General features: G+C 35.0%; 11 protein-coding genes and 3 pseudogenes across 14 annotated transcripts; 13 read left to right on the top strand and 1 right to left on the bottom strand.

The window, feature by feature from the left end:
• The first annotated feature begins 27,812 nt into the window (after nucleotides 1-27,812).
• Nucleotides 27,813-28,532, top strand: LOC126727971 (secreted RxLR effector protein 161-like). The gene has a single exon (XM_050433866.1). It carries the CDS (start codon nucleotides 27,813-27,815, stop codon nucleotides 28,530-28,532), a length of 720 nt encoding a protein of 239 aa, XP_050289823.1.
• A 25,444-nt stretch (nucleotides 28,533-53,976) lies between these two features.
• Nucleotides 53,977-147,063, top strand: LOC126725479 (G-type lectin S-receptor-like serine/threonine-protein kinase CES101). 2 transcript variants are annotated; one of them, XM_050430240.1, is made up of 7 exons: nucleotides 53,977-54,756; nucleotides 56,381-56,503; nucleotides 56,587-56,792; nucleotides 145,575-145,785; nucleotides 145,903-146,140; nucleotides 146,285-146,435; nucleotides 146,524-147,063. In XM_050430240.1, the coding sequence occupies exons 1-7, from the start codon at nucleotides 54,015-54,017 to the stop codon at nucleotides 146,833-146,835; spliced, it is 1,983 nt and encodes a 660-aa protein (XP_050286197.1). In that variant the 5' UTR covers nucleotides 53,977-54,014; the 3' UTR covers nucleotides 146,836-147,063. The 2 variants fall into 2 exon arrangements, with proteins under 2 accessions (XP_050286197.1, XP_050286198.1); XM_050430241.1 differs by lacking the exons at nucleotides 145,575-145,785; nucleotides 145,903-146,140; nucleotides 146,285-146,435; nucleotides 146,524-147,063 and adding exons at nucleotides 58,129-58,339; nucleotides 58,451-58,688; nucleotides 58,802-58,952; nucleotides 59,040-59,465.
• On the top strand, nucleotides 62,610-96,578 carry LOC126724707 (G-type lectin S-receptor-like serine/threonine-protein kinase CES101; annotated as a pseudogene).
• LOC126725487 (G-type lectin S-receptor-like serine/threonine-protein kinase CES101) lies at nucleotides 98,373-101,240 on the top strand (annotated as a pseudogene).
• On the top strand, nucleotides 118,331-119,563 carry LOC126725483 (G-type lectin S-receptor-like serine/threonine-protein kinase At1g67520). Its single transcript, XM_050430246.1, has one exon. The coding sequence runs from the start codon at nucleotides 118,553-118,555 to the stop codon at nucleotides 119,105-119,107; it is 555 nt and encodes a 184-aa protein (XP_050286203.1). The 5' UTR covers nucleotides 118,331-118,552; the 3' UTR covers nucleotides 119,108-119,563.
• Nucleotides 121,572-124,660, top strand: LOC126725482 (G-type lectin S-receptor-like serine/threonine-protein kinase CES101). Of its 2 annotated transcripts, XM_050430245.1 has the most exons (5): nucleotides 121,572-122,630; nucleotides 122,782-122,883; nucleotides 122,970-123,136; nucleotides 123,221-123,432; nucleotides 123,511-124,660. In XM_050430245.1, exons 2-5 carry the CDS (start codon nucleotides 122,856-122,858, stop codon nucleotides 123,593-123,595), a joined length of 492 nt encoding a protein of 163 aa, XP_050286202.1. In that variant the 5' UTR covers nucleotides 121,572-122,630; nucleotides 122,782-122,855; the 3' UTR covers nucleotides 123,596-124,660. The 2 variants fall into 2 exon arrangements, with proteins under 2 accessions (XP_050286202.1, XP_050286201.1); XM_050430244.1 differs by having other exon boundaries at nucleotides 123,221-124,660.
• Nucleotides 147,064-158,718: 11,655 nt separating the features above from the next.
• LOC126727970 (G-type lectin S-receptor-like serine/threonine-protein kinase CES101) lies at nucleotides 158,719-160,250 on the top strand. Its single transcript, XM_050433865.1, has 2 exons — nucleotides 158,719-159,414; nucleotides 159,702-160,250. Exons 1-2 carry the CDS (start codon nucleotides 158,899-158,901, stop codon nucleotides 160,248-160,250), a joined length of 1,065 nt encoding a protein of 354 aa, XP_050289822.1. The 5' UTR covers nucleotides 158,719-158,898.
• Nucleotides 160,251-169,394: 9,144 nt separating this feature from the next.
• LOC126725484 (G-type lectin S-receptor-like serine/threonine-protein kinase CES101) lies at nucleotides 169,395-170,822 on the top strand. The gene is made up of 2 exons (XM_050430247.1): nucleotides 169,395-170,217; nucleotides 170,293-170,822. Exons 1-2 carry the CDS (start codon nucleotides 170,092-170,094, stop codon nucleotides 170,599-170,601), a joined length of 435 nt encoding a protein of 144 aa, XP_050286204.1. The 5' UTR covers nucleotides 169,395-170,091; the 3' UTR covers nucleotides 170,602-170,822.
• A 29,846-nt stretch (nucleotides 170,823-200,668) lies between these two features.
• On the top strand, nucleotides 200,669-206,026 carry LOC126725477 (G-type lectin S-receptor-like serine/threonine-protein kinase CES101). 2 transcript variants are annotated; one of them, XM_050430237.1, is made up of 9 exons: nucleotides 200,669-201,502; nucleotides 201,777-202,506; nucleotides 203,959-204,060; nucleotides 204,217-204,318; nucleotides 204,410-204,576; nucleotides 204,657-204,867; nucleotides 204,947-205,184; nucleotides 205,288-205,438; nucleotides 205,515-206,026. In XM_050430237.1, exons 1-9 carry the CDS (start codon nucleotides 200,966-200,968, stop codon nucleotides 205,821-205,823), a joined length of 2,547 nt encoding a protein of 848 aa, XP_050286194.1. In that variant the 5' UTR covers nucleotides 200,669-200,965; the 3' UTR covers nucleotides 205,824-206,026. The 2 variants fall into 2 exon arrangements, with proteins under 2 accessions (XP_050286194.1, XP_050286195.1); XM_050430238.1 differs by lacking the exon at nucleotides 205,515-206,026 and having other exon boundaries at nucleotides 205,305-205,429.
• Nucleotides 206,027-206,157: 131 nt separating this feature from the next.
• Nucleotides 206,158-209,908, top strand: LOC126725478 (G-type lectin S-receptor-like serine/threonine-protein kinase CES101). Its single transcript, XM_050430239.1, has 7 exons — nucleotides 206,158-207,856; nucleotides 208,010-208,111; nucleotides 208,204-208,415; nucleotides 208,504-208,714; nucleotides 208,814-209,051; nucleotides 209,162-209,312; nucleotides 209,419-209,908. The coding sequence occupies exons 1-7, from the start codon at nucleotides 206,698-206,700 to the stop codon at nucleotides 209,710-209,712; spliced, it is 2,367 nt and encodes a 788-aa protein (XP_050286196.1). The 5' UTR covers nucleotides 206,158-206,697; the 3' UTR covers nucleotides 209,713-209,908.
• A 6,903-nt stretch (nucleotides 209,909-216,811) lies between these two features.
• On the bottom strand, nucleotides 216,812-218,608 carry LOC126727969 (uncharacterized mitochondrial protein AtMg00810-like). The gene is made up of 2 exons (XM_050433863.1): nucleotides 217,428-218,608; nucleotides 216,812-216,851 (listed from the first exon to the last, which is right to left on the bottom strand). The coding sequence occupies exons 1-2, from the start codon at nucleotides 218,606-218,608 to the stop codon at nucleotides 216,812-216,814; spliced, it is 1,221 nt and encodes a 406-aa protein (XP_050289820.1).
• Nucleotides 218,609-249,021: 30,413 nt separating this feature from the next.
• On the top strand, nucleotides 249,022-252,572 carry LOC126725480 (mitochondrial arginine transporter BAC2-like). The gene is made up of 2 exons (XM_050430242.1): nucleotides 249,022-250,056; nucleotides 251,602-252,572. The coding sequence occupies exons 1-2, from the start codon at nucleotides 249,820-249,822 to the stop codon at nucleotides 252,292-252,294; spliced, it is 930 nt and encodes a 309-aa protein (XP_050286199.1). The 5' UTR covers nucleotides 249,022-249,819; the 3' UTR covers nucleotides 252,295-252,572.
• Nucleotides 252,573-261,370: 8,798 nt separating this feature from the next.
• LOC126725481 (mitochondrial arginine transporter BAC2-like) lies at nucleotides 261,371-269,626 on the top strand. The gene is made up of 2 exons (XM_050430243.1): nucleotides 261,371-261,607; nucleotides 268,773-269,626. The coding sequence occupies exons 1-2, from the start codon at nucleotides 261,371-261,373 to the stop codon at nucleotides 269,451-269,453; spliced, it is 918 nt and encodes a 305-aa protein (XP_050286200.1). The 3' UTR covers nucleotides 269,454-269,626.
• Nucleotides 269,627-279,876: 10,250 nt separating this feature from the next.
• On the top strand, nucleotides 279,877-288,142 carry LOC126725485 (G-type lectin S-receptor-like serine/threonine-protein kinase CES101; annotated as a pseudogene).
• Nucleotides 288,143-288,358: the final 216 nt, after the last annotated feature.

Below are 288,358 nucleotides of genomic sequence, written 5' to 3'. Positions count from 1 at the left end.
TTTATTCCTTTAATATTTATAACATTCAAAACCCTAAAACACATGCTTCCCAAAAAGGAAAAAATAAAATGTTAATCCCCATTTTTCAATAGTGGGTTAACTTTTGGGTTGGTTTTGGCCTTTAATACTGCAGAATCTGAAGTTTTGGTAAACTACAAAGTTTTAGATCTTCCAGTTCTCTTTCTGTTGCCACAAAAACCAAGTCAATTTGATATTGGAGTAAAATGATATGGCCAAAATACCAACACTTATTAGAATATTTCCATGCCAGGATCTTTTTCCATCTTTGGCTCAAATGAATTTTTCTTTCTTTTTATGTTTCCATAGATCTTTGACTCACTGAATTCTTCAAAAGCCACTTCTCAATTGATTTTCACCCTTGAATTCTCTTGGCTTGATGTTCACATGCTTAGCTCATTAGTTTAGATCTACTAGGAGAGAAAAATACACATAATGAGTATATTTTATAGAAAACTTGCAAACTCTCAGGTGTGGGAATAAATATAAAATAGATGTGATAATGTCTACCAAAATTAAGACAATAATGTACTTTTAAGCTATTATTAGGTAAAAACTTATCTAACTTTTCGCTGAAAGTGTGCTTAAATATACTTGTACCCTAGAAAAATTGAAAAAAATGAAAAAATCATTAAGGCCCCGTTTGGTATGCGAGTTCAAACATATGTTTTCAGTTTTTAAACAATATTACTCGTATTTCCACATACTTTTCCACCTACACGTATTTCAAAAAAACTGAAATCTGTTATTTAAATACACGTACCAAATGAGCCCTAAGTTTTAAAAAGATATACATAAAAAATAAAAGTTAAAACCGATGCTAAACGGACTTGGAATGTGCGATAACGTGTGGACGCAGAAGCTTTCTTTCTTAGTTCTTCAAAACTTGAAAGTTTAGAAATTGATTAAGTGAGATAACTATGAGACTCTTGGAAATATAAAAGTAAAAAACGTTGCAATGTGCTATCACGTTGGTAGGTAGTAGGACTTGGGAGTGGTGCTTCTTGGAAGCTTCATGACATATTTGTTTATATACAAGAAATCCCAAATTTTATTTTTATTATTATCAATAACCAAATCTAATACTTTATTATGATTTTCTTTAATCCCACTTTATTTAATATTTTTCAAAAAATTAATTTAATTCATTATTAAACTAACAAAACTTAAAAATTAGAGACAAGGACAACTCAAGATTAAAATTAAGGAGAAAAGAAAATAGTACCACAAATTATTACTAAAAGTCTAAGTTATGAGCGACCACTCAGAATTTTTATGTCAAAATTGTGAAATGATTTGTGCCCTAAAACTACGCTACGTTAAGACCCAAAAGTCTAAGTTATGAGCTGCAGCCTGATAGCCTCCCGCAATAAAAAAAATTGTTAATTAGGTTAAGACCCAAAAGTCTAACTTGGCAGTCGCAGCCTACTGGTCTCTTGGAATAGTTTACTGTGCACTTCTTTCCCTCTCCACTTTATTATCCATTAATAAAAACATGCCACGTGTTCATCTAATTAATTAAATACTATAATTATTGACTTATTAATACTACCGTTATTAATTAATAATAGTAGTATTTAAATCTTTTGTCCCACTTTTCCTACTCCACTTAAAAACATGTTACGTGTTCACCTAATTAATTAAATACTATCATTATTGACTTATTAATACTACCGTTATTAATTAATAGTAGTATTTAATTAATTAGCAGAACATATCCATTCACACCCCTTCTCGTCCCCAGGGCCGGCTCTATGGTGGAGCAAAAAATGCAACCGCCTAAGGCCCCAAGTAAAAAAAAGGCCCCTAAATTTTAACCAAAAGGATTATTTATAATCAATAAATAAAATAATTTTTTTTATTAGATGAAAAACAAATAAAAAAATAGAGAAAAATGCAACGTCGTCCACAATATTTTTCACAACACTTTTACAACTAATGCTAAGTAGCAAGTTATTACAGCTTATTGTTGATGGCAAAAAAATAATTATAGTGATATTTTCAAATAAAAAACAAAAAGCAGTTTAAAATCTAGGATTTGTTGTAAAAAATATTGTGAATGTTGCACTTCTAAAAAAAAAAAGAATAATAATAAGAGTTTAATTAGCAAACTTTTACTAGTTTTCATCTAAATCTACCACTAACACCACTGTTTTACTTACCACTATCAATCTACCACATCAACAAGTATGAAAAATTTTGTCAAATTTTTTTTTGTCTTAAAAATTCAAAAAAAAAAAAAAATTTCTATGTAGTTCATGTTAATTAGTAGTAATTTTGCATCTAAATAAGATGATCAATTTCCGCTTTAGGCCCCCAAATGCATCAAGCCGCCCCTGCTCGTCCCACTGAAGAGCAAGCCGCCCATCAGTATAGTTAAAAGCGTAATTTTAGGTAACCATTCTTGCCAAATCCTATCCCCCTTCTCCTATTTCTAATTTAATATCATACTAATTTTTTTATTTAAAATATTAGCATTAGACATTTATCTTATGATTATATATTTTATCATAAGATATTTTTTATTTTTTATTTATTAAATTGTATTTTCAATCATTTAAAGAATTATGATATGCCACAATTCCATTAAATAGTTTATGTATAGAATAGCCTTACAATAGTAATGTGTAAAATTATAAGATCTCAAAAATTTATATGACACAATATTATGAGATCAAACAATAATTAAATGGCTTCTGATACTTTGTTAATTTCACCGATTGGTCCTAAAGTTACACTCGCTCTGGCTTACTAAATATCCTTGTTGTAGTTCCTTTTAATCTTGAATCACCCACCTACAAAGTATCTAAATAAGAGTTTCAATTATTAAAGTTACGTGTTGTTTGTTTCTCAAAAAAAAAAAAAAAAGTTACGTGTTGTTTAAAATTATGGGTAAAGAGTCCTTACTTAAAATATATATATATATATATATATATATATATATAAACAAAGAGAAGAATCTTAAAAGATTTGAAGCCCCTATATGTCAATCTTATCATTTTGTTTTCTAAAGGCCAAGTAGTCCTAGCATCTTAGAGCATAGTAAATGATAAGAAAATGCTATTGCTAGTAGAACATTATAATTTTGGTTGTCCAGATGCAGACAATTCAAAAAAAGGTCGGCAAATAGGTGGTGGATATGGCTCATCGTGACAGTTGGGGGAATTATTATTGCCTTGTTGTGCTTATTATGTCATTCAAAATGGAAAAAACAAAAAGCCGTAGGTAATCGATGCTCCTACCACAGATTTTCTTTTATATAATTAGCAACATATTTTTTAAGTTATATTTTGCTTTCATGTTAATTAGGGGAGAGAAAAAAGAAACAAAAGATGCTCGTAATGGAACTTGGAGGTAATGCAATAACTTGCAATGTACCTGACAAAGTGAATAAACAAAGCAAAGATGGGCAAGATGGATTGCAAACATTCAGCTTCAAAAGCATTTATGATGCTACAAGTAATTTCTCAACTGAAAATAAATTAGGAGAGGGTGGTTTTAGACCAGTTTATAAGGTTAGTTCTTCACACCTTTCTGTCTCATAAAACTTTTTTTATAAAGTTTTAACCTATAGCATTTGCCAAAGGTCTTGAGGGATTGGGAACTAGCCTCATTATAGAAAGAATCTTTAAGCAAAAACTTGAGAAGAAAGTGAAGAAACTTTCCCCTTTTTGCTGCTAGAACCGTATGTGTAGAGAGAGAGAGAGAGAGAGAGAGAGAGCTTGAGCTTTCTAGCTCTTTCTAGTTCTATGTGAGAAATGAGAGCAAAAGGAGGTAATTTTGGTTTGTTTGGCCGGCTAGGGAAGTTTCTCACTTGAATTTGTGGCTTGCTACATGTCTCACGGGCATAGTAAGGAAAAGAAGTGTCCTCTCACGGATTGGGCAAAGTGTCTTAAGCTTATTGGTTCATGTCTATATGAAGTTACTAAAATACCCTTCCCTTAAGTAGCTAATTACAAGATTAACTGTATATATAAAGTATTAAACTTAGTTGCATGATCCGTGGTAATTAAGATTTAACCCTCCATTACTAACCATTAAGGCTCCTGGTTTAATTTAAGTTCCTAATTAGCTAGTGCAGGGCACCACACATACGATATATACAACTCTAAAAATAAAATTTTAACATTTGATGTAAAAAAAATCGATAATTAAAAAGATGTGTGCCCAAAAAAAAAAAAAAAACTCAGTGAGGTAACAGATCTGACGCTAATAACATTTGTTTGATAATTGCTAGTCAAGTTGGCGAATAATATCGTTAGTATTTTTTTTCACAATATATAAAATTTAATTTATTGTTAATATACGAAGATATATTGAAAATGAGCCAATAAAAAATTTAAGTTTAAAATTTTATGATAAGGTCATAATGAAACGGTCAGGTTAGTTTGGGTACTAGTCAGAAACTAATCAGACTAAAATCGGTTACAATTTCTATTACACCTACCCTATCTTTTCTTTCCGGTTTGGATGGGTTATTGGATCCTGGTCCAACTTAATTTGCTAGATCTATCTATAACCTTAAATTAACCTATTCCATCGCTTTATTTTTTGTTAGGTTCAACATTTAAAATACTTAGTATTTTCAAAAGAAAAAATAGTGGGTTAATCCCACCTTGGAAAATGAATGTGAGTTATAGAGGTTTAAAGTTTGTGCTGTATATTCAAGAGTTAGGCCCTTTTGGATATACACCACTGTTAGTTTCTTTAAAATCTTCTCTCCTCTCTCCTTGTGTGTATGTGTGTTGAAATACTTAGTATTCAAAAAAAAAAAAAAAAAAAAAAAAAAAAAAAGAGAGGTTCAACATTTAAACTTAAGACCTAATGAAGCTAGCTAATCCAATTTGACCAATTAATTTGCACTTGAGCCTCATCCCACATGCTAGATAGAATTTTGATAGAAAATCAAATAATGTAAGTGGAGATTGTTTTTCCAATGATATCCGGCAATAATGCAGATTAGTTAGAGAGACCTTTCAAAGAGGTAGAAATTTTTGATATCATACAGAATTTTAATGGTGATAAATACAAGGGAGTCGATATTGTACCGTACCGTATTGGCCGGTACAGACACTATTTTCCGTTCCTCCACCTTTGACAGTACCAAAACACCTTTGTTTTGTTCCGGTTTGAATGCTGGACATACCATGTCATTTCGTCCATTTCGAAGAAAATATCGGATTCTAGCCAAAACATATGTATCGGACCGAAACAAAACCAAAAGTTACAAAATCATATTTAAATCTAAAAACTAAAAATTACTCTCTGTCTCCTCCCACAATAACTTACTGTTGCTCACGTTGACGTTGCCACCACTATTTCGCCTTCATGTTGCCAGTTAGCTCAAGTTTGGGCGAGCTCTTCCTTTCTCCTTCTTCTTTTTCTTCTTCTTTGCTCTCTCACCTAGATGCCTTTTGTCTTCTAGTCTAGTTCATTTTAACTTTTCTAATACTTTTTCATATTTCCTCTTTCTTTTGTGCGTCTTCTGCCAAACCCACGTGAAAGTCAGTTTCAAACTTTCAATTTCAAATTGAAAAATTCTGGTGCCACACCCAATTACACAAATTTGCCCACAACTCACCCATGTGGCAAGTTGTGGTTGGTGGAGGGGTGATGGTGGGTCCATGTGGGGACACCCCTCCACCAACCACAACTTGCCACATGGGCGAGTTGTGGGCAAAGTTGTGTAATTGGGTGTGGCACCAGAATTTCTCTTTCAAATTTTAACTATTGAGTACCATATGTCAGTGCCATGATGCCATTGATATGCCATTTGTCCAAAAGAAAATAACTTATATTATTTCTTTTACTATTAGTTTTAGTATTAGTATTAGTATTTGGATTCTTAGCGGAAACAAATATATATATATATATACACACACATATAAATTAGCGATAATTCCGAAACGGGACACTAGTATTAACCAGTATCGAAATATTTCGTTTCTTTGACCAAACTGAAATAGTCTTCGGTACGATATTGACTCCCTTGAATAAATCTCCTAGACCAGATGGCTACCCAATGGCTTTTTTCCAAGCTTACTGGGGGATTGTCAAACCTGGTCTTATGGTCGTATTTCATCATTTTTTTGCTACAAGTCAGTTTGAGAAAAGTTTAAACACAACTTTTATTACTTTCATCCCTAAAAAAATGCAGCAAGTGAGATTAGGGATTTTCGGCCCATTAATCTTGTTGGGGGCATTTATAAAATTATTGCTAAAGTCTTGGCCAACCGACTCCGCACGATTATGGGGGATATAATCTCAGCATCTTAGAATTCTTTTATGAGGAACAAACAAATCCTTGAGCCTGTTCTTATTGCTAATGAATGCCTTGACAGTAGATTGAAGACTGGGGTGCCGGGGCTAATTTGTAAACTGGATGTTGAGAAGGCTTTTGACCATGTAAACTGGAGTTTTCTTTTGCAGATGTTAGAAAGAAGTGGTTTCTCTGCTATGTGGAGACAATGGATTTTCTTTTGTCTATCTACAGTCCATTTCTCTATTTTGATTAATGGCTCTCCTTATGGGTTTTTTTTATAGCTCTAGAGGGTTGAGTCAAGGTGATCCGTTGTCTCCCTTGTTGTTTGTTTTGGTGATGGAAGCTCTTGGAAGAATGTTGGATGAAGCAGTTCATGAAGGACGCATGTCAGGTTTTAGTGTGGGTAACTTAGAGGGAAGATCCTTGGCGGTGTCTCATCTCCTTTTTGCAGATGTCACTTTAATTTTTTGTGATGCTGACTTAGAACAGATTTTGATTCATTGTATGATTCTTATTTGGTTTGAGGCGGTGTCAAGTCTAAAGATAAATTTGGGCAAGTCAGAATTGGTTCTAGTTGGAGTAGTGCATAATATTGACTTATTGCTGAATTTCCTTGGCTACAAGCAGAGTACTCTTCCAATGAAATATTTGAGTCTTCCTTTGGGAGCTAAATTCAAGGATAAGACTATATAGAATCCGATTCTGGAGAAAATGGAGAGGAGATTAGCGGGTTGGAAATGCTTGTACTTATCCAAGGGAGGCAAAGTCACTTTAATCAAAAGCACCTTATTTAATTTACCCACTTATTTTCTATCTTTATTTCATATACCTGCTAGTGTGGCTAACCAAATTGAGAAACTTCAGCGGAATTTCTTATGGGGCGATTTTGGTGATGAACCTAAATTTCATTTGGTTAAATGGGCTACTATTTGTGCTCCTATTTCTTCAGGTGGCTTAGGGATAAGAAAGATAAGACTTTTCAATGAAGCTTTGCTTGGGAAGTGGCTATGGAGATTTGGGATTGAGAAGGATGCCCTTTGGAGACAAGTGATAGAGATGAAATATGGATGTGTATAGGGGGGGGGGGGGGGGGCTGGTGTACTAGATCTGTTAATGTTCCACATGGTGTTGGTTTATGGAAAAGTATTAGTCAGGGATGGCCTTCTTTCTCACGCCATATTCTGTATGATATTGGTGATGGGTCTAGGGTGAAGTTTTGGTAAGACTGTTGGTGTGGAGAGACATCTCTTACTGTTAGCTATCCTAACTTGTTCAGATTTTGTAGGAATAAGAAGGCTAGTGTGGTTGAGCTTATGAAGTCCTCCAATGGAGTCCTCTTTTGGGATGTGAGCTTATTTAGGGGTGTGCATGCTCGAGAATTAGAGGCTATGTTAGGCTTCATGGAAACCATATATGGTTCTTCAATAAGGGGGTTTGGTGAGGATAAGATATGTTGGATACTCAGCAAAGATAAGGGGTTCATGGTTAATGATTACTGTAGAATTTTAGTGGGCCCTACTATCTACGGTTTTCCTTGGAGAAGTATTTGGAAGTAGAAGATTCCCCCTCGAGTAGCTTTCTTTGTTTGGACTGCTACTTTAGGGAAATGTTTGAAGACTGATAATTTACAAAAAAAGGAAGGTATGGATTTTGGATTGGTGCTACATGTGCAAGAGTAATAGTGAATCAGTTGACCATCTCTTCCTTCATTGTCCCGTTGCTATGGATTTATGGTCTATGGTTTTGAGTTTATTTGGGGTAACTTAGGTTTATGCCGCATACTATTTTGGGGCTATTAGAGTATTGGAAAGGCAAGTTTGGTTGTCATCGAAATGGTTGTATATGGTCCATTATTCCTTATTGCTTAATGTGGTGTCTTTGGAGGGAGAGAAATAGTAGATGTTTTGAAAATATTGAGAGATCCATTCCAGACCTCAAGCTTTCATTTCTTAGAACTTTATTGGGTTGGCTGTTTACTTTGCAAAAACAATCATTCCCTTCTTTTATTGATTTCCTAGATTCGTGCAATTTTTGTATTTGATTTGTTGACCCCTTGTATATTAATAAAACTTTTACTTATCAAAAAAAAAAAAATGTAAGTGGAGATTGATTTAAGGTAATGTGAGTAAAATGTGACTAACACAATATATTTTCAGGGTAAATTACCTAATGGGAAAGAAATAGCAATTAAGAGACTCTCAAGAAGTTCTAGACAAGGATTGCTAGAGTTCAAGAATGAAGTTGTTCTCATTGCCAAACTCCAACACATTAATCTTGTCCGACTTTTAGGATTCTGTATTCAAGAAGAAGAAAATATACTAATATATGAGTACATGCCCAACAAAAGTTTAGATTTCTTCCTCTTCGGTAGGCCATATGTTCATTACTATGAAAATTTGCTTATATGATGATATTTTTGTTTTCTTTTATTCTAAGTCAATTAATATACTTATCATTTTCTTGCTATTATTTTCTACTATGAATCAAATTCTACTAAAAAGCATTTATTAAATTGGAAAAAACGCTTCAACATCATTGAAGGCATTGCTCAAGGACTCGTTTATCTCCACAAATATTCGAGGTTAACAATAATTCACTGGGATTTAAAAGCAAGCAACATTTTGCTTGATAAGGAGATGAATCCGAAAATATCTGATTTTGGCATGGCAAAAATATTTGGGTTGAAAGGATTAGAAGAAAACACAAATAGGGTTGTTGGAACATAGTAAGTATGCATTTCCTTTCAAGCATGCATAATTGAATTCTATTTGTGAGTGTGTGTAAGTGAATATACGTGCTTGTTCATACACTAAATTTTATTGTCAATTATCATTTCAGTGGTTATATGTCCCCAGAGTATGCAATGAATGGTGTTGTTTCAATAAAAATTGATGTATTCAACTTTGGAGTTCTACTGTTAGAAATCATCAGTGGCAAGAAAAACAATAGTTGCTATCACTTTGAGTATCCACTTAACCTTATAGGATATTTAAGTTTCCTTCTTGACCTTTCTTATCATGTGCATGGAATTTTGAACTTAATAGCTACCATTTATGAATAATTGGGCTTGTATCAGGCATGGCAGTTATGGAATGAGGGTAAAGGTTTAGAGCTTATGGACCCAACAATACTAGATGAGTCATTCATTCCATTTGAAGTATTGAGATGCATTCATGTTGGTCTCTTATGCGTACAAGATCAGGCAACAGATAGACCTGTCATACTAGATGTTGTTTCTTTTCTTGCAAATGAAACTATTCAACTATCTACTCTGAAACAACCTGCATTTTTTATCAACACAATTACAAAAGAGCTAGATGTTTCTAAAAATAAGTCAAAAATTTATTCAGTAAATAATGTCACAATTTCAAAATTGGATGCCAGATAAATACTAAAATACTCGAGTTACATTTTTGAAAATAAGCCAAAAAATTATTCAATAAATAATGTCACAATTTCAAAATTGGATTCTAGATAAATAAGAAAATACTCGAGTTATGTACGAAAATCTAGTATGTATAAACATGCCTTTGTGATAGGGGCTATACTTGATTATGACTTTACAAGCTTGTATGGTTCAATGATTTATTACAATTTATAATTAGGGTTATATACTTATCTTCCTATATCTGATTACGTTTATCTTTAATTCTTATTGCTAAAAGTAATGAGAAGAATTAATAATGCTTGTGTCAGTTAATTGATTTAACTAGATTAGATTGATTATGATATGTATCGCTACTGTATCTTATTTTGTAGTAATAATTGTTGAGCCCAAAGGCTTTTTCTCTTCCACAAGGGAAATCTAGACAGGGTGATCTATTGTCTTCAAACATTCTTGTTGTTTGCAGAGAAAGGGAGAGAGTCTACAACACTCTTAAGACTATAGCTAAGAATGAGAATGAGCTAAGAGGAATAACAACAAGAAAATGGAACCTTGTTTAACCTTCTTTTTATTTTAGATTATAACCTCTTATTTTATCAAGCTAATATGGGAAATTATAGCAAACTTTGCAAGGTGCCATAAATACATGAAGAGGCCCCAAGTCAATAGATTAATAGGGAGAAAACTACAATTTTTTGCTATTGTGGTTGTGTGTTCCAAATACTTTAATTATTATTTATTTTCTAGCCATTAGGAATTTATGAGTAAAATAGTGGTTGGGCAATAATGGATAATATAGCCGTTGGGATTTTATGGGTTATTAGTTACCAATAACTATAAGTTATTATTGTTATGAGTAGTCTATCTAATACCCACCACTACACCATTTCCTATAAGTCTTTTGAGTACTCTATATTTATAAATATAATTTCTATTCTTTTTCTCTCTCACATATTTTTCTACAATATATATTTGCTCTAAGGAAAGGCAATAGAGGGTTGTTCTTGAACCTTCATGGGTGGAAGTGCATCCATCATGAAGGTTGACACATAGTCTTATCTTGGGGGGTTGTTTGGCCAAGAGAACCAGTCGTACCGAGTTTTACTCCAATTGGCACGAATCGACTTTTAAGGACAACGCTTTTGTAGCGTGATTCTATAGTGTTGTGAGACTGTTCTAAACTTCCTTTTATGTTTATTGAAATCTGAGGAATATGAGATTGAAGAAAAACGTATGTGTTTTGAGAAATTTTTTTTGGAATTCATAAAAAAAAAAAAAAATGTTAGTGATAATTTTTAGGAGAAATGAGATAAAAATTATTTTTTGACACAATTATGAAAGAGAAAAAAATGGTGTAGACTTATGGTGAAGGCATTCCTATTGTTAAGTGGGAAAAATGGTGCCATATGAACTTGACACTCTTATTCTATGATGAAAATACAATTATACCATAATTCAATTAATATTATCTTCCTTGCCAATTTTTCAAGTAATTATTTACAGTTGTGTGAAAAAGAAATTATGAATGATTAAATATTTTGTATTATACAATTGTGGTACCTTGGTAAAAACTTCGACTTTTGACTCAAAAATCATTTTACCCTTTAATCTTGTGATGGCTTGTGTGGGAGGACATTCGTCTCGGCCCCCAATCAAGTATTGTTCGCTTTGGGATGGGCAAAGATCGACCTATGTTCCACCCGCACGAATTTGCTCAATCCCACATCAGGGAGAGACGCCTCCCACCCTTGCCTTATAAGCCTTTGGCCTAAGGAAGGGTATACCGTAGTGTGTGTGATTGGGGGCCGAGACGAAAGTCTTCCCACAACTTGATATGATGAGGATTTTGATGTTAGATCAATCATGGAATTTTTCACCCAAGTGAAATGACTATTTTACAATTTTGAGTGTTGTGTGGATTAAAATAAATGGTTTTGATTGCTTGCAAAATTGGGTGTCTGCATATGCCCCAATGGTAGACTTAATGAAAGTGAACACCAATGCTACAAGAAAATACCACATTTCATGCCCAAATCAAACTCATAATCATAGAGATATGATGCAGAATGTGATTGTGTGAGTTCAAACCACTTAAAATGTTGACTCATGGTGAATGATTACCGCTCAAGGGGCACAGGGTGAACAATTAGCACCTAAGGCATCAATTTGAGGTCAACTATAACCACTTAAAGTGTTAGTTTGAGTTGAGCAATAATCACTTAAGCCGTTGGTTCGGAATTTCATACTAGGAAGTGGTTTAACGTATTTTTCAAAAACCTAGTTTTTAGGATCTTGTTTCATGCTAGAAGGATTTTAGGTGTTTGATAACAACTCAGTCTTTCAAAAACAAGATCTCATGCTAGGAAATGGTTTTAACGTTTTTTTAAAAAAAAAATAAATTTCTTATTGCAGCAATTATACGTTTTTTGAATATGTAAGTAATCCAAACTAATAAACCTTTGTAAATTGTATATGAAATCTAACCTTGAATCCTTGACAGTTAGCATTAATTGTGTCTAACTGAATTTCTATCAAGCATGGCAAATATGGAATGAAGGTGGAGGATTATAGATAACTGACACAACATTGAGTGAAACATATATGCCCTCCAAATGAAGCATTAAGCCGCTTTAGTGTTGGTCTCTTGTGCGTACAAGAAAATGCAACAAACTCACCTTGTAAGATGTTTTTTACTTATTTATATGTTTTTTAACTAAACCATCTAACTACCTATCCCAAAAAAAACCAGCGTTTTTCTTTAAAACAATTGCAGAAACTTTTCCACCAATAATGTAACAATTTCAGGGATGGATCCTAGATAAATGCACCATTCATTTCCAAATGTATATATGTTCATTTAGGAATAGACATGGTAGTATTTCCAAATGTAATTAGTCTTCTTTTTGTTCTTGCTTATAAAAAAAAAAAAAATTTTGATAAAATTGTCCAAGTTTGTTGGGTTCTAAGACTTTAGGTTTAAATGTATTAAAACATCAATTTGTAATGTTGGCAAACCATGATCAAAACGTTTTAGTCTTTGTTTTAGGCTTGCTCAATGTGTGTTTAAGTGTAAAGTTGGAATCGAGTGTTCTGCAGGATTTACTATGTAAAGCTGCCTGGCTCGATCAATAGAGAATTAGACTCGATCGGTCGAAGCTCGTGCAGATTGTTTTTCTACGGAATTTTCCAACTCAGCCTAAGCCCGTTTAACGTGTAGGGTTTTATGTTTTGTCTTAAGTATAAAAGGGAAAACCCTAGCCATATTTTAGGTTGCTCTTTATGCTATATGTGTGAATCTTTTGTGAGATCAAGAGGTGTTTACCTTCACACATACTTAGGGTTTCCAAGATTCAAATTATGTCAAGAACTTGGTGATCAATTCAGTTGCTACATTCAAGAGCTTAAAGATACACAAGCGGGTGTGCTTGTACTTGCTGGGAATTTAAGAAAGAAGTAGTTTGTGGACTTGGAGCTGTCACATGGTCGTGGTAGTAAGTTTCCTATTCGAGGTAGCAATAGAATGTTAGTGGTCTAAATCGCTATTATGTAAACTTCAATTCTTTCATAGTGAATTATGTTTTACCTTGAGGATAGCTAGGTTAAATCCTCTCCAGGTTTTTACCGGTTTGGTTTCCTGGGTCATCATATCTTTGTGTTCTTTATTTTTTGTACTTTACATTAATATGATATATTTATGTTAACCTAGATCTGAAATTTGACTAAGTAATCACTTGGCTAATTTACTAGGTTAATCTGAGTGTGTTTTAAAGGGTCTAAAAATGTACAAGTGGTATCAGAGCAGGTAGCTCTCTTGTTGTAGATCCTTTAATCTCTGAGCTGATCCTTGACCCCGGTTTTCATGGAACACGGACACTTTCTTGTTATTCCACCTCACTTTGATGGGAATAACTATGCTTATTAGAAAGTAAGGATGAAAGCATTCCTGAAATCTATTGATGAGAGAGTTTGGAACTCTGTTGAATACGGATGGGAGAAGCCCACTACTCCTGTTAGTGAGTGGCAAACTTCTCAAAAAGAAGCAACCGCCTTCAATAGCAAAGCTATGAATGCTATTTTTAATGCGGTTTCTATGGAGGAATTTAAGAGAATTTCTAATGTTGAGGTTGCTCATACTGCTTGGAATATCCTCAAAACTGTGCATGAAGGCATAAAGGCAGTTAAAATTAATAAGTTGCAACAATTAACAACTAGATTTGAAAGCATTAGGATGTCTGATGAGGAATCTTTTGATGAATTCTATGCTAAACTTAATGATATTGTTAATTCTGCTTATAATATGGATGAAATCTATGATCAACCTAAAATTGTTAGGAAGATTCTTAGATCTTTGACTGAAGATTTTAGACCCAAAGTGACTGCCATCACTGAAAGCAAGGATGTGGACTCCATCCCTGTTGATGAACTTGTAGGATCTCTTCAGTCCTATGAGTTGGACTTACCTAAGACTAGCAAATCCAAATCAATGGCTCTTAAGTCTATTGATGATGTTGATGTGAGTGGATTTGATGATGAGCTCTCTACTACAAAGATTGCTTACCTTGCCAAAAACTTTAGAAATTTTCTTAGGAAAAATAACAGAAGGGTAAGAGGTAAGAACGATGGTGAACCTAAAAATTTTAGGAGGAATGATCCCACTAAGGTTAATAACACTGAAAAACCTAAAGAGAAAGTAGGCCAACCTTCTAATAATTCTATGGGTCAACAATGTTTGGATGTCAAGAGTATGGTCATATGAAATCAGAATGTCCAACATTCTTAAGGTCTAAGACTATGGTTGTAACCCTTAGTGATGATAAAGTTTCTGACAATGAGGATGGAAACTTCATTGCTTTCACAACTACTGCTGTAGTTGATGAGAGTGTTTCTGTTAAAAAGAACCCTTCTGATGGGGAACTCTCTGAGGATACAGATTTACAAAAAGCCTACAATAAACTTTGCAAAGTTGCTGCAAAGTATGCTATGAGTGTTGATTTAGGCTTAAAGAAAATTACATCTCTTGAACTTGAAAAGAAAATTTTGCTTGTGAAATTGTTTGATGCTAATGAATTGCTGAATAATGTGAAGACTGAGAACATGCTTTTGCTTGATAAAGTTAAGAATTTGGAACTTGAATTATCTGCTGCTAGAGAACAAACTAATAGGTCTGCAAGCTTCAAACTTGATCACATGTTGAGTGGTCAAAAGTCTCCCTCTGACAAAATTGGGTTAGGTTTTGTAGAAAGCATCTCTATACCTGAACCCCATTCCACAAACTTTGTTCCTTCTTCTAAACCCCTTGTGAGTGAGGTTGTCAAACCTTCTGTGAGTGAGGCTGTTAAATCTGTTGAAGTTACACCTCCTTGGAATATTAGGGTTGATCTTCAAAAGTATAAACCTAAGGCTCCTAACCCTCTTAAGGGCAAGTTGCATGATAAGCCTGCATGGGTTTGTCATTTTTGTGGAAAGTCTGGGCATATTCGTCCAAACTATTTCAAGTTGCAAGTTGCTAAGCGAGCAAATAAGCCAAAAGTACCTGTGCCTCAAGCACATGATCCTATGGTACTTATTGGTGAATTGGTAAAGGCTTTAAACCTTTATTCCAATCCTGGATTTGGAAATCATTCTAATGTGAATAATAACTCCATTGTTCGAGGTGCATCTAAAAAGTTTTGGATTCAAAAGGCTCAATCTAATTGAGTCTTTCTGACATGGTCCTTGTGCTTCATCACTCTATACTTGATGACCATTCTTCTTTGTTATTTTTGTTTTTCCTTGTTTTTGTTTCTAGGATTTGCATTGCATAACACTCATGCATTTCATTCTAGGATTAATTTTGTTTCTTCTTTTCAAAATAAATAAAAAATTAAAAAAAAAAAAGGAAGCAAAATGTGTTTTGCATTATTTTTCTTGGATTTGAAATCAAGGTTGGCCAATTTATTTTTACATAACATGTTTATGTACTTTGTTTAGCTTGGATGAGCTTATTTATTGCACTTTACTAGTTGAAGCCTTGTAATGCATGTTGTGTAGGAAGATGTTTATAGTTTTTGATCACTTTATCTTGATCTTAAAGTCACATGCTTTTGATTGTCAGACTTGAACTTATTAAGAAAGGCATAAATAACCATCTCACCACTGTTTACTAGCCAATTATGAACACCTTAGTGCATATTGTAAGATTTAGTGCTCAAGAAAGTGTAGCACATGCACAAAAAGAACATAAGGTGTAGCCTCGGTTTAAATGCTAAAATTGGTGTGAACATTATTGGGCTTTAATAACTTCACAATCAAGTCCAACCTATTGTGCTTGGGAGACAGTAACCTAGAGAATAAGACAACGGGGTCGGACAAGATAGAAGGAAACCCAGAGGATAATCAGGAGAATGGAAAGGTCAACTTATGTAAGGAAACCCCAAAAAGAAGTATGCTCGTATTAGGAAAGGAAGTTACGAACATGGCTTAGGACCAAGGTGACAAAGGAGAGAGCATGCAATTGGAAACAACGACACAACAGGAGGAAAGCCCAAGGTTTGAATTTGTTTTAGCGCCAAAATTGCTTAAAAATGAAGGCCCAATAATGGATGATATTGAGGAAGGCCTAATGGCCATGTGTTACGATAAGGATATGAGCTGGGTCGCTGAAAAGTTAGGCCCAAGTAGCAGTCACTGGAAAAGAATAGAAAGGTCGAGCAAAGCCAAGGAGAGTAAAGTGGATTTAGGCCTAATCAACCCTCACCAAAACTGAGGCATCTCGATTGATCACTCTACGAGGACTTCTAGACCTTCTCCTCCTATGGCTTTGTTCCTCTCTAAAACTAGAGCCAGAACTAAAGGAAGGACTTCTATGGTTCCTCAAGTTAACTCCCTCACACAATTGTCATTGTAAGAGGCAAACCTGTCCCCTCAACTCATCCAATTCCCTATCCCTTGGGTTGGATTGTGATGAAGTTGGATCCTCTTGACTCCTTTGAACTGAACGTATAGGTAACCCTTTACTACTTCTAATGGACTATGTATGAGTCTTAGCTCCACCTCTCGGTCCTAAATTGACCCCACCCTCCCTAAGACTTAATCCTACAGAGCCTTGCCCTTTATCACGGGCTACCATTTTACTTATATCCTAGTAGCCATTTGATTGACCCTTGCTAAGAACTACTGAGTTCAAAGTAGTCTTCCCCATAGACGACATCAATTGTATGAACCAAATATCTTAAGACCTAAAATGGAATTGGGATTAGATCAAGGTCCACAACAATTAATTTATATAGATGGGATTCCAAACCAATAATTGAACCTCTAATAATAATTCCTATTCAAAGGTTTAAATATTACAAGTGATTGGAACAAGAAATTGATGATATGGATAAATCTGTTTACTTTATCTTCCTCGGAATGTCCGAGGAACCTTTTACACTTAGTAAAATACAAGAATGAATATTCTCCACTTCTATTTGGCAATTTCTCTCTTTTGTTTAGGATCCGATCCCTATCAACTGGAGATCCCTTCCCTTTAATAGCAATCTAGTTTTGATCTTGACCCTCCACTTGGAGGGTTGTTGATTCTCCATGAGGTTACTTGTCACATCTATCCATTTGAGGCCATGCTGAGTAAATAACAAGTTGTGTTGGCACTATTCAGGTTTCATTCGGCCATTAATGAGTCTAGCTTGGATGGTGCAGTGCATTTAATGCGAAGGTGATGACAGCTTTTCTGGTTAGCTTCCCCTTCTTCTTATCCACAATGGCTATTGTTACATTCTTTAGATCAGCATCCTTGGCTTTGTGTAGACTCCCTCCCAATCTCTTTGGATTTTCCTTGTTTGAGCACCTTCCTCAGACTAATTGTTTCTTCGATCATATCTTCTTTTTGGTCAACTCAAGCTTAATTGAGTTACGTGAGTTGATGGTTGGGCCTTTAGGCTTCTCGAGTTAATCAGGCCCAATAGGACCAAACTTTCTAGCCTTCCACATATATAGAATTGAAGCCTTTGACTTTTTTTAGAACCCACATTTTTACACATGAACATTATTTAAATTAAAAAAATAAAATAAACTGATTTTATATTTCTAAACCTTGATAATAAAAAATAATAAAAAAAACGCAAAATCTAATACATAAAAAAACCCTTTCAAAAAACCCAACTATAAGACCATACACTAATACATAAGAAACCCCCAAACCAAAATCATAGCCCCTTTTTATCAAAAAAATAAAATTAAAAAAAAATTTAAAAAAAAAAAAAAAAAAAAACCCGTAGTCTATCATCTGTTTCTCTCTCTACTATCCATGCTTCGCCTTTGGAGTCAAGTACCTTCTCCTTTGTCTCCACTCTCATCTGAGACAATCTTTTTCTGACGACGGTAAGCAATTAAAAGTAAATAGAGAGATTTTTTTTCTCTTTGTTTTACCTTCAGTTCAATTGACAACCGATTTCCTATTGGCTTTTTGTGAGCTTTGCAGAATCGGGATTTAAGGAGCAAAATCAAGATGCCATGTACGTCCTCTTTTGATTCAAATTTGTAAAAGCTTTCTTACTGTCTTTCTCATTCCATGTGGTGTGAGGTCAAATATTTGCAATCTTTGTTCTATTTTTAAAATTTTAAATATTGTATTTGTATGTTTTCTCTTTTAATATTTCCCTTTTATCTTCAATTTACCCTCTTTGTTTGTTTGTCTATTAGTTTTTCTAGAGATTGCTTTTAGATTTTTACTAATCTGTTAATGTTATTAATTTCTTTTAAGCATTATTGCTTTAGATTAAGTAATTTGTGTTAATCTAGAATTCTTGGAGGTTATGTGGGTTAATTTACAATTCTATGTGAAATCTTTAATTCTTATGAGTTCTAGTTGATTATTTATTCAGTGTGAATTCTTTGTAAACAGGTAGGGTGTTTGATTAAATGTCTTGCAAACATGGGTTTGTGTTGGAAAAACATAGTTTGTATCGCATACAAAACATACGCAGCGGAAATTTAATGGATCTACTTCATTCGTAATTGATAACATGTACTATGTAAATTTCTGAATATAAGAACAAGAGAGTGTACCTTGGTGTAGTGAAATTCAAAACCAAATATTAGAAGTACTTGAGAACACTCTTAATCTTCATTCCAATTCCACTTATGCCGAAGAAGTGTGTCTTTCAATCAGTTTATATGTATGTGTTCAAGGGAGAATAAGAGAGTGGCTTACATTCACATACACACCATTTCATTCTCTTTCAAAATTATATATGTTTCTCTCCTTATAGCTGATTATCTAATTGGACTAGCCTTTTAGGCCATTCCAATTGGGCTTTAGTATGTGGCTTAGAGTGGGACCAAAATAGAACAAATAAGACACTAGCTCCAATGGGTTTTGGGCCTTTCTATCAACTCTTGACAAGCCCAAAATTACCATTAATTATATTTAATACCACTATATAAATATAATTGCACTCTAGGCCTTATTAATAAATTATATCCCAAGACTTTATTATACATTCAACCCCCTCATAAAATATTTGTAGTAATACAAAGTCATGAATATTGACTGCCACTTCGAAGATTACTACATCTTAATTCTTGAATACCCGATTTAATCCTTTAAGTTATTCATCATATATTTATGAAATTTAATTTCATAAATATATACTTTAGTAACTCCTTACTAAAGTAGTTAGGCCTAACACTTCGAATAACCAAACCCATTAAACTTATCTCAAAGGAATATTTTTTATCTCTGTTAAGAGACTATGAATTCCATTTTGAGAATATATGTTGCTTCAACACTAAATACGACTGCCTAACATACTGAGGTTTTGATCATGACTTTAGATCTCATTCCTGATATATCAAAACAACCTACACTTCATGATCAGGTTCATTATTCTCTCAGGATTAAGAGTTTATGTAAATAGAAGTCGTGAGATTTATTATTCATTTAACAGTCGTTAGCAGAATAATGAATCTCATAACGGTCCAGTTCAATATATCTTAACATTTAAAACATATCAACATATCGACTAGAAGTCTCCACTTCCATGATCAAGACAAATCATCTTAGTTGATATGTTATAGTCTTTGCAGATGAAATGCCTAGTTTCATCATCGACTACGAACTAAAATTCTAAGTTTACAAAGAACTTGTGACTTATATCTTCTATGAATAAATCATATATTATGCATCTCATGGACTATATGATAATTTCCAAATATTCATGTTACCATTATTTTAGATAATAATAAAATAACTTTATTATTCACAACATAATGTCATACATAGCATCATACAATAGGATTTTAAAGGCACATATCCTAACAATCTCCCACTTGCCCTAAAGATTATTGTGCACTAATCTAACTCTCATTCCCTCCAAATATGACTCAAAAGTCCTTTGGCGCAAGGCTTTGGTTAAGGGATCTGCTAGATTATTTCCACTATCTATCTTTGCTACTACTACATCTCTTCGAGAAACAATTTCTCGAATGATGTGGTACTTTCTTTCAATGTACTTTCCTTTGTTATGATTTCTTGGATCTTTGGCTTGTGCAACCGCTCCACTATTGTCACAAATTAATGTGATAGGAACTTGCTCCATTCTCACAACACCAAGATCGGAATGGAATTTCTTGAGCCAAACAGCTTCCTTTGCTGCTTCATAAGCAGCAACATATTCAGCCTCCATGGTGGAGTCAACAATACAAGATTGCTTAACACTCCTCCAACTTATGGCTCCACCTCCCAAGGTGAATACACAACCTGAAGTGGACTTTCTGAAATCAAGATCTGACTGAAAATCTGAATCTGTATAACCAATGGGAATCAAATCCTCACTATGGTAAACAAGCATATAATATCTCGTTCTCCATAGATACTTGAGAATATGCTTTACAGCTTGCCAATGTTTTGGTCCTGGATTTGGTTGATATTAGCTGACCATGCCAACTGAATAACAGATATCTGGTCTAGTACAAAGCATGACATACATGAGACTTCCCACTACAGAAGCATAAGGAACTTGTCTCATCATATTTTCTTCCTCAAGAGTCTTAGGCCTTTGGTCATCAGACAAAGGAACTCCATGTCTAAAAGGAACTAATACTTTCTTGGAGTTTTGCATGCAAAACCATTCTAGAACCCTATCTATATATCGAGCTTATGACAAACCTAACATTCTATTCTTTCGATCTCGCCAAAGCTTGATCCCTAGAATAAAGCTAGCTTCACCCAAGTCTTTCATATCAAATTGGCTTGACAACCAAATCTTTACTGATGACATTACCCCTACATCATTTCCAATGAGTAGAATATCATCAACATAAAGTAGTAGGAAAATTACTACTTTATCTTGATGTCTTTTGTACACACATGATTCATCAAGATTCTGCTCAAAGCCAAATGACTTGATTGCTTGATCAAATATGATGTTCCATGTCCTAGATGCTTACTTAAGTCCATAAATGGACTTTTTTAACTTGCATTCCATATGCTCTTGGTTCTTTGCTATGAAACCTTTCGGTTGCATTATATAGATTTCTTCTTCAAGATTTCCATTTAGAAATGCAATCTTGACATCCATTTGCCAAATCTCATAATCATAATCAGCAGCAATGGATAAGAGAATTCTGATAGATTTAAACATTGTTACTGGTGAAAAGGTTTCTTCATAATCAATACCTTCTTTTGTGTATACCCTTTCACCATTAGCCTTACTTTAAAGGTTTCAACATTTCCATCTATCCCTCTCTTCCTCTTGCAAACCCATTTGCAACCAACAAGTTTAATGTTGTTAGGCACCTTTACAAGATCCCAAACTTGATTGGAATACATTGAATCCAATTCAGACTTCATAGCTTTGACCCAATGATGTGCATCTATATCATTCATTACCCCTTCATAAGTGCAAGGATCAATTTTAGCCTCTTCTGAGATAACTTCATAAGTTTCTCCCAGACCTATAAATCTTATAGGTGGCTTAACAATCCTTCCATTACGACGAGGCTCCTATGTACTAGTCATCTCATGAGTAATATCTTGTGGTGTATCCAATACATCCACATCATTCCTAGTTTCATCCATTGATTGTTCAATTATAGGTTCATTCATTTCAACCAAAACAACTCTACTTTTAAGAGCATAATCATTCATATAGTCATTTTCCAAAAAATTAGCATTTGTACTAACAAACACTTTATTATCTTTATGACTATAGAATAAACCTCCAACAGTTCCTTTTGGATACCCTATAAAGAAAACCACTTCTGTTTTAGATTGTAACTTGTCAAACTTTCCTTTCAACACATGTGCTGGACAACCCAAATATGGAGATGTCTCATACTAGGCTTACGTCCAATCCACAACTCTACAGGTGTTTTAGGAACAGACTTCGAAGGTACTAAATTCAGAAGATACATTGCAGTAGTTAAGGCATATCCCTAAAAGGAAATTGGTAGAGTCGAATAACTCAACATGGATCTAACCATATCTAAAAGAATCATATTCCTTCTTTCTGCAACACCATTTTGTTGTGGAGTTTCAGGTGCAGTTAATTTTGATATAATCCCATTTTCAGTTAAGTAATCCTTGAAATCCCTAAGAAGGTATTCGCCACCATGATCAAATCGAATGGCCTTTATGTGTTTACCTAAACTTCAGCCTTAAACTCTTTGAACTTTTCAAAATTTTCAGACTTCCGTTTCATTAGGTACACATAACCAAATATAGAGTAATCATCAGTGAATGTAATGAAATACTCATAGCCACCTCTTGCTTGGATTGACATAGGACCACATACATCTGAATGTACTAGTTCTAGCAAATCTTGGGCTCTTCTACCCTTTGTATTAAAAGGTCTTTTGGTCATTTTGCCCTTCAAACAAGATTCACAAACTGGAAATCCATCAAAGTCCAATGGCTCTAAGAGTCCATCTTTGATCAGTCTTTGAATCCTGTTTGAATTAATATGACCCAAACGTAAATGCCAAAGATATGCATCACTAGTAGAAGGGAACTTTCTCTGTAATGATTTCACATGTGAATTATTATCTAATTCATAATTATATAATTCATGCTTATCAAGAGCTAAAATATAAAGACCATTAACAATATTGCCAGAATAGATAAACACTTTATCCTTCTTTATTACAACATTGTCTTTCAAGATAACACAATATCCATGTTTACCTAAATAAGTTGCAGAAATTAAATTCTTACAAACATTAGGTACATATAGACAATCTTCCAATATTAAAATCCTAGAATCAAAGCATAAATTAAACACTCTAACAGCTACAACTGGAATTCTGCTCCCATCAGCCAAAGTAAGAAACAATTCCCCTTCATTCAACTTTCTGGTCTCCTGGAACCCCTGCAAAGAATTGCAGATATGATTAGTACAACTTGAATCCACACATTAGGAATCCGTGGGATTTTGTACTAAACATATTTCAAGAAGGAATAAACTTTTCATACCCTTATTATTGGTAGCTCTAAATTTTGGACAATTCCTCTTCCAATGACTTTTCTCGCCACAATGGAAAAACTTTCCTTCCACAATGGAAACACTTTCCTTTGGTGTAGTCCTTCTTGTTTCCCTTGTTGGCAACTCCTAAGGAAATTTGTTAACCATCTTGCATGGTGAAGTCCTTCTTCTTTAGCCATATTAGCATTGTAAGGTTGAATTTAATCAACCATCTTGTTGGCTTTATTCCGTGCCAATTTGCTTGTAATTCAGCACTTAGAAACCCTGTATTTAGGTGGGAATCATGTAAGGGTAGTGTGTGAGAGAGTGTGAAGAAATGCTTAAGACTGTGCACTGAAGCAAGGACTCGCGATTGGATCTCGTGGGTGGCTCGTGATTGCAAGCCGCCAGAGGATGCACACGAGTGAAGCATGCAGAGAAGCTGAACCATCATGCCAGCTGTACCACTACAAGACAAAAAACTCCAGACTAGCCATTTAGTTAACTCGCGGCTTGGACTCGCTCCTCAGTCAAATCAAGATGCCAAGTCACTAATCCACTCTTGTTTTGAAAAAAACTGACTCTTCGCATTCCTTTCTCATTCCAGCATAAATACCCCTTTATACCCACGAAATATTTAGAGCTTCCAGAGAGAATTTGAGAGAGAAACCCTAGAGAAAAACAAGATTGACTCATCCACAAGCTTTACATAGTGACCTTTCAAATTTCTCAACTCTCACCCTTTCCATTGTTACATCCTTGAGAGGTTCTGTAAAGTTGTAATTTACAAATATGTATTTTGCTGGCTTTTATTCCGTGCCAAATTTGATTGTAATTATATTCAATCGTTTGTACCCTGTATATGTTGTGGGAATTTATTATGAGGGTTGTGTGATAGTGAGAGAGAGTGTGAAGACTCAAGCTATTGAAGAAAGGAAGGTTTTCATAGGTATCTCGTGACTAAGCATCCCGCGAAAAGATGCATGTGCCCTACACATGACTAGAATGTGAAGAGTCTGTATAGATGGAGACAGCTGTGTCTCGCGAGTATCTCGCGAGTAAGGCCTTCTCGCGAGACACCCGCGAGACATTCTATTTTGCCAGTCTGTACTGTCTGATACACACTTTCTGTACCCTCATTATATATTCCCATATTACCCACAAATGTAAGAGAGAGCTTCTGAGAGAAAACCCTAGCAAAAACACTTGAGAGTTAGAAATTGTTATACTAACAATTCTCTACACATTTTTTTTGTGGAATTTCCTTATCTCCTACCTCTCCATTTCCATACCATTGAGAGGTCAATAGCCCAAGCACTTACCACACCTTTTAAGAGTGTCCAATGAGGTTTTGGTGCTGCTCGGAAACATTGGAAGAAGCCAAGGATGGTAGGTGCAACATGGAGCTTGTTGCAGGATTCGAAGAGCTAGAGAAGACAAGGCTCGGCGAAGTCAGTTGGTAGCAGGAGCTTGGAGGGCTCAAGTACATGGGGTAGACTAGGCTAGGAGGGCATTTTGTTATTCGTGTACTCCAACTTATTCTCTAGTGGATCGATTACCGCTTGGAGGGCGGTGGAGAGGTTTTTCGGTTTCCTCTTCGATAACACGTCTTGGTGTTATCTGTGTTTGCATCTCTCTTCCCTACTCTTGTTCATTTCATTTTAATGCTGTGTTTCTTTAAATATGAATTAGAGTAGCTCTCTAGCTTGTTTGCTTGCGTTTACACTATTTCGCACTTAGTATTAAGTTAGTGTAAAATCAATCAAGCCGTAATTTGATTTGGGGGTCTAAACAAGCTTTTGTGTTTTCACACATTTCGAGCTTTCAATTGGTATCAGAGCGGGTACACTCGCTGTGGTTTAAATACCTGAGTGTGATCCTAGACCCTTTTGGCTTGCCATGGAAAGTGATATGGTAAAGGCCAACATGAAGCATAGTAAAGGTGTTTGTGAAAATGACTCTATGAACAGTGTTGAAATTTGTTCTAGCAATGAATTTTTAGAGTTATTCAAGTCAAAGAAACATGCTAGAATCTTTATACACATGCTGAAATAACTAGTTCATAAGAATCATGATATTCATAATAGCTTGTGTGAGTCAAATGCCTTAATCGACAAATATAAGAAAAAGAATAGATGTTTGTATGACAAACTAGATTTTCTTAAAAGAAAGATTCACTCATCGATGGATGAAGTAAAGAAAAATGAATCCTGCTTTGATGGTCAAGAATGCCTATCTCATGCTTGTCTTTTTGTTCATACCGCATTGAAAGTATTTAATTCATGTTTGTGGTATCTTGACAGTGGTTGTTCAAGACATATGACTGGAGACAAATCCTTGTTCAAAACTCTTAAAGAGAAGGAAGATGGCTTTGTGACATTTGGAGATGGTAGTCACTCACAAGTTTTTGGAAAGGGAACCATGGATATTCCATGACTGCCTTTGTTAATTGATGTGCTATACATTAAGGGATTGAAAGTGAACTGGCTGAGTATCACTCAGATTTGTGATGAAGACTTCTTAGTCCAATTCTCAAAGAAAGGATGTCTAATTCTAAATGAAGAAGGAGTTCAGGTTTTGAAGGGACTTAGGACCTCTGACAATTGTTATGGGGTCATTCCCAAACCAAGCATAGCATGTCGAAGTGCTCGAGTGAATCTTTTGGAGTTGTGGCCTCAAAGACTTGGACATGCTAATTATAATCAAGTGGCAAAAGTCTCAAAACTTGAAACTGTGATTGGTTTACCAAAGTTTGGAAAAATTGAGAGGAACTTTTGTGATCCATGTCAATTGGGAAAACAAACAAAGTCAAGCCATCCAAAAGTAAATGTGGTTGCTACTTCTCACCCTTTGGAGTTATTACATGTGGATTTAATGGGTCCAACAAGGACAGAAAGCATGGGTGGAAAGCGCTATATTATGGTGGTGCTTGACGATTTCTCAAGATATTCTTGGGTGGAATTTCTTAGAGAGAAGTCGGAAGCATATGACAAGATGGAAAGGCTATGCAAAAGGCTACAGAATGAGAAGGGAGTTCCCATACTTAAAATCAAAAGTGATCATGGGAAGGAATTTGAAAATGCAAAGTTTGAAGCATTCTGCAATGAACACGGCATCAAAAGGGAATTTTTAGCTCCTAAAACTCCACAACAGAATGGAGTGGTTGAAAGAAAGAACCGGGTGATTCAAGAAATGGCAAGACTAATGTTACTAAACAAAAACATTCCACAGAAGTTTTGGGCTGAAGTAGTGAATACTTCGTGTCACATTGGAAATAGGATTTACTTTCGGGCAGGAACAAAGAAGACATCATATGAAATTTGGAAAGAAAAGAAGCCAAAGGTGAAATACTTTCGAGTATTTGGAAGCAAGTTTTACATTCTCAATGATAGGGAGAATCCTAGAAAATTTGATGCTAAGAGTGATGAAGGGATTTTCCTAGGGTACTCAACAAATAGTCGAGCATATAGAGTGTACAATAAGCGCACTAAGACGGTGATGGAATCAATAAATGTTGTCATCGATGACATTATCTCTGAAAAGGATATTGATGATGATGGTGATGAACCAAATCTTAAGAAAAATGAAGGTGATGACAACATGTCTCAAGGTGAGGATGCTGAGAAAGAATCACCGGACAAGGAGTTTACACCTCCTATATCAAGAAGGGAGACCAGATTACCTCAAGGACCGTCTAGTCCACTCAACCCTCTTGAAGTTCAACCTCGAATCTCTCGTGATGAGGAACCTTCCACCTCTAAAAGACCATCGTCAAGGGTAATTCTCAATCATCCCTCAAGTAATATCATTGGTGATTTAGATGATGGAATTCGATTAAGAAAAGGACCTGCGTACAGTGCGAATCATGTGACATACAACTGCTATCTTGCTCAATTTGAACCAAAGAAAGTGGAGGAAGCTCTAAAGGATGAGAATTGGGTAGAATCCATGCACCAAGAGTTGCATCAATTTGTTAGAAATGATGTATGGGAGTTGGTACCAAGGCCCAAGGATAAACATGTAATCGGCACCAAGTGGATCTTCAAGAACAAGACTGATGAAGATGGTGAAATTGTCCGAAACAAGTCTAGATTGGTGGCTCAAGGATATACGCAAGTTGAAGGCATAGACTTTGATGAATCTTTTGCTCCAGTTGCAAGACTAGAGTCAATCCAAATTCTCCTTTCCATAGCATGCATTATGAACTTCAAGTTATATCAAATGGACATAAATAGTGCTTTCTTGAACGGATTTTTAAACGAAGAAGTGTTTGTTGAGCAACCAAAAGGGTTTCAAGATCCTCACTTTCCAGATCATCTGTTAAGACAAAAGAAGGCATTATATGGGCTGAAACAAGCACCAAGAGCTTGGTATGATCGCCTCACCACATACCTTCTGGATCATGGTTTCAAGAGAGGTCAAGCCAATCGAACTTTGTTTGTCAAAAGAGATGAGAAATCTCTCCTTGTTGCACAAGTTTATATGGATGACATTGTATTCGGATCCACAATAGATCACCTAGCTCATGAATTCTCAGAAGAAATGAAAAGGGAGTTTGAGATGAGCATGGTGGGAGAGTTAAACTACTTCCTAGGGCTTCAAGTGAAACAACGGGAAGATGGGAATATTTATCTCTCAAGAAAAATATGCCAAAAATCTAGTAAAAAGATTCGGCCTAGACTCTAAGAAACACACTTCCATTCCCATGAGTTCTTCAACAAAACTGAGTCATGATGCAGCAGGTGTAGAAGTGGATCCAACACTTTATCGAAGCATGATCGGTAGTCTTCTCTATCTCACTGCTAGCAGATCGAACATTGCTTTCAGTGTAGGAGTATGTGCTCGTTTTCAGGCAGCACCCAAAGAGTCTCACTTGACAGCAGTCAAACGAATCATCTGCTACATAAATGGCACATCTGATTATGGAATTTGGTATTCAAGAGACTCGAATGAGTGCCTAGCTGGATATTCTGATGATGACTGGGCCGGATGCATTGATGATAGGAAAAGCACTTCAGGTGGTTGCTTCTATCTTGGAAATAATTTAGTGTCATGGATGAGCAAAAAGCAAAATTCAGTTTCTCTATCAACGGCTGAAGCTGAGTACATTGCAGCGGCAAGTTGTTGTGCACAATTATTATGGATGAAGAAGCTTCTACATGATTATGGAATCACTCAAGACACTATGTGTGTGCTCTGTGACAACACGAGTTCGATAAATTTGTCCAAAAATCTAGTCCAACACTCAAAATCAAAGCATATCGAGATCCGGTACCATTTCATTCGAGATTTGGTGGAGGAAAAGACTGTGTATTTGGAGTTCATCAACATTGACAACCAGAAGGCAGACATTTTTACCAAACCTCTTGATGGTCCAAGGTTTGAGTCCTTGCGTAAGACCATTGGTATCGGTATCATTCCTTGAACTCTATCACTTTTGTGAACCTATTCTGCTCATGTTACTCATCCAGTGCTTACGATCATAGGTTCATGCATCATATCATGCATTGTTTTATGTTTATAGCATGTCTTCTTTTACAAAATATTTTGTGTTCTTTCAATTCTTGCTCTGCTTTTGAGTGTGTTCAAAATTCAAAACCCATAAAAATTGAAAAATCTTCAAAAAGTTTGAACGCTTGTCTTTGTGTATATCACATGTGAGTTTGGCCTAGTACCTACGTACTAATGGCGTAGTGCATTTACGAGCTTAGCTTGTTTCTATATGCACATCTATCTATGTGGAAGAAATCTTGAAAACTATGCGTGATTGTTGTAAATAGATCTTCAAGCTTGTCATGAATGATTAGTCAATTATCTTGATGGTCTTGATACTTGCATAGACTTGTGCCTATATCTCTTCCCACGTTATTTTTTATGTTTTTGCAATTGAGCTCTCCAAATGTAAATCTCAAAGTGAAAAAGAGATATTGAGCTGCAAAAGCCTATCGCACATACTAGTATTTGACTAGGAAAAAGGGAAATGACTTTTGTATGGAAATGTCTGGTGCTCAAAAAGCCAAAGGCTAATCCTCAATATTGAAATATAAAAAATTTCAAGCACCAATCTCAAAAAGAGATGTATTTATCCAAAAAGGATCAAATGTCATGATTTATGCAAAAGCCAAATGAAAAGCTTCTAAGTTGTGTAATCAATTTGTGGGAGGTCATATATGTTCATTTCTATAATTGAGATTGATCACTTGACTTAGTACTAGTTATGTATGACTTGATTAAATTGATCATTGAAACTTCACTCCGGTCTAAGGACTATTTCACACTTGATACTCACCCACAACACACAAGACTTTGATTCAATGAATGCTTATCTCATTTGTATGATTGTACATGTTCAAATGTGATGTGTATGCTCAAGTACTTGATGATCAAACCCAAAAATATTTTTGAGTGTTTTATGTGTTTTTGAAAGTGATTTTATACTTTCGTGTTTTTAGTTTTTGTTCAAAATGCATTTTTGTGTTTTTCTTCAAAAAAAAAAACTGGTTCAGAGGTTGTTTCGCGAGAAGCTCGCGACTTAGAGCTTCCCGCGAAATGTGCTTGAGGGAAATCAAAAGTCATATTTTTCATACAGAAACTCTCACTACTTCCATGCGGGAATTTTGCGACTACCCTCTTCTCACGAAATGATTTTTAGGCAAAAACTGAATTTTTCTCAAAATCACACAGAAGCTATCGCGACTGTCTTGCTACTGTCTCGCGACTTAAAGCTTCTCGCGAAAGGTTTTAAGCTTCAGTGGCCCTTCTCGCGACTGTCTTGCGACTGCTACGCCACTGCCTAACCCGTGAAAAATGCATGTTTATAGTTTTTTTATGTAGCAGATGTGACAGTTTTTCAAACACCTTTCACTTCCCTCGCATAATTCTCTCAAAACCTTTTTCAACCCAAATCACTATTTCACTCAAACCTCATCATTTTCAAGCAAAATCTCTGCAAAATCCTTTCAAGGTATGTGTTTCTAACACCTTTTTCATCTTTTATTCTCGGATTATGAGGTATTTGTGCTCAGGGCTTTGAAAATTGGGTCGGGATTCTAATTTTTGTGAAAATTTTTTCAATCTCTTGATTAGGCTTAGTCCCATTTGGTGTTTGTGCATCTGTGTTGGCCCCTTGTGGCGATTCTAACATGTATTGAGGCATATTTTCACTATGTTCATGCATTTTTCATCATTGTTGGGCATTGTTGCATGCTAGTTGCTTGACAGAATGTCCAAGTGACATTCCTTGGTTGTATTGGTCTCAAATGAGTTCCTTTACTTGAGTTTACTCTGATTGAACTTGTTTCACATGTTTTGGATGTGTTTAACTCGCTTTGTTCTCAAATTCCATGCCTTGCATATACTATGCACACACATGCATCAACACATACACACATATGCACACACTGTTATACGCACTTCACTCATGCATTGTGAGTCTGCTTACATGGCTTATCATCTTTAACTTGTTGTTTTTGTCTGTGTACTCTGTTTTACGTATGTTTTGATATGTTTTGAGTTGTTGTCAATTTTGTTTTGAACTAACTTGAATCTACTCAAGTGTTTGTGCTCTGTCTTTGTGTTTTTGCACTTGTTTTGTTTCTGTTCTGTGTTCATTTATGCAGATGTCTCCATTTAAAAGCTCAGCTGTGAAAGGAGACGGAAACAAAGGAAACGAGCATGTGATTGATGTTGATAATCTCTCTCCAAAGCCAAAGAGGACTTGATCATCAATAGGAATTTTTTATCAGAACTATTTCAGATCTTATGCTGCATCTCAAAACTTTGAGAAGTACTTTATGGAAGCTCCACTATTGGTTGAAAGCGCTGTTGACCAGTATCTCTACGTGACACCAATATTCCCATATGGTTTGCCACAAAGGATTGGAACTTTCTTCTATCAACTCTTGAGGATGCTTACGAGCACATGGTGAGAGAATTTTATGCCAATGCCACTGTTGATGGAAAGGAGATTAAATGTTGGGTTAGAGGAAAAAGTTTCTCAGTGTCACCGATTTACTTGGTGGAAATCCTACACATCAACCGGCCAATACTCCCCATACCGTCGGTATATGATGAGCTGAATTCGGATGAAGAGATTCTTAGAGAAGCCTTAGGAAATAATCTGGAATTTTCCTCCAATGGGAAGTCAATAAGTGTGGCATCTTTTTCTCCTGAACTAAGACTACTTACAACAATCATGTGTAGCAACCTCTACCCTCTGTCAAGCACTGGGTTCATGAATCTCGGTCGAGCACTATTCTTGCATGATTTAATCTCTGATGTCGAGATTGATGTGTGTTCTTATATCTTCCACATTCTGGGAAAAACAGTTGATCGGACTGCCTCAAGGAATTGCATTCCTTTTTGTCGCCTTATTTCACGGATTTTGAAGCTCAAAGGTGTTTATCCCCTAGAAAATGAGCACCCCTATCCAAGGCCAAGTCCAATTTCTATTCGCACTCTCCATGCAAGCATGAGTCACACTAAAGAGAATCCCAAGCAAGAAATTCCTGCTACTAAGGGAAGCTCAAGTTCTACATCACATGTCTATGATGAACGGCTAGACAGCATCTTGGATACTCTCCAAGAGATTACTACCAAGATATCCGGACTAGCTACCATCATGTACTCCCAACAAAACCATTTTGATACCAAGCTCACATCTCTTCAGACTCAACTGGACCAAATTCAGAGGAAGCTAGAGGAACATGAAGACTAGCTATCCCATAACAAAAAGGGGGAGAAGGTGTCATTGTTAGGGGGAGTGTAGTGATAGGGGGAGAAGAAGAGTACCTAATGTTTGGTTTACTTGTGCTTATATTTAGCTTCTACAACTACTGGTTTATGTTTATGCTTTTACTGCTTTTGTTTAAAACCTCAACACATATTTTTAGTTAATTTCAGTGTTTATTTAGTATATTGTGTTTGTGACTTCCTCAATGCTTGTGTAGCATTCTCTATGTACTTTTAGATATTGCTATAATGTCTTGAGTACTTCACACTTGTGCCCTTAGTAGGATTGTTCCTAGATGCATATACTTCGTGTATGTTGCATTGGTTGTGTGTTTGGACATGCAAGTAATCATTAGTGATTGCTTCGTTGTACATGTCTAGATGAACATTTACTTGTTATATGTTCATTGGAGTCATTCTTTAATGACTGCCCTTGTTTGATCAAGTGTTTGTTTGCATGATATCTATTGTTTACATACTTAATCGCACTATGCTTGCTCTTGTTCATACCTTGTGTTCAACTTGTCATAAGCTTAATGAAAGTTTTGTTTGTGTGCAAGTGTTTCAGGTTACAGGTATAAACTGCAAGTACTTCACAGTTTCTAGATTAGGTGTGAGTGAGTTTTGCCATTGTTCCCAAACTCACGTTTAAGTCTAGAGTCTGTTTTAGGGGTTTTGTCATGAAATAGCCAAAGGGGGAGATTGTAAAGTTGTGATTTACAAATATGTATTTTGCAGGCTTTTATTTTGTACCAAATTTGATTGTAATTATATTCAATTGTTTGTACCCTGTATCTGTTGTGGGAATTTATTGTAAGGGTTGTGTGATAGTGAGAGAGAGTATGAAGACTCAAGCTATTGAAGCAAGGAAGGTTTTCATAGGTATCTCGCGACTAAGCATCCCGTGAAAAGATGTATGAGCCTTGCACATGACTGGAATGCGAAGAGTTTGTACAGATGGAGACAGTTGTGTCTCGCGAGTATCTCGTGGGTAAGGCCTTCCCGCGAGACACCCGCGAGACATTCTATTCTACCAGTCTGTACTGCTTGATACACACTTTCTATACCTTCATTATATATACCCATATTACCCACAAATGTAAGAGAGAGCTTCTGAGAGAAAACCCTAGCAAAAACACTTGAGAGTTAGAAATTGTTATACCAACAATTTTCTACACATTTTTTTTGTGGAATTTCCTCATCTTTTACCTCTCCATTTCCATACCATTGAGAGGTCAATAGCCCAAACACTTACCACACCTTTTGAGAGTGTCCAGTGAGGTTTTGGTGTTGCTAAGAAACATTGGAAGAAGCCAAGGATGGCAGGTGCAACATGGAGCTTGTTGCGGGATCCGAAGAGCTAGAGAAGACAAGGCTCGGTGAAGTTAGTTGGTAGCAGGAGCTTGGAGGGCTCAAGTACATGGGGTAGACTAGGCTTGCAGGGCTTTTTGTTATTTATGTACTCCAACTTATTCTCTAGTGGATCGATTACCGCTTGGAGGGCGGTGGAGAGGTTTTTCACCAAGTTCTTCGGTTTCCTTTTTGATAACACGTCTTGGTGTTATCTGTGTTTGCATCTCTCTTCCCTACTCTTGTTTATTTCATTTTACTGCTGTGTTTCTTTAAATATGAATTAGAGTAGCTCTCTTGCTTGTTTGCTTGCGTTTACACTATTCCGCACTTAGTATTAAGATAGTGTAAAATCAATCAAGCCGTAATTTGATTTGGGGGTCTAAACAAGCTTTTGTGTTTTCACACATTTCGAGCTTTTAGGTTCATTATCCAAATCCTTTTCTCACCATACCCATATCTGTGAGAAGGCTATTTGGTGCTTTGGGAAGCAGTTAGGAAAGGACCAATTGATATTGGTTGATACTACGGGCTATAGCGGAATCCGGTAAGCTAGAGAAGACAAAGGTTCGGCGTAACCTCGTTGGAGTAGGAGCTTGGAGGGCTTAGGTACACTGGGTAGATTACGCTTGGAGAGTCTTCTGCTGTTCATTTATCCCAACTTGATTTGCTAGTGGATTATTTACCGCTCGGAGGGCGGCGGAGAGGTTTTAAGTCGAGGACTTTGGTTTCCTCTTCGATAACACATCGCTATGTTGTCTTTGTGTTTGCATCTCTCTTCCCTTAATCTTTACCATTTAATTTCTGCTGTGTTTGTTATTTTATTTGGTTTAGATTTTTTTATCAATTCTGTGTTTAACTTATGTTCATATTCCACACATACATTGTTTAATAATAAGCTTGAATTGGTAATTTGTAATTTGTAATTTGGGGGTCTAAACATTCATAGTTGTTTTATACAGATTTTGAGCATTCAATTGGTATCAAAGCAAGTGCACTTGCTGTGGTTTAATTACCATAGTGCAATCCTTGACCCCTTTTGAGATGGACCGGTCTCAATCTCTAAATGCTCCACCATATTTTGATGGTAGCAATTATGCCTTTTGGAAAGTCCAAATGAGGGCATTTTTATGTTCAATAGATAAAACTATTTGGGATGCCGTTGATATTGGATGGACTAGGCCAGAGGCTGCCAAATCCATGTGGGACAAGGCAGGTCTCGCGGCGTCTAATGCAAATAGTAAAGCACTAAATGCTATTTTTTGTGGTGTATCTCTAGATGAGTTCCACAGGATATCTCACATCACTATTGCCAAGGAGGCATGAGAGATATTGGAGATACTTATGAAGGAACAAAAAAGGTGAAAGACACCAAGTTGCAGATGCTGACCACCCGGTTTAAGGAGCTGAAAATGAGTGAGGACAAGTCTTTTGACTCCTTCTATTGTAAGCTAAATGAAGTGGTCATTGGCAAATTTAATTTGGGCGAGAAAACGGAGGATTCCAAGATAGTGAGGAAGATCCTTTAGTCATTGCTGGAAAGCTTCCGTGCCAAGGTTACAACGATTGAAGAGAGTAAGGACCTTGATGATATCAAAGTCCAAGAGCTGATTGGCTCGCTTCAGACTTATGAGCTGTCGTTGCCCACACAAAGGAAGAGCAAATCTCTTGCTCTTAAGACTATTAATGAAAGGGTAGAGACTCACGACTCATCAGATGAGGATGTTGTCGAAAAGGATGTTGCTTACCTTGTGAAAAATTTGCGGAAATTCTTGAAATTTAAGAAAAATGGAAAATTTGGTGATAAAGGGAAATTCCAAAGTACCGGAAAGGAGAAAAAGGAATTCAAAAGGAAAGATGGAAAGGAGTCTCAATCTATTCAAGGAGTCACCTGTTTCGAGTGCAATGGACATGGCCACTTCAAGAAGGAATGTCCTAATTATTTAAGAATGAAGGGCAAGGTGTATGCCACCACTCTTAGTGACTCAGACTCTTCCAATTTTGATTCGGAGGAAAGTTGTGACGGAGAAGGGAATTACTCCACTTTTATGACTATTGATCATGTTGAGTCTTCGGAGGACTTGAGTTTGCTTGTAGAAGAGCTTGGGGAGCATAGTGATGAGGAATCAATGGGAGTTGTAGAAGAATCGGATGCTGAAGAAGATGAAAGTAATGTGGGTCTTCAAGAAAACTACAATTCCCTCCTTGAAAAGTCAGGAGAATATGCAAGGGTGGCCAAGGCAGCCGTGAAAAAATGAAAAAGGCAGAGGAGGACTATAGAAGTCTTCTAGTACGTTATAAGGAGGCCAAGTGTGAAATAGAGGCGCTGAATGGTGAGCTAACCGAAACTTACATAAAAGTAAAATTCCTTGAACTTGAGGTAGTTCAAGCAAATGCCAAGATAGAGAGGGTCTCCACTAAGAAGCTTGATGAAGTCCTTTCTCATCAAAAAACTTTCTCCGATAAAACCGGATTGGGATATACTGGAGAAAGTAGTTCAGCTATCAATGTCTCCAAGGAAGTGAAGTTTGTGAAAGCCAAGGAGCCAATAGTGGTTACCCCTACTGTCGAGAAAGTGAAGGAGGAGAAGAAAAAGAATGTGGCTGACCAACAGGTGTTGAATAAGCCCCACAACCAATCAGTGGTCAAACCTGTAGACAAAGGGAAATCTCTTCCAAGATCACAAAGAGGTCTGAGAACGAACCATGTCTGTCATCATTGTGGACTTTAAGGGCACACCAGACCTAATTGTCATAAGCTGAGAACATTGAATAATGCTAGGGATCAAAGGTCAAGAGGACTAAGAGATGACAAAAGGAATTAGGCTGCTGGGCATTCAAGAGGTCGAGATGGTGATTCCGGAGTGATGGATGTGATGAAGATGATTGATGCATTCACCACCTATTTGGCTTTAACAAAAGGTTTGGAAGCCACAACACTCGTACCTAATCCTATAAGGATATCATCCCAAACGCACGTGATGTGTGGGTGAAGAAGGGTACTTATGCATAAGCATTACAACATGTCCATGCATTAATACTTCCAATGTTTTGTAACTATGCTTGGTTGTGTGTTTATTTTGCTAGCTTGAGTTTAAAATTTTTTGTTTTTTTGCATTTGTTTTAAATGTTTTTACATTGTTGTTTTTGATCAATCTATTCTTGCTTTTATGTCAAAAATCCAAAAACTCATAAAAAGTAGAAAATCCAAAAAGTTTGATCAACATTATTGTGTTTTGTCACTAACATATTTTTCCTTGTACCTTTGTACAAATGGCCTTGTGCTTATATATCTTCCCACTCATTTATTTTATTGTTTTTGCTTAAAGAGCTCACCAAATGTGAATCTCCAAATGAAAAGAGATATTGAGCTGCAAAAACCGGTCGCACGTACTAGTATTTGACTAGGAAAAAGGGAAAGCGACGTAAAATGAAATGTATGATGCCCAAAAAGCCAAAGGCTAACTCATCAAATTGAAATATCAAAAATTTCAGGCATTGATCTCACAATGAGATGTAATGATTCAAAAAGATCAAATGATATGATGTATATGAAGCCAAATGAAAAGTTTCAAAGTTATGTTATCAAGTTTATGTGGGAGGTCATATATGCATATTTCTATAATTGAGATGGGTCACTCTATCTAGTGCTAATTGTGTATGCCTTGGTTGAATTGATCATTGAATCTTCACATTAGACTAAGGACTATCTCATTATAGATATCCACACACATCACACATGTCTATGTTCAACGAATGCCATATTCATTTGTGTGATTGTACTTGATTAAATGTGCTTTCACAAGCTCAATCTTTGTTGAACAAATACAAAAAGATTTTTGAGTATTTTAGTTGTTTTTGGAAAGTATTTTGCTTTTGCAAAAATTGTCAAAATCGTCAAAAACATTGTTGCCCTGTTCTGGCGACTCAGTCGTGGATTGGTCTAGCCGCATGCCCCAGTTGTGAGCCCACACAGATATTTTTCACGACTCACTGGAGGGTCAATGTCCCAGTCACGAAAAATACTTAGAAGTTTTTTAAAAAAACTGGGTTTTTAGGTTTCTCGCGACTCAAATTGGCGACTTATTTGTGGGTGAAAGCTCCAGTTGCGAGGGTTACACATAAATGTTCGCAACTCCCTTAGCGACTTCCTCGCGGGTGGAACTTTCAGTCGGGAAAAATACTTAGAAAATTTTTTCAAAAATTTCGTCTCAGGTGTCCCGCGGCTTGTCTTGGCGACTTGCACACGACTTAACTCAGTTGCGAAAATTGTGTGTTTTGGGCAAACTGGTCAGTTTTTTTTTGAACATTTGGGTTTTCCCTCAAATATTTTGTGTCTTTTCATTGTCTTCCCCGTTAGAACCTTTCTCAAAACCACCATGTTTCTCACAAAAACCTCCATTGTTACTCATCTTTTCATCTTCAAGCTCCTAGAAAAAGGTATGGGCTTTTCTATTCTCTGTTTATACTTCATGTTTATAGTTATGTTTTCATGATTTTGTGAGGTATTGTTGATGATTTGAGACATATGGTGTTTCGAACATGGGTTTGTTATTTGTGTTGAGTTTGACTAAATGGATTATGTTGTTCTTAACTTTAAGTTGTTAAATGTTATTATTATCATGTTTGTTGCTTTTGTTTTGAGTTAGTATTGACTTATCTGTGTTGGTTTGTTCATCTCATACCCATTAAGATGTGTCTCATTGACATGTGTTTTTTTTTGGAACTAATGTGTAATACACTGTTTGTGAGTGTGGTTGGTTCATAATGAGTGATTATTGCATGATGGGTCACATGTTTGGTTGTGTACCCTAGAGTGTTCATGATTGAGTTGTTGTGCTCACTGTTACGATGTGTTATGCATAAGAATTGTTGATAGTTTGTTCTATGCTCGTCTGATTTGAGTTATCTGATTCAATGTTGATCCTGAACTGTGTTTGGTTTGAATGTTTGGGATAATACTCTATCCTTTTCTATGCCACTAACATGATACTAATGTTTTGAGTTTCCATCTATTGTGCTCTGTTTTTTTGTGGGCTTTGCTGCTGTGTTATGTAGATGACTCCTACCAAGAAGAAAACTACTGCCAAGAAGGGTGATAAAAGGCTGAAGATGGACAATACCAAGTTCAGGTCTCCTCATCACTTTGGGGTTGGGATAAGCTTTTAAGTGACCTGCCTGAAGTTTGTGATCCTTTGATCAGGGAGTTTTATGCCAATGCAGTGTTAAGAGAGCATGAGATAAATTGTTGGATACGAGGAAAGAAATTTACCATAGATGTGGATGACATAGATGACGTGTTAGGTTTTGAGTGCATGGATGATCATGATTTCACTCATTATAAGGATAGGATGTTGTCCTTAGAAACTATTCAAACACATATTGGTGGAGTGAGAGAGGGGAGATGCCTCAACACCGCAGCCTTTCTAGCAAATATGAGGTTTCTAACAATGATTATGATGTTTAACCTATACCTAGTGAAGAAGCTGACCACAATCAACAATGCCAGAGCCATTTTCCTTATGGAGCTCAAGCAGAAAACCTACATAGACACCAATGCTCACATCTTCTACACCATTGTGGATGAGACTAGAACAACCACCAAGGCCAAGCTGATTTCCCCTAGCCTTTTTATGAGGCTTTTTAGGTTGAAAGGTGTGGAGTTCCCTCAAGATATCAGCCTATTGTCTACTCCCTTAGCAATTAACAAGCTAACCATCACAAGGATAAGAGTTCGTTTTCCGGGTGATGAAGAGGAAAGTGACCAAGAAGAAGGTGAACCCATAGACACAGAGACAAAGGTTGCAGGAGAACCCTCAAGCTCAAGAGGTCGTGGCAAGAGGAGCAGAGCTTCATCTTCATCAGCTGTACCTTCAGATGCATTCCAGATCATCCTAGAGAGGATTGATGGGCTCAGAGATGTCCAGAATGAACAATCTGACAGACTGGCTGCACTTCAAGATCAGATGAACATCGTCTCAGCAAATTTTGATAGCTTCTCCACCCAGCAGTGACCTTTTGGCCATTCCGTTCAAAAAGGGGGAGATTTTTGGGGTAGCTCTTGAGGGGGAGTGCCAGTTTGAGGGGGAGCCTACATTTAGCAGTTTTTACATTTAGCAGTTTTTACCTCAGTTTTTACTCTATGTTTATGTTGGTGGAGTTGGTATTATGTTTTGAGCAATGTTTTAATTATGGGTTTGCTACATACGTTGTTAAACACTTTGGTTAATTTCTTGGTTTTTAAACTCATGGTTGGTTTATGTGATTAAGTTTTAAAACTTGTGTTATTATGGTTTAATGATTATAAGTTTATTTTCAGTTTCTATGTACTTTGGGTTTTGTACCCTTGCTTTGTAGCGTAGTACTTGTTGATTAATGTTTTGCATTTTCTTTAAGTACATCACTCTTATGCCCTTTGTTGGATTTTTATCCTTGATGCATTTACCTAGTGTTTATGTATCGGTTGAGTGTTGGACATGCAAATAATACTTTGCATTAAGCTTATTAGCTTACATGTTCAGATGTTCATTCCGTGTGTGAATGAGCATTGTGATAACTATTTATAGTGATTGTTCGTTTTTGGTCAAGCCATGGTTTATTGCTTAAGTCCATTTTGCTTGATCGCATTGTGCTTGCTCCATATGCATTACAAGTTTTCTGCATACAATGATCATACTGTGTTGTTGTGTTTCAGGAGATACTTGTTCTTATGGTTCAAGAGCTTCGCAGATTCTAGAGTTAGGTGTGAGTGAGTTTTGTTCAACTGTTCCCAACTCACATGTTAAGTCTAGAGTTTGTTTTAGGGTTTTGACATGGAATAGCCAAAGGGGGAGATTGTAAGGTTGAATTTAATCAACCATCTTGTTGGCTTTATTCTGTGCCAATTTGCTTGTAATTCAGCATTTAGAAACCCTGTATTTAGGTGGGAATCATGTAAGGGTAGTGTGTGAAAGAGTATGAAGAAATACTCAAGACTGTGCACTAAAGCAGGGACTCGCAACTGAATCTCGCGGGTAGCTTGTGATTGGTAAGCTGCCAGAGGATGCACACGAGTGAAGCATGTAGAGAAGCTGAACCATCATGCCAGCTGTAGCATTACAGGACAAAAAAGTCCAGACTGGCCATTCAGTTAACTCGTAGCTTGGACTCGCGACTCAGTCAAATCGCGAGGCCAAGTCGCCAGTTCACTCTATTTTGAAAAACTAACACTTTGCATTCCTTTCTCACTACAGTATAAATACCCCTTATACCCACGAAATATTTAGAGCTTCCAGAGAGAATTTTGAGAGAGAAACCCTAAAGAAAAACAAGATTGACTCATCCACAATCTTTACATAGTGACCCTTCAAATTTCTCAACTCTCACCCTCTCCATTGTTACATCCTTGAGAGGTTCATTAGCCAAATCATTTTCTCACCATACCCATATCTGTGAGAAGGCTTTTTGGTGCTTGGGAAGCAGTTAGGAAGGGACCAATTTATATTGGTTGATGCTATGGGCTATACCGGAATCTAGTAAGCTAGAGAAGACAAAGATTCGGCGTAACCTTGTTGGAGTAGGAGCTTGGAGGGCTTAGGTACACTGGGTAGATTAGGCTTGGAGGGTCTTCTGCTGTTCATATATCCCAACTTGATTCTCTAGTGGATTATTTACTGCTTGGAGAGGTTTTACCCCGAGGACTTCGGTTTCCTCTTCGATAACATATCGCTGTGTTGTCTTTGTGTTTGCATCTCTCTTCCTTTCATCTTTGCCATTTAATTTCTGCTGTGGTTGTGATTTTATTTGGTTTAGATTGTTTTATCAATTCTGTGTTTAACTTATGTTCATATTTCGCACATACATTATTTGATAATAAGCTTGAATTGATAATTTGTAATTTGGGGTTCTAAATGTTCATAGGTGTTTTATACACAATTTGAACATTCAAGCATCAACATTGGCTGTACCAAGAATGTCTTCTGCCGCCACCAATTCATTCATTAATTCAGATAATGTAAAAATCATTTTGTTCATGTTATAATTAAGTCTGAATTCCTTGAATGATTTTGGTTGTGACTAAAGTATCATATCCCCTTGGGATTCTCTATCAATATCGGCACCTAAAACCTCAAGTGTATTCAGATGATAGATCATCCTGAGACAATGCTCCCTCATTGAGGTGCCTTCAGCCATTTTGATATTATAAATTTGCCTCATAGTTTCTTGCTTCACAAAATGGCCTTGCTCACCAAACATCTCCTTCAGACTTAGCATTATGTCCAAAGCTAGTTCTACATCCTTCATTTGATGCTGTAGAACATTTGAAATAGATGCTAGGATATAGCACTTGGCCATCTCATTGGATTTTTGCCAACGATCATATCACTGTTTTTCCTTAAGAGGAGCATCTAATGATGGAAAGTTAGGACATGATTGACTAAGCACATATTTGTGCTCTTCAACAGTAAGAACAATGTCCAAATTTCTTTTCTAGTCAACATGGTTGAATCTAGTCAGTTTGTTTTGATTAAGAATAGCAACAAGTGGGCTAAATGATGCCATGATAAAATCTGAAAACGATAAACATGAATATAATAAGTAAATTGGACATTATCAATTTAGCATATAAACATATAGTATGGAACCTTAATAAAACCATAATATAAAATATGCAAAGACAACCCAATCCATATTCAATATTCCTTAGCATAGAGTGAACATTAAATACTATGATTGATTGAGAACTATTCTCATTATTAGTGCTATCATGATAACTCTTATCAAACACTAACAATATTTCATTATACATTTAGCCTCTAAATAATAATAGTAAGAACTCAGCATAGAGGATACTATAATATTTAGTCTAGTGTATACCGTTGTCTAGAATCATGTGAAGCCATATTTCATCTACCATTAACAGGTTTATTTTGTAATACTATGATACAAAACACCCTCTGCATGGAATGCAAAGCCCAAGGATAAGACAAGGTGTCTGATCACACCACTATAAACCATGAAGTTCAATCTTGTAGCACCATGAAATAAATACTCTCCGCATGGAATGCTAAGCTCAAAGCAAAGACAAAGTATATACTTTATACTACTATGAACTGACAATGGAGGCCGTGAGATGCAACTTTTGTATCTCTCTCCCACTACTTTCAATCGATCGATTGAAAACATGAAGAAAATTTTAATAAACAATTTTGATGACTCGATTGATTCTCGATTCCTATTCGATTGATCGAAAAGGCAAATTCGATCGATCGAAAGGAATTCTCAATCGGTTAAAAATTAAATAAATTCATCACAAAGTCTCAGGTTGACTCGATCGATTCTCGATTCCTATTCGATCGATCGAAAAGGAACATTTGATCAATCGAAGGGAATTCTCTATCGGTCGAAACTCGTGAAACTGAATTTTCCAGAATTTTCACCAAGCAGTTTTCAACAGTTTTTCATGAACAAACTACCATCATATGAACATAATAAATTGAGTTTGAGATTAAAACTGAATACCATTGATGCTATAGCCTTAAAGTTCAATTTAACATACTTAATATCGAACTTAAACAACATCATAACATCAATATCAGTTTTTTATAAAATAGTAATTTCAACAACCATGCAGAAAATTGAATGTAGAATCTTCTAACATCATGAAATTACTATCTCTAATTCCAAAACTCACAAAACATGTTATACAAATTTGAAAATGAAGACCGCTCTGATACTAATTGTTGGGAAAACATAGTTTGTATCACATACAAAACATACGCAGTGTAAAATTAACGGACCTACTTCATTCACAATTGCTAACATGTACTATGTAAATTTCTGAATATAAGAATAAAAGAGTATACCTTGGTGCAGTGAAATTCAAAATCAAAGATTAGAAGTACTTGGGAACACTCTTAATCTTCACTCCAATTCCACTTATGCCCAAGAAGTATGGTCTTTAAATTAGTTTATATGTATGTGTTCAAGGGAGAATAAGAGAGTGGCTTACACTCACATGCACACCATTTCATTCTCTTTCAAAATTCGGTATGTTTCTCTTCTTATAACTGATTATCTAATTAGGCTAGCATTTTGGACCATTTCAATTGGGTTTTAGTATGTGGCTTGGAGTGGGACCAAAAGGGAACAAATAAGACACTAGCTTCAATGGGTTTTGGGCCTTTCTATCAACTCTTGACAAGCCCAAAATCACCATTAATTATATTTAATACCTCTATATATATATAATTGCACTCTAGGCCTTATTAATAAATTATATCTCAAGACTTTATTATACATTTAACCCCCTTCATAAAATATTCGCAATAATACAAACTCATGAATATTGACTGCTATTTTGAAGATTACTACATCTTAATCCTTGAGTACCTGGTTTAATCCTTTAAGTTATTCATCATATATTTATGAAATCCAATTTCATAAATATATACTTTAGTAACTCCTTACTAAATTGGTTAGGCCTAACACTCTGAATAACCAAACCCATTAAACTTATCTCAAGGGGATATTTTATATCTCTGTTAAGAGATTATGAATTCCATCTTGAGAATATATGTTCCTTCAACACTAAATGTGATTACCCAACATACTAAGGTTTTAATCGTGCCTTTAGATCTCATTCCTGATATATTAAAGCAACCTACACTTCATGATCAGGTTCATTATTCTCTCAGGATTAAGAGTTGATGTAAATAGAAATCGTGAGATTTATTATTCATTTGATAGTTGTTAGTAGAATAATAAATCTCATAGCGATCCAGTTCAATATGTCTTAACACTTAAAACATATCAACTAGAAGTCTCTACTTCCATGATCAAGACAAATCATCTTAGTTGATATGTTATAGTCTTCGCAGATGAAATGCCCAGTTTCATCACCGACTATGAACTAAAATTCTGAGTTTACAAAGAACTTGTGACTTATGTCTTCTGCAACTAAATCACATAAATCACATACTATGCATCTCATGGACTATATGATAATGTCCAAATATTATGTTACCATTATTTTAGATAATAACAAAACAACTTTATTAATCACAACATAATATCATACATAATGTTATACATAGCATCATTCAATAGTATTTAAAGGGCACATATCCTAATAGTTTGCTGTTGTTAAGATTTCTTATTTGGGGTTTGTTGTTTTTTAGGTAGAAGATGTGAAAATGATACTCAAAATTTGCTATGAAAAGGATTATAAGAGTCAAAGATTCAATAGTTTTGTAGATAACTACGATTAAACTGGACATAATGTTATTTATTGTTCCTTATCCATTTTAGGAAACGTAAGGTATACTTCAATTCACAAACTGTTTTGAGAAGAGTTTCTAATTACCAAAAAAAACATTGAGCACTAAATACATGTTTTATCAAGCATAATAAAGAAAATACCTAAATCAAATCACATGTTGATGCTTGCATTTGGCATCCAATTATGCAAAAGAGAAGTAATGATTCTGCATGTATATTTAAAGCTACAAGCTTAAGTGTTATAGCTGAAATTATTATTTCACACTTGAAAGCCCACAAAATTGCATTGGTGTTAAGGTTTTATTGAAAATTTAGGTGAGGCCTCATGACTATGTACCCAAAAGTAAACCCCCGAGGAATTATATGGTCAAGGAACTCAATAAGAAGTACAGCCAAATGCATATCATTTGGGCCAAGGGTGTGAGACCACTCCATAAACATATTCATGCATGATAATTTTAGCATTGTAATTAAGAGTACCACACTGTGAAATATTTAATTGTTTCTATCCCTTTATATTGCCCAAATTCCAAACATAAAGGCTCTAATGTTTGAGTTGGAGGTGATGCTTGCTAGTTTGAATTCTTCTAGAGGCCATCATTTTTCTTTATTTAAATCAGCCTTGCTCCCTCTACCTTTCTATATGGTTCTTGGTTGGGACCATATGAAGAAGTTGTTTACTTGATATTTGATAACCCATTTAAGTAGGTTGGCAATTATCGTTTTTGCAGGGCTAACAGTAAGTTAAGATTGATGGTGTCCTTGGAAGTTCAGAAAAGAAATCTGATTCTTTACTAAAATAAAGTTTCATTATTTTTTAAAACCAAAATAAAAAATTTTAGGCATTCAAGTGATAATAGCATTTTTGTGGTACCTTATATTAGATTAAACCCCACATTTCCCTCCCTCGTTATTTACCTACCTCAAAAAAAAAAAAAAAAAAAAAAAAAAAAAAAAAAAGAAGAAGAAGCAAATGAGCTTAAATATTTTTGTGGTTAATCTATTATTTAGTTTATATATATATGCACACACATATGTATGTATTTATGTATGTATGTATGTGTACTGTAAGGTTGAATTTAATCAACCATGTGTTGGCTTTATTCCATGACAAATTTGCTTGTAATATAGCACTTAGAAACCTTGTATTTAGGTGGGAATCATGTAAGGGTAGTGTGCAAGAGAGTGTGAAGAAATGCTCAAGACAGTGCAGTGAAGCAGAGACTCGCGGCTAGGACTCGCGGGTGGCTCGCGGCTTGCAAGCCGCCAAAAGTTGCTCACGTGCAGAGCATGCAGGGGAGCTGAACAGTCACGCCACCTGGAGCACTACACGACAAGTGGTATCAGAGCCAAGGTCATAGGTTCGAGTCGTTGGAGCTGCATTGTGAGGGAGGGATTGTGAGGGATTTCACAATTTGCTCCAATACCAATGGGCTTGGTCTGCGATCGAATGCTATAAAAGATATGTGTCCCCTCATCCTTCACCAATTGGTGGTTGGATGGATTGGTAAGGCACACGGTCCGACATGTACGAATCTTAGTGCTTAAGCAAACAAAAAGTGTAGGAATTTCCATCTTGAATAGAGTATCAATTGAAGTTTTTGATTTAGATGATGAGAAATTGAAGTGGAAAGTGAATGTTTCAAATGCACGCACCAAAACATCCAAGGAGAATCCATCAAGAAAAATATCTCAATATATTACAATGTACTACACGTGAATTAAGTGTTAGAATGCTTCAATTTGTCTCCTTAGCAAAGGGTGTGATTCACTTTGGAAATTTGGTTTTATGCTTTTAATTATTTGTTTTATGAGTTACTACACAAGTCGAAATGTACTATCAACTTTTATCTTTTAATCTATACACATTTCATACTTTCAATTTATAAAAGATTTGCACAATTGTTATCAACCAGCTTTGTAATGGTTTCTAAAATAAAATAAAATAACACTTTATAATAGCTTAAACTACATTACATGTACAAGTGTTTTAGGTATGAAATTGTTTATGGTGGCATTTATAGTTGCTAAGAACATGTTCTACTTGAACTAACATGTTTCATATCAAGAGCACCTCAAAGAGATAAACCTGTGCATCACACGGGTTAGCGACTACACAAATTTGAATAGTGGACAACATTAATATTTTCCTTTTAGAATAGGGATATTTTATGACAAAATTAAGTTGGACAAAATGGGCACAAATTTATTTTTGAGCTTGAACAATTTGTTCTTAGAATTTGTTTTTGCTGACTTCGTGACTTATATTATATTTGTTTTGACTCGGTTTTTTCTTTAGATAGATATTAAATTTTTCTTATTTTGCTAAAGGTTGAAACCCCCAAACCGATGCAATACAACCAAGAGTGTCATGAAGTAATTTTTGATAAGTTTATTTAGTGTACACAATTCAAGTGCAAGGAGTTCTTCACAATTTTGCACTGATATTGCAAAAGCCTTGAATGCCCCAGTCCAAGTAAAACCCAATGATATGAAGGTCTTGCAACTGAGTGGCACAGGACTTTCCACTTATATGTGGTTGATTTAGTCGGTTTTCATTATTATATTATCTATCCCTAATGCTATAGTGTAAGATATTTACATACAAAAGTTATTTAATAATTGATATTTGATATGAGTTGCTTCTCTCTCTCTCTCTCTTCAGTCAAATTGGATTTTTTTGACCTTTTTTCAATTTTATTTTTTATGGGTCTTTAGGCTGGATTTGAAGGAAAACAATGCAACTTTTTGCTACAAAATGCATACATTTGAACAGTGTTTTGTCCACCACAGATTAGTCATACATAGTTGGGAGACCACTGCATTGATTGCTCTTTGCCTCTCCATCGTTTCTCACCATCACATCTCTTGAATCCGAGGTAAGAATCCCCTCTCTCCTTAATTTTCATTAATATTATTTTCTATATATTGCTCTCTCTCTCTCTCTCTCTCTCTCTCTCTCCGCTTCAATTGTTCATGGAATTTTGTTGGTTTGTGGCTATGGGTTGCTTTGGCTACATGGTTGGGCTTTGGTTTGCCGCTAATAAAAAGGGGTTCTCAAAAAATTTTCTAATTGTGTTTACGGGGCTTTGGTTTCTGCTGCTTTTTAGTATTGCTTTGGTTTCTATTTAAGCTTTACATACAGATTCATATTGGTATATTCAATGTGTTTGCCAATTGGGTTTGTTTGTGACCTTGGGTCCTTGCTATCTTATTGTTACTTCCTCTCTCTCAAAATGTTGAACACTTTGTCATGTTGAGTTATTTGGGTTTTGTTTGAATCGTTTTCACTGTTTTTTGCTGTTTAACTTTGGCTTTGGGAATTATTATTTTTATTTTTTAATTTTCTATTAATAAAGCATAGTTAGACTCAAAAGCTGTTTGGTTAGTAAGTGAAGGTTTCCGTGTTGATTTGCTCTTTATTTTTGTGCTTTATAGGTACTTAACTGGATTTTGCAGAATTTTTGGTGTTTTGGTTGTTTTTAGTTCAAGTGATTTCCATGAGGTGAATTTCGTGTAAGATGTAGTTGAGATTTGCAATAGAAATTGGATGTGCAGTTAACCTCAAGCACTTGCATACCTTTAAATCAAACAATAATGAACTGTCATAGCTAGTAAGTGAGATGTAATGAACTGTCTAACCAATGGCATTATTGTTAAGTTTTTTATCTTTCTTTATGAAAATTCATAGTTGCAAATATTTGAATAATAAATGTTATTAGCTTTCATAGTTTACTTATCAAAAAAAGAAAAGAAAGAAGCTTCATAGTTAGATGAAGGAGTTTAGTGGTTCAATTGATACTTGAGTAGAATATATTTTGTTCTACCACAAACAACCAGTTTTTAATCCTTTTTTTTGGTGAAAGTACAGTTAATTGGAAGAAATTAGATCTTTCATGTTTAATTCAAGCAGTGTCATATGGATACTTTGATTTGCCTAGAATCAGGAAGCACGAAAATGATGGAAATGCAAAGAAATTTCCATTACTTTATCTTATTTGTTTGGTGCTAAATTAGAATTTGCTTCATGTTGGAAAATTCACTCCCTGAAGAAGTTTTTGAGTATCTTAATTGTACAAGAAAGGATTTGACTTTTGATCTGATGGATTTCAAGAAAGATTGGATTTGTTTGGATGCAACACTTGAGGAGGAAAAGGTTAGTAAAGCAATGTTAAAATTTCATATTCATCCCTTCTTTTTATTTTGCCATTATTGCTTGCTCAATCTCCCTCATTGATTGGTTCTTCTATTCCTATATCTTTCTCTAGGAAAAGAATATAGTGAAGTTTTCGGGTTTTATGTGGATTCCTTTAAAAATTATGACTCTACGCTTTTTCTTGATGATTTCAATGTAACTAATGTTGAATCTTGCAAGCCTTAATTTTTTTATACACAAGTCATTACTCAAATTAAGTTGAAATTACATTTGAAATTTCCTAATTAGTTAAAATTTCTTTAATCAAATTTTTTTGAATATACCTTATCTATGCTGAATAAAAATTCAGATTATCGTGACTTCTTTGGCATCCTAAAATTTCTAATAATGACAACAATACTAGCAATTTAGCTGTTGCTTAGCCCAAAAGTAAATGGAATTGTAGTTTTATGTATCGTCAAGGTCTTCTTCATAGATGGAAAGGTAGTTTTATTTATATTGTTGATGGTTATGTGGTTTGTTTCTAGTGCTAAAAGTTCTCTTTTTAATTCAATTTCAGAATTTTGGGCTTGGTTATTTTTACTTTATGACTTTCAATACTTGGGTTGAATGCCATATAACGTGTTTATTTTTGCATCAGATAGATAATAAAGGAAAAGTAAATATTGGGGCTTCGATACGTGCTTGTAGCATTTGCATGCATCTTTCAAAGATGGATTTTTGTGGCTTAGACCTAAATTTGATGTTGGTAAGTTCTTTGAAGCACAAATTTAATTTGCATTCATATTTTGGAGATGGATTTTTGTTTCTTAGGTGTGTAGGAATTTCTATCTTGGGTGGAGGATCAATTGAAGCTTTTGATTTGGATGATGAGCAATCAAAGGGGAAAGTGAATGGTTCAAATGGAAGCACCAAAGCCTTGGGGAGAACATAGAGAAATTACCTCAATGAGTTGCAATGTATTGCACTCAAGGATTAAGATGTGAGAAAGCTTCAAGTTACCTACTCAGCAAATGATTCAAATATGTGATTATCTTTGGAAGATCATTTTATGTTTTCTAATTGTTTGATTTGTGTTATTTTACAAGCTAAAAATGTACTACTATCATCTTATGTTCAAAATGTAATACTAGCTTTCTAATTATTTGTTCATGAATAATCTACAGACATAGATGTTCTAACTTTGTATTAATTAGGGATGACAATTGTTACCCGACCTACAGGTACCCAGCCCGGCCTAACCTTAATGGGTTGGGTTTTACCTGACTCGATAAACAATAGGGTCGGGTCTAGGTTTTTAAAATAAAACCCGAAGCCAGTTCGGGTTTTTGCAATACCCACCCCGAACCTAAACCCGTACCCAACCCGTTTAGAATAAAAGTAAAATTACAAAAAAAAAAAAAAAAAAAAAAAAAAACCTATATATATATATATATATAACTTATAACCTAACCCTAACCCTAACCTCTCTTATTCTCACTCACTCATTCAATTTTAGCCTCAACCCAGCTGCCCCCCTCCCTCACCCTCACACACTCTTGCCCTTAGTCACTCTCACTCTCATCCCTGCATCATCGCCGTCGGCCATAGCCCCATTCATTCCCATGCCTCACTGCCTTAGCCCAGCTGCCTCGCTCCCTCCATGTGTCTCCGACAACCCTGTTCTCTATCTTTTCTTTTCTTTTTCCTAGGTTCATTTCATCTCAATCATGTGAGTTGTTTTTGTTTGTATCACAATTTGTGTTTGTGATTTTGAAAGGGAAAATCATAAATTTGAAATTTTTGTATTTATGTTTGTGTTTGTGATTTTGAATGGGAAAATCATAAATCTGAAATTTGTGTTTGTGTTTGTGATTTTGAAAGGGAAAATCATAAATCTTTGGTCATTATTCATCCATAATTTCCTAGTGGGTCTTTTTAATTTTCAATTTTCCAATTTCATTCTTTGATTTTATTTGCCAATCCTCAAATCTTTATTATTTTTCAACAATTTTTGTACATGGGTATTTCATTCTTGGATTTCTTTGATTTTCTCTACCTAAGTATACTCTTGCTAGTATAAAAAAAATAAATAAATAAAATTATGTTTGCCTAGATTCAAGGCTTGAATCTGGGCAAACACATTCTCAAAAATAAAAAATCTGGCAAACACATTTTCAAAAAATAAAGAATTTGGGCAAACATTTTTTTTAATGATTGGGCCACAGTATAGGCTTTAGGCTCTTTTTTTTTTTTTTTTTTTTTTTTGGGATTGGGCCATGATTTGGGCCACGGTTTAGGCCCAAATTGTGGCATGGTTGGCGAGGCCCGCGGGTGCCCGACGGGGCGAGTTTGGGATTAAAAAAAAATCCATTTATTAAATGGGGCGGGTTCGGGTTTCGGGGAAGGTCTGCGGGTCGGGTTTGGGTAAAAAAAATAAAATAAAAAATAAAAAACCTATCCTGAACCCTAACCGTTGTTATTCCTAGTATTAATTAGCTTGAACCACATTACATGTCCAAGTGTTTCAGATATGTAATATTTCTTAGTGGCAATTTTATGGACAATAAGAACATGTTCTATAAGCTTGAATTTATATGTTTCTTAGCAAAAATTACTTAAAGAAGAGATAGATCCTAAACCCATGTATTGCACGGATTAGTGACTAGTGGTACTATGTTTTGGAACTTTCCTTGATTAAATAACCGAATTACAAGTTACTTCTGAGGGTGGCATGTCGAGAAACAGGTAAAGGAAAAAAAAAAAAAAAGAAAAAGATGGTGGACAAAAAAATACACTCAAATTACGCTGATACCAATTGTTCAACATCTATATTGCAGATTTACAGGGGGGCATTATATTGTTAAGTGCATATGCCTAATTGACATAATATAGATATTTTTACATTAATTTCAAAAAATGATACGTTAATAAAATAAACTGAAAGTGGTTAAAAAAAATTTATTGCGAGCAAACGGATACTGGGATTATAATATAACACTTTTTTTTTTTTTTTTTTTTTTTTTTTTTTTGGAAACAAACACAATACATTGGACCTTGAAACTTGTAACTTTATTGGTCCACTCCGTTTCATTTTTTTAATTCATTATTTCAAAGAGTTTACTTCGACCAGAGAAGGGCTAAGCCTCCGCTTCGGCCTTGACTGGGTACAATGTACCAGCCGAGGCCAATGTACCACGTAAATCTTCAGCAAGATGAATCGGTCGAGACCCCAGTATCCCGGGAGATGGGCCCCAGTTGGTGTGATTATAAACTATAAAGTAGGGAGCGATAGGCCAATTTTCACATTTTCCCATGTAAATGCATGTGATGAACATTACCACGAAACAGCCAAAAAAGGTTTCTTTGACTTGTGCAAATGCACTCCCTGAGTTAGTGATATGGCTTTTGTTAACCGTTAAAATTGAATTTTTTATTAATATAGTACTATAGTTGCCCTATGAGAGTAGAAAAAAGTATGGTAAGAGCATTTGTAGCAGTATAGTTAAATAGTTATATTGCTATTTTAACTACACCAAAACACAAAAAAAAGGCTACAACAATGGAGCCATACTTAAAATTTTTTAACTTTTTGCTACAGTGCACATCTATTTATAGATGTGCATTGCAGCTCAAAGCTAAAATGAAAAATCATTTTTATTCTGCGTTCACACTTCTTTTTTTATTTTTTACTCTTTCCTTCATTCTCTTTTCTCCGTCTCTCTCTCCTCACTGTCACTCCATCCCTTCTTTCTTCCTCTACATACCCATAGACCCTTCTTTCTTCCTCAGAGACCCATCGCCGATCTGCACGAGCCCAGCCGCCACAGACTCGTCGCCGCCAACCCACGTTCGACCACTGACCTGACCCATTTCAGCCTCTCTTCTCTATTTTCGGTGTTTCGGTTTTGTGTTTCGGGCTGTGCTTGTGTTTCGGGTTGTGCTTGTGTTTCGGCTTTGTGTTTCGGGCTTGCTTATGCGCATGTCATCATCATCGCCCACTGTTGCTGCCAATCTTCATCGTCTTCTCTCTCTCTGTCTCTCTCTCTCTCTCCGTTTTTAGCTCCAATCGGGTCCCACATTACCCGACTCACCTCAAATCGGAGCATTCCATTTCGCTTTGCACTTATCATCACTATTTATGATCACTGATCAATGATCGGCGTAGGTCTCGTCGGCCGGTACTGAATCAGACAGAGTATCTGGCATGGGTTTCGGTTTGGCTATGTTGATTTTTCTGGGTTTTTGTTTTGTTCTTCTTCACTGGTTTTTATGGCACGGTGGGGTTGTGGTTGTGCAGTAATTTTTATGCGTTTGATGGTGGTTGTGGTGATATGTTGGTGGTTGAATGAAATATTATTGTTTTGTAGTGTTTATATTATTTTATTGTGTTAAAAGGTAAAATAGCTTCACTGTTGTAGGGTGTGAGAAGGTAAAATAGATAAAGTAATTTTTTGTGTAGTTAAAAAGCTAAAAATTTACATCCACTGCTGCGGATGCTCTAACGTAGCACTTAAAGGGTCAGTAAAGCGTAAAAAATTGGGTATTTTACAACCGGACCGAAATATCCTTTTAAGTTCTTTTTCAGTTTGTACTTTTTCATTTTTTTTTTTTTTCAGATCTACAAAAACCACCACCCAAATGCCCAAATTTCAAACCCAAGCCAAATTGTCAAGCTTTTCACATTCCAAATTGAAACCAATCACCAAAGCAACCCAGATACAATCAAAAACAAAGGAAGGAAAAGTAGAACCAAAAGCAAAGAGAGAGAGGAGGAGGACAACGACTATAAAGATGGTGGTGGTGGTGGCACTGGTGAGAATAGTTAATAGAAACAGTGGTGGAGCTCAAGGCTTTGGCCTTGGCTGATACGAGAGAGAGAATCTGAGATAGCAGAGAGGGAGAGAGAAGGCTTCAAACATTAGAGACAGAGACAAAATAGTGTAAAAAGTTGAGAAGAGTTAAAAAGATGAAGAATGATATTTTTGTCTTATAAATACAAATTTAACTCTTCAAAAATCTCACTCTTTCTTTAGTATACGTGGCTCAATGTGTAGTTTATTTATTATTTAATTCCTTTTTAATGGGTGCTGTACAACACCTGGTAACACGACCCTTTCTCTTTTAGGATACCAATTCTTCCTTTGAGTGTCTAATATTTAAAAATGCTGTAATACTTTTTATATATAAATATATATATATATATATATATATTTTGAGTGTCTTATATTTAAAAATGTTGTAATACTTTATTTATTTATATATATATATATATACACATCAATCACATTTATTGTCACAAGATACATTTATTGTCACAAGATTTTGCCAGATAGTTTTTCTTTTCTTTTTACCTCTCTCCTCTGTCCATCTTTTATCTTCACCTCAGCCTCACAATTGTATTGCATATTCATTTGCTAAGAGCAGTCGGAATATGAAGAAATATAATTTATATTACATTTGCTCCGTTTTGTTGTTGGTCTTGTTGCTGAAACAACATCCATCAAAAGCCCAACAAGCTTACTTAAATAACGACCAGTTCACCTGCGACCAAGACCTAAACATCACGAATGGGTATAGATGCAACGGCGTCGAAACCAGTTGCCAATCCTACCTCACGTTCCGATCCACTACTTCTTACTATTCTGCAGCGTCCATCGGCTCCTTATTGAGCGTCGACGCCTCCGTCATCGCCGAAATCAACAGCATCACAAAATTCCAGCCCATCCCCACCGAGCCCAGAACCAAAGCCCTGATCATCATCCCTGTCAGCTGTTCATGCTCGGGTCAGTACTACCAACAAAACAGCTACTTCACGGTGCAGAGCGCATCCGAAACCTATTTAACTATTGCCAACAACACCTACCAGGGTCTCACCACTTGCCAGGCCATGAGGCGTCAGAATTCTAATACGGACAAGACGCTGAGGATGGGCGTGAATGTAAATGTCCCACACAGGTGCGCTTGTCCCACGCTCAGCCAGACGGCAAGCGGCTTCAAGTACTTGCTCACGTATGTGGTTCTCCCCGGGGAAAATATCTCTGCAATTGCTGATAGATTTGGTGCGGACGGACAGAGCGTACTTGATGCAAACGAGGTGTCCGAGGATAGCTTAAGTGCATTCACAACCGTTCTCATCCCACTAAAGAGCAGCCCGATCGTTAGCGTGTTTTCAAGTAACTATTCTCGCCAAATCCAACCACCCATTCCCCTATAAATATCGTATTGAAGATTTTATTTATTTATTTTTTTTCCATCCGTATTTTTAATTTAAATATGAAATTGAATAATTATGATAATTATTTATTATAATTATGATTATATATTTTATCATTATATATATATATATATATATTTGTTTATTAGACTATATTTTCAATTATTTAAAAATACATAATATGCTAAGTAAAATTATAAGGTCTCAACAACTTATAATTATATGGTATAATATTATGAGATCAAACAAAAGTTACTTCCGCGTTTATATATATATATATATATATGAGATATGTTCAAGTTATACTTGATGTAATTCTAAAGAGTTACACATTTTTTAAACCATTAAATTTAAGTAAATCAAACAGTTAAAAAAGACACTTATTATTACAAATATTTTTATTAAAATCTTATTAATTATCCCCATTTATTATATTATAAACCTATCTCTAAACTCAATAAAATTTGAGGCCTCACTTTCTCTCTCTCTATGTCTGTTACAAAAAATAAAGAACTTTGCTGACAACATATATAGCATAGCAGACTAGCAGTAGCGTGCAGTCTAATAGATAAGCTTCATCCCCCCCCCCCCCCCCCCAAAAAAAAAAAAAAACAAAAAAAAAACAAACAAACGTAATAGTACTGTCCTGCTATAGTTTTCGAAATTGTCTCAAAAATAGAAAAACGTTTTTAGGAAGTGGCAAACCAAAATTTCCACCATCCCCACCAAAGCTGTCAATTATTGGTAACCTTCACCAACTAGGCATACTCCCACACCGTTCCCTTCATGCCCTATCCAAGAAGTATGGCCCTATAATGTTCTTAGACTTGGGCTGTGCTCCAACAATTGTGGTATCATCTGCAGATATGGCCAAAGAAATCATTAAGATAAATGATATTATTTTCTCAAACCAGCTGGAAACCAAGGCTGCCAATTTCTTATATTATGAGAAACGTAGAGAGAGAGAGAAAGTCAGACATCAAAATTTATTGAGTTTAGAGATAAGTTTAGAAGGTAATAAATGAGGGTAATTAATAATAAGATTCTTATAAAAATATTTGTAATAATGAGGTTTTTTTTTTTAACCGTTAAATCTACTTAAATCCAATGGTTTAAAAAATGTGCAACTTTAAAGAGTTACACCAGGTGTAACTTGAACCCATCTCTCTCTTTCTCTCTTTATTTATATATATATATTATAAATTATTCAGAATGTACTTGGTCAACTTTCACCCGTTGGTCCTAGAGTTACCCTTGCTCTCAATTACTAAAAATCCTTGTTGCAATTTCTTCATTCTTGAATCACCAACCTAAAAATTATCTAAATAAGAGTTTCAATTATTAAAGTTATGTGTTGTTTAAATTGTGGATAAAGAGTCCTTACTTAAAAAATTTATAAAAACAAAGAGAAAAATCTTAAAAGATTTGAAGCCCCCTATATGTGAAGGAAGAGAAAATGAGTTTTATCAATCTTATTATTTTGTTTTCTAAAGCACAAGTAGTCCCGGCATCTTAAAGCATAGTAAATGATAAGAAAATGCTATTGCTAGTAGAACATTAAACATTTGGTTGTCCAAATGTAGATAATTCAAAAAACAGGTGGGCAAGTAGGTGGTGGATATGGCTCATTGTGACCGTTGGGGGAATTATTATTGCCTTTTTGTGCTTCTTTTACCATTCAAAATGGAAAAAACAAAAAGCTGAAGGTAATCGATGCTCCTACCACAGATTTTATTTTATGTAATTAGCAATATATTTTTAAGTTACATTTTGCTTTCATGTTAATTAGGGGAGAGAAAAAAGAAACAAAAGATTCTCGTAATGGAACTTGGAGGTAATGCAATAACTTGCAATGTACATGACAAAGTGAAGAAACAAGGCAAAGATGGGCAAGATGGATTGCAAACATTCAGCTTCAAAAGCATTTACAATGCTACAAGTAATTTCTCAACTGAAAATAAATTAGGAGAGGGTGGTTTTGGACCAGTTTATAAGGTTAGTTCTTCACACCTTTCTATCTCATAATTTTTTTTTTTTTTTAGTGTTTCAACCTATAACGTCTGCTAAAGGTTTTAAGAGATTAGGAACTAATTATAGCGAAAACTTGAGAAAAAAGTGAAGAAAGTTTCCCCTTTTTGCTGCTGGATCCGTGTGTATAGAGAGGGAGAGAGCTTGAGCTTTTTAGCTCTTTCTAGTTGTATGTGAGAAATGAGAGCAAAATGAGGTAGGAATTTTGGTTTGTTTGGCCGGCTAGGGAAGTTTCTCACTTGAATATGTGGTTTGCTACATGTCTCACATGCATGGTAAGGAGAACAAGTGTCCTCTCACAGATTGGGCAAAGTGTCTTAAGCTTATTGGTTCATGTGTCTATGAAGTTACTAAAATACCCTTCCCTTAAGCAGCTAATTACAAGACTAACTAACTATATATATATATATATATAGTAACTTAACCACTTAATATAATAGCATATATTGCTTTGTACCTACATAGTATATAATCAAAATACAATTAGCCATTCACTTATATATATATATATATATATATATAAGTATCAAACTTAGTTGAATGATCCATAGTGATTAAGATTTAACCCTCCATTACTAACCATTAAAGGTTCCTAGTTTAATTTAAGTTCCTAATTGGTGCGGGGCACCACACATACAATATATACAACTCTAAAAATTAAAATTTTATGTAAATAAAAAATCGATAATTAAAAAGAAGATATGTGCCCCAAAAAAAAAAAAAAAAAAAAACTCAATGAGGTAATAGATTTGACACTAATAACATTTATTTGATAATTGCTAGTCAAGTTGGTAAGTAATATCATTAGTATTTTTTTTTTCACAATGTATAAAATTTAATATATTGTTAATATACCAAGTATATTGAAAATGAGTCAATAAAAATTTTTTGTTAAAAAGCTTATGATAAGGTAATGATGAAATGGTCAGGTTACTTTGGGTACTAGTCAGAAACTAATTAGACTCAAAGGAGTTACAATTTCTAATATTTTCTATTACACTTTACAACTACGCTATCTTTTCATTCCGGTTTGGATGGGCCGGTTATTGAATCTTGGTCCAATTTAATTTGTCATATCTATCTACAACCTTAAATTAACCTATTCCATCTCTTTATTTTTTGTTAGGTTCAACATTTAAACTTAAGACCTAATCAAGGCTAGCCAATCCAATTTGACCAATTAATTTGCACTTGAGCCGCATCCCAAGTGCTAGATAGAATTTTGATAGAAAATTAAATAATGCAAGTGGAGATTGATTTAAGGTAATGTGAGTTAAATATGACTAACACAATATATTTTCAGGGTAAATTACTTGATGGGAAAGAAATAGCAATTAAGAGACTCTCGAGAAGTTCTAGACAAGGATTGTTAGAGTTCAAGAATGAAGCTGTTCTCATTGCCAAACTCCAACACATTAATCTTGTCCGACTTTTAGGATTTTGTATTCAAGAAGAAGAAAATATACTAATATATGAGTACATGCCCAACAAAAGTTTAGATTTCCTCCTCTTCGGTAGGACATATGCTCATACTACAAAAATTTGCTTATATGATGATATTTTTGTTTTCTTTTATTCTAAGTATACTTATCATTTTCTTGCTATTATTTTCTACTATGAGTCAGATTCTACTAAAAAGTATTTATTAAATTGGAAAAAACGCTTCAACATCATTGAAGGCATTGCTCAAGGACTTGTTTATCTCCACAAATATTCAAGGGTAACAATAATTCACCGGGATTTAAAAGCAAGCAACATTTTGCTTGATAAGGAGATGAATCCGAAAAAATCTGATTTTGGCATGGCAAAAATATTTGGGTTGAAAGGATCAGAAGAAAACACAAATAGGGTTGTCGGAACATAGTAAGTATGCATTTCCTTTAAAGCATGCATAATTGAATTCTATTTTTGTGTGTGTGTGAGTGAATATATGTGCTTGTTCATAGACTAAATTTTATTGTCAATTATTATTTCAGTGGTTATATGTCTCCAGAGTACGCAATGAATGGTGTTGTTTCAGTAAAAATTGACGTATTTAGCTTTGGAGTTTTACTATTAGAAATAATCAGTGGCAAGAAAAATAATAGTCGATATCACTCTGAGTATCCACTCAACCTTATAGGATATGTAAGTTTCCCTCTGGACTCTTCTTATCATGTGCATGGAATATTGAACTTAATAGCTAACATTAATGAATAATTGGGCTTGTATCAGGTATGGCAGTTATGGAATGAAGGTAAAGCTTTAGAGCTTATAGACCCAGCAATACTAGATGAGTCATGCATTCCATCTGAAATATTGAGATGCATTCATGTTGGTCTCTTATGCGTACAAGATCAAGCAACAGATAGACCCACTATGGTAGATGTTGTCTCTTTTCTTGCAAATGAAACTATTCAACTATCTACTCCGAAAGAACCTGCATTTTTTATCAACACAATCACAAAAGAATTAGACATTTCAGAAAATAAGTCAAAAAATTATTCAATAAATAATGTCACAATTTCAAAATTGGATGCCAGATAAATACTAAATTACACGAGTTATGTATGAAAATCTAGTATGAATATACATGCCTTTGTGATAGGGGCTATACTTGATTATGACTTTACAAGCTTGTATGGATTGGTTCAATGATTTATTACAATTTTAAATTAGGGTTATATACTTATCTGCCTATATCTCATTACGTTAATCTCTAATTCTTATTGCTAAAAGTAATGAGAAGAATTAATAATGCTTGTGTGAGTTAACTGATTTAATTAGATTAGATTGATTGTGATATGTATCACTACTGTATCTTATTTTGTAGTAGTAATTATTGAGCCCTATAGCTTTTCCTCTTCCATAAGGGAATCTGGATAGGGTGACCCATAGAGGAATAACAACAAGAAAAGGGAACCTTGTTTAACCTTCTTTTTTATTTTAGATTATAACCTCTTATTTTATCAGGCTAATATGAAAAAATTACAGCAAACTTTGCAAGTTGCCATAGATACATGAAGAGGCCTCAAGTCAATAGCTTAATAGGGAGAAAACTACAATTTTCTTCATTAAGAATACTGAGGTTAATATGAAAAGCAATATAAAAACCTTTTAAGGGTTCCCAAAGTTAAAGGTCATGATAAATACTAGAGGTTGCCTTCTTTTGTTGGGAAGTCCAAACAAGATGCTTTTAGGACTATTGAAGACCGTTTCTTATTAAAGCAGTCACACAATCCATCCCAATGTACACTATGACTCTATGAATTGCACTTTGTAATGATTTATTAACAAAGATGATTAGCAATATTTGGTACAGGTGTGAAAATAATGAATAAAGGCATCATTAATTGGATTCATTGAGGTTCATTATGCAAAACCTCAAAATAATGAATAACAGTTTTATAACAAGATGGTCCTTACTCTCAACTCTCAAGGCATTGAAACAAGCTATTCTGGATTGTTGGACTGGTATTCTAAGGGCTCAGCCTATAACACTAGATGACTTCAGGAATGTGGAACGAATGAATGATAGTGGCCTATTACTCCTAGCTCACCTTTTTTCTTTTTTTTTTAGGAAGAAAGCTTTCAAGGTTAATTGAACAAGTACACCAAATACAAACTATATTCTCCTTCTCTTATTTATTTATTTATTTTTTTTTTTTTGGTAGGAATACAAACTAAATTCTTTAGAAGTCTAACATATTCACCTAAATATCTTCTTCTTTTTTTTAATCTTATTTTCATGTGAAATATTATTTTCTATTTTCTTATTTGTAAATCTCAAGATACATAAAATATATATTAAAAAAAAAAAACTGCAAAGTTATCTATACTACTGTTTAAGAAGTTTCTCCGGTTTGGAATAGACTATTCAAACTTTCAAGTTTTGTGTGTGTGTGTGTGGAGGATGAAAGCTTTCAAGGTTAATTGAACAAGTACTCCAAATACAAACTATATTCTCTTTTTTTATTTTTTTTGGTAGGAATACAAACTATATTCTTTAAAAGTCTAACATATTCACCTAAATATCTTTCTTTTTTTTAATCTTATTTTCATGTGGAATATTATTTTCTATTTTTTTATTTGTAAATCTCAAGGAAGATACATAAAATATATATTAAAAAAAAAACTACAAAGGTATCTATACTACTATTTAAGAAACTTCTCCAGTTTGGAATAGACAATTATGTGGTTAAAAAATAGTCCAACACCCTAAGTTAAAGCAAAGACAACTTGAGGACAACCAAGCAAAAACTTTGACTTTTGACTCAAAGACCATTTTACCCTTTAATCTTATGATGGCTTGATATGATGAAGATTTTGATGTTAGATCAATCATGGAATTTTTTCACCCTTGTAAAATGACTATTTTACACTTTTGAGTATTGTGTGGCTTGAAATAAATGGTTTTGATTGTTTGCAAAATTGGGTGCCTACATATGCCCCAGTGGCAGATTTTATGAAAGTGAACACCGATGCTACAAGAAAACACCACATTTAATGACCAAATAAAACTCATAATCATAGAGATATGATGCGGAATGTGATTATTTGAGTTCAAACCACTTAAAATGTTGACTCATGGTGAATGACTACCGCTCAAGGGGCTCAGAGTGAACAATTAGCACCTAAGGTATCAATTTGGGGTCAACTATAACCTCTTAAAGTGCCAATTTGGGTTGGGCAATAATCACTTAAGCCGTTGGTTCGGAATGTCATGCTAGGAAAATTTTTAATGTATTTTTCAAAAACCTTGTTTTATTGATCTAGTTTCGTGCTAGAAAGTATTTTAGGTGTTTGATAATAACCTAGTCTTACAAAAACAAGATCTCATGCTAGGATATGGTTTCAATTTTTTTTTTTTTAATTTCTTATTCTAGCAATTGTACGTCTTTGGAATATGTTATGAATGGTATTGTTTGAACAAAAGTTGATTTATTTAGTTATGGAGAACTACTCTTAGACATTTTGAGAGGAAAGAAGAAAACTAATCTCTTGTTGGGCTTTGTGGAGCCTAGTTGTGTTTAATCCGGGTTATGACCTGATTTGAAATAATATTATTACAGTTTTTAATAGGAGATTTTTTGAGGCTTAGGCCCAAGCCTCCACTCCATGGACAAGCCTCCTCAAGTTGCCTCCGAGAAAAATTTTTGGCCCTTTTTTGTAGCCCATTGTGAATCTTGTGCGCAGGATATAAAAACTATTGTTTTGGAGATTAGGGTTTGATTTTGTTTATAGAGAGAGAAAATTGTACTACCGCACTTTGAATTTTTCCCTAAGAATAGTAAAATCCCTACAACTCTGTGAACGTAGGCAAATTGCCAAACCACGTAAATGTTTTCTTGTGTGTGATTATTTTTTCTTTGGCGTATATTTTTCTCTATTTTTATATCGCACAAATTTGGGAATTTCGTACATATTCCCATCAATTGGTATCAAAGCCTAGGGTTTGGTTTGAGTGGGAGCAATGGAAGAGGAAACAAGAAAGGTGTCTGGAATAGAAAAATTTGATGGCACAGACTTTGGATTCTAGGGAATGCAAATTGAGGACTATCTCTATAGGAAGAAGTTGCACCTGCCACTTTTAGGGGAGAAACCTGCAACTATGAAAGATGATGAATGGACTCTTCTTAACGGACATGTACTAGGAGTTATCAAATTAACTCCGTAAAGGTTTGTTGCACACAATGTTGTGAAGGAGAAGACCACAGTAAATTTGATAAAGGCTTTGTCTGGTATGTATGAAAAGTCGTCAGCAAATAACAAGGTGCATCTGATGAAGAAACTATTTAATTGAAGATGGCGAAGAATGCATTAGAGGCACAACATCTAAATGAATTTAACATCATCACAAATCAACTATCTTCTGTAGAAATTGATTTTGATGATGAGATCTGTGCACTGATCATTTTGGTTTCGTTGCCAAGCAGTTGGGAGGCTATGAGAATGACAGTGAGCAATTCTATTGGAAAAGGAAAGCTGAAGTACAATGACATACAAGATCTAGTTCTAGCTAAGGAGATTCACAGAAGAGATGTAGGCAAAACAATAGGGTCTAGTTCTACCCTAAACCTTGAGACAAGATGTAGAGGTAATGACAGAAATTCAAATCGGGGGCAGATCAAAATCCAGATATTCCAATCGAAACAAAAGTAAATTTAGATTTGGCCAATAGGTACAATGTTGGAACTGTGGCAAAGCTAGCCACTTTAAGAGGCACTGCAAAAGCCCTAAGAAGAATGATGATGATTCTGCTAATGCTATAGATAGTCCATTTGATGATTGGGTTTTGGACTTAGAAGCTTCGTTTCATACCACTCCACACTAAGAAATCATATAGAACTATGTTGAATGTGATTTTGGTAAGGTGTATTTGGCTGATGGAGAAGCCTTGGATGTTGTGGGTATGGAAGACGTTTAGATTATATTTCCCAATGGGTCTGTCTGGTTACTATAGAAGGCTCAACATATTCTTGACCTGAGGAGGAATCTGATTTCTGTAGGATAACTTGATGATGAAGGACATGTAATACTATTTGTTGGTGGTACCTGGAAGGTTACAAAGGGAGTCATGGTATTGTTAGGACATATGTATTTCACATGTTAAGACCATATGTCATGATTTTATGTAATTGGCTAATCTTTTGACAAAATGCACTTTACTTGTATTTGGGTAGATCTAGGATGTGTTTGATACTTCAAGAATACTTGTTTCAAGTTCAAGTGTTAAAGTCATGCAAGTCTATCCAAGAATTAAGTGAAAAAGTGCTAATTTTTAAAGCTCGATAGCTGCTCGACAGCTAGGCTATCTATCAAGTCTCTTAAGGTGTTTCTTATCGCAATCTCGACACCTTCTTGATAGCTGGTCGATTGATCGAGAAATATTCTGTCTCCTGGATAGCTTCTTGACACCTGGTGGATCGGTTGAGATGTTCCTCAACACCTAGCTCAACACCTGCTCGACACCTTATCTGTTGAGCTTTACGAATTTCAGATTTTCAGATCTGATTTTCAGCCCATGATAACATGTATGTGTAGGGTTTCTTTTCTCACAACCTTAGACCTATATAAGGCTTATTTTAGAGGCTGTCACATAAGAGAATACAAGGAGAACATATGCAAAAGGTGACCAATGTCTTATTCTCTCTGAAAGGAGCTACTGCGTCTTTGTGCCTTAGGGTTTTATAACCAAGTGCTTCTTGATCTTCATTGTTGATGAAGTGAAAAACTTTGCAACCAACAATCTTCTTTTAGCTGGTGATTAAGTCACGTATTGGGATTTGTGCATCAGAAGGGTGGCGTTCATATATTGAAGAGTTCAGAGGTTCTAAAGTGGTAGAAGGTTTCTGCTGTGAGTTCATCTACGGGGATTGTAGAATTTAGGGATAAAAGTTTTGTACTAGATCTAAAACTTCTCTTTACTATAGTGGATTGCTTTTCGGGAAGGTTTCTCCCCAAGTTTTTTACTGTGAAATTAGTTTGTTTCATTGGTTTTCTTGGGTTATCATATCTTGTCTTATTTATTTTTTCGCTACATGATTTTGACATGATATTGATGTTTGTTTGTTTTAACAAGTTTTATTGATAATAAATCTAATTAACAAAATTGGATTTAAAACTTGTTAATTCTATCAACCGGGGTCTAAATTTCCCAACAAGTGGTATCAAAGTGGGTGCACTCTGTTTGGATTAATTTCTTGAGTGTTATCCTTGATCCCTGTTGTCATGGATCGTAGACAATTTCTTTTGATTCCTCCTTTATTTGATAGAACTAATTATGCGTACTAGAAAGTTCATATGAAAGTTTTTTTGTAGGCTCTAGGAGAACAAGTATGGCAAATTGTTGAAGTTGGCTGGATTAAGCCAAAGGAAGTGTCGGTGGATTGGAATGATGCAACAATCATAACGGCAAATTTCAACAGTAGGGCCTTGAATGCTTTATTTTGTGGGGTGACCAATGAGGAATTCAAGAAAATATCATCCATGGAAGTTGCCAAGGAAGCATTGTCCATTCTTGAGACCACCTATGAAGGTACCAAGGCAGTAAAGACTGTGAAGCTTCAAAGACTCACTAGTAGTTTTGAAGAAATAAGGATGGAGGAGGATGAGACCTTTGATGAGTTTTATGCTAAACTCAAAGATATTGTGAATTGTGCTTTTAATCTTGGAGAATGTATTATAGATCCAAAATTATTAGGAAAATCCTTATGTCCTTACCTAAAAGATTCCATGACAAGATCACTACCATTGAAGAAGTGAAGGATATTGATCAAATTCCTTTGACTGAGCTTGTAGGGAACCTTCAAACCTTTGAGATGGGATTAGGCTCAATGGGAAAAGGTGGAAAGAGTACAAACTTGGCTCTTAAGGGTATAGAGGAAGAGATTGAGGACTCTGAAGATGAAGATGGAGATGATAATGAGGATGAGGATCTAACCTTCATAACTGACGAGATTATCAAGCTTCTTCAGTTTAGGAAAAAGGATAAGGGCAAACCTCCTAGGAAATCTAAATCGTTTAGGGAGGGTAAGAGTGAGAAACCCCTCATCCAATGCCACAAGTGCAAAGGTTTTGGTCATATGAGGATAGAGTGTCCAAATTACCTCATGAAAGAAAAAACCAAGTCAAAAGATAAAGGGTTGGTTGCTACTTGGAGTGATACTGAGAATGACTCTTCTGATGAATATGTGGATGAATGTAGTCACGTTATGGCCTTTGCTACCACAACCAATAAGGTGATTGTAGAGAGTGCTAGTGACAGTGAGGATTCTTCTGATGATGAAGTACCCAAAAAGATGACCCTTCAGGAAGCCTATGATAAGCTATGCACTGAATTCATAAAATCTGAAAAGACTTCTCATCTTTGTAGAAAAGAGCTTAATAAGATAGAGACTGAAAAAGCTGATTTGTTAGTCAAACTAGATGAGACTACAAGGTTAGTTGAGACTCTTGTTGTGGAGAACACCTCATTAGAAGAGAATGTCAAGAATCTTGAAGTTGAGCTTAGTCAAGCTAGAACTCAAATAGAGAGGATGTTTAGTACAAAGCTTGATGAGGTCTTAAGTGCTCAAAAGCCTAGTTCTGATAAGACTGGCTTAGGATATGTTGTTTCCTCCGGCCCCTCCTCTTCCACGGCTTCTAAGTCAAGAACTGTCTTTGTGCCTCAATTTGAGAAAGGTAATAAAGGTAGGAAATCCAAAACTATTTTGGCTAATATTAAATCCTTTGTTAGGCCTCATGTTTGTCACTATTGTGGTGTTTTTGGACACATTCGTCCTAATTGCTTTAAGTTGTATCCTCAAAAACAAGTGTCCAAACGATCATAGGTTTCCTCTCAAAGACCTACACCTTTGTTTGGAGAGTTATTAAAAGCTTTAAGCTATTTAACTCATTTTTAGGAGAATCTTAATTCTTCTATGTCCTTTAGTAGATATACTAGGATACGTGCCTTTTCATCTTCACGGCCAAAGACTTGTGCTGTGTGGGTGAGAAAGAAGCCTAAGACTTAATTGTCTTTTATATTTGTCCTCTACTTTAATTCTTTCTATCTAAAGTAGGACTCTTATTGCTTGATTTCTTATCTGCTTTGGAATCATACTTTCATGCATTTGCACCCTTCTATCATGCCTTCATGCATATGCATCTTTCTTTCATGCTTTTATGTTGTTTGTTTGTTTTTGTTTGGTTGTTTATTTTTTATTTTGTTTTGTTTTCAAAATATTAAAAAAAAATTGAAAAATCAGAAAAATACTAAAACAGTGTGTGTTTTGTGTACAATGGTGCTTGTGTACCTTGGATGTGTACCTTAGATGAGCAACTCTATGCACAACTAAGCAAGTGAGCTTTGTGGCTTTTATTTATGATGAGTAAGATTAAGTTATCTCTTGTACTTAACACTCATATCACTCTTTTTTACGGGAAAGACTAGAAAATTCTAAGAGAAAAGCATAAATAACCATCTCACCACTGTTGCCCGCCAATCATAATATGACACCTGTATGCTTCTGCATAGCAAAAGTGCAGTGTCAATGACATTTGTGTGCTTAGGTATAGTAAAATTGGAATGTCAAATATCATTGGATATTTCTTTTCTCTCTCTTATATGCCCATGCATGATATGCTTAAAAGAAAAATATGCAAAGAAAAATAAAAAGCAAAAAGATCAAAAATGCTTTAAATATGATTGCAAGCGTGTATTCTAGGAGATGTGGGAATTATAGGATGTACCTCGAAGGTGATAGTCCCCGTCAAATAGTTATGATTGTGTGTGAGTTAAAGTGATTTTCTCATATCTCAAATCGTCATAACTAGTTGACACTTATGTAATCTTGCGATGTTTTTTACACATAATACGCAATATTCTTTGCTACTCTTGATACATGTGCAGGTACAATGTGATTTGGCCATCACAAGGTTTACATGTGTTAATGTATGCTCACTAAACTGTCTTAACTTGTTTTTGAAATATAAAATTGGTCAGACTTGTTTAGTGTATGTGTGTGTTTTGGGATCTATGTGCTTAACATTTTTCTTGTTGAGAGATTTGTTTTTCACATGTTTTGCATCCTTCTATTATCTTGCCATCCATAGCATCTTGTTTCATTACATTCATGCATTTTTATGGATTTGTTGTGCCCCTTTGATCATCCTTGATCATCTTTATGTTTCTTGGGTGAAGCTTTATAGCTTCCTGTACCCTTTGTCAATCATGACAAAAAGGAGGAGAAATTGTGGAGAATATGTGGTTTTTTTCTAAGATTCTACATGGTAGGGGGAGAAATACATTCCTTCCTTTTAAGGGGGAGATGTGTTTCATCTTGTTAGGGGAGTGAATATTTCCTTCTTCTTGTACACCGGTCTCGTGACCATGTTTACATACATTGTGCTTATCTTTGATGTTGTATGTTTTCTTCACCTACCTCTACATGTGTTGTTATTTTCTATCTTTATACACACGTTTTTTTTATATTTTGTATGCAATATATTATTTTTGTTTCACACAAAGATGCCTTGATGAGTTTTGTTTAAAGTGTTTCAGAAATACAGGTTGTCAAAGTCTACTTGCCATAAACTCTCTTCTTGCAAAATTTTTCAAGAGTTTGTGTTAGAATAGAATTTATTGTATTCAACAAGTGAATATGAGTTGAGTGATTTATAACTTTTCTCATATGTTCATTTGTTTGTTTTGGTTTTGTCACGGATTCCCAAAGGGGGAGATTCTTAGGACATATGTGTTTCACATGTTAAGAACATATGTCATGATTTTATGTAATTGGCTAATCCTTTGACAAAACGCACTTTACTTGTATTTGGATGGATCTAGGATGTGTTTGATGCTTCAAGAAAACTTGTTTCAAGTTCAAGTGTTAAAACCATGCAAGTCTGTCTAAGAATCAAGTGAGAAAGTGCTGATTTTTAAAGCTCGATAGCTGCTCGACACCTCTCGACAGCTAGGCTATCTATCGAGCCTCTTAAGGTGTTTCTTATCGCAATCTCGACACCTTCTCGATAGCTGGTCGATCGATCAAGAAATCTTCTGTCTCCTCGATAGCTTCTCGACACCTCGTGGATCGATCGAGATGTTCCTCGACACTTGGCTCTACACCTTATCTTTTGAGATTTACGAATTTCAGATTTTCAGATTTGATTTTTAGCCCATGATGACATGTATGTGTAGGGTTTCTTTTCTCACAACCCTAGACCTATATAAGGCTTATTTTAGAGGCCTTCACATAAGAGAATACGAGGAGAATATATGCAAAAGGTGATCGATGCCTTATTCTCTTTGAAAGAAGCTACTGCGTCTTTGCGCCTTAGGGCTTTATAACCAAGTGCTTCTTGATCTTCATTGTTGATGAAGTAAAAAAATTTGCAGCCAACAATCTTCTTCTAGTTGGTGATTAAGTTATGTACTAGGATCCGTAAAATTGGTTAGTCACGTACTGGGATTCGTGCATCAAAAGGGTGGTGTTCATATATTGAAGAGTTTAGAGGTTCTGAAGCAGTAGAAGGTTTCTGCTGTGAGTTCATTTATGGGGGTTGTAGAGTCTAGGGACAAAGGTTTTGTACTAGATCTGAAACTTCTCTTTACTATAGTGGATTGCTTTTGGGGAAGGTTTCCCCCCAGGTTTTTTACTGTGAAACTAGTTTGTTTCATTGGTTTTTTTGGATTATCATATCTTATCTTATTTATTTTTCCGCTACATGATTTTGACATGATATTGATGTTTGTTTTGTTTTAACAAGTTTTATTGATAATAAATCTAATTAACAAACTTGGATTTAAAACTTGTTAATTCTATCAACCGGTGTCTAAATTTCCCAATAAGTATTGGCTCGTGGAAAGAAAACGGGTACTTGGTATATAACCTCAAGTCCGAGAGACACAATTGTAGTTGCTGAAGCAAGTACTGATTGAAGTTTATGGCACCGCAGACTTGGTCACATGAGTGAAAAAGGGATGAAGATGCTACTATCAAAAGGGAAACTACCAAAATTGATGTCTATTAATCTTGACATGTGTGAAAACTGCATCTTAGGAAAGCAAAAAATGGTAAGCTTCTTGAAAACTAGCAAGACACTGAAGGCTGGAAAATTGGAGTTAGTACACTCTGATTTGTGGTGGCCTTCTCCGATTGCATCCCTTGGAAGTTCAAGGTACTACATCACTTTCATTGATGATTCAAGATAAAAAGTATGGGTTTATTTTCTGAAAAATAAATCTGATGTATTTGAGACTTTTAAAAAGTGGAAGACCATGGTTGAGACAAAAACAGATTTAAAAGTAAAATGTCTAAGGTCAGACAATGGAGGAGAGTACATAGATGGAGGGTTTAATGAGTATTGTGTTGTACATGGAATTAGGATAGAGAAGACCATTCCTGGGACACCATAGTAGAATGGTGTGGCTGAGCGCATGAACATTACTCTCAATGAGAGTGCTAGGAGTATGAGGTTGCATGTTGGATTACAAAAAACTTTTTGGGCTAATGTTGTTAGTACTACAGCTTACCTGATAAACCAAGGACCATTAATTCCCATGGAGTTCAAAATTCCTGAAGAAGTTTGGAGCAGTAAAGAGGTAAAGTTTTCCCATTTAAAAGTTTTCGGTTGTGTTTCTTATATTCATATTGATTTTGATGCTTGTGGTAAACTTGATACAAAGTCTAAAATCATGAGAAATTTGGCTATCAGTTTTAGGATGAACAAAATTGAAAAATCATTAGAAGCAGAAATGTGATATTTAATGAACAGGTTATGTACAAGGACAGATCAACTATAGTGCCAGATGTTACAAAGATAGATCAAAATAAATTTGAGTTTGTCAACTTAGATGAATTGATTGAAAATATTGTCCAGAAAAGGGGTGAAGAAGAAAAGGAGAATGTAAACACACAAGTAGATCAGAGTACACCTATAACTGAAGTCCGTAGATCTTCCAAGATCATTAGACCTCCACAACGTTATTCACCCACTCTAAATTATCTCCTGTTGACTGATGATGGTGAGCCAGAATGTTATGATGAAGCCTTGCAAGATGAAAATTCAAGTAAGTGGAAGTTAGCCATGAAGGATGAGATGGACTCTTTGTTGGGGTATCAAACATGGGAGCTAATTGAATTGCTAGAAGAAAAGAAGGCTTAGCTCAACAAGTGTGTATGCAGAATAAAGAATGAGCATAATGATAGCAAACGCTACATGGCCAGATTAATTGTTAAAGGGTTCCAGTAGAAGAAGGGCATCAACTACTCAAAAATATTTTCTCCAATTGTGAAGATGTCAACAATTAGACTAGTACTAGGAATGTTGTCTACAGAGAATTTACATCTTGAGCAATTAGATGTGAAGATAGCATTCCTTCATGATGACTTCGAGGAAGACATTTACATGAGTCAACCGGAAGGGTTTATTGTTCAGGGAGAAAGAGCTTGTATGGCCTAAAGCAAGCTCCAATATAGTGGTACAAGAAATTTGACAGTTTTATGAATAGAATTGGGTTTAAGAGATGTGAAGTTGATCACTGTTACTATGTTAAGTTCTTTGACAATTCTTATATCATTTTACTGTTGTATGTGGATGATATGCTTATTACAAGGTCTAGCACTAAGGAGATTAATAATTAAAAGAAGCAATTTTCAAAACAGTTTGTAATGAAGGATTTGGGAGTTGCAAAACAAATCCTTGGTATGAGAATCATTAGAGACAAGGCTAATGGTACACTGAAGCTTTTGTAGGCAGAATATGTTAAGAAGATTCTCAGCAGGTTCAACATGAATGAAGCTAAACCAATGAGCACACCCTTGGGTAGTCATTTCAGACTAAGTAAAGAACACTCACCAAAGACAAAAGAAGAAATGGACCGTATGAGCAAGGTGACCTATGCCTTAGCTATTGGCAACTTGATGTATGCTATGGTGTGTACAAGGCCAGACATTGCACATGCAGTGAAAGTTGTGAATAGAAACATGAGTAGGCTAGGAAAGCAGCATTGGGAGGCAGTCAAGTGGATTATAAGGTTTTTGAGAAGCTCAACAAATACATGTCTTTGCTTCACAGGTGCAATTCCGAAACTGCAGGGTTATGTAGATGCTGATTTAGTAGGTGGTATTAATAGTAGAAAGAGGACTACTGGGTTTGTATTTACTCTAGGTGGTACAGTTATATCTTGGGCTTCAAATCTATAAAAGATTGTTGTTTTATTTACTATAGAAGTTGAGTATGTTGTAGCAATTGAAGTTGGAAAGGAGATGATTTGGCTACATAGCTTCTTGGATGAATTGGGTAAGAAGCAGGAGTTAGGCATTCTACACAGTGATAGTTAGAGCGCAATTTTTCTTGCTAAAAATTCGGCTTTTCGTTTAAAGTCGAAGCATATATAGATGAGATATCATTTTATCCGTTACCTTGTTGAAGATAAACTGGTACTTGAGAAGATTTGTGGATCTAAGAATCTAGCAGACATGTTGACTAAGGGTATCACTATCGATTATGACCCGGATTATGACCGGATCAGAAATAATATTGTTACAGTTTTTAATGGGAGATTTTCAGAAGCTTAGTCCATGGAGCAAAGGCTTTGGGTTTGACGTTGTTTTTAGAGAGAGAAAACTGTACTGCCACACTCTGTATTTTTCCTTAAGAATAATGAAATCCCTGCAACTCCGTAGACGTAGGTAAATTGCTGAACCACATAAATACTGTCTTGTGTGTAATTATTTTTTCTTTGGCATACACTTTTCTCTATTTTTTCATCTCATAGATCTGGGCATATTCCCATTATCTCTATCATTTAGATCACCCACTCAATCTTATAGGACATGTTTAGTAATCCAAACTAGTAAACCTTTGTAAATTGTATATGAAATCTAACCTTGAATCCTAGACAATTACCATTAATTGCGTCTCACTGAATTTTTATCAAGCATGGCAAATATGGAATGAAGGTAGAGGATTATAGATAATCGACACAACATTGAATGAAACACATATGCCCTCCAAATCAAGCATTAAGCCACTTTCGTGTTGGTCTCTTGTGCATACAAGAAAATGCAACAGACAGAATCACCATGAAAGATGTTATTTACTTATTTATATGTTTTTTAACTAAACCATCTAACTACCTATCCCAAAAAAACCAGCGTTTTTCATAAAAATAATTGTAGAAACCTTTTCACCAATAATGTAACAGTTTCAAGGATGAATCCTTGATAAATGCACCATTCATTTCAAAATGTATATATGTTCATTTAGGAATAGACATGGTAGTATTTCCAAATGTAACTAGTCTTCTTTTAGTTCTTGCTTATTAAAAAAAAAAATTGATAAAATTATCCAAGTTGTCTTAGAACAAATATAGAGATTGTAAACTATTGGAATTGTCTCAAATTCTTATTTGGACTTAGTACCCATTTGGCTTTTCTTCATATCAAAAGAAAGTAGACTTTATATATATATATATATATATATATATATATTTAAATTTTTAGGGTTTGTGTGAAGTCGTCTATTTCTTGTAAAAACTTAAAGTAAATTATACTTTGTCAAAGATATTATTGATCTTTCTTGTCCTCCAAGAAATAGGATTATAAGGTTTATATATAGACAATAAATAAAGGTTTTGATGTCCTTGGCCGAAGGGTCCTCTAATATTGGGTGGAAATAATATTTCTAAACAAGAGTTTTCTTTAAAGTGAAGAAACTCTTAAAAAAAAAAGAGTTTTTTTAATGAAGGAGAAAAGTTTTAGAAGAAGAGTAGTCTCTTGATAAAGTAGAAGACACCTAGAAGAAGAGTAGTTTGATAGTTCTTTTAAAGTTAAAAAGATACCCATGATAAAAGTTATGTAAGAGAGGTCAAGCGATGTAATCCTTATTGAGAATACTGGGTCTCTCTCTCTCTCTCTCTCTCTCCATGGAGAAAGGTTATTTGCCAAACCATGTAAATTATTGTATTTTTAAGGTTTATGCTTGTTCAAATATGTTAGTGCCATTTGCACAAGTGGAATAAGAAATTCCACCATTGCACAAGCAGCATTAGAGCCCAAGGTTTATACTAGTATAGTTCAAGAAAAAAAATAATGTAAGAGTTTGCAATTGATCGATACAAGTACAAGTAATGAGTTTGGTTTTGCAAACGATAATCATATTAATCAAGAAAAAGACTGCTTGGATTAAGGTGGAGCTATCACAACAAAGAAGAAAAATTGTTTCATGGGATTTGAATCAAGGTGAATATTTGTTGGAAATATTCTCAAATTTCTATTTGGACTTTTTACTTATTCAGTTATTTGGATTGTCTTGGTGTGGAAGAAATGTTGACTTGATTACTTTCCTAGGTTTTGCATTATATAGAAGGAAAGTTTATTCTTTTTTCAAGAAGTAATCAGTCTTTCTTATCCATCAAAGAACAAAGATTTGAAGGCTTATATATAGGAATCATAGTAAAAGGTTTGGTAGTGTTGGCCCAAAGATTCTCCCATATTGGAAGAAGATAATAATTTTAGCAAAAGAGTTTTCTTAAAAAAAAATTAAAAAAAAAAAAATCCCTCTTAGAGGAAGGGATATCCTTAGAGCATCTCCAACAGGGCTGGCCATCTCCAAATTTTGGAGAGAAAAGCCACTGTTCACACAAAAACAGCCCTCCAACAGCCTCTCTATCTCCAAAAAAAAATTTAGATTTGCTACAGTGACTCTCCAGGCCTGGAGAGCACTGTAGCAATCACTGTAGCTTATGCAAACATTATTTCTCCTTAAACTAATCCCAGTTGAATTAAAAAAATATTTTTTTCTCTTTCCTTCCTTTCTCTTTCTTCTTCACTCTCTTTCTCTCTTCTATATCTCAACGGCTACAAAACGCAGAATACAATCCAAACACGAAATCAATTTTTCTCATAAACCAAATGAAATCAGAAAAAAGAAAAAAAAGAAAAAAAGAGACCTGTTCATGAGCAAAAGAATTAATTCAATCTCAATAATCACAACCGATTAAAATTTTTAATTTTCACTCAATAATCACAACGGTAACAACAGAACTATTCTTGATATTTTCTCTCAAACATCTCTAAACTCAGTCTCAATCAAAATACAAACTCAAATCACAATTTTAAAACTAATCAAAAAAAAAAAAAAAAAGCAAAGCTGACCCATCTGAGCCTTGGTGGGGAGGAGGATATGCGGTGGTGGGAAAAGGACAAGCGGACGATCTTCATGTGTGAGAGAGAGCTCCAGCCGAAGTGCTGCTAGAGAAGAAAAAAAAAAAAGAAAAGTGCTCCTAGAGCTCCAGCCGAAGTCCTGCTAGAGAAGAAAAGAACAAAAAAAAAAAGTGCTCCAGAGAAAGTGTTAGAGAAGATAGAGATAAGGGAAAGGTGTGGAGGAGAAAAAAAGAGGAAAAAAGAAAAGAAAAGAAACGTGTGGAGGAAAAAAAGAGATAAGGGAAAAATAAAAAATCCTAATTGAAAAATACTACCACAATATTTTTATAATATTTTCACAATAAATTTTAAGTAACAGATTGTTATTAGTTAATATTGGCGAGTAAAAAAATAATTTCAGTGGTGGGTTCAAATTAAAACTATTAATAACTTTCCACATAAATTTTGTTGTGAAAGTATTGCGTAAAATGTTGTAAACATAGCACTTCTCATTGAAAAATATAGTTGTTAAAAAAATAATAAATGATGATTAAAAAGGAATAAACAATAAATGAAAAAATAATATTTAAATGAGATAGAGAATGGGATAGAGAATTTGTTGGAAAGTGTATTTGAAAAAGTGGGTAGCTAAAAGCTAAATGTCACTGTTCATTCTCCAAACAGGTAAAAATTAGACAAAAATTTAGAGAGGCTGCTGGAGATGCTCTTAGAAGACAAATACCAACTTGGGGAAGTTCATTAGTTCAATTAACTTGCTTTTCTTGAGTTGCTAAGGATTGGATCGTCACTCTAGGTTCTTTGATTTTAAAAGCCACCATGAGAGAGAGAAAGAGAGAGAGAATTTTTTAATTTTCATATTAGATAAATAATGATAATTATTTTATTTACTAACTTTTTTTTCTAGATGATATGGCATATTTAGAGTGTGTTTGGCAAGTAATTAAAGTTATAGCTTATTAGAGTTTTTAGCTTATTTTTGCTACTATTCATGGGTCTTATTACACTTTTTGGTACTATTTTCATGGGTTCCACTGTACTATACAACTAGCTTTTAGTTTTTTTTTTAACCATACTTTTAGCAAAAAGTTTTTAGTTTCAGCTAAATAAGCTGTTTCCAAACCGAACCTTAATTGGACAAGTTATGAAGATTGCAAGCTTTATAAACATAAAGATTCAAACTAAACATTGGGGTCAAAATCTAAATTTTAAATATAAACAAACAAAATCAAAATGACCATAAACTTGAAAGAGTGTAATTTGTAATTTAACTTTTTTTTTTACCTGATCCAATTGCCCACGACTTAAAGCATTCGAGTATTACATTTTAATTATAGATGTCATGCTTGATGGTTATTAATTTGCCGTAATTTTTTTTTAGGTAGATAGTAGAGTGATGGTGTGCTTTGAAGTACAAACATCAGGTAATAAGTAACACTAAAGATGCTATTATTACTATGGTTTTACTAATGTATGTCCTTATGGCATATTTTAATAAACCATTTTAAGAAACTTTTTATGAAAAAATGAAAAAACTATTAATTTTTTTAACATTTTTTTGAATTCTCCATAAAATGTTTTAAAAAATGAATGGATCCTATTACAATTATTATTATTATTATTATTAGAGTATTCCTTAAATCCCTAATTTTCTGTCAATTGAAATAAGGGATTCTAATTTATAAGCACAACTAAACGACAAGTCTTTTATATGCTACAAGCGTATGAACAAGTCGTCAGTAGCATTTCAATTCCGCCATTAAAGCTATTTCGGAGCTTCTTTTTCTGTCAATTGAAATAAGGGATTCTAATTTATAAGCACAACTAAACGACAAGTCTTTTATATGCTACAAGCGTATGAACAAGTCGTCAGTAGCATTTCAATTCCGCCATTAAAGCTATTTCGGAGCTTCTCTCTCTCTCTCTCTCTCTCTCTCTCTCTCTCTCTCTCTCTCTCTCTCTCTCTCTCTCTCTCTCTCTCTCTCTCTCTCTCTCTCTCTCTCTCTCTCTCTCTCTCTCTCTCTCTCTCTCTCTCTCTCTCTCTCTCTCTCTGATAACATTAAAACATATATATATACTCTCTTGTGGACGGTGGCCCAAATGTACAATCAGGTTTCACCGTCACCTTCACCAACACCACTCTTTATTGCCTTCAAAAGCACCACAGCCCTGGGCCAATGGCCAATTTTGAACCAAATTTTCCCATTTTGCTATCGAATATGACTGTTAGAGCATTCATATTAGGGAATTCTATCCTATCCTATTTTACCATCCCAAAAATCTTTTTTTTTTTTTTTTATCAATTATATAATACCATTTTACAATACATCCAGCATCTCAACTTTTATTTTCTTATTCTACTCATTAAAATAATATTTATTATCCACTAAAATATATAACCAAAAAATAATAATCTCCTCTCTCTTCCTTCCTCCCTTGTCTCTCTCTCTCTCTCCACTATGAACAAACCCAAACCCCAACCATAGCAAGAACAACCACATGAAAATGGCCACCTTGCCACCACTACTCCACCGGCCATCAACCACCATCATAACCAAACTCACTACCAACAACAACCACCAAGAGGAAAAGAAACACAAAAATTGCTAGAAACCACCACCAACAACCACAATCACAAGACACAGCCACCATAAAAACCACCAAGAGAAAAAAATTTTGAAGAAACCCACCACGAGGAAACACAAAGACACCAAAATCAAAAACCCATGCCGCCGATTAGCACACAACTCACCCATCTCCACCTAAATCACGCCGATCTCGCCACAAAAACCCAGAAAAACGCCATCACCGCCATGAGAGAGGGACTGATCTCGCCATGACCTCAACGATCTCCACCGCTGCACCCATGCCGTGAGTCTGTGACCACGCTGAATCCAACCCAACTCCGGTGGCATGCTTTGAATGAGAGAGAGATGTGAGAGAGAGTGAGAACTAATGAGTTGAAAGAAAGGGAGAATAAAAAAATAATAATAAAAAATAATAATAAAAATAAAAAGCTGAGTGGGAGAGAGAGAGAGAGAAAGAGAGAAAAATAATATAATAAGTTTACAAGTTGCTACAGTACCGTCTTAGAAGTAAGACGGTATTGTAGTGGCATTGTAAAAAAATTTACAAGTAGCAGACCGAATGCTGGGCTTATTTGGTGCAAAATGAATGGATCCTATTACAATTATTATTATTAGAATATTTCTTAAATCCCTAATTTTCTGTCAATTGAAATAAGGGATTCTAATTTCTAAGCACAACTAAACGACAAGTCTTTTATATGCTACAAGCGTACGACAATGTGGCCTACAAGAAGTCGTCAGTAGCATTTCAATTCTGCCATTAAAGCTATTTCGGAGCTTCTCTCTCTCTCTCTCTCTCTCTCTCGCGGATAACGATAATCACATATATATACTCTCTTAAGGACAGTGACCCAAATGTACAATCAGCTTTCGCTGTCACCTTCACCAACACCACTCTTTATTGCATTCAATAGCAGCATAGCCCTGGGCCAATGACCAATTTTGAACCAAATTTTCCCATTTTGCTATCGAATATGACTCTTATTGCCAAATCTTGGGTGTTCAAGAAAAAACGTTTATTTGGGCGAGAGGTTTGAGTTTTGGAGAATGGTGATGATGATGGTGTAGAAGCAAGGCGAGGCCAAGAGGGTTTCAGTACTTTAGTGGTGGCTGTGAAAGTGAGCTGGTTGGGTAGACGTGGATGAGTATTGAGTAGTGAGTGGTTGACTTATGAAGCATGGAAGTTGAAGACGTTGATGGGAAGGTAAGAGCCCTATATAAAAGCTCTTACTATACTTGTAGTTTTAACTTTTAACCCATATGCTTTAAAATCTGAAGCCTGTGCCTTTCATTTTATTATGTATGGAAAGAAGGTGTCATCTGAGCTATAGCTACATCATTTGCACCTATGGAAGCAGTTGGATATTTTTTTGAATGACGGAAAATTCATAAACCCAACAAAGTCTATGTGCCTTGGTCAATTGTAAACAAAGCCTTTTTGGTTGCCCATTGTTTCAAGTGAGGAAGATCCTTACTTACCACTAGACTTCAAAGCATTTGATTGATTTTTTTATAGTGAGCGATTGATTAACAGGCTTCCATTGATAGATAATATAGTTTTTTGGGAAAAAAAAAAATACTTTATTAGAAAGTTTCAAGCAAATTATTTATTTCAAGGGAGTACATTGACATTGACTTCGGGAGCCAGGTGCAGTTCATAGATAAGTCGTAAGTATTTACTAGCACAACTTAATTTCAAGTGACATGCCCACGGCCACAATTTGAACCACAGCCAGCTGACTTAATCAAGTTTTATTCTTATCATTTTTTTTCTTCCTCTTACGAAAGAATCAAAATTCAACACAATTTTATTAAGCTTGACAACACCCACAGCCAGCTGACTGAAGAATCAAAATTCAGCACAATTTATCTGCTCCTCTAGGAACAACCAAGCAAAGCATTCTAAGGTTACAAGCTTGATGGAACTCCTTTTCCTCTGATATGTGTTTTGATACAACATAGCTTTCTCTGCCCTGTCCTCCATCGCTAGCTTAGGAAGAAATATTCTGAAGAAATATTCTTTTTATTTACTGCCTATTAAAAGTTCATCGAGCCTGACTATTAAGAAGGATAGTGAAAGTGGTAATACTGATGTACTGGTTTAACCAACCAACTTATTTAATAGAAAAAAGCCTTAAGCTTAAGCACCACCATTAAGAAGGATAGTGAAAGTGGTAATAGTAATACTGATGTACTGGTTTATCCAACCAATTTATTTAGCAGAAAAACCAAAAATTTTAGAATATCACCTGGAAGCTCCATTCCATTTTATCAAATTCTTTCTTCATATTAATTTTGAAAGCCCCCTAACCCTTTTTTGTTTCATTGAGTGAATGAGTTCTTGGACAATAATGCTATTTTGTTGTATACTCATGCCATGAACAAATCCTGTTTGTCATGGGGAAATAAGTTTGGGATGAATTTGTTTCAGCCTATTAGCTATAATTTTCTTAAATGATTTTGTGATCAACTTTGTACTGGCGTCGGTAATGATAAAATTTTTTAAGCTGCATTTGACTTATTAGGGATCAAAGCCATAATTTTATGATTCATTTATTTAAGCATATAACCATTTGGAAAAATAAAATGAAGTTGCTATATTAATCACATCAGATTCAATGATAGACCAATGACTTTTATAAAATATTTCATGATAGTCCAATAATGTTTATAAAATAGTGCAGGCATACAAGAAGATACGTAGAACGGAACACTATACACATCAATTCCACAACGTAACTAAATTTTTATATACAAATTGTGTTCATATGCTAAATTCCAATGAGGACACCGAGCTACCAGTCTCAAAGTTTGTAGTCAATGAACACAGTATTGTAGCCGCAATTTTTTGTACTCTGTATTCTTCCCTGATAATAGTGAAATCCCTACAACTCCATGGACGTAGGCAAATTACCGAACCACGTAAATATTATCTTGTGCGTGTGATTGTTTTTTTTTTTTTTTTTTTTTTTTTTTTTGACGTGTGTTTTCTCTATTTATTTATTTTTTTTTTGTTTCTCATAGGTTGGGAATTTTGGTTAAATTCCCTACAATTGGTATCAGAGCTTAGGGTTAGGTTTGAGTGGGAGCAATGGCAGAGGAAGCAGGAAAGACGTCTGGAATAGAAAAGTTCGATAGAACAGACTTTGGATTTTGGAGGATGCAAATCGAGGATTACCTTTATGGGAGGAAGTTGCATCTACCGCTTCTAAGGGAAAAACCTGAGGCTATGAAGGCTAAGGAATGGGCTATGAAGGCTAAGGAATGGGCTCTTCTTAACAGACAGGTATTGGGAGTTATTAGGTTAACTCTGTTTAGGTCTGTTGCACACAATGTTGTAAAGGAGAAGACCACAGCAGATCTGATGAAGGCTTTGTCCGGTATGTATGAAAAGCCGTCCGCAAACAACAAGGTGCATTTGATGAAGTAATTGTTCAATTTGAAGATGGCAGAAAATGCTTTTGTAGCACAACATTTGAACGAATTCAATACTATCACAAATCAATTGTCATCTGTTGAAATTGATTATGATGATGAGATTCGTGCTTTGATCGTTTTGGCTTTTTTGCCAAACAGTTGGGAGGCAATGAGGATGGCAGTAAGCAATTTTACAGGAAAAGAAAAGCTGAAGTACAATGACATACGAGATTTAATTCTGGCTGAGGAGATTCGCAGAAGAGATGCAGGCGAAACCTCAGGATCTGGTTCTGCCCTAAACCTTGAGACAAGAGGCAGAGGTAATGACAGAAATTCAAACCAGGGCAGATTAAAATCCAAAAATTCTAATCGGAACAGAAGCAAATCTAGATCAGGCCAACAAGTAAAATACTGGAATTGTGGGAAAACAGGTCACTTTAGGAATCAATACAAAAGTCCTAAGAAGAAGAATGAAGATGATTCTACTAATGCTGTAACAAAAGAGGTACATGATGCATTACTTCTTGCAGTAGACAATCCACTTGAAGATTGGGTTTTGGATTCAGGAGCTTCGTTCCATACCACTCCACACCGAGAAATCATACAGAATTATGTTGCAAGTGATTTTGGTAAGGTGTATTTGGCTGATGGTTCAGCCTTGGATGTTGTAGGTATGGGAGACGTTCGAATATTGTTGCCCAATGGATCTGTTTGGTTACTGGAGAAGGTTCGACATATTTTTGACCTGAGGAGGAATCTGATTTCTGTTGTACAACTTGATGATGAAGGACATGCAATACTATTTGTTGGTGGTACTTGGAAGGTTACAAAGGGAGCTAGGGTATTGCCTCGTGGAAAGAAGACTGGTACTCTGTATATGACCTCATGTCCAAGAGACACAATTGTAGGTGCTAATGCAAGTACTGATACAAGCCTGTGGCACTGCAGACTTGGTCACATGAGTGAAAAAGGGATGAAGATGCTGTTGTCAAAAGGAAAACTACCAGAATTGAAGTCCATTGATTTTGACATGTGTGAAAGTTGAATCTTAGGAAGGCAAAAAAAGGTGAGCTTCTTGAAAACTGGCAGGACACCGAAGGCTGAAAAATTGGAATTAGTACATACTGATTTGTGGGGGCCTTCTCCGGTTGCATCCCTTGGAGGTTCAAGGTATTACATCACTTTTATTGATGACTCAAGCAGAAAGGTATGGGTTTATTTTCTGAAAAATAAATCTGATATGTTTGAAACTTTTAAGAAGTGGAAGGCCATGGTTGAGACAGAAACAGGTTTGAAAGTAAAATGTTTGAGGTCAGATAATGGAGGAGAGTACCTAGATGGAGGGTTTAGTGATTATTGTGCTACACAGGGAATTAGGATGGAGAAGACCATTCTTGGGACACCACAGCAGAATGGCGTGGCTGAGCGCATGAACAGAACTCTCAATGAGCATGATAGAAGTATGAGGTTGCATGCTGGACTACCAAAAACTTTTTGGGCTGATGCTGTTAGCACTACAGCTTACCTGATAAACCGAGGACCATCAGTTCCTATGGAGTTCAAACTTCCTGAGGAGGTTTGGAATGGTAAAGAGGTAAAGTTTTCACACTTAAAAGTTTTTTTGTTGTGTTTCTTATGTTCATATTGATTATGATGCTCGTAGTAAACTTGATGCAAAGTCTAAAATATGTTTTTTCATTGGCTATGGTGATGAGAAATTTGGCTATAGGTTTTGGGATGAATAAAACCGGAAAATCATTAGAAGTAGAAATGTGATATTTAATGAACAGGTTATGTATAAGGATAGGTCAACTGTAGTGTCAGATGTTACAGAGATAGATCGAAAGAAATCTGAGTTTGTCAACTTAGATGAATTGACTGAAAGTTTTGTCCAGAAAAGGGTTGAAGAAGATAAGAAGAATGTAAATTCACAGGTAGATCTGAATACACCTGTAGTTGAAGTCCGCAGATCTTTCAGGAACATTAGACCTCCATAGCGTTATTCACCCACTCTAAATTATCTCCTGTTAACTGATGGTGGTGAGCCAGAGTGTTATGATGAAGCCTTGCAAGATGAGAATTCAAGTAAGTGGGAGTTAGCCTTGAAGGATGAGATGGATTCCTTGTTGGGGAATTAGACATGGGAACTGACTGAATTGCCAGTAGGAAAGAAGGCTTTGCACAACAAGTGGGTATACATAATAAAGAATGAGCATGATGGTAGCAAACATTACAAGGCCAGATTAGTTGTTAAAGGGTTCCAGCAGAAAGAAGGCATTGATTGCACAGAGATATTTCTCCAGTTGTGAAGATGTCAACAATTAGACTGGTACTGGGAATGGTGGCTACAGAAAACTTACATCTTGAGCAGTTAGATGTGAAGACAGCATTCCTTCATGGTGACTTGGAGGAAAACCTTTACATGATTCAGCCAGAAGGGTTCATTACTCAAGGACAAGAGAATCTAGTCTGCAAACTAAAAAATAGCTTGTATGGCCTAAAACAAGCTTCTAGACAGTGGTACAAGAAATTTAACAGTTTTATGCATAGAATTGGGTTCAAGAGATGTGAAGCTAATCACTGTTGCTATATTAAGTCTTTTAACAATTCTTACATCATATTACTGTTGTATGTGGATGATATGCTTATTGCAGGATCTAGCATTAAGGAGATTAATAATCTGAAGAAGCAATTGTCCAAATAGTTTGCAATGAAAGATTTGGGAGCTGCAAAGCAAATCCTTGGTATGAGAATCATTAGAGATAAGGCTAATGGTACATTGAAACTTTCACAGTCAGAGTATGTGAAGAAAGTTCTTAGCAGGTTCAACATGAATGAAGCTAAACCAGTGAGCACACCCTTGGGTAGTCATTTCAAACTAAGTAAAGAACAGTCACCGAAGACAAAAGAAGAAAGGGATCACATGAGCAAGGTGCCCTATGCCTCAGCTATTGGCAACTTGATGTATGCTATGGTGTGTACAAGGCCAGACATTGCATATGTAGTGGGAGTTGTGAGCAGATTCATGAGTAGGCCTGGAAAGCAGCATTGGGAGGCAGTCAAGTGGATTCTGAGATATCTGAAGGGTTCATTAGATACATGTATTTGCTTTACAGGTGCAAGTTTGAAACTGCAAGGTTATGTAGATGCTGATTTTGCTGGTGATATTGATAGTAGAAAGAGTACTACTGGGTTTGTTTTTACTTTAGGTGGTACAGCTATATCATGGGCTTCAAATCTACAGAAGATCGTTACTTTGTCTACTACAGAAGTTGAATATGTTGCAGCAACTAAAGCTGGAAAGGAGATGATTTGGCTACATGGTTTCTTAGATGAATTGGATAAGAAACAGGAGATGGGCATTCTACACAGTGACAGTCAGAGTGCAATCTTTCTTGCCAAAAATTCGGCCTTTCATTCAAAGTCGAAGCATATACAAAGAAAATACTACTTTATCCATTACCTTGTTGAAGATAAACTGGTAATACTTGAGAAGATTTGTGGATCTAAGAACTAGGCAGACATGTTGACAAGGGTGTCACTATTGAGAAGTTGAAGCTGTGCGTAGCTTCAATTGGTCTTTTAGCTTGAGGACATGAGAATGAGTTGCAGGGATGAGGGATTGTTTCTTGGAGGGTAGCGGTTTGATGTTGGTGATTGAACTAGTCTCCAAGTGGAAGGTTTGTTGGACTTTGTGGAGCGTAGTTTTGTTTTATCCGGTTTGACGACCCGACCTGACTTGAATAATATTGCGTGGTTTTTAACGGGAGATTTATTGAGGCTTGGGTCAATAGGCCTAAGCCAAAGCGCTCATGGACAAGCCTTTGGGGGTCCGGGGGCAACGTCCCCGGGAAAGATTTTTGGGCCCATTTCATATATATAAACTGACTTTGCCGTGATTAGGGTTTTGAAGATTGTAGGTTGTTGTTGCCGCATTCTTGAGGGTGAGAGAAAAAAGTATTGTAGCCGTAATTTTTTGTACTCTGTATTCTTCCCTGATAATAGTAAAATCCCTGTAACTCCGTAGATGTAGGCAAATTGCCGAACCACGTAAATATTGTCTTGTGCGTGTGATTGTTTTTTTTTTTTTTTTATGTGTGTTTTCTCTATTTTTTTTTTCTCACATATTGGGAATTTTGATCAAATTCCCTACACACAGACCTACCCATTTCTTAGTTGCTGGGCTAATCATTAATCACAAATTAGTTAGGCAACACTTCTCCTGATGCCTACGCCAATTGAGCATGAAATGTACCATTCTTAAATTTTATCCCCTTCCATACCAGATCAAAAACTGTTTGATAATAGCTAGCAAATCACGAATTGTTTTCCTCATTTTTTCCTATTTTCTACTTTTGCCAGGGCCATCTTATTCTCAGCCAGCTGAAAATTTTGTCCAAGGAAAAGAGCTAAAAGATGGGGATGAACTAGCTTCAGCTAATGAAAATTTTAGATTGGGATTCTTCGAATGATACAACAGAAACAATGAGAAGCCATCATCGGATGCCAATCGAAGAACCCCAATAGCTGACAAATCTAGTGTTCTTACTATTGATGATTATGGGAATTTGAAAATTTCATACAGTGGGGATCAGTCTATAGTACTATGTTCGATTCAAGGAGCAAGTAATACCAGTGCTATTCTACTAGATACTGGCAATTTCAGGCTGCACCAAATTATGAATTCAGATGGATCTACAAAGTGGAATATGAGGCAAAGCTTTGACAACACCACTGACACACTTCTACCAAGATTGAAACTTGGGGTAAACAATAGAACTGGACGCATAATGCTAACTCCAAGCCAGGCTTAGGTGCATCCTAGGTGTGTCATATAGCTACATCACTTGCACGGGAGGTTCCACCTATAGAAGCGGTCCGATATCAATTTTAAAAGAGGGGAAATTGATAAAACCCAACAAACCTCACATTTGTTTAAGGGTTTGTTTAGGATTCGTTTATTTTACTGAAATTAAAAACTTTTTCCTGAAAGCACTGTAGATAAAGGTAAAAATTAGTTGAAATAGTACAGTGAGACTCATGAATAGTACCAAAAAAGTGCAGTAAGACCCATAAATAGTAGCAAAAATAAGCTGAATAGTAAAATAAGCAGACAATTTCATCCATGCCAAACGCATACTTAATAAAAAGGTAAAAAAGACATTAGAGTATGTTTGGATACCGCTTATTTTGCTGAAAAATGAAAACTTATTATTGAAAATACTGTAGTAAAATAATTTTTAAAAGGCAAAACACTATTGCTGCATTTTACTAAAGTTGGCTGGTTCATGAACAATGTTGTGGGACCATAAAAAAAAAAATGCAAAACACACAAACATCTGTTGGCAAACACATGCTAAGGAAAGAATAATAAATTAAAAGTATTTCACTATTCAGCTTATTTTTGCTATTATTCATGGGATCCACTACACTTTTTGGCACTATTCATGGGTTCCACTATATTATTTTAACTAAATTTTACTTTTATCTACAGTATTTTCAACAATAATTTTTCAATTTCAACAAAATAAGCTATAAAACGAAGCCAGCCCTTTTTTATGAGAAAAATCTGTACCTACTACCATTGAAAGCATTTGATTGATTTTATAAATTGAGTTGCCCATTTACAGGCTTCCATTGATAGATAACAAAGACTTTTTAAAAAAAAAAAAATTTATTCTATTTTATTTACTTTATTTGAAAATTTCAAACAAATTATTTATTTGAAGGGAGTGAAAAATTGGATAGTTGACCATGGACTTTGGGATGCCAGTTGCGATTCGTTTTCATAGGTAAGTATTTCCAATAGTTTCCCAGGTCAAATATCTCCAGAATATTAACCAGACCAAAAAGATTTTATCAAGCTTGACAAAATCCACAGCCACCTGACTGAAGAATCAATACTCAGCACAGTTTATCTGCTCAACACAGCAAAGGAATGTAAGGTTTCAAGCTAGATGGAACTCTTTTTCCTTTGATATGTGATTTATTACAACATTGCTTCCTCTGCCCTGTCCTCCAATGGCTAACATAGTAGTAAATCTTCTCTTTATTTACTATTTCACATGGTTCATAGAGGCTGCCTATTCCGAAAGTAATACATTAGTACAAGGCCAACAGCTCAAAGACGGTCAGTATTTGGCTTCTGCTTCAGGGAACTACAAGTTAGGATTCTTTAGTGGCAGTGGAAGAAAACGTATGTAGGAATATGGCATAAACAAGCGGATGTAGAAAATGCCGGCACAGATTGGAAGCCATTGTGGGTTGCAGATTATGGAAGGAACCCCTCCACAAGAGGCAGACGGTATGAACAAGATAATCTAGGTTCCTCGAGAGCAGCTGAGAAGCCAGTGTGGGTCGCAAATCGAAACACCCCAGTCTTGGACAAATCTGGAATTCTTACAATCGGTAATGATGGCCACTTGAAAATCTTACACGATGGTGGAGTGGAAATTGTGCTCTTTTCGGCTCCATTAGTGAACAACGCAAGTGCTACTCTGCTAGATTCGGGCAATTTTGTCGTACACAAGCTGAATTCAGATGGATCTATAAAGCAGGTTGTTGGTAATAGCATGTTTTGTCAATTTATTCAAATTTCTTAAACAAGAGCTCCATGGCAGTTAGGAAACTTTGCTTTCTTCAATTTTTAATTGAGGACCTTCCCACCTAGCCTTATCATAAGCATATTTTCATGTTTATTTTTATTCTCTTTGTTGTCATCAGCTTTGAATTGGAAGCAGCTGAATTTACTATGTCCTTTTTGTCAAGTTCAAGCTGGTAATTTTTGGTACTATATATGTTCATCCATCCGTGCATTATTTTCTTACACAGGTTTTGTGGCAGAGCTTTGACTATCCAACTGATACACTTCTGCCAGGGATGAAAATTGGAATTAATACAAAAACTGGGCATCGTTGGTCTCTAACATCATGGTCAAGTGAGGGAGATCCTGCCTCAGGCTCTTTCAAACTTGGGATGGACCCCAACAATACAAACCAATTGATCATCTGGTGGCAAGGAGAAATCTACTGGGTTAGTGGCCTTTGGCAAAATTCTAGTTTCAACTTGCCACATGTGTTATCAAATGATGTGTACTACCATTTTAGCTACCAATCAGAAGAGAACGAAAAGTACTTCAAGTATTTTGTATATAAAGATGTCTTCTCATTCCAAAGGTTGTCATTAGATACATCGGGGGCACTCTGGGGTATGACTACGAATGGAGCACTAAACATATTTCTCAAATGCGAACCACCATCCTTCCGTGATGGGTGCTTTGGGCGTAAGTATGAAAAGTGTTTTGCGGGCAAAGGGTTCACAGCTAGAAAACGCATCATGTTGTGGAGTGGATTCAAGTTCAACGAAGGGGATAAACTTACTTTAAATGACTGTTAGGCCATGTGCATGAATTATTGTTCTTGTGTTGCCTATGCTTCAACAAATGATGATGAGACTGGCTGCGAGATTTGGAGCCCTTACAGCGGGAAAAACTTCGTGAAGAAAAATTCATATGATTACCGATATATATACTTCCGCCTATCACTTTTTGATTTTGAATCCAAAGGTAAGTCTGCATCATTGTCAAAGCTTATAAAGGGGAAAAAGATAGTTAACAAGTAAAATGATAGAAGTATAAAAGCTTATAAGGTAAGCTTACTTAACGAATACAGATTTGATGCATTAGATATATTATTCTCAAAAGATAAAAGTTATGTTAGGGCCTTTGCTCTTATTAAATATTATGAATTTTAAAACATCAAGTCATATTGATAAATTTTATACTTATCTAAACTCTCATTTTATGACAATATTTTGTTCAGTTTTTGGATCCTACTTGAAGTTACAATACAGTTTAGTTCAACTTGACCAGTTGCCTTAACAGTTTTTAGTACATGTTGCCAAGGGGCTGGGAGGTAGGACTTGTGTCAAATTTGTGAAAGTGTGTCAAAAGTCATTTCTCTGCCATGGGTAAGCATGATTTCTCTAGCTAAGGCCTGCACAGTTATTATATTCCCCCTTTTAGGTGACAGCCAAAAGATAATTTGAAATGCACTCAAAAAGTATTCACTGATATCTTCGGCCTAGAAGCATCTATATTTAATTGTGCTCCACAGTACATTATGTATAACACTTGTCTTAGTGATTGGTCTGTCACACATTTCTTAATTAGATATGCAAACTATTTTGGTCTTCCTCATAAACAACCTGACCTTGATTTACTGTAAAAATGTTCAGAAGAATCATTATTATATGCCGCTTTGTACGTTTTAGATTCGTTACGTGGTAACATCTATATTTTTTTTTCTTTTCATACACATGCAATGCTGCCTAGTGTCAAGATAGGGGTCTTAGCCAATATAGTTGATAGATTCAATGAGCTACTAGTTGGTAGAAGAGGCTTTTACACATTCTCGTTCTTGAATTGCAGTTCCCAGTAAAAGCAGTCGGTTTACTTAAAAGATCAATTATTAGTCCGAATTTGTACGTCTTCAAATAGATACTTTCTATGATGACACACTATGATATAAGTTCCACGAAATTGGCTGAGGCTAATGACATTTGTTCATGTAGGAGACTAAATTGAGTTATTTAATAAATTGAGTGAGATACATTTGTTGGAAAAACACGTGAAAAATACAATTTTGTATCTCATACAAAAACACGTAGCAAAATACAAACGGATTTACTTCATTTATGTGAGATAGCATACAACGTCTGAGTTTTAGAAATAAAGAATAAGAGGGTGTACCTTGATGCAGCGAAATTCAAAACAAATCTATATCTATATATATCTAAAAGCTGAAGCGTAGCATTTAATGCTGATGCGCTCAAGTTGAGCCACATCATCAAACTATTTTCAATATTTTCTCTCACCTTTTTAATTATTTTTATCCTTATTAATTTCCTACTTTACAATTACACATTCTCTAACATTTACTTACTTTTTCCTTTTTATCTCCCCACTATTCTATACCTTAACTTTACAATTTCTCCATCCTTTCATCTTCCTTTTATTTTGACTCTTCTTCTCCCCATTTTTTTACTATAAAAATATATTATTTTCTCTTCCATTCAATCCATATTTTGCTCACACAAAAAGGTGAATACTCTCTCTCTCTCTCTCTCTCTCTCTCTCTCTCTCTCTCTCTCTCTCTCTCTATATATATATATATATATATTCTTTCTTTTGGTGGATTTCTAATTTAGATTGATGAATTTTTATGTTTAACTCCACTTTAGGTTGATATGATTTGGTTATATTCTAATTTTTTATATTTTTATATCGTCTTTGTTTGTTATATGTTATCCTATGAAATTACAAAATGATTTAATGTTATTCTATAACATAACATGACTTGGATAATTTGATGTTCACAACTATACATTTTCTTTTGAATGTTCTTCTACTCATTTTCTTTTATATAATTTTGTTATTTATCTTACATTCTCTTCCAAAAAAATCGGTGATTATTCTCTCTGTCCCTCTCATTAATTATTTCTTGCAACTCTACTTTAGATTGATGATATATATATTTATATATTTTTGGATGATACACTTTGGTGGTGTGTTTTTTGATCTATTTATCACATGTACTCTCTATCCCTCTTATAGTTTTGGTTTGAGTTAATTTTTAGATTTTTTTAGAAGTGAAAATTTGAGTTTATATCAAAATATGATCTGCATGATTATGTATTTGAATCTGTCTATAAATTATTTGAGTAATACCAATCGTAAATTTGTGATAAGGTTTGTTTATCATAATAATTTTCTTAAGAGAATGAGAAATTCAAATAATTAATTTTGGAACTTAAATAACCATAACACACTATACAAAATTTTGAATAATACAAATTACTTGAAAAAAATAGTATTTCTATTTTTTATCACAAAAAAATAATGGAATAATATCAATCAAATGCACCTAAGTTTTTCAAAAAAAAAAAAAAAATCAAAATAATAGAATGATATATTTGTAGAGATGGAGAGATTAAAAATGATTTTAGAAATATCTCCAGTACGTTTTGGATAATAAATCATACATTATATCTTACAGAATAGTTTTATATTCCCACGCATTGCATGGGTCTGCCACTAGTAAAGATTGAACTTGAGAAGCCTTTCAATCTTCACTCCAATGCCACAATTTGCCCAAGATGTATGGTCTCTCAATCAGTTCTATACGTACTTGATTAAGAAAATAACCAAGCGTCTTAAGAAAAACTCTGAATATTTCTCTCTTTTAATCATACGTATATTTCTGCACATAGCAGTTACTTTATTTAATAAGAGTTATTAAATAAATAACTGATTATCTAATTGAGTTAACCTTTTGGGTAGCCTAATTGGGCTTTAGTGTGTGGCTTGGAGTGAGACCAAAAGGGACAAATATCTAACTCTAATGGGCTTTGGACTTATCTCTCAACTCTTGACAAGCCCAAAGTTACCATTAACTATATTTAATACCACTATATAAACATAATTGCACTCTAGACCTTATTAATAAATTATATCCCAAGATTTTATTAAACATTTAACCCCTTCATAAAAATATTCGTAGTAATACAAAGTCATAATGTGTAATTGTCACTTTAAAAATTAATACTTTTTGATCCTTGAGTACTCGATTTAATCTTTTAAGTTATTCATATATATATATTTTGTGAAATCTAATTTTATAAAATATAAACTTTAATAACTCTTTACTAAAGTAGTTAGGCCTAATACTCTGAATAATCAAACCCATTAAATTTATCTCAATGGAATAACTTATATCTCTATAAAAAGACTATGATTTCTATCTCGAGAATATGTGTTCCTTCAACATTACGTGTGGTTGTCCAACATATTGAGATTTTGACCGTTTTTCTAGATCTCACTCCTGATATATTAAAGCAACCTACATTTCATGATCGGGTTCACTATTCCCTCAGGATTGAGAGTTTATGTAAATGAGAAGTCGTGAGATTTATTATTCACTAGTCGCAGATCCGCGAGTTGCGCGTGATAATTTTTTAAATAAAATAATATTTTAGTCCCTAGACTTTATAAAGAGTTTTTTTTTTTTTTTGTATTATTATATTTAATTGTTGATTTGATTGCACTATAAAGTTTTTAATGTCCTCTGTATAGCCATCTCTATTTTATTTCTTACTCCTCTTTACCACCATTTTATTTTCCAAATAACAGTTATTAATTGACATTTGATTTCATTTCTTTTTTTTTTTTCCTTCATTTATTCTTTATTACTTTGTATGTTCCCTTGCTAGTTGTAAATTTTATGGTTATTAATAAGAAATAGATATCATGGATGGCTTAAATAGTTATAGATGTAGTTATGTTAGTGGTATGTCAAAGGTTTTTTTTTTTTTTTTTTTTTTTTTAATGGGGGATGTGGCTGAATTTAAATGTCAAATAAAATGATATGAGAAAAAAATAAAATAAAATACATAACAATAAACACTAACTTATCCAAATAATTCTGTGTAATATAATAATAGTACATTCTTATATACTATTTTTAATTATTTATAATGCAATATGATAATATATAACAATCAAAGTCATAAAATAAAAATAAAAATAAAAAAACTTAAAACACAAAACTAAATCCCATCAACCAAAACAGAGTTCTAAAGAATACAAAACTTTATCAAGCTAAAATAGAGATGCAAGAAGAATAAAAATAAAAATGCACCAAAAAATTGAGGGAGAAAGAGTAGGAAATAACCACCTTTTTGTGAGAGAAAATTATGTAAAGAATGGAAGAGTGAATGACAAATTTATACTAAGAGAATGATAATAAAAAGAAACAAAATAAAGGAAGATAAAAGGAAAGAGGACGAGTGATATCAAGGTAGAATGTTTGGGAAGATGAAAAGGTAAAGAGAAGGAGAAAGGTTGGAGAAAGTGTAAATGTTAAAAAAAATAAGTACAATTTGATGAGCACAATAAAAAATTACATTTTTTTTTATAAACAAAACAAAAAGAGAGAGAAAATATAAATAATTTAATGATAAGGAGGATGTGGTTGGATTTCAATATTGAGTAAAATAGAAGAGAAGGAAAAAATAAGAAAAATTAAAAGATATAACAACAAACACTAAATTATCCAAATTATGGTATGTAATGGAATACTATTTTATTTTTATTTACTATCTTTAATTTTTTATAATGTAATCGGATAAAATTTAACAACCAAATAGCAAGATAATAATAATAATAACTTAAAACACGAAACTAAATCGTATCAACCTAAATTAGAGTTCTTAAAAACACAAAAATTTATCAATCTAAAGTGGAGATGCAATAAAAAAAAAAAATCTACCAAAACATTGAGAGAGAGAGAGAGAGAGAGAGAGAGAGAACCTTTTTGTGAGAGAAAACTATGTGAAGAATGGAAAAGAGTGACAAATTTATAGTAAGAGAGAAGGGATAAGAAGAGACAAATAAAGGAAGATGAAGGGAAAGATGAATAGCAATATTAAAGTAGAGGATAGTGGGAAGATGAAAAGGTAAGGGAAGAAGAAAGGTTGAAGAAAGTGTAAATATTTAAAAAGTAAGTGAATGTAAAAAAAATTATAGGAAAATTGGAAATAAAAAAGAAATATATATAGATATTAAAACCAACAAAAATGAATATGTAAAGTCAATAATCTATATATATATATATATATATTTTTTTTTTTTTTGGTAAAAAAATAGGAATATATAATAAATAATAATTATGTTGCTAATGACGTGGTGATGAGGTGGCATAACAGGAGTTCAGCAATAATAAATGTCACACTTCAGCTTTTAGTAATATATAGATTAAAAACAAAAAAATTTATCAATCTAAAGTGGAGATGCAATAAAAAATAAAAATCTACCAAAACATTGAGAGAGAGAGAGAGAGAGAGAGAGAGAGAGAGAGAGAGAGAGAGAGAGAGAGAGAGAGAGAGAGAGAGAAAACCTTTTTGTGGGAGAAAACTATGTAAAGAATGGAAAAGAGTGACAAATTTATAGTAAGAGAGAAGAGATAAGAAGAGACAAATAAAGGAAGATGGAGGGAAAGATGAATAGCAATATTAAAGTAGAGAGTAGTGGGAAGATGAAAAGGTAAGGGAAGAAGAAAGGTTGAAGAAAGTGTAAATATTTAAAAAATAAGTGAATGTAAAAAAAATTATATGAAAATTGGAAATAAAAAAGAAATATATATAGATGTTAAAACCAACAAAAATAAATATGTAAAGTTAATAATCTATATATATATATATATATATTTTTTGTAAAAAAATAGGAATATATAATAAATAATAATTATGTGGCTAATGACGTGGTGATGAGGTGGCAACAGGAGCTTAGCAGCAACAAATGCTTCAGCTTTTAGTAATATATAGATTTGATAGTTATTGATAGAATAATAAATCTCCTAGTATTCCTGTTCAATATGTTTTATACACTTAAAACATATTAATATATCAACTAGAAGTCTCCACTTCTATGATCAATACAAATCATCTTAATTAACATGTTATAGTCTTCGCAGATGAAATGCCCGATTTTATCACCGACTACGAACTAAGATTTTGAGTTTACAAAAAATTTATGATTTATATATTCTGTGACTAAATCACATACTATGCATCATTTCAAGGACTATATGATAATGTCCAAACATTCATATTACCATTATTTTAGATAATAATAAAACAAGTTTATTACATTAAACATAATGTCATACATGGCATACAATAGGATTTTAGGGCATCAATCCTAACAACATTCAACCATTTCCATTTATCTTGCTTGCACAACGGACGGAGCCACTGGTTTAACTCTCCATCAAATTTAATTTGCCATAGTTATGTTCTAATTTACTAATTTAAATTCAAAACAAGTATTTCATTTGACTTAATTTGGCATTGAAGTTAATATTTAATTTTGTTGTAGATTTTGTCAGTCCTACACATACCCCTTTCTTATCTGAGTTAATGTAAGCATTGAGCATAATCAAGAAAAGCTCTACTTTTCTCTGTTCATGCTGCAGGATCGCGAGTATTATTCCTGTGTATCATCACTGCAATAATAGGAGGACTATTCATACTAGCATTATTATACTATTTTGTATGGATAAAATTTCGTGCAACAGTTATTCTCTTAGTCATAATGACTTAATTTGGTTTGAATGTGAATTTTTAATTTCTATCTTTATATATCGTTCTGTATTAAACTTCTTTCTTCATTTTCTATTTTTGGCGATTCTAAATGTATAAATTTTTTTTTTTGTCTTTTTCCATTTTTAATGCAGCTAAACCACGAATATCGATCACCATTAAAACAATAGGTGGTCTCATTGTACTCATGTTCAGATCCATATACTATGTGACACAAGAAAAACTTAGATCTTTCGGTAATGCCTCAGCGATAATTTGAATTATATACATCTAAATAATTATTAAATTAATGAGTCATCTCTTAGCTTGTCTTAACTGAATTAATAGGGAAGAAAAACAGAGAGAAAGAAATATTATTACATGAGCTAGGAAGAAGAGATGGTAAGAAGAGCCATGAGTTACAATTTTTCAGCTTTGAAAGCATAGCAGCAGCCACAAACAATTTTACATCGACAAGTAAGCTTGGAGAAGGTGGTTTCGGATCTGTTTATAAGGTATACTTCATGACTTTTGATAAAATGATGGAAAAATCAAACATAAGTTGTTAGATTAGGACTAATTAGTTCCTATTTAGGGACAACTGCCTGATGGTCAAGAGGTTGCAATAAAAAGGCTCTCAAGAAATTCTGGACAAGGATTTTTGGAGTTCAAGAATGAAGCTATACTAATTGCCAAACTGCAGCACACTAATCTTGTTAGGCTTGTTGGATGTTGCATTCATAAAGAGGAGAGGATGCTTATCTATGAATACATGCCTAACAAAAGCCTTGATTTTTTCCTCTTCGGTTAGCAAATTTTGACAATTTAGTTAAATTATCTTTCTTTTGATTTCTGTCAATTGCTCACACATATGTACTACTACAGATCCTATGAAAAAAAATATTCTAGATTGGAAGAAACACTTCAACATCATTCAAGGGATCATTCAAGGGCTTCTATACCTTCATAACTACTCAAGATTGAGAATAATTCACAGAGATCTGAAGGCCAGTAACATTTTACTTGATAATGGGATGAATCCAAAGATATCAGATTTCGATATAGTTAGAATATTTGGGTCAAATGATTCTGAAGTAAATACAAACAGGGTTGTCGGGACATAGTGAGTGATTAAACCATTTTGCAACTAAGTGCATGGATATGAATTGCTTATATGCATGTGTTTAATCTATCATTGATTGACAAAGTTTGTTCAAATGTTCAGTGGTTAAATGCCTCCAGAGTATGTGATAAAGGGAGTTTTCTCAACAAAATCAGATGTCTTTAGCTTTGGAGTCTTATTGTTGGAGATTGTGATTTGTCAGAAGAATTATAGCAGTTACCATTCTGAACGGCCACTCAATCTTATTGGATATGTAAGTTCCTAATGAAACTAAGCTTATTTTGTCTATAAACATCTTATCATTCATACGAGTCTTGAAAATGTTTCAGGCATGGGAGTTGTGGGGAGAAGGTAGAGGCTTGGAGTTAATTGATCCAACTTTTGGTGATTTAAATCACACTGATCAAGTTTTGAGGTGCATTCATGTTGGTCTCTTGTGTGTTCAAGAAAGCCCAATCGATAGACCTGCCATGTTAGATGTGATATTTATGATATATAATGAAGCTAATAAGCTACCTGCACCAAAACAACCAGCGTTTTTTCTTGGGAAGAATATGCCAGAAGCAGGAATTGTTGAATGCAGACCAGAAAATTGTTCATCAAATAGGGTATCAATTTCAGAGATGGTAGCAAGGTGAAGGAACCTGGGTCTTTCAATTTCAAGTTTCAACCAATACTGCCGCAAAGCAAATTTTTGCTATTAGGAGCAACAGTTATATCCCATTTTAACAAGATGGTTATGTCATATGTGTGTCACATTTTCATTTTCGAGAGAATCACAGAGTATATATGTCTATGTATATGGTTTTATGCGTACAGTAGTTTAAAATTTATTTGATTATCTTCGTCTTGAGTGTTATTAATTTACACACCCAACACACCCCAAGTCAAAGAGTTTTAATGTTAGCATATGGTTTACAAAAGAGATATGATGCTCTCTAAGCAAAGTAATCATTACCAATAATTGACACCAAATAAGTCCCACATGCCATCCACACACAGGAAAGGTGCAGAATTTTCTAACAATGAATGTTGAAAAAAAGACACGAGTTTTCTTTGACATAAACCTAAGTAGGTCCACGTCAGGGTGTCACACGTGATAAACAAGTTGAAACTTTGTTATATTTGTCACGCACAAAAAGTCTATAATAATTTATAGGGTGTTCAAATCGAAGTTCTTCCCAAATGGGAGCATTTTTGATGATGTTGTACCCGCAAAATGCTCATACGCTTGGCGAAGTATAATGCAAGCTAGGGAGGTTGTTCAGAAGGGTGCTATTTGGCGTGTTGGGGATGGACTATCAATAAAGGTTTGGGAACATAGATGGTTACCTGATCCTGCTCACAGTAAAATCCTATCTCCTAGACTGAATTCTGCTATCTCACAGGTTAGTGAACTCTTTCTACCTAATGCAAATCTTGGAATGTGGATTTGATTGATCATACTTTTATGAGTTGGGAGGCTGAAGAGATTAAACGGATCCATGTCAGTGGACTTGGTTAGGATGATTCTTTGGTTTGGCCATTTACCTCACATGGGGAATATTCTGTCCGAAGTGCATATCATATGCTTGTTTCAGATTCAGTTATGGCTGAACAAGCTTCAACTTCGTCGGGGGAGTAGAAGGTTTGGAAGGGCATTTGGCGTATCCGTGCCCCAAATAAAATTCGTCATTTTATATGGAGAGCTGTCAAGGACTCTCTGCCAACCAAGGAGAATCTGCACAAGAGACACATTCCACTAGATGTGACTTGTTCTCTCTGTGATGAGCATCAAGAAACAGCTTTGCATGCTCTCTGGTAATGTGATCAGGCCAAGGCGGTTTGGAAATCTGAGATCAATTTTGCTGTGTTGTATGAGACCCAATTTCGGACATTCATGGACCTGTTTGAAGCGGTACTGGGCAGAGGATCGGTCTTCCATGTGGCCTGGTTCTCTACGATTGCTTGGAGCTTATGGCAGAGACGCAATAGGCTCCGAGAAAAGCAACCTTCTTGGCCCCTTCACGAAGTCAGCTTGCGTGCTAAGAATTTGGTGTCAGAGTACTTTGAGATCCACAAGCACCCACCCAAGATTCAGAGGAGAGCTATCCCGACTCGCTGGCTACCTCCACCTGAAGGCTTGTATAAAGCCAACTTTGATGCAGCCTATTTTGGCAACTCAGGCATGGCAAGTATTGGAGTTGTTGTTTGTGATAGTGAGGGGGAAATAATTGCTGCCCTTTGTCAGAAGATTCGTGAGCCTCATTTGGTGGATGCTGCTGAAGCTTTAGCATGTAGTAGAGCAGTTGCTTTTGCAAGGGAGCTAAGTCTTTTCACTGTGATTGTTGAAGGAGATAGCATACTGGTTGTGCAGGCAGTCACTAACAAAAGAGAGAACCTAACACTTTTTGGTCATGTATTTAAAGAGATTCATGGTTCATGTTCTAGTTTTACTAGGATTAGTTTTCAACATGTTAGGAGGGAGGGCAACAAATTAGCTCATGCCCTTGCACGAAGAGTAGTTCTATCTGCTGACACTGTTGTATGGGTGGAAGAACTACCCACTGATTTGGAGGATGTATTCCAAATGGATTCGGTTGATTTATAAAACTTTGCTTACCTGATTCTCCCAAAAAAAAAAAAAATGTCAATAATAAAACCAAAAGAAAAACAGGTCAAAAAAGCCAGCAGGTTGGCTTCTAGCAATATACAATTAACGAGTAGGACTACCTTATCATCTCTCGTCTCAAAATTGTCCGTTGATGACTAGCAAAGGAAGGACTATCTTGCTCAGTTTGATTTATTTCTTACTGATTTAGACACACATTCTGAGACAGATATATTGGTACAAGGCCAAAAGCTTAGAGATGGGGAGCGCCTGGCCTCATCTGGTGGAACATTCAGGTTGGAATTTTTTAGCCCAGGTTCTTCAAGAAATAGGTATGTTGGAATTTCATTCAACATTGCTGATGGAGTGTTGTTAGTTGCCAATAAGAAGGTGGTGTGGGTTGCCAACGAGACAACCCAATTGCTGACAAGTCTGGTATTCTTATGATTGATGAATTGGGTAGGCTGACCATTTCACATAGTGGCGGCAGTCTCATTGTGTCAAATTCTGTTCAAGCAGCAAATAATGCTAGTGCCATGCTACTGGAATCAGGCAACTTTATATTGAGAGAGCAGAATATAGATGGATCTACAAGGAAGGTTTTATGGCAAAGTTTTGATTACCCTACGGATACCCTTTTGCCTGGCATGAAACTAGGAATGATTGTGAAAGCTACAGATATGTCACTAACTTCTTGGATAAGTGAAAACAACCCAGCCAAAGGTACTTTTACCCTTACTGTTGGTTTCAACATGGATGGTAAAAGTATGTTGGTCATTTGGTAGCAAGGGAACACCTATTGGATTAGCGGCAATTGGCAAAATGGGCATTTTGAATTTGTGCCTCGGTTGTCCAATGAGAGGCATATCAGTTCTAGTTACATTTCAAAGGAAAATGAGAAGTACTTTACATATTACTTGAATAAAAATCGTACATTATCACGATACATGAAAGATTTCGCAGGTGCAATACTAGAGATGACAGGGCTGGCACCATTTGGTGCCAGTGCTTGTTCCTATGGTTCCTATCCCGGCTGTGTGAAGCAACAACTGCCAGCGTGCAGGAAGCCTAATGATTAGTTCGAGCAAAGAAAAGGTGTTATGTCTGGTGAAGGATTCAAGTTTGATGGAAATTACAACATGAGTCTCTTCGATTGTCGGGCAAAGTGCTTGAATAATTGTTCTTGCATTGCTTATGCGGCCACGGATTACAACCAAACTAGCTGTACAATTTGGAGCGAAGGACTGAATTTCAAAGAAAGCAACAATTCTTACAGCATGGATCTCTATTTTCTTGTGCAAGAAAAAGGTAAATTTACCTCAGATGTGAGCCTTCCCCCCAGTAGTTTAATTATTTAGACATTAACCCTCTATGATGATAGCTTTGGCACGCTTCTCATAATACACACACGTGAACATGTTCTGCACATAGGAATGGTGGTAACTACTATTATTTGTTTCTGCAGCTATGTGGTGGATATGGTTTGTCCTATCTGTGACTGGGATTGTTGTTCTACTAGTGTTGTGCTTGTTATACAATTTCATTCAAAGAAAATGTAAAGAAAAAGGTAATCTCTCCGAACAAATCAAAATAATGTATGAACATTTCTAGTTATGAATTAATTATAGTCACTTTTGAGTTTTACTATATGATTAATAGGCGAGGGGAAAGCAGAGCAAGAAATCTTACAATGTGAGTTAGGAGCTAGCACAAGTCATGCTTGCATATCTAAGAAGAGAAAACTATTTGAAAAAGACAGGAAGAAGACTAGTGCATTATAATTTTTCAGCTTTGAGAGTATAGCAGAAGCCACAAACAATTTTGCGACTACAACTAAGTTAGGAGACGGTGGTTTTGGGCCTGTTTATAAGGTATACTTCAGAGACCTTTTAAAATAAAATGATTTAAGAATTAATCATAAATTGAAATATTAAGGATAATTTGTTAGTTATTTTTCAGGGAATATTAGCGAATGGTCAAGAAGTTACAATAAAGAGGCTCTCAGAAAGTTCTAGACAAGGAGTAGTGGAATTCAAGAACTTATATTAATTGCCAAGCTGCAGCACACTAATCTCGTCAGACTTGTTGGGTGCTGCATTCAAAGAGAAGAGAAGATGTTGATATATGAGTACATGCATAATAAAATCTTGAATTTCTTGCTCTTTGGTTAGCAAATATTCACTCTTAAAATTCGACAATTTTTTGTTTTCATATTATTCAATGCTTGTACTTACTTCCACAAATTGCTCATGGGTAGATCGTATGAAAAATGATCAATTAGATTGGACAAAATGTTTCAAAATCATAAAAGGGATTGCTCAAGATCTTCGTTACCTTCATAAATATTCTAGATTGAGAATAGTACATAGAGATTTAAAAGCAAGTAACATCTTACTTGATGCTGAGATGAACCCAAAGATTTCTGATTTTAGCATGGCAAGAATATTTGGGCAATTCATTTTCTATGAGACCAATTCATTTTCTATTCGAGATATAACTTTGACATTTCTTCTTCTCTTTTTCAGGCATGGGAATTGTGGAGAGAAGGAAAATGCTTAGAGTTTGCAGATCCAGCATTAGTTGATTCCTATCCATTAAATGACGTTTTGAGATGCATTCACATAGGTCTTCTGTGCGCACAAGACAGTCCAATTGATAGGCCTTCCATGTCAGATGTTGTTTCCATGATTACTAATGAAACTGTGTCACTAGTTCCACCAAAACAACCAGCATTTTTTATCAACAGGAGTTTATCCAAAACCATGTTGGAGAATTTCTCCATAAATAAGGTATTAGTTTCGGAGATGGAGGCTAGATGAAGAGCCAGTTACTCTCGTATTTTTCTACCAACACAGCTGTATAACAAATGGTATAAGAAACAATATACCAAATTAGAAAATAAAATAATTGATAAGAGTTTTTTTATTTTTTATTTTTTTTTAAGAAGTGTTTTTGGCCCTTAGTTAAGCTGGTTGGGTATGTTCAAGGTCCAATTATGCCAGGTCTATAAATTTATACATACTTCTTGATAGATAAAAGGTAAACACTAACTTTCTATAATCTTTCAATAAAACTAATCATGATTAACTAATCTTAATTCTTTCTTCTCAAAAAGAAAAAAATAAAAATAAATAAACTAATCTTAATTCAAGCTAATTTATTTGTATCCATAAAACATACTCCTATATTTTATTATCATTTATCCCATACTAATCAATATATCAATATATTACTAAAAGCTGAAGCGTGGCGTTTATAGCTGCTGAGCTCCTGTTGCGCCACCTCATCACCACGTCATTCGCCACATAATTAATATTTATTCCTATTTTTTTTACAAATATATATATATATATATATAGATTATTAACTTTACATATTCATTTTTGTCGGTTTTAACATCTATATATAATTAATATTTATTCATATTTTTTTTACAAATATATATATACTTATATATATAAATAGATTATTGACTTTATATATTCATCTTTGTCGATTTTAACATCTATATATATTTCTTTTTTATTTCCAATTTTCCTATATTTTTTTTTTTTTTTTTTTTTTTACATTCACTTATTTTTTTTTAAATATTTACATTTTCTTCCCTTTCTTCTTCCCTCACCTTTTCATCTCCTCACTACCCTCTACTTTAATATTGCTATTCATCCTTCTCTTCATCTTCCTTTATTTGTCTCTTCTTATCCATTTCCTCTTACTATAAATTTGTCATTCTTTTCCATTCTTTGCATAGATTTCTCTCACAAAAAGGTTCTCTCTCTTTCTCTCTCTCAATGTTTTAGTGGATCTTTATCTCTCTCAATGTTTTGGTGGATTTTTATTTTTTATTGCATCTCCGCTTTAGGTTGATAAAATTTTGTATTTTTAAGAACTCTAATTTATGTTGATACGATTTAGTTTTGTGTTTTAAGTTATTATTATTATTATTATTTTGCTCTTTGATTGTAAAATTTTATCCGATTACATTATAAAAAATTAAAGATAGTAGATAAAAATAAAATAGTATTCCATTACATAGCATAATTTGGATAATTTAGTGTTTATTGTTATATCTTTTAATTTTTCTTATTTTTTTCTTCTCTTCCATTTTACTCAATATTGAAATTCAACCACATCCTCCTTATCATTAAATTATTTATATTTTCTCTCTTTTTGTTTTAAAAAATAAAAAATGTAATATTTTACTTAAATTCAAATAAAAGAAAATTGTGCTCATCAAATTGTACTCATTTTTTTCTTAACATTTACACTTTCTTCAACCTTTCTCATTCTCTTTACCTTTTCATCTCCCCAAAAATTCTACCTTGATATCACTCTTCCTCTTTCCTTTTATCTTCCTTTATTTTGTTTTTTTATATTATCATCCCCTTAATATAAATTTATCATTCACTCTTCTATTCTTTACATAATTTTATCTCACAGAAAAGTGGTTATTTCCCACTCTTTCTCCCTCAATTTTTTGGTAGATTTTTATTTTTATTTTTCTTGCATCTCTATTTTAGCCTGATAAAGTTTTGTATTCTTTAGAGCTCTATTTTGGTTTATGGGATTTAGCTTTGTGTTTTAAGTTTTTTTATTTATTTTTTATGTCTTTGATTGTTAAATATTATCATATTTCATTATAAATAATTAAAAATAGTATATAAGAATGTACTATTATTATATTACATAGAATTATTTGGATAAGTTAGTGTTTATTGTTATGTATTTTATTTTTATTTTTTTCTCATATCATTTTATTTAACATTTAAATTCAACCACATCCCCCATATATATCATTAAATTATTTATATTTCCACTCCTTTTTTATTTTTAAAAATTTTAAATATAATATTTTGCCTAAATTAAATAAATAAAATTGTCCACATTAAGTGGAGTAATGATAGGGAAACACTCATTCTCACACCCAATGCATCAAAGGAAGAATGAAATACAAAACAAATCAAGTTAGAAACACTAAATTAAAAAAAAAAAAAAAAAACTAATAATGCATATTTAATGTCATAGAATCATCATCAAATTTTGGAAAATGATAGGTTGCCAGTGGAGAGAGAGAGAGAGAGAGAGAGAGAGAGAGAGAGAGAGAGAGAGAGAGAGAGAGAGAGAGAGAGAGAGAGAGATGGTATAGAAAAAATACCAATACAAAGTAATAAAGAGTAGATAAAGAAAAAAAAAAACAAAACAAACAAACGTCAATTAGTAATCGTTGATTGGAAAACAAAGAGGTTGTTAGGAGAAGTAAAAAATAAAATAGAGATTACCGTCTGGAGAACATTAAAAACTTTACAGTGTAGTAACATAAACCGTTTAATTCACTTAAAAAATTAAATCAACAATCAATAATTAAATACAATCATAGTACTAAATTTAAATTTAAAACTAATCAAATTCTAACTATGGAAACCATATTAATTATAACTAAAAAAGAGATGTTCTCTGATAGTAGTAGAAATTGAATAAGAAATAAAGTTAGAAAATTTAAAAATCCATTTTTTGACATTTCATTTAACCTTATTTATAATATATATATATTTATATATATAATTTTCATGCACTATTACTTTCGAAAATCTAATGAACAATGCTACCTCTCATTTATCGTCTTTGTTATGCAAATTATCAGTTAGTAAATATATGATAATGGTAAGAAGCGTTACAAATGAGATCACTAAAAAAAATATAAAATTAATTAGTCACTATTATTATGGAGTAGTAGTCTATAATTTTACGCATCCAAAAAAGTGGAATATATAGAGTTTTTTTAAAGGTATGTGTAAAGATTCACTATGTGTGTGTGTAAAGGTTAAAAAAAAAAAAAAAAAAAAGGGTATATTTAAGGTTTTTGTTAACTTAAAAACTAATGAAAATCAAATGGTTAATAACTAAAATTATAGTATTAATAAAAAATTTAATGAGACCATCCTAAAAAAATTACGGCGCGCAACGCGCGGGTATGCAACTAGTTAAAATAAATTAGGCACAGAACATTCTTCTATTTTGTAACTCAAAGACTTAATAGACCCAAAAGATTATATCTATTCAAATGCACAAGCCGTTAAAAGCTCCTCTGGCTCTAGAGATCAAATTGACCAATCACATAAACCCTCTTGCGGATTCAAATGTACAGTCAGTTTCGCAATCACTTTTACAAGCTATACTCCCTGCAGCCTAAAGCATTCTTCATTGCCTGCAAAAAAAGGTCGAACCATGACCAATTTTGAACCCAATTTTCCCATTTCACAATTGAATATGACTCTTAATCGCCAAATCCCAACAAACCAAATCCTGGGTATTCAAGAGAAAGCGTTTATTTGGGCAAAAAGTTGAGTTTTTGGTGATGGTGATGATGGGTTTTCAGTACTTTAATGGTGGCTGTGAAAGTGAGCTGGTTGGGTAGGCGTGGATTAGTAGTGTGTAGTTGTGAAGCGTGGAAGTTGAAGACATTGATGGGCGATGAAGATCGATGGAGCTGTAGCTGTAGTAGGCAGTAGCTGCTTTGTGCTTCAGTATTGGTGCACTTTGGATCTCACCATTACTCCTGGAGTCCTGGGCATGATCTGCTGGCTGCTGCTACAAGATTTTTTTTTAAGGTACGAGATTTATGTTAGAATATGTGAGGTTCAAGAACAATAATTTTGTTTATAGCCTAAGCTACAAGTCGTTTATTTATTAGCCGATAAACTACACGTAGTTTCTGTATAGTAGAGTTAGGTAGTGCTAGATGACAGATGTCAGTTTTCTATTGGTTAGTTTCTTTGTTAGTTATTTGTTTAGTTTTTCCCGCCTCTGTTCTTCTTATATTAGAACCAGAGCTTGTTTATTAAATACACAGATTCATTCACATACAAAATACTCGCTCTCTCTTTCGTCCATTGCAATGTTGGATTTCACAATTGTTGATTTGTCTGTGTGTGCATGAATCCTAACTATTTATATTAAAGTCCTATTATAATTTTAGTTTTAAGCCAAATTTCAGTTATTTGTGTTGGGTACTAGATTACGTTAACGCTGTGAAAACCTTATATAAAGATAGTTTTTCATGTTTTCCTGTGTATGGTGGCATTAGTAAAAATTAGTCAAAGGAAAATTATTTTTGATCAATAAAAAAATAATGACTTATTTTGATAATTTTATAGAAAATACTTTTTGAAAAATAACTCATTTTCTAGAAAACATTATCATCAAAACAAACAAAAATATTTACTGTTTGTAATTCTTAAAACAAGACAACAAAGCAAACAAAGGCAAACTGTTCTACTGCATAAGTAAAATGAAATTGTCAAATAAACTTGCAGACCATAAGAAATAGAATAAACTTGCAAACCAAATATTTGTCTTTTTCTTTTTCTTTTTTTAAATCAATATGTCATTTAAAATGGGCAATCTCACCTTTCATTTTATTCATATGGAAAGGAGGTGTCATATATGAACAGTATAAAGTGGAACACAAAATAATGAGATGGAGGATTTTTTTTGTCATATATATATATATATATATATATAGCTAGATCATTCGCACCTAGATTCTACTCTAGAAGACATTGGATATCTTTTTTAATTGATAAACCCAGCAAAAGCTTGTGTCTAAGTCAACTATAAACAAAGAAGGCCCTTCCCCCTCCCTACTTTTTTTAAGTGAAAAGAATCTTTACCTACCCCTAGACTTAAAAGCAGTATATTCCCTTCTATTGTGAGAGTTTGATGGTTTAAATTGAGTCTGCCCATCTACAAGCTTCCATTGATAGAAAACAATGATTTTATTTTTCTTTTTTCTTTTTTTGTTTATTTGAAAGTTTCAGACAAAGTAGTCAATCTTGAAAACAAATACACCTCTCAAGTCATTTTCTCAAAAAAAAAAAAAAAAAAAAATCAAATTTATGTGTTTGAAAGGTTGAAAGTCTCTATTCTTCACTAGGATCCCACCAAGACATTTCATTCACTATTTATTTCAAGGGATTGCATTGACCATGGACTTTGGGAGCCAATTGTATTCACTCCACACTTTTTCATAGACAAATATTTCCTATAGTTACACAGCCAGCTAACTGTAATCAGGTTGTATGGTTTCTCTTCAAAAAGAATCGAAATTCAACACAATTTATCTGCATAACCTAGCATTTATGTCCACTAGGACCAAACACATGCCAATGTATTTTTCATTTTTGGGAGTATATAGTCTATGTATATGGCTATATGCGTATGATTGTTTAAATTTATTTGTTTATCTCCTTTTGAGTGTTATTAATTTATACAGCAAAAGCCAAATTTAAAGAGTTATTTTAGTGTTAGAATATGCTTTACAAAAAAATGATGCTCATTGCCCACTAATAAATTAATCATACCAATAATGCAATGTTGATACGCAACCAATTCCATACCCTAAAACCATTACAAGAAATCCGGGTTTAAGCGGCATTTTTTTAGTGATGTTTTTAAATCCGCAGCTATATATAAGTAATATATTGTGATGTTTCTAACTAGCGCTGCTAAAGCCTGTGCCTTTTGCAAACGTTTTTTAAAACCGTTGCTGTAACCCAGAGCAATAGCGGCGTTTATTAAAACGTTGCAAAAAGTACTGTTTCAAAGCCATTTATTTGGCTTATCCAAAAATTTTAGTCTTCCCGCACAAGCATTCCCCATTTTTCATTTCCTTTTTTTTTTTTTTTTCTTCTTCTTTGACCATTTGTGTACCCACTTCTCCCTCTCCCTCTCTCTCATAAGTGCTCTTCTCACTCTCCCCTCACGCCGCCACTATCATCCGCCCTAGTCTAGCCGTCGATCTAGCCTAGCCGTCGCCCTAGTCTAGTCGTCGATCAAATCACACTTTCCTTAGATCGCCGACCTGCTCTAGCCATCATCCACCACCACCTTCAAAGCCACCGCGGCCGTCGTCGACCTCCACCACCACCCACCGCCACTTTGCTCCTCATGTTTGATGCTTTATTTACTATTCCATTCTTATCACACTTCCTAAACTTGCCTTCCGTCAGGTTCAGGTACTCTCTCTTATTTTTTGGTCGGTAATAGTGTTGTTCATTAGCTAAACATTGTGTTTCTCTTTGAGATTTTGTGCTTGGTTTTTGAAATACATACTGGAATAATGTAATGTAAAGGCAACTAGTTAGTAAGTTACTAGTGGTAGATTCATTCAGTTACTCACAAACTTCCATTTAAAAAAAAAAAAAAAAAATTACTGCGTTTTCTAAGAATTTTTTGGTGTAGTAGATCTTGGATCCAAATTTCATTTTTGTACCTTTGTTTTCTGACTTGACTAGAAGATGTATCCATTAATCTATGTCTATTTTGGCTGCTTGTCAATTCTCAATTATTTTTTGTTCCTTTGTTCCTGTGTTTTGTTTTAACTTCTGCTATATAGTTTTTCGAATGGAATTAGTGTAGAAGGAGTGGGCCTAGTAGATGGGAAAAGGGAGGAGGTGGTATTTATTTGCGAGAGGAATTGGCATTTAGATGTGATGGAGTGGGCCCACTAATTAATTATTATTATTATTATTATTATTATTTTAATATAATAATTAATTAATTAAATAAAAATAAAAAAATAGTAAAAGCTTAATGTAATGAGTGCACAAAGGCTGATCACAATGAGTTGGCTAGAGTCAATGGAGATTTCCCAAAAATAATTTTTGAAATTTCAAGACCTTACAAGTTTAGACCAATTTGAGTTTTTGGTTTCCTCTATTGTAGTATTGTTTGTATACTACGGCAAAAAAACTGGTCAAATAGCCTAGAGAGGACCCAAAGGCCCCACACCAAACACCTAGTAGATCTACCAATTTTTTTGTGAGTATTGCAAAGGATTAAAGACTCGAGTGGTAGTGTTTTTATAGGTGGGAGTGGGATTGTTGATTAGATTAAGGAGTTGTTGAACGGTTTAGTCAACAGTGTGGTGCCATGTGGTATTCATTTTCTTGTAATGGCTTGAATTGTAATGTTGGTGGATTGACATTACAAGCAAGCATTAAATGCTCTTCATGAATTGTCAAAGAAAGAGGCAAGGAACAACACCGACATAAACTAAATTCATGCATTCTTCTTCATAACCGAAATGTATGACTCCATTGGCATAGGTAGACAAGTGTTTTGTTACAACCACATTTATTTTGGAAGTATTGTACTCTGTTTAATATTGTCATAGTTTAGGTTTTTTTTTTTTTTTTTTTTTTTTTTTTGGTGTAGGAGACAAGTGTTTTGTTCAATCCAACATGATACATGTATTGGTATTATATATATATATATATATATATAGATATATATTTTTTGAATCTATGGTTAATGTGTTATTGTGGACTATTGATGATCGATATGTATATTTGATCTATTACAAGCTTGTGTTAGTTATTGTTGAATTTTAAATAGGGTTATATAGCTTTTTTTTTTTTTTTTTTTTTTTTTTACATAATAAGCAGGTTTTTGAGACGTTTTAAAAATGTCACTAAAAAATAAGAGGAAATACTTTTTAATGCCGCATTTAAAATGCCGCAAATAATCAATCCTATAGCAATGTTTTTAAAACGTCACTAAAAAGCAAGATGAAAACTATTTTGATCAATAAAAAAATAATGACTTATTTTGATAATTTTATAGAAAATATGTTTTGAAAAATTACTCATTTTCTAGAAAACATTATTGTCAAAACAAACAAAAATATTTACTATTTGTGATTCTTAAAACAAGACAAAAAAGCTAACAAAGGCAAACTATTATACTGCATAAGTAAAATGAAATTGTGAAATAAACTTGTAGACCATAAGAAACAGAATAAACTTGCAAACCAAATATTTGTCTTTTTCTTTTTCTTTTTTTAAATCAATATTTCGTTTAAAATGGGCAATCTCACCTTTTATTTTATTCATATGGAAAGGAGGTGTCATATATGAATAGTATAAAGTGGAACACAAAATAAGGAGATGGAGGATTTTTATTTGTCATATATATATATATATATATAGCTAGATCATTTGCACCTAGATTCTACTCTAGAAGCTGTTGGATATCTTTTTTAATTGATAAGCCCAGCAAAAGCTTGTGTCTAAGTCAACTGTAAACAAAGACGACCCTTGCCCCTCCCCACGTTTTCTTAAGTGAGAAGAATTTTTACCTACCCCTAGACTTAAAAGTAGTATATTCCCTTCTGTTGTGAGAGTTTGATGGTTTAAATTGAGTTTACCCATCTACAGGCTTCCATTGATAGAAAACAATGATTTTCTTTTTCTTTTTTCTTTTTTTATTTATTTGAAAGCTTCAAACAAAGTAGTCAGTCTTGAAAACAAATATACACCTCAAGTCATTTTCTCAAAAAAAAAAAAAAAAAATCAATTTTACGTGTTTGAAAAGTTGAAAATCTCTATTCTTCACTGGGATCCTACCAAGACATTTCATTCACTATTTATTTCAAGGGATTGCATTGACCATGGACTTTGGGAGCCAGTTGTATTCACTCCACACTTTTCCATAGATAAATATTTCCTATAGTTACATAGCCAGCTGATTGTAATCAGGTTGTATGTTTTCTCTTCAAAAAGAATCGAAATTCAACGTAATTTATCTGCTCAACCTAGCATTTATGTCCACTAGGACCAAACATATGCCAATGTATTTTTCATTTTTGGGAGAATCATCGAGTATATAGTCTATGTATATGGCTATATGTGTACGATTGTTTAAATTTATTTGTTTATGTTCTTCCGAGTGTTATTAATTTATACAGCTAAACCCAAATTTAAAGAGTTATTTTAGTGTTAGAATATGCTTTACAAAAAATGATGCTCACTGCCCACTAATAAATTAATCATACCAATAATGCAATGTTGATACACAACCAATTTCATACCCTAAAACCACTACAAGAAATCCGGGTTTCGGCAGCTTTTTTTTTAGCACCGACGTTTTTTAATCCACCGCTATAAGTAGTATATTGCGATGTTTCTGTCTTGCACCACTAAAGCATGTGCCTTTTGCGAAGTTTTTTAAAAATAGTGGCTGTAACCCAGAGGCCAAAAAAAAAAAAAAAAGAAATAAACCTCTATAGTGACGTTTTGAAAACGTCACTATATGTTCCCTCCATCATTTTTAGTCTTCCTGCACAAACTTTCCCCAATTTTTCATTTCCCACTTTTTTTTTCCTACACTCTTTTTTATCCTTTTCTTTCTTTTCTTTGACCATTCATGTACCCACTTCTTCCTCTTCCTCATAACTTCTCTTCTCACTCTCCCCTAACACCGCCACTGCCATCTGCCTTAGTCTAGCCATTGATCTAGCCTAGCCACCACCTAGCTTCTGCCCTAGTCTAGCCGCTGATCAAATCCTAGATCACTAGTGATGCAAGATCACCGATCTGCTCTAGCCACCACCCACCTCCACCTTCAAAGCCATCATGACCATCGTTGACCTCCACCACCACCCACTGCCACTTTGCTCCTCATGCTTGATGCTTGATTTACTCTTCCATTCTTATCACACTTCCTAAGCTTGCCTTCCTTCAGGTTCATGTACTCTCTCTTATTTTTTTTGTGGGTAATAGTGTTGTTTACTAGCTAAACATTGTGTTTCTCTTTGAGATTTTGTGCTTGGTTCCTGAAATACATACTAGAGTAATGTAATGTAAAGGCAACTAGTAGTTAGTTACTAGTGGTTGATTCATTCAGTTAGTCACAAACTTCCATTTTAAAAAAAAAAAAAATTTACTACATTTTCTTAGAATTTTTTGGTGTAGTATATCTTGGATCCAAATTTCATTTCCGTTCCTTTGTTTTCTGACTTGACTAGAAGATGTATCCATTAATCTATGTCTATTTTGGCTGCTTGTCAATTCTCAATTATTTTTTGTTTCTTTGTTCCTGTGTTTTGTTTTAACTTCTGCTATATAGTTTTTCGATGGAATTAGTATAGAAGGAGTGGACCTAGTAGATGGGAAAAGGGAGGAGGTGGTATTTATTTGTGAGAGGGATTCGCATTTAGATGTGATGGAGTAGGACCACTAATTAATTATTATTATTATTTTAATATAATAATTAATTAATTAATAAAATAAGAATAAAAAATAGTAAAAGCTTAATGTAATGAGTGCACAAAGGCTGATGAAATGAGTGGGCTAGAGTCAATGGAGATTTCCCAAAAATAATTTTTGAAATTTCAAGACCTTACAAGTTCAAACCAATTTGAGATTTTGGTTTCCTCTATTGTAGTGTGTTGTTTGTATACTATGGCAAACAAACTGGTCAAATACTCTAGAAAGGACCCAAAGGCCCCACACCAAACACCTAGTAGATCCACCAATTTTTTGTGAATATTGCAAAGGATTAATGACTCAGCGGTGGTGCTTTTATAGGTGGGAGTGGGATTGTTGATTAGATTAAGGAATTGTTGAATGGTTCAGTCAACAGTGTGGTGCCATGTGGTATTTATTCTGTTGAAATGGCTTGAATTGTAATGTTAGTGGATTGACATTATCAGCAAGCATGAAATGCTCTTCATGAATTGTCAAAGAAAGAGGCAAGGAACAACACCGACATAAACTAAATTCATGCACTCTTCTTCAAAGCCGAAGTGTATGACTCCATTGGCATAGGTAGACAAGTGTTTTGTTACAACCACATTTATTTTGGAAGTATTGTACTTTGTTTAATATTGTCATAGTTTAGGTTTTTTTTTTTTTTTTTTTTTTTGGTAGTAGAAAAGTGTTTTGTTCAATTCAAGATGATACATGTATTGGTATTAAACATATATATATATATATATATATATTTATATTTATATATATGTGTGTGTATGTATATATTTGAATCTATGGTTAATTTGTTATTGTGGAATATTGATGATCAATAGGTATATTTGATCTATTACAAGCTTGTGTTAGTTATTGTTGAATTTTAAACAAGTTTATATAGCATTTTTAATATTTAAAAATAATAATGAGCAGGTTTTTTAAATGTCATATATTTTAAACATCACTAAAAAGGAAGGGGACAAATGCTTTGCGGCATTTTAAAAATGTCGCTAAATGTGTTTTCCTACCTCATGTACGAAAATGTTATATTATTTAGTGACATTTTAGAAAACGTCCCTAAAAGTTTTTGAGTGCCACTAAAGCGTCACATATGGCAACGTTTTTTAACATCGCAAAAAAATTTCGCTTTAGATCATTTGTGTCTATAGTGACGTTTTTGGGGTTTTTAGTGACATTTTACATACGTCGCCTAAACCCAAATTTCTTGTAGTGAACCATCAGAGATGACTTGTAAGTCTACTTTTTCCTTCCATTTCAAAAGAAAATGCTAAATAGTTTCTATTGGTCTTTCTAAGCAACACTTTCTATTCTCTCTTTCTTGTTTTATTTTAAGAGCACATGCCAGATAAACTTGATGCATGTTGCTTAAATGAATCCATTAGGTATGGTCAAATGGTAAAGAAATTTACATGATCAAAATATTTTCTCTTGGCCGTTTCCTAATGAATATTCCCTCAAAACAAGTGGAACTTAAAGAGTTTAATGAGTGCACAAATAAGCTCAAAAAAATAAGAATACTAAAATGCTTTCTAGGCCTATTCCTCCAAATAAGTCCCAGGTGCAATCCACACACATAAATAGTACTAAGATTTGTAACAAAAAATGTTGGAACAAAGATCAAAACCACTCCTGTATTTTCTTTGAATATGACCTTAGTGGGTCCACGGTAGGGGAGTCAAATATGATAATTAAGCAATTATATAAATAATTTGACCAAAGGAAAGGTCTACAAAGTCAGGAGGTTGGCTTCTAGTAATTGACAATTAACTATTTTGACTACATTATGATCTCGTCTCAAAATTGTCCATTGATGTCTAGCAAAGGAAGGAAGCTTATCTTGCTTAGTTTAATTTATTTATTACTGATTAGACACACACATTTTGAGACAGATATATTGGTACAAGGCCAAAAGCTTAGAGATGGGGAGCAACCATAATTTAATTCAATTTGTGTGTGTGTCTGCACATGTACATATTTGCTTGTTCATGCTAAAGTTCATTGGTCACTTTTTACTTTAGTGGTGATATGCCCTCAGAGTTTGTAATGATTAGTGTTGTTTCAATAAAATCTCATGTATTCAGTTTTGGGGTTCTACTATTATAAATTACCAGTCTCTAACCCGTGTGATGCTTGAAAATTGAGTTAAAAATGATTAAAAATAAATAATTTAGCTCAAAATAAAGATTCAATTAAAAAATTTGTCAAAATACAATTAGTTTTTATTTCTTTGAAATTGAACCTAAAAATATAACCATACATATGTGAGGACAATGAGTACTCACATATGACTGGCAAAAAAAACAATAGTCGCTATCACTTTGAGTATTCACTCAGCCTTATAGGATAAGTGAGTTTCTCACTTGAATCCTTCTAAACCTATATTTGGAATTTTGAACTTAACAGTTGACATTTTATGCACAGTTGGACTTGTATCAGGCGTGGTAGTTATGGAATGAAGGTGAAAGTTTGGAGCTAATAGACCTAACAATACTAGATGCACCAAGCCCTCCATTTGATGTATTTGAGATGCATTCATCATAGTCTCTTATATTTACAAGATTAGGCAAAGGATAGACTCACCATGTTGGATGTCGTTTCTATGCTTCAAATGAAACTCTTAAACCCTCTCCTCCAAAATAACCTCCATTTCTTACCAACAAAGTTGCAGAAGAGTCAGAGGTTTCAGAAACTAAGCTAAAAAACTATTCCATAAATATTGTTAGTTTTTGTGATTTGAAGCTTGATAGATACTAAAATGCAGTAGTTATGTATGAACGTGGTATGTACATGCCTGTGTGAGAAAGGCTATTCCTAAATGTAACAAGACAAACTTGTTGGATTTTTAATTAGGGCTATAAGCCTATACTTGGTTTCATTTATCTTTTGTCTTGTTGTAAGCAATGAAAAGGATGATAGATGCCTACATGAGTCAACTAATTTAACTTTTGTCCTAAGTGTCCTAGCTCAATTGTTATCGGTAATTCCAACCATCCGGTCATCAGGGATTCTGTTGACCTCAATTATTACCAAGTATACATATAATACAAAACTTGCAGTAATGGATATGTAAACTATACCTGATTTTCTTTTTGAGTTTCTTTTATCTGCTACTCCTAAAAAGAGTGAGGTTTTTTGCATTCTAGGACTATGTGACTAATTATATCTTGTGAGTGCTGTAGTTTGGATTGGGTTTTACGTATGATGCAATTTTGGTTTACACGTAACATGTTCATGCATTACTATGCATTACACCTCTTTTTTCTTTCTTTCCTAAGCATATTCCTCTGCTGTGTTACTCTTCTTTTTTTCTTCTCCTAAAGTTTCTTGACTATGGCACCCAAAAAGTCTATTCCTTCCAAGAACTTGATCACTCGTCGTGGTTCTTCTTCTACTTCTTCTTCTCTTCCCTCTATTCCTGATAGAGTTCAGTTCCTTGATGCGGACTCCTAAAAGGACTTCGTTAAGAACTTTTGTGATTAGGAAATTCATTCAGAACGCTAGGTCATTCTGTTTGACTTGTTAGATATGCCTCTTCCTAGCGTATTTATATAGGAGTTTTACTCCAACATACACGCCATTGATACCTCTGTTCCTTGGTTTACTACGGTTTTTCGAGGAACACATTTTGTGGTTTCCGTGGAGCTCATTTCTGAGGTACTACGTGTTCCTAGGGTAGCTCATCTAGACTATCCTAGTCACCTTCGTCTACGTAACATCTCTCGTGACGACTTGGCCTCACTTTTTTGAGAGAAGGCCATGGTGTGGGGAGATACTCTAAATTTCTCCACAATCGAGTTTGCTAAGGGTCCAAGGATCCATTGTATGGTGATAACCTTTGTTCTCATACCAGGATCACACTATAACACTATCACTGAGCCTCGTGCTCGTTTTCTTCACTCTCTTTTCAAGGATCTTTCTATAGATTTTCCTTCACATATGATAGGATCTATGATAGATATCTATCGAGACACTGCCACACGTGATAAGCTAATCTTTCCTTCAGCCATCACTCACATCTTCACACACTTTCACGTCCCTATTCCTTCTTCTCCTCTCTTTTACTACAAGGGTGCTATTAGCAAGGAATCTAAATTGAGGAATGATGCACAGCTGGTTGCCAAGAGGCCTCGAGTGAAGCCTACTCTGGCTCAGCAGGATAACGTTGCTTTTCGTGCTACGAAGGATGCTACTTATGCCTCTCGACCTTCTTCATCTTCTACTCCTTCCTCTTCTAAAGTGGAGGCATCTCTTGCTACTATTATGGATCAGTTTCAACATATGTGTGCTGATTTTGGTAGTCGTCTTGACCATATTTTTTATGAGATGTGTTAGATAAACACTAAAATTAGTTGCATCACTCGACAACAGTCTTTTCTAGATGGTTTTTCTCCTTCTCCCTCTTCCGAGACTACTGAGAAGTCTTCGAATGGTGGAGATAATGAGATTGATGATGCTCTGACTTGGAGTATGATGTTGAGATGACTCCCTCTCCTTGATTAACCCTTTGTCACTCGTGACAAAAAGGGGAAGTAGTTTTGGTTATGAGAGAGTAGTTATGTTGTTAAAGGGAGAGCTAGCATAGATTTAAACTAGTTCGGGGGAGAGTGCTTTAAGAGATGTAGTGAGGTTTTGTCTTATCTTTCTCATTTCATTTACCATGGTCATGTGACCACTTTACATACATTGTATTTACTTGATATATATATATATATATATATATGATGTATGTTTCTTCACCTCTGTTTCACATGTGTTGTTTCTCTTCTTTCTTTATACACATGTCTTCTCTTTTATATAACTTGTCTCTATTTCACACTTGATGCCTTGATAGATCTTGTTTAAGTGTGTTAGGTAAGATAGGTTGCAAGCCTTTCATGCCATGATCTCTTTTCTTGCAAAGTTTTTCTAGAGCTCATTGTATTAGTTAAGCTTATGTAGCTTTTTGTGAAATAGTTATGGAGATTGTTGTTTTATACTTCTCTCATAATTATGCTTGTGGTTTTGTCAATAAATGCCAAAGGGGGAGATTGTTAGGGTCATATTTTCTATGTAATTGGCTTATCTTTTGACAAAACGTATTTTACTTATAATTTGGGTAGATCTATGTTGGGTTTGATACATATGAAGTGGTTGTATTAAAGAAATGAAGATTGATCCAAGAAACAAGTGAAGAAAAGCTATGATACTGAAACTCGGCAGATAGCTCGACAAAAGGCATCCATCAAGATTTACTAGGCAAGCTTGACACCAGTTCGATCTATCGAGCTTTACGAATTCAAAAATTCCAGATCTGAATTTCAGCTCATGCTGATATATTTTTTTAGGGTTTCTTCTCTCACAACCCTAGACATATATAAGGCTTAATTTAAGAGCAGTCACACACGGAGACAGTAACTAAGAGCTTAATTTTTTTCTGTGAGAAGCTACTGCATTTGTACGCCATAGGATTTCGTAACCAAGTGCTTCTTGATCTTCATTGTTTATAAAGTGAAGAACTTTGCAACCAACAACAATCATTCAAGTTGCTGGAGTTAGTTATGTACTGGGATCCGTGCAAAGGGTTAATCATAGATTAGAGATTTGTGTATCAAAGAAAAGAAAGACTCCTACAAGTTCAAGTCCAATTGGGTATTGGAGCGAAGGTTCCATTGTAGGTTGGTATATTAGGATAGGTTGGTATATTTGCCTTATGAAAGGCTTTCTCCATCTATCAACAAATCACCATATCAATTTAATTTCCGCTGCATTTAGTTTATTTGGTGATTTATTGGTGCCTCCACGATTTGCATGTAATTTGACCTAATTAATTAACTTGGGTAATTGAATTAATTAACCAGGGTCATGCTATCTTAACCCAACACAATAGGATAACATTTAACAATCAAAGAGAATAAAAAAAAAATTCTTATATACTATTTTTAATTCTTAATAATGCTATAGGATAACATTTAACAATCATTGAGAACAATTGTAATATTTGAATGTGCCTATCAATTATCTGAGTAATATCAATTGCAAATTTGTGATGAGATTTGATTAACATGACAATCTCCTTAGGAAAATGAGAAATTTAAATAATTAATTTGAAACTTAAAAAATTTAGTTGTAGAAATGAAAAAGGAAAATATAACACACTATAACAAAAGTTTGAAGAATATAGATCACTTGAAAAAAGAACAATATATCTTCTTTAAAAAAAGAAGAAGAAGAAGAAGAATAACGTCAATTAAACACAACCAATTTTTTTCAAAAAAATTCAAATTAGCTTTAGTAAATTTTAGAGAATTAATCATACACTAGCCTTATCACACACGCTCGACACGTGCGATGAGGCTCTTTTTTTACACAGGAAGGGATTTTTAAGAAATTAAAATTTAGGATTTGAAATAGGGTAAACTACTAGGTTTGGTGTGTGTTAGTTTTTAGGGAAAAAAATGTATTAAACATGCGTGAGATATATTTAAATAGAGAGTCTACTAATTTTTAGGAAAAGATTTTCTCCTGAAGTTTTTTTTTTTTTTGAATTTTTTGAATTACAATTTTAACCCAATTTTTTATTTTTTAAGAATAAATATTATCTACTTAGATATTTTTTGTTTTTGAATTTGTTGAATTACAATTTTACATGTATTTTTATTTTTAAAAAAATGAGGATTATCTAATTAGATTAGGGGTATTTTTGATGTTTTTTGAAATCATAATTAACTTTTTGAATCCTCTTAATAGTAATATAAATAAAAATTATGCAGCATTACAAAGTAATTATATATTCCTACGCATAGCGTGGGTGTATAACTTGTCTATATGAAAGCTAAGCAGTTGATTGATTGGTTGTATAATTTAAGTTTGCCCATTTACGGGCTTCCATTGATAGGTAACGAAGTTTTATGTTTTTTTTTTTTTTTTTTTTTGGAAAATTTCAAACTACTTATTTCAAGGGAGTGAATAATTGACCATGGGCATTGGGAGCCAGTTGCGTTTCACTCCACACCACACTTTTAAATTTTTAATATGAACCACAGACATCTATGTCAAGCTTGACAACACCCACAGCTAGCCACCTGACTGAGGAATCAATATTCAGCACAGTTTATCTGCTGAACCCAGCAAAGGGTTGTAAGGTTTCAAGCTAGATGGAACTCCTTTTCCTTTGATATGTGATTTGATACAACATTGCTTCCTCTGCCCTTTCCTCCAATGGCTAACATAGGAGCATATGTTCTCTTTATTTACTGTTTCACACTGTTCATGGAGCCTGACTATTCCAAAAGTAACACATTAGTAATTGGCCAACAGCTCAAAGACGGTCAGTATTTGGCTTCTGCTTCAGGGAACTACAAGTTAGGATTCTTTAGTGGCAGTGGAAGAAAACGTCATGTGGGAATATGGCATAAACAAGCGGATGCAGGTAAAGCCAGAACAAATCAGAAGCTGGTTTTAGATATAGACTATAGAAGAAACGGCTTCCTAAGAAACATATGGAGAGAACAAGCTAATGTGAGAAAGAAGCCACAACCAGTGTGGGTTGCAAATCGAGACTCCCCACTCTATGAAAATTCTGGAATTCTTACAATCAGTAATGATGGCCACGTGAAAATCTCACACAATAGTGGAGAGGACATTGTACTCTTTTCTGTTCCATTAGTGAACAAGACAAGTGCTACTCTGCTAGATTCGGGCAATTTCGTCGTACATGAGCCGAATTCAGATGGATCTATAAAGCAGGTTGTTTCTAACAGCATGTTTTGTTAATTTATTCAATTTTCATAAAACATTACAATTTACAAGAGTTCCATGGCAGTTAGGAAACTTTGCTTTCTTCAATTTAAGTGAGGACCTTCCAGCCTAGCCTTATCATAAGCATGTTTTCATGATTATTTTTATTCTCTTTGTTGTCATCAAGTTTGAATTGTAAGCAGGAAGCAACTGTATATCCCATGTTCTTTTTGTTAAGCTCAAGTTGATAATTTTTGGTACCATATATGTTCATCCATCTGTACATTACTTTCTTACACAGGTTTTGTGGCAAAGCTTTGACCATCCAACCGATAAACTTCTGCCAGGGAATGAAACTTGGAATTAATACAAAAACTGGGCATAAAGGGTCACTAACATCATGGTCAAGTGACGAAGATCCTGCGTCAGGCTCCTTCAAACTTGCGATGGACCCCAATAACACAAACCAGTTGATCATCTGGTTGCATGATGAAATCTACTAGGTTAGTGGCCTTTGGCAAAAATCTAATTTTAGCTTGCCACAGGAGTTATCAAATGATGTAGACTACCATTTTAGCTGGGATGCACGGACGCGGCTCCAGAGGCGCCGCACCCGCGTCCGACGCGGTGCGACGCGGGAGGGACGTAGCTGACCGCGCGTCGGTGCCGCGTCGGGCCGCGTCTGCCACGTGGTTTCTTTTTTTTTTCGCCGACTCGCGCCGACGCGGCTGAGACTCGACCCGAATCGCGCCGATGCGGCTGAGACTCGACTCGATTCGCGCCTTATCGGCCGAAATCGGCGAAATGGCCGGTTCAGGACGAAACGGCCGATTCAGGCCGAAATTCAAACACTCTCTCTCACTCCGTCACTCGTCTCTCTTCTCTGTGCTCTCTGCGGTGTGCGTGTGCTCAGCTTCATCTGCCTCTCTGTCTCTGCTCTTCGTCTCGGCATCTCCACAGCAACCTAACACAAATGCTACTTTCTTGCCTGGTCTTCCGGGCTGGCTTCTCAAAAAAAAAAAAAAACACAAATGCTACTCTGTTGGCCCGTGACAGAGTTGCAATATAAAAATCTTTGATTACCCCAAAATGCCCTTTGCTTTGTATTCTATTGGACCCCCTAGATGCACCCAAAGTCATGTGGCTGTTTTGGTCATTTTACCTTAATGTACATGTGTTGGTTGAGATGGGTATAGTGCATGATCTGGTATGGCATGATTAGGTGAGAGGGTAGGACATTTCTTTTTTGTTTTGTGTTTTTTGCTTTCTTCTTTCTTTGTTTTGTGAATTTAATGTGTTTTTTAAGAATATTTTAATAGTAAAAATAAATAGAAAATATAAATAAAAATATTTTTAGTAATTTTTTAATTGCCGAGTCCCGCCGCACCCGCACCCACCTTTTTCAAAAATTGCCGAGTCCCGCACCCGCACCCGCACCCGCACCCGAGTCTCGAAACGCACCCGTGCTTCATAGCATTTTAGCTACCATTCAGAAGAGAAAGAAAAGTACTTCACGTATTTTGTGTACAAAGATGTCATCTTATTCCAAAGGTTGACATTAAAAGCATCGGGCGCTGTTTTTGGTATGGCCATGAACACAGAAAAAGAAATCCTTTCTTGTAGGGAACCGTCCCTCCGTAATGGATGTTACGGGGAAACATCTAGCAGGTGTATTCTGGGTGATGGGTTCACGGTTGGAAAGGCCATCATGCGTCAGAATGGATTCAAATTCAGCGAAAGGGATAAACTTACCTTAAATGACTGTGAGGCCATATGCAAGAACTATTGTTTTTGTGTTGCCTATGCTTCCACAAGTGATGACGAAATTGGCTGCGAGATTTGGGACAAGAGAGATGTAATTTTCATGGAGAATGATTCAAATGCTTCTCGGTATATATACCTCCGCAATTCACATTTTGATTTTGGATCCACAGGTAACTCTGCATCATTGTAGAAGTTTATTAAGAGAAAACGTAGTTAATGAGTAAAACGTAAAAGTAGAGAAGTTTATAAGATACGCTTACTTACATATTTGATGCATTAGATATATTATTCTCCACAGATAAAAGTTATATTGGGACCTTTGCTCTTATTAAACATTATGAATTTTAAAACATCAACTTCTGATAAATTTTAATATTTATCTAAAAGTCTCATTTTATTAAAATGTTTTGTTCAGTTATTGGATCCTACTTTAATTTAGGATAAAGTTTAATTCAATTAAAGATTAATATAATTTGTAATTGAATTTTTTCATAATTTATCTACAAAATGAAACCTATTAAACAGTAAATTGCAATCTTTGATCTAATTATTGAGAGCACAGAAGTTGAAGAAATCTATTATAAGGAAATATATGTGCATTGACCAGCTGCCTTACCTATGTGCACACAATTGTGCGCAATTCACTTTTTTTTTGTTCTCTAATAGGGAAAGGTAATGTATGGCTAGGAATATTATTCAAATGGATTAATGTTGGATGAAAGCCACTCAAAGATGAAAGCCACTCAAAGATGTTTAAAAAATGTACTTTTCAAATTTTCACTGATAACTTCAGCCAAGAAGCATCTATATTTAACTGTGCTCCATAGTACATTATGTATAACACTTGTCTCTCTTAGTGACTGGTCTGTCACGCATCTATTAATCAGATATGGAAAACTATTATGGTCTTTCTCGTAAAACACTTCACCTTCATTTACCGCAAAAATGTTCGGAAAAATGATAATTATGTGCCTCTCTCTACATTTTAGATTTGTTACTTGGTAACACCTACATTTTTATTCTTTCCATAAACATGCAACACTGCCTAGTGGCAAGATAGGGGTTTCAGCCAATATAGTTGATACATTCGATGAGCTACTAGTTAGTAGAAGAGGCTTTTGCACATTCTCAATCTTGAATCGCATTTCCCAGTAAAAGCAGTTGGTTTACTTGAAAGATAAATTTTATATAAGCCAATTAATTATTTAAGGAATCAATATTTCTAGATGTTCTAGCTTTACTCTGAATTTGTAAGTCTTCAAATAGATACTTCCTCTAATGACACACTATCATAGTGTTATACATAATGTACTGAGCCATGAACACTTTAGGAGAATAAATTGAGTTATGTGATAAAGTGAGTGAGATGAACTGAGCCATATTTTAGGAGAATAATTTGAATTAATTATGTGATAAAGTGAATGAGATGCACTGAGCTATTCCCATTTATCTTGCTTACACAATGAAAAGAGCCACTAGTTTATCTCTCTATCAAATCAAATTTGCAATATTTATGTTATGATTTACTAATTTAAATTAAAAACAAGGATTTCGTTTGATCTAATTTGGCTTTAAAGGTGATATTTAATTTTGTTGTAGATTTTTTAAGTCCTATATATACCCCTTTCGTTTCTAAGTTATTGTAGGCAATAAGCATAATTTAAAAAAATTCTACTTTTAATTGTTTATGCAGAAGAATCGCGAGTTTCATTCCTATGCATCATTGCAACAATAGGAGGACCGTGTATGCTGGCATTATTATACTGTTTTGTATGGAGAAAACATGAAGCGAAAGGTATTCTAGTAGTCATAATGACTTAATTTGGTTTGAATGTGATACTTTGTTACTATCTTTATTATTCATTCCATATATAAGCTTCTTTCTTCATTTTCTGTATTTGGTGATTCTAATTTGTAATTTTTCATCTTTTTCCATTTTAATGCAGCTAAACCACTGATACGGATCATCATTACAAAAATAGGCGATCTCATTGTACTCATGTTCAGTTCCATACGCTAAATGATACAAGAAAATCATAGATATTGCGGTAATGCCTCAGCAATAAATTAAATGCATATAAGTAATAATTAAATTAATGAGTGATCTCTTACCATGTCTTACCTTAATTATCAGGGAAGAGAAACAGAGAGAAAGATATATTATTACATGAGCTAGAAAGAAGAGATGGTAAGAAGAGCCATGAACTGCAATTTTTCAGCTTTGAAATCGTAGCATCAGCCACAAACAATTTTACAACTACAAGCAAGCTTGGAGAAGGTGGGTTCGGATCTGTTTACAAGGTATACTTCATAAAACTTTTAACAAAATGGCAGAATAATTTAAAGAGAAGTTGTCAGATTTGGACTAATTAGTTATTATTTCAGGGACAACTGCCTGATGGGCAAGAAGTTGCAATAAAAAGGCTCTCAAGGAGTTCTGGACAAGGATTTTTGGAGTTCAAGAATGAAGCAATACTAATTGCCAAACTGCAGCACACTAATCTTGTTAGGCTTGTTGGATGTTGCATTCATAAAGAAGAGATGATGCTCATCTATGAATACATGCCTAATAAAAGCCTTGACTTTTTTTCTCTTCGGTTAGAAAATTTTGACAATTTAGTTAATTATCTTTCTTTTGGTTTTTGTCAATTGCTCACACATATGTTCTACTACAGATCCTGCAAAGAAGAATATTCTAGATTGGAAGAAACGTTTCAACATCATTCAAGGGATCCATCAAGGGCTTCTATACCTTCATAACTACTCAAGATTAAGAATAATTCATAGAGATCTAAAGGCCAGTAAAATTTTACTTGATGATAAGATGAATCCAAAGATTTCGGATTTTGGTATGGCTAGAATATTTGGGTCAAATGATTCTGAAGTAAACACAAACAGAGTTGTTGGGACACAGTGAGTGATTAAACCACTTTGCTACAAAGTGCATGGATATGAATGTGCTTACATGAATGTGTTTCTTCCTTCACATACTAACAAAGTTTGTTCAATTGTTCAGTGGTTATATGCCTCCAGAGTATGTGATGGAGGGAGTTTTCTCAACAAAATCAGATGTTTTTAGCTTTGGAGTCCTATTGTTGGAGATTGTTAGTGGTCAAAAGAATTATAGTAGTTACCATTCTTAACGGCCTCTCAATCTTATTGGATATATAAGTCCCTAATGACACTAAGCTTATTTTGTCTAAACACCATGTTATAGTTCATAACCGTAAGAGTCCTGGAATTGTTTCAGGCATGGGAGTTGTGGGGAGAAGGTAGAGGCTTGGAGTTAATTGATACAGCTTTAGGTGATTTAGATCACATTGATCAAGTGTTGAGGTGCATTCATGTGGGTCTCCTGTGCGTCCAACAAAGCCCAGTTGATAGACCTACCATGTTAGATGTGATATTTATGATATATAATGAAGCCAATAAGCTACCTGCACCAAAGCAACCGGCATTTTTCCTCGGAAGGAATATACCAGAGGCAGGAATTGTAGAATGCAGACCAGAAAATTGTTCATCAAATGATATATCAATTTCAGAGATGGTACCGAGGTGAAGGGACCTGAGTCTTTCAACCTATATCGCCGTAAAGCAAATTTTACCATAGAAAGCAACAGTAATATCCCATGTTAACATGGTGGTTGTGTGCGTCACATTTTCATTCTGGGAGAATCACAGGATATATATGTCTATGTATATGGCTCTATGCGCACTGTAGTTTAAAATTTATTTGATTATCTTCTTCCGAATGTTATTAATTTACACATGTTAGCATATGCTCTACAAAACCATCAGATGTGAATTGTAATTCCAAAATTTCCTTCCACCGCAAAAATAGATCTTTTTGAGCACAACTGCTACATCTTTTTATTATCTCTTTCTTGTTTATTTTTAGAGCTCCTGCCAGATTAATTTTATGAATATCAGTTAAATTAATCTTTTAGGTAAGGCTATGTTGGGTGCCTTACCGTGTGGGTCCAGCCCACTTGCTTGCCATGCCTTGTCAAAGCTCATTTATGAGCTTGGTTCCAAGAGTCTTCAAATTCAGCTTTCCATTTATTGAGAAGTGACCAAAACATGGAGAGGTCTAACTTCTCTTAATGAGAAGTGTTCCAAAGTCAGCATGCCATTTTTCTTGGGCAGTGACTTAGGCGTGTGAGACACGCTGAAACTGACAAAAGAAGAAAAGAAGGAAAACAAAGGCCATTCGGCCTTGTGAGCAAAGCTGAAAACAGAGAGCCTTTCTTGGCCATTGTATGTGAGTTTCAAAGAGAGCAAAACACAAAAAGAGAGAGCTTCAGCTGGAGGTGCAGTCCGAAAAATAGAGAGAAACACAGTGAGAGTGTGAGAGAGTGAAAAAGAAAAAGGAGACATTTTTCTTTGCTCAAGTTACACACAAGGAAGATAAATTGGTGGAGTTCTCATGGAGTTTTTGAGTGCTACAACCATGGAGAGTTGGAGTATTCAGAGGAAGATTTTGCTACTGGCTTTGTGGTGAGATTGTATTTACTCCTTGAGATATATTTGTTGTATATCCAATTTATTGTGAACACAAGTTTAGCATAAACTTGATAGTTGTAATATCTATTTTATAGTTGATATTTTTCGGAGCTGCCCCGTGGTTTTTCCCTCTACACTAGAGGGTTTTCCACGTAAGATTTGGTGTTCTTATGTGATTGTGTTTATGTGGTGCTTGCTGGAATTTTTTTTGTTTCCATAATATTGCTATTGCTTGGTAGTCATTAATTTTAATTCACACATAGACATAGAGGGGATTAGGATTTTTTCCCAACAAGTGGTATCAGAGCTTTTGGTTGCTTGGGTTTGATTGTCTTGTGTTGGATTAAATGGAAAATATGGCTATGAACACTATGATTAAACTCTCGGCATCGAATTATTCAATATGGACGCCGATGATGGAAGATGTCCTTTATTGCAAGGATTTGCATGACCCTATTGAGGGTGATAGTGCCAAACCTAGTGATATGTCAGATAGAGACTGGGAGAAATTAAATAGAAAAACTATCGGGTGTATTAGACAATGCATCGATGTTAGTGTTTTTCACCACGTGTCTCAGGAAACAAATGCAGAGACTCTTTGGGAAAAATTAAGGAGTCTTTATGAAAGAAAGACAGCTCAAAACAAAGCTTTTATTGCTAGAAAGCTTGTGAATTTGAAGCTTAAAGAGGGTAAGTCCATTGCCGAGCACCTTAGTGAGTTCCAAGACTTGGTTAATCAGATGGTTACAATGAAGCTAGTAATAGATGATGAGTTGCAAGCTTTATTACTTTTGAGTTCCTTACCTGATAGTTGGGAGACTTTGGTAGTGTCACTTAGTAATTCTGCTCCGAATGGTGTGTTACAACTTGCCATGGTTAAAGATAGTTTACTTAATGAAGAAACTAGAAGAAAGGATATGGGCAAGGATATTGCACATGCTCTTGTCACAGAGAACAGGGGGAGAAGTAAGAGTAGAAATTCTAAAGGGCGAGGTAAATCCAGAAGTCGGTCAGAGTCGAAAGGGAAATTCAAGTGTTTTTATTGTGATAAAGAAGGTCACATAAAAAGGAATTGCAAGGCTTGGAAGAACAAACAGAAAGAGGATAAAAATCAAAAAAGGGTGGATGATGAGAACACTGCTGCTGTTATAGTATTGGAAGATGAGGTCCTAGCCATAGGACAAGATGATTGTTGTACAGTTTCAGATCCTTATGTTGAATGGGTGATTGATTCAGCTGCTTCTTGCCATGTCACTCCTAGAAAGGAGTTATTCACTTCATACAAAGCGGGAAACTTTGGGAGAGTGAAGATGGGCAATGATAGTTATGCCGACATTGTGGGAATTGGTGATATATGTGTTAGGGCTAACACTGGATACACATTGATTTTAAAGGATGTGAGACATGTTCCGGATATTCGCCTGAATTTGATTTCCACTCATGTTCTTGATAAAGAAGGTTATGGCAATTATTTCCGTGATGGAAAATGGAGGCTTAGCAAAGGATCATTTGTGTTGGCTAGAGGGAAAATTTGTTGTACACTTTACAAGACACAAGTAAAGTTGTGCAAGGATGTTGTTAGTGCAGCTCAAGAGGATTCTTCGCCTAACTTGTGGCATAGGCGGCTGGCTCACATGAGTGAAAAAGGGTTGCAGATTTTGGCAAAGAAGTCTCTCATTCCCTTTGCCAAAGGTACGTCACTAAATCCTTGTGATTTTTGTTTATTTGGTAAGCAACATAGAGTTTCATTTAATATACCCTCTACTAGAAAACCCAATGTATTAGAACTTGTTTATTCTGATGTATGTGGTCCCATTGATGTTAAGACTTTAGGTGGCAATAAATATTTTGTTACATTTATTGATGATGCTTCACGAAAGGTGTGGGTTTATGTTTTGAAAACAAAAGACCAGGTATTTGAGCACTTCAAGAAATTCCATGCCATGGTGGAAAGAGAGAAAGGGAAGCCTTTGAAGTGTCTCCGTAGTGATAACGGAGGTGAATACACATCTAATGAATTCAAGAGTTATTGCTCCGAGAGAGGCATTAGACATGAGAAAACAGTTCCTGGTACCCCACAGCAAAATGGTGTGGCAGAAAGGATGAACCGCACTATTGTTGAGAAGATCAGATGTATGTTAAGAATGGCTAATCTGCCTAAGTCATTCTGGGGTGAAGCTGTTGTGACTGCATGCTACCTAATTAATAGATCTCCATCAGTTCCTTTGGATTTTGATATTCCAGAAAGAGTATGGACAGGGAAAGATGTTTCTTACTCTCACTTGAAGGTATTCGGGTGCAAGGCATTTGTTCATGTGCCTAAGGAACAAAGATCAAAGCTTGATAGCAAATCCATTCCTTGTATATTTGTTGGATATGGAGATGCAGAATTTGGCTACAAGCTATGGGATCCAAAAGAAAAGAAGATGATCAGAAGTCGAGATGTAGTTTTTCATGAGAATGAAAACTTGGAAGACTTTGAAAAAACTGAGAAGCCTAAAGCTATAGTTGGAGGTGTTCCTGATCTTACACCTACCTCTTCTTCCTCAGATAATGCCACAAATAGAGAAGACGTACAAGATGAGAATTATGGTGATGAACCAACTGAATTTGATGCTGATGAGCCAGCAGGTGTTGATGGTGATGATGTGACAGATACAAATGGTGTTGAGCAGGGGGAGCAGCCTCCTCCACTAGAGATGGTAGAACCTCAGGTGAGAAGGTCTACTAGAGAGCGTCATCCATCGACTAGATACCCCACTTCTGAGTATGCTATGATTACTGAAGAGGGGGAGCCAGAAAGTTTTCAGGAAGTACAGTCTCATAAGGATAAGCAAAGCTGGTTGAAGGCTATGCATGAAGAGATAAATTCTTTGAACAAGAATAAGACTTATGACTTGGTGGAACTTCCTAAAGGCAAAAGGGTATTGAGAAACAAATGGGTGTTCAAGCTAAAGAAAGATGGTGACAAGTTAGTGAAGTATAAAGCTCGATTGGTGGTTAAGGGTTTCTGTCAGAAACAAGGGATTGACTTTGATGAGATATTCTCTCCAGTAGTCAAGATGAGTTCCATTCGGGTAGTTTTGGGATTAGTAGCTAGTTTAGATCTTGAGCTTGAGCAACTTGATGTGAAGACTGCTTTTCTTCATGGTGATTTGAAAGAAGAAATCTACATGGATCAGCCAGAGGGATTCAAAGTGAAAGGTAAAGAACACATGGTTTGCAAGTTAAAGAAGAGTTTGTACGGCTTGAAACAAGCTCCAAGACAGTGGTACAAGAAGTTTGACTCATTCATGGTGGGTCACAAGTACACGAGGACTAATGCAGATCATTGTGTGTATGTTAAAAAATTTCCCAATGGTAAATTTGTTATTCTTCTGCTATATGTAGATGATATGTTGATAGTAGGACAAGATGCAGGTGTGATTGGAAATTTAAAGAAGGACTTGTTCAAGTCATTTGATATGAAAGACTTGGGTCCAGCAAGACAAATTTTGGGTATGCAGATTCTACGTGACAGGAAAGCCAAGAAGCTATGGTTATCACAAGAGAAGTATATTGAGCGGGTTCTTGAAAGGTTCAATATGAAGCATGCCAAGCCAGTCAGTACACCTCTTGGTTCTCATTTCAAGCTAAGAAAGAAATCTTGTTCTTCATCAAAGAAAGAGAAGGAAGACATAGCATCAACTATTTATTCCTCAGCAGTTGGGAGTTTGATGTACGCTATGGTTTGCACACGACCAGATATTGCTCATGCAGTTGGTGTTGTCAGTAGGTTCATGGTTAATCCTGGTAAGGATCACTGGGAAGCAGTGAAGTGGATTTTCAGGTATTTGAGGGGTAGCTCTAAATTGTGCTTGACTTTTGGTGATTCTAAACCAATTTTGGAGGGTTATGTAGATGCAGATTGGGCAGGTGACCTTGATGGTAGGAAATCTACATCGGGGTATTTATTTACTTTTGCAGGGGGAGCTGTATCATGGCAGTCAAGATTGCAGAAGTGTGTTGCCTTATCTACAACTGAAGCTGAGTATATTGCAGCTAATGAAGCAGGTAAAGAGATGCTTTGGTTGAAACGGTTTCTCCAAGAATTGGGTTTGAAGCAAGATGGATATGTAGTTAATTGTGATAGTCAGAGTGCTATAGACTTAAGCAAGAATTCTATGTACCATTCACGCTCGAAGCACATTGAGGTGAGATACAATTGGTTGAGACTAGTTGTTGAACAACAGTTATTTGAATTAGAGAAAATTCACACAGATGAAAATCCAGCTGACATGTTGACCAAGGTTGTGTCTAGAGAGAAGCTAAAGCTTTGTGTCGGGTTGGCCGGCATGAACTCTGATTGAAGACTTGGGTTGAAGATCTCCTCCGTAGTGGGCTGGAGGGGGAGATTGTTGGGTGCCTTACCGTGTGGGTCCAGCCCACTTGCTTGCCATGCCTTGTCAAAGCTCATTTATGAGCTTGGTTCCAAGAGTCTTCAAATTCAGCTTTCCATTTATTGAGAAGTGACCTAAACATGGAGAGGTCTAACTTCTCTTAATGAGAAGTGTTCCAAAGTCAGCATGCCATTTTTCTTGGGCAGTGACTTAGGCGTGTGAGACACGCTGAAACTGACAAAAGAAGAAAAGAAGGAAAACAAAGGCCATTCGGCCTTGTGAGCAAAGCTGAAAACAGAGAGCCTTTCTTGGCCATTGTATGTGAGTTTCAAAGAGAGCAAAACACAAAAAGAGAGAGCTTCAGCTGGAGGTGCAGTCCGAAAAATAGAGAGAAACACAGTGAGAGTGTGAGAGAGTGAAAAAGAAAAAGGAGACATTTTTCTTTGCTCAAGTTACACACAAGGAAGATAAATTGGTGGAGTTCTCATGGAGTTTTTGAGTGCTACAACCATGGAGAGTTGGAGTATTCAGAGGAAGATTTTGCTACTGGCTTTGTGGTGAGATTGTATTTACTCCTTGAGATATATTTGTTGTATATCCAATTTATTGTGAACACAAGTTTAGCATAAACTTGATAGTTGTAATCTCTATTTTATAGTGGATATTTTTCGGAGCTGCCCCGTGGTTTTTCCCTCTACACTAGAGGGTTTTCCACGTAAGATTTGGTGTTCTTATGTGATTGTGTTTATGTGGTGCTTGCTGGAATTTTTTTTGTTTCCATAATATTGCTATTGCTTGGTAGTCATTAATTTTAATTCACACATAGACATAGAGGGGATTAGGATTTTTTCCCAACAGGCTAGTGGTAGAGAACTTTACATGATCAACATTTCTTCTCTTGGTCGGCTCCTGATGATTATTCCCTCAAAACAAGTGGAACCTAAAGATTCAGGTTAATGATTGTACAAATAAGGTTAGAAATGTAAGAATACAAAAATGCTGAGATTTTGTAACAAAGAATTAAGAATGTTGGAACAAAGATCCGAATTTGCTTTGACATAAGACCTAAGTGGGTCCACGTGTGGTGTCATAAACACATGGCAAACAATTACGTAATCAAGTCAAAAAAGAAAGTTCAATAATCTGACCAAAAGGGAAAAGGTCAAAAAAGCCAGCAGTTTGGCTGTAGTGATTGACAATCAACGAGTTAGACGACCTTCATGATCTCGTCCTAAAATTTTCCATTGATATGCATGGCTAGCAAAGGAAGGAAGCTTATTCTGAGACAGATGTATTGGTACAGGGCCAAAAGCTTAGAGACAAGAAGAGCCTAGTCTTAGCCAATTGGACATTCTGGTTGGCGCTTTAAGAAATACGTATGTTAGATTTTCATTCAACATTGATATCGATCTGATGATTATAGAATTTAATCTCTTCTGTTTTTAAGGGGCCTAGCTGATCAATTAATTTTTAAGGAGGGTTAGCTTTTCTTTTATATGATACCAATTCTTAGTACCTAATATTTAAAAATGTTGTAATACTATATTTTAATGGTGGGTTTTAGTTAGTTCAACTGAAAATTCTATGATGGTTGAATAAGAAATCTGGAATTCAATCCTCGCCTGTGAGAATTTTATTTGTGGAAGTCTAATCATTTGAAATTGAGTGTGACAAGACTAGAGTGTGGATTAAAGGCAAGACTCTTTGAATTCTTCTCATCAAAGATTTTGTGGAAGTCTAATAATTGAAAATTGAGTGTGACAAGACTAGGGTGTGGATTAAATGCAAAGAATTTGAATTCTTCTCATCAAAGATTTTTTCTAGGGACACACACTGCATACATTTTGATACAAATTTATATTTATTAATATATGATTAGATTCATTACTTACCACTAATTGTTATAAAAATTAATCTAATCTCCCATAATATATGTGCTAGTTATGCAAATGTGTATGTATGTAAATTAACAAAACTTCCAATTAAAAAAAAAAAAAAAACATAAAAAATTAATTACAATACAACTCAAGGTTAAGATCAAGGAGAAAAAAAATATCTAATATCACAAATTATTATCTAACTTTTTTGCTACAACTATGATGCAGCAAAGTGTAACCTATGAAAAAAAAATAATGAATTTATATGTAAGCGATGAGCAATCACTCACAATCTACTAAGGGTGAGTTCAGTTCAGCTTTTTGATACTGTGCTTTTTGAAAAAGTGGAGGTTTCAAAAAGTGCGGTATGAAACTGGATTTTTTGAAAAAACTGAGTGTTTCACTAGCACTTTTAAAAGTGGTGGTTTGAGTGGTAAATTATCAAAAAAGACAATGTATATATAAGAGAGTTTATTTCATACTTAAATCAACTACTTCATAACACTTACTCAAAAAAAGAAAAAAAAAACTACTTAATAATAATAATAAAATATATATTATTGGTATTATTTTAATAATATTATTTTGCAAGCATGGAGGATATAAGAAGAAAATATAATCCAATGGTAGATTTGTTTAAATTCATCTCTAATTAAAAGATATTGAGTAAGGTTGTATCCTTAGGCTACAACTAATTTTGTAGCTAAACTTTATTTTATATATATATATATAAAGGGTGTCCTAAACCTAGACTGGTCAAAACTGAGTCTAATCGTTCCATCGGCTAATTGTTGGACGAGATCTAGATCTGGGTTCCTATTTGGGTTTTGGATCTGGGTTCCTAATTGCTGGAAGGTTATTTCCGACCATTTCAGGGTTCTAGGTACTTGAACTATGGATCTAACATCTGAGGTTTGGATGAGAGTGGTTTCTCCAAATTTATGGCTTGGATAGACATGTTTGTTCTGATGCACTTATAATATATTTTGTATATAAGGGCTAGCTGTCTGGTTCCATTCAACATAAGAGTTCCATGTGTCTTAATGTTGAGGGTGAGGACCTTCAGAATGTGAGGGTCATCAAGGGCTACAGTGAAATTGGGGAAACAGTTGAAATGAACTGGTCCACCATTTAAACTGGATTCCATGGTACCTAAGAGGCTGTCATTAAATCTAAGATGACGAGTGTCTCTGAGGGCCATAAGGATTGAATTGTTCAACCCTTCTCTAATCAATGGTTTTACTCCTACTTGGACTAGACCAATATGGAGGAATTTATGATCTTCTTTCCTGTGAGCTTTTATTGCTACAGGGGACAACAAGTAGCATGTTTCATACTCCTTGTTGATGCTATAAACTTGCTCTATAGTCCTAACATGGTAGTCTATTTTGAAAGTCTTTTTCAAGGACCACGATGATGACGTATAGACCTAGTTTATGGGTACTTTTGGTATGTTCCAATCTTCTAACTTTTGATCTAAATCTGAAAGTTGGTACGACTTCGAGTTTATCGTTCCATCATCTTGAGGAATCTCAGGGAGGGTTGTACTGCAAGATCTAATACTAAAGGATGAATCACTCCTTTTAAACATCCTATTCATCATTCTGAATTAAGGCTTAAATTAAACAATTATATCCTAATTACCTTTATCTCCAAATTCCTAGATATAACCTTTAGATCTGAAACAGAGTATACACACGGGACAAATGCCTTTTCACAAGCTAACTACAACCTCTTACTGCCGCAAACTCTCCACAATGCTAACACCTTAAAACGCCTCTCTCTCGGCTGACACGGGTGAACCAAGCATGAACAGGAAAGACACTGGGTCTGACTGGGTTGCAAGACGGCTTAGATTTGGTCTTACTCGTCTCAATAGTATACATCTGCAACAAACTTTGGGCTAAAAACAAAGATATGGAAAGGCAGATAACTGGGAAACAATTGATTAGCTTAAACAAATAATATCAAAATAATAGACAGAAGTTTAAACGGGAGGCTCAGCCTACCACCAAAAGAGATTACAGTAAACAAAGACTGAGAAGAAATAATAGATGAAGAAAGTGATAAATGGGAATGGAAGAGTTATCAGAAAATAGATGTAAAACAAAATATAACTTGTAGGAGATAACATATTCAAAATAATGAATAATGCACAAAATAATGGATAACTATGGTGGTTGTACCGGCCAACTTGATTAAATATAAACAGTAACTTACAACTTACGATCGGCCAAAACTTGGCTCTGATACCAAAAGGGGGTAAGTTACTGTTTATCCTTATGAAAGGCATGAAGGCGCTTCTTTTGGAATAGAACCCAGGGAAGCAACATCCCTTCAAGAATTTGTTCCACTTAAAATAATATTTTCCAGTGGTAATGTGGCCATCACCTTACAAGAAGTTTTATCTAGGAATTTCCAATTTACAAATGGAGTGTACACAGAACTTCCACCCTCCATCAAAATTATCCTTGATAACCTTCAAAGAGCCTTTACCCAAAGCAACCACCGCCTTTTTCAGAGAACCCTCAGAGCATTAGAAATACACCTAGTAAATCTTGAGGCAGAAATTGAAATAAGGCGAATTTCCATTAGTCAACTCTTTGGCAAGGAGGATATGCATTCAATGGATAAAATGACTATTATGGGCACTGATTATGCTAGGTTAAGTCTTGAGACTCAAAACCAGCTAAGAAGTGCTGTTGCCAACTTGCCTACCGACATACAAGTTCGTATCTTGGGAAGCAAGGCTATGTCTGAATCATGTGACCTATGGTTTAAGCATTTCAGAATATTGGTCACCACCCATTTCCCAGTTTATGGGGAAGACCTGGATGATATTGACAATGCCTTCATCCAGTCAACCTGGGAAGAATACTTTGGGAGCAGCCACAGGGTTTATGAAAAGAAACATCCCTTCCCCGGACTAATAATCAATTATGAAGATTGGTCTGTTGAAGAAGATCCAAGCTGGCTTTCACAAATGTTTGAATATGGCTTTATCAAGCTCATCAAGTTAACAAGCCATAACCAGATCAACCAGTTTCCTCAGATTATCCAACAGGTTGTTTTAGGAATCAAAAGTCCTTTTGTCTCCATCAGATGCTGAAGTACTCTCCCACAATGGGACAATAACAATTGGATGATTGTCCAACCTATACACCATCTTGTACTCATCAATGGGTACACCCATAATGGCCCCTGGTTCACTATAGCCCTTGATGACCCTCACATCCTGAAGGTCCTCACCCTTAACATTAAGATACATGGAACTCTTATGTTGAATGGAACCAAACAGCTAGCCCTTATATACAGAATATATTATAAGTGCATCAAAACAAACATGTCTATCCAAGCCATAGACAAAAGAAAATTTGGAGAAACCACTCTCATCCAAACCTCAGATGTTAGATCCACAATTCAGGTACCTAGAACCCTGAAATGGTCAGAAATAATCTTCCTAGAAAGATGGACTTTAGAGAATGAGAATTATCATCTACAGATCCAAAACCCAGATAGGAACCCAGATCTAGATCTCGTCCAGCAGTTAGCCAATGGAACGGTTAGACTCAGTTTTGACCAGTCTAGGTTTAGGACACCCTTAGAATATGTTGAACCCAGGCCCAGATCCCTAATAGATCTGCACCAGGATCCCAGGTCTAGATCCTCATTAGATCTACACCAACCTTTTAGGCAGCCAACTATCTTTCTTCAAGATAGACCTTCATCCCATTGTAGTTCATCTAGAAACCTAGCTCCCTTTCCTAGATCAAGAAGAGACCTAGGACCAGAATTCCAAGGTGTAAAAACCCATTCCCAGGTTAGTACCCCTTGTTACACAGCCAAGCAAGACTCAGTTGCTGATCAAGAAGAAGACAGCACTAGCCAAGACAGTCAAAAACCTCCTTCACCTTCAGGAACTGATATGAGAGATCCCTTTCAGCCAGAAACTGAAATTGATCGTCAGCTCATGGTGATAAGGAAAGTATTCACCCCTGACATGGATGCCTTAGGCAAAGAATTTGAATCAAAGGGGAATAAAGCCAAGAGAGAAGCCTATAGAGCCAACCATACCAGAGAACAAAAGGTAGAAGTTTTGGCAAAATGGAAAGAATTCATGAAAGAGATATCCAGCAATGTCCCTTTCTTTGAATACTTTGAGAACCATTTTGAATGGCATAAGAAGTCTTGTGTCATCACCAAAACCAACTGGACCACAAAAGACAACAAAAGAGTTAAGAAAGTTGTTCGGTCTAGTCACCCTCCCCAGGAAGCTATACTATTTAACCACCGTGGTACTGAAAACATAGTTGCTTCTCCCTTCAAGTTCCCAACCGAAGAAGAAAAGGTTGTCAAGAAGGTAATAGAGCAAAACAACTATACCAACCAGTGTTTAGGAGTCATAGGAAAACAGCTTGATAGGATCGAAGGTAGGATTGACAATAAGGTTATCCTCCAGCCAGGAAACCTTAGCAAACCTATCCAAACCCTAGAAAAGCCTTTAGTCAAGCTCCCCACAACCAGACAAGCCAGTCTCAAGCCTAAGGACCAGACAGCCCTAGAAATCGTAGCCCAAAAGCTTGAAGAACTTGTGAAGAAGGAACTAGTCACCCCTTCACCAGATCACACCACAACCAGTAGAGAACTTAGGCTTAGAACCTTACATGCCCACATAGCTTCTAGCAGTTCTAGTAGAATCTCCAGAGAAACTGAAAAAGAGATAGAACACCTAGAAGACCAATTCCGAGGATTACAGGTAAATAAGCTTTACCAACCCAAGGTAAACCCAACCAGCCTTACCAAGAATTGGTACCCCAGACCCACACCTCCTGACCTCCAGTATGAGTAAAGGACTACCCGGTTCACAGTATCCAGCGGTAAACTCTATGAATGAAACATAGATGGTTTATCCGAACAAGAAATCCTAAACAAGATTCAGCATATGACCATGGTAGCCAACAACTACCTAAATGATGGACTTCAAAACACAGAGGTCGTAGAGCTCATGATTTTAGGATTCACAGGAAAACTGTTAGATTGGTGGAATAACTATCTAACAGAAGAGTCTAAGGAAGACATTAAACATGCTATCCAAAAAGATGAGAATGAGAACCCCATCTTTGACGAACACATAGGAAGAGGTGTTCCAGACGGAGTCAATACCTTGATCTATACGATCATGAAACACTTCATAGGTAAACCCAGCAACATTACATCTAGGATTTATGACCAGTTGAATAACCTTAGATGTAAGAACCTTGGAGAATACAGGTGGTATGAAGATGTGTTCACCACCCGTGTCATGCATAGAAGTGATTGTAACTCTCCATTTTGGAAGGAGAAGTTCATCAATGGCTTACCCACATTATTTGGACAAAAGGTCAAAGAAACTCTTGCTAGCCCTTTAGGTGTCATAGATTATGATAACCTAACCTATGGAGACATCTCTAGCACAATCCGAAATGAAGGAATGAAGATGTGTAGAGATCTCAAAATCCAAAGTCAAGCCAACAAGAGCAAAGTCAAGTACGAAATAGGAAATTTCTATACTCAATATGGCTTACCTTCAATAATCCCCAAAAGGAAATCCAAACACAGAGGAAAAGAACCCTCTAAGAAATCACATAGGAAGAAAACAGCCTTCAAGTACTATAGAAAACAGAAGTTCAAAACTGATGATTTCTATAAGAAAGGAAAATCCAAGTCCACAGGAAAGTTCATTCCTAAAACATTAGGAAAATGTTTTAAGTGTGGAAAGAGAGGTCATTTCCAGAAAGAGTGTAAAGCTAAGGCTAAATCCCTTATCAATACCCTCATCAGTGACCAAACCAGTAAAGAAGAAATCTTCAAACTCTTAGAACTTGATCGCTCAGATAGTGAGCCTTCAAATAATTCTAGTGAAGAAGAGAAGCACTAGTTGTATAGGTCATCCTCTGAACCTTCTAGAGTCTCCTCTAGCTCCTCTAGTGGCACGGATGAAGTCCTAGCTTGCAAAGATGGTTGTTGTAGGAACAAGACTATCAGTGTTCTTTCTAAGCAAGAAGACCTGCTCTTAGATCTCATAGAACAGATCGAAAACCCAGTTACCAAAGCTCAAAAAATCAATGAGTTCCACAAAACCCTAGTTAAGGAAGCCAATACATCCAAACCTAGGATCCAGGAACCCAAAGTTGATTTGGAAAAAATCTACAATAGGTTTACCAAATCCAAGAAAGAGATAACCATTTAAGATCTCCAGAAAGAGATTAAGGATACCAAATCAGAAGTAAGAACCCTTAAGCAAGAATTAACCATCCTTAGGGTTGATCACAATCTCATGGACCAGAGAGTCAAACAGTTAGAAAACACTTCTCATCAAGGCAATGAGGAAGGCACCTCATTACAGAACCCTTCTGATGAAGAAATAGATGAAACAGTTAACCCTACTGCAGATATGGAACAAGAACCTACTAAAGAAGCGTTCTTGCATACCATCAGTAGAATTAACTTCCAGAAATGGCACTCCAAAGTCAGGATTGTCATCACTAGAGATTTTGAATTTAATGTAGTAGCCTTAATAGATTCAAGTGCTAATCTCAACTACATCCAAGAAGGAATCATTCCCTCTAAATACTTTCGGAAAACCAAAGAAAGGTTAACTTCCGCAAGTGGAGGAAAAATGCAAATTGAATTCAAAATCCCAAAAGCACATGTTTGCCAAGACAATACGTGTTTTAAAACCACATTTGTTCTTGTCAAAAATATGACAGACAGGGTCATCTTAGGAAACCCTTTCATGTGTCTATTGTACCCTTTCATCACGGATAGTGAAGGAATCACTACCCATCCTTTTGACCAACCAGTTAGGTTTAAGTTTCTTAGGAACCCAGAGCCTAAAGACATCAACAGTCTCCAGGAAGTCTCTATCTCCAAGACCCTTAGCCTCGTCAATGCCAAAACCCAGCATCTTAAATATCTTAATGATGAACTTAGTTACCGAAGAATTGATAAACAATTAGCCTGTGAAACTTACCAAAAAAAGATCAGAAAGTTTGAAGAAAAACTTAAGCAGGAAGTCTGCTCTGATCTTCCTACAACCTTTTGGCATAAGAGAAGGCACGAAGTTGCCCTCCCTTATGTCAAGGATTTCCATGAAAAGAACATCCCTACCAAAGCTAGACCTATCCAAATGAGTTAAGAACTTATGGATACTTGTAAAGCTGAAATAGAGGATCTTCTTAAAAAGAGAATCATCAAAAACTCTAGGTCATCATGGTCTTGCCCAACCTTTTATATTCAGAAAAACGCTGAAATTGAGAGAGGTGTCCCTAGACTTGTTATCAATTATAAGCCTCTTAATAAAGTCTTAGAATGGATTAGGTATCCTATTCCCAACAAAAGAGACTTAGTTAACAGACTTAGCAAAGCAATGGTTTTCAGTAAGTTTGATATGAAGAGTGGTTTTTGGCAGATACAAATCAGAGAGTCTGATAGGTACAAGACAGCCTTTACCACACCCTTTGGTCATTACGAATGGAATGTAATGCCTTTTGGTCTCAAAAATGCACCTTTTGAATTCCAAAACATCATGAATGAAATCTTCAATCCATTTTCCAGCCATATTATTGTATACATTGATGATGTACTCATATTTTCAGAATCCCTGACACAACATTGGAAACACCTCAGATCATTTCTTCATACCATCAAGTCCAATGGTCTTGTTGTCTCAGCCCCAAAGATTAAACTTTTCCAAACCAGTGTTCGTTTCTTAGGTTTTGATATATGATATGGTGTTATCAAACCCATAGACAGATTCATCCAGTTTGCTGATAAGTTTCCTGATGACATTTTAGACAAAACCCAACTTCAAAGGTTTCTAGGATCTCTCAATTACATTGCTGATTTCTATCAAAATCTCAGGCAAAAATGCAAACCTCTTTTTGATAGGCTTCGGACAAATCCTCCCCCTTGGACCCCAGTTCATACCTCTGTTGTCCAAGAAATAAAAAAATATGTCAAGACACTCCCTTGCCTAGGAATCCCCTCAGAAAATTCCTACAAGGTCGTCCAGACAGATGCCTCTAACATTGGTTATGGCGGCATTCTTCTCCAACGTGTTAGTCCCACTTCCCCAGAACAAATAGTCTGTTTTCATTCAGGAATTTGGACTCCTACTCAGCTTAACTACAGTACTATTAAAAAAGAAATCTTATCTATAGTACTATGCATTTCAAAATTTCAAAGTAATCTTTTGAATCAAAAGTTTTATTAAGGATTGATTGTAAATCTGCAAAACATGTTTTAGAAAAAGATGTTCAAAACATTGCATCAAAACAGATTTTTGCACGATGGCAAGCCATCCTTTCCATTTTTGACTTTGACATTAAATTCATACAAGGAACTCAAAACAGTATCCCTGACTTCCTAACCCGTGAATTCCTGCAGACTCCAATACAAGATGTCCGGGAAAAGACCCGTACAGCCCCAACCTCCAAAATTTCCTAAGCAACAAACCTCCAAAGATACTAACCAGGCAAAGAACCCTGGCCCTTTAGTACCCTTTTCTCCCAGACCAACAAAAGCCCTACCTGTGTCACCATCTGTTGTTGCCAATCGGTATCTGGTTTCCACCATTCCAAAACCAAATTACGAAAGGCCCCAAGGACAACACAGTTACAGCTCTGCCTTAGCCACACCTCCCCCCAAAGAAATCACCCCATATATAGTTGAAGAACCTTTTGGTCCAATCGTGCCCAAAAAGCTTCCCTCTCTTCCTCCTAGAACAGGAAAATCCTCCTATATTAAGAAACCCTTTGTCCAGCACATCTCTTATATCGAACATCACTTGGTCCACATAACATATCTGCTGGCACTGGCAATGGAAGTGTTGCCCACAGGTTGGCACTTTCTCCCCAAAAGCCTGGAAAAGAACATCAAATTCTACAAAGACATCCTCACTCAAGAAAAGTCTGCCCGAGTAGAAAATATCATGGATCATAAGAACCCCTCTGAAGTCCTCTATCATAAATTCATAATCCAAATTTTTGTAAGCTGCAAAGATTGGGGACACCCCTCCTCACTTAGAACACTTACAGCCCTCAAGGGATCAGAACCCCAATACAGTTATTATGATTATATGGACGCCTTCGAAAAGGTTTTGTTTTACCAGAACAAAAATTATGATCATTCATGGTTCATGCAGTTTGATAAGAAGTTCTCCAGTCCAATCCCTTCATGGTTCCTCAAGTGGTAGGAAATGTTTGGATCGATTCCTCATAACTTCCCTGAACCCCTTCAGGATGCATTAAGGTATTTCAACACCAGATTCCAAGTCGACAGCCATACTTCCCAATTCCCAGCAATTTTTCACATGACAATTAAGTACAAAATTCACTGGATCAGCATGTGGAATTATGCAATCAACCAAAACCTTTTAGACAGAGAATTCTTTGTGAAATGGTGGGATAGTTTCAGGTTCAACGAGATTATTACCAAAATACACAAAGAATTCCGCCCTCCAGTTCCAAAAGCCATTGCTCATAGTACAAGATCACAATCTAGTCTAGACTTCGTCCAGATCGCCGGGAAATCTAGCAAAGAGCTCAAAGATCTTGCCCAACAATTGCTCCTCCAATCAGAACAATTAGAGTCAGAAGAAAAGAACTCCCCTGCCTCTTCAGAAGTCTCATGTAATTGTGCTCCAATAGACCCATTCCAGGACTCTCAAGATCCTTATGATGGTTATAACTTGGACAGCGATTAGGCAATTCAGAACTGCCCCAGGATGCTCCAGAACAGCTCCAGAATAGCTCAAGAACCACCTTTGCAGCCCGGTTACTATTCCAAAACAGTACCCGCACCAGCAAAGTTGCAGACAGACTACTATTCATCCACAGTCCCAGAACACTGTGCATGATCACTATTCAGAAAAGTAAGGGGACAAATCACTATTCATGAACAGTGACCGTTACTGTTCATCAAACAGTGCCCAGACAGAATCATTCAGTTTACTATTTGCTTTCGGTGGAAAAGAAATTCACCCAGAGTAAAAGTAAATCACTCTCTGTGATTCCAGCAATCTCCTAAAACAATCCAAGGCTTCCTCCAGTTATTTAAGGAACCCTTTGCTTCAGTCTTCAGCAGGTCCAATTGGCAGTCTCCATTCCCAGAGCTCAGAAACCTCCCTTCTCTTTACTTTGTAAACAAATGGCTTTCTCAATTTATTTTGAAGTTTACACTTGTAACACTATAGTCTGAGCCTTCACAACTATAACCTTTTACTTATGCTTCCGCACTGTGACGGCCTCAGTCAGCCCTCACCCCCTTTGTCTGTAACTTACCCCCTATATATATATATATATATATATATATTATAGTATGGTGAATGATATAAAATTTTAATTAAAAAAGTATTGATTTGAATTAATGAATTTAATATAGACTTTAAATAAAATTCCAAATAAAATTATTAGCTTTGTTTGAAAAAAAGTAAATAAAATAAAACTCAATTATGGTTTGGAACAATGGACTTTTTATTAAAGCGCCTTTCTAAAACTACACCAATCACGCGGTTTAGATTTTCGGTAGCAAAAATGGCTTTTTAGGCTCCTTAAAGCCGAAACAAACGCACACTAAGTCAAAGTTATGGCAAAGAGTTATGAAATAATTTGTATTTCTAAAACCACACTAGATTAAGTCCCAAAAGTCCAAGTTGGGAGCCGCAGCCTGACAGCATTTTGCAGAGACGGTATCTTGTGAGACAAGCGCATGTGCCCATCGCCCATCTCCCATCTCCCACAAGACTTTTTCCCTCCCGCAATAGTTTACCCACTGTGCACTTCTTTTACCTGCCTCTTCTATTCATCTTTATCTTCACACATCAGTCTCACAATTGTATTGCATATCAATTTGGTAATAGCAATTGGAGCATGAAGAAATATGATTTATACCCCATTTGCTCCGTTTTGTTGTTGGTCGTGTTGCTGAAACAACATCCATCAAAAGCCCAACAACCTTACGTGAATGACAAACAGTTCAACTGCGGCCAAGACCTAAACATCACGAATGGGTTTAAATGCAACGGCGCCGAAACCAGTTGCCAATCCTACCTCACGTTCCGATCCACTCCTCCTTACAATTCTCCACTGTCCATTGGCCTCCTCTTGCACGCTGATTTTTCCTTCATCGCCGAAATCAACAACATCACAATCTCCCAGGAAATGCCCACCGACACCAAGACCATCATCCCTATCGATTGTTCATGTCTGGGTCAGTACTACCAGCACAACAGCTCCTATCAGGTGCGGCCGTCCGACAGCTATTTCAGCTTGGCCAACGACACCTACCAGGGCCTCACCACTTGCCAGGCCATGAAGCGTGAGAACCCTTATACAGTTGAGACTCTGAGCGTGGGCGTGAAAGTACGAGTCCCACTCAGGTGTGCTTGTCCCACGTCCAACCAGACAGCAAGTGGCTTCAAGTACTTGCTTGCTTATATCACTACCTCGGGAGATAACATCTCTACAATTGCCGATTTATTCGGTGCGGACAAGCAGAGCATACTTGATGCAAACGAGCTATCCGAGGATAGCATTATATATCCATTCACAGCCCTTGTCGTCCCACTGGAGAACAAGCCCACCGGTATAGTTAAAAGCGTAATTTTAGGTAACCATTCTTGCCAATTCCAACCCCCCTTCTCCTATTACTAATTTAATATCATACTAATTTTTTTTTTTTTAAGTATCCTATTAGTCGGTAGCCAGTGCAGAAAATTTTAATATAATATGAAATTTAATAATTATGAACAGAAATTTATGATGATTTTGTTTATTTATCAAATTATATTTTCAATCATTTAAACAATTATGATATGCCACAATTCTAATGAATAGTTTATGTATAGAATAGAATTTAAATTCATTTTCAATAGTGATGTGTAAAATTATAAGATCTCAAAAACTTATATGACACAATATTATGAGATCAAACAATAATTAAACGGTTTCCAATACTTTGTCAAATTTCACCGGTTGGTCCTAAAGTTACACTCGCTCTGGCTTACTAAATATCCTTGTTGCAGTTCCTTTCATTCTTGAATCACCCAACTACAAAGTATCTAAATAAGAATTTCAATTATTAAAGTTATGTGTTATTTAAATTATGGATGAAGAGTCCTTACTTTAAAAAATATATAAAAACAAAGAGAAGAATCTTGAAAGATTTGAAGCCCCTATAGGTGAAGGACAAGAAAATGAATTTTATCAATCTTATTATTTTGTTTTCTAAAGAACAATTAGTCCCAGCATCTTAGAGCATAGTAAATGATAAGAAAATGCTATTGCTAGTAGAACATTAAAATTTTGGTTGTCCAAATGCAGGTAATTCAAAAAACAGGTCGGCTAATAGGTGGTGGATATGGCTCATCGTGACAGTTGTGGGAATTATTATTGCCTTGTTGTGCTTCTTATGTCATTCAAAATGGAAAAAACAAAAAGCCGAAGGTAATTGATGCTCCTACCACAGATTTTCTTTTATATAATTAGCAACATATTTTTTAAGTTATATTTTGCTTAATTTCGTGTTAATTAGGGGAGAGAAAAAAGAAACAAAAGATGCTCCTAATGGAACTTGGAGGTAATGAAATAACTTTCAATGTACATGACAAAGTGAAGAAACAAAGCAAAGATGGGCAAGATGGATTGCAAACATTCAGCTTCAAAAGCATTTATGATGCTACAAGCAATTTCTCAACTGAAAATAAATTAGGAGTGGGTGGTTTTGGACCAGTTTATAAGGTTAGTTCTTCACATCTTTTAGTCTCATAAATTTTTTTTTATAAAGTTTCAACCTATAGCGTCTACCAAATGTTTTGAGAGATTGGGAACTAGACACATTATAGCAAGAATCTTTAAGCAAAAACTTGAGAAGAAAGTGAAGAAACTTTCCCCTTTTTGCTGCTGGAACCGTGTGTGTAGAGAGGGAGAGAGCTTAAGCTTTCTAGCTCTTTCTAGTTCTATGTGAGAAATGAGAGCAAAAGGAGCTTAAGCTTTCTAGCTCTTTCTCACTTGTATTTGTGGCTTGCTACATGTCACACATGCATGGTAAGGAAAACAAGTGTCCTCTCAAGGATTGGGCAAAGTGTCTTAAGCTTATTGGTTCATGTCTCTAGGAAGTTACTAAAATACCCTTCCCTTAAGTAGCTAATTACAAGATTAACTATATATATATATATATAAAGTATCAAACTTAGTTGAATGGTCCATGGTAATTAAGATTTAACCCTCCATTCCTAATTAGCTAGTGCAGGGCACCACACATACAATATATACAACTCTAAAAATAAAATTTTAACATTTTATGTAAATAAAAAAATCAATAGTTAAAAAGATGTGTGCAGACATTTATATATATATATATATAATAAAAAAAAATAAAAAATAAAAAACTCAATGAGGTAATAGATCTAACACTAATAGCATTTATTTGATAATTGCTGGTCAAGTTGGCGAGTAATAATGTTATTGTTTTTTTTCATCACAATACATAAAATTTATTATATTGTTAATATACAATGATATATTGAAAATGAGTCAATAATAAATTTAAATTTAAAAGTTTACGATAAGGTCATAATAAAATGGTCAGGTTAGTTTGGTACTAGTCAGAAACTAATCAGACTCAAATGGGTTACAATTTCTATTACACCTATCCTATTTTTTCGTTCCAATTTGGATGGGTTATTGGATCCTGGTCCAATTTAATTTGCTAGATCTATCTACAACCTTAAATTAACCTATTCCATCTCTTTATTTTTTGTTAGGTTCAATATTTAAACTTAAGACCTAATCAAGCTAGCTAATCCAATTTGACCAATTAATTTGCACTTGAACCTCATCCCAAGTGCTAGATAGAAGTTTGATAGAAAATTAAATAATGTAAGTGGAGATTGATTTAAGGTAATGTGAGTAAAATATGACTAACACAATATATTTTCAGGGTAAATTACCTGATGGGAAAGAAATAGCAATTAAGAGACTCTCGAGAAGTTCTGGACAAGGATTGCTAGAGTTCAAGAATGAAGTTGTTCTCATTGCCAAACTCCAACACATTAATCTTGTCCGACTTTTAGGATTTTGTATTCAGGAAGAAGAAAATATACTAATATATGAGTACATGCCCAACAAAAGTTTAGATTTCTTCCTCTTCGGTAGGCTATATGTTCATTACTACGAAAATTTGCTTATATGATGATATTTTTGTTTTCATTTATTCTAAGTCAATTAATATATATACTTATTTGCTATTATTTTCTACTATGAGTCAGATTATACTAAAAAGTATTTATTAAATTGGAAAAAACGCTTCAACATCATTGAAGGCATTGCTCAAGGGCTCGTTTATCTCCACAAATATTCAAGGCTAACAATAATTCACCGGGATTTAAAAGCAAGCAACATTTTGCTTGATAAGGAGATGAATCCAAAAATATCTGATTTTGGCATGGCAAAAATATTTGGGTTGAAAGGATCAGAAGAAAACACAAATAGGGTTGTTGGAACATAGTAAGTATACATTTCCTTTCAAGCATAGTAAGTATACATTTCCTTTCAAGCATGCATAATTGAATTCTATTTGTGAGTGTGTGTGAGTGAATATATGTGCTTATTCATACACTAATTAAATTTTATTGTCAATTATTATTTCAGTGGTTATATGTCCCCAGAGTACGCAATGAATGGTGTTGTTTCAATAAAAATTGATGTATTCAGCTTTGGAGTTCTACTATTAGAAATCATTAGTGGCAAGAAAAACAATAGTCGCTATCACTCTGAGTATCCACTCAACCTTATAGGATATGTAAGTTTCCCTCTTGATCCTTCTTATCATGTGCATGGAAATTTTGAACTTAATAGCTAACATTTATGAATAATTGGGCTTGTATCAGGCATGGCAGTTATGGAATGAAGGTAAAGGTATAGAGTTTACAGACCCAACAATACTAGATGAGTCATTCATTCCATCTGAAGTATTGAGATGCATTCATGTTGGTCTCTTATGCGTACAAGATCAGGCAACAGATAGACCCACCATGCTAGATGTTGTTTCTTTTCTTGCAAATGAAACTATTCAACTATCTACTCCGAAACAACCTGCATTTTTTATCAACACAATCACAAAAGAGTTAGATGTTTCTAAAAATAAGTCAAAAAATTATTCAGTAAATAATGTCACAATTTCAAAATTGGATGCCAGATAAATACTAAAATACTTGAGTTAGGTTTCTAAAAATAAGCCAAAAAATTATTCAATAAATAATGTCACAGTTTTATAATTGGATGCCAAATAAATACTAAAATACTCGAGTTATGTATGAAAATCTAGTATGTATATACATGCCTTTGTGATAGGGGCTATACTTGATTATGACTTTACAAGCTTGTATGGTTCAATGATTTATTACAATTTTTAATTAGGGTTATATACTTATATGCCTATATCTGATTACATTTATTTTTAATTCTTATTGTTAAAAGTAATGAGAAGAATTAACAATGCTTGTGTGAGTTAACTGATGTAACTAGAATAGATTGATTATAATATGCATCACTATTGTATCTTATTTTGCCGCCCAAAGGATTTTTCTCTTCCACAAGGGGAATCTGGACAGGGTGACCTACTGACTCCAAATATTCTTATTGTTTGCACAGAGAGAGAGAGAGAGAGAGAGAGAGAGAGAGAGAGAGAGAGAGAGAGAGAGAGAGAGAGAGAGAGAGAGAGAGAGAGAGAGAGAGAGAGAGAGAGAGAGAGAGAGAGAGAGAGAGAGAGAGAGAGGAGAGAGAGAGAGAGAGAGAGAGAGAGAGAGTCTACAACACTCTTAAGACTGTAGCTAAGAATGAGAATGAGCTAAAAGGAATAACAACAAGAAAAGGGAACCTTGTTTAACCTTCTTTTTTATTTTAAATTATAACCTCTTATTTTATCAAGCTAATATGGGAAATTACAGCAAACTTTGCAAGTTGCCATAGATACATGAAGAGGCCACGGGTCAATAGCTTAATAGGGAGAAAACTACAATTTTCTTCATTAAGAATACTAAGGTTGATATGAGGAGCCATATAAAAACCTTTTAAGGGTTTCCAAAGTTAAAGTCATGATAAATACTAGAGGTTGCCATCTTTTGTTGGGAGGTCCAAACAAAATACTTTTTTAGGACTTTTGAATACTGTTTCTTGAAGGAGAAGTTGCTATCAAAACAGGGTTGAGAGGTGCTTATTAAAGCAGTCACACAATCCATCCCAATGTACACTATGACTCTATGAGCTGATCAAGAATTCCCATTGCACTATGGAATGATTTAATTAACAAAGATGATGAGCGATTTTTTGGTACAAGTACGAAAATAATGGTCATTGGATTTATTGAGGTTCATTATGCAAACCTCAACAAGACCAAGAGAAGTTTGGTTTTCATGATTTGAGAGCATTTAAATACCATTTCTTGAAGGAGAAGTTGCTATCAAAACAGGGTAGAGAGGTGCACTATGTAATGATTTAATTAACAAAGATGATGAGCAATTTTTTGGTATAGTTACGAAAATAATGGTCGTTGGATTTATTGAGGTTCATTATGCAAACCTCAACAAGACCAAGAGAAGTTTGGTTTTCATGATTTGAGAGCATTTAACTTGGGTTTGCTTGTCATATACTCGTTCATCGTGGACTCATTTTTGATTAGGTTATCCCAAATTAAATTTAGACATTAGAATTATTAAGATAATCATCTACATTAAAAGATAAATAATTATTGAAGAAATAAAAGAAATCACAAATTACGTGTCAAGATTATCATGTGATTTCATGTCTATCATTCTTCTTCATTTACACTAAAACAAATTGAGTTTTTTTATCATATTTTATTTAATATTTAACAATGAATTAAAATCAACTAAATTTATCCTATGCATGAATGTCTATGGCAAAACCATCCATATACCAATAAAAAATCCTTTTTTGATTCTTTCTTCTTTTTCTTTTTCTTTTTTTTTTTTTTTTTTTTTTTGGTATTACCTTGGTCAAAACTTCGAATTTTGACTCAAAGACCATTTTACTCTTTTATCTTATGATGGCTTGATATGATGAGAATTTTGCTGTCAGATCAATCATGGAATTTTTCACCCATGTGAAATGATTATTTTACAATTTTGAGTGTTGTGTGGCTTAAAATAAATGGTTTTGATTGTTTGCAAAATTGGGTGTCTACATATGCCCCAGTGGCAGACTTACTAAAAGTGAACACCGATTCTACTAGAAAATACCACATTTCATGACCAAATCAAACTCATAATCATAGAGATATGATGCGGAATGTGATTATGTGAGTACAAAGTTCAAACCACTTAAAATGTTAACTCATGGTGAATGACTACCGCTCAAGGGGTTCAGGGTGAACAATTAGCACCTAAGGCATCACTTTGGGGTCAACTATAACCACTTAAAAGTGTTAGTTTGGGTTGAGCAATAATCACTTAAGCCGTTGGTTCGGAATGTCATACTAGGAAATGGTTTAACGTATTTTCAAAAACCTAGTTTTTGGGATCTAGTTTCATGCTAGAAAAGGATTTTAGTTGTTTGATGACAACCTAGTCTTACAAAAACAAGATCTCATACTAGGAAATGGTTTTAATGTTTTGTTTTTTTATTTCTTATTCCAGCAATTAATTATACCATTTTGGAATATGTTATGAACGGTATTGTCTGAACAAAAGTTGACATATTTACTTATGGAGAACTACTCTTAAGATATTTTTAGAGGAAAGAAGAAAACCAATCTCTATCATTCAGATCACCCACTCAATCTTATAGGATATGCAAGTAATCCAAACTAATAAACCTTTGTAAATTGTATATTAAATCTGACCTTGATAGTCATTGCGTCTAACTGAATTTCTATCAAGCATGGCAAATATGAAATGAAGGTAGAGGTTTATAGGTAACTGACACAACATTGAATGAAACATATATGCCCTCCAAATGAGGCATTAAGCCGCTTTCATGTTGGTCTCTTGTGCATACAAGAAAATGCAATAGACAGATGACCTAACATGCAAGATGTTATTTACTTATTTATATGCTTTTTAATGAAACCATCTAAATGCACTATTCATAAAAAAAAAAAAAAAAAAAAAAAAAAAATTTCAGGGACGGATCCTATAGACAAATGCACTATTCATTTCCAAATGTATATATGTTCATTTAGGAATAGGTAGGGTAGTATTTTTAATTTATATAATTGCAAATTTAGAAGGATTTCTTGTAGACGCTATATGTAAGAGCATCTCCAACAGTGTAGCTAAACCCAAAATTCTCTCTATAATAGAAAATGAAACCATAATTCATTACTCCAACAGTCTCTCTATATCTTAAAAATTTTTTGCTCATGAATAGTAACTCATCAAGTTTGATGAGTTATTGTAGATTAGGAAAAGAATTTATCACATTAAAAAATTCCAGAGCTAACTTTTTTGTGCCAGCGTGAATAAAGGAAGAATTAAAAAAAAAATATTAAAGAAATAATATTTTAATGGAATAGAGAAAATATAGAGAATCTGTTGGAAAATATATTTTATAAAGTGGGTAGATAAGAGGTAAAAGTCACTGTTCACTCATCAAATAGTATAAAAATTTGAAGAAATTACTGGAGATGCTCTAATTAGTCTTCTTGGGTTAAAAATATTATAATCAGATTTAGAAGGAAATATAATCAGACTAATTATATATAATTGCAGTTTCTTCTCTTTTAACTTGAATTTTTTTTTTTTTTGGGGGTGGGGGGGGGGGTGGGGGGGTTTCTTTGTGTGAAATCCTCTATTCTTGTATCAAAAAAAGTAAATTATACTTTGTCAAAGATATTATTGGTCCTTTCTTATCCTCTGAAAAATAGGATTATAAGGTTTTATATATCAACAATAAATAAAGGTTTTGATGTCCCTTGGCCCAAGGGTCCTCTAATATTGGGTGGAAATAATATTTCTAAACAAGAGTTTTCTTAAAAGAGAAAGAAACTCTTCAAAAAGAGTTCTTTTGATGGCAGAGAAAGTCTTAGAAGAAGAGTAGTCTCTTCATAAAGTAGAAGACACCTAGAAGAGTAGTTTTGATAGTTCTTTTAAAATTGAAAAAGATACCATGATGAAAGTTATGTAAGAGAGGTCAAGAGTTGTAATTCTTCTTGAGTATAGTGGATTTGATCTCTCTCTCTCTCTCCATGGAGAAAGATTATTTACAAAACCATGTAAATTATTGTATATTTTTATGTTTATGCTTGTTGATTTATGCATTTATTTAGTGTTATTTGTTCAAATATGTTAGTGCTATTTGCACAAGTGAAATAAGAGATTCCACGATCGTACAACAAGCCGCATTAGAGCCCAAAGTTTATTCTAGTATAGTTCAAGAAAATTTTTGGTAAGAGTTTGCAATTGGTCGATATAAGCACAAGCGATGATTTTGGTTTGCAAACGATGATCATATTATTCAAGAAAAAGACGACTTGGATTAAGGTGGAGCTATCACAACAAGGAAGAAAAATTGTTTGATGGGATTTGAAGCAAGGTGAATATTTGTTGGAAACTGTCTCAAATTTCTATTTGGGACTTTGTACTTATTTGGATTGTCTTGGTGTGAAAGAAATGTTTGAAATGATTACTTTTCTGGGGTTTGCACTATATAGAAGAAAGTTTATTCTTTGTCCGAATACAACCCAGCCAAAGGTACTAAGACTGGACCTCTGTCATGTACCCAATATGTTGCTAGTTGCTTATAGAAGGAACGAAGACCTCTTAATTTGATAAATAGAGTTCAAATCTCCAAATTAGACTAGCATAAATTTTGTTACTCAGAAAGCCATGATTGATCTTTATTCATTGTTAATATTTTACGTAATTCCAATCAAATAAAAGATAATACAAACTTACTATAATTTATCAATAAAACTAATCATAATTCACTAATCTAAGTAATCTTAATCCTGTCTCTCAACCAAAAAAAAAAAAAAAAAAAGTAATCTAAATTCAAACTAATTTATTTGAATAAATAAAACATATCAAAAGATTGTACTCATTCTTAATCATTTTCTATCATTCTAAAGGCCGATGCCATGCTCATCACTCAATAATTTTCCGTCAATTGAACTGGGTGACTCTAAGCAATGGTGTACGACATGTCATTTTGCAAACTATGTGCTACAAGGATCTGAGCAACATCAACCTACAAGTCGTTAACAGAAACACGTGCTAATGAGTCTATTCAAATGGACAAGCCGTCTGAATTGGTTTCAATTCCGCCATTAAAAGCTCCTCTGGAGCTCAAATTGATAATCACATATAAACCCTCTTGCAGGTCCAAATGTACGGTCAGCTTCTCTATCACTTTTAGAAGCAGCACTCCCTATAGCCTAAAACATTCTTCATTGCCTTTTAAAAGAGCTCGAACCATGACCAATGTTGAACCCAATTTTCAAATTTCCCAAGCAAATATAAATATGAAAGAGAATAGGGATTTTCTAAATCTATCTATAGGTCACCCTCCCACACCATTCATTTCTTATCCAATTGCTCCATTCAGTCAACCTTAACATTTTTCATAAGATATTGACATCTTTGTTGAACGATAAATGTGTCGTTCTCACGTGTTTGGCCGTGTAGACTAAAAGCACTTTTCTGCGTGGGTGTGGACGCTATATATATTATTCTCAAGGACAGCTAACTTCTGTGGAATTTGGCGAAGTAAGAGAGAAACAGAGGCAAAGACCAGGCGGTGAAGAGAAAATCTGGTATCTATCTATGTAATGAAGGAATAGTTACTGTATTTTTCTTTCTTAAGTTTGGTGTTAATCTAACGATATATGCGGTCCCAGTGATAGAGTGTTGAGCCATTCCATGTGCCGTGTAAGATGGTGGCTTGTTAGTCTGGCATTTGATGCTAATTTCATGACTAAGTTAAAGAAGAGAGTCATACACGAGGGTTTGAAGCAAAATTTGCAGAAAAATCAATACTGGAGTAGATTGGCCACATGTAGCACAACTTATTTTTATAAAGGGAAATTCTATTTTTACATTGTACTTGCAATGTAAATTTACATTATACATACATAAAAAAATAGCAAATATTATATAAAAAAAGTGGCAAATATTATATAAATATATTTAGTAGTATCTTACCACTAAATATAATTATTTTACATATTAATAAAAATAATTATTATATTTAAATTATATATATTTTTATTGTAATCCCTAAACAGTAAACTAGTATTAACCGTTACCAAAATATATCATTCCCATGACTTAACCGAAATGGCATGTGATACAATATTGACACCCTTAGCTTTTATGTGTTTTTTTAATGTCCTATGATACAGGGACAAAATGGGCTTCTGCCCTTTTTGGGCAAAGTAATTAGCTTTTTACCCTTCTTTCCAAACTAAATAGAGAAATGCCCCTCTTTTAAAAATCGAGTTTCTCAAAACCGAGTTAAAAAAAAAAAAAAAAAAAAAATTCTGGAGCCCTATAGTGACATTTTTAAGGACCTATAGTGACATTTTAAGAACTTATAGTGACGTTTTATAACTTGATATCCATGAAATCGAAATTGCCTATAATGCGATTTCATGGATATCAAGTTACAAAACGCCACTATAGGTCTTTATAAACGTCACTATAGGTCCTTAAAAACGTCATTATAGGGTTTAAATCGATTTTGAAAAACTCGATTTTCAAAAGAGGGGCATTACCCTATTTAGTTTGGGAAGTAGGGCAAAAGGCTAATTACTTTGCCCAAAAAGGGCAGAAGCCCATTTTGTCCTATGATACAGTATTGACACCTTTAGTTTTTTTGTGTGTTTTTATTGTGGTTTTGTGATTGTGAGTCTTTATCTCAAATAAGGCTATTTTTGGCATTTTTTTTCTACATGTGAGTTGAGGATGGTGAGATGAGAAGGAGATATCAAATACGTAAGTAGTGAGAGTAAAGCCATATTTTACACACACACACACACACACACAGATTCAATAAAAAGTGTGTTGGCAACATAAAATACAAAAGTGTGTTGGCAATGTAGTGATTGCTAGTGTCAATAGTGGAACAATAATGTGTATGTGGTTGTATAATTATTTGATGATTGCATCTTTTTGTATTAAGAACAATAGTTTTGTGTTTTTGTTTTTATTGCTAGTTTGTTAATACTAAATAAATGCTTATTTGGAGTGTGTGTGTGTCTATATATATATATATATATATATATTGCTTATACTTCTACCCCTAGCTTTAAATCCTAGTTCCTTCCGTACCCCCTCTCACATGAGGGAACGCCTTACATGAAAGGGGTGAGTGTTGCTTCCAGAGTATCTAATAAATTTTCTCACTTGCACCTATAGATGTAGTTGGATATCAATTTTAAAAGAGGGAAAATTGATAAACCCAGCAAACCACACGTGTTTTATGTCAATTGTAAACAAAGCCAAACTTTTTTTGTGGGTTTTTTTTTTTTTTTTTTTTTTTTTTTTTTTTTTTTTGTCGTTGTTCCAAACTAGAAAAATCTTTACCTACTATTAAGAACACTCGTATCAATATGTGTATAATAGAAATCTTTACACTTGTACTATTCATCTTACATTTACCTTTTGATTCTTTCTTTACGTATTCGGAAGATAAAGGAAGAGAGTAAATATTAGCTGTTGTATATGAAGAAAAAGAAACGATTAAGAAAAATTGATATTTTAATAAAATGTAGTATAAAATAGATGGCATGATGTTTAGTGTTTTGAAAAGTTATTATGTAAAATAGAAAAAGTAAGTTATACTAAAATAACAAGGAATTTTTGCACAAATCTATATGTTCTTTCTTTTGGTGGTATGTTTTGTAAGTTTCTTATCACATGTATTCTCTCTCCCTTTTGTAGTTTTTGTTTGAATTAATTCTTACATAGTTTAGAAGTGAGAATTTGGTAATTTAATTTATTTGAATTTAAGTAAAAAATTATATGTTTAATTTTTAAAAATAAAAAGGAGAGAAATATAAATAATTTAATGATATGGAGGATGGGACTAAATTTATAAACACCAAATTATCCAAACTAGCTGATATCCGACGCTATATGTAGTGTAATTTGATAAATTTTGTAAGAAATTGTTTTTGACCCATTGATTTCAGGAATACTATTATTGTTAGTCATACTTAATCTATGAGGTTTTCTACTAAAACTAAATTCATTGGGGGGGGAGGGGATTCCTTTAATTCATGCAACCAATAAATGTCACTAGATCATAGTGAAATTGTCACCTACAAACCTGTTGGTTCCTAGGTGTCTTTTTTGTATATTTATGTTTTATATATCAATTGGCTATAAAAACTTCTAGAATTTCATGATACAACAATAGAAAATATTAATGCCATAGTGATGCAATAATATCACAATTTAAACTCCAAATTTTAATTGAACTAAAAGTAGGCAAAAATAGATTCTTACCAAGTATACGCATCATACAGAAAACCAAAAATACAAATTGGCACATAATATGAACACATAAGCCCAAATAAATTACAATGCTATATAAGTAAAACCGTATATATAAAATCAAAACAAAATATTTAAGACGAACGTAATATTTTGAAAATTAACATACCACTAAGAAAAAAAAAAGATATTGTGAGAAAATTATGGAAATTTAATTTTTAAGTCCAATGGAAATGGGGATTTATATTGGACAAATATGGAGACAAATAATATTTGCTCAATTCAATGAATTTGTCTCTTGCAATTCTGTATTGAAGTTAGTCTTATGCAAAAAATTGAAAAGTTTTTTTGATTCCTACATTTCTTATGACTTTTTAGATACATACAAATCAATTCAACGCATGTAAAGTTATAAATTTGAATTTTATTTCTACATTTCCCATAACTTTTTAAATCCATCCTTATCAATTTAAATTATGTAAAATTATAAATGTATACAAATTCTTTGAACTTTATTAATACATTTGAATAAATGCATTTGCCATTACATAATACTTTGACATAAATGCTAAATTTATATGAGGTGAAAGCATAAATGAGAAGGAAGTCATACAATGTGCTATTTGGTAGAATCTCATACTTTCCCACATAAGGTTTTATTATTATTATTATTGATGTGGAGACAAATAATATTTGTCCAATTCATTGAATTCGACTCTTGCAATTATGCATTGAAGTTAGTCTTGTATAGAAAATTGAAAACTTTTTTTGATTCCCACCTTCCCATGACTTTTTAGATCCATTCGTTTCAATTCAAAGCATGTAAAGATATAAATGTAAACAAATTTTTTGAATTTTATTCCTACATTTCCCATGACTTTTTAAATCCATCCGTATCAATTCAAAGCATCTAAAGTCACTAATGTATACAAATTCTTTGAATTTTATTAATACATCGAAATAAATTCATTTGTAATTACATAATAGTTTGACATAAATACTAAATTTAGATGAGGTGGAAGCCTAAATGAGAAGAATGTCATACAATATGCCACTTGATAGAACCTCATGCTTTTCCACATGAAGTCTCTACTTTTATATATATATTGATTATGCTATGTAATAGAATAATATTATATTCTTATGTACTATTTTTAATTCTATATAATGTAATAGGATAACATTTAACAATCGGAGAGAACCAAAAAAAAAAAAAAATCTTATATACTATTTTTAATTCTTTATAATGTAATAGGATAACATTTAACAATCGGAGAGAACCAAAAAAAAAAAAAAAAAAAAATCTTATATACTATTTTTAATTCTTTATAATGTAATAAGATAACATTTAATAACCGTAGAGAACAATTGTAATATTTGAATGTGCCTATCAATTATCTGAGTAATATCAATTGCAAATTTGTTATGAGATTTGATTAATATGACAATCTTCTTAAGAAAATGAGAAATTTAAATAATCAATTTGAAACTTAAAAAAATTTAGTTGTGGAAATGAAAAAGGAAAACATAACATACTATAACAAAAGTTTGAAGAATATAGATCACTTGAAAAAAAAAAAACAATATATCTTCTTAAAAAAAAGAATAACGTCAATTAAACACACCCAATTTTTTTTTAAAAAAAAATTCAAATTAGCTTCAATAAATTTTAGAGGATTAATCATACACTAGCCTCATTACACACGCTCCGCACGTGTGATGAGACTTTTTTTTTTTTTTTTTTTTACAAGAATGGATTTTTAAGAAATTAAAATTTAAGATTTAAAATGGAGTAAACTACTAGATTTGGTGTGTGATAGTTTTTAGGCAAAAAAATGTATTTAACTTGGGTGAGATATATTTAAATAGAGAGTGTACTAATTTTTAGGAAAAAGTTTTTATGGCAGTTTTTATTTATTGAATTTGTTGAATTGCAATTTTAACCCTATTTTTATTTTTTAAGAATAAATATTATCTAATTAGATATTTTTTGTTTTTGAATTTGTTAATTTACAATTTTAACCCTATTTTTTTTTTTTAAGAATAAGATTATCTAATTACATTAGGGGTATTTTTGATATTTTTTGAAGCTATAACTAACTTTTTGAATCTTCTTAATATGTAAAGATTATACAACATTACAATATAATTATTTATTCTTACGCATAGTGTGAGTCTACGACTAGTTTATATGAATGCTATAAGCAGTTGATTGATTGGTTGTATAATTTAAGTCTGCCCATTTACGGGCTTCCATTGATAGGTAAGAGCATCTATAGCAGATGTTGCAAAAAAAATGTCATTTTGACACACCAAAAGCCTACTTTATTATTTTACTACATCATTTTACAACATCTCATTTATCAAATGTTTTATCATTCAATTCTATATATTAAAATAATATTTACTACACATTAAATTAATATATTATCTCCTCCCCATTATCATCAACAACAGCAACAACATCAATGCCAATCAACAACACCAACAAATTCCAAATCCAAAAACCTCAACAAAAGAGGAAAAAAAAAAAAAAAAAAACCCAAATCATCACAACAGCCATCACAACACAGTAGCAATAGCCACTTCCACCATTGCCCCACCATCCACAACCACAAACTACAGCAGTAGGAAGAAGGAAAAAAAAAAAAAAAAACAATCCAGGCCCCAACAACCTTCCTCTTCCGCCACTTCTCAGTTGGCAACTCCACAATCCAGCCACCACCAACCTTCCTTTCCACCTCTCAACCACAACCACAAACACAGCACAGTCACCATGACTCACCTCTCACTAAAATCAAGCCATCAAAGCTCAACCTAGAACCTCAATCCAAATCAAAACCCAATCTCAAACGCGATCCATGATCTAGCCACAACCCATAACCTCAACCCAAATCACCTAAATCAACCCATCGAAGCCACAACCCACAACTTCAACCCAACCCATCGAAATTACCTGACTCACCACCCATAACCTCAACCCAAATCAAAACCCAATCACAAACCCAAAACCCACCAAATCAACCAAAACTGGAGCATGAGGCAGTGAGATCGGTGGCGAGTTGTGGAGAATGAGGCGGCGAGATCAGCGGCGAGGACTGGCAAGATCGGCAGCAAGGACTAGAAAGATTGGCGACGAGATCGGCGGCAACTTTCTTGAGAGTGATCTTAAGTAACTTTCTTGAATAGGGTGGAGAGGGAAGAGATAGAGAGTGACAGAGAGAGAAGAAATAAGATAGAGTCAACGGAGAGAGATATCTATGGTAGAGGAGAGAGAAAAACGCAATAAAATAATAATATCCCATTTTGCCATTGTTGTCCTTATTGTCTCATATTTGAGACGGTATTGTAGTAATGTGGCATAATTTTTGAGATTTGGAACATCTTATAAAACTCCGTTTTTGTGTTTGGTGTGCCAAATGTGCCAAATATTTGACATTTGGCACATTTGAGAGAGCTGCTATGGATGCTCTAACAAAGTTTTATGTTTTTTTTTTTTTTTTTTTTTTTTTTTTTTTTTTTTTTGAAAATTTCAAACTATATATTTCAAGGAAGTGAATAATTGACCATGGACTTTGGTAGCCAGTTGCGTTTCACTCCACACCACACTTTTAAATTTTTAACATGAAACACAGCCATCTTACTATGTCAAGCTTGACAACACCCACAGCCACCTGACTGAGGAATCAATATTCAGCACAGTTTATCTGCTCAACCCAGCAAAGGGTTATAAGGTTTCAAGCAAGATGGAACTCCCTTTCCTTTGATATGTGATTTGATACAACATTGCTCCCACTGCCCTGTCCTTCAATGGCTAACATAGGAGCATATCTTCTCTTGATTTATTGTTTCACATGGTTCATGGTCATGGAGCCTGCCTATACCGAAAGTAATACATTAGTACTAGGCCAACAGCTCAAAGATGGTCAGTATTTGGCTTCTGCTTCAGGGAACTACAAGTTAGGATTCTTTAGTGGTAGTGGAAGAAAACGTTATGTAGGAATATGGCATAAACAGGCGGATGCAGAAAATGCCAGAACAGATTTGAAGCCATTGTGGGTTGCAGATTATAGAAGGAACCCCCAGACAGTAGGCATGCGGTATGAACCTGAGAAGCCAGTGTGGGACGCAAATCGAAACGCCCCAGTCTTGGACAATTCTGGAATTCTTACAATCAGTAATGATGGCCACTTGAAAATCTTACAGGATGGTGGAGTGGAAATTGTACTTTTTTCGGTTCCATTAGTGAACAACGCAAGTGCTACTCTGCTAGATTCAGGCAATTTTCTCTTACACGAGCTGAATTCAGATGGATCTATAAAGCAGGTTGTTGGTAATAGCATGTTTTGTCAATTTATTCAAATTTCTTAAACAATTAGGTTTTACAAGAGCTCCATGGCAGTTAGGAAACTTTGCTTTCTTCCATTTTTAATTGAGGACCTTCCCACCTAGTCTTATCATAAGCAGGTTTTCATGTTTATTTTTGTTCTCTTTGTTGTCATCAGCTTTGAATTGTAAGCAGCTGAATTTACTATGTCCTTTTTGTTAAGTTCAAGCTGGTAATTTTTGGTACTATATACGTTCATCCATCCGTGCATTGTTTTCTTACACAGGTTTTGTGGCAAAGCTTTGACTATCCAACTGATAGACTTCTGCCAGGGATGAAAATTGGAATTAATACAAAAACTGGACATCATTGGTGTCTAACATCATGGTCAAGTGAGAAAGATCCTGCCTCAGGCTCTTTCAAACTTGGGATGGACCCCAACAATACAAACCAATTGATCATCTGGTGGCAAGGAGAAATCTACTGGGTTAGTGGCCTTTGGCAAAATTCTAGTTTCAACTTGCCACATAAGTTATCAAATGATGTGTACTACCATTTTAGCTACCAATCGGAAGAGAAAGAAAAGTACTTCAATTATTTTGCATATAAAGATGTCATCTCATTCCAAAGGTTGTCATTAGATACATGGGGGGCACTCTGGGGTATGACTACGAATGAAGCACCAGAAGTATTTCTTACATGCGAAGAACCATCCTTCTACGATGGGTGCTTTGGGCGAAAGAATGAAAAGTGTTTTGCGGGCAAAGGGTTCACAGCTAGAAAAGGCATCATGTTGCAGAGTGGATTCAATTTCAACGAAGGGTGTAAAAACTAGAGAATCTAAATAAAATTGAGAGCTTTCATTGATGGAGAAGTGAATTACAAGAAAATGGAATGAATTAATTATACAACACTATACTCTGTTCTTATATACACAGTAAACATAACCGCCCTACAATTGGCGCCAAAATCTGTTACTTGAAACCTTCTAGAATCTGTACACGTGGCAATCCAGCATCAAAGGACTCCTGAATTTACGGAACTAACTTTCTTTAATGCTGTTAAATGAAGAAATCGTGATCTGGCATAGCTTCAAGCATTTCCAATACTTCTGCTTTTATCAAGCCATTTGATGCAATGCTTGTGCTCTGAGAGATGCACTCCTTATCAGCAACAGCTGCCTTCGTGGCTTGATCAACACACTTGTCATTAGCCACTCCTGCACTGCCTCTGCCTGGTACCCTTGCAGCTTGGCTAAGGCATCTCTCATCAGTAGCTGCTGCATGCTGTGGTATCACATTAGTAGCTGCTACATGCTGTGATATTATACTTGGATTCTTAATACTCCCCCTCAAGAGCACAGCTCTTGCCTTTTGCTCTTCCAAACCTGTATTAGGATAAGTCACTGTAGAAGCAAAAATATTGATCACACCTAGCCTTCTGATCAGTTTGGAAAAACTTTCCACTCCTAATGCTTTGGTGAATACATCTGCCAACTGATCCTTGGTGGAGACATAGAAGGTTTTAAGTGCACCTTCAAGAATCTTGTTCCTCACAACATGACAATCCGCCTCTATATGCTTTGACCTCTCATGGAATACAGGATTTGCAGCTATATGAAGAGCTGCCTGGTTATCACAGTACATTAATGCAGGCTTATCATGTTTGACATGTAAATCCTGTAATAAATGTAAAATCCAAGTTAATTCACAGGTAGTAGTGGCCATAGACCTATACTCTGCCTCTGCACTGGACCTAGACACTATGCTTTGCTTCTTAGACCTCCAAGAGACTAGTGCATCACCAAGAAACACACAATAGCCTGTTAAGGACTTCCTTGTATCAGGGCAGCCAGCCCAATCTGCATCACAGTAAGCTTTTAGGTGCAGATCAGAATTAGTTGGGAAGAAAACACCTTGACCAGGAGTTCCTTTAATGTATTGAAGAATCCTGGTGGCTGCTTTCATATGAGGAGCTCTAGGTTGTGCCAAGAATTGGCTAAGTCTATGCACGGCATAGGTGATGTCTGGCCTACTTAGAGTCAAGTACATAAGCTTCCCAATGAGCCTTCTATACTGTCTTGAGTTGGTAAGTAAATCTCCACTGTCTTTAGACAACTTGAGTTGTTGTTCCATTGGAGTTTGGACTGGTTTACATCCTGTCATACCAGTTTCCTCAAGAACTTCCAAAGCATACTTCCTTTGAGATAAGCTGATTCCACTCTTGTTTCTTGCAATTTCTAAACCCAAGAAATACTTGAGTGATCCCAAATCCTTAATACCAAACTTCTGATCAAGAACAGACTTGAGAGAAGCAACACAAGCATGATCATTGCCTGTGATCACCATATCATCAACATAAACCAGTAGAGCAGTGAACAAAGACCCTTTGCTGTGCACAAACAAGGAGTGATCAGCCTGAGATTGAGCAAAACCAAGCTCCCTTATAGTTGCTGACAGCTTAGTGTACCACTGCCTTGAGGCTTGTCTTAAACCATAGATGGACTTAACCAATTTACACACCCTAGGGGCAGTGGAAGAGGCTGAACCAGAACCAGAACCACACTCCCCCTTACTGTGAAAACCAGGGGGCAAAGACATATAGACCTCCTCATCTAAATCTCCATGCAAAAAGGCATTGTTGATGTCCAATTGGTGCAAAGGCCACTGCCTAACAGCAGCAAGAGCAAGCAAGACCCTCACTGAAACAGTTTTAGCAACTGGAGAGAAGGTTTCAAGAAAATCAAGACCCTCCCTCTGGGTATAACCCTTGGCAACCAATCTGGCTTTAAGCCTCTCAACACTACCATCAGGATTCAACTTCACTTTGTAGACCCATTTGCATCCAATGGGAGACTTACCAGGAGGTAAAGGAGTCATATCCCATGTATGATTCAACTCAAGAGCTTGGATTTCTTTGTCCATGGCAGCCCTCCAAAGTGGGTCCTGAACTGCTTGGGAAAAGCTGTGAGGTTCTTTGGGGCTAGAACTGACTGCCAGCAAGTAAGAGTGATAACAAGGTTCCAAATGGGAATAGGTGAGGCACTGAGCAAGATCATAAGGAGCACCAGCTGCAACAGCAGTACAAGCATAGTCCTGCAGGTAGGCAGGAGGTCTGATGTCTCTAGATGACTTCCTAAGAGGTACAGGAGGAACCAAAGCAACTGGTGTAGAGGAATGTGGCACCTGAGCAGAATTAGGCATCTGAATAGGACTAGAAGAAGTATTAGAAGGTAAAGCACTAGAGAGAGATTGAACAAAAGTAGAAGGAGGTGAGATAACATCAAAATCTAAGGAAGCAAGATCAGGTATGCTAATGGGAGTAACAAAACCATCAACATCAGAGAGGCAGGAACCTTCAACAGCAGCAGGAACAAAAGGATCTGCAATGTTAGTTGAAGTAGAGGCAAAAGGAAAGGAATGTTCATGAAAAACCACATCTCTAGAGAGGAACACCCGATTAGTGGCTAAATCAAGGACTTTATAACCTTTAACCCCAAAAGGATATCCCAAGAAAACACATCTAACAGCCCTAGGAGCAAACTTGGATCTGTGAGAAGAAAGTGTAGAGGCAAAGCATAAACAACCAAACACCTTTAAATGTGCATAACTAGGTGGATGACCAAATAACACTTCAAAAGGAATTTTATTTGCTAAAGCAGATGAGCGGATTCTGTTGATCAAATAAACAGCAGCAAGAATAGCATGTCCCCACAAATGCAAAGGTAAATGAGATTGAAACATGAGAGCTCTTGCCACATTCAAGATGTGTTGATGTTTCCTCTCAACAATGGCATTTTGTTGTGGGGTTTCAACACAGCTCAAATGATGCAAAATACCCTTCTTGGCAAAGAAATCTTTCATGAAAAATTCAGTACCATTATCAGATCTTAAGGTTTTAACTTTCTTAGAGAATTGAGTCTCCACCATTATGCAAAACTGTTCTAAAACAGATTGTGTTTGAGATTTATGCTTTAACAAATACACCCAAGTGCACCTAGAGTAATCATCAACAATGGTTAAAAAATACTTGCAATGATCAATAGTAGGAATTGAGAAAGGTCCCCACAAATCACAATGGATCAATTCAAAGCAAGAATTAGAAAAATGAGAACTCTTATTGAAAGGTAAACGTTTTTGTTTAGCAAGGGGACAAATGTCACAATTGAAGTTCTCAATAGAAGTGAAACAAGGTACATCATTTGGTTTAATTGATGCCAATTTGGTATTGGACAGATGACCCAATCTGGAGTGCCAGATATGAAGCTGTGAACTAGGTACAGAAGCTGAAATAGAAGCTGCAATGGAAGGTGTGGAAGGTGTGGAGATGCTGCCTTTGTCCAACAAGTAAAGTCCATTGCATTCTCTACCCAGACCAAGTGTGCTCCAATGAGCAAGGTCCTGGATAAAGCATAGGTTTCCAAAGAAAATAAGACAACAGACAGTGGACTTGGCTAGCTGACTGACAGAAATAAGATTGAAGCTAAAGGATGGAACACATAGAACATTATGAAGGGTAAGATGTTCTGAGATTTTCACAATGCCAATATGAGTGACTGAAGCTACTTCACCATTGGGCAGATTAACAAAGGTGTTTAAAGTAGCAGTGATAGTAGTGAAACATGCAATGGAATGCACCATGTGATCAGTAGCCCCTGTGTCTATGACCCAATCAGTGGCATGAAAGGTCTCTCTATCAACTACTTTGGCAGAAAAAATGGAATGTTTAAAAGAAGGGGTGAAAGGTAACAATGAATTTGTACCTGTCATGGTGTCAACAAAGGAGTTATGTGTACTGTCTGAAGGTGAAATGGATGAAGGATGTACACCAGTTGCAGCAGGTACACCAGAAGCTCTAGGAATCATGTTAGAGACAGCAGTACTTGTACTCACAGTTGCAACATGGTGATTAGTACCTTGATCAGTACCCGTATTGAAAAAGGCTAACAATTGCTCACATTGTGCCTTAGAAATAGGACATTGAGCAGATGCATTGGAAGGAGCTTCAACACCTTGGCCTTGAGGATATGCAACTTGATTAGCATTGGAATTTAGCTTGCCTTTGTGTTTGTAACCTGGTGGATACCCATGCAGCTTGTAACACTTATCCACAATGTGTCCAAGCATGTTGCAATGGGTGCACAAAGGTCTTTCCTTCTTAGGACCAGCTTTACCTCCATAATTCCCTCTGGTGTTGGCATACATTGCCACTGAATCAGGTTTAGGTGTGAAGGCAGAACCATGACCAATGCCTTTGTGAGATTCTTCTTGAAGAACCAAAGCATACACCTTGCTCATTGATGGAAATGGCTCAAGCATGAGAATGTGACTCCTCACAGTCTCAAAGTTCTCATTAAGCCCCATTAGAAATCTCATTACATAGGATTTCTCATGAGTAATGCTTAGAATCTTCATTGCACCACAAGTACAAGCTGGTAGTGGCTCATAATGAATCAGTTGATCCCACAGCTTCTTGAATTTAGAGTAATACTCAGTCACTGATAATTGATTCTGAGTTATCTGTGAGATTTCCTGTTGAAGATTATAAATCTTTGGTCCATTTCCCTGTGAAAACACACGTTGCAGCTCAAGCCACATCTCCCTTGCAGTCTCACAATACATGATACCACTTGATACATCAACATGCATAGAGTTGATCAACCAAGAAAGCACCATTGTATTACAGCTTTCCCAATCTTCGTACAGAGGAGAATCATCTTCAGGTTTTGCAATTTTACCATTCACAAATCCTATCTTTTTCTTGGCGGTTAATGCTAGAACCATAGCCCTAGACCAAGATTGATAGTTCCTCATTCCCAAAAGTGGTTGAGTGACTAAGATATTCCCTGGATTCTCACTAGCACTAAGGAAAAATTGATTGGGAGAATTGGTCTCTGTGTTGGACTGAGGGATTTGCTGCGTGGATTGGTTGTGTGCAGGAACAGAGTCACTTCCTTCTCCAGAAGCCATTGATGCTATTCTCGAGCTTGAATGAAACTTCTAATGAAACTTGAAAAGAAAACAAAAGATTCTTCAAGACACAGTACCAACACAGATTAATCGAGTCTCTGTGAATCACAATTCAAGAATTTTCTCGAAGAGATTTCTGTTTGGTAAACGAGAATCTTTTGTAATCAAAGAATCAAGACTAGGAAATCAGTATTAACTGTGCTAGTCGCTCTGATACCATGTAAAACTAGAGAATCTAAATAAAATTGAGAGCTTTCATTGATGGAGAAGTGAATTACAAGAAAATGGAATGAATTAATTATACAACACTATACTCTGTTCTTATATACACAGTAAACATAACCGCCCTACAATTGGCGCCAAAATCTGTTACTTGAAACCTTCTAGAATCTGTACACGTGGCAATCCAGCATCAAAGGACTCCTGAATTTACGGAACTAACTTTCTTTAATGCTGTTAAATGAAGAAATCGTGATCTGGCATAGCTTCAAGCATTTCCAATACTTCTGCTTTTATCAAGCCATTTGATGCAATGCTTGTGCTCTGAGAGATTCACTCCTTATCAGCAACAGCTGCCTTCGTGGCTTGATCAACACACTTGTCATTAGCCACTCCTGCACTGCCTCTGCCTGGTACCCTTGCAGCTTGGCTAAGGCATCTCTCATCAGTAGCTGCTGCATGCTGTGGTATCACATTAGTAGCTGCTACATGCTGTGATATTATACTTGGATTCTTAATAAAGGGGATAAACTTACTATAAACGACTGTAAGGCCATGTGCATGAACTATTGTTATTGTGATGCCTATGCTTCAACAAATGATGATGAGACTGGCTGCGAGATTTGGGGCACTGCATAGTCTGCATGGGGAAAGTTCGTGGAGAAAAATTCAAATGATTACCGAAATATATACGTCCGCCAATCACCTTTTGATTTTGAATCCAAAGGTAAGTCTGCATCATTGTCAAAGCTTATAAAGGGGAAAAAGATAGTTAACAAGTAAAATGATAAAAGTATAAAAGCTTATAAGGTAAGCTTACTTAACAAATACAGATTTGATGCATTAGATATATTATTCTCAAAAGATAAAAGTTATGTTAGGGCCTTTGCTCTTATTAAATATTATGAATCTTAAAACATCAAGTCATTCTGATAAATTTTATGCTTATCTAAACTCTCATTTTATGACAATATTTTGTTCAGTTTTTGGATCCTACTTGAAGTTACAATAAAGTTTAGTTCAATTATAGATAAATAAATTCTAATTGACTTTTTGCATAATTAATTTATAAATGAAATTCTATTAAACTGTAAATTGTAACCTTTTATCTAATTATTGAGAGCAGAGAAATTGATGAAATCTATTATAAGGAAATTTATGTCTTGACCAGTTGCCTTAACAGTTTTTAGTACATGTTACTAAGGGGCTGGGAGGTAGGACTCGTGTCAAATTTGTGAAAGTGTGTCAAAAGTCATTTCTCTGCCATGGGTAAGCATGATTTCTCTAGCTAAGGCCCGCACAGTTATTATAATTTCCCCTTTTAGGTGACAGCCAAAAGATAATTTGAAATGTACTCAAAAAGTATTCACCGATATCTTCGGCCTAGAAGCATCTATATTTAATTGTGCTCCACAGTACATTATGTATAACACTTGTCTCTCTTAGTGATTGGTCTGTCACACATTTCTTAATTAGATATGCAAACTATTTTGGTCTTCCTCATAAACAACCTCACCTTGATTTACTGTAAAAATGTTCAGAAGAATCATTATTATTTGCCTCTGTGTACATTTTAGATTCGTTACTTGGTAACATCTATATTTTTTTCTTTTCATACACATGCAATGCTGCCTAGTGTCAAGATAAGGGTCTTAGCCAATATTGTTGATAGATTCAATGAGCTACTAGTTGGTAGAAGAGGCTGTTACACATTCTCGTTCTTGAATTGCAGTTCCCAGTAAAAGCAGTCAGTTTACTTAAAAGATCAATTATTATTCCGAATTTGTACGTCTTCAAATAGATACTTTCTATGACGACAAACTCTGATATAAGTTCCACGAAATTGGCTGAGGCTAATGACATGTGTTCATGTAGGAGACTAAATTGAGTTATTTAATAAAGTGAGTGAGATACATTCAGCCATTTCCATTTATCTTGCTTGCACAATGGACAGAGCCACTGGTTTAACTCTCCATCAAATTTAATTTGCCATAGTTATGTTCTGATTTACTAATTTAAATTCAAAACAAGGATTTCATTTGACTTAATTTGGCTTTGAAGTTGATATTTAATTTTGTTGTAGATTTTATAAGTCCTGCACATACCCCTTTCTTATCTGAGTTAATGTAAGCATTGAGCACAATCAATAAAAGCTCTACTTTTCTCTGTTCATGCTGCAGGTGCAGGATCGCGAGTATTATTCCTGTGTATCATCACTGCAATAATAGGAGGACTATTCATACTGGCATTATTATACTATTTTGTATGGATAAAATTTCGTGCAACAGGTATTCTCTTAGTCATAATGACTTAATTTGGTTTGAATGTGATATTTTTAGTTTCTATCTTTATATATCGTTCTGTATTAAACTTCTTTCTTCATTTTCTGTTTTTGGCGATTCTAAATGTATATATTTTTTTTAATCTTTTTCCATTTTTAATGCAGCTAAACCACGAATATGGATCACCATTAAAACATTAGGTGGTCTCATTGTACTCATGTTCAGATCCATATACTATGTGACACAAGAAAAACTTAGATCTTTCGGTAATGCCTCAGCGATAATTTGAATTATATACATCTAAATAATTATTAAATTAATGAGTCATCTCTTAGCTTGTCTTGACTGAATTAATAGGGAAGAAAAACAGAGAGAAAGATATATTATTACATGAGCTAGGAAGAAGAGATGGTAAGAACAGCCATGAGTTACAATTTTTCAGCTTTGAAAGCATAGCAGCAGCCACGAACAATTTTACATCTACAAGTAAGCTTGGAGAAGGTGGTTTCGGATCTGTTTATAAGGTATACTTCATGACTTTTGATAAAATGATGGAAAAATCAAACATAAGTTGTTAGATTGGGACAAATTAGTTCCTATTTAGGGAGAACTGCCTGATGGTCAAGAGGCTGCAATAAAAAGGCTCTCAAGAAACTCTGGACAAGGATTTTTGGAATTCAAGAATGAAGCTATACTAATTGCCAAACTGCAGCACACTAATCTTGTTAGGATTGTTGGATGTTGCATTTGATGGTTTTTAGACCCCTTAAAACACAATTGGATTAACCCTAGGTAATTAGTCAAGTTGTTACTTAGTCCAATTTAACAAGTCTAGGTTATCACAATAAAAGATCAAATCATGCAAAGCAGCGGAAAATAAATAACACACGATATGATCACCCAGGAAAACCAAACCGGTAAAAAACCTGGGGAGGATTTAACCTAGCTATCCTCAAGGTAAAAAGCAAATCCCCTAGAAAGAATCGAAGTTTATAAAAAAGGACTTCCAAGCACCCCCGCTCAACTTCCTAATGCTACCAACCAGTAGAACTTACTGACACGATCACGTGCAAGCTCCGAATCCACGGCCTCCTTCTTTCTTTGGCTTTTGCAAAACACAAACACCCCCGTTTGTGACTTTGAGATCCCACTCAAAGGTTTAGCAACACAAACTCTCCTATTTGTGACTCCAAGACCACCCTTGAAGGTTTAGATCATCAACACCTTTGATGACAAGAGAAGGCAGCAACTTCTACAATACCGGATCTTGAGATTCTTCAAGGAATAGCACCGGTAGAAGACCTAAGAGAGCTTTTTAGGAACAAAACCCTAAATACAAAAGAGGCACACTCTTTTCTCTCTGAAAAGCCACACAAAAACATGCTTAGGGTTTCCTTTATATACTGGGAGAAGTAGATTAGAAACCCTAATCCTAAATGGGCTTAAACTGCTGTTTAGGCTTAATTAAAATTCTGCAGATACGACTTTCAATCGGTCGAGTCTGTCTTTCTATCGGTCGAGCCAGACAGATTATGAAATCTTCTTCCTGCAGCTTGTATGTTCTTGAATCTTGACTTGAATCACATTGAGCATTGTCTAATAAAACCTATAGACTCTAAGATCTATATCTAGACAAGTTTGTGTTCACGATTTGCCAATTGTTCTAAACATTTAAAACCTAACAGCATTAATTCATAAAGAGGAGAGGATGCTTATCTATGAATACATGCCTAATAAAAGCCTTGATTTTTTTCCTCTTCGGTTAGCAAATTTTGACAATTTAGTTAAATTATCTTTCTTTTGATTTTTGTCAATTGTTCACACATATGTACTACTACAGATCCTATGAAAAAGAATATTCTAGATAGGAAGAAACGCTTCAACATCATTCAAGGGATCATTCAAGTGCTTCTATACCTTCATAACTACTCAAGATCTAGAATAATTCATAGAGATCTGAAGGCCAGTAATATTTTACTTGATAATGAGATGAATCCAAAGATATTAGATTTCGATATGGCTAGAATATTTTGGTCAAATGATTCTAAAGTAAATACAAACAGGATTGTCGGGACATAGTGAGTGATTAAATCATTTTACAACTAAGTGCACGGATATGAATGTGCTTATATGCATGTGTTTAATCCATCATTGATTGACAAAGTTTGTTCAATTGTTCAGTGGTTATATGTCTTCAGAGTAAGTGATGGAGGGAGTTTTCTCAACAAAATCAGATGTCTTTAGCTTTGGAGTCTTATTGTTGGAGATTGTGAGTAGTCAGAAGAATTATAGTTGTTACCATTCTGAACAGCCACTCAATCTTATTGGATACGTAAGTTCCTATGAAACTAACCTTATTTTGTCTATAAACATCTTATCGTTCATACAAGTCTTGGAATTGTTTCAGGCATGGGAGTTGTGGGGAGAAGGTAGAGGCTTGGAGTTAATTGATCCAACTTTTGGTGATTTAAATCACACGGATCAAGTTTTGAGGTGCATTCATGTTGGTCTCTTGTGTGTTCAAGAAAGCCCAATTGATAGACCTGCCATATTAGATGTGATATTTATGATATATAATGAAGCTAATAAGCTACGTGCACCAAAACAACCAGCATTTTTTCTTGGGAAGAATATGCCAGAGGCAGGAATTGTTGAATGCAGACCAGAAAATTGTTCATCAAATAGGGTATCAATTTCAGAGATGGTAGCAAGGTGAAGGAACCTGCTTCTTTCAATTTCAAGTTTCAACCAATACTGCCGCAAAGTAAATTTTTACTATTAGGAGCAACATTTATATCCCATTTTAACAAGATGGTTATGTCATATGTGTGTCACATTTTCATTTTCGAGAGAATCACAGAGTATATATGTCTATGTATATGGTTTTATGCGTACAGTAGTTTAAAATTTATTTGATTATCTTCGTCTTGAGTGTTATTAATTTACACACCCAACACCCCAAGTCAAAGAGTTTTAATGTTAGCATATGGTTTACAAAAGAAATATGATGCTCTCTAAGCAAATTAATCATACCAATAATTGAATGTTAATACAGAATAACCAATTGCATACGGCTAGAGCCATCAGATTTGACTTGTAACTTGATCTTTTTAAGCGCTACCCCTACATCTTTTTATTATCTCTTTCTTGTTTATTTTTAAAGCACTTGCCAGATAAAACTTATGAATATCAGTTAGGTAAGGTCAGTGGTAAGAGAACTTCACATGATCAAAATTTCTTTTCTTAGTCAATAAATACCCAAACAAGGTGAAAAGTACAATACATACTCCACCAAATAAGTCCCACATGCCATCCACACACAGGAACAGTGCAGAATTTTCTAACAATGAATGTTGAAAAAAAGACACGAGTTTCCTTTGACATAAAACCTAAGTAGGTCCACGTCAGGGTGTCACATGTAATAAACAAGTTGAAACTTTGTTATATTTGTCACGCACAAAAAGTCTATAATAAAGTCAATAAGTCAAGAAATCCTATTACAAGTTGAATTCTCATTTGGAGAAATCCCAGGTTTTTAGGCTTCACTTAACCGAGGTTTTGGCCCATTTAACTTCCAAATTCGGACTTTTGGTAAACTACAAAAATGTAGCCCTTTTAAGTTAACTTTCCAGCCCAACTTGAATCATCTCGATTCGACATTTGAGCCGAAAGTTATGCCCAAAATACTAATTGGTGTGCAGGCTAGAATCCTAATCTGATTTGGACTTGGATTTGGTGCAAATTTCCTTTGATTTCTTACTCCAATTGGACTCAAATTTCATTGGTTTGGCCTACTTTGACTTCATTATGGCCCTTGTAAAAGTAAAGTCCATTAGTCTTCTTCTTTGCACAAATCCGCTCATTTAATTTCATTCTCCTATAAAATACAAATTCACGCATTAAAATTCAATCAAACACAAAATTGATTATTCAACATTATTCCAAAACCAAATATAAAATGCATGAATTAACTCAAAATAAGTATGATAATTCTTTCTAATAATGATATAAATATGCAAAATTAAGTTATTATCAGAGATTATAAGGCCCTATTCTAACAATAAGAAGATTCAAGAATAGACTTATGAAAGAATTAGAAATCAAATATCAATTTATTAAAACAATTATAAAAATAGAACTGCTTGGATTGAATAGTGGACAACTTACAACAATGGGGATTCACCCCTAACCCTAGCTTAGGTTCTTAAGCCTTCATAGAAAATAAAACTCTTATAAATTGATGAAAAATAAGGTTTCCCAATAGCCAAAAAATGTGGCTGCCCTTTTATTCCTTTAATATTTACAACATTCAAAACCCTAAAACACATGTGTAAGCGACTAAATTTCTAGTTTGAAATAAATCAAGCAAGTAAAATAGTTTCACAAATGCGAATTTGTATTGATGATTGTGTGGTACAATTCTCTGAAATTACAAAAGAGTTATCCTCTTATTCAATCTCCTTGCAAGACTTATTAATTGGATTTGTGGTAATGTGGTTTTGACTTGAACACAAATATCCTTCAATTTGGTTGAGGGATGGATCAAAGATTGCTGAAACGGAATTACAATGAATCTTTGGCTATGAGCTTGTTAGAAATCCTTTGTTCTTCGCGTTCTTCATGTTCTTCGTGTGTTCTTCGTCTTCGAAGGTTTGTGGTGGAAGTTCTTCGGGGCTTTGGAGGCTTAGATTCGTAGAGCTTCACTGATTTGTGATTTGTTAATGTTTTCGGACACTTTTGGCTTGATTCCTGTAAACTTTAGGATCTAGGCAGATGATCTGGATGATTCTGCTTCGAATGTTCTTCGATTTTGGGGCTGAAGTTCTTGAAGGCTTTGAGGCTTGATCTTTGCAGAGCTTCTCACTTCTGAATCTTGGTCCTCCTAAATGTCTTAGGAAGGCTTTTATTTATAGGAGTTTGGTGGTGGGTGAGCGACACGTGGCGGAGTCTGATTGGTGACACATGTCACAGCCTAATTGGTTCGCTTATGTCATCGCTTACACATGCTGGACTGCTTGTATCATCACTTACACGTGCTGGATTGATTAAGTCATCACTTACACGTGCAAGGCTACTTGTGTCATCGCTTACACATGCGCTGATGCATGATTAGTTTTTGCATGACACTTGGCAATTTTCCGTTGGCTTCTGAATAGTGATAGCAAAACCTAGCAGCAATACGTGGTACTTTGTAATTGGCTGTATTTTGTGGACTTGGTAATGTGACGTGTCAGCTTGTGATAGGTCGGGAATTTTCCCTCTCTATAAATGCCCCCTCGAGACTCGTTCACGCACACAATTTCGAAGTGTGGTGTGGGAATGAGTTTCGAAAATGGATTTTTACATTTGACTCTTTAAGTGAAGTAGTTGAAGGTGGTGGAGCTTTCAGCAGGATGAGATAATTTCCGAAGAGTAGACCCACCCATATGAAAGGCTTTGATAAGACCGAAAAGGGGTCTGCGAGTATTTGAATGTACTCGCGTGATGGAGCCTTCTCAGCAGAGGTTAAGTTGAAGTAATTTCAAAAGAGTGTTCTATGGTATTTGAAGTGGGTTGGTGAGGGGGAAAGTTATTTGCAAGAAGTTGGATGTACTTGCAAGATTGACTCATTTCAACAGAGGTTAAGTTGAGGTAATTTTAGGAGAGTATTTTGGATCGTTGGCGACAATCACAGGGTGTAGAAGATGGGGAAGATGAGAGAATGGTGGCTGGGTACAACATGTAGAGTCATGCGGCTAACCTCGTGTTTTTAAGAAGTCCAGGCGAAGTAATTTCCGAAGAATATACCTTGAATTATAGCGAGGACATGTGGGAAAGTAGTTGAATGCGCATGCGTAATTGTTTCACTTAGGTTAAGTTGAGGTAATTTCAGAAGCTTATGGATTCTGGGTATGCTGGTGTTGGTGGTGAAGAAGATGGGGATGAAGCAAAGCGAATGGGTGAAACATACGCCACCATGGTGCTGGCCCTATATGTTGGGGAATTTCTGGTGTAGATGTTTATGGGAAGTACACCTTTGGATATGGGACTGACTACATGCTGAATGAGGTCCGGCGGCGAGTTATAGAATGTGCCTGTGTGATGGGACCATGCCGACGGACGTTAAGTTGAAGTAATTTCAGAAGAGTACCTTCTGAAATTCCTCGAGTTGATTTTAAGTTGGAGTAATTCCAGAAAGTGAGTTTTGAGGTACCAGCAACAATGACCTTTGGGTCCCATAGTGATGAGGACATGGAATAAGGCTTTGGTGACCATTTACTGGCACCAAAGGCTGAATTCTGATGAGCTGGTGCCTTGGAGGTTGTTTCAAGTGTTGGATAGAAGACAATTTGTAGGATACCGCAACACTTTTTACCATCTTCACCTACTGCCACTTGTTGGAAAAGCACAGAAAAATGAAAGATGGAGCTAACTTGTGAACTTGGTTTGGAAACCAAACAAGTTGCTGTTTGTTCCGAACCTCTACCTTTGCTGTAAGACCAAACAACTTGAGAAGGACTATGGAGTTCCCAAAGCAGTTAGGAAGCTCCTTGAGCTAGGGTACGAGAGATTTAGTTGGCCTTAGATCTCCTAATTAAGTAGATCTGAGACTACAAGGAACAATGATACAGGCTATGTTATGAGAAATTTTATGGACAAATGTAGTCGTTAAGTGGAGAAACAAAATTTGTTTGGATCTCGAAACTACAATGATGTTGTAAAGAGGGTTTCGACCGAACCATGAGAGGGTTGATCTCAAACCAATTATGAAGCAATATCGGTTGCTAGGTGTTAAGAATGATGAGGCCATAGTGAGAAATGGCTGTCAAAAGGAGGACTTGAAAATCTGAAAGAAGCAAATCTTCATTTCATGATTCAATGTATTTCTTTTTTTTGATGAGTTTTTTATGAACCCGGCCCTCCTATTTATAGTAGAGAGACGAAGAATGGTAGATAGGTAGTTGAGAATGGTAGTTAAGAAATTTTGGTGAGAACGATAGATGGGAACGGTAGGCACCGTACGGGAATGGTAGGTTGAAGACTGGTAGGCACTGAATGGGAATGGTAGGTTGAACTAATCACCCAGTGTAATTTCAAGTTCAAGACACACTTGTGATAGTTCATTTGTACTTCGAAAGGGAAGCCTTGATGAAGTCTTGAGAATAACCTTGAGGGAATCCAAACCAAGTGGATGAATCTCAAATTTTGATCTTGAGAGCCTAAGTTTTGAACACTTGGAATCGAGTCATTTGTGCAATTTCCGAGTCTCAAATGACGGAACGGACTCCAAAATTGGAATGTACGCGAATAATTGAGCAAGATAGGTCCATCTTAAAAATTTTGACATTTGGTCAACATTTGCACAAAAGTCAACTTTTTTGGAAATTGGACGTTTGCACAATTTCTGAGCTTCGAATGAAGAAACGGGTCCCAAAATCAAAATGTACTTGAAAAATTGAGAAGGACAGGTCCGTTTTGAAAATTTTGACTTTTCGATCAAGGTCAAAGGTCCAATTGGTCAAAGCATTTTCTCTCTTTTTTATTTTTTTTTGTGGGCAGTTCGGACCAGGTCAGATTTGCAGGTCGGTCCGGGTCAAACCGGGTCATTTGGAAAGATGGGTCAGACCGGGTAATGGAGGATGACGTCATCCATGACGTCATTTCTCTGTCCCGTGCGTCAGCACCAGCGCTTGAGAGTTTGCCAGTGTGTAGGAGCGCGTGAACGGGAGGTTTTGAACGCCGATGTCGCCGGAGGCACGTGGTTTAACGTTGGGCCTGAAATTTTTGGGCTTTGTCGATCTAAGGCCATAGAAGACCATGGTATAGTCAATTTTGTGAAATCATAAACAGATATGCACAGTTTTGAAGGACTAAACCGCTGGTCATCGCGAGTCCGTGGCAGTGCATGGTGGCTCCGTTGCTGAAGATCTTTCTGGGTTTTGTACATCAAAGTCCTTAGAAGATTTCTGTGGGTTGATTTTTTGTGAAATCTTGTCAGAAATTTTAGAAATTCGAAATGGGAGACCGCAAGCATTGTTGGACTTGTTGCCACCTTGGTCTACTTTGGCGATGGCCATTCTGACAACATTTGACAATTTAGGCAGGGAGTGGTTCCAGGGTAACCACTGAGTGTCTCTGCTGTTCTCAAGCGGTTGGTGACACAGTAGAACAAGAAACTTCCCTTCGCCGGCCCGAAATGGGACACCGCAGGCATTATTGGACTTGTTGCCACCTTGGTCTACTTTGGCGGTGGCCATTCTGACAACGTTTGACAATCCGAGCAGGGAGTGGTTCTAGGGTAACCATTAAGTGTCTCTGCTGTTCTCAAGGGGTTGGTGACACAGTAGAACAAGAAACTTCCCTTTGGCGGCCTAGAATTTCATTCACAGTCTAGTGTCATAGATTTTCCTCTCTATAGGCCAATAGGTTGTTTCTGAGGTCTAGTGTAATTTTTTTTTTCTTTCTGACAGCATGATACATTTATGAGCTTTTACATTTCTGATTTTTCAAATGGGTACGTCACCCTTTTGAAAATATGGTACTTTTAACTTTTTACATTTTTTGTTCACTTCTGAGGATCCCTATATAAAGCCACCCAGGACATACACTATTTTGTACAAGCGAATCTCAGTGGGTGATATAATACCATAAGTGTAAAGAAATAATGCATATATATATATATATATATATATATTAGTTTCACAATATGCTTTGTTTGTACTAACTTCCTTTTTTTTTTTTTTTTCTTTGCTTGTTTTTGTTATGCAGCATGCTTCCCTTGGCAATTAAGCTGTACCAATACTTATCTTTTAAACACAGCCATCTCAAGAGTCTTTACCATGAAGCCGTGCCAGCATTTATCCTTGTACTGAAGCCATGCTAACATTCATTTTTGTCATGAAGCAATGTCAACACTTCATTTGCACTGAAGCCATGCCAACATTCAACACTTCATTCGCATCGAAGCAACCACGTCAATACTTCATTCGCATCGAAGCCGTGTCAACACTCATATTTGTCATGAAGCCACGACAACACTCCACATTAGCACTTGAAGTTGCATCATCATTTACATTGAAGTCGTGGAGCAATGTCAACACTCCATTTTCGTCATGAAGCCACGAAAACACTTCACATTAGCACTTGAAGTTGCATCATCATTTACATTGAAGCCGTGGAGCAATGTCAACACTCCATTTTCGCCGAAGCCGTGCCAACATTCATCTTTGCCATGAAGCCACGACAACACTCCACATTAGCACTTGCACTCGTATTGAAGTCGCGCCAATTTTTTAGAGGCAATATAGCTCAGACATCAAGGGTGCATAACACTGTAGCCAAACATCAAGATTTCAAAAATGCCAACAAGATGTTGAAGATGCAAGGAGTCCTTATCAAGACTTTGAAGATGCAAGGAGTTGCCAACAAAATCTTGAAGATGCAAGGAGTCCTTATCAAGATTTTGAAGATGTCAGAGCATGCTACCAAGACTTTGAAGATGTTGAAACATGCTACCAAGAATTTTGACATTGCACGAACATGCCCATAGAGGAGAGATGATGCCACACCGACTTCAGATATATAATCTATCATTATTTCGGAGGAAGTTGACGTCATCTAGATTTCAGAGACATAATGTGAAACGACACCACTCAGAAGGGAGATGATGTGGTTCTAATTTCAAAGTTATGAAATGGCATAACCTAGAAGAGAAATGGTGTAACTTAAACTTGCAAGGTACAAGAAGATGCCCCCAAGAGATAAGTGATGCAAAGCATACTTCAGAAATGTGGGAGAATATCCATTGAAGATGGGCAATGCCATGAAGACTTGCAAAAGAAGTTGGAGATTTTGTTTTACTCCACAACCAAGCATCAACTTATGTTCATCATCATTTCAAAGAAAGTTCAAGCAACGTTAACTCCTTACCGTCTTCATTTTCTACTACAACGACCTTTGATCATCCTATTAAACAGTCGTCTGTCTTTAAGCAATGCCTTGCCAACCAAAGGGACCTTAAAAGCGCATTGATGACTGTTGAAAAACTCCTCAAGTTAGATTGTCCATCCTTCTTCTTTTCATGTGACTAAACTTAGTGACAAATACTAAGCTGCCTACGTACCCTGGAGAGGGATCAAGTCATCACGTAGTTCAACAGATTTTTTTTTGATGATTTTTTTTTTTTGATAATTTCTTTTTTCTTTTTTTTTGGATGATTTTTTTCTTTCTATTTTTTTTTAATATTTTTTTTTTAGTGCGTGACTAAACTCAGCAAAAGATACTAAGTTGCCTACGTACCCCGGAGAGGGATCAAGTCATCACGTAGTTCAAATGGTTTTTGTTTTTTTTTTTTATTATAATTATTTTTTTTGTTTTTTTCAAAATTTTTTTTTCTTATGTGTTTTTGCAAAAAGGGGGCGCAATGTGTAATAGTGGGTATCACCACTAATCGAACCCGAGACCTTGGCCTCAAGGGAGACACGGGCATCGAACCACTACGCCACACTCGCAATTGGTGACATGAAGTAGGATTAATTTCTCCTTATTGGTACGCTTTCAAGGGTAATGAGAAGACATCATGTACTCTTGCAATGCTACAGTGGGCAGTTTAAACTCTTACCAAGGAGCAATTCTTGATTTTAAAGCATAGAAGCGTTTGAGGAACTTCCCATTGATGGGGCCGATCCTTATGCCATCATCATTGTCGATCAACTTGTGAGCTTGGTTGGTGTTTGCCCCCTGCCTAAGAGTTGGAAGTACATCACAAGCAACGGTCATGTGGTTTAACCCAACAACTTCATCAAAGTTTAGATCAATCTTGTTTTCTTTGGCAAGCTTCATGATTTGTTCTTTGAAAACGAAGCATTTTTGGATTGGGTGGCCAATGATGCGATGATATTTGCAGCAGTTAGGGTCATCAACTTTCCCCATGTCTTCTGGCCGCTTGCATTCTGGCAATTCAATCAGCTTCAATTGCAATAGTTATTCTAAGATGTTTCGCACATCTTCATCGGGGAACAGATATACTTTTTGCTCATGTTCCTTAAAACTCAGGCGACGCACCTCATTCTTTTGCCATCCTTCAAGTCGTTTTTCATTTGCATTTGCTCCTCTTCTTGGAACCTTGGCTTCGGCAGTGTTAACAACCATTGGGTCTTTGAGGCTGACTTTTGCATTCCTATCATTCCTCCTTACTTCCCTTCTGTTTTCCTCAGGTATGGGAGGTTTTGTATTTCCGCGGCTAGCATTGCTCAACTCCATGTCATGCGCACGAGTTGCTAGCTCTTCAAATGTTTGGGGTTTTATCCCATGGAGGATGTAAAGAAGTCTCCAATGCATGCCTTGGATGCACATCTCTACAGCAGATATTTCAGAAAGTCTATCCTTACAATCCAAACTCAAAGAACCCCATCGATTGATATAATCAACCACCTGCTCATTTTCCCATTGCTTGGTATTAGTAAGCTCCATCATGCTCACCGTGCGACGCGTGCTATAGAATTGGTCTAGAAATTCTCTTGTGAGTTGTTCCCAACTGTCGATTAACTCAGGTACTAAGTCTGTATACCAATCAAAGGCATTTCCTTTGAGTGAACGGACAAATTTGCTTTACAAGAAGGCCTCCTTGAGTCCTTGCGTTCTCACAAGTTTCTACAAAGTGAGCAATGTGTTGCTTAGGATTTTCTTTGCCATCAAACTGCAAGAACTTGGGGGGTTGATACCCATTTGGCATTCTCATGTTGTCAATGCGCTTTGTGTAGAGTTTTGAATATGTGAGAGAACTTGTAGAAGAACCTCCATATTGTGCTCGAATGGTATTTGTTATCATGTCTTGCAGTTGTTGGACAGATATCGAGGCCATTGAGGTGGAATGTCCATGTTGAGAAGTGCCTTCACCTCCTTTTCCTTTATCAACCCTAGCGTTTTCTCCTTTCAAAGTAAAGCCAGGTGGGTGCTCAGGGCCAAGACTTGATTCACCCGAATCTTGTACCTCTAGCTTGTTCATTAGAGTTGCAATTTGGAGGTCCTTATCTTCAAGTGCTTTTGTGAGAAGGACAATCCTTTGTTCCATTTCGGCCATCTTTTCTTCCATGGTAGAGGTGTTAGTCATCATGACTGACACAACTTCCCAAGATGATGGAGAAGAAAGTGTTTTGATGTAAGCACGTGGAATCTCATCTTTGGGTTCCCTTTGATGGGAGAGAAATCGTGCGACCAACTTCTTGTGTAGGAAGAAGGGGATTTGCCCCCATACATGAGGTGTTCCAAGGTAGAGATATCCTTGTTAATGACTTGTTTCTTGTGAGAGGGTCTAAAGAGATGATTGTCTGGACCTTGGCTTCCTTGGTTGATTGAAATTGAAGTTGATGTTTGCTTTGGGTTGGCTACAATTGATTACACCAATGTAATGGTTGGTGGTAGTCGTACCAAGTTTAGTTGAAGCAGCTATTGTTAAAGCTTGAATGTTCTTGCTAGAGGCCATTGGAGTTGGTAGCAAGATGATGAAGATTTCTTTCTTTGAAGAAGAAGGAGATGAGAGGCAGAGAGGTCCCACCGGGCGTGCCAGAATTTGTAAGCGACTAAATTTCTAGTTTGAAATAAATCAAACAAGTAAAATAGTTTCACAAATGCGAATTTATATTGATGATTGTGTGGTACAATTCTTTGAAATTACAAAAGAGTTATCATTTGATTCGATCTCCCTGCAAGACTTATTGATTGGATTTGTGGTAATGTGGTTTTGACTTGAACACAAAATATCCTTCAATTTGGTTGAGGGATGGATCGAAGATTGCTGAAATAGAATTACAATGAATCTTTGGCTATGAGCTTGTTAGAAATCTTTTGTTCTTCGCGTTCTTCATGTTCTTCGTGTGTTCTTCGAAGGTTTATGGTGGGAAGTTCTTCGGGGCTTTGGAGGCTTGGATCCGTAGAGCTTCACTGATTTGTGATTTGTTGATGTTTTCGGACACTTTTGGCTTGATTCCCACAAACTTTAGGATCTAGGCAGATAATCTGGATGATTCTGTTTCGAATGTTCTCCGATTTTGGGGCTGAAGTTCTTGAAGGTTTTGAGGCTTGATCTTTGCAGAGCTTCTTCACTTCTGAATCTTGGTCCTCCTAAATATCTTAGGAAGGCTTTTATTTATAGGAGTTTGGAGGTGGGTGAGCGACACGTGGCGGAGTCTGATTGGTGACACATGTCACAGCCTGATTGGTTCGCTTATGTCATCGCTTACACGTGCTGGACTGCTTGTGTCATCGCTTACACATGCTGGACTGATTAAGTCATCGCTTACACGTGCCAGGCTGCTTGTGTCATCGCTTACACGTGCGCTGATGCGTGATTAGTTTTTGCACGACACTTGGCAATTTTCCGTTGGCTTCTGAATAGTGATAGCAAAACCTAGCAGCAATACGTGGTGCTTTGTAATTGGTTGTATTTTGTGGACTTGGTAATGTGACGTGTCAACTTGTGATAGGTCGGAAATTTTCCCTCTCTACAACATGCTTCCCAAAAAGGAAAATATAAAATGTTAATTCCCATTTTTCAACAGTGGGTCAACTTTCGGGTCGGTTTTGGCCTTTAATACGGCAGAATCTGAAGTTTTGGTAAACTACAAAGTTTTAGATCTTCAAGTTCTCTTTCTGTTGCTATAAAAATCAAGTCGATCTGATATTGGAGTCAAAAGATATGGCCAAAATACCAAAACTTGTCAGAATATTTCGATGCCAGGATTTTTTCCATCTTTGGCTCAAACGAATTTTTCTCTTTCTTTTTATGTTTCCATAGATCTGTGACTCATTGAATTCTTCAAAAGCCACTTCTCAATTGATTTTCACCCTTGAATTCTCTTGGCTTGATGTCTGCATGCTTAGCTCATTAGTTTGGATCTATTACGAGAGAAAAATACACATAATGAGTATATTTTATAGAAAACTTGCAAACTCTCAGGTGTGGGAATAAATACAAAATAGATGTGAAAATACCTACCAAAATTAAGATAATATTGTACTTTTAAGCTATTATCAAGTAACAACTTATCTAACTTTTTGCTAAAAGTGTGCTTAAATATACTTGTACCCTAGAAAAATTGAAAAAAGTGAAAAAACATTAAGTCCTTGTTTGGTACGTGAGTTCAAACATATGTTTTCATTTTTTAAACAACATTACACGTATTTCCATATACTTTTCCACCCACACGTATTTCCAAAAAAACTGAAAACTGTTATTTAAACACACGTACTAACGGACCCTAAGTTTTAAAAAGATGTACATAAGAAATAAAAGCTAAAACTGATGCTAAACAAACTTGGAATGTGCTATCACGTGCGGGCGCAGAAGCTTTCTTTCTTTGTTCTTCAAAACTTCAAAGTTTAGAGCTTACATCTGGACTCTGGAGAGTTTTCAAATTGATTAAGTGAGATGACTATGAGACTCTTGGAAATATAAGGGGGTGTTTGGGAGATGAGCTTGAATTATGTTGTTTAGGTGTTTTTAATATACGTGTAGGTGAAAAAGTGTCTGAAAATGTACGTAATGTTATTTAAAATGTGAAAAAAGTTGCTAGAACTCATCTCCCAAACAGGCCGAAAAGTCAAAAACATTGCAATGTGCTATCACGTTGGTAGGTAGTAGGACTTGGGAGTGGTGCTTCTTGGAAGCTTCATGACATATTTGTTTATACAAGAAAACCCAAATTTTATTTTTATTATTATCAATAACCAAATCTAATACTTTATTATGATTTTCTTTAATCCCACTTTATTTAATATTTTTCAAAAAAATAATTTAACTCATTATTAAACTAACAAAACTTAAAAATTGGAGACAAGGACAACTCAAGATTAAAATTTAAGGAGAAAAATATATATATAGTACCACATATTATTACTAAAAGTAATGATGTCTAAAGTGTCAGGTTGAACCTGGTGTGGTGCTAGGCCACCCCTAGTTTCTCTATCATCCCTCTCGCCCTAACTGTCATAGAGCTTGAAACTTTGGCTATATCGAAGGCTTTAGAGTTTGATGCTGATCTGAGTTTGGAAGATGTCACCCCAGAGGGAGTTTCAGAGATTGCAATAAACACTTTGAATGCAAATTCGCAATCTTTGGAATCCTTTGGTTTACTTAGTCGTGATGTTAAATGTTTTGCAAGTTTATTTCATTGTATTAGGCTTTCACATGTTCGTAGAGAAGGATTGTTGTATTCTCACATTAAGAGAAACTACATTGGAGTTGCTTATAGTCTGGCTAAAAATGCATTATGCATACCAGATTTTCAAGTATGGATGGAAGATGTCTCATCTCATATTGGTTCGATTTTACAATTGGATGTAGTTGAATTTTAGTAATAAAATCCATCAGTTTCTTTCTCAAAAAAAAAAAAAAAAAAGTAATGATGTCTAAGTCATGAGCGACCTGATTCTCAAAAAAAAAAAAAAAAGTCATGAGCGACCACTCAGAATTTTTTATGTCAAAATTGTGAAATGATTTGTGACCTAAACCTACGCTACGTTAAGACCCAAAAGTCTAAGTTATGAGCTGCAGCCTGACAGCCTCCCGCAATAAAAAAAATTGTTAATTAGGTTAAGACCCAAAAGTCTAAGTTGGCAGCCGCGGCCTGATGGTCTCCCGCAATAGTTTACCCACTATGCACTTCTTTTACCTCTATCATATCTCCATCTTCATCTTCAACTCAGCACAATTGTATTGCATATCCATTTGTTAACTTAATAGCAATGATGAAATATAATTTATATTACATTTGCTCCAGTTTGTTGTTGGTCGTGTTGCTGCAACAACATCCATCAAAAGCCCAACAACCTTACGTAGGTTTGTACACGACCAGCTGCAACCAAGACCTAAACATCACGAATGGGTTTAAATGCAACGGCGTCGAAACCAGTTGCGAATCCTAACTCACGTTCCGATCTAATCCTGCTTACGATTCTCCACTGTCCATCGCCCCCCTCTTGGGCGCTGATTTTTCCTTTATTGCCGAAATCAACAACATCACAATCTCCCAGAAAATCCCCACCGACACCCAGACCATCATCCCTGTCGATTGTTCATGTCTGGGAGAAGAGTACTACCAGCACAACAGCTCCTACCAGGTGCGGCTGTCCGACACCTTTTTCACCATAGCCAACGACACCTACCAGGGCCTCACCACTTGCCATGCCATAATGCGTGAGAATTCTAATACAGATGAGACTCTGGGCGTGGGCGTGAATGTAAATGTCCCACTCAGGTGCGCTTGTCCCACGCCCAATCAGACGGCAAGTGGCTTCAAGTACTTGCTTACATATATGATTACTGGGGGAATGACATCTCTACAATTGCCGATTTATTCGGTGTGGACAAGCAGAGTATACTTGATGCAAACGAGCTATTCGAGGGCTTAATAACTCCATTCACACCCCTTCTCGTCCCACTGAAGAGCAAGCCGCCCATCAGTATAGCTAAAAGCGTAATTTTAGGTAACCATTCTTGCCAAATCCAATCCCCCTTCTCCTATTATACTAATTTAATATCATACTATTTTTTTTTTAAATATTAGTATTAGACATTTATCTTATGAGTATATATTTTATCATAAGATATATTTTTTTTTTTTATTTATTAAATTATATTTTCAATCATTTAAGTTTTAAACAATTTTGCCACAATTCTAATGAATAATTTATGTATAGAATAGACTTACAATAGTAATGTGTAAAATTATAAGATCTCAAAATCTTATATAACACAATATTATGAGATCAAACAATAATTAAATGACTTTCGATACTTTGTTAATTTTCACTGGTTGGTCCTAAAGTTACACTCGCTCTGGCTTACTAAATATCCTTGTTGCAGTCACCCACCTACAAAGTATCTAAATAAGAGTTTCAATTATTAAAGTTGTGTTGTTTAAAATTATGGATAAAGAGTCCTTACTTAAAAAATATATAAAAACAAATAGAAGAATCTTAAAAGATTTGAAGCCCGTATAGGTGAAGGACGAGAAAATGAATTTTATCAATCTTATTATTTTGTTTTCTAAAGAACAAGTAGTCCCAGCATTTTAGAGCATAGTAATTGATAAGAAAATGCTATTGCTAGTAGAACATTATAATTTTGGTTGTCCAGATGCAGATAATTCAAAAAAAAGGTCGGCAAATAGGTGGTGGATATGGCTCATCGTGACAGTTGGGGGAATTATTATTGTCTTGTTGTGCTTCTTATGTCATTCAAAATGGAAAAAACAAAAAGCCGAAGGTAATCGATGCTCCCACCACAGATTTTCTTTTATATAATTAGCAACATATTTTTTAAGTTATATTTTGCTTTCATGTTAATTAGGGGAGAGAAAAAAGAAACAAAAGATGCTCGTAATGGAACTTGGAGGTAATGCAATAACTTGCAATGTACATGACAAAGTGAAGAAACAAAGCAAAGATGGGCAAGATGGATTGCAAACATTCAGCTTCAAAAGCATTTATGATGCTACAAGTAATTTCTCAACTGAAAATAAATTAGGAGAGGGTGGTTTTGGACCAGTTTATAAGGTTAGTTCTTCGCGCCGTTCTGTCTTTTAATTTTTTTTTTTTTTTTTTAATAGAGTTTTAACCTATAGGGTCTACCAAAGGTCTTGAGGGATTGGGAACTAACCTCATTATAGCAAGAATCTTTAAGCAAAAACTTGAGAAGAAAGTGAAGAAACTTTCCCCTTTTTGCTGCTGGAACCGTATGTGTAGAGAGGGAGAGAGCTTGAGCTTTGTAGCTCTTTCTAGTTCTATGTGAGAAATGAGAGCAAAAGGAGGTAGGAATTTTGGTTTGTTTGGCCGGCTAGGGAAGTTTCTCACTTGAATTTGTGGCTTGCTACATGTCTCACATGCATGATAAGGAAAACAAGTGTCCTCTCAAGGATTGGGCAAAGTGTCTTAAGCTTATTGGTTCATGTCTCTAGGAAGTTACTAAAATACCCTTTCCTTAGTAGCTAATTACAAGATTAACTCTCTCTCTCTCTCTCTCTCTCTCTCTCTCTCTCTCTCTCTCTATATATATATATATATATATAAAGTACTAAACTTAGTTGAATGGTCTATGGTAATTAAGGTTTAACCCTCCATTACTAATTATTAAGACTCCTGGTTTAATTTAAGTTCCTAATTTGCTAGTGCAGGGCTCCACCCATACAATATATACAACTCTAAAAATAAAAATTTTAACATTTTATGTAAATAAAAAATCGATAATTAAAAAGATGTGTGCAGAAATTACCAAAAAAAAAAAAAAAACCCTCAATGAGGTAACAGATCTGACACTAATAACATTTGTTTGATAATTGCTAGTCAAGTTGGCGAATAATATTGTTTGTAATTTTTTTTTTTACAATATATAAAATTTAATATATTGTTAATATAAGAAGATATATTGAAAATGAGTTAATAAAAATTTTAAGTTTAAAATTTTATGATAAGGTGATAATGAAACGATCAGGTTAGTTTGGGTACTAGTTAGAAACTAATCAGACTAAAATCGGTTACAATTTCTATTACACCTACCCTATCTTTTCATTCCGGTTTGGATGGGTTATTGGATCCTGGTCCAATTTAATTTGCTAGATCTATCTACAACCAAAACCCTCAATGAGGTAACAGATCTGACACTAATAACATTTGTTTGATAATTGCTAGTCAAGTTGGCGAATAATATTGTTTGTATTTTTTTTTTTTTACAATATATAAAATTTAATATATTGTTAACATACGAAGATATATTGAAAATGAGTTAATAAAAATTTTAAGTTTAAAATTTTATGATAAGGTGATAATGAAACGGTCAGGTTAGTTTGGGTACTAGTTAGAAACTAATCAGACTAAAATCGGTTACAATTTCTATTACACCTACCCTATATTTTCGTTCCGGTTTGGATGGGTTATTGGATCCTGGTCCAATTTAATTTGCTAGATCTATCTACAACCTTAAATTAACCTATTCCATCTCTTTTTTATTTTTTGTTAGGCTCAACATTTAAACTTAAGACCTAATCAAGCTAGCTAATCCAATTTGACCAATTAATTTGCACTTGAGCCTCATCCCACGTGCTAGATAGAATTTTGATAGAAAATAAAATAATGTAAGTGGAGAATGTTTTTCGAATGATATCTAGCGATAATGCAGGTTGGTTAAAAAGACCTTTCAAAGAGGCAAAAAAAATTTATGTCATACAGAATTTTAACGGTGATAAATCTCCTGGACTAGATGGCTTCCCAATGGCTTTTTTCCAAGCTTGTTGGGGGATTGTCAAACTTGATCTTATGGCCGTATTTCATCATTTCTTTGTTACAAGTCAGTTTGAGAAAAGTTTAAATGCAACTTTTATTACTCATCCCTAAAAAAAATGCAGCAAGTGAGATTAGGGATTTTCGGCCCATTAGTCTTGTTGGGGGGATTTATAAAATTATTGCTAAAGTCTTGGCCAACTGACTCTGCATGGTTATGGGGGATATAATCTCAACATCTCAGAATGCTTTTGTGAGGGATAGACAGATCCTTAACCTTGTTCTTATTGCTAATGAATGCCTTGATAGTAGATTGAAGACTACGGTGTTAAGGCTGGTTTGTAAACTGGATGTTGAGAAGTCTTTTAACCGTGTATATTGGAGTTTTCTTTTGCAGATGTTAGAAAGAAGTGGTTTCACTACTAATTGGAGACAGTGGATTTTCTTTTGTTTATCTACAGTCTGTTTCTCTATTTTGATTAATGGCTCTCCTTGTGGGTTTTTTTGGTAGCTCCAGAGGGTTGAGACAAGGTAATTCGTTGTCTTATTGTTTGTTTTGATGATTGAAACTCTTGGAAGAATGTTAAATAAAGCAGTTCATGAAGGACGCATGTCAGGCTTTAGTGTGGGTAACTTGGAGGGAAGATCCTTGGTGGTGTCTCATCTCCTTTTTGCGGATGACACTTTAATAATTTTTTGTGATGCTGACCAAGAACAAATTTTGATTCTCTGTATGATTCTTATTTGGTTTGAGGTGGTGTCAGGTCTAAAGATAAATCTGGGTAAGTCATAATTGGTTCCAGTTGGAGTAATGCATAATATTGACTTATTGCTGAATGTCCTTGGCTGTAAGCAAGGTACTCTTCCAATGAAATATTTGGGTCTTCCTTTGGGGGCTAAATTCAAGGATAAGACTATACGGAATCCGGTTCTAAAGAAAATAGAGAGGAGATTAGCGGGTTGGAAACGCTTGTACTTATCCAAGGGAGGTAGAGTTACTTTAATCAGAAGCACCCTATCTAATTTACCCACTTATTTTGTATCTTTATTTCATATACCTGCTAGTGTGGCTAATTGAATTGAGAAACTTCAGCGGAATTTCTTATGGGGCGATTTTGGTGATGAACCTAAATTTCATTTGGTTAATTGGGCTAGTGTTTGTGCTCCTATCTCTTCAGGTGGCTTAGGGATAAAGAAGATAAGAATTTTCAATGAAACCTTGCTTGGGAAGTGGTTATGGAGATTTGGGATTGAGAAGGATGCCCTTTGGAGACAAGTGATAGAGATGCAATATGGATGTGCATGAGGGGAGGGGGAGGGGGGGTTGGTGTACTAGGTCTGTTAATGGTCCATATGGTGTTGGTTTATGGAAAAGTATCAGTTAGGGATGGTCTTCTTTCTTACACCATATTCCCTATGATACTGGTGATGGGTCTAGGGTGAAGTTTTGGCAAGACCGTTGGTGTGGAGAGACATCTCTTACTGTTAGTAATCCTAACTTGTTCAAATTTTGCTGGAATAAGGAGGCTAGTGTGGCTGAGCTTATGAAGTCCTCCAATGGAGTCCTCTTTTGAGATGTGAGCTTCTTTAAGGGTGTGCATGCTCAGGAATTAGAAGCTATGTCAGGCTTCATGGAAACCATATATGGTTCTTCAATAAGAGGGTTTGATGATGATAAGATGTGTTGGTTTCCTAGCAAAGATAAGGGGTTCATGGTTAATGATTACTATAGAATTTTAGTGGGCCCTACTATCTATGGTTTTCCTTGGAGAAGTATTTGGAAGCTAAAGAATCCCTCTCAAGTAGCTTTCTTTATTTAGACTGCTGTTTTAGGGAAATGTTTGACGACTGATAATTTACGAAAAAGGAAAGTGTGGATTTTGGATTGGTATTTCATGTGCAAGAGTAATGGTGAATCAGTTGACCATCTCTTCCTTCATTATCCCATTGCTATGGATATGCGGTCTATGGTTTTGGGTTTATTTGGGGTAACTTGGGTTATGACGCATACTATTTTGGAGTGTGAGTAAAATGTGACAAACACAATATATTTTCAGGGTAAATTACCTGATGGGAAAGAAATAGCAATTAAGAGACTCTCGAGAAGTTCTAGACAAGGATTGCTAGAGTTCAAGAATGAAGCTATTCTCATTGCCAAACTCCAACACATTAATCTTGTCCGACTTTTAGGATTTTGTATTCAAGAAGAAGAAAATATACTAATATATGAGTACATGCCCAACAAAAGTTTAGATTCCTTCCTCTTTGGTAGGCCATATGTTCATTACTATGAAAATTTGCTTATATGATGACATTTTTGTTTTCTTTTATTCTAAGTCAATTAATATACTTATCATTTTCTTGCTATTATTTTCTACTATGAATCAGATTCTACCAAAAAGTGTTTATTAAATTGGAAAAAACGCTTCAACATCATTGAAGGCATTGCTCAAGGACTCGTTTATCTTCACAAATATTCAAGGCTAACAATAATTCATCGGGATTTAAAAGCAAGCAACATTTTGCTTGATAAGGAGATGAATCCGAAAATATCAGATTTTGGCATGGCAAAAATATTTGGGTTGAAAGGATCAGAAGAAAACACAAATAGGGTTGTTGGAACATAGTAAGTATGCATTTCCTTTCAAGCATGCATAATTGAATTCTATTCATGAGTGTGTGTAAGTGAATATATGTGCTTGTTCATACACTAAATTTTATTGTCAATTATTATTTCAGTGGTTATATGTCCCCAGAGTATGCAATGAATGGTGTTGTTTCAATAAAAATTGATGTATTCAGCTTTGGAGTTCTACTATTAGAAATCATTAGTGGCAAGAAAAACAATAGTTGCTATCACTCTGAGTATCCAGTACTCAACCTTATAGGATATGTAAGTTTCCCTCTTAACCCTTCTTATCACATGCATGGAATTTTGAACTTAATAGCTAACATTTATGAATAATTGGGCTTGTATCAAGCATGGCAGTTATGGAATGAAGGTAAAGGTTTAGAGCTTACAGACCCTACAACACTAGATGAGTCATTCATTCCATCTGAAGTATTGAGATGCATCCTTGTTGGTCTCTTATGCGTACAAGATCAAGCAACCGATAGACCCACCATGCTAGATGTTGTTTCTTTTCTTGCAAATGAAACTATTCAACTATCTACTCCGAAACAACCTGCATTTTTTATCAACACAATCACGAAAGAGTTAGATGTTTTTAAAAATAAGTCAAAAATTTATTCAGTAAATAATGTCACAATTTCAAAATTGGATGCCAGATAAATACTAAAAAACTCGAGTTATGTTTCTGAAAATAAGCCAAAAATTTATTCAATAAATAATGTCACAATTTCAAAATTGGATGCTAGATAAATACTAAAATACTCAAGTTATGTATGAAAATCTAGTATGTATGTACATGCCTTTGTGATAGGGGCTATACTTGATTATGACTTTACAAGCTTGTATGGTTCAATGATTTATTACAATTTTTAATTAGGGCTATATACTTACATGCCTATATCTGATTACATTTATCTTCAATTTTTATTGCTAAAAGTAATGAGAAGAATTAATAGTGCTTGTGTCAATTAACTGATTTAACTAGATTAGATTGATTACGATATGTATCACTACTGTATCTTATTTTATAGTAATATTTGTTAAGCCTAAAGGCTTTTTCACTTCGACAAGGGGAATCTAGATAGGGTGATCTACTGTCTGAAAATATTCTTGTTGTTTGCACAGAGAGAGAGATAGAGAGAGAGAGGAGTCTACAACACTCTTAAGACTGTAGCTAAGAATGAGAAGAGCTCAAAAGAATAACAGCAAGAAAAGGGAACCTTGTTTAACCTTCCTTTTTTTTTTTTTTTTTAGATTATAACCTCTTATTTTATCAGGCTAATATGGGAAATTACAACAAACTTTGCAAGGTGCCATAGATACATGAAAAGGCCTCGGGTCAATAGCTTAATAGGGAGAAAACTACAATTTTCTGCTATTGTGAATGTGAGTTCCAAACACTTAAATTATTATTTATTTTCTAGCTGTTAGGATTAATTTATGAGTAAAATAGCTGTTGGCAATTATGAGAAAAATAGTGGTTGGGCAATAATGGATAATATAGTCGTTGGGTTTTTATGGGTTATTAGTTATCGATAAATATGTTATTATTGTTATGAGTAGCCTATCTAATACCCATTGCTACACCCTTTCCTATAAGTCTTTTGACTACTCTATATTTATAAATATAATTTCTATTTTTTTTCTCTCCCACATATTTTTCTACAATATATATATATATATATTTTTTTTTTTGAGAAACATACAATATATATTTGTTCTAAAGAATGGCAATAGAGGGTTTTCCTTGAACCTTCGTGAGTAGAAATGCGTCCATCATGAAGATTAACGCTATAGTTAATCTTGGAGGATTGTTTGTCCAAGAGAACCGGTCATACGAGAAATTATAAGGTCCTCATGGTGGACAAGTGACGTGATCCACCATTCCACTAAAAAACTCCCACATATTTAAAATTGCTGAGTTAGAAATTTTTTTTTTTTAAATAAAAACTAATTACTGACTCAGCAATTTTAAACAAGTGGGAGCATTTTAGTGGAATGGTGGATAAGTGACATAGTCCACCAGAAGACCATATAATTTCTCCAGTTGTACCTAGTTTTACTCTAAGTGGCACAAATCAACTTTTAAGGACAATATTTTCGTAGCGTGATTCTATAGCATTGTAAGACTATTCTAAACTTCTTTTTTTATTTTATATCATTGCTAATTATTGGGGATATTATTTGTTGTCTCAAAATTTGTTTATTAACTAAAATATTTTTAACAATCCTAAAGGTTGATATTCATGCTTCAAAATGGATAAACAAGTTATTGATTATGGAATTTTATATTGTGGTATGATATTATGTTTGTAAAGAAAAAATCTAAGTAGTTATATTCGTAGATATAATTACTTATATCTTTTGTGGAGTTTCTTTTGCTATATTTTTAATCTAAACAATTTGGTGGACTAAGAATTTGAAAAGAAAAAATAATGATGTCCATCCAAACGTGATTTTGATTCATTGATACGTGAATAATATTATGCAACATTGTCTTGAAATATGGATACTAACTCATTGCATTTGCAATTTGTGTGATAAATTATGTGATACTATATGTTTATTATATTTTGTGAAATTGTTTTATGTTTATTGGAATTTGAGGAATATGAGATTGAAGAAAAACGTATGTGTTCTGAGAAATGTTTTTTGGAATTCATTAAAAAAAAAAAAAGTGTTAGTGATAATTTTTAGGAGAAATGAGATAAAATTTATTTTTTAGGCACACTTCTGAAAGAGAAAAAAATGGTGTAGACTTATGGTGAAGGCATTCCTATTGTTAAGTGAGAAAAATGGTGCCATATGAACTTGACACTCTTATTCTATGATGAAAATACAATGATACCATAATTTAATTAATATCATCTTCCTTGAAAAAATTTTCAAGTAATTATTTACGCTTGTGTGAAAAATAAATTATGAATGATTAAATATTTTGTTTATACAACTGTGGTACCTTGGTCAAAACTTCGACATTTGACTCAAAGACCATTTTACCCTTTAATCTTATGATGGCTTGATACGATGAGGATTTTGATGTTAGATCAATCATGGAATTTTTCACCCATGTGAAATGACTATTTTACAATTTTGAGTGTTGTGTGGATTAAAATAAATGGTTTGATTGTTTGCAAAATTGCGTGTCTACATATGCCCCAATGGCAGACTTAATGAAAGTGAACACCGATTCTACAAGAAAATACTACATTTCATGACCAAATCAAACTCATAAACATAGAGATATGATGCGGAATGTGATTGTGTGAGTTCAAACCACTTAAAATGTTGACTCATGGTGAATGATTACTGCTCAAGGGGCTCAGGGTGAACAATTAGCACCTAAAGCATCAATTTGGGGTCAACTATAACCACTTAAAGTGTAAGTTTGGGTGGAGCAATAATCACTTAAGCCGTTGGTTCGGAATGTCATACTAGGAAATGGTTTAACATATTTTTCAAAAACCTAGTTTTTAGGATCTAGTTTCATGCTAGAAAAGGATTTTAGGTGTTTGATAACAACCCAGTCTTACAAAAACAAGATCTCATGCTAGGAAATGGTTTTAACGGTTTTTTTTTTTTTTTTTTTTCATTTCTTATTCCAGCAATTATACGTTTTTGGAATATGTTATGAATGGTATTGTCTGAACAAAAATTGATGTATTTAGTTATGGAGAAGTACTACTCTTAGGCATTTTGAGAGGAAAGAAGAAAATCAATCTCTATCATTCAGATCACCCACTCAATCTTATAGGATATGTAAGTAATCCAAACTAATAAACCTTTGTAAATTGTATATGAAATCTAACCTTGAATCCTTGACAATTAGCATTAACTGCGTCAAACTGAATTTCTATCAAGCATGGCAAATATGGAATGAAAGTAGTGGATTATAGATAACTGACACAACATTGAATGAAACATATATGCCCTCCAAATGAAGCATTAAGCCGCTTTCATGTTGGTCTCTTGTGCGTACAAGAAAATCCAACAAACAGGCTCACCTGTAAGATGTTTTTTTCTTATTTATATGTTTTTTTAACTAAACCATCTAACTACCTGTCCCAAAAAAAAATAATAATAAAAAAGTTTTTCATAAAAACAATTGCAGAAACTTTTCCACCAATAATGTAACAATTTCAAGGATGGATCCTAGATAAATGCACTATTCATTTCCAAATGTATATATGTTTATTTATGAATAGACATGGTAGTCTTTCCAAATGTAATTAGTCTTCTTTTTGTTCTTGCTTATAAAATAAAAAAAAAAATAAAAAATTGATAAAATTGTCCAAATTGTCTTAGAAACAGATATAGAGATTGTAAACTATTGGAATTATCTCAAATTCTTATTTGGACTTGGTAACCATTTGGCTTTTCTTCATATAGAAAGAAAGTTAACTTGATTGTTTTTTTTTTTTAGGGTCTTCTTCGTGTGAAATCGTCTACTTCTTGTAAAAAAAAATTAAAGTAAATTATACTTTGTCAAAGATATTATTGGACTTTCTTGTCCTCCAAGAAATAGGATTATTAGGTTTATATATAGACAATAAATAAAGGTTTTGATGTCCTTGGCCCAAGGGTCGTCTAATATGGGGTGGAAATAATATTTCTAAACAAGAGTTTTCTTAAAAGTGAAGAGACTCTTTAAAAAAAGAGTTCTTTTAATGAAGGAGAAAAGTCTTAGAAGAAGAGTAGTCTCTTGATAAAGTAGAAGACACCTAGAAGAAGAGTAGTTGATAGTTCTTTTAAAGTTAAAAAGATATCCATGATGAAAGTATTGTAAGAGAGGTCAAGTGATGTCATCCTTATTGAAAATTATTGAATTTTTAAGGTTTATGCTTGTTGATTTATGCATTTACCATTATTAGTTCTTGTTCAAATATGTTAGTGCTATTTGCACAAGTGAAATAATAAATTCCACCATCGCACAACAAGCAGCATTAGAGCCCAAGGTTTATACTAGTATAGTTCAAGAAAAAAATATTGTAAGAGTTTGCAATTGATCGATACAAGTACAAGTGATGAGTTTGGTTTTGCAAACGATGATCATATCACTCAAGAAAAAGACTACTTGGATTAAGGTGGAGCTATCATGAAAAAGAAGAAAAATTGTTTGATGGGATTGAATCAAGTTGAATATTTGTTAGAAACGTTCTCAAATTTCTATTTGGACTTTTTTACTTATTCAGTTATTTGGATTGTCTTGGTGTGGAAGAAATGTTGACTTGATTACTTTTCCAGAGTTTGCATTATATAGAAGGAAAGTTTATTCATTGTTCAAGAAGTAATCGGTCTTTCTTGTCCATCAAAGAACAAGGATTTGAAGGCTTATATATAGGTATTATAGTAAAGGGTTTGGTAGTCTTGGCCCAAAGATTCTCTCATATTGAAAGAAGATAATAATTTTTGAAAAAGAGTTTTCTTAAAATAAAAAATAAAATAAAAAAAATTAGAGGAAGGGATGTCCTTAGAAGACAAATACCAACTTGGGGAAGTTCACTAGTTCAATTCACTTGCTTTTCTTGAGTTGCTAAGGATCGACTCGTCACTTTAGGTTCTTTGATTTGAAAAGCCACCACGAGAGAGAGAGAGAGAGAGAGAGAGAGAGAGAGAGAGAGAGAGAGAGAGAGAGAGAGAGAGAGAGAGAGAGAGAGAGAGAGAGAGAGAGAGAGAGAGAGAGAGAGAGAGAGAGAGAGAGAGAGAATTTTTTAATTTTCTTATTAGATAAATAATGATAATTATTTTATTTACTAACTTTTCTTTCTAGATGATATGGCATATTTAGAGTGCGTTTGGGAAATAATGAAAGTTATAACTTATTAGAGTTTTTAGCTTATTTTTGCTATTATTCATGGGTCTCATTGCACCTTTGGTACTATTTTCATGGGTTCTACTATACTATTTAGTTAGTTTTTACCTTTTTTCTACTGTACTTTCAGCAAAAAATTTCCAATTTCAGCTAAATAAATAGTTTTCAAACGAAACCTTAATTGGACAAGTTATAAAGATTGCAAACTTTATAAACATAAAGATTCAAATTAAACAATGGGGTCAAAATCTAAATTTTAAATATAAACAGAAAAAAAAAAATCAAAATGCCCGTAAACTTTAAAGAGTTTAATTTGTAATTTAAACTTGTTTTTTACTCCTAACCCAATTGCCCACAACTTAAAGCATTTGAGTATTCCATTCCGTCAATTTTTTTTAGGTAGATAGTAGAGCTATGGTGTGCTTTGAAGTACAAACATTAGGTAATAGGTAACATTAAAGATGCTATTATTATTATGAGCTTTACTAACGTATGTCTTTAAGACATATTTTAGTAAATTATTTTAAGAAACTTTTTATGAAAAAACGAAAGAAATTATTAAATTTTTTAACAGTTTTTTGAATTCTTTATAAAATGTTAAAAAAAAGTAAATGGATCCTATTACAATTATTATTATTAGACTATTCCTTGAATCCCTAATTTGCTGTCAATTGAAATAAGGGATTCTAAGCACAACTAAACGACAAGTGTTTTATATGCTACAAGTGTACGACAATGTGGCCTACAACAAGTCGTCAGTAGCGTTTCAATTCCGCCATTAAAGCTATTTCGGAGCTAAAACTACCAATCATAAAATATTCTCTCTCTCTCTCTATCTTTCTCTCTCTCTCTCTCTCGGATAACAATAATCACATATATATACTCTCTTGTGGACGGTGGCCCAAATGTACAATCAGCTTTCGCCGTCACCTTCACCAACACCACTCTTTATTGCCTTCAAAAGCAGCACAGCCCTGGGCCAATGACCAATTTTGAACCAAATTTTCCCATTTTTGCTATCGAATATGACTCTCATTGCCAAATCTTGGGTGTTCAAGAGAAAACGTTTATTTGGGCGAGAGCTTTGAGTTTTGGGGAATGGTGATGATGATGGTGAAGAAGCAAGGCGAGGCCAAGAGGGTTTCAGTACTTTAGTGGTGGCTGTGAAAGTGAGCTGGTTGGGTAGACGTGGATGAGTAGTGAGTGGTTGACTTATGAAGCATGGAAGTTGAAGACATTGATGGAAAGGTAAGAGCTCTATATAAAAGCTCTTACTATACTTGTACTTTTAACTTTTAACCCATACGTTGCTTTAAAACCTGAAGCCTGTGCCTTTCATTTTATAATGTATGGAAAGAATGTGTCATCTGAGCTATAGCTACATCATTTGCACCTATGGAAGCAGTTGGATATCTTTTTCGAATGACGGAAAATTCATAAACCCAACAAAGTCTATGTGCCTTGGTCAATTGTAAACAAAGCCGGCGGTTTTTATTTTTTGGTTGCCCATTGTTTCAAGTGAGGAAGATCCTTACTTACCACTAGACTTCAAAGCATTTGATTGATTTTTTTATAGTGAGCGATTGATTAACAGGCTTCCATTGATAGCTAACATAGTTTTTTGGGGGAAAAAAAACCTTTATTTGAAAGTTTCAAGCAAATTATTTATTTCAAGGGAGTACATTGACATTGACTTTGGGAGCCAGGTGCATTTCATAGATAAATCATAAGTATTTCCTAGCACAACTTATTTTCAAGTGACATGCCCACAATTTGAACCACAGCCAGCTGACTTAATCAAGTTTTATTTTTATCTTTTTTTCTTCCTCTTATGAAAGAATCAAAATTCAACACAATTTTATTAAGCTTGACAACACCCACAGCCAGCTGACTGAAGAATCAAAATTCAGCACAATTTATCTGCTCCTCTAGGAACAACCAAGCAAAGGATTCTAAGGTTACAAGCTTGATGGAACTCCTTTTCCTCTGATATGTGTTTTGATACAACATAGCTTTCTCTGCCCTGTCCTCCATCGCTAGCATAGGAAGAAATATTCTTTTTATTTACTGCCTATTAAAAGTTCATCGAGCCTGACTATTAAGAAGGATAGTGAAAGTGGTAATACTGATGTACTGGTTTATCCAACCAACTTATTTAATAGAAAAAAGCCTTAAGCACCACCATTAAGAAGGATAGTGAAAGTGGTAATAGTAATACTGATGTACTGGTTTATCCAACCAATTTATTTAGCAGAAAAACCAAAAATTTTAGAATATCACCTGGAAGCTCCATTCCGTTTTATCAAATTCTTTCTTATATTAATTTTGAAAGCAATCTAGCCCCCTAACCCTTTTTTGTTTCATTGAGTGAATGAGATCTTGGACAATAATGCTATTTTCTTGTATGCTCAAGCCATGAACAAATCCTGTTTGTCATGGGGAAATAAGTTTGGGATGAATTTGTTTCAGCCTATTAGCTATAATTTTCTTAAATGATTTTGTAATCAACTTTGTACAGGCGTCAGTAATGATAAAAAATTTTAAGCTGCATTTGACTTATTAGGGATCAAAGCCATAATTTTATGATTCATTTATTTAAGCATATAACCATTTGGAAAAATGAAACGAAGTTGCTATATTAATCACATCAGATTCAATGATAGACCAATGACTTTTATAAAATATTTCATGATAGTCCAATAATGTTTATAAAATAGTGCAGGCATACAAGAAGATGTCGTATCAGTTGGAAAGTTGAACTTTAAGAATTGAGGTGGTAGATTATTTTAAGCTGCATTTGACTTATTAGGGATCAAAGCCATAATTTTATGATTCATTTATTTAAGCATATAACCATTTGGAAAAATGAAACGAAGTTGCTATATTAATCACATCAGATTCAATGATAGACCAATGACTTTTATAAAATATTTCATGATAGTCCAATAATGTTTATAAAATAGTGCAGGCATACAAGAAGATGTCGTATCAGTTGGAAAGTTGAACTTTAAGAATTGAGGTGGTAGAATATCCGTAATTTTAGGAACACTACACACATCGGTGCAGTTTGGATAGGGCGTTTGCGCGTCTACGTTTCCTCTTTCTGCGTTTTTTTTTTTTTTTTTTCTCCCCAGCCGCAGTTGTTGATCAAGTCTTCCATGAACAGTGCAACCATGTACTGTTTACGGGTTCCACAAATTACACTTTTCAGCAATTTTTTTTATTAAAAATGGGTCCCACAGCACTATTTACACATTTAAAAATTATTTCGCTACAGTATTTTCGGTTTCAGCAAAAATAAGCTATATCCAAACGGATCCGAATTAGTTAGGCAGCACTTCTCCCGATGCCTACGTCAACTGAGCATGAAGATTGGGTTTGGATCCGCGTTTTGCTCTCAGCGTTTGTCTTTTCTTTTTTTTCTTTTTTTTTTTTAAAGACCAGCACCTAGTGCACTATCCATGGGACATGAACATTGCACCAAGACATATGAACAGTAAAAAAATGAGTGAACAGTAATTTTTTACATATTTAAAAATTATTTTGCTATAGTGTTATCAGCAAAATAAGTTGTATCAATTTTTAAATTCTATCCCCTTCCATTCCAGATCAAAAACTGTTTGATAATGGCTAGCAAAGCACGAATTGTTTTCCTCATTTTTTCCTATTTTCTACTTTTGCCAGGGCCATCTTATTCTCAGCCAGCTGAAAATTTTGTCCAAGGAAAAGAGCTAAAAGATGGGGATGAACTAGCTTCAGCTAATGAAAATTTTAGATCGGGATTCTTCAAACTTTCAGGTAAAGCTTACTTAGGGATATGGTACAACAGAAACAACGAGAAGCCATCATCGGATGCCAATCGAAGAACCCCAATAGCTGACAAATCTAGCGTTCTTACTATTGATGATTATGGGAATTTGAAAATTTCATACAGTGGGGATCAGTCTATAGTACTATGTTCGGTTCAAGGAGCAAGTAATACCAGTGCTATTCTACTGGATACTGGCAATTTCAGGCTGCACCAAATTATGAATTCAGATGGATCTACAAAGTGGAATATGAGGCAAAGCTTTGACAACACCACTGACACACTTCTACTAGGATTGAAACTTGGGGTAGACTATAGAACTAGACGCATAATGCTAACTCCAAGCCAGGCTTAGGTGCATACTAGGTGCATCATATAGCTACATCACTTGCACGGGAAGTTGCACCTATAGAAGCAGTTGGATATCAATTTTAAAAGAGGGGACATTGATAAAACCCAACAAACCTCACATTTATTTTGCTGAAACTGAAATTTTTTTTGTTGAAAATACTATAGATAAAGGTCAAAGTTAGCTGAAATAGTACAATGGAACTTATAAATAATACCAAAGAGTATAGTGGGGCCATTAATAGTAGAAAAATAAGTTGAATAGTAAAATAAGCTGGCAATTTTATCCATGCCAAATGCACACTTAATAAAAAGGTAAGAGAGACATTAAGATCTGTTTGAATACTGTTTATTTTGCGGAAAACTAAAAACTTATTACTGAAAATACTATAGCAAAATAATTTTTAAAAGGAAAAACATTATTGTTGCGTTTTACTAAAGTTGGCTGGTCTGTGAACAGTGCAAGACAACTAGCCAAAAAAAATACAAAACGCACAAACATCTGTTGGCAAACGCACACTAAGGAAGGAATTATAAATTAAAATTATTTCATTATTCAGCTTATTTTTACTATTATTTATGGTCTCATTGCACTTTTTGGCACTATTTATGAGCTTACTATATTATTTCAACTAACTTTTACCTTTACCTACAGTACTTTTAATAATAATTTTTCAGATTCAACAAAATAGGCAATATCTAAACATTCCCTGAGTCGATTGTAAACGAAGCCAGCCCTTTTTTGCGTCAAACGAGAAAAATCTGTACCTACTACCATTGAAAGCATTTGATTGATTTTATAACTTGAGTCTGCCCATTTACAGGCTTCCATTGATAGATAACAAAGACGTTTTAAAAAATAAAAATAAAAATAAAAAACTATTCTATTTTATTTACTTAATTTGAAAATTTCAAACAAATTATTTATTTGAAGGGAGTGAAAAATTGGATAGTTGACCATGGACTTTGGGATGCCAGTTGCGTTTCGTTTTCATAGATAAGTATTTCCAATAGTTTCCCAGGTCAAATATCTCCAGAATATTAACCAGACCAAACTGATTTTATTAAGCTTGACAAAATCCACAGCCACCTGACTGAAGAATCAATACTCAGCACAGTTTATCTGCTCAACACAGCAAAGGAATGTAAGGTTTCAAGTTAGATGGAACTCTTTTTCCTTTGATATGTGATTTATTACAACATTGCTTCCTCTGCCCTGTCCTCCAATGGCTAACATAGTAGTAAATCTTCTCTTTATTCACTATTTCACATGGTTCATAGAGGCTGCCTATACCGAAAGTAATACATTAGTACAAGGCCAACAGCTCAAAGATGGTCACCATTTGGCTTCTACTTCAGGGAACTACAAGTTAGGATTCTTTAGTGGTAGTGGAAGAAAACGGTATGTAGGAATATGGCATAAACAAGCGGATGTAGAAAATGCCAGCACAGATTGGAAGCCATTGTGGGTTGCAGATTATGGAAGGAACCCCTCCACAAGAGGCAGACGGTATGAACAAGATAATCTAGGTTCCTCGAGAGCAGCTGAGAAGCCAGTGTGGGTCGCAAATCGAAACACCCCAGTCTTGGACAAATCTGGAATTCTTACAATCGGTAATGATGGCCACTTGAAAATCCTACACGATGGCGGAGTGGAAATTGTGCTCTTTTCGGCTCCATTAGTGAACAACGCAAGTGCTACTCTGCTAGATTCGGGCAATTTTGTCTTACACGAGCTGAATTCAGATGGATCTATAAAGCAGGTTGTTGGTAATAGCATGTTTTGTCAATTTATTCAAATTTCTTAAACAAGAGCTCCATGGCAGTTAGGAAACTTTGCTTTCTTCAATTTTTAATTGAGGACCTTCCCACCTAGCCTTATCATAAGCATATTTTCATGTTTATTTTTATTCTCTTTGTTGTCATCAGCTTTGAATTGTAAGCAGCTGAATTTACTATGTCCTTTTTGTTAAGTTCAAGCTGGTAATTTTTGGTACTATATATGTTCATCCATCCGTGCATTATTTTCTTACACAGGTTTTGTGGCAGAGCTTTGACTATCCAACTGATACACTTCTGCCAGGGATGAAAATTGGAATTAATACAAAAACTGGGCATCGTTGGTCTCTAACATCATGGTCAAGTGAGGGAGATCCTGCCTCAGGCTCTTTCAAACTTGGGATGGACCCCAACAATACAAACCAATTGATCATCTGGTGGCAAGGAGAAATCTACTGGGTTAGTGGCCTTTGGCAAAATTCTAATTTCAACTTGCCACATGTGTTATCAAATGATGTGTACTACCATTTTAGCTACCAATCAGAAGAGAAAGAAAAGTACTTCAAGTATTTTGTATATAAAGATGTCTTCTCATTCCAAAGGTTGTCATTAGATACATCGGGGGCACTCTGGGGTATGACTACGAATGGAGCACTAAACATATTTCTCAACTGCGAACATCCATCCTTCCGTGATGGGTGCTTTGGGCGAAAGTATGAAGAGTGTTTTGCGGGCAAAGGGTTCACAGCTAGAAAAGGCATCATGTTGCAGAGTGGATTCAAGTTCAACGAAGGGGATAAACTTACTTTAAATGACTGTAAGGCCATGTGCATGAATTATTGTTCTTGTCATGCCTATGCTTCAACAAATGATGATGAGACTGGCTGCGAGATTTGGGGCACTGACAGGCGAAATTTCGAGAAGAAAAATTCAGATGATTACCGATATATATACTCTCGCCAATCACCTTTTGATTTTGAATCCAAAGGTAAGTCTGCATCATTGTCAAAGCTTATAAAGGACAAAAAGATAGTTAACAAGTAAAATGATAAAAGTATAAAAGCTTATAAGGTAAGCTTACTTAGCGAATACAGATTTGATGCATTAGATATATTATTCTCAAAAGATAAAAGTTATGTTAGGGCCTTTGCTCTTATTAAATATTATGAATTTTAAAACATCAAGTCATTCTGATAAATTTTATACTTATCTAAACTCTCATTTCATGACAATATTTTGTTCAGTTTTTGGATCCAGCTTGAAGTTACAATAAAGTTTAGTTCAATTATAGATTAATAAATTTTAATTGAATTTTTGCATAATTAATTTATAAATGAAATTCTACTAAACTGTAAATTGTAATCTTTTATCTAATTATTGAGAGCAGAGAAATTGATGAAATCTATTATAAGAAAATTTATGTCTTGACCAGTTGCCTCAACAGTTTTTAGTACATGTTGCTAAGGGGCTGGGAGGTAGGACTTGTGTCAAATTTGTGAAAGTGTGTCAAAAGTCATTTCTCTGCCTTGGGTAAGGATGATTTCTCTAGCTAAGGCCTGCACAGTTGTTATATTTCCCCTTTTAGGTGACAGCCAAAAGATAATTTGAAATGTACTCAAAAAGCATTCACTGATATCTTCGGCCTAGAAGCATCTATATTTAATTGTGCTCCACAGTACATTATGTATAACACCTGTCTCTCTTAGTGATTGTTCTGTCACACATTTCTTAATTAGATATGCAAACTATTTTGGTCTTCCTCATAAACAACCTCACCTTGATTTACTGTAAAAATGTTCAGAAGAATCATTATTATATGCCTCTTTGTACATTTTAGATTTGTTACTTGGTAACATCTATATTTTTTTTTCTTTTCATACACATGCAATGCTGCCTAGTGTCAAGATGGGGTCTTAGCCAATATAGTTATAGATTCAATGAGCTACTAGTTGGTAGAAGAGGCTTTTACACATTCTCGTTCTTGAATTGCAGTTCCCAGTAAAAGCAGTCGGTTTACTTAAAAGATCAATTATTACTCCGAATTTGTACGTCTTCAAATAGATACTTTCTATGATGAAACACTCTGATATAAGTTCCACGAAATTGGCTGAGGCTAATGACATGTGTTCATGTAGGAGACTAAATTAAGTTATTTAATAAAGTGAGTGAGATACATTCAACCATTTCCATTTATCTTGCTTGCACAATGGACAGAGCCACTGGTTTAACTCTCCATCAAATTTAATTTGCCATAGTTATGTTCTGATTTACTAATTTAAATTCAAAACAAGGATTTCATTTGACTTAATTTGGCTTTGAAGTTGATATTTAATTTTGTTGTAGATTTTGTAAGTCCTACACATACCCCTTTCTTATCTGAGTTAATGTAAGCATTGATCATAATCAATAAAAGCTCTACTTTTCTCTGTTCATTCTGCAGGATCGCAAGTATTATTCCTGTGTATCATCACTGCAATAATAGGAGGACTATCCATACTGGCATTATTATACTATTTTGTAAGGATAAAATTTCGTGCAACAGGTATTCTCTTAGTCATAATGACTTAATTTGGTTTGAATGTGATATTTTTAGTTTCTATCTTTACATATCGTTCTGTATTAAACTTCTTTCTTCATTTTCTGTTTTTGGCGATTCTAAATGTATAATTTTTTTTATCTTTTTCCATTTTTAATGCAGCTAAACCACGAATATGGATCATCATTAAAACATTAGGTGGTCTCATTGTACTCATGTTCAGATCCATATACTATGTGACACAAGAAAAACTTAGATCTTTCGGTAATGCCTCAGCGATAATTTGAATTATATACATCTAAATAATTATTAAATTAATGAGTCATCTCTTAGCTTGTCTTGACTGAATTAATAGGGAAGAAAAACAGAGAGAAAGATATATTATTACATGAGCTAGGAAGAAGAGATGGTAAGAAGAGCCATGAGTTACAATTTTTCAGCTTTGAAAGCATAGCAGCAGCCACAAACAATTTTACATCTACAAGTAAGCTTGGAGAAGGTGGTTTCGGATCTGTTTATAAGGTATACTTCATGACTTTTGATAAAATAATGGAAAAATCAAACATAAGTTGTTAGATTAGGACTAATTAGTTCCTATTTAGGGACAACTGCCTGATGGTCAAGAGGTTGCAATAAAAAGGCTCTCAAGAAACTCTGGACAAGGATTTTTGGAGTTCAAGAATGAAGCTATACTAATTGCCAAACTGCAGCACACTAATCTTGTTAGGATTGTTGGATGTTGCATTCATAAAGAGGAGAGGATGCTTATCTATGAATACATGCCTAACAAAAGCCTTGATTTTTTCCTCTTCGGTTAGCAAATTTTGACAATTTCGTTAAATTATCTTTCTTTTGATTTTTTTCAATTGTTCACACATATGTACTACTACAGATCCTGTGAAAAAGAATATTCTAGATTGGAAGAAACGCTTCAACATCATCCAAGGGATCATTCAAGGGCTTCTATACCTTCATAACTACTCAAGATTGAGAATAATTCATAGAGATCTGAAGGCCAGTAACATTTTACTTGATAATGAGATGAATCCAAAGATATCAGATTTCGGTATGGCTAGAATATTTGGGTCAAATGATTCTGAAGTAAATACAAACAGGGTTGTCGGGACATAGTGAGTGATTAAATCATTTTACAACTAAGTGCATGGATATGAATGTGCTTATATGCATGTGTTTAATCCATCATTGATTGACAAAGTTTGTTCAATTGTTCAGTGGTTATATGTCTCCAGAGTATGTGATGGAGGGAGTTTTCTCAACAAAATCAGATGTCTTTAGCTTTGGAGTCTTATTGTTGGAGATTGTGAGCGGTCAGAAGAATTATCGTAGTTACCATTCTGAACGGCCACTCAATCTTATTGGATATGTAAGTTCCTAATGAAACTAAGCTTATTTTGTCTATAAACATCTTATTGTTCATACAAGTCTTGGAATTGTTTCAGGCATGGGAGTTGTGGGGAGAAGGTAGAGGCTTGGAGTTAATTGATCCAACTTTTGGTGATTTAAATCACACTGATCAAGTTTTGAGGTGCATTCATGTTGGTCTCTTGTGTGTTCAAGAAAGCCCAATTGATAGACCTGCCATGTTAGATGTGATATTTATGATATATAATGAAGCTAATAAGCTACCTGCACCAAAACAACCAGCGTTTTTTCTTGGGAAGAATATGCCAGAGGCAGGAATTGTTGAATGCAGACCAGAAAATTGTTCATCAAATAGGGTATCAATTTCAGAGATGGTAGCAAGGTGAAGGAACCTAGGTCTTTCAATTTCATGTTTCAACCAATACCGCCGCAAAGCAAATTTTTACCATAAGGAGCAACAGTTATATCCCATTTTAACAAGATGGTTATGTCATATGTGTGTGACATTTTCATTTTCGAGAGAATCACAGAGTATAGATGTCTATGTATATGGTTTTATGCGTACAGTAGTTTAAAATTTATTTGATCATCTTCGTCTTGAGTGTTATTAATTTACATACCCAACACCCCAAGTCAGAGTTTTAATGTTAGCATATGGTTTACAAAATAGATATGATGCTCTCTAAGCAAAGTAATCATTACCAATAATTGAATGTTAATACTGAACAACCAATTGCATACGGCTAGAGCCATCAGATTTGACTTGTAATTTGATCTTTTTAAGCGCTACCACTACATCTTTTTATTATCTCTTTCTTGTTTATTTTTAAAGCACTTGCCAGATAAAACTTATGAATATCAGTTAGGTAAGGTCAGTGGTAAGAGAACTTCACATGATCAAAATTTCTTTTCTTAGTCAATAAATACACAAACAAGGTAAAAAGTACAATACAAACTCCACCAAATAAGTCCCACATGCCATCCACACACAGGAACAGTGCAGAATTTTCTAACAATGAATGTTGAAAAAAAGACACGAGTTTTCTTTGACATAAAGCCTAAGTGGGTCCACGTCAGGGTGTCACACGTAATAAACAAGTTGAAACTTTGTTATATTTGTCACGCACAAAAAGTCTATAATAAAGTCAATAATAAAACCAAAAGAAAAACAGGTCAAAAAAGCCAGCAGGTTGGCTTCTAGCAATATACAATTAACGAGTAGGACTACCTTATCATCTCTCGTCTCAAAATTATCCGTCGATGAGTAGCAAAGGAATGACTATCTTGCTCAGTTTGATTTATTTCTTACTGATTAGACACACACATTCTGAGACAGATATATTGGTACAAGGCCAAAAGCTTAGAGATGGGGAGCACCTGGCCTCATCTGGTGGAACATTCAGGTTGGAATTTTTTAGCCCAGGTTCTTCAAGAAATAGGTATGTTGGAATTTCATTCAACATAGCTGATGGAGTGTTGTTAGTTGCCAATAAGAAGGTGGTGTGGGTTGCCAACCGAGACAACCCAATTGCTGACAAGTCTGGTATTCTTATGATTGATGAATTGGGCAGGTTGACCATTTCACATAGTGGAGGCAGTCTCATTGTGTCAAATTCTGTTCAAGCAGCAAATAATGCTAGTGCCATGCTACTGGAATCAGGTAACTTTATATTGAGGGAGCAGAATTCAGATGGATCTACAAGGCAGGTTTTATGGCAAAGTTTTGACTACCCTACGGATACGCTTCTGCCTGGCATGAAACTAGGGATTAGTATGAAAACTACAGATATTTGGTCACTAACTTCGTGGATAAGTGAAAACAACCCAGCCAAAGGTACTTTTACCCTTACTGCTGGTTTCAACATGGATGATGAAAGTATGTTGGTCATTTGGTGGCAAGGGAACACCTATTGGATTAGCGGCAATTGGCAAAATGGGCATTTTGAATTTGTGCCTCGGTTCTCCAATGAGAGGGACATCAGTTTTAGTTACATCTCAAATGAAAATGAGAAGTACTTTACATATTACCTGAATAAAAATCGTACATTATCACGATACATGATAGATTTCACAGGTGCAATACTAGAGATGACAGGGCTGGCACCATTTGGTGCCAGTGCTTGTTCCTATGGTTCCTATCCCGGCTGTGTGAAGCAACAACTGCCAGCGTGCAGGAAGCCTAATGATCAGTTCGAGCAAAGAAAAGGTGCTATGTCTGGTGAAGGATTCAAGTTTGATGGAAATTACAACATGAGTCTCTTCGATTGTCGGGCAAAGTGCTTGAATAATTGTTCTTGCATTGCTTATGCGGCCACAGATTACAACGATACTAGCTGTACAATTTGGAGCAAAGGAGTGAATTTCAAAGAAAGCAACAATTCTTACAGTCTGAATGTCTATTTTCTTGTGCAAGAAAAAGGTAAATTTACCTCAGATGTGAGCCTTTAACCAATAATTTAATTATTTAGAATTTAACCCTCTATGAAGATAGCTTTGGCACGCTTCTCATAATACACACACTTGCACATGTTCTGCACATAGGAATGGTGGTAACTATTATTTGTTTCTGCAGCTAAGTGGTGGATATGGGTTGTCCTATCTGTGACTGGGATTGTAGTACTACTAGTTTTGTGCTTCTTATACAATTTCATTCAAAGAAAATGCAAACAAAAAGGTAATCTCTCCGAACAAATCAAAATAATGTATGAAAATTACTAGTTGTGAGTTAATTATAGTCACTTTTAAGTGTTACTATATGATTAATAGGCGAGAGGAAAGCAGAGCAAGAAATCTTACAATGTGAGTTAGGAGCTAGCACAAGTCATGCTAGCAGATCTAGGAAGAGAAAACTATTTGAAAAAGACAGGAAGAAGAGTAGTGCATTAGAATTTTTCAGCTTTGAGAGTATAGCAGAAGCCACAAACAATTTTGCGACTACAAGTAAGTTAGGAGAAGGTGGTTTTGGGCCTGTTTATAAGGTATACTTCAGAGACCTTTTAAAATAAAATGATTTAAGAATTAATCATTAATTGAAACATTAGGGATAATTTGTTAGTTATTTTTTAGGGAATATTAGCCAATGGTCAAGAAGTTGCAATAAAGAGACTCTCAGAAAGATCTGGACAAGGAGTAGTGGAATTTAAGAATGAACTTATATTAATTGCCAAGCTGCAGCACACTAATCTCGTCAGACTTGTTGGGTGCTGCATCCAAAGAGAAGAGAAGATGTTGATATATGAGTACATGCATAACAAAAGCTTGGATTTCTTGCTCTTTGGTTAGCAAATTCTCACTCTTAAAATTCTTTTACTGGTGATAATTTTTTGTTTTCATATTATTAAATGCTTGTACTTACTTCCACAATTGCTCGTGGTAGATCCTATGAAAAAGGATCAATTAGATTGGACAAAACGTTTCAAAATCATAGAAGGGATTGCTCAAGGTCTTCTTTACCTTCATAAATATTCTAGATTGAGAATAGTACATAGAGATTTAAAAGCAAGTAACATCTTACTTGATGCTGAGATGAACCCAAAGATTTCTGATTTTGGCATGGCAAGAATATTTGGGCAAGATGAATCTGAAGCAAACACAAAGAGAATTGTTGGAACATAGTAAGTAAATTTGTTAATCTATCAATGAGTATGTGAACAAGTATCCATGTGTATTCTTATATGCATAGTGCCTTAATATACTAAAAGTTTTGTTGAACTCTTTTATTCAGTGGGTATATGTCTCCCGAGTATGCAACTAAGGGTACCTTTTCAATGAAGTCTGATGTATTTAGCTTTGGAGTACTATTACTAGAAATTGTGAGTGGCAAAAAGAATAACAATTTCTGTTATCGGGAAGAATCACTTAACCTATTAGGATATGTAAGTTCCTATTTATGTGATCCTTGTCCATAGATTGCTTTGTCTATGAGAACAATTCATTTTCTATTCGAGATATAACTTTGACCTTTCTTTTTCTCTTTTTCAGGCATGGGAATTGTGGAGAGAAGGAAAATGCTTAGAGTTTGCAGATTCAGCATTAGGTGATTCCTATCCATTAAATGACGTTTTGAGGTGCATCCACATAGGTCTTCTGTGTGTACAAGACAGTCCAATAGATAGGCCTTCTATGTCAGATGTTGTTTTCATGATTACTAATGAAACTGTGTCACCAGTTCCACCAAAACAACCAGCATTTTTTCGCAACAGGAGTTTGTCCAAAACCATGTTGGAGAATTTTTCCATAAACAAGGTATCAGTTTCAGAAATAGAAGCCAGATGAAGGGCCAGTGATTCTTGTTTTGTATTTGTGTACTTGTTTGAAGCTATAATTTCAAATTAGTCTTTGCTTTGGTTCATTTCTATTGCAAATTTACGATACAGGTCTAAATCCTAAAATTTGGAGATTTGAACAATGCAAATGCTTAACTAGCAAAGCTCTATTGAATTACATACAAGTCATAAATTCACATCTGAAATATTGTTGCACATTATGCGGCTAGGGGTGTCAATTTGGGTTAGCGTGTCGGGTTCGTGTCGTGTTGAGGTAGGGGTATTCGACTAAATGACTCAACCCTAACCCGACCCATTTAATAATCGTGTCATAATCCTTCAACCCTAACCCAACCTGTTAATAAGGCGGGTTGACCTGACCGAACCCATTTGGCACACTTAATAAACGAGTCGTGTTGGGTTGACACGAATGTAACACAACTCATTTCAACCTGCATAATATTAAATATAACATCTATCTAGAAATAATTTTTTTACATCCTAAAAAGCAATGCATACACTTCAAGTCTTCAACCCACATTCAAAATAATATAGTTCAACAGAAATATAACATTCATCTAGAAATAAGTTCTTTACACTTCAAAAGAAGTACATACACTTCAATCTAAATTCAAAATAACAAAGTTTAACAAAAATAAAATAACATAGTTTAACAAAAATATAATATCCTTGAAACTCGTCAAATGTTAAGTTTCAATTTCCAATTATATTCCTTGTAAATTTTTATAATTACTCACTTTTCTTTCTAAATTTAAAATATATGTTGGATATAAAAGGTATTTGACAAATCTAAAATAAAATAAATATTTATTTGTTATACGAGTTAAACGGGTTGTGTTAAGTGGGTCATTTCGGGTTAACACAAATAAATTAACGTGTCAAACGTGTCTATTGTGGGTTACGCGGGTTGACCCGCTTATGACACGTTTTTTATCGTGTTGCTTTCGACTCGACCCGTTTATGACCCAAACCCATTAAGGTCCAACCCTAACCCGAAAAAACCCGTGTTGGGTTCGTGTCGTGTTCGTGGGTTGGGTCGAATATTGACAACCCTAAATTATGCCTGTCCTTTCGCCTTTTTTTTTCAAAACATTAGAACTTTACAAGCACTGTTTTATCTTTAATATTGCTATTTAAAGATAGGATGGTGAGCCACAAAATGGTTTTTACAATTAACATAAAATAATTTATAGACAACAAATATAACATTCTTAAGATCTTTAGAGGTTCAATATAAAAAAATTTTACATCCAATATTTTATCAAAGCCTCAAAGAAGACACTTTTGAGTTTTTCATCCCAAAAGATTTGAAATTACTAATTTGATCCTCCATCAACTGGTTAAAGTTTAATTTGATCCATCAAGTATTAATTGGGTCAACTTAGTATCTTAATAATTTATTATGTCAATTTGGCTTCTCAACTTTCAAATCAAGTCAATTTCATAGTCATCCTTTGATCTTATCTCCATTTAAATCTTAACAAAATTATGTTAAGTGACAAATGAAGCAACCATAAAAAGGTTATTATAAAAAGTGTAAAAATTTTAAAAACAAATTAACAATTAATTTCTTTTAAATTTAAATTCGGAGGAAATTCAAAGAATGACATTAACTTTTTTATTTCTTCAGAAACAAACACACACATTAACTTATTTAAAAAGTTGAGGATTTTTTTTTTTTTTTTTTTTTTGAGGAATTTAAATGTGCACAATTAAGAGTTGAGAGGTGAGAGTGAAATTGAACATTATCCAATAACTAGAGGTAAGGGTGTCCATGGCTCTATCAAAGCCAGATCTTGGAATCGCCATCGACCATCGACACAAGATTGTCGATCAATCCAAAAAATATAAACCCCTTGCTAGGATCAATCAAACACATGGGTCGATTTGTTGTGAGGATATATCCCTCTTGCCGATCTAGAATTTCTAAGGAGAAGTTCTCAAGACCTCCATTCAAGGGGAATGACTCCATGGGTCAACAATGACTAGGAAAGCAAATGGGGGTATAGAGGTAAAAAGAAAATAATCACTTGAAACCACAAAATTATATGTACATAAAAGAAAATATTAATTATACTTAACTAAAACAAAATATTTTATTAATATAATCAAAACTATATTAATAATTAAAGTATCACATGACAAAAACGCATTAATTTTACATGCAACACATACATATATTGAGCCACTTGGTCAAATATGTGTAAGTTTTATTATTAAAACAAAACTTATAATATATAATCAAAATAATTAAAATAAATATGCCAAATGCCTTGTAGTTGAATTGGCACCTCCCCATACACAAAGTGTTTGGGGGTATGAGAGAAAATGGTTTGATCTGCGGAGTTAGCAGCATGTTATAATTATTTCTCAAAAAAAAAAATAATTAAAATAAATATTAAATTTTATTTTAAATTATTTAAAACCTTTTGATAATATAATTTTAAATGAAGTAAAATTTAAATTTCTTAAAACTTAAGCAAGACTTTACCATAGAAAAATATTAAAGATAATACCAGTTTTACTACATAAACCTAACATATTAATGCGACAATTACTATGATCGATGGGTTTCAACCATCTCATTAATCGTTTGAATTTTTTTTTAGATTGATATCACATCAATTTATAAGCATAATGTAATAAAAATTGTAGTACTTGCAGAAACACACTTATAATATATTGTAGTAAACACAAAATTTAACTACAAACTAGTTTGTAAGTAATGGTTATAACTTCACTCAATACTTTTTTTTTTTTTTTATTGAATGTAAATTTTGATAAATCCACTAATAGATTACATTTTCTTTTTATATCATTCATACTTGCAAAATTTCTAAAAGATCAAAAATCAATACCTATGTCATCAATCAAATTTTCAAATTTCAAGTTTTTATAGTATAAAACTATGCACAAAAAGAAATTTATTGAATGAATTAACATCCGATTGGCATCAAATTTGTAGCTATACTTATGTCCTAAAGTTTAAGGTATTTTTTATATTATACAAAGATAGAGTTTAATTTAGAATTAACTATCTTTAAAATTTGAAATTTAAACATTTAACTGATAATATAGCTATTAATATTTAATTTATGAATAGATAAATTAATCAAAATTTATATTCAATAAAAAAAAATATTAAATGGAGTTATAGCCATTGCCTAGACTCAAATTTGTAGTTGTACTTTCTCCTAGAGTTTAAGGTTTTTTTAAATTATTATTTATTTATAGTAATAGAGTTTAATTTAGAATTAACTATCTTTAAATGATTGGCAAATTACCAAAAATTAGTAAATTCCCAATATATCCCTACTACGTAGGAACAAAACAACCAATGATTGGTCCGGTAAAGGGTGTAATAGTACATTCACAATATCAAAAAAAATTTAATGAAAAGGCATGATCACACGTGTGGCACGTGTGAGACCCACCCAAACCACTATATAATATTCAAAGGGTTAGGCTTATGGACTCGTCTGCGACTCTGCGTTGTTACTTTCTTTTTCGGCTTTGGGAATTACAGTTCGAACCCTAACCCTAGATCGCAGCCAGCCATGTCGTCCAAGCAAGGTACAAGCCAAAAAACCCTAGATTTGTTAGAATTCGATTCACAATTCATCAAAATCTTCCTGAATTTCTTGTTAATTTGAACAGAAAAGCTTTGGATTTGTTGATTGGTTGATTTTGTTTTGTTTTGGGATAAAAATTAAAGGGTTAATTTTTTTTTTTGGGTGTTGTAGGTGGAAAAGCAAAGCCTTTGAAGCAACCCAAGGCTGACAAGAAAGACTACGACGAGGTATGGTTTTCAATTTCTTGAAATTTCTTTGAATTTGTGTTTTTCAAAGTTTGCTGCTTTGATGGTTTGGTTATCTATCTAGGGACTATGGTGGAAAAAGATTCAAATTAGTTGAAATCGAAGTGTTTTAGTACTTGGGTTGATCTTAATCTGTAATTTTTCTCTGTTTTTATAATCAAATTCTGTTTGATTAATGAGAATTATGGTAAGGAAGAATAGGATTTTTTTTTTTTTTTTTTTTTATGGATTTGTCTTTTGTAAGTGAAAATCCTGGGTCAATTTGCTTCTGGGATCATTTGATTGGCTTTCTTTTGGGTTTGCTTTCTTTAACTTTATTAATTATGAATATTATAGAACATAAATATATAATAATCTTTAGATACTCCATAAGTTATACTTATGAAGTTTTAACATTCAAATATAGTGTAAACTACTAAGAGCGAAAGGGTATTTTGTATCCCTCCAAAACTTTTTTTAATTGAGGTAAAAAATTTAAGTTAGATACTAATCTTTGCGGCTCATATGTTTTTCTAGTATGGATTTTCTAGAATTGGTGGATATATTGAGTTTTCATTAACCCTTTTTGTTCGTTTACTTTAGTTTTCTTTTTTCCTTTGTATACTTCTTGTCTAGGGTTGTGCCCCTTTCACTCTTTATTTAAAAAAAAAAAGTTTATTTCTATCCATTCAATTTCATCACTGTTATTTGATTATTTTCATGTAATAGTATACTTCTGTGCGCATGCTAAAACTTGCTTGATTATATGGTTTCGACCTTACTGCTATTTGATTCTCTAACCCTTCCTCTACTTCGAGGCATTTAGTGGTACATGCTACACATTGCTGAAGTTGGTTATTGTAGTGTTGTTTGATCTTTCTCTGTGGCATCACTGTCTCAATCTGGCTTAATCTGCTTTCTACAGGTTGACATGGCCAATATTCAAAAGAAGAAAGAAGAGGAAAAGGTAATATATGATCTCGGTTTATGTTTCTTGGTTTTCATGTTCCCTTCAATGGGTTGTTCTTCAAATTCTAAATTTGATCTTGATTTATATGATTAGGCACTCAAGGAGCTTAGGGCCAAGGCACAGAAAGGTCCCATTGGTGGTGCTGGGCTGAAGAAAAGTGGGAAGAAATGAGGGGTTTTAGGCCCCAATAGGACTGTGTTTACAAGCATTATTATGATGATTACCTTTGATTAATGTGATTGTCTAGCTTCTTGCTATGTGTGTACTAAACTATGGGAGTCATCTATGTAAGACTAAATCTTCAATTTGCATGTTAGTGATATTTTCTTGTTCCTAAAATGACCCCATTGCATTATGTGTGGAGATGATTATGATTCTGATGCTTAGCTTCTGCTACTGCTTTTTAATGGTAAAATTTGTTGACTATGATTTGTAATTTGTCCAATAAATAATTTCGCTACTTATGATGAATAAGTGCAGGCCTTTTGCAATTGGTCAAATTATATATTCTTTTGTAAAAAGAAAAATGAGTGACCAAAAATTACATGTGGGGTTTAGCACATTTGTTGGTGAATGGTAGGTGATATATTGATCGGGTTGTGTTGGCTTTCAAGTAAGGCTATCATGATTGGTTCTAGGACACCGACAAACCCCCGCAATTTGCTTTCAGGTTATTGGTCGAGAATCGAGACTCAAGTTATAGGTATATTTTTGGGAAAACCATTATTTCTACCAAAATAATGTTATATCCACTAATAGCAAAAATAAAATATACAAATCCTTTTGAAATTAAATAATAAATATTATGTTTGGTTGATTTAGTGGAAAATATTTTTTAGAAACTTTTTTCTTTTCTTTGATGTTGGGATTGTTTTTTAACAGTATTTCATAGAGTTACACACTCGTCTTAACTTGGCCGATATATCTATTCTCTTGTATTTTTATTTTTTTTCGTTTTTAATTACTTTGATGGTTACAATGGGGAAGAGATTACAATGGGTTTTTGCCTTTTTGGACAAAAATGCGATCCAACATTTTTTTTTAACCCTTAAAAACACTTTTTCATATATATATTGAGAAGCACTTAAAGAGAAATGATCACAAGTACCTTACTTTTTTTATATTTTATGTTCAATCTTATTGTCTTTCAACTTTAGTCATAACCCTTCTAAATTTTATATTATTGCTGCGTTTTGATTAGTAATTTTTGTGTTGTGTGTTGGGGGTTTCTGCACTAGATGTTGTTTTACTGAATGTTGTTATTAAAAAATATTTATACTGAATATTGTTATGTCATGATAATTAGGTGGTTAATACTTAATACCATATTGAACTATTCTGATGCATCAAAAGATATCGAACTATTTTGGATGGTTGATTATCTTTTTTAATGGTTCTTATAATATTTGTGATCTACATGCACTGGAAAGATCAGATACCCTTTTTTTTTTCGAAGCAGATTGCACTCAACTAAAAATACAAGATATGTAAGGATACGTATATTAAGTGTGTGTTTGTATTTAGCTTCTGCGTTTCCAACTGCATTTTGTTCCTTTTTCTTTTTTTTTCTTTTTTTTCGGTTTTCATGCGTTTTGGAGTATTGCGGTTACTGTTTATTGAACAGTAACCGCAAATATTGACTTTCTGCAGTAAACAGTGCATATATGCACTGTTCACGGATCCACAAATTTCATTTTTTATCAATTTTTTCATTAAAAATGGGTCCCACAACACTATTTACACATTTAAAAATTATTTTGCTACAGTGTTTTCAGTTTTCAGTTTTCAGTTTCAGCAAAATAAGTTCTATCCAAACACACCCTAAAAGCCGGTTGGGTCAAATTTGTTTGGGTGGATTTTAGCAAATTCGACAACAAATGAAAAAATGAATTTTTTTCAAACACTCCCGTTGTCAAGTTGTAAACCACTCAACCTAATAAAGCAAAGAATCCCTATGTGTCTTCATGTCATTTGGGTGGGGCAGGATTTTGATCATCCTTATTATTATTACTTCTTCTGTCTCAAATTATTGGTCTTATATTTCATTTTGGGATATTTCAAAATTGTCAATTCTTTAAAATAAAAAGCTATTAATTTATTGAGTTTTCTATTATGTCGCTATCAAACACAAGCACTTTAAATGATAAATTTTTTAAAAAACTTTGTTTAAGGGTAATTTTGGAAACTTCCATATTTTTAATTAAGAAACAAAAGAATAAATGATGTTCCTTTAAAAATTTTGGTTTTTTTTTTTTTTTTTTTTTTTTTTTTTAAAATAACTAACAATTTAGGACAGAGAGAGTACTATTATTTTTTAATAATTCAATAGTTGAGGGAAGGGGGATTTGAACCATAAACATCTCTATTAAAGATATTATGAGGCACTAATCAAGAGGTAAACCTGATATTATAACTCGATTGAGTTGGTTTTTCCTTTGCTCTTAAACTTTTCAGTAACTTTGTGGTAATGAGTCACTAGAGCATATTAAGCAAAAATTACGAAAATCATTTCCCTAATTTGTAGATCAAGAGCTGCTTAATCTTGAAGTATCATAGTGAAATGTAACTAAGGCGAAAATATCAATTTGGTCCTTACATTATCGATTTGGTTTATACATTTTGATAACAATTAATTTGGTCCATGTTATTTTTGACTTGCAGTTAATTTGGTCCATACCGCCAATTCACTAATAAAAATTGATTGCAAGTTTAAAATTGTTAAGATTATAAAGTGTGAGAAAGACTGAAGAGTCTGTATATTGATGTGTATAGAACAATGTACAATAGAGAGCCTTATTTAGGCTAGATATGTGTGCAGTACAAGTAAAAAGAGTAAACTACAAGTACAGTATACTGGGCTAAGCCCAATGGGCTAAACTAGTCTAAGCTATACACTAACATCCCCCCTCAAACTCGAGGTGGCAAAGAGGAAGCCAACTGGAGTTTGGATATAAGATCTTGAGGACGACCAGGCGGGTGAGTCTTGGTAAAGATATCAGCAGGCTGGTCAGCAGAGGAGATGGAGAATAACTTGAGATTTCCTTTCTTAAGATGCTGGCGAGTGATGTGGCAGTCGATCTCAATATGCTTAGTGCGTTCATGAAAGACATCATTATGAGCAATGTAGATAGCACTACGATTGTCACAATAAAGAGGAGTGGCAGTGGGCTGTGGAGCATCCATGTCAGCCAAGAGCCAGCGAAGCCAAACAAGCTCACAAGTGGTGTCGGCAAGGGCACAATACTCAGCCTCAGTACTGGAACGGGAAACCACATCCTGCTTCTTGCTGCGCCATGAGACCAGAGAAGTACCTAACAGGAAACAGAAACCTGTGATAGAGCATCGATCAGTCGGATCACCTGCCCAGTCAGCATCTGAATAAGCATGAAGCTCGAGAGAAGATCGAGAGAAGTAATGCAGACCATGATAAAGTGTGCCTTTGACATATCGAAGAATCCGAAGAACAGCAGCATAGTGGACAGAACGAGGTGCATCCATGAACTTACTAACCATACCCACGGCATGTGAAATATCCAGACGAGTAACAGTGAGATAGATCAAACTGCCAACCAACTGACGATAGCGAGTAGCATCGGATATAGGTTCACCGTCCAAGGGTGTGAGTTTTGCATTGTATTCCAAAGGAGTGGAAACAGTCTTGTTATCAGTGACACCGGCTTTGGAGAGAAGATCAGAAGCATATTTAGCCTGGGAAAGATAGTATCCATCAGAGGATGAGGTAACCTCAAGCCCAAGAAAATAGCTGAGAGTGCCCAGATCTTTCATCTCAAAATGCTGACTAAGGAAGTTCTGAAGAGAGCGGATACCTGCAGAATCATCTCCAGTAATAATCATATCATCAACATAAAGAAGAATAAGAGTGATACCAGCAGAGGATCGTCGAACAAAGAGAGCAATGTCATGAGGACTCGAAGTGAAACCCTGCCGAGCAACAACTGAGCTAAACTTCTCAAACCAAGCTCGAGGAGCCTGCTTGAGGCCATAAAGAGCACGGCGAAGGCGGCAAACTTGATTGCCTGAGTGTGGATAGCCAGGGGGTGGTTGCATGTACACTTCTTCATGGAGGTCTCCATTGAGGAAAGCATTCTTCACATCCATTTGATAAAGAGGCCAACGGCGAACAGCAGCCACAGCAATGAGACATCTAACAGATGTAAGACGAGCAACAGGAGCAAATGTTTCCTCATAGTCAATACCATACTCCTGAGTAAAGCCCTTGGCAACTAGGCGAGCCTTGTATCATTCAACAGATCCATCAGCCTTGGTCTTGATCTTGTAAACCCACCTACAACCTACTACAGACTGACCAGGAGGTAAATCAACCATATCCCAAGTGTGATTCTTATGAAGGGCATCTAGTTCTTCATTCATAACTTGCTGCCAAAGAGGGTCAGTATGAGCCTCACGATAGGTGTGAGGTTCATAGAGAGTGGCAAGAGCAAAAGAGCAATGATAATCAGTGAGATAAGGGGGAGGAATGCTTACCCGAGTGGAACGACGAAGTTCAGGACCAATAGGAGACTCAGGAGAGGGTGGTGCCACAGGATCCAAGACAGGCGGGTCATATGCCGGAGACAGAACCGGAGATGAGTCGTCTGGAGAGGCAGTCGATGCTGAAGAATCCTCCACAAGTTCAGGATAGAGAGGGAGGAAAAGATCAGTAAAAATGGGAGACTCTGAGGAAGAAGATGTAGGAAACTGCTGAAGACTCGTGAAAGGACGATGTTCCCAAAACTCAACATGACGGGAGACACGAAGGCGATGAGAAATGGGATCATAGCAGCGAAACCCTTTTTGAGACACACCATAACCAAGGAAACAACAGAGACGAGTACGAGGTTGGAGCTTTGTTCGTTCATGAGCAGGAAGAGAGACAAAACAAGCACAACCAAAAACCCGAAGAGAGGAGTAGTCAGGAGTTTGACCATAGAGAAGCTCAAATGGTGATTTGTTGTGTGTAGTTGGTGAAGGAATACGATTAATGGTGTGCACAGCAGTGAGTGCGGCCTCACCCCAAAAGCGCTCAGGAAGAGAGGCAGAAATGAGAAGGATGCGGACAACATCAAGAATGTGACGATGTTTTCGTTCTGCACGACCATTTTGTTGAGAGGTGTAAGGACAAAACCGCTGAGGAAGAGTACCATGTCTGTCTAAAAAGGATAGGAAAGATTTATCATTATATTCTTGAGCATTATCTGATCGAAATACTTTAATGGTGCGATTGAACTGTGTTTCAATCATTTTATGAAATGTTTGGTAAATAGACACAAGTTCAGACCTATGGTGAAGCAGATAAATCCAAGTATACCGAGAAAAATCATCCACAAATATGACAAAATATTTAGATCCCCCCTCAGTGGGAACAGGTGCAGGACCCCAAATATCAGAATGTATAAGATCAAAAGGGGCAGAAGAAAAGGAATCACTTTTACTAAAGGGCAATTTTGTTTGTTTGCCAAAATGACAGGAAGTACAATCAAATTTTTAAAACTGAACTGAACCTAAATGACCTTGAGAAGCTAATAATTGAAGACGAGATAAGGATGGATGACCAAGACGAGCATGCCATAGATCAGGTGAGGAGGTGGCAGTGGTAGCAGCTGCAGAAACAACTTGTGAAGGAATCTTCAAGTCATGAACCTCAAACATGCGACCAACCTTACGGCCTGTCCCAAGCACTTGACCCGTCCGGGGATCCTGCACATCCACACCATGATTAGTAAATAGAAGATCTACGCCTAATTCGCAAAGTTGACCAACAGAAAGCAAATTGAGGGATAACTTTGGAATATGAAAAGTGTCACTAAGGGATAAACAAGGAGAAGAGATTGTTCCTTTATGACTAACAGGCATAGGAGTTCCATCAGCAGTGTAAATGGTGATTGGATGTTCTAAGGGTGCCTTATCAGAAAATTGGGATTCATCAGGAGTCATATGGTTACAACATGCAGTATCAAAAAACCAAGGTTGTTTACCTGAGGTGACAGAGAGGGCAGTGGAAGTGCGCGATAAAACCTGTTGAACAACTGCCTCAATATCAGTCGTAGTAAGTGAGGAAGCCAAAGATGGACCTGTAGGAACCGATGGATCTGAAGGACATACAGCAGCTGCCTGAGGAAGAGAAGCTTTATTCTGCTCTTGCACAAATTTCTGTAGCTTACGACAAACAGAGATGTCATGGCCTTTGGCACGGCAAAACTTGCAGTGAATACCTTTGGAAGACTGAGAGGTGGGACGCTCGGAGTTTATTCGCGGAGGAGCAGTGAATGCAACAATGGGAGGCTGTGGTGAGGGTGTAGCCAATACATGATCAGATGATGTCATGTGATAAGTAGGCCGACGATTCTCCTCAGAAATGAGCTCCTTTACTGCAGCATCAAGAGAAGGAGTAGGAGACCGGCTAAGTAGAGAAGCCCTAGTAGGCTCAAAATCCTCACGTAAACCCATCATGAAGTGCATAAATCTACGGCGATCCCGGTATTTGACAAAGAGCTCAATGTCCTTAGAACACACCAGTGGAGGATCTACAGCAGAGAGTTGTTCCCACATAGTAGAAGTCTGAGAATAAAAATCAGAAATAGACTGACCTGTCTCTTGGCGCATTTGATAAAGTTTTGATTCAATGTGAAACTCCAAGCTTGAATCATTAGTGCAGTTATAACGATCGGCCAAAAATTTCCAAGCAGCCTCAGCAGTTTCAAGACGAGGAAGAAGATTATGAATGGAGGGAATAGAGGTATTGATAAACCAAGATAAGATCTTACTCTGAATACTCTCCCATTCCTCTAGACGTTCTTCATAATCATCTGTTGTAACAGCAGTCTTGGAAGACTCTTCAGCAGCTGTGGCTTTGGACTTAGGGTCTGGTACTGGCTTAGGAATTGAACCAGTCACATATCTCCACAGTTTACGACCCTTGAGAAAGACGGTCATATTCTGAGACCATGCATGATAGCTAGTAGGACCATCCAACATGATGGTGATAGGACGTATGATATCTCGTTCACTTTGTTGAGCCATAATGAAGAAAATGACCAAAAAGTGAGATTTAGATACCTCAAATGCAGAAACGGAGCCCAAAATCAGAATCTGCGCGAAAAACTGAGCAAGACAGGTCCTGTTGAAAAATTTTGACTTGGTCAACGGTCAAAGTCAACGGTCAAAGTCAACGGGCGGCCTGGTCAAGTCAACTGATGACGTGTGCTGACGTGGCGGTGTGACGTCACGCTAGGGCTGACGTGGCAGTTCCAAAAACGAAGCTGGCGCGTGGGGCGCGTGTCAGCGCGTGGAGCGCGTGGGAGGACGTTTGATCTGGCGCGTGGGGCGCGTGAGTGAGAGTGGCAGCGCGTGGAGCGCGTGCTCGTGAGGCAGAAACTTCAGGCGGCGCGTGGAGGCGCGTGTGAAGTTGTTTCTGGCCGTTCTTTGTTGGGTTTTGCTCGGGATTGTCTGTTCTGTCACTCAATGCCTTTGCTTTGACAGTTGGATGAGCAGAACAATAAGATCCGAGAGTTGTTGGGACTGTGGGCGTGACGGCGATGACTCGCTTCTGACAGTGGCTACTGGATGAAGGCGAGGGTAGCGGAAGAACGCCGGAGATGTCCACAGGAACCAGAAAGTCAGAGGAATGGCTCTGATACCATGTTAAGATTATAAAGTGTGAGAAAGACTGAATAGTCTGTATATTGATGTGTATAGAACAATGTACAATAGAGAGCCTTATATAGGCTAGATATGTGTGCAGTACAAGTAAAAAGAGTAAACTACAAGTACAGTATACTGGGCTAAGCTCAATGGGCTAAACTAGTCTAAGCTATACACTAACAAAAATAATATGAACCAAATTGACATAATTCCTAAAATATAGGAACCAAAATGGTATTTTCACCTATAAGCTAATTGACACTCTATAAGACCATAACCCAACAAGTGTGCATATTTTAATGGCATTAAGGTCAACATATTTTCCTTCATCTTTTTACGAATTAGGTAAGCAAAAGCTTTTGAATAACTGTCATTTTTTTTTTTTAAAGAAATGAATATATCTAAACCTCTTCAAGTATATGTCCAATCCCACAAGCGACTACCATTTTAGGGGATGAAGGAAAGAAAATTTTCAAATAAGACCATTGTAAATATCATCCAAATCAATTATCATTTTTTGAAAGTAAGTAGTATACTACCTAAAATTTTCAATTCTAACAATCCGCGGGGAAATGGGGCATTGGCACTCGGCACTTGGGAATATGAAATTCCTTTCTAATCCAGTATTGCCTTTCTGGCTCGTCTGACTCTTCCTTTACAGAATCTTCTTACAGTTCTTCCTCTTCCTCATTTTATTCAGGAGGATCTGTTGGAAACATAGGTGGAAGAGGTGTTTTCATTGGGGTAAGCGGTTGCCACCAAGGATTAAGAAACTTCCAGTTAAATTGGTATTGCATTATTGGCTCGTCTGACTCTTCCTGTTCAGAATCTTATTTCTGTTCTTCCTCCTCATCTTCTTCAGGAGGATCTGCTGGAAACGGAAGTGGGAAAGGTGTTTTCATCGGAGTAAATTTTGGGAATATATCCGGCCTTCGCCCATGCTTGGGCATTACCCCATTCCTGCCACATAAAATAGAGGATGAGCAATTATTTATAAATTTGAGGCTAATGTGCAACCAAAACAATAAAACTATCAGCTACTTAAACGTATTTTAATTCTTTCCACGTATAAAGAGTATCAAATGTACAAGTTTACTTTGGTGCTCAACATGATTGCTGAAAAGTTCAGTGTATCCCCTCAACTTCCCTTAATAATTTGAATATTCATTTATTTTTTTCCATTTAGAGCAAGGGTCTAAATACTTGTAATGGTGTTCAAATTTTCATGATACAGACAAATTGCCTTAAGACACTAACTTCACACCACATCCAAACAATTTATTTACCATGCCCACACAAATTTTTTAAAGTTTCTCAATCCTTCCAATATAAGCATATAACTAGACATCCCCTGCTACAATAAATCTCCGGTGACAAGAGAGAGAGAGAGAGAGATAAGGTCTCAACTAAGTGGCAGAACTACTAAACATGGAATAAGCTATGACAGTAAAATCATAAAAGAGCAAAAAGTCATGACAAACTTCATAGAAATCGTTCCTTTCTCTCTCTCTCTCTCTCCCTTCGTTTCTTTCCGATTCTATTTTGGTCCTTTTTTCAATATTCAGTTCAAACATGCCCTAGAGAAATACTTTGAAAGTTCAAACACTAGGTGATGAAAAGACCAAGTAACTGTGGACATCATGTCCATTTAAGCAATCAACAAGTCTCTCATTTAGGAAAAAAAAAAGAAAAAGAGATTTTAAGCACGCAATCAGTAGGTTAAGAGTTTCCAAGTGCTTAAAATGGTTTTCTAACAATAAGCAATGACTAACAGACAAGAAAATCTGCAGAGGGATTTCTCACGGGGCAGGGTTGGTGATGAACTTAATTATAGTTTTGTGGTTGTGGCATTATAGGAAGAAGAGGGATCATATGTAGAGACTGATAATACTCTAAAAGACTTCAATATGGTGATTTTCAAGGAAAGGAGAATAAGCTTCAATTTGTGTGTCTCATGGGTCAAGTTTATGGAAAAGCAATAGAAGTGAATGGAACATTTTTTCCAATTATGTTAAGTTTGTAGTAGGAGATGGCATAAATATAAGTCTTTGGCAAAATGTGGGCAGAGAGCTGGCTTTGAACGATACATTTCCTGATTTGTGTTTGTTAACTGAGAATAAAGATGCTTACATTGCCTTGAATCTATGTTGGTCACGAGAAGGGGGCAAACAATAGAATTCACACTTCATTAAAGCTTTTTCAAGATTAAGAATCAGAATCGATGGATTTGTTTAAGTTATTGTACTCTATGTTTCAATTATGGTCAAGGATTGATGTGATGAAAGTTAACTAGCAATTGGAAGTTTGATGGATGCTCCTAAATGCATTCTTCTTATAGACAGCAGCTCTTAGAAAAATGTCGACAGTAAATAATTTGAGAAACTGAGGGAAGAGCATTGTAGATTGGTGTAATATGTGCAAATCCAGTGGAGATACAATGGACCAATTGTGGCTTTACTCTAACAATAACATTGTTGATTTAGTGGAAGCTCTAATACTAGATTGTTGAACAAAAGACTGAACAAAGAGCTTTTATTTAAAACTGACTCTTTGAATTACAATACTTTGACTAATGGAAAGCCTTGTGTGAGCTCCCACGTATGACACAAATACTAGACTCAAATAACACCACACGGCAAGGCTTCTTATAATCCCAACTAGGGGTGTGCGAAAAATTGACAAACTGAATGGATTGACCAAAACCGCTTGAATTGACTTAATTTTTTAGTTTTTTTTTGGTTCGGTTCAATTTTGGTTTAATTTAAAAAAAAAAAAAAACCGAAATTGATTGGTTCGGTTTCGGTTTTAGTGAAATGTACACTGAACCAAATTGAAACTGACTGATATATAAAATATGTTCCATAAACCTAAGTTACCTTAGTGGTTGACACGAGTGCCACGCAGATTTTTAGGGTCCCGTCCAAGGTTCTAACCTCCACAACAGCTTTTTTTCCTTTTCATTTTTTAAGTTACTATTATCAAAACTACATCATTTTGATTCTATTTAAAACACAACATAAAAACCTACACATCTTTCTCATTCAGCAGCCCTCCCTATTCCCCATTTCCCCTAATCATTTTCATTTTCTTTCTCTCACCTTCTCTTCTCAGCCGTCCCATCCCCTCTCTCCCTCTTCACTCATCCCTTACCTATTTCTTTAGCCACCATCTACGTCTTTTAGATGAGAAGCCATTGGAGATCAGAAGAAGTTCTACCACTCTTTTTGCTTGGATTTAGTTTGTTGGGTTTGTATTTCTAGTTTGTTCTTTGTTTGTTTTCTCTGGATCAATCTTTTTTCTTTTTTTTTTTGTTCTTTGTTTGCTTTCTTAGAAAATAGATGTGATGACCCTTTTTTTGCTTGGATTTAGTTTGCTAGATTAAATTTCTAGTTTGTTCTTTGTTTGTTTTCTCTGGATCAATTTCTTTATTTTTTTTTCTTTGTTTACTTTCTTAGAAAATAGATGTGATAAGGAAACCCTCTTTTTGCTTGGATTTAGTTTGCTGGGTTTATATTTCTAGTTTGTTCTTTGTTTCTTTTGTTTGGATCAATTTCTTTTTCTTTTTTCTTTTTCTTTGTTTGCTTTCTTATAAAATAGATGTGATAAGGAAACTGAAAAAAACCCGTCGAAACCGATCGAAATCGAAATCCAACCGAAACCGATTGATTTCCAATTACTTCAGTGGGTTTTGGTGGAGAAGTTCACAAACCGAAAATTTCGGTTTCGGTTGGCCAACATGTAGAAAATTGGCCGAACCGAACCGACTACACCCCTAATCTCAACACACTAACTTCTACAGTACACACACCAACTCTTTGACACTACTGATACTAGGATTTTCTTACTTTACTTCACTTTTCACTCTACACACTTCACACACTAGCTATTGACTTCACACTACTTCACCTCACACACTTTACTTCACCTAACTCTTCACTTCACATCACCTCACTTCACACATCTCTCACACACCAATTTAGCCATCATTACATCTATTTATACTAGAAGTATGTCAATTAGGAAACAGACTTGAAGCTTCTAGCTTCATCCTTTTTATTGGCATTAAATTAATGCATTTCTCCAACCTTCTAGACACCTTATAAATTTGTGGCTGAAATTCACTAGTGCGGGGAAGCTTTTAGAGAAAATATGAGAATTATCTTGGGGAGAATCCCAGAAAGAGAGCAAGAGAGAAATGTCCAGAATTAGAGAGAAATTTCTAGAAAGAGAGAGAGGCGGTGCTTGATTTTTAACAATTCCCTTCAAGACTGACTCTCTCAATTTCGCCATTATCGTTATACCAAGTTGTTTTCTAAAGTCTACAAACTTTGTTGTGTTAAGTCCTTTAGTGTATATATCTGCAACTTGGTCCTCTGTCTTAGTCAAGCACATTTCTATCTCTGTAGTACCTTTTTTCTTACAAAGTGATAGTGCACCTCCACATGCTTGGTTCTTGCATGGAACTTTGGATTTTTAGCCAAGCATATTGTTGATTGATTATCACAATGTAGTGGCACTGCATAATCAATTGTAGGATGTAAATTTCTCATAAGCTGCATCAACCATGTACTTTCTTGAGCTGCTGCCTCTACTGCTCTATCCTCTGCTTCAGTGGTTGATAGGGACACTGTCGACTGTCTCTTGCTACTCTAGGATACTATCTCTGTAGTACCTTTTTTCTTACAAAGTGATAGTGCACCTCCACATGCTTGGTTCTTGCATGGAACTTTGGATTTTTAGCCAAGCATATTGTTGATTGATTATCACAATGTAGTGGCACTGCATAATCAATTGTAGGATGTAAATTTCTCATAAGCTGCATCAACCATGTACTTTCTTGAGCTGCTGCCTCTACTGCTCTATCCTCTGCTTCAGTGGTTGATAGGGACACTGTCGACTGTCTCTTGCTACTCTAGGATACTACGGTTGTGCCCAAGCTAAAAATATATCCAGTAGTTGAACAGTGTGTGTCATGATCTCCAGTGTAGTCAGCATCACAATAACCAACAAGCTTGCAAGTTTCACCCTTCTTGTATAGGAGGCCATAGTCATTCGTCCCTTTTACATATCTTAATATGCGGCAAACTGCATCCAAGTGAGGCTTCCTTGGATTTTGCATGTATCGACTCGCCACTCCAACTGCATATGAAATATCTGGCTGCGTCAATGTTAAGTAGATTAAACTACCTACTAGTTGTTGATACATGGTTGGGTCTTCTAGTTCTTTACCTTCTTGTGCATAAAGCTTAGCATTGACCTCCACAGGCGTAGAGATTGGTTTGCAATTGAGCATCCCAAACTTTTGAAGTAAGTCTTTTGCATACTTGTGCTGACACAAGAATAAGCCATCCTTAACTCGATCAACTTCAAGTCCAAGAAAGTGCTTAAGCTCTCCAAACTCCTTCATTTGGAAGCAAACTGCTAAATTTTCTCTTGTTCGATGAATTTCATCTTCGTCATCTCCAGTGATGATCAGATCATCAACATATACAAGGACAACCACTAATTTGCTTCCTTGTAATTTAACAAATAAAATTGAATCTGCTAGAGCTACTAAATAACCACTTTGAATTAGGAATTCTGCGATCTTACCATACCATGCCCTTGGCGCTTATTTTAACCCATAAACTGCTCTTCATAACTTACAAATATTATTTGGCTGGGCTTTGCTCTCGAATCCCTTTGGCTGCTCCATGTAAATTTCCTAATCCAATTCTCCATGCAGAAAAGCATTCTTTACATCCATTTGTCATAGCTTCCAAGATTTACTTGCTGCAAGTGCTATTAGGACACGTGTGGTGGTGATCTTTGCCACTGGGCTAAACGTTTCATCATAGTCTAGCCCATATTGTTGAGAGAATCCTCAAGCCACCAGGCAAGCCTTGTATCTTTCTACCGATCCATCTGCGTGGGTCTTGACTTTATACACCCATTTACAAGAAATGGGTTTCACATCCTTCGACTTTGGCACAAGGTCCCAAGCTTGATTCTGCTTTAATGCTTGAATTTCTTCTTCCATTGCTTTTCTCCATTCTTCTCTTTGAGATGCTTCTTCATATGTTGATGGCTCTTGTATGTTGTCATCTTCTGTAATTGCTGCATTTGCATACTCGGGATTAGGTGTCCGTTTTGGCTCACTTTCATCTTCAAAAGATTGTAACTCATCAGTTACCATGAATTGCTCTTTCCTAGACTGCTCCCCAATGCTCTCAGGCATTTTCTCTTCAATTTCCTTTGAGATTGGTAGCATTGCTTCCATTTCTTCTGCTTCTTCAACTGGCTCTATCACAGCTAGACACAATTCAATAGCCCATTCTTCTTCGCTATCATCTTCTTGGTTGCTGGACATTGTTGTATTTCCTTGAGCTGTTCTCCACTTGAATCGACAGTCTCGAGCAAAGTGGCCCATTTTTCCACACTTGAAACACTTAACATTATGATCTTTGGGACTCGTGGATCGTCAATCATTATTGTCGTGACTTCCTCAAGCTCCTCCATCTTGAGAGCTCTTTTTATCTTCTCTATCTTCATTATTTCTATTCTTAGAACTTGCATTAAATCATCTCTTAGGTCGGTCTTTATATTGACCACTAAAGAGTGCCTCCTTTTCACTCTTGTATGAGACCCTAGCCATTTGCTTAACCAGTACTTCTTGGTTAGCTAGCAAATTTTCTAATTCTACAAATGATGGTTGAATAGGCCAACCTTGAATGGCAACTACGAAACTTCTATATTCAAGTCTCAACCCATGAATAATTATCCTTCTCATTTTTGAATCAGAAATATTTGATGCAGGTTCTAATTCAGAGATTTCGTGACATAGAGACTTTACCTTGGTGAAGTATTGCGTGATCTCATTATGCCACTGACATTAGTTCATTCTTAGGTAATTGTAGCCTCACATCATTCTTTTTTGAAAATAGTGTCGAAAAGGTGTCCCACGCAGCCTTTGGTGTGTTTACATGCCTGATGTGCACCAGCATCTCTTCCTCGATGCTTGTCTTGATTGCAAACAAAGCTTTCCCAACTTTAATCTTCCACTTCTGCAACGCTTCAGCGTTCTTAAGAGGTGTGGTTTCGCCACTGGCCACGATCTCCCACAAATCTTGCCCTTGCAAGTATGACTCTATACAAGTTGACCATGTGTTGTAATTCTAGTTATTGAGCCTTCTAATGCTACTATCAACTTGGAGGCCTGCCATCACAACTTGGTGAAATCTCTTGCACTACCAAATAAGCTGGTCCCAGACCACAAGCTTCACAGTCCCAGACTTTACACGAGCAAAATTAACACCTCCAAAAATACTGTCTTAGAAACCACAGACACAGTCCCTGACCGTCTCACTTTGATACCAGATTGTTGATTTAGAAGCTCAGATACTAGATTGTTGAACAAAAGACCGAACAAAGAGCTTTTATTTAAAATTGACTCTTTGAATTACAACACTTTGACTAATGGAAAGTCTTGTGTGAGTTCCCACGTATGACACAAATACTAGACTCAAATAACACCACACGACAAGGCTTCTTATAATCCCAACAGACTAACTTTTACAAGACACACCAACAATAGGATTTGCTTACTTCACTTTTCACTCTACACACTTCACACACTAGCTATTGACTTCACACTACTTCACCTCACACACTTTACTTCACCTAACTCTTCACTTCACATCACCTCACTTCACACGTCTCTCACACACCAATTTAGCCATCATTACATCTATTATACTAGATGTATGTCAGTTAGGAAACCGACTTGAAGCTTCTAGCTTCTTCCTTTTTATTGGCATTAAATTAATGCCTTTCTCCAACGTTCTAGACACCTTATAAATTTATGGCTAAAATTCACTAATGCAGGGAAGCTTCTAGAGAAAATATGAGAACTTTCTTGAAGAGAATTCCGAAGAGAGAGCAAGAGAGAGATATCTAGAATTAGAGAGAAATTTCTAGAAAGAGAGAGGTGGTGCTTGATTTTTAACAAACATGTCTCCAATGATACCCAGACCTTCTTATATACATGTCTCAACCAACTATCCATTAAGCCCCTATACTCGATACCGCAACATTATTTCTTTAATTTATTACGTGATCTAAAACCGAAACCCCAGTGACCAGCTTTGCTTGTTTGGCAAGAAATATAGTAGATGAGAAAAAGCAAAGGTCCAATTTTGAATCTTGGGTTTAAACACTCCAAAGAAAACAAAAACCCACATTAAATTTAATCTAAACAAGAAACTATCTAGTTTAATTGTGTCAATGTTCAGTTTCTAATAACCAAATCAACATAATACTAAACAAAATAGAAAAAAAGAGTAATTTGCTTTGTTGTCCTCAATTTTCTCAAGAGCCAAGCAGAATATAAGAAAATTAGTGAGACCATTCACGCAAGCCTAACCCATTAATACGCTTAATTCTTACAACTTGGTAAGTTTCTTGCAAAGAAAAATTATTATAATATTTGTTGCTACTTGCTTGTGCTTCTCTCTCTCTCTCTCTCTCTCCATATAACCCGCCAAGGGTTTCGGCCTTCTTGGGGCAGCTGGATGGGTCAATTGTTCTTGGGTTGAATGTTATGAATCATGAGCAGCGGCCCATCTTTCTTTTACGGAATTTAGGTAGTCTTTAGTGGCCGCCAAGGGTTTCGGCCTTCTTGGGGCAACTGGATAGGTCAATTGTTATGAATCATGAGCAGCGGCCCATCTTTCTTTTACGGAATTTAGGCAGTCTTTAGTGGCCAATCAAAGATGAGCCTGAAGTTTAAAGTTTCTTTTTTAGACCTAGGGTTGTAAATCGACGAAGTTCATAAACAATTTGGGTAGATAAAAAGCTTATTCATGTTTGTTTGTTTATAAACTAATCAATATTGAGTCTTAAATTAAGGCTTGTTTAACATACAAGTGAAGCCCATGGAACCAAAAAAAAAAGTTTATGAATAGGCTCTTGAATGACAGGGCTTGATAAAAAGCAAGATGAGCTTAGGCTGGCTTTGGGTTTAGTAATAAGATTGATATGGGTTTGAAAATTAAACTAATGTCTTACTAAACCATTAATTAATTAGGAATTGAGATCACATGTCTAAATCAAATGGGCATGATGATGTACTTATATTATTACTAGCCTTACACATGTTTAGAGACTGTTCTATTTTTTATTATTAAAGGAAAAAACTTTTCATGTATGCCAATTCGGGGTGTTTGCATTTTCCAATCACCAAAATTCCTAGGGAGTGATAAGATGTAGCACGAAAATTTTATTTCTCTCACAAAGGCATAGAGATAAAACTTTTCATATATACTAATTCAGGGTTATTGCTTTATCCAATTGCTGAAATTCCTAGGAGTGTGATGAAATTTATGTGTTTGTGAATGAAATAGATTTATGCAGTAATTTATTTTTTCAAAGTGTATTTGGAAGTGGTGTAGTGGGACCTCTACAATAATAAAAAAAGTGATATAGAGAAAAGATTGAGATAAGGATAAGTAATTCCTTTTTAAATGAGTAGTAACTGTATATGGCTAAGAGGTGTTAAAAAAAAAAAATGGAAGTGTTTTAGTTGGATGAAAAAGGAAAAAAAAAATGCCTAAATATTAGGGGCAAAAATGATCAATGTGAATTAAGGAAAAATAAATAGGTAACGGGTGTTTTTTGTTTTTTAAGTGGAGGTGTTTTATTTGGATGAAAAATGAATAAAATAAAGGAAAATTTTAGGAAAAATAAGATGAACCTGAACTTGTTATTAAAAAAATAATAATAAAATAAATCTGTGAGGGAAAAAAGCCTAAATTTTAGGAGTTCTCCAGTTTTGTTTTGTTTTGTTTTTTTTTTTTTTTTTTTTTTTTTTTTTTTTTTTTTTTTTACATTTGGATGAAAAAGGAATAAAAAATGGCTAAATTTTAGGGGTAAAAAAAATGAACGTGAAGGAAGGAATTCTTTTTTTTAATTCAAAACATAGTAGATGCACGTATGTTTTAAATTTGTTATTTGACATTGTTGCCCATATTTGTAAGAGAAGTCACTGTTTATTTATGAGGGTATTTTTTAAAATCACATTAAAGTCCAGTTCAATAAAGGGAATTTTTTGGAAAATAATATGATGTTATTGACCCTAATCCTAAAATATTTATAGGAAAATTCATTTTTTTACTAGAGAGGGTATTTCTAAACCTGAAAAAAAAAAAAAAAAAAAAAAAAAAAAAAAAAAAAAAAAAAAAAAAAAAAAAAAAAAAAAAAAAAAAAAAATCTAAATCAAAGAGGGGAATCCTCTTATAGATAGTGTAGATTATATCTTGACAAGCTGAAGCCTTTGGACTATTTGACTAGCTCAAACTCAAACATAGTTTATAGACTTGATTCAACCTGAAGCCAAGTTAGAACATTTTATATTTGCTGCTAAGTAGAGCTCGAACATTCAATATTCAACAAAACTTGGCTTGTTTACCACCCTACCTAGACTATGTTAGGATTAGTGTCCTAAAATCCTATTATATGATATTGTGTATGATTTTATGTATGATATTATGTTATAAATAATGAAGTTGTTTTATTATCTGAAATAGTGGTAACATGAATATTTGGACATTATCATATAATCCTTGAGATGCATAGTATATGATTTATGTGATTTAGTCACAGAAGATATAAATCACAAATTCTTTGTAAACTCAAAACCTTAGTTTGTAGTCGGTGATGAAATTGGATATTTCATCTAATAAGACTATAACGTGTCAACTAAAATGGTTTGTCTTGATTATGGAAGTGGAGACTTCTAGTTGATATGTTGATATGTCTTAAGTATATAAGACATATTGAACTGGACCGCTGTGAGATTAATTATTCTATTTACGACTGTCAACTGAATAATAAATCTTACGACTTTCATTTACATAAACTCTCAATCCTTTGAGGATAGTGAACTCGATCATGAAATGTAGGTTACTTTGATATATCAAGAATGATATCTAATTCAACGGTCAAAATCTCAATATGTTGGGTAGCCACACGTAGTGCTAAAGGAGCACATATTCTCAAGATGAAATTCATAGTCTCTTTGTAGAGATATAAAATATTCCCTTAAAATAAATTTAATGAGTTTGGTTATTCATAGTGTTAGGCCTAATCAATTTAGTAAAGAATTACTAAAGTTTATATTTTATGAAATTTGATTTCATAAATATATACGAATAATTTAAATGATTAAATCGGGTACTCAAGGATCAAAAGGTAGTAATTTTCAAAGTGGCAGTTATATATTATGACTTTGTATTATTACAAATATTTTCATGAATAGGTTAATTGTTTAGATAATAAAGTTTTGGGATATAATTTTATTAATAAAGCTTAGAGTGTAATTATATTTATATAGTAGTATTAAATAATGGTAACTTTGAGCTTGTCAAGAGTTGATAGATAAGTGCAAAGCCCATTAGAGCTAGACCTTTATTTATCCCTTTGGTCCCATCCCAAGCCACAATCTAAAGCCCAATTGGGTTGGCTCAAAAGGCTAGTCCAATTAGATAATCAGTTGTTTATTTAATAAGAGTTATTAAATAAAATAACTGATTTTTACAATTAAAAAAACTTCCGTATGATTAAAAGAGAAAAATATAGTTTTCTCTAAACACATTTTCTCTTGAATTAGTGTGTATATAACTGATTAAGAGACCACACATCTTGGGCATATGTGGAATTGGGGTGAAGATTGAGGGTCTTCCCAAGTTTGAACTTCTTTTGTTTTGAATTTCATTGCATCAAGGAATGCCTTTCTATTCTTTGTTTCTAAAATTCTAGATATTCCATATTATCTTACATGAATGAAGTAGATCTTTGTGTTGCTTCCGCTGTGGGTTTTGTATGAGATGCAAAACCAGTTTTTCCAATAGACTAGACCACCTTCAAAAATTAGTTTAGTTTAACCAACAATATATTTGATAGCCTAATGAGGATCAAGGCTGTTTTTCTAAAGTAGGAAAATAATATTTACGCATCTCTTTCACAAATAACTTGTTTTGTAGCCTAGTTTTGTTATTTTTGCTACTGCTATTCAGGCCGCTAGCTAGCTTCTACCTTTAGTGGGTCTTGGAACTGTGTCGGAACAACCGTCATGAATAATAAGAAGTTTCTTTCTTCCTCTTTAGGTATGTTTACTATTTCTAGAAAATTTAACACAGTTCTAACCTAATTTCAAATCTTCAATCCTTCCAGAACATGGCATGATTACATGAACAAACAAATAATTTCAAACAAATTATATTTTTTATTTTGAGTGAAGACTAACTACAATAAAATCATACAATGTAAAACTATAAATATATTGTTATAATAAAAATGAAAATGAAACTTTATTTAATTTATTGATGTATGCTAGTTGGTAATTTATGATGTTTTCAATGGAGATGGTGCAATGTTAAAATCTATTATTCTCGTTGTTGTACTTAACAAATTTTTTTTGAAGAAAAAAAACTTTATTTGTTGAAATATATAATATTAATAAACATTTTTGCTTCCAACATTAAACAACAAATTGTAGGGTAGTTTATTGGTTGTGATGGTGTCACAAATCATCCAAGTCCATAACTCGTCCATATGTCTCGTCCAACGAAAGAAGCTACAGTAGGCGCAGAGAAAGTTCCAAGCGTTCTGGCGAACCTCGTCCATATATGGACGAGGAATACCTCATGGAATCTACACCATTTATGCAGGGCAAGCCTTCCAAGATGGTCTCGTCCATCTTTCACTAAAGATGGACGAGTTCATCGTGGAAGTCTCGTCCATCTTTACTAAGGATGGACGAGTTCACTGGCCCGTCCAACCCAGGTAACCTCCACAGCGGTTATGGAAGTTACCCCCAATTCTCCGGACTCCTCGACATTGGGAACGGTTACTAAACAGATAACCGTTCCACACACTCACTATATAAGGCTTCTTCGATGAAGGGTAAGGGGATTCAGACAATTTCATTTTGAGAGAATATTTATTCCTGACAGAGAGTTCAAAAGTAACTAACTTCATCATCGGAGGATTTTTGACCGGTCACCACCGGTCCCCTCTGATTCAGTGTTCTTTGTATTACAGGAGATAGCCCAAAGATCATCGCTCGAGTCTTGTCAACCCACTGATATCCAAGGAATCATCAGTTGGCGCCGTCTGTGGGGAGAGATTGTTTCACAGTTTACTTCTCCGTGACAAAGGGTTGATGGTTTGGACTAGATCAAGGGCTACTAGCCTAGGCCATCAGGGAAGCAGCAACCCGCATCGCGATCGCCAGTCTGTGCCGGTCATGCAGTCATCTGCCCAACATGCACAATCTATGGCAGACGCTATGGCAGAGTTGACTCGCCAAAACCAAGAATTACGAATGGAGATTAATATGAGGAGGCAAACACATGAAGAACGTGAAGGAGGACAAACACAGAGTCATGGCGGAAGAGAGAATACCGAAGTTGGAAGTCAGTTTAGAGGCACCACTTCACGAACGGTACCACACTTGAAGGAAGAAATGGACCAAATGAAGAGAGTTATGGAGGAAATGAAGGAGAATATGAAAAGGGCAAATCCGATAGAAGATTTGGTTCACAGGACTGATTCTCCCTTTACGGCTTCCATCAACGGTCACTCCCTACCATCAAAGTTCAAGTTGCCTTCTCTGGATTCATATGATGGAACACGTGACCCGTTTGATCACATAGCCACTTTCAAGACCACCATGCATCTTCAAGGGGTGCCTGATGAGATAATGTGTAGAGCCTTCCCTACCACCCTTAAGGGTTCAGCGCGAGTTTGGTTTAGTAAAATACCTCCAAATTCAATGAGTTCTTTTGAAGAGTTGAGCAAGTTGTTTGTTAACAATTTCATTGGGGGACAAAGGCACAAGCGTTCCTCGTCCAGTTTGTTGACAATAGAGCAAGGAGAGAACGAGAGCCTTCGGTCATTTATCACTCGTTTCAACAGAGAAGCTCTCAGTGTGGATGAAGCAGATGATAAGCTTCTACTGGCAGCCTTCCATAACGGGGTGAATTCGAATCTGTTTATACACAAGCTCTATGAAAAAGAGCCCTAGTCCATGGCCGAACTCGTCCATTCGGCTCAGAATTTTATGAATGCAGAAGATGCAATCATTGCTAAGAAGAGGAAGAGGTCTAAGAGAATGGACGCAAATCCCAGTCGTCATCACAAGCAAGGTACTCGTCCAAAGAAGGGACGGACGGAGGAAAGGAAAGACGGAGAAAGTAAGAAGCCAGGCCCTTCAGTATCGAACCAGCAATATACCCCTTTAAATGCCCCGCTTGAGCAAGTCCTTATACAAATCAAGGATAATCCTTCCCTGAAATGACCGGAGAAAATGAAGGGGGATCCCAACAAGCGCAACAGGAACAAGTATTGTCGCTTCCATAGGGATCATGGTCATGACACAGACGAGTGTTTTAACTTAAAGCAACAAATTGAAAATCTCATAAGGCAAGGGAAGTTGAGGGGTTTCCTTGGACGAGACCAGAGGGACGAGAAACAGAAGGGAAAGATGGAAGAATCATCACGACCACCACTCGGGGAGATAAGAGTCATCATTGGGGGAAGTTCAACTGGCCAGTCGTCCAAGTCCAAGAAAGCATACTTGAAGGTAGTACAGAGCGTCCAACTTTCTGGACGGTCACCGAGAGCAAGGTCCACGGACGAGCGGGCAATCACTTTCACGGACGAGGATGCTGACAGAATTCATCACCCTCATGATGATGCTCTCGTCATCTCCTTACTAATTGCAAACTACACAACCAGAAGAGTGCTTGTGGACAATGGAAGCTCAGCAGACATTTTATATTATCCAGCTTTTCAGCAGATGAGATTAGGACGAGACTGGCTCCGTCCAGTGAACTCCCCCCTAGTAGGTTTTGGTGGGATGAAGGTGCAACCAGTGGGTACTATTTCCTTATCCGTGGTAGTGGGGGCATATCCACGACAAATCATCAAGGATGTGAACTTCCTTGTGGTAGATTGTCCATCCTCCTACAATGCCATAATTGGGAGACCAACTTTGAATAGTTAGAAAGCCGTTACCTCTACTTACCACTTATCAGTCAAGTTTCCAACAGAACACGGGGTAGGACAGGTACAAGGTGACCAACTGGCAGCAAGAGAATGTTACTTGGCCATGCTGGCCATGGATGAACAAGTTCAAGCAATGAATATTGAAGAAAAGAAGGTTGTAGCAGAGCCTACTGAAGCATTGGAAGATATTTCCTTGGATGAGGATAACCCTAAGAGGTGTACTAAGGTTGAAGCAAATTTAGAAGAGAAGATTAAAAAGGACCTCGTCCAATTTTTGAAGAAAAACATCGATGTGTTTGCGTGGAGTCACGAGGATATGCCGGGTATAGACCCTAGTGTCATTACCCACCGTTTGAATGTATGTCCTTCCTCCAAGCCTGTGCGGCAAAAGAAAAGGGTGTTTGCCCCTGAGAGAGATAGTGCAATCAAGGACGAGGTCCAAAAGCTGATGGTAGCAAAGTTCATTCGGGAAGTGTACTACCCGGATTGGTTGGCCAATGTAGTAATGGTCAAAAAAGCAAATGGCAAGTGGAGAATGTGCGTGGACTTCACTGATCTGAACAAGGCTTGCCCCAAGGATAGTTATTCGCTACCGCGCATTGACCAGTTAGTAGACTCAACTGCAGGCCACAAATTGCTTAGCTTCATAGATGCCTTTTCAGGATACAATCAAATAAGAATGGACGAGGCTGACCAAGAAAAGACATCTTTTGTCACCAGTCAAGGCTTATTCTGCTATAAGGTGATGCCGTTTGGTTTAAAGAACGCAGGGGCGACATATCAGAGGTTGGTCAACCACATGTTTCATTCGCAGATTGGGCGGAATGTGGAAGTCTATGTAGATGACATGCTGGTGAAAAGTCAGGACGAAGGAAGGCATCTAGACGACCTGCAGGAGACATTTGAAACATTGAGGCAGTATCACATGAAACTGAATCCTAGCAAGTGTGCCTTTGGAGTATCATCAGGGAAATTCCTTGGCTTTATGGTATCCCACAGGGGAATTGAAGCGAATCCAGATAAAATTCAAGCAATATTGGACATGAAGCCACCGCAAAATACCAAGGAAATCCAATCCCTCACTGGACAAGTTGCTGCGCTTAACAGGTTTGTCTCTAAAGTTACTGATAAATGTTTGCCATTTTTTAAGGTTCTCAAAAAAGCATTCGAATGGACCGACGAGTGTCAGAGAGCTTTCGAAGATTTGAAGGTATACCTTACCATGGCACCGCTGCTGAGTCCATCAGTGGAAGGAGAGGAATTATATTTATACTTAGCGGTAACCCCGCATGCCGTGAGCTCAGCATTGATAAGAGAGGAAGATAAAGTGCAAAGACCTGTGTACTATACAAGCAAGGCATTGAAAGGAGCGGAAGGACGGTATCCACAAATGGAGAAATTGGCCTTCGCACTAATCACCGCTTCAAGGAAACTGAGGCATTATTTCCAAGCACATGTCATTAATGTCATGACAAATCATCCGCTCAAGAAGGCAATGAATAGACTGGAAGCTGCAGGACGATTAATCCAGTGGGCTGTGGAGCTCAGTGAGTTCGATATCAGGTATCAACCAAGGCATGCCATAAAAGCTCAATCCCTAGCAGATTTTATTGCGGAGTTTACCCCAAGTCATAATGAGACAGAAGACAGTAAGAGATGGATCGTCCACGTAGATGGTTCGTCTACACGGCATGCAGGAGGAATTGGTGTGGTCCTGCAATCCCCAGAAGGAGATAAACTGAAACATAAAGTCTGTCTACAGTACCAAGCGACTAACAATGAAGTCGAATATGAAGCCCTCCTCAAAGGGCTAGAATTGGCTAAGTCTGTGGAAGCCAAGTCCATATGTGTCATGGGGGATTCTCAACTGATCATGGGACAAGTGAATGGGATGTATGAAGCGAAGGAAGAACGAATGAAAAAAATACCTTGGTAGGGTGATGCGCCTTGTGAAAAGATTTGAAAAAACTGACTTCATTCAAATCCTAAGGGAAGAGAATGTGGAAGCTGATACTATAGCGAAAGAAGCCTCAGCAGATGAATCATTAGAGAAGTCAGATGAAGTTCAATATATGCCAAGTATAGATGTCCCAGAAGTACAACAAGTGGATAACAGAGAAAATTGGATGACTCCCATTATATCATACTTGAAAGACGGACGACTACTAGAAAAGAATGACGAGACCAGAAAGGTGAGGATGAGATCAGCTAGATATGTCCTTATGAATGAAGAGCTATACAAGAGAGGTTTCTCTCAACCTTACCTTAGATGCTTAGCTCCGGACGAAGCAAACTACGTACTAAGAGAAGTTCATGAAGGGGCATGTGGCAATCACTCAGGAGCCAGATCACTTGTCCACAAGGTCGTCCGTGCAGGGTATTACTGGCCGAACATGCAAGCTGATGCTAAAGCATACGTTAAGGTCTGCGACCAGTGCCAGCGATTTAGCAACGTCCCCAGGCAACCATCAGAATACCTCACCCCAATGGTGGCACCGTGGCCCTTCGCACAATGAGGACTGGACATTTTGGGTCCCTTCCCTTTGGGAGTAAGGCAGATGAAGTTTTTAGTGGTTGGCATCGATTACTTCACCAAATGGGTGGAAGCAGAACCGTTGGCAAATATCACACAACAAAATGTGAAAAACTTCGTGTGGAAGAACATTGTATGCAGATTTGGAGTGCCGAAGGTATTGGTGTCTGACAACGGACGACAATTTGACAATGCACTCTTCAAGGACTTTTGCTTACACTTTGGAATTCAGAACCATTACTCCTCGCCTGCACACCCCCAAGCCAACGGCCAGGCTGAAGTTGCAAACCGATCCTTGTTGAAAATCATCAAGACTCGGCTTGAGGGGGCAAAGGGAGTATGGCCAGATGAATTACCAGGAGTTTTATAGGCATACAGGACCACAGTGAGGACCCCTACAGGGGAGACTCCTTTCAAGCTAGCCTATGGAAGCGATGCAGTCATACCTGCAGAAGTACATATGGCTAATCACAGGGTGATGATGTATCAAGACAAGGATAATAAGGACCAGCTTCGTCTGAACCTCGATCTAATAGACGAGGTAAGGGCAAACGCAGAACACAGGGTAGCAAAGTATAAGAACCTCATGGCTAGGCAGTATGATGCGATGGTGAAGCCTAGGCGTTTCAACATAGGAGACCTCATCTTGAGAAATGTCTCTTTGTCAACCAAGAACCCAGCACATGGGAAGTTGGGCCCAAACTGGGAAGGACCCTATAGAGTTATCAACTGTAAAAGGCAAGGATCCTACTACCTGGAGGCCCTGGACGGGAGAAAGTTGGAACATCCTTGGAATGTGGAGCACCTGAGGAGGTACTACCAGTAAGAGTGAACCTATGGACGAGACTGGGTCTTATCTGTCTACTAACGTACTACTATGTATGATGCTGTTTGATACTACTATGTTTGGTGTTGCTTGTGTGTGAAGTTTGAAACTACGATCTTATTACTTATTATAGTTGTGTTATGGTTATGAACGAAGTCATGAAGTATGTATTTATTAAATAAAAAGGCATCAGTGTGCATGTGCCTTGTCTGTAAACAATATTTATGTTATGTACAAAATGTTGTGTGAATTTTCTCCATGATATTGTCGTCCAAGTCAATCCTCAAGAGGGTTGAAAGATCCAAGACGAACAAAATCTCTGGACACAGAGATGTAATGTCTAAATTTTCTTGAATAAAACAAGGAAAAAACCACATCCACACTCGTCCAACTCATGGACGAGGCGAAACCAACTGAAACAATCCAAACTCTGGACGAGAGAAAAAGTTGGCAAAATAAGTAAGATGGTATGTAAAATTAGTTTGCAAGTCTTAAGACGAATCAAGCTAATTAAAAATACTACCTGCTAAGACGAGTTAGACTACATGAAAAATATGTATTCTTGACATGGACGAGCTAAAGTTGGAGTTAAAATAGCTTAGCAGCATTCGTCCATGCAAAGAAAATGAAATCACTTGTCCATGCAAAGAAAGTAAAACTTCAGTCAAAGGGTGGACATCCTACGTCCAAAAACCCTTGATTAGTTTGAAAAGCAGAAATAGTTTACTTAAAAGACCCGTCCTAAAACCATGGACGAGTATAATGTATTCTTGTTACATAAAAAAGGTCCAAAAACAAAGGACCAAATATAAAACCAAGCCAAAAAGAAAACAAAGGCCACTAAGGTTAAAAGTCTCGTCCTAAGAAGGGGGAGCATTCACAGCAGGCTCGTCCTGAGGAGGCTGAGTACTGGTGTCGTCTTCCACGTTGACGTCATCAGAGTCGGTCTGGAGAAGAGAGCTTGTGGCAGCAGCAAGGTTAAGCTTGATTGCGCTAAAGTCAACTTCAGGGAAGTTCTCAATAGCGTCCATTCTGAAATCTTCAAAACCAGCTGCATAATTGCGATCCAAAGTGTCTGTATACGCTTTGGACGACTTGAACTCAGCCACAACGTCCTCTTTTGCCTTGGAGAGACGAGCATTCAATTCATCGTTCATCTTTTGCAAGTGATCAATGCGCGTATCCTTCTCCAATGCATCAGTCCTTAGCTCCTCAACCAGCTTGTTACGCTCTTTAACCTCGTCCTTAGCTTTTTCAGCAACCCCAGCCCATTTTTTACAGTTAGCATTCACCTGCTGAATCCTCGTCTCCAACAAGACTCTCGTCTTGTCCAACTCTGTTGCTTGTCTAGACGCCGCTATAAACTTTGACATGGCCTATGAATAGACAAAGCAACATAGAATGATTAAGTGAGGAAAAGTTGCTAACTGAACAAGGACGAGAGATATTGACATACCTTAAAGAGGTCATGGACGCCTGAATGCTCAAATTCCTTCAAGCCCATGTTATAGCACATGTTTATGTCCTCGTCCTGGACGGCTATCTGGAAACGTTCCCAAGCCAGATCTTCGTTCTCAACGATGTTCGTAGAAGGCTGGGACGAGCCAGGCGTAGTAGACTTGGCCAAAGGAGTTCTGGGCGAAGTCTTGGACGGAGTGGACTCAACTGGAGTGGACGAGTCCACATCGACTATCTGGATGGCAGGCTGAGACTGAGGAGGTTTGGACTTGACCACCTTGGACGAGCCCTGCTTAACCCTTTTGTCTCTACGACTGGGGAGCCCTTCCAAGTCAATGTTCTTTGGCAAGAACTTCCTTTTGTCCCCAGCCGTTGGACGTGTCTGACCCTCAGAACGATCCTGTGCCTGACCCTCAGGACGTTTCCCCTCTCCTGCAATTTCCTTCCCTTTGTTCTCTTTCATTGTTGACATTCCTAAGACGAGATGAACAAATTAGGAATGTATACATAAAAAAGAAAAAGAAAAGGAGGTTTAGCTAAAAACTTACTTTTTCGCTCAGTAACTTCATGGGCGATAGTTTCATCTGAAGGCTCAGGACCTAAACCCCACTTGGCTAGACGTCTAAGCGTGACAAGAGAACGAAAGCTCCTGTCTGTATGTAGACGAGCCCTGTGGACGCGGTCACGGTGAAATTTGCTCAAGGATGGACGTTTGGCAGCTACAACACAATGAACAAACAAAGGTTAGAAATTGTAAATGTACCAAATAGAAGTAAGAATAAAAATAAACAAGGGGAAGGGACGTACCTTCTGGACGAAGGTTCCCTAGGTCCCTAGTGTAAGGGGGAAAGGGATCCCTGCCAACGTCCACAGGGTTCCCTGCCCAGAAGCCTGAAACAAAAATGAACTCCGTCTTCCACTTCCTATCAGACGAAGCTAGGGACTTAATCAACCTACAATCATTCCCCCTAGCAGTAAACTGATAAAAACCCTCAGATTGACTTATGGCAAAAGGTTTATAACAATAAAGGAACTCGTCCACTGTAAGAGGACGGTCCCCACCAAAAACTTCCCTCCACAAAATTTGCATGGAGATAACTAATCTCCATGCATTAGGATTGAATTGACAAACACCTAAACCTAACTTGACTAATAACTCTCTAGCGAAAGCATTTAAAGGAAACCTAAGGCCACCTAAGAAGTAAGATTCATAGACGCCTATTCCAAAACGGGGTTCACAACACCACTCTCCACGGACGGGCAGCCTAAGGTTAAACTCGTCTGAGATTTGATACCAGGATTTAAGACTACATAACCTTTGTTCGTCCATCTTAGAATGGACGCCTACAGCGCAACTAAAGACGGTTTCTACCTCGTCCGTAGGATTGGATGGAGAACCAGCTTGAGAGCCAGAAGCTCTCCTAAGCTGTTCTTAGACGACCTCAATAGGGAACCCAAGGGCCCCAGAAGAGTAATTCTCGTCCGTGCTTCCTCCACTATCATCACTAGCACTACTAGAACTAGACCTATCACTAGTATCCTCACAGTACTCGTCTATAGCCTTATTAAGGCTATCAGTGGACGAGGATGCAACAGACATCTCTAACAAGAAACTTAGAACCTAAAGACGAGGAGAAGAAGAGTACCTGGCTCTAGACGGAAGAAGACTCTAGACGCAGAGGAACTCCTAGACGAGGCTCTAGACGATGGATGTCAAGGAAGAAAATCTCTGGAATGAGGAGGGTTAAGGGAGGCATTCCACTATTTATAGGATGCTGACCTGGGTATTCGAAACGACCCAACCAATATGAAAGCGACACGTGGCATCTACCTCAGAAAAATAAATCGATGGGATCAGTCGCCAATAAAAAGAATGACACGTGGTGCAGTAATTATTAACCAATTATATATACGTCCATGGACGTCCAACCCTTTGGACGACTCACATGGACGAGGGGGCAACTGATGGTGTCACAAATCATCCAAGTCCATAACTCGTCCATATGTCTCGTCCAACGAAAGAAGCTACAGTAGGCGCAGAGAAAGTTCCAAGCGTTCTAGCAAACCTCGTCCATATATGGACGAGGAATACCTCATGGAATCTACACCATTTACGCAGAGCAAGCCTTCCAAGATGGTCTCGTCCATCTTTCACTAAAGATGGATGAGTTCATCGGGGAAGTCTCGTCCATCTTTACTAAGGATGGACGAGTTCACCGGCCCGTCCAACCCAGGTAACCTCCACAGCGGTTATGGAAGTTACCCCCAATTCTCCGGACTCCTCGACATTGGGAACGGTTACTAAACAGATAACCGTTCCACACACTCACTATATAAGGCTTCTTCGATGAAGGGTAAGGGAATTCAGACAATTTCATTTTGAGAGAATATTTATTCCTGACAGAGAGTTCAAAAGTAACTAACTTCATCATCGGAGGATTTTTGACCGGTCACCACCGGTCCCCTCTGATTCAGTGTTCTTTGTATTACAGAAGATAGCCCAAAGATCATCGCTCGAGTCTTGTCAACCCACTGATATCCAAGGAATCATCAGGTTGGTTCTTAAATAAAATCCTTAGATGGAGGGCTTTCAAATGACTCCAATTTTAGCAATTGATCTTCAGTCCTCAAATCTTAAAATAACAAAACTTTACCAAATCAATCTCCCTCATCTTGCTCATCTAGCCTTCAGGCACACACACATGTAGAACATATACATATGCAAAGGGTAAACACTAAAAAGAGAAGTCAGTAACAACTAAATCGAATAACTTTGATTTGTTTGTAAAAAAGAAAAGAAAAGAATTTAATTTTACCATTTTATCAATGATCACCATTGGGTCAGTTGGTGAGTCACCCAAAAAACAAATCAACAGAAGTTCTATAGTTTATGTTCAATGGTCTCATTTGTGCTATGTCTATCTGGAGTGTGTTTATTGAACTTTCTTCATTCCATTCCCACCATAAATTAGACATGGAATGGGGCCTACCCCACCTAAATGATTGTTGTTTCAAAGATGAAACGTTCCCACCAATCCAATAGTGCTTGTTTATTCTTATAAAAAAAAAAAAATTAGTGCTTGTTTATGGTCGGTTGGGCCTACAATTATCAGGCTCGGCTCAGCTCTACCACTAAGGCCATTTAGGTAATTGCCTTAGGCCCCAAATATAAAAAGGTTCCATAATTTTGATCATATATATCATACTTTTATATATAGTAACTCAAAATAAAATGTATTTCACATTTATCACTTTTTTGCGGAGGGAAAGTTGTCAACATCTTATTAAAAAGGGAAAACCCTATTGTTTTTCTTTCTTGCTTTGTCTCTCTAGAAGTATCTCTTTTCAAAAAGTCACCATCAAACCCATTCTTTTTCCCTTTTACCCCTAAGGTAAATAAGTTTAATTTATTCTTTATATCTTATTTTTATATATAATCGAAGTGAAAATTTGTACTATTAATTTGATTTTAAGTTAACCCATCTTTACTTTACTTGTGAAGTTTGAGATTATTGTTGATTCTAATGTTAAGTGAAGCTATACTAGTATTTTGATAAACTGGGTTTATTGTTTCACACTTTAAAAGTTATTTTATTTTAGTTATATTATAATTTTATAGTATAGGTGTCATTTCTTTAAAATGCCTGCTAAAAAAAAACTTTACATTTGAGCATGAAAAACTTCAAAGAAAAAAAGGAGAAATGTGAAAAAATATTATTAACAATTCATGTTATATTTGTATGTAGAATTATTTATTTATTTATTATAAAATCTTATTTAAAATTGATTGGCACAAGAGTTAATTAACCATATTATCAATTGAATAAAAAAACTTAATTACTAATTTTGTATCTCAAAAAGTAATAAAAATAGTTTTAAATGAAAAAATAATAATAGCAAAAGTTAAATAAATACTATGAAATTTAAATATAAGAAAATATCCCTATTTAAATTGCCATTTTAGACCCCACGGAGCATTGAGCCAACCCTAACCATTATGTTCAATTTAATCAACGCCAAAAGCCTCTTCATAAACCCTATACTAATCATCATAGGAAAAAGGGAAATATACATTTAAAGGGAAATCTTTGGTACAAAATAATAAGTTCATCATTACAAGTAGTGTATAGGTGTGAACAATTCTGTAGTTTTTCAATAGATTTATCTAAGACTCAAATCACTCCACTCTCAAATATTAAATTTTTTAATAAATTATTTTTTTTTAAAAGTGTATAGATTATAGAATATGAACCTAATCAAATCAAAAGAAGTGGGGGCAAAAATAATGTTTGTTTGTTTTATCTATGTACTATTCTTTCAGATAGATTAGTGCATCATCATTTAATATATATATATATATATATATATATAAAGTGTACAGTATAAATAACCCCAAAAAGCTAACATAATTAATTGGGATTGGAATCATTCCTCATAAAACAAAACTCATTGGTTCAAACCCTCTATTCCTCCCTAATTCGCTCATAAACTTAGTACCTTCCTCAAACTCCGAAGTGAAAGGGGAGTAGGAGTTTATGGAGAATTTACAGTAAGCATATTTGCATTTTCTTATTATTTTACGGGATAAATTGTGACTGCCTCTCGTCCAAAAAAAACTGTACAGTAAAAGTTGTTATACTAAAATTATGACAAAATTGCCTTATGTCCTTTTCATCCAAATTATATAGCCTTATGCTTCCCTTCCCAAACTAATTAGGAAAATATCCCTATTTTGAAACTCAACTTTCTCAAAATCGAGTTAAGTCTTATAGTGACGACATTTTTAAGGATTTATAGTGGCGTTTTGTAACTCGAGCTCCATGAAATCGAGTTACAAAACGCCACTATAGGTCCTCAAAATCGAGTTACAAAATATGAGTATTTCCTTGATTAGTTTGAAAATGAGAAATAAGATTATATAATTAAAGTGAAAAGAGCATAAAACCATTTTGTCCCTAAAATTATTGTGGGTGATTCTTTTAAAAATGGTTGATTAATGAACGTTCTAACGGCACACATCAACGGCCGGAACTGTAATAATTTTACTAGGAAAGTTAAAAATCATTCACGGGGAGAAGCTTTTCATGATGCAGTGTTTCTCTTCTCTCCACGTGACTATATTGATGTGGAACACTCTGAATGGCCAAGTCAAAGTAGGTGGGCGAAATTTAGATTACGGGCCCAATGCAAACTCTAGAGCAAAAAAGAGGTGATGTCACTCCTGTTTAAAGAAACGTGTAATTTGTATCTTTTTGTAACTGCGCCCACTCACTATACCAATAATGACACAATCTGTACCGTCCTATCGTGCCTCCACTGACCATTGTCTCTCCAACCCACATTGATATAATGACGAGAACAACTTTGCTTAAGAACTCTATTATTTTGGAGGAAGTTTGGTGATCTAGTAAGACCATAACAAACACATGTTGCGTTCAGTAACTTAATTCTATTGGTCCTATTAATAGATAAAATATTTAGAAGTGGTGGTTTCTCATAATAATCCTATTAAGAATGAACTTAGGATCAAACAAAAATTTGATTGATAAGAGTGATGACACAAGTTAGGGTGTCTTGAATATTCTTAAGATAAATTTTTATTTATCCATGCCATTCCTTTTCAATTCTCTTTCCATTCTTATAATCATTGCTTTTGTTAAGGGTTGTTCCAATCCACTGGTTAGAGAGACTTTAAAAGAGTACCACCTGAATTGGGAAAAAAGTAACAAAAACTAAACTAGTAAATAAATGTCATTTAGATTGAGAGTTTCAAGATGTCCCTATAAAAGAAAAAGAAAAAAAAATCAATTATTTTATAAGACTCAATCTATATGCACATGTTAACAAGACTCATTAATCATATGATGTTAACAAGACTCATTAATTATATGGTATTGATTGATGGATGCCTTTGGACATTTTATACGAAAGCATTGATTGGGTCTCATATATATTGGAAAATAGAAAACTATTGCTTAGAAGTATAATTTTTTTTTTTTTTTTTTTGGGACTAAAATTGACATTGACTATACATAAAAAGTAGCTTGACTGCATAAAATTTCCTATAATCAACCAAAATCCTTACAAAAAAAAAAAAAAGTATACTTTTAAATTGATTTGAAGAAATTTTATTCCAACTTATTATGTGGCTGTTAAAAATACAATTCATATGAAATTTTAGTTGCATAACCTTTTTAATGAATATTATGAGATTTTTTTATTACTAATATATGTAAATAATTTTATAAACTATTACCTATGGAGTTGAAAAAGATTTTCTCTTAATAAGTTTGAATGAAAATTGTGTCCATATCCTTAAAACCATTTGATAAGCGGACTTTGTTATATTACATATTATCAAAATTTATTCCAAAAGAAAAAAGAGAGACTAAAATAAGAAGAGATTTTCAAATATTTTACTTGAGTGTAGTGTGCCATCATCATAGCAGTTTTCCTCCAAACAAATGATCAATCTGTCAAGCATGTGCATATTCAGATATTCTCTTGCATCACTTTCCATATCCTCTTGCCTCAATCAGTGTAGTGTAGTGTGCCATCATCATAAAAAGGTGTTTTGTTTTTCTGATTCATAAAAATAAAAAATAAAAAAAGATGGTTAACACTACACTAGGCCTAAAGCACCCGCACAAAAAAATAAAAAATACTTTGTCCATGACGTTGAGGCATTCATTAACCAGTACTATTTGCATCAAAATTTATACCAAAACAAAAAAAAAAAAAAAAAAAAAAAAGAAATGTGCCATCATCGTTGTTTTCCTCTTAGCAAATGATCAATCAGTCAATCAAACGGGTATGTGCATGTTCTCTTGCATCCCTTTCCACGTTGAAAACGACCTGTGGATTTGGTGGATCTAATTTCATGGAAGAAAAAAAAGGTGTTTTGTTTTTAATTCAAGAAAATGAGAAAGGAGGATTAACACCACAAAGTTAAAACTGCACTAGGCTTAAAGCACCAACACGACAAGGGGTGGCCAACGTTTACAGTATTTAGTGGTCCACTTGTCACCCTCCCATTTCACCTAAGAAGTTGGCTGCTTCTTTTCCCCAGAGAAGAGAACGCAACATTGCCAACACAACAACGACAACAATAAGAGCACCCGATGGGATGTGTTTTGTTTTAGTTCTCCATTTGTTGAAACCAAAAAGCCTTACTTGCCAAAAAAAAACAGAGAGAGAGAGAGAGATTGACCAAACACATTACCTTGTGGCCGAGAGAGTTTTAGGCTTGGCCTTTGGGTGTTTTTTGTGCGTTCTCTCTTTTTGAGTAACTTTGTTGTCTATGTTCTCTTTCTTTCTCTCTCTCTTTGCTATAAAAGGATTGAGAAAGAAGAGAAATAGAAAGGAGTTGGAGTATATTCTATTTTGGGATTTGGAATTTGAGAAAGATTAGTTTATGGGATTCTGCTATTTTTTTTGCAGTTGAATAAGTTAGAAAGGTTTTGGTAAGCAGAGGGAAGTACCAAACCAATACCAAAAATAAAGCTTTTCTGTATTTTGATAGGATAGGACCAGATAAGGTAATTTCTAGGATTTTTAGCAATTGGGTATGTCTTGAATTGCAATCCTTTTAAAGAAAAAGAGATTGTTACACAAACACTGATTACAAAGTTTGGTCCATACAAAGAAAAGGGATTACAAGAATAGATTTCTTGGGCTTGTGCAACATATAAAGAAGGCAAAAGGAGAAGTGGGTTATTGTTTTAACTGAGATTTCAAACGTAAAAGGTGTTTCTTTGTTGAATAAAATCACTTTGGTCATCTACTGAGAAAAATAAAAAGGGTACAATGGATTTCTGGCCAGAGTTTCTTGCAAACAGTTGGGGTAGAGAATTTGTGGCTGGTGGCTTTGGAGGTATTGCTGGTATAATCTCTGGTTATCCGCTTGACACTCTCCGAGTCCGGCAACAGCAGTCTTCGAAAGCCGGTTCGGCCATCAGCATCCTGCGCAATGTGATGGCCACAGAAGGCCCTTCTGCTCTCTACAGAGGCATGGCTGCACCGTTAGCTTCTGTCACCTTTCAGGTCATATTTTTACTCTGTTTATATATTCCAATTTTTTTAATTTTGATCACAAAGTTTGTATGATCTTGCATGTCATGATATCTTAGATTTCATTGGTAATCATATCACATGGAGGATTGCTTATAGTCAGTTTGATTTGAGGTGTTAGAAATCTTATTAGATCTAGACATTGAAGTTTCCCCAACCAAGTATAGCTTATCAATCTTGTTTGACTCTAAGGATTTCTTGGATTTTAATTTTGGTTTTGGGTGTTATTTGGAACTAATTTTTACTAATATTATTTTATTCAATTTAAATATTTACTGCTGTGCTGGCAAAATCTTAGCCCTTGGGGATCTTGGATTTTGGAATATGCTTGAACAATTAGAAGTGAAATTCATTTTATTACCAGTTGCATCACTATTAGGAATCAGGAATCAGGAATCAGGAATCAGGCTGGAAAAAACAGAACTCCTTATCGTATTTGATAATTCTGCAGATAGCTCACTAATATCAACCATGTGATATAAGTGGTCCTTCCATTCAAAATTTTGGTCCATGGTAAAACAAAAGACAAAAGAATTCCTTGGAGGATAGTGATTATTTGAATTTCCTCACCTTTGGTCCACATGATGGGGGATTCTTAGTTTAAGGTGGTATCTCTTTTGGCGTCGGCATATGGGTGAACTTTCTGTGTCAAATTTTTGGGGCTTAACAAGGAATAGGACATCCTTTTTCTATCCCCTATAAGCGCCCATGACGGAAATAAAGAAGAAACGCCTTCCAACAAAGGTTTTAGCTTAACATGAATGTCTTTATACTGTCAGAAGCATAACATAAAATAAAAATCCTTGCATCAATTTAATAGATAAATTAAGTTTTGGCCTCCTTGAGAATTGTTCATTTCTATCCTTGTGTGAGCCCAACTCATAGGGAAAAATTATCTTATTGTCAACTACATGTAACATCTCTTCCACATTATGTGGGCCCCATTCACCTAGAGACCCACACAAAGTGAGAGAGATATGCAGGTAACTGACGCATGAGATACCGCCTCCCGAATAGGACCTTTGCTGAGCACCTTTTTAACAAAGCATAATGCTTTTTGCATGCTTAATAGCTGTTACTTATTGTACAGTCCATACATGGTTCACTACGTAGGAAAGTATAATTTACTTACCATGTCATTGAAGACCAAATCATGACACTAATTGTAAGAGTAAGTCATGAATACAGTCATAGGTATTGTTCACCTAGTACAATGCAAATATTCAATGATGGTGCTTGCTTTAATAATACCAGATAGTGTGAATGTATAGAGTTTTAAATCAAAATTTGATACAGCATGCATTTTAATCTTGGATACTACCAAAAAGAAAAAATGGAGTCATTCTTGGTTTTCAAATGTAAGTCTCTAGGCATGTGGCTTTTAGGTCAGTGTGTTAGTGTAAATGTATGTATTTACAATATAAATTTGGGTTCCTTGTGATGGATTTTGGTTTTGCAAAACTGATATAACAATTCTTGGCACTGACGTAAGTCATATTGACAATTTGTACATTGCAGAATGCCATGGTTTTCCAGATCTATGCTGTCCTCTCTCGAGCATTTGACTCATCTGTTTCAGCTAAGGATCCTCCTTCCTACCAAGGTGTTGCTCTAGGAGGATTTGGTACTGGTGCTGTTCAGAGCCTAATTCTCACTCCAGTAGAACTAGTAAAAATCCGGCTTCAATTGCAGAACAATAGCTACACAAAACTACATCAGGCAGATCCTTACAAAGGACCTGTGAGTGTTGTGAAAAACATATTCAAAACAGAAGGTTTAAAGGGAATGTACCGAGGTTTAACCATAACATTACTAAGGGATGCACCTGCTCATGGCTTCTACTTCTACACATATGAGTATATGAGGGAGCAGCTTCACCCTGGCTGTAGAAAGAGTGGCCAAGAAAGCCTCAACACAATGTTAGTAGCAGGAGGGCTAGCAGGAGTTGCCAGCTGGGTTTCCTGCTACCCCTTAGATGTTGTAAAGACCAGACTACAGGCACAATCACTCTCATCTCTACAGCAATATACTGGCATTGTTGATTGCTTCCGCAGGATTGTCAAAGACGAAGGATATCACGTGCTTTGGCGAGGATTAGGAACTGCTGTTGCTAGGGCGTTTGTGGTGAATGGGGCTATATTCTCTTCTTATGAGATAGCTCTGAGGTGCCTATTCAACAATGGAAGCATTCAAACGGAGAATGCAATTTAGGAAGTACTTTCCAGCAAAGATGCTCAACTTATGGCAGTTGAACTCTCTCTGGTAATATTTCTTTTGGCAAAGGCCATTACAACAATGTAAATCTTGTATGATAGATATATCATCATTGTTGAAGCAATGCTTTATGTATTTTTAAGAGATAACCAACATTTAAACTGAAAAATTGCAATGTAGAATAAATGGATGTGCTTCAGTAAAGCAAAGCATCTAGGCAATGAAAGACTAGACAGAAGGAAAGTTCTTTTTAACCAACTAGACATTTCAAATGACTATCTGTGTTTGCTTTAATTACATAACCTATTAGTTATGAAATTTGAATAGAGTTTTAATTACATATTGGTATTGTTATGGTGCCCAACAGCCATAACAACTCAACCAACCCACTTATACAGATTCAAAAGTATGAGAAGTTCAGAACCGTGCAAATAATCACACACCCAGTTGCATCCGGAATACTGCATGCACTGGATGTCACAATCCTTTTGCATATGGTGCAAAACCAGGCAGCCTTGCAATGCTTGATTTGTGCAAAACCATGTCATTATCAATATTATTGTCTTTTCATTACCAACCACACATTCCATTCATCTCAAGAATCAGCAAATGATGACCCCACCAAACAGATCTTCATGTGTCGACAGCAAGCTGTGTCTTCCCTTACTCTCATGAATGCCTCTTCAAAGTGATGCACTCAAAAACAAATATCTCCCATTGAGTTGGCATCCAATGTAAGATACCCAACAATTTTCAACACAATTTTCATAACAGATGAGTAGGCAGAATTTTATTAGCTCTCATCTGGCCACTACTGACATCATTTTATCATCAACCATTAACAATTTGTCATCTCAACAGTTGTGAAAAAATATATAAAATTTTTTGGCTCTGGACTCATCATGATGCTTATTAATGCACTCATTCATGTCATCAAGAATCACACTGTTGCTAATACTCAATTCAGCTTCCAAGATATACAATTCCTCAAAATGCCTAGTACAGACCCTTTACGTTACTGGAATTGAGGCCATCTGCTCGATTAATTACCTCAATAATATACAGGTTGACATGCACATCTTGCACTCAGATGACTGCTGGTACATCAAGAGAAGAGCATGCTTTAGATTCTTCAGCAATCTTATAGCGTGTTTTGAATTGGTAACTTCAAGAATGACTCCCACTCAAAGTACATGGACTATTACCACCTTAATGAAGATTTGGTTCTTCGTGAAGCACATAAATGGATTTGCTATTGAAGATTAGGAACAATGTCGTCATTAGCCATGCCACTAGCTTTGTGAATTTGTTTAAATGAAATGCTAATGTGGAAAGAATATCATTACTAATATGAAATATCTCACACTGGTGAAAAAATTTCACTTAAACCTTTACTCTCACTCTCTCTGCATCTTTCTCTGTTTGTCAGGAAAGCTTATAGATCCCATAGTTAATACTGAGATTACATTGTCCTATTTTGTTCATGAGATCAACTCTCTCTCTCTCTCTCTCTCATAAGTGAAAAAAAAAAGAACTTTTATCTTTATAAATTGGTGTTTGGTGGTTGATTTCATACTTTAGTATTTACATCTAATATTTCACATGCATTTTCACAATGGACACTGGGATGTCCACATTTTAATACATAAAAATGGAAGTGAAAAAAGGAGACATTAAAAAGTGGATATGTAAAAATCAAAACCCCATCCTTTTTGTTACCCATAGTACACAAAGATTTTCAAAATTTATTGGTTAAAATATAGTAAGCACTCCTGAGGTTTGCACTAATGTCAATTAAGTCCAAGACATTTTTGAAATAACTCATTTGGTCCCTAGACCATTTGCTAAATATGGTAATTTCATTTTCAAGAGCATATGGTTTAGTGACTAAATCAGTTATTTTTGAAGTCCTATAAATAAACAATTTTAGAAAAGTTTTGACAATATTTTTATGAGAAATATAAAGAACCGTCAAAACAATTAATTTTTTCTCTGCTGAAAGAAAATTTATTTAAAATAGTTTTTAAACCAATGCCTTCAGGAATCCATTTACATTTCCCAATTTTGAATCATAGCTAAAAAAACAAAAATGTTCTAGCCAATCTTTAGATTGAATTAGGCAGCCCTACCCACTTGCTTAAAGAGAGAGTAAGGATTAGATTAATTAGTAGTTATTCTGTGCAATTCTCAGCTACTAATACATTCAGTGACCTGAAGGTTTTGAATGTCATCCCTATCAAGGGTGGAGCCCCTCCCAAGTTTGCTCAAAGAACACAGTTGATTACAGACAATTACCAAGTGGTGTGACAGGTTTTTATATGTCACTGGATTATGAGTATTTAAAAATGAATCAGCAGTTTTCCTCCATTTTTTGTACCTTATTCTCTCAAAAAGTGAGATCTGTGATGCTGGACTAGTTATTTTCACTGATATGAACCTCATTCTTCTCAATTTAGGATGTTTATGTGGGTTGTTGTATATGTGCAACTCATTCTGCATAACATTCTGTCAAGTCCAGATTCTGTGAATCTATTTTTTGCTATACAGATTGTTACAAACCTTAGCAAGTAGTTATTCTAGACTAAGGCTTAAATGAAGTGCATGCTATTGCTTTTTAAGTTTAATGGTCTGGTTGCTTATCAAAAAAAAAAAAAAAAAGGTTAATGGTCTGACCAAAACAATTGAAGAGGACATTGATTAGACATTCAGAGTTAGGTGTTGTGCCAATTTGCTTTGTTGTTCAACGACTAGCTCTTGATGATAGGTCCAGATTTTCACATTATTATCAAATTGGGGCATTATAGATTTATAATTGGTAGGACTTTTAGGAAACCTGGCTTGTTATTTGTGTGTTATTACAAGGACACTTTCTTTGCATCAAAAAGCATGTTTTAGTCACTTTATTTAGTTGGTGAAAAGTAAAGTAGGTTCATTGTAACAAGACACCTAAAGTTTCTAGTGTAAAGGTTTTCTTGCTTTTATTTTGTATATCTAATTGCTTTTACTAATCGTTCTTTGAGGTAATTTGACATTCTCATCTTTCTATTGTGCCATGTTATTGACAGAGTTCTTTGATGTTGCAGCATATTGGGTAATGTGTATTGCAGATGAATCAGTTGGGCAACAAGTGCCCATGCCTTTTTGGAGTGCAACAAGGATGACTTCGTGTCAAGAAATGGTCCTGCATCCAAGAGTTTGGGTATATTCTGATTAAGATCACGACAAGGATGGATCCAGGATTTTAAGCTAGTGGGGACCGAAGTATAAAAAAAAAAATCATCCAAATAGGCATTTATATAGTATCAAAATATTATAAATATTCAAAATCGTTGTTTCTAAATATATTAAGATGCAATCATTTACTAACAAAGACAAACAAAAACAAAATAATTTCTTTTTTTTATACTAGGCTAGCTAGGATTTTTTTTTTTTTTTTTTTGAAGTTAGAGCATTCACATTGATGGTGTTAAAAATTTTAACCTTTAGCACCTCAAAAAGTTATTTTATCTATTTTACCACCTCACTTTACAATACATCCAAAATCAAATGTTCTATTTTTTTTATATATATAACTTCATTTAAAAGAATATAAAAAATTCATTAAAATAATAAAGGAAGTGAGAGAATTTGAGTTTTTTAATTGAAGGAAGAGATATAATCTTAATAAAATATTGTATTTTATTATTAACAACTTGCTACAATCAACTGGTATTTATACCAGTTTACTGTAGTTGTAAAAAATTTAGTTTTAGCTTCTCCAATAACAAATAATTATTTGGTTCTTGGTGGTAAATTTTTTTTTCCCCCTAAAATACAATCACCATTGTTAATATTTTTATTGTTTTTGTTAAGGTTTTTGGTTGGATAGTTGCTATTTGGATGAGGCTAATTAGGTTTATTGTGGAAAAAGGAAGTCTAAGGTTTTGGAAGGGGGCCTAACTACAAAAACTAAAAATATTATAACTAAAAAAAAAAATTGAACCTAGGGGGGGCCTAGGCCCCTTTGGGCCCCCACCTGGGTCCGTCCCTGGTTACATAAAGTAAGCAAGAAATTGTTAAATTGAAGTCCTTGTTGAGCAGTGAATTTGACATGAAAGATCTTGAAGCTTGGGATAGAAATTCACCATGATAAAGGAGCTAGTAATTATGGTTATCCCATAAAGGATATTTTAAGAGTGTGTTAGAGATGTTTAGCATACTTGATGAAAAACCTGTTTGTACACCGCTTACTACCTATTTCAAATTGTCTTCACAGTTACGTTCGAGTTCAAATGATGAGAAGTTTGAGTATATGTCTAAAGTGTCACATGCTAATGCAATTGGGTGTCTCATGTACTTGATGGATGAGCTCTAGTTAGGGTTTAGAGTTTATTTCTTTTGATAGTCTGCCTGTGAACGTTACTAATGTTTTTGAGGAATGTGAATGTACTCTAACAGGCTATGCCTTGAACCTCTTGTAGTTCCTTAGTTTGTTTAATGAATTGCCTTTTACCAATAAATATATATATTTCTCATGCAATCAGTGAGATCAATAGGTATACTGCAAATCCAAAAAGAGTATTAAATTGCAGTAAAGTGGATCTTCAAATAACATATAGGCTTTCATGACTATGACATTCTTTTAATCAGAGAACTTCTACAAAAGATATGGATGTCGATTGTTACCGTAACTTTTCTGGCCTCGATTTCCTAATAAGCCTCTATCTCGGACCTAGGACAACCTGGACTACAATGTTTCAAATTGCACTCAATTTGCTCTAACTAGATGGTCAAGCACAGAGTATAAAGCATAACCCTAGCTCAAAATCACTTTGATCGGGTTAAAGCGTAATTAACCTAGACAAGCTTTGAGGTAATGACTAATGAGAGATCCAATTGTTCGATTGGATTCGATCAACTACCATTGCAATGAGGGTGAAATTGCCTTTCCAACAATCGTTCATTGGCCACAATCGAATACAAGATGAGCAAGATATCGTGAAATAATAATAATAATAAATCAGTAAAGAAAATGTTTTTTTTTTTTTTTTTTTTTTTCTGGCTTTTTCGATACTCAACCAAAACTACCCAAACTTAGAATCATTGGAAAGTAGTCGACTTGACCTTTCCAACAAAACTAAGAATGCTCGAATCAGAGATCGAAAGGTCACCAACATGTACCAAAATGTGAGTCTGAAGTTTGGAAGTGAGCAGGCACTTAAAACAAAGGGAAAAAAGAAAAACTACTTTTTTTCAAAGCTTCTCCAGGATGATTTGCCTTTGGCTTTTTTTATTATTATTATTATTATTATTTATATTTTTAATATTAATAAAAGAGATAATGAATGACCATTAGTCCTCCACTAGACACATATTATTATTTATTTCTTTTTTCCATATTCCATTTCCATCATCCATTCACACTCTCTCTCCATTGGCCTTCCATTCAAGTCCTTCTCACTCTCTTGCTTTTTTATTTTTTTATTGACACATCACACCAAAAGCAAAGAATATGGAAATCTTCTCTATTTGTTACTCTTAGGGTGAGATAATTATTATTATTTGGTTAGAAAAATAGAAAAGTTGGAAGATAGAAAATGTGAGAGAATAGAAAAGTGAGAGAATAAAAAAAAAAAAAAAAAAAAAGGTTTTTCACCATGTGTATTTAGTTGAGAGGATAAAAAAGTGGAATGATAGAGAACTAATATAAATTTATTTTGCTTGGTTGAAAAAGAAAAAAAAAAAAAAAAAGATGATAGAAAAGATAGTTAATATAAATTTATCCTTATCTCACTATTAAGAAGTAATTTTTTTAATCATTATATAACTAATAAGAAGGGGAAAAAATGCAAAAAGGTTTTTTTTTTTTTTTTTTTTTTTTTAAGTGAAAAAAAAATGCAGTTGATGTGGCGTGAGTACTAAAAAATAGAAATTTAGTGAGTGGGTAGTTGAAGTAGAGAGATTGGGCATTCGAGTAAGAGTAATGCTAGTCCATAATATTTTTATAATAAATTTTAATTAAAAAATTGTAACTAATAGATTAAAAAGAAAAAATGTTGATGGTGAATTCAGATTAAATCAATAATAGTTAATCACCTATAATATATCGTGAAAATCTTATAGACATATTGTTAGGCTTTTAGAATTTTTTTTTTTTTTTTTCTCTTTCTCTCTCTCGCAAATCCTCATTTTTCCGTAATTTTCATTCCAAAGACATTTGATTTTGGTGGGCCAGGTAGAAAGAATTTGGAACCCACCAATTTTCTTTCAATTTTCTCCTGATTACCGAACAGTGGAAATACATGTTTTCTTCCCAACTTTCCTTTCCTTTTTTCTATCCACTTCCTTTCCACAAACAAAAACACGCTACCACCGAGCGCGTTGGTCAACTGGTAAAGGGTTGTCCTAGCTTAACCAAGGTCTCGTGTTCGAGCCTTGAGCATGCAGCTGCGTTAAAACTCGGTTGGGAGAGCTTTGCCGCCCTTGTGGTCCTACCCGGCTCGAATCCGGATTTAGTCGGAGCCCCTGTGGTTCCGGATACCGGGTGGTTTAACCAAAAAAAAAACAAAAACATGCTTATTATTTTCCTCGTATTCCCCTTTTCTTTTTTTCTTTTTTACCCGTGGCCCCCGCCAAATGGCTTCTTTGGTCTTCATTTTTGTTTTGTTCCTCTTCTCCTGAAAGCTGGCCGAATCTGATCTGATCTGATGGTACGTGTTAGGTCATACTTTTTTCATTTTTTCATTTTTCTTTTGGCTGAGTATGGTTGGATCATAATTTTTTCCTCTCTAGTTTTTGCATTTTCTTTTCTTGTTTATTATCTTAAAGTATACTAGTCTCATCACACGCTTTCCACACATGAAATAAGATTTATTATTATTATTTATTTTGAGTTTAATGTAATTTTTCAATTTAAATTTATTTATTATTAGTGAGGTTATATATGAAGAAATTTTTAAGAAACTAAAATTTAAGATTTGAAATTGAGTAAACTGCTGGATTTAGTGTGTACTAGTTTTTATGAAAAAATGTATCAAACGTGCGTAAGATATATTTAAATAAAGAGTGTGCTCATTTTTAAGAAAAAAGTTTCTATGGTAGTTTTTTTTTTTTTTTTTTTTTTTTTTTGAATTTTGTTGAATTACAATTTTAATCCCATTTTTTGTTTTTAAAAATAAGAATTATCTAATCAGATTAAGGGTATTTTTGACATTTTTTGAAACCATATCTCTCTCTCTCTCTCTCTCTTAGATGCTCATTACTTTCTCTCGATCTCTTCTATCAAAATATGACAGTCATAGATGCTCCTCCCTTTCTCTATAGATCTTGTTTGTTCTTGATTCTACTCACACAAGAACTCTCCATCTCTTCTTCTTTCTCTCCATGCACAAGTCTCTAACTTGGTTGGTCATCCACTGAAAAAGTATAATCATATTTAAAATTATATTACATGTGCATTAAAATTTATACCAACCGGGGGAGGTAAAAATCTCTTCTTCTTTCTCAAAATATATATTTAATTACAAATAAAATCATTTACGCTCTATTTATCTCAAAGTAAAATATTTTATTGAAAACATTTTTGTTTTATCATGTTTGGTTATTGGCAAATGTTTGTTTCATGGTAAAATGAAAAAAAAAATAATAAAGAAAAAAACCCTAATCTCACAATCAATCAAATCCAAATAACCACCACCAAATCAACAAAAACCAACACACCACCAATCTATTGACTACCCAAATCACCATCATATTAGCACAAACTCAACCACCACTACTCAACTGACCACTCAAACTCACAACACAACCACCATCACAAACACGGTAAAATATGAATATATTTTCCTAAAAATATTTTACATCGAAATAAATGGAGCATTAGTCATCATTTTTTCAAAGTAGAAAACAATCATATTTATAAATATATTACATACATACAAGACGGAGCCAAAACTCTGAGTTAGGGGAGGTGGTTTTACTGATGGCTGTGTGTAGCGGTTTTAACCTCTGATTCTGTTATTTAACTACTAAGATTTTTTTTTTTTTTTTTTGGTGGGTAAGAACAAAATTATTTTTTGTTTAGAATTTTTTAAAGGGCAAGGTTATTTATTTTGGATAAAATTAGTTAATTGAGCTTAATTTTGTTTTTAGTCTCACTGGTAATTTTTGTTGTTGAGCTTTTTTTTTGGACTTGTATATTTTGTTTTAGATTTTAAATCTATAAATTTTTTTATGGTCTCTAAAATGAGGAAAATGCTAGAACTACAATTTTTTTTTTTAAATTACTAACTAGTAAGTAAAAAAATTATGCGAGTGGTGTGCTCATATGCGAACCAATAAGATTTTACTATCAAAACGGTTTATAAAAATGTTATAAAAAAGTTTGTGAGTATAGCATTACTCTTAAAAGAATCAATAATATTGTTAAAGGGAAACAAAATGTAATTTTATAAAACAAAATTATTAAAATTAATACACACACACACACACACACACACATATATATATATATATATATACTTTAAAAAAAAATTAGGCAGGGCCATTGCCCTCCTAATCCAAGGGTAGTTCTGTCCTTGCATACTTACATGTGCATCAAAATTTATACCAAATTAAAAAAAAAATAAAAAAAAAATAAAAAAAAAAAGAGTAATATTTACACTAGAATATTATTCTCAAAATTTATCTCAAAAATCTATGCACAATATATATACATACAAGGAATAAAAATCAGTTGGTCATCCACTGTAAATATAAAATCATATTTATAGTTATATTTCATGACTTGTACATCAAAATTTATTTTTTATTTTTTTATTTTTTTCATGGGAAAAAAGACTAACATTAAGATAAGAATATATTCTCAAATGTTTTACTGCTAATATAATCACTTGGTCATCCACTGAAAAATAAAATCATATTTATAGCTACATTTCATGAGCATAAAAAGGAAAAATAAAATAATAAAAAACACATTGGCATATCAATAGTTTCTCAAATCTTTTACTACAAATAGATTCTCAATTGGGTTAACATTAACATAAGAATATGATCACTTGGTCATCCACAGATAGAAAAAAATAAGAAGGGTACAATGAATTTCTGGCCAGAGTTTCTTGCAAGCAGTTGGGGTAGAGAATTTGTGGCTGGAGGCTTTGGAGGTATTGGTGGTGTAATCACTGGTTATCCGCTTGACACCATCCGTATCTGGCAACAACAGTCGTCGAAGGCCAGTTCTGCCTTTAGCATCCTTCGCAATGTTGTGGCCACGGAAGGGCCTGCTGCCCTCTACAAAGGCATGGCTGCACCATTGGCTTCTGTCACCTTTCAGGTCATGTTTATACTCAGTACATAAGTTAGTTCGATTTTAATTTTATCACATTCAAATTGATCACAATGTATGTATGATTTTGCATGTCTTGGTTTTTTAGATAATAGTGATTCTGTAAATTTAAGGTCATCACATGGGGGGTTGGTAATATATACTCATTTTCATTTGAGATATTAAATCTTATCAGATCTAGACAATTAAGTTTCCCCAACCAAATAAAGCTTAACAACCTTGTTTAGGTCCAAGGATTTCTTGGATTTTAATTTTGGTTATGGGTGTTATTTGGAACTAATTTTTACTGTTATTATTTTATTCAAAATTAATTTAGTGATGTGCTTTAGTTGTGTTCGTTTACGATACTGATATTAGTTTTGCTACATTATTTAACTGATAGTAGTGAAATTCATTTGATTACCATTTGATCACTATCAAGAATCAGGCTGGAAAAACTAGCCATATTTATCATATTTGATATTCTACAATCCTACTCTATACAATTCTTACGATTCTACTCTAGAGAATCAATTTGAATTAGTTTAGGATTGTTCGTATAGCTTCTATGCAACATAAACGACATCCATTAAAGTTATTATAATTACTTGTAATTATTTCTTTCTATGATGAGATCGTCCAACTTTATTAATTAAGTTGTAATGGGTTTTGAAGGGCTTGGCACTTCTCATTATCTTAATACAATTTGCAATTTCCTTGTAACTTTGGAATTGGGATGACTTTCTTTTGTAACCAATGAATTTGGAACTTTATGTCTATTTTTGGTGTAAAAACTTGGAACTTGTAATTAGTTTGAAATTTAAACTTTCTCATTTATTCATATATTGGTAATTTTAAGTAGTTAGTATCTTTTATTAGTAACATATATTATCAGTACAAATAATTTTTCATTATATATTTTTATGGGAAATAGAATATCTGATCTTATGATCCAGTCAATGAAATCCTCTGGCCGATATTATATACGATCTGGATTCTGACTACTTTGTATGTAGCCTCCGTAGTTCTTTCATTGTTTCTTTTTATCTAGATTTTCTCTTTGGTAAAACAAAATACAAGAATTTCTTGGACGATAGTGATTATTTGAACTCCTTCACCGTTGGGCCACATGATGGGGGATTCTAATTTCTATGTAAAGGTGGTATCTATTTTGGAATCAGCATATGGGGTAAACTTTTTGCGTCAAACAAGGAATAGCACATCCCTATTCTTTTCCCTAAAAGCGCCCTAGACTGAAAGAAAGAATAAAAGCCTACCAATGACGTAGCTAGAAAGTTTTAGGCCTTGTTTGGTTTATTTTTTTTGTCACTCAATTTTCATCACTCATCACTCTAAAATACCATGTTTGTTTGGCACCATCACTCATTTCCCATCACTCAATATTTTTCACACTATTTGTGGGCCTCATATCTGTCACCCGGTGCAATTTTTTTTCCTTCTTTAGTACCCAAACTCACTGAACCTAGTGAAAAAAAAAAAAAAAAAAAAAAAAAAAAAAAAACCCCAGAACAGACCGAACCAATGAAAAAAAAAAAAAAAAACCCGAACAGCCAACCCAGAGAAGAAAGGAAAAAAAAAGTCAAAAGGTGGTCAAAAGTTGCGGCTGAATACTATTTGTGGGTCCCCTATGTGTGTTTAATTACAATATTGTCATTGAGTTATGAGTAATGGAAAATCAGATAATTGAGTGATGGAAACAAAGTTATGGACTTCCTAAATAACCTTTTTGCTATGGGTCCTACCATTTTTGAGTTATGAGTTATGGAAACTGAGAATTGAGTCACGGAAACACGCCAACCAAAAAGCCCCTTAGCTTAACACAAATGTCTTTATTCAGTCAAAAGCATATCATAGTATAGAAATTATTTTCCTGTATCTGACGTTTTGCATTTTTTTTTTGCACGCATTTCAATTTTTAGGAGACAAAGTACACTGTTCATGCACTGTTCACATACTGTTTACAGGACCCACAACTACTTTATTAAAAAAAAATATTAAAAATGGGCCTCATGGTACTATTTACACATTTAAAATTTATTTTGCTACAGTGTTTTCAGTTTTCTGTTTTCAGCAAAATAAGCTGTATCCAAACAGACCCATAATATAAAAATCCTTTCATCAAATTCATAGATAAATTAAGTATGATTTTGTTAATGAGTGCTCTTGTGGAATCATTTATGAGGCTTTAAACAGGTCCCACCCATGGTTGTCAAGCTTGTTAAAAGAATCTTGAATATCAAATTAAGAGTTGTAAGATTCTACTTTTTGTAAAACAAAAAGTGAAAAATCACCAATATTGATGATATATGTTAAAAGAAAATTATTGAAACTATTCCCCATTAATAATGACCAATATTGGTATTAGCTGTTTATAAAGTATAGTCCAAATCTCTATAGAATAGGCTAAATTGTTGCTAGGATTTTGAGATATGTAGATTGAGAATTAAATGGACTTTATTTATCAATACATACAATTCAATAAAGATAACTGTATGAGAGTATGAATTTTTCTATTTTCTTTTGATTTGAGAATAGAAGGATCTTTTATTGGGTTAATTCAAGTTTGAGAAAAATTTTTGATCTAACTTATTTCTTTATATTAAAATTAAAAAAAAAAAAAAAAAAAAAAAAAAAACTTACACAAATTAATTATAAAATCTAATGACTATTAAGCACTAAATTATCAATACATAAGCAAATGACAATATCCAAATCAATGTTATAACTTGTTAGCAGCCATAGAAATAGCAATTTATTAATGAGAAAGAGGAAAACAATTGCAAGTAAAAAGATTAGAAATATATTTATAATATCAAAGCAGAAATATATTTATAAATCAAAGTAGGATTGACGATTCCTCTCAAAAAAAAAAAAAAAAAAAAAAATCAGGATTGACAAACCCTAACTTATGTATGCTCAACACTCTAAGCTTTTTGTCAAAATAAATAAATAAATTTTATCAAGTTTTCATCTTTACTTGTGGCAAAGCCAGACCGTAATAATAAAATAGCTAAAGTGTGTCAACTTAAATGTGTTTAGGCATCCATTCTACCCAATCTGTAGATCAGTTTTTAGGAAATGGCAGGCGGTGATCTTATTGTGCATTTGATTTACTGACGTCTTGGTAATACATGATATGAATGAACACTAATCATGAGAGAGCTAGAGAGAGAGAGAGGCATGAATAATTTAGTAGTTGTGATTCTTGTACTTGCATGTGACATCCTCTTTCAAATGATCACTATCAAAAATATAGAATAAGTTTCCACCCTTGCTTCCTTGAAATAATTCACGGATTTCTCACTTTCATAGTAAAGGTAATGGTGCTTCTTGTTGTTGTGTGTAGTGGATTTGTGATGTGCAACCTCATGTCTTTAGATTTTGTGGATGGAGAACTACTGAAATGAACCTCAAGATTTGATCATCATGAGGTTAAGATGGATTTGTTGTTGTTGTTCTGTGTAGTGGATTAGTGATGTGCGACTCGGTGTCTTCGGATTTTGTGCATAGAGAACTCTTGAAATGAACTTCAAGATTTGATCATCGTGAGCTTGAGATGGTGATATTGAGAATGATGTGCTGAGACTTTGATGAATGAAGCTTTTAGAGTCAAAAGATGGTGTCTTAGGTGTTTAATGATTCTATGATGTTTAGGGCTTCGGGAGGATGATTGAGATGACTTGAGTGGTGTGAGAATGATGTTTGAGAGATAGAAAATGATGGCTAATGAAGCTTTGGTCGTCATCTTGTTGCATGAAAGCAACATAATCTTTCTCTACAAGAACACAAAACTAGATCTGAAAATTTGATAGCCAAAAAGTCTCCTAATTTTTTAAGGTAAGGGGGAAGGGGTGTGTTTTTTATAGCTGTAAATTGATTAGAGAGTCCAAATTGCCCTCCTTTCTATCTATCCAAAAGTTTTTGAACTTGTATCTATCCACTTGCATGTTTGGAGCAAAAAAAGTGGCATTGAAATTTGAAATTTTGGAGCTTTAGGAAAAAAATGCCAACTTCCATGACAGAAGTGTCGTTCACCTTTTTTGCTATATAAAAGTGTCAAATCTCTCTAAATTACCTAATCTATGCATGCCTCAGGATTTTAGTCATAATGTTTGACTCACATTGGACTAAGGTGATTCCAACATGGCTTTAAAAACCGGATTGGGGGCAAAATCAGATTTACCTTTGGTTTTTAATTTTAACCAATTTTTGATTGGTTTTGGGCATTTTTATCGGATTGGACTAGTACCCAATTCTCTGTTGAATTGGCCGGACTGTTTGGTCCAATCCCATTTTTAAAACCATAGATTCCAGTGGAGTTTGAAAAATGATTCAAAATGCAACGATTGTTACAAATATTGTTTGTTCAAAATTTAAATGTTTACTATGTCAAAATTACCTATCAATGTGGATCTGAAATTTTTTTTTTTTTTTTTTAATTTTGAACAATTTTAGCTTGATTTTTTTTATTTATTTGAGAATAATTACATAATTGAAGAGATCGTTTTTTAAGCTACTTTATGTTCAAAGTGTTCTCCAAGTATTTTTTAATTTTAAACTTTCTGTCTCTTTTTTTCATGGAGGCAAAATCAAAATTGAAAAGTTAATAGTATTTGTGATAGATAAATCTTCTGAGATGGCATTTCACAGCGGCAGATATTTTGAAATTTTGATTTGAGGGTAAAAGGATTTAAGATATTTTAATGAGTGGTATTTCCTTAACTGCCTTGTAGGATTTTGTTTTGTTTTGTTTTTTGTTTTTTGTTTTTTGTTTTTTTTTTTTTTTTTCCACGTGATGAGCAAAGATCCTCACATGGATCAAATGAAATTAATCTCTTTTTTTGTGCAAGTTAACTGGCAAGAATATAAAGATCATGATTTGCAAAAACTTTTGTCGAAGAAATTATCCATGCTCGATTTGAAAAAGGGATAGCTGAGAAGAAAGTTTTGAATTTTGAATAAAAGAAAAGTCTTCCTAATTTTGAAGGAACGCTAATTTTTTTTTTTTTAATAAAATTTTTACAAAAAATTTCATTATTGGAAAACCAGCAGAAAGTGAGACCATGCTCAAATGAAAAGAAATTTAAAGTAAGTCAAGGGCCCATTGCCCCTAGTTGGTTAGAGGGAAAAAATTAAGTTTATTGGGCCTTTTAAAATTTTTTGTTGAATTTCTTGTGAAACTACCTTTTTTTAATCAATTTGATCCATAGGATTTTTATTTTTTTACTATTTTATTTTATAATCAAGCATATTTTTAGGAGGGGAAAAAGAGAATAGAAAATGCGGGCTTGCTGAAAAAGCACCATGAGACCTTATCCATATGAATTGAGGAGAGAAAGATGAAATAGAGTAGAATTAGCCTAAAATTAGTCTATTTTCGACCAACTCTATTTTACTCCTCTTCCCTCACCCTTCAATCCAATCGGGCTCTATATCTCTAGGTTTGGAGATGATTTGACCTAAAGAAGTAGAGAAAAAAAAGTTGGAGAGCTCAATGACTCTTGTACAGTTTTTTTTTTTTTTTTTTTTTTTTTTTTTTTTTTTTTTTTGAGACATGGTAGGGCAATTCCCCTAGTTCGGAAGATGAAATTTTTTTTTGAAAAAATAAATCACAGGTCTAATACCTTAGTAAAGATGATGATTTTTGAAAATGGTCTATGGGCTTAACACACATTTTTTTTAAATTATTTCATGGGCCTAACGCACCCATTTTCGGTGCAACCATTTGACTTTCTTTTCTTTTTTTCTTTTTTTAAAAAAAAAAAAAAAATTGTGTCCATTTGAGAATCGTGTGTCCATTTTACTTTGTTTGAGCAAATGTGTGGATTTTGCATGATGGTAATTCCTAGAGTTGTGTACAGAGAAATTGGATATAGGTCTGAAAAAGAATGAATTTCAAAGAGTAAGTGCCAATCGCCGCTAGTGTCTCAATATGAAGTTACCGATCGGCACCTTGGTCTTGGACATCAATGTGAGAAATTTTTGTGAATTATGGCCTTTCAAATGTACAATGTGAATCTCCCTTGAATTGGTGCTTTGGATTGTTGAGTTTTGATTTTTTTTTTTTTTTTTTTTTTTTTTTTTTTTTTGGGATTTGCAAGGGTTGAATGTTTTGATTCTTGAGATTTCCAATGTTTAGTCGATGGTTTATGTTTTGGGCATTGCTTGAAAAAAGTGAAATGGTCTATTGCTCAATGAGTTATGAATTGTTGAGCATTCAAGCATGATCTTGAAATATTAGTTGGATGGTGATTAGCTGCCAGTAGTGAGATTCAATAGTTGTTGAGGCTGTCGATATTATTGTTTATTTTGTTCCAAAAGGGGTTGGACTCGTTCATTCTTTGGTCGTGGTCTTGTGGTGGGTAAAGTTTAATGTCTACAAGGTGTTTGGAATTTTTGTTTCAATGTGTCATTTAGTTAAACCGACTGATTTCCTGAGTGTAATCACAAGTGGTAAAAGAAACATCACATTGTTGTGAATTTTTCATGGCTCATTATTTTGGAAAACTTGAGACTACTTGACCACTCGGAAAGAAAAATTTGTTTTTTTTTTACTTAGCTTACATTTAAATCTTGGATACAACCAAAAAAAAAGAGTCATATTCTTGGTTTTCAAATGTAAGGCTGCAGGCATGTGAACTTTAGGTCTGTGTGTTAATATATATTATTTATATTTATTTTTGAATCTTTGATTATCAACTTATATTGATTTTTATTTTTTTATTTAAAAGAATATTTTCACTTGATTCTTGAAGTTGGGTTTTGCCAAACCATGTTACTAAGACCAAATCATGACATTAATTGTAAGAGAAAATATACAGGAATAGTTATTGCTCACTAAGTATAAAGCAAATATTCAATAAAAGTGCCTGCTTTAATAATACCAGGAGATAGTGTAAGCCAGAAGTATAAACTTTAATAATCAAATTTTGATGCAATTTACATTTTAATCTTGGGCACAACCAAAAAGAAAAAATGGAGTCATTCTTGGTTTTCAAATATAAGGCTGCAGGCAAGTCAGTTTTAGGTCTGTGTGTTAATGTATATATTTATAATGTAAACGTGATTCCTTTAAATGGTTTTTGGTTTTGCAAAACTGATATAACAATTCTTTACACTGACTCAAGTCATGTTGAGGGTTTGTACATTGCAGAATGCCATAGTTTTCCAGATCTATGCTGTCCTCTCTCAAGCACTTGACTCATCTGTTTCAGCAACAGATCCTCCTTCCTACAAAGGTGTTGCTCTAGGAGGATTTGGTACTGGTGCTTTTCAGAGCCTAATTCTCACCCCAGTAGAACTAGTAAAAATCCGCCTTCAATTGCAGAACAATAGCTACACAAAACTACATCAGTCAGATCCTTACAAAGGACCAGTAAGTGTTGCCACAAGCATATTCAAAACAGAAGGTATAAAGGGGATGTACCGAGGTTTAACCATAACCTTGCTAAGGGATGCTCCTTCTCACGGTTTCTACTTCTACACATATGAGTATTTGAGGGAGCAGCTTCACCCTGGCTGCAGAAAGAGTGGCCAAGAAAGCCTCAACACAATGTTGGTTGCAGGAGGTCTAGCAGGAGTTGCCAGTTGGGTTTCATGCTACCCCTTAGATGTTGTAAAGACCAGACTACAGGCTCAATCACTCTCATCTCCACAGAAATACACTGGCATTGTTGATTGCTTTGGCAGGATTGTAAAAGATGAAGGATACCACATGCTTTGGCGAGGATTAGGAACTACAGTTGCTCGGGCATTTGTGGTGAATGGGGCTATATTCTCTTCTTATGAGATAGCTCTGAGATGCCTGTTCAACAATAGAAGCATTCAAAAGTAGAATGCAATTTAGGAAGTACTTTCCGAAGAGGCTCAACTTCTGGTAGTAGAAATCTCTCTAATAATATTCTATAGGCGAAGGCCTTAACAACAATGTATATCGTGAATGATATGTCATCATTGTTGAAGCACTATTGCTGTATTTTTCAGAGAGATCCACATTTATATGGAAGAAAAGGATGTACTTTTGTCAAGCAACATATCTAGACAATTAAAGACCAGATAGAAATTTACATCTAGGCAATGAAAGAGTAGATAGAATTTTCCTCCAACCTGACGTGGAGGAACGTTCTTTTAACATAACAGACATTTCAAATCTATCCATGTTTTCTTTAATTACATAAGCCACTTAATAGTAATGTAATCTATTAATCTGTATATTTGACTTCATAGATCATACGATTAAAATACAGATAGATCTTATCTGAATTGTCCCCAGAGAGAATTTAGCTGTTGTTAATAGCTTGAAGTGAACTCCACATCATTTGATCAATTTAGCATCTTTGCTTATAAACTCTGCAGCATTTATTTTTTTAATGAGAAAATTTTAACAAAATATAGGACAAACCAGGGACGGAACCAAGATTCGAGCTTAGGGGGGCCGAAGTATAAACCAAAAAAAATTTAAGGAATTTTCAAATTTTATCACCTTAATTAACATTACAATCTAATATTTGTTGGCACAATTAAAGATCATGTTGCAATAAACTAATACAAATTTCATTGGTGGTGATTTTTTGAAATTTTGTTTGAGGATTTTCAAAATTTAGGACATCAACACTAGATATTTCCTAAATTGTAAATTTACGATAATTTGTCCTTAATGTAAAATTAGTGGTCTTAATTTTTCACTCCATTTTAATCATTAATTGACAAATCAAACAAATTAGTTTTAATAATTTCCACATGATAGTTCTCTAGACCTTTAGACTCCAATCAACGGTAACAGATCATTATTAACAAGTATGGTGCTATTCAATATTCTAGCACATTCTACATCATGCTTCCATGCCCCCACACGACAATAAAATAATGTTAATTTGAGAATATTTTTGGAGGAGGGGGGCCAAAAGTAATATTTTGGGGTATATTTTAAATTTTGGGGGACAGACTACGCATGATTATGCTCGTCACCTGCAAGATTTTGGCTCTTTGGTAGTGATTTCACTCAATGAGATACAATTATTAATCATAAAAAATCAGAGTTATGGTTAAATGTACACAACAAGTAGAATACACATTCCCTATGCAGCAGCCTAGAAATATCCACATGCTGCATAACAGCCAAGACGATGCATTACACACAACCCTGCCTTGGCATCTTCCAACCGCAATGTAATCTCTGCCAACACATTGGTATATGGTGCCCAACAGCCCAAACAACTCAACTGACCCCTTATACAGATTCAGAAGTATGAGAAGTTCAGAACCATACAAATCATCACGCCCCAGTTGCATCTGTAATGCTGCATGCACAAGATGTCACAATCCTTCTGCAGTATAGTGCAAAAGCAGGCAGCCTAGCCGTTTGCTTAATTTGTGCTGCATAACTCTAAAGCGCGAGCGCAAGCCTAGCCATTTCATAATTAATATTATTTTTTTCATTACCAACCACTCATTCCATCCATCTTAATGATCAGCAAATGATGACCCCACCAAATAATCTTCATGTATCCACATCATTAATTGCTGTGTCTTCCCTTACTCTCATGAATGATTCTTCAATTCAAAGAGATGCACTCGGAAAGAAATGAGACCAGAATTTATGCCTATTAATGTACCAATCCATGTCATCAGGAATCACACTGTTGCTAATACTCAAACAGCTTCCAAGAAATATAATTCCTCAAAATGCCTAGAACAGACCCTTAACATTACCGGAATTGAGACCATCTCCTTGATTACCTTAGTAAGAGACGGGTAGGCATGCACATCTTGCACTAAGATGACAGATGGTACATCAACAATCTGGTCATTAACCATGGTACTTTGTTTGTAAATTTGTCTAAATTAAATACTAATGAGAAATGGAATATCATTACTAATAGGAAATATGAACAAGTAAAATCAACTCATAATTAAAACACTAGCGTTCAAATCCCATAAAACCCACAAAATAAATAATCAATATGCGCGTCTGCTTTAATATCATAACTCATTTAATAGTCATGTAGCTTTGTCTTGTTTCGATAACTTCATTGATCATGTAATTAAAATATGGTCTTCAGGAATACTTTGACTAAGAAAGTATGCTCTTATAACATGGAGAAGACCATAATGGTGAGCTGATCCATGCAAAATATGGTCTTCCCCATGTTATAAGAGCATACCTTCTTAGTCAAAGTCTCTCTTCAAAATCAGATTCTCCAGTCAAACAAAGGCTCTCTCTCCATCTCTTACACTTCGTCAAGGGTTTCACTTGTACTACATTCCAGAGTTTTACAACCCAATGTAATTCTAACCACTCTGAATGTCAATTCTTTCTATTATTTTTTTCACTCTGTGCGTGTGTGTGTGTTTTTTTTAATTGAATAGTGTGATTGATTTTTAGATTGAAAATAGTAGAGGAAACAAAGGAGTCTAACGTGGACATGAGACACGCTTGACAGCGTCAAATGTGTGTAAAGATTTGATAGGCACAACGCTATTGTTCTAACCTGCTAGAGGTTATCATTTGCTTCATCTTTGACCTCTTTTTTTTTCCTCTTAAATTACGTTCTAAACCTATAATTAGTGTTTAACATTTTTTTTTTCTTTTAACCAAAAGGTGGAAATAGTGTGTATTACAAATTAATCATCTAATTTCAAAATCAATAAAATAAACCCTTAAGTTTTTTTGAGACCATAAACCCTTAAGTTTTAAAAAGTAACAAGATAAATCATATAGTTTTATAAGTAACAAATTAATCACTAAAAATCTTGTCAATCTACTAGTTGGCACATTTCTATTGTAACTTGTAACTATCCAACTATCAATATTAATAAATAAAAAAAGTAACAAATAAATTTTATTGTTCCATTTAAATGGATTAAAATTTATTTTGTTACTTTTTAGAATCTCATGGATTGAAATATCTCTTTTTTTTTTTTTTTCTTTTTCTTTTTAGGTTTCCAACTACTTTATAATTTGACTGCTGGATTTTTTTTTTTTTTTTTTTTAGCTCATTCCATGCTAATTTGACAAATGTTTGACCGATCGATAATTATTTAAATTGGCACCAACTAGGTTTTTTTTTTTCGAAATCATGTTTTTGAAACACGATTTCATCTACAAAATTTTTGTTTCAAAATAAGATTTACTCTAACTTGAAAGTGCACTTAAAATTGTGTTTCCAAAACAATATTTCAAAATAATAATAAATTTCAAAATTGTGTCTATTTAAAGAATTATTATTAAAATAATAATAATTTGCAAATTCTTCCAAGAATATATGCCCTCTATTTTAGTTTTCTAATTGCTGCAATTCAAAATTTCATTTATGCATGACTTTAAAGTTCACTTTAATTGGTTAGAGTGAGCTGATCCACTGTTACTAGATTATGTTAGGATATACTATTTAAAGAACAAGTGTTCATTTGTGTCTAGATTCTAGAAAAGAATATGAGTAATGCATATTAGTTTGCTAAGTTCGGTATGATAAATTGCAAATCTGTTAAAACATCATAGTTTTTTAAACTGTGATTTAATGATACTTCATTACTTTTTTTTCCTTTCATTTTCACTTCACTCAAAGTTTTGAGTACTCCAAGTAAATGTGAAATGATATTGAGACAGATTATGTGTTGTTTTGATTAGATAATTGAGTTTGGCACTGGATTTTGTATTGATACGGAGACTTTATTGTTCAATTTAGGTGGTTGCATAAGGGCTTTGAAAACGCACTTAGTGTGTAAAACACTTGTGATTGTTTAGACCCCCAAATTCAAGTTTTCCAATCCAAAGCTTATATTCAAACAATTAAGGTGCGGAATAATAAATATAAGCAATACCCAAGTTGGCAAAACACCCTAAACCATAATTAATCACAAACACAGCAGCAATTAAAAGAAATGGAGTAGGGAAGAGAGAAGCAAACACAAAGATAACACCGAGACGTATTATCGAAAAGGAAACCGAAAAACTTGGTGAAAAACCTCTCTGCCGCCCTCCAAGCGGTAAATATCCATTAGAAAATCAGTTGGGATACATGAATAGCAATAGACCTTCCAAGCCTAATCTACCTAATGCATCTAAGCCCTCCAAGCTTCTTGCTCCAACAAGGTTACACTGAACCATGTCTTCTCTAACTTTCCGGATCCCGCAATAAAGTCCATATTGCATCTGCCATCCTTGGCATCTTCCAATGCTTCCCAAGCTCCAAAAACACTTTCAACACTTTGAATGGGTGTGGGTAGTATTTAGGTACAAATCTCCTCTCAATGGATATAACAATGGGAGAGGGAAAGAGAAAAGACTACAAAGATTTCTCTCTAAGAATGAGTAGCTCTCTCTCTAATAAAGTGGGTGTGTTGTAGAAACCTCTCGTAGGGATTTTCTATCAATAGGCTCCTTACCATTTTTGTGGGTAATGAGGGTATATATAGTATGAGTGGAAAGGGAATATGAAAAGTCACATTTCTGCTAACAGGGAAAATTCACGAGTCACTTAAGTCGTGAGATATAGCTGGCACAGCTAGCATATGACTCTTCAACTTCCACAGCTGGCACTTGACTCTTCAACTTCTGGCATGTGCTCCTTATGTGACTTTTAGCTGTCTTGATCAAATCTCCACCACTTAATACTAAACCCAATACAAATAAATCCCACAAAAATACAAGGAAATAAATCAATGAAATTACAACACCTTTTTGTCATGGAATAAGCCAATAAAAATGTTATGAGAAAAATCATAACTTAACAGTCTCCCCTTTTGACTATTCCGTGACAAAACATCCTAAAACAGACTCTAGACTTAAATGTGAGTTTGGGAACAATGGCAAAACTCACACACACCTAAATCTAGAAGCTGTGATGAACTTGGAACATATATACCTGTAACCTAAAACACTTGCACAAAATACATTAGACCCTCAAGGTAAAGCAAGTAATAAAATGACAAGTATAATGTAACAAGTAAAATGCGATCAAGTAAATATGATGTGAAACATATGAGCAACTTGATCATATACCAAAACAGTCATATAGAAATGACTACAATGATCACATAGCAAAGCAAATGATCATCCGAATATGCATTCAAAGAAGCACAATAGCATAAGGATGTATGTCCAACATACAAACACGATGCAATGAGAACAACAAAGCATAGATACTAAATATAACTTAAAGCACCATAAAGCAAACAAGAAAACAAACATAAAGAAAAATAAACAAAACAAAGTTTTCTTATTAACATAATGTCTTCTCCCCCTTGGTATATGCATCTCCCCTATGGAATATCCCTCCCCCTACAAATGTGCACAAGAAATAGAATTTCTCCCCCTAAGAATGTGCACAAGAGTCATATAGAAATGACAAAACTCTCCGGTATACTACTCTAGAGTATATTCTCCCCCTTTTTGACACAAATAGACAAAGGGCCAAGGAGAATTGAGGGCAAGAGATGAAGGTATGAATAAGGACAATGATGCATGAGGGGTGCAAGATGAATGAGAAATGAAGCTCAAACAAAAGACAAAACAAAATGCTACAAAGCATAAGGTAAACATGACATGCTAGGATGAAGAAATAAGGTATAGACCAATGCATGACAAGGGTAGCAAAAATGTGTGCAAGAGGTGGTTATGTTCAATGCATGACCAAAGCAAGAAAAATGCACTGGGGTAAGGTGTGTTAAATACACAATCAATGAACCAAACATGTTCCTAATGAGAAAACATGAGAAACCCCAAAGTTTGAAACTCATCAGAGTCCAAACAAGTGAGAAAATGCCTAAGAGACATTTTATCAAATACCTAGCATGCACATTATAAACAACAATGTAAAACAATTAAAAACTAACTTAGTATGTAAAACACTTGTGATTGTTTAGACCCTCAAATTCAAGTTTTACAATCCAAAACTTATATTCAAACAATTGATGTGCAAAATGATAAATATAAGCAATACCCAAATTGGCAAAACACTCTAAACCATAATTAATCACAAACATAGCAGCAATTAAAAGGAAGAGAGTAGAAAAGAGAGAAGCAAACACAAAGATAACACTGAGACGTGTTATCGAAGAGGAAACTGAAGAACACAACGAAAAACCTCTCCGCCGCCTTCCAAGTGGTAAATGATCCACTAGAAAATCAATTGGGACACATGAATAACAATAGACCATCCAAGCATAATCTACCCGATGCACCTAAGCCCTCCAAGCTTCTTGCTCCAACAAGGTTATGTCGAACCGTGTCTTTTCTAACTTTCTAGATCCCGTAATAGGCTCCATATTGCATCCACCATCCTTGGCATCTTCCAATGCTTCCCAAGCTCCAAAAACACCCTTTAACACTTTGAATGGGTGTGGGTAGTGTTTGGGTACAAATCTCCTCTCAATGAGTATAACAATGGGAGAGGGAAAGAGATGAGATTACAAAAATTTCTCTTTAAGAATAAGTAGCTTTCTCTCTAATAAGGTGGTTGTGTTGTAGAAACCTCTCTTAGGATTTTTCTCTCAATAGGCTCCTTACCATTTCTGTGGATAATGAGGGTATATATGGTATGAGTGGAGAAAAAATACAAAAAGTCAAATTTCTGCTAACAGGGAAAATTCACGGGTCAACTTCGCAGGTCACCTGAGTCGCGAGATATAGCTGGCACAGCTAGCACATGACTCTTCAACTTCCACAACTGGCACGCACTTGACTTTTTAGCTTCCGACATTTGCTCCTCATGTGACTTTTAGCTGTCTTGATCAAATCTTCACCACTTAATACTAAACCCAATACAAATAAATCCCACAAAAATACAAGGAAATAAATTAATGAAATTACAACACCTTTTTGTCATGGAATTAGCCAAAACAAATGTTATGAAAAAAATCATAACTTAACAGGCTTGTTCTACCATTGATCTGATCCCTTCCTCTACCATAGCTCACCAAAAAAATTAGGAGCATAATCAAAGCACGAAAACTTGTCCTCCCTTTGTTCAAGTTTTCATTGCAAGCAAAGCACGAAAACTTGTCCTCCCTTTGTTATGTCTGCTACTCTTCATGGGCCCATCCTCAATTACTCTGTTAATAAAGACATCACAACAACAACATGGTTAACTATAGATTACTAAGCAAGTCATGTTAGCATCGAGGAATATTAATCCGTTTAATAAACTTGTATGATTAATATTAACTCATATAGTCGAATACTCATGAGTTAACACAACACAAACTCATGAACATGAATTGCCACTTCTACTCTAAATATGATGCCTTTGAGTTTAATTTATTACTTTTTTGAAATCTCAAGATTTAATTTATTTGTTTTAAAATTGTTAGTTTTAATTTGTTACTTTTGAAATTGTAGAGTTTAGTTTGTTACACTCCCTAAATTGTAGGGTTCAAAATGTAATATTCTCTAAATACAAATATGAAAATGTTGATGTTTTGGGACTAAAGAAATATTGATTTCAATTATTTTATTATCTTGTAAGATAAGAAATCTTGGCACGATAAAGAATAAACTATTATTGTTGACAATAAAAACATTACAACTTAGTCGAAAATTAAATTATTATGCTTTTCGACTCTTGATCATTTTGCCTGTAGAATTATGATTGAAACAATTATATATGCAAGTGCTATCAATGATTCAATCAACCTATATCCCTTTTCAATTGTTTCTAATCCCAAATATAATACACAACAAACAAAAAGGCATACAATTCCTCAAAATGCCTAGTACAGACCCTTAACACTGGAATTGAGACCATCTACTTGATTACCCTAATAAAAGACAGGTAGGCATGAACATCTTGTACGCATATGTATGACAGATCAAAGATGGGTACATCAAGAGATAGAGCATGCTTTGGCTTCTTCAGCAATATTAGTTTGTTTTGAATTGTTAAATTCAAGAATGACTCCCCTTCAAAGCAACTGGGATAGCAAAGATTAGTCTCTTCGTGAAGTAGATAATAAATGGATTTGCTTTTGGAGATCAGGAACAACGTGGTCAACCATGCCCTTGTTTGTGAACATTATCTAAATTAATGAAATACTAATGAGGAATACAATATTATTTACTAATATGAATTATAAATGAGATTTCTTAAAGTATTGGTTTAAAAACTATTTTTAGAAACATTTTGTAGGAAAATGATAAAGCAATTAATTTTTTGACAATCTTATATTTTTTTATGAAAGTGGTGTCAAAACTTTCCTAATATAGTTTATTAATCATTATTCTAAGGGCATCCGATATTATATGCCCTTAAGACATACATTATTTATTCATTTTAGGAAACTTCTTATGAAAAATTGAAAAAACTATTTAAAAAAATTAGTAACATTTTTATTGTTCCATAAATAGTTTCCTAAAATGATTTACTAATGTATGTCCTTAGTACATACTTTAGTAAAACCCAATAAGAAAATTCAACTAATGGAATTCATAAAAAAATAAATAAATAAATAAATAAAGGAATTCATCGGTCATCATCAATATCTGAGCATGCGCGTATGCTTTAATGTGGCATTTGGTACAGGGTAATGTTTTAGGATTCCCAGAAATGTTAAAGATTCTCATGTTTGGTTGCAAATCACGCTAGGGAATCATATGTCAGGGGAAATTATATTTTTTATAAATTGACAATTTTAACCAATTTTCCTTATCATTTAAGCAATTAAGATAAAATATAAAACAAATCATCAATATCTTTTCCCGCCAAAGTAACAAAAATAGAATAAACAACTCTGTTGATATATTCTTTAACAAAATTCTATTTAGTTTTCACGTGTAGAAAAAAAAAAAGTTTGAATGGGACCCTCCATTATTGCCAGGAGGTGATGAAACACAAACTCGTCAGTAAGAATGGGCAGATGGAATCCCTTGCGGTGTGCGAGGGTATGCTTGATGAGGGTCACCGATGTGGTGCCTGCCACAACGTCTCCAATGCCAAAGTTAGGATAATGACCAAACAAAGTAAAGAATCAGAATATGCTCTCAAAGTGTCAGTGTATCTCCGTACCTTCTATTGACTATATGAGAGGTTTAAACCTGCGGCCTTAGGGGCTAGCCGTTGGGGTTGTTAATGCTTTCTCAAGTAACGCCTCTGGTCCAATAATGAGACTTTTAAGAAGTTCCCAACGGTCTGCTTGATTGATTTCGTAACTGCTCAGGTCATTGATTGACTGCATTGAATGACTCCCTGCCTTCGTCAGTGATGATAGCTTTCTTCGTTGTTCCTGATGACTTCGTCATTAATGTTATCTTCGTCAGTGGGATGTAGCATCGTCATTCCCATCACTAGGTATTCACTTTTGCTGTAGTGTGTATTGCTCAACAAATTATTAATAGTTTATATTTTGTTTTTCATTATTTATTTAGAGGAATTTTTGTTTTTTTTTTAAAGGACTTGGTAGTTCACATTCAAATTTAAGGATAGAATAGGAAAAATAAATAATTCATTTAAACTTCCTAGGAATAAACCAAACATTATCATCTCACATTCCTAGGCATCTTAAAAGATTTCCAATGAAACCAAACATAGGAATAGCAACATTCCTAGGCATTCAGATTGCAAGGAATCACATTCCTAGGAATCTGGATGCCAGAAGTAATATAGATTCCTCCGTACCAAACGCCTTAATAGTCTTGTAAACTTTTCCTAGTCTAGGAAACTTTTTAGATAACTATTGATTTAATAAAAATTTGACAAAACTATAAAAAAATAAATTAGTCACATTTTTTATTTTTTTCATAAATATTTTTCTAAAATATTTTACTAATGTATGTCCTTAATTCATACTTTAGTAAGACCCAATAAGGAAAATCAACTAATGGAATTCCTAAAAATAAAAAAATTATAAAAAAAAAAAAAAAAAAAAAAAAAAAAAAAAACTAATGGTTTGTTTGGATTGAGGGGGAGGAAAGGGAAATAAAGTAGAGTAAATCAGTAAAGTAGAATTGATCTAAAATTAGTTTATTTTCAGCCAACTTTATTTTACTCTCCTCCACTCATCCTCCCTCTCCTCTCAATCCAAACAAGCCCTAATGAAATTCATCAGTCATCATCAATATCTGAGCATGCGCGTATGCTTTAATAGTCTCGTAAACTTTGCCCTGTCTAGATTACTTCATAGATTCTTCTTAAAATACGCGTATATTGCTACTAGTTTAACATGACTTGACCAGCCAACTCCATATCAGAATAATTGTTTATTATGCTATGAACCTTTTCTTCTTTCTTTCTTCTTCTTCCATATTATATATGTTTCCTTTTCCCGGTAAAAAGGGAACATCTAATGGCCCGTTTGGCGAGCTATCCCATGCAAACAAATAAGGACTTCTCCGTGTTAAGAGTATCCTTAGTCAGAGCATCTCTTCTCTAAATATGAAGATGAGAATTAGCCCATGAGGCATGAGTTAGTCTCCCTTCAAGATCAGATTCACTCATTCACCAAGTCACACCAAGGCTCTCTCTCCCTCTCCTACACTTCCTCGATCAAGGGTCTCACTTCTACAACAATATAATCCAATGTAATTGTAACCACACTGAATCTCAACTAAAAAATAAATAAAAAATTTATTTCCTTCACTCTGTGTTTTTTATTTATTATTATAAATTAATAGTATGGTTGATCTTTAACTTGAAAATTGCAGAGGAAACGGATTGTCTGACGTGGCTAACTGGCTTCGACGGTGTTGAATGTGCGCAAAGATCTGACAAGCACGATACTATTGTTCTCACCTGTTGAGGTTATCCTTTGATTCATATTTTGCCTTGTTTTCTAATTAACAATTCTTTTCTTTGAGTAAAACGTAGAAATAGTGTGTAAAAAAAAAATTTTTAAAAATCATATAATTTCAAAAGCAATAAATTAAACCCTTCAATTTTAGATAGTAAAAAGCTAAATCATAGTATAGTTTCAAAAATAACAAATCATATAGTTCTGTTACTTTTTAGAATCTCATGGATTCATTTTTGTTAATTTTATAATCATAACTTATAATATTTAATCTGTTACTTTTAAACTTATAAGATTTAATTTGTCATATACTGAAATTATAGGGTCTTAAATGAAATTTCCCTTCTTCTTCTTTTTTCTTTTTAGATTTCCAACTACTTTTTAAAATATTTATCTTTTATGCTTATTTCATGTTGATTTGACTAATATTTGACCTATAATAATTTAACTTGGCTTAAATTTGAATTTTTTAGAGAATTTATCCATTTTTCTAAATCGAATTTTGAAAACATAATTACATTAACAAAATATGTGTTTTAAAATAGAATTTACGCTAACTTGATTGTGCACTTAAAATCATGTTTTCAAAACAAAATAATAATAATAATAATAATATAAATTTGCAAATAATTTCAAAACTTTGTTGATTTAAACAATTATATTATTAAAATAATACTATTTTGCAGATTTTACGAAGAACGCAATTTTAACCTCTTTGAAACGTTTCTAATTGCTGCAATTCAAAATTACATATATGCATAATTTTAAAGTTTATTTTAATTTTTTAGACTTTAAGTGTGCTGATCGTCTCTTAGTAGATTACTTAGGATATGCTATTAAAGAACAAGTGTTCATGTGCCTCTATATTCTAGAAAAGAATATGAGTTATGCATATTAGCTAGTTTGCTAGTTTCGCTTCTCAAAAAAAAAAAAAAAAAAGAGCTAGTTTGCAAGTTTGTGTATGATCACTTGTGTACGTTTTTAGACCCCTTAAACACAAACAAATTAACCTAGTTATTTAGCCAAGTGATTAACTTAGGTAAATTATGCAGATCTAGGTTAACACAAATAAATCATATCATTGAAATAGTGAAGAAAAAAAAAATAACACAACGATATGATAACCCAGGAAAACTAAATCGATAAAAAACCTGGAGAGAATTTAAACTAGCTATCTTCAAGGTAAAACAAATCCACTATGAAAGAATTGAAGTTTACACAATTTCGACTTAGACTACTAACATCCTATTACTACCTCGAGTAGGAAACTTACTATTACGACTACGTGACAGCTCCGAGTCCACAAACTATTTCTTTCTTGAATTCACAGCAACCATAAGTACTCCCACTTGTGTTTCTCTTTAAGCTCTTTGTACAACAACTGAAACGATCACCAAACTCTCGATATCAATCTTGAGATTGGAAACCCTAAGTATGTATGAAGGCAAATACATCTAGATCTCACAAGAGATTCATACATATAGCATAAATAACAACACAAAACGTGGTTAGGGTTTCTCATTTTATACTTAAGGCAAAATATAAAACCCTACACGTCAAACGAGTTTGGGCTGAGTTGGAAAATCTGCAGAAAAAATAATCTGCACAAGCTTCGATCAATTGAGTCTAATTTTCAATCGATCGAACCTTGTAGAAAGTCAATAGAAATTTTCTACAATTACTCAATTCCAACTTTACATACAAATACTTTGAATAAGTCTAAAACAAGACTAAACATTTTAATCATGGTTTACCAACATTACATAATGAAGTTCTAATACATTTAAACCTAAAGTCTTAGAACCTAACAACTTGCAAATCTGTTAAAACTTTGTAACCATGAAATTGTTGAATTATTGATACTTCATACTTCTTTCATTTTTATTTTTACTTCACTCAAAGTTTTGGCTTCTTCAAGTAAATGTGAATTGATACTTGTGAAGTGATAATGAGACAGATTATGAGTTATTTTAAATGGGTTTTGATGAATAAATTTGTATTGTCATTGTGTTGATAGACTTTATTGTTCAATTTATGTGGTTGCATAAGAGATTGTTGTACCATATTTGCACTTAAATGTGATTTGATCCCTTCATAAGAATCACGTTTTCAAAACACAGTTTAAAAAAATAAATGATATATATTCATAAATAATTTCAAAACTGTGTTGATTTAAACAATTATTATTAAAATAATATTATTTTGCAAATTCTGAGATATTTTAAATGGGTTTTGACGAATAGATTTGTATTGTTATTGGAGTTTAGCCCGGGATTTTGGGTTGATAGAATTTATTGTTCAATTTAGGGGGTTGCATAAGAGCTTGTTCTACCATATTTGCACTTTATGATTTGATCCCTTCCTCTACCAAAGCTCACAAAAAAATCAAAGACTACCATGGCAAGCAAAGTTCAAAAACTTATCCTCGGTTTATTATGTCTGCTACTCTTCCTGGAGCCATCTTCCCAGCAAGACACATTAGTGCAAGGACAGGAAATCAAGTATGGAATTGAATTAGTTTCAGGTCAAGGAAACTTTAAATTGGGATTCTTCGCCCTTGTACATAACAATTACTATTTAGGCATATGGTACAACGACGACCGTGCACCCCCGCGTGAGAATGTAGTGTGGGTTGCCAATCGAGACACTCCAATCTTTAACAATTCTGGAAGTAGTCTTACTATTGATGGTTACGGGAATTTGAAAATTTCATACAATGGGGGGCTTTCTATTGTGTTATATTCTGGACAAGCAAGTAATGATACTGCTGCTGCTCTACTTGATAATGGTAATTTTGTCCTGCGTGAACTTAGTACAGGGCGACAATTGTGGCAAAGCTTTGATTATCCTACTGACACACTTGTGCCAGGAATGAAACTTGGAGTTAATCGGAAAACAGGACATACTTGGTCTCTAAGATCATGGAGAGGCACGAAGGTACCTGAGGCAGGGGACTTTACCTTTGGCATGGATCCTAACCATACAGATCGATTAGTCATCTTACGGCATGGGAACAACTATTGGACTAGTCAGGCTTTGAACAACAGCCATTTCAACTTATCAAATTGGCGCTCCAATTTAACTATGTATTTAGCTATGTATCGAATGAGAATGAAACATACTTCACTTACTCTCTGGGAAAAAACATCACAACACCCCTACGGTTAACTATAGATTACTTGGGAAACCTTAATGGTTACAGCGGATCCCTAGTCCGCTGTAGTCCTGATGACGTAACTGAAGGATGTGCGGAGCAAAAGCTTCCTCAGTGCAGGATTATTCTTCCATCTTACACTGATTCCGAGTTTTTCATGTACGAAAGCGGATATGGATTCAAGTTTAATGAAAGTGACAACCTGTCCATTAAGGATTGTGAGGCCAAGTGCTGGAACAATTGTTCTTGTGTTGCCTACGCATCTACAAATGAGGATGACGATGCTGGCTGTGAAATTTGGAGCTCGGATTTTACATATCAATATTCTGGTGCACGGAGATTATACATACTTTCTCGTGAGTCTACCTCATGCCCAATTTATCACATTAATCTATACTAATAAAATTATTGCATTTAATTTTGTGAACTCTTGTTGCGGAGATGGTACGGTGTGTTTCCGTTGCATGCTTTTTCACCCTCACATGAGGGTGGACCTCATAAGTGTGGGGTCCAGCCTCGGAAACACAAAAGTTTCTCCTTGTTGCACCTTTTTATCAAAAAAATTTTTATTTAAACATTATTAAATACAAAGAAATAATAAAATATTATCTTTACAAATCCAATTATTTAATATTGGAAACTATTGAGTTGCTAGCTTTACAAATCAAACCATAAGCAATTATACCAATCCATTCATATAATTTTACATAATCATTCCTCTTCCTTGTTTCAGTCTCTTTTTCTCCACATTATTTCTTATCTAACCATTATCCTTTCTCCAAGCCTTTCTCTCACTTTTAGGTTGTTCTTCTTCCATTATTAATACCCTACTTACCATTACACTTCCTCCAACCCTTCCTTTCCCTATTTTTAACTTTTCTTCTCCCCCTTCTTTTCTATTATTACTCCTTTTGAACATTCCTAATTCAATCCATGTTTTTTATTTTTTGTAGCCTTGCTTTGGCTTGATGAATTTTTTTATTTTTGACAACTCAATTTTTTTTTTAACAAGATAGAAATTCTACTCTAGTCTAATCTAAGTGTATATATATATGTGAAGTTTCCTCCTAGAAACTTGAACCACGGCCCTTACCCCCCACACTCCACAAGCACTTATACTTGTGAAGCGACCATCGCACCAAGTGTGTGCGGTGGTGACAACTCCACTTTGGATTTGTGTTTTAGTGCTTTTCTATTTGTGATTCTTAATTCTCTATTGCATATCCCCTTCATCCCTCTTATGACTTTAGCTAAGTGAGAATTGTTAATTATAGAAAACATGTATTTTATTGAGTATTTTTTATTTCATACAGTAAGCGAGAGATCTATAAATAAATACCTACTTTACTAACTATGTTCTATACAAAGAGTAGGAACATATCATATATGCATGGCTTTAATTTGTATTAATAGGATTGATAATTTGATTGCTTGATGTGTACAACTATATTAACGGATTATTTTGTTGACGACATGGTAAAAATAGATAAATACGCATTATTGATTTCTTAACTAGTTGAATAATTGCCATAAGCTTTATCTCTAGTGGGTTGTGATAAAACAAACAAAAGAACAAATCCAATTAGTATTATGCAAAAAAAAATTATTTAATTTTGTTCAAACTCTTATAACACAAATTCTTCTGACAAAGAACTGTCCAGTGGCGGACCATCACAAGGATTGAAGGGGGCCTTGGCCCCCCCAAATTTTTGAAAAAAATGAATGAATATTTTTTTTTGAATTATCCTAAATAATTTGAAAATTTTTAAAAGAACCTTATCATTTTGGCCCCCATACCCAATAATATACATATATATTTAAGAAAGTCTAAAAATAAATATAACTCTTATTTAAATAGAAAAATAATGCTAGAGATACATACTATTCTATAAAAAATATTACAAATGGCTAATGTGATGAGTAGTAATTGGTAAATGAAAAAGTGATATTAATGCTACTACAGTTTTGTGTTTACAACATAAAAGTAAAAGTTCAGTGTGACTAAACTAAATAAGAAATAGTGAAAGACAAATTTGAAGCTTCCGTAGGCCCCTCATCCATGTATAGTGCTCCTAAACGTGTTACTTTACTTTTCATTTGCTTTTTTTTAATTTCTTTACTTTACTTTTCACTTGCTTTCTTTTTTATATTCCTTATAATACATTATTTGTTATTATAATAATCAATATATTATATACCGTATGACATTATAATTTATAAATGTACTTGATTAGTTTGATTAAAATATAAAGTATATATTACTATATTAACATGTATTTAGCACTTCAAAAAAAATTAACATGTATTTAACTGTTGTTTATAGCATATATTGAGTTATAAAGTATTGTACATTACTATTTAGATTTCATACACACACACAAATTTTTATAGATGCCCCCCAAAGATAAATTCCTGGCTCCGCCACTGGAACTGTCATAGAAGGATCCATATAGTTTCTTATTATGGAATTAGAGTTTTTAAGCATGTATTTAAATAAGAGTTTCAATGGTTGAAGTTATCAATAGTTTATACTATGAACAAAGGGTCCTAACCTCATCAACAGATTTGTAGCCCCCTATAGCTCAAAGCCAAAGCGATAAATTTTATCGGTCTTAGTTTGATTTCTAAAGCATAAGCGGTTTATGTATCTCAAAGAATAGTAATGATAAGAAAGAGAATGAAAAGAAATATTGTTGCTAGTAGAACATTAAAAAAATTGTTTCTCCTTGAAGCATCATTTGATCATAACAAGAAGGCAAACAGGTGGTGGATATGGCCTATCGTGGCAGTTGGGGGATTTATTATTATCACCTTGTGCTTCATATGCTATATAAAATGCAAAAAACACAAAGCAAAAGGTAATTGATATTCCAACTATAAATGTTTCAGCTATACTACTAATGAAAGCAACAACAAATTTTCAAGTTATATTTTGCATGTTTGTTAATCAGGAAAGAGACAAAAGAAACAAAATATGCTAATACAAGAACTTGGAGGTAATGCAAGACCTACCACTGTATATGATAAGGTGCATAAACAAAATAAGATGGGCAAGCAAATCATGAGTTGCAAATCTTCAGCTTTGAAAGCATTTCTGTTGCTACAAGTAATTTCTCAAGTGAAAATAAGTTAGGAGAGGGTGGTTTTGGACTAGTTTTTAAGGTTAGTTCTTGACATCTCTCCCTCTCTCTCTATTTTTGTAGGAAAGTTGAACATAAGACCTAGCCTAGCTAATCCAACTCGTCCAATAAATAAATTAACTCTTGAACTGAGCTCAACGGCTCAATAGAATCTTGACAGAAAATTAAATAATGTTAGCAAAGACTGAATAAAGACATTGAGTAAAATATTACTAACGCAATATACTTTTAGGGTAAATTATCTAATGGGCAAGAAATAGCAATAAAGAGACTTTCAAGAAATTCTGGACAGGGATTGGTAGAGTTCAAGAATGAAGCTGTTCTCATTGCCAAACTCCAACACACTAATCTCGTAAGGCTTTTTGGGTTTTGTGTTCAAGAAGAAGAAAAAATACTAATCTATGAGTATATGCCCAACAAAAGCTTAGACTTCTTTCTCTTTGGTAGGTCAAAAGCTCATTGCTTCGAAATTTTGCTTACATGATTTTTTTCTTCTTATAAGTCAATCAATACTTATCATTTCCATTACATTATTTTCTATTTTGAGTCAGATTCTACTAAAAAGTATTTATTAAATTGGAAAAAACGCTTCAACATCATTGAAGGCATTGCTCAAGGACTTGTTTATCTCCACAAATATTCAAGACTAAGAGTGATTCATCGAGACTTAAAAGCAAGCAACATTTTGCTTGATGAGGAGTTGAATCCAAAAATATCTGATTTTGGTATGGCTAGAATATTTGGGTTGAAAGAATCAAAAGAAAACACAAATAGAGTTGTCGGAACGTAGTAAGTACTTTATTTGTGTGTGTGTGTGTGTGTGCGCGCGCTCTTTTTCATACACTAAGCTCATTGGTCAATGTTACATCAGCGGTTATATGTCCCCAGAGTATGCAATGAATGGCGTCGTTTCGATCAAAACTGATGTATTCAGCTTTGGAGTCCTACTATTAGAAATTGTGTGTGGCAAGAAAAATAATAGTCGCTATCAATCTCATGATCTACTCAACCTTATAGGATATGTAAGTTTCTCACTTAATAACTTATACATGGAATTTTGAACTTTATAGTTAATGTTGTGTATACAATTGCTTGTATCAGGCGTGGAAATTATGGAATGAAGGTAAGGGTCTAGAGCTGATAGACCTTGCAATACTAGATGAATCGTGTCCTATATCTGAAGTATTGAGATGTATCCATGTTGGTCTCTTATGTGTACAAGACCAAGCAACAGATAGACCTACTATGCTAGATGTTGTTTCTATGCTTTCAAATGAAACCCTTCAACTCTCTCCTCCAAAACAACCTTCATTTTTTATCAACACAATTGCAGGAGAGCAAAAGGATTCTATAATTGAGTTAGAAAATTGCTCCTTAAATAATGTCACAATTTCAGCGATGGAAGCGAGATAAAATATTCTAGTTATGTGTGAATGTATTATTAGACACACGCCTACCTGATTCACAAGACAAGCCTGTATCAATATGTTTAATGATTTACTAGAATTTTTTAAAAATGCCATAGGCCTATTACCTGATTTGTTTTATCTTTCTTCTTACCGTATGTAATGTGAAGAATATTGATGCTTGTACGAATTTACAAATTTAATTTTTGAGATAAAAAAAATGATAAGATAGTATTTCAAAATTTTGGCATTCACTCCATAATAATTGTTCTTCATCTTCAGGCCAAGACATCAATTGATTTTTGCTATATAGGCA

This window comes from Quercus robur, chromosome 5, assembly GCF_932294415.1.
Source record: "Quercus robur chromosome 5, dhQueRobu3.1, whole genome shotgun sequence".
NCBI classification, from domain to species: Eukaryota; Viridiplantae; Streptophyta; class Magnoliopsida; order Fagales; family Fagaceae; genus Quercus; species Quercus robur.
Note: the sequence above shows the minus strand (reverse complement) of the source record. Positions and strands in the feature narration are given on the sequence as shown.

Coding starts and splice junctions, on each gene's coding strand:
- LOC126725478 (XM_050430239.1), top strand. CDS start 206,698: ATGAGTAGCAAAGGAATGACTATCTTGCTCAGTTTGATTTATTTCTTA. Junction 208,715..208,813: donor CTTGGATTTCTTGCTCTTTG/GTTAGCAAATTC, acceptor TGCTCGTGGTAG/ATCCTATGAAAAAGGATCAA. Junction 209,313..209,418: donor CACTTAACCTATTAGGATAT/GTAAGTTCCTAT, acceptor TCTCTTTTTCAG/GCATGGGAATTGTGGAGAGA.
- LOC126725482 (XM_050430244.1), top strand. CDS start 122,856: ATGATACAAGAAAATCATAGATATTGCG. Junction 122,884..122,969: donor AGAAAATCATAGATATTGCG/GTAATGCCTCAG, acceptor CTTAATTATCAG/GGAAGAGAAACAGAGAGAAA. Junction 123,137..123,220: donor GGTTCGGATCTGTTTACAAG/GTATACTTCATA, acceptor TTATTATTTCAG/GGACAACTGCCTGATGGGCA.
- LOC126727970 (XM_050433865.1), top strand. CDS start 158,899: ATGGCTAACATAGGAGCATATCTTCTCTTGATTTATTGTTTCACATGG. Junction 159,415..159,701: donor CAGATGGATCTATAAAGCAG/GTTGTTGGTAAT, acceptor TTTCTTACACAG/GTTTTGTGGCAAAGCTTTGA.
- LOC126725479 (XM_050430240.1), top strand. CDS start 54,015: ATGAAGAAATATAATTTATATTACATTTGCTCCGTTTTGTTGTTGGTC. Junction 56,504..56,586: donor GAAAAAACAAAAAGCTGAAG/GTAATCGATGCT, acceptor CATGTTAATTAG/GGGAGAGAAAAAAGAAACAA. Junction 145,786..145,902: donor TTTAGATTTCTTCCTCTTCG/GTAGGCTATATG, acceptor ACTATGAGTCAG/ATTATACTAAAAAGTATTTA.
- LOC126725481 (XM_050430243.1), top strand. CDS start 261,371: ATGAATTTCTGGCCAGAGTTTCTTGCAAGCAGTTGGGGTAGAGAATTT. Junction 261,608..268,772: donor TGGCTTCTGTCACCTTTCAG/GTCATGTTTATA, acceptor TGTACATTGCAG/AATGCCATAGTTTTCCAGAT.
- LOC126727969 (XM_050433863.1), bottom strand. CDS start 218,608: ATGGATGTGAAGAATGCTTTCCTCAATGGAGACCTCCATGAAGAAGTG. Junction 216,852..217,427: donor GATCTTATATCCAAACTCCA/GTTGGCTTCCTC, acceptor TATCTTTAATAG/AGATGTTTATGGTTCAAATC.
- LOC126725484 (XM_050430247.1), top strand. CDS start 170,092: ATGGAGGGAGTTTTCTCAACAAAATCAGATGTCTTTAGCTTTGGAGTC. Junction 170,218..170,292: donor CACTCAATCTTATTGGATAC/GTAAGTTCCTAT, acceptor GAATTGTTTCAG/GCATGGGAGTTGTGGGGAGA.
- LOC126725483 (XM_050430246.1), top strand. CDS start 118,553: ATGGCTAACATAGGAGCATATGTTCTCTTTATTTACTGTTTCACACTG.
- LOC126727971 (XM_050433866.1), top strand. CDS start 27,813: ATGAGTTCTTCAACAAAACTGAGTCATGATGCAGCAGGTGTAGAAGTG.
- LOC126725477 (XM_050430237.1), top strand. CDS start 200,966: ATGGCTAACATAGTAGTAAATCTTCTCTTTATTCACTATTTCACATGG. Junction 202,507..203,958: donor TTTTGATTTTGAATCCAAAG/GTAAGTCTGCAT, acceptor TTCATTCTGCAG/GATCGCAAGTATTATTCCTG. Junction 205,439..205,514: donor CACTCAATCTTATTGGATAT/GTAAGTTCCTAA, acceptor GAATTGTTTCAG/GCATGGGAGTTGTGGGGAGA.
- LOC126725480 (XM_050430242.1), top strand. CDS start 249,820: ATGGATTTCTGGCCAGAGTTTCTTGCAAACAGTTGGGGTAGAGAATTT. Junction 250,057..251,601: donor TAGCTTCTGTCACCTTTCAG/GTCATATTTTTA, acceptor TGTACATTGCAG/AATGCCATGGTTTTCCAGAT.